General features: G+C 44.4%; 1 protein-coding gene across 1 annotated transcript; it reads left to right on the forward strand.

Moving 5' to 3' along the window:
• The first annotated feature begins 61,749 nt into the window (after nt 1-61,749).
• Nucleotides 61,750-217,899, forward strand: LOC137344332 (synaptotagmin-6-like). The gene is made up of 10 exons (XM_068007195.1): nt 61,750-61,822; nt 90,884-91,016; nt 92,530-92,786; nt 104,582-104,635; nt 107,068-107,419; nt 134,551-135,109; nt 198,175-198,295; nt 209,232-209,403; nt 210,983-211,112; nt 217,752-217,899. Exons 1-10 carry the CDS (start codon nt 61,750-61,752, stop codon nt 217,821-217,823), a joined length of 1,923 nt encoding a protein of 640 aa, XP_067863296.1. The 3' UTR covers nt 217,824-217,899.
• Nucleotides 217,900-288,358: the final 70,459 nt, after the last annotated feature.

Here is a 288,358-nt window from a genome sequence, read left to right on the forward strand (position 1 = left end):
CCCCGCCCCCCACAGCTCGGAGTAAAAATCCAGGCCCACGTTTGCTTTTGCGTGTAAATAGTAAAGCTTGAGTAATTGAGCAGCTATATCTTCTCTATTTAATGAAGCGTGAAAAGAGTTGCTATAGTTAGGCTGTTAAGTGAAACCGTGTTAATGAGAATCATTGCCCTGGTACCAATTTATAACATACAATGTTTCTGAGAACATTTTATTCACTACGGTCTGCTCCCATTGATTGTCTTCAATTTTACAACATCCCCGATGTGGGATTGATCAATTATTTTTTTTGAGGTTATGTTGCTATTTAATTTTTCTGCACCAATGGTCTCTGCGGGGCGTTACCTCCTACGACGGAGGAAACAGGCAGGCGACCTGCTCGCAGGCTGCGAGATGTTGTGCAAGAGCACTATGTGGATAGCTCTCTCTTTAGGCAGCCAGCTGGCCTCCCCTTGACATCTTCCTGTTGTGGCACATCTGAGATTCAGAGCTCAGTAGTATGGAGGAATCTGCCCCCCCCACCCCACTACTATTCTTGATGCGTTTCATCCGCGCTCTGCACTGGTGCACAATCCGAAGATCGAACCCAGTTGGAAATCAGCAACAGCAGTAAAGTATAAGCTGATCCGATATCTGCATTTTAATCTTTTTCCTTGCTTTGCCCGTTTATTAATAGTAATTTAATATTGATAAAAGCGATTGTTTACAGTCCAAACTATTCTCACAAAAATGTTGTCACAGTTGCTGCTGCACAGCTTTGTGTACTGTCCATACTTTGAGCATTGTATGGTCTGATTTTGCTTTCTCACAGGGAAGTTTGAGCACTGTCTGTAATAACCAGATGCAACTGCAAATATAATTGTCCATAACATGGACCCCAGTGTTTGCTGGAAGCACATTAGCACCTAGAGAGTTTGAATTTTAGTGCCATAAAGCAAGCCCAGAGCCACTCTTATGGCCTGATGCTGTTTCACTGATATGAGTCCATTAGATTAATTCTGTATTTTTCAGCGTTCCAGAATATCCACACTGTCTCCAAGAATAATGCAGACAGGGAAAAACAATTTGCAAAGCTTCACTACTGGAATTTCCTGCAGATATTTTAGATGGATACAAAACATTGAGGTGCAGCTGATGTCATTCTTGAGTTCCAAAGTGGAGTTCTGGCTTAAACACCAGTGACTATCACAGTGACAATTCAGGAGACCGTCTTCTGATATATCCTATGGTAATCTAATCTCATCCAGTTTACTGATCTTAATTGACTTTTTACTCTGATTCCAGTACCAGGAGTTGTTGCCAAACACCATTGCATCAGGCACAGTCCTTGTACAACACTGAAGTTAATAAACTGCAGTAAATAGGATTTAACCATTTGTAACTGAGGACAGCGTTATATATAACAAAAAGACCTGCATTTACATGGCACTTTTCACGACCTCAGGATGTCCCAAAGCACTTTACAGCCAATGAATTAATTTTGAAGTGTAGTCACTGTTGTAATGTAGGAAACATGGCAGCCAATTTTCAGACAGGAAGGTCCCACAAACAGCAATGAGATAATGACCAGATAATCTGTTTTTAGGTGTTGGTTGAGGGATAAATATTGGTCAGGACACTGGGTAGAACTCCCCTCCTCTTCTTCAAAATAGTGCCACGGAATCTTTTATGTCCACCTGAGAGGGCAGATGGGGCTTCAGTTTAATGTCTCACCTGAAAGACAGCACCTCTAACTGTGCTGTATACCCTTATAACATCGAGAAGGTGAGCAACATATTGGCCACAAAATTGTTTTTATCTTCACAGTGCTGAAAGTAATGGACAATTTCTCTTCCCGTTTTGGTCTATACTTGCTTGTAGTATAGTATGGCATAGTCAGGGACTGTCTTTCAGATGTGGAGTTGACTGCTCTGCAGAAGGAAATGTCATCGGGTAAAAGAACATCAATTTTCATTCCATCCTCTGGTTCACTGATGAAAATGAACAACAAAAATGGAACAAAACACGTTTCCTGAATGGATGTTGCAAAGGATTTTTTTTTTAAAGTACTAATCTGGGCCCAATATTTGTATCCTCCAGAGAAATTATCTGTTCAATCCAACAGCTCATCAAACATACCACAAAAAGCCAGCTTCACAATTTTGCAATATTTGGACATGGTATTGATTGCTATTGTGACTATGATAAATATTGAGGAGTGAGTGTCTGCATTTCTGGACACTGAGATTAATTCTCCTGGTTTACACAGACCTGTAATTAGTGGGATTGGACAAAGTTTAAATGCCACTCTAGGCATCTACAAGTCCCTTTCCCCAACCCCCCTCCCCACCTCCCAATCCTTCCCAACAAGGCGGAAGACTTCACAAAAATCCAGATTAGTCCGTTCACATTAAAATCATTGAGTAAATATACAGTAAGTTAAATTAAAACCCAGGTCAGATTGAAGGAAGCCATCAAATCTGACTGCTTACTAGTCATAGAATGCTTCTAGAGATTGTGGGCAATGTGTGCCTGTGTTACAGGTCTGTGTAAGCCAGGAGAATTAATCTCAGTGTCCAGAAATGCAGACACTCACTCCTCAATATTGACGTGTATCAATGTTTGAAATAAGGGGAAGTAGTCAGGATACTGAGGGGGTCATTTTGTTCTCTGGCGATAGTGTAAAACATACGACATTGGCTCGGCCGTCCTTTGAACATCTCTCCCGATTTTTGTTTCCATTAAAGTCAATCAAATCGAAAATGGGAAGAGGTGTTTAATGGACGTCCAAGCCGATATCATGTGTTCTACATTATCACCAAAGGTCAACATTCCTCCCTGAGTGTCCTGTTTTGTGTAGATCAGAAATTAGTAGTATCGGCCAAAACTAGTCCCATCCATTAATAAATGCTTGACCTCCTCTCCCCCACCTCCCAAAAGAAGGATCCCACTAATTTCAAAAATAAGTGGCCCATCCAACCTAATTAGTCATTTCAATTCATAATCGTCAAACTTGGGGCAACAATACAACTAATCCTGTGCGGTGCCCACTGGCCATGGAAATCTTCTAGCGAACCAGGGAACACTGGTCATATACTGCAGTTGCCAAAGTGCCCGATAAAGCTCTAGACATGAGTAAGTAGGTGGAAAGAACCTGCCAGATAACCTGGAATTTAGCCAAGACTAGGATCAGAGCTAATCCTGTTTGCCTGTTGCACCAGGTGACCATAGAGTTTGATAATGTTAAAATTGACTGGCTTGCTCTGAAACCAGATCAGTAAGCAGAAAGCAAATTGTTCCCATTGAAGTGGTGCAACTGCTCCTCATTAACTTTGATTTCCATGTCTTTTAACATGGCTGGCAGTAGGGACAATAGCATGTGGTTTTCACTGCCTTTCTTTAAACCCTTCTTGGGGGCAGGTAAAGAAAGAAAGAACATCTCAAAGCACTTTACAACCAATGAAGTACTTTTGAAATGTAGTCACTGTTGTAATGTAGGAGCACGGCAGCCAATTTGCGCACAGCAAAATCCCACAAACAGCAATGAGATAACGACCAGATAATCTGTTTTAGTGATGTTAGTTGAGGGATAAATGTTAGCCAGAACAATGGGGGAAAACTCCTCTGCTGTACTTCAAAATAGTGCCATGGGATCTTTTATGTCCACCTCTCCCCATTCAAATGGTGAATAAGTAGCTAAGGGTGAACTATGACAACTGAAATAAGTAAGCAAGGGAAACAGTTAATTCCTCGGATAGAGAATTTAGAATATAGCATCGAAGACATAGAAATTACACAATGCTGTTTTAAACGTACAGATAGGACTATATGATAGGAGTTTGTCAACTCTGATGGCTGAAACTGGTGGTACTACAGACTTTCATCACAGTTCTCTGGTGCTTGATTAGGTTCACATCTATCTCCTAAGCAATTGTAACATTGCTTTTTCTGGGCTCTGGGAGTTCTCGGTGACACGTGGTGGTTGATATAATTGTTTAATTTATTGAAAAGCTCTGCAACTTTTCCATTCAGCCTGAGCTTAATGGGCATGTGGTTGCTTACAGCACATTTACAGTTCAAATAAATAAATGGTTATATATTCTCCATTGGCTTTCCATCAACTTTCTGCAGAGAGGTGCCAATGTGGCTGGTTCTTGTGGTGATGGTTCACTTACAACGATCAGATATTACCCACACAGTCCAAATCCATTACCAAATCCTTTCTTGTCTATCAAATGATCTTTCCATCATGCAATGACCCAGTGTAAAATGAACCAACAGTTGAGTAGTGAAGGGAAGTATCCCATCATCAGTTGCTTTGTAGCATTAGTGATAATTAACAAACTGATTTAAATTGGACAGAATCATCACGAAGATTCTGCCAAAACCGAACAGTTGGAATCGTCCTGATGGTACACAAAGCTGTATCCAAATTCAATCTAGGCTGACCCTTTAGTGCAGTACTGAGGGAGTTGGGGGTGTCATCCTTTGGATTAAATGTCAAACCAAGGCTCCTTATGCACGTTCCAATGATTTAAGTGGATATTTAAAGACCCCATGACACTATTCAAAGAAAGGAAGGGAGTTCTCTTGATATCCTGGCCAAGATTTCTCCCTCAACCAATGCCACCAAAAAACAGATTAGCTGGTCATTCACCTCATTGCTGTTTTTGTGATGTTGCTGGTATATTTCACAGCAATTCATTGCTCTTGTGTTTGAGATGCTTGTGAGCTTTGATAAGGTGCTACGTGTCTGTTTGCTTTTTAATTTGATTGTGTCCACTGACTGAAGTGTTTGTTTGAAATTGCCAGTTTTTCCCCAATGGGTGGCTTGATTCTTACCACTTCCTAACAGCTCATCTCTGAGAAGTTATCTGAACTGACTTGCGACTTCATATTCCACATCAGTTCCCATTTAATCCCTCGCACACGGCTGTCTGTCCTCTGAAGAAAGATGATGGAGGAATCCTCTTAAAAATCTGACATATATTCTGCTATAACCTGTGCAGAGATTAGCTCCTCTTATATTGAAAGGACTGTGGTTGCACATCTTTTATGGTCTTGTGCCTCATTAAACCTTATGATCCCACAAATATATTGTAGAAGCAATTTCCAGCTAAATGAATGGGGGTTAGTTCTCCCACTGTGATTCTACAATACAAAGTTACATTTCTGCTTATGAGTTGTTATTTTGTTTGGGGGGGGGGTTTTGGGGTTGTCAAAGACTTTTTTTCCTTCCGATATTTTTGATCTATCTTGATTCTTTACATGACATATACTAGTCCCAGCTTAGAGAGCAGGTGAATGATCTCCTCCAGGCTTCCATCATTAACATAGTAAACAATTTTACAACACCAAGTTATCATCCAACAATTTTTATTTGAAATCTACAAGCTTTCGGAGGCTTCCTCCTTCGTCAGGTAAATGTTCAGGAGCTCCTCGAAGCCTACGCATTTATACATATAGAACAATACATGGTGTTTACAGACTGCCCCTGCAACTGCCCGTTGCCAAGGCAATCACCGTGTTCAGACAGAGAGGTGTCACCTACAAAACCCCCGAATACACATTCAACAAAAAAACAAACAGGAAAAAAAAGAGAGAGGCAGAAACATCCGGGAGGCAGAGAAAGCCAGCAAATGACCCATTATATTAAAAACAGATAGCTTTTGTTCGCTGGTGGGGTAACGTGTAGCGTGACATGAACCCAAGATCCCGGTTGAGGCCATCCTCATGGGTGCGGAACTTGGCTATCAATTTCTGCTCGACGATTTTGCGTTGTCGTGTGTCTCGAAGGTCGCCTTGGAGAACGCTTACCCGAAGATCGGTGACTGAATGTCCCTGACTGCTGAAGTGTTCCCCGACTGGGAGGGAACCCTCCTGTCTGGCGATTGTTGCGCGGTGTCCGTTCATCCGTTGTCGCAGTGTCTGCATGGTCTCGCCAATGTACCATGCTCCGGGGCATCCTTTCCTGCAATGTATGAGGTAGACGACGTTGGCCGAGTCACAGGAGTATGAACCATGCACCTGGTGGGTGGTGTCCTCTCGTGTGATGGTGGTATCTGTGTCGATGATCTGGCATGTCTTGCAGCGGTTACCGTGGCAGGGTTGTGTGGTGTCGTGGACGCTGTTCTCCTGAAAGCTAGGTAATTTGCTGCGAACGATAGTCTGTTTGAGGTTGGGTGGCTGTTTAAAGGCGAGTAGTGGAGGTGTGGGGAAGGCCATAGCGAGGTGTTCGTCGTCATTGATGACATGTTGAAGGCTGCGGAGAACATGGCGTAGTTTCTCCGCTCCGGGGAAGTACTGGACGACGAAGGGTACTCTGTTGGTTGCGTCCCGTGTTAGTCTTCTGAGGAGGTCTATGCGATTTTTCGTTGTGGCCCGTCGGAACTGTCGATCGATGAGTCGAGCGTCATATCCCGTTCTTACCAGGGCGTCTTTCAGCGTCTGTATGTGTCCATCGCGTTCCTCCTCGTCTGAGCAGACCCTGTGTATTCGCAGGGCCTGTCCATAGGGGATGGCCTCTTTGACGTGGTTAGGGTGGAAGCTGGAAAAGTGGAGCATTGTGAGATTGTCCGTGGGCTTGCGGTAGAGTGAGGTGCTGAGGTGCCCGTCTTTGATGGAGATTCGTGTGTCCAAGAAAGAAACTGATTCTGAGGAGTAGTCCATGGTGAGCTTGATGGTGGGATGGAACTTGTTGATGTTATCGTGTAGTCTCTTCAGTGATTCTTCGCCGTGGGTCCATAGAAAGAAAATGTCGTCGATGTATCTGGTGTATAGTGTTGGTTGGAGGTCCTGTGCAGTGAAGAAGTCCTGCTCGAACTTGTGCATGAAAATGTTGGCGTATTGGGGTGCAAATTTGGTCCCCATGGCTGTTCCGTGTGTTTGGGTAAAGAACTGGTTATCGAAGGTGAAGACATTGTGATCCAGCATGAAGCGGATGAGTTGTAGGATGGCGTCTGGAGATTGGCTGTTGTTGGTGTTGAGTATTGATGCTGTCGCAGTGATGCCGTCATCGTGGGGGATACTGGTGTAGAGTGCCGAGACGTCCATCGTGGTGAGAAGTGTTCCTGGTTCAACTGGTCCGTGGGTACTGAGTTTTTGTAGGAAGTCTGTAGTGTCGCGACAGAAGCTGGGGATCTTGGGTTCATGTCACGCTACACGTTACCCCACCAGCGAACAAAAGCTATCTGTTTTTAATATAATGGGTCATTTGCTGGCTTTCTCTGCCTCCCGGATGTTTCTGCCTCTCTCTTTTTTTTCCTGTTTGTTTTTTTGTTGAATGTGTATTCGGGGGTTCTGTAGGTGACACCTCTCTGTCTGAACACGGTGATTGCCTTGGCAACGGGCAGTTGCAGGGGCAGTCTGTAAGCACCATGTATTGTTCTATATGTATAAATGCGTAGGCTTCGAGGAGCTCCTGAACATTTACCTGACGAAGGAGGAAGCCTCCGAAAGCTTGTAGATTTCAAATAAAAATTGTTGGACTATAACTTGGTGTTGTAAAATTGTTTACAATTGTCAACCCCAGTCCATCACCGGCATCTCCACATCATCATTACCATAGTTGTTGCAGTACTGATAACCTTTCTCTTCCCTCCTGTCTCCCTCGCAACGCCTTTCCACAATGTTGAAGCTGAGGTAAGTAACTAAGCGTGTGGAGAATGGTGGATATGGAGCAGTATCCGACCACACTTTGACCCAGAGCACTGGGCATCAACATATATAGCCCGAAATTCCACTTGGGACCTGGGCGGCTTTCCCAATCAGGGATCAGAAAAGGGGGCAGAACCAGGTTTTGCCTGGTGTGTTTTTGGTCCTGGCTTTTTCAAGTGGGGAGGGCCAAGGGTAGATCTTCAACCTGGAATAGAATAGAATTGAATAGAATGTAAGGAAAAATGGGAGAAATGATTCAAAAAATCCTGCTAATTTTAGTTCTGTTATTTTACCATGTTGGAGGATTCTGATGCTGGCCTTTCTGTGAGATCATTGAGAATTTTGATCCACACTGGCTGCAACAGGAGACCGTGCTTATTTGCATATATTTGCATATATCATCAAGGCCAAAAATGTTGGGCAAATAGGGAGTTTCAATATAAATGGAACAATTATGCAAATCAAAGTTAAAGAGAACATTGGATGTTAATACAATTAGTGGGTTGTGTGATTAAGCACCTGCAATTAAGTGCCAGGGACTATAATACAATTCTTCTGTATTGAGATAACTACAGTTTCTTCTTTATAGTCAGAATATTTAGAACCATTTAAAGAGCTTAGAAAGTACAGATACATCTACCCCAGATTATAGATCATGAATAATGCTAATGAACTGAGTAGTCATCTTTCCATCCAACCAATCATCGAATTACACAGAATTTGCAGCACAGAAACAGGCCATTCAGCCCAACAGGTCTATGCTGGTGTTTATGCGCCACATGAGCCATCTCCCACCCTACTTCATCTAACCCTATCAACATATCTTTCTATTCTTTTCTCCCTCATGTACTTGTCTAGCTTCCCCTTAAATCTATGCTAATCACCTCAACTACTGTGTGGTAGCAAGTTCCAAATTCTAACCACTCTCTGGGTAAAGTAGTTTCTCATGAATTCCTCATTGGATTTATTAGTGATTATCTTATATTATAATATTGTATATCTTAATCACTTCAACACCAGAGCAAAACAATCTGGCATCCGAACTAATGGAGCCACATACATTATGATGGGAGTGTCTCCAGGCTTCAAATCTGCAGCGTTAGGATTTAATTTTTTGTGTGGATGTAGGGACCCTGAACCAACATGGACCAAGTTGAACCACTTAAGAATAAAATTGTGGTACGTCTGTCTCTTGAGCACATGTATTAACTTCTCTCTCCTGTCTGCAACCTTACTGTGTTGAAATTGAAACTGATCATACTGTTTCCTGCTTTTCCGGATCTTCTAAACTATGGAACTCTGTCCCTCCCTTCTTGCTATGATCTATAGACTTTTAAAACCTATGCTTGGCATCAACTAACCATTACATCTTGATTTACATCATCATCTGTCCTCATCCTTTTCAATCATGGTCCTTCACTTAGGCTTTTTATTGTTCTTGGGGCTTATCTAAATTAGTGCTGGGGAATGGAATATTGTCCATTTCAGGCACCCTGGCCCCGATATTAATGGGAAGACGGAGAGGGTGCTGAAAAGGTTGAGGACGTGGAGACCCTGCCGATCTTAACGGCAGGCCTTCATTTAAATAAAATGCTGCAGTGTCCTGCCCGTCAGTCGGTCAGTGACAGCCTGACCGGCTGGCGAAAGCACAAACAAGCAGCAGAAGGCCGCAGCCCATGGGGATGGTACCGGCAGTTGGTGGAGGAGGGGAATGCTCGAGGCCTCGATCGGGAGGGCGGGGGAGGGTGAGAGGTCGGGGCCACGATTGGGAAGGGAAGGGGGTTGCTGTGAATGGAGCCCCGATTGGGGGCAGAGGTGGGGGGTCTTTCCGCGATTGGTGCCTGGGGGGTTGTGTCCGCGATCAGGGCCCGGGGAGAGGGGGGTTTCACTGTCATCAGGGGAAGGGGGTGTAGCCCGGTTCAAGGGATGTCCAAAGCTTCCTTTTGAGGTCAGGAGCAGCACACCTGGCCCAGAAAAAAACCTGGAAAATAATTTTTTTACTTGCTGGGCGTCTTCTGGCCCAGGATCCGGCTCCCGGCAGGTTTTGTCCGATGGACGAGCCCACACTCACCCCCCACTCAGGCCTTTGGTTGATGTTGCGGATCAGGTCCTGATGACATCATCAGACCTGATCTGCATATTTAAAGCAGCACCCCATTTCCTCCTGCTGGTAACCTGCTCGCCTGCTCAAAAGAGCAGGTTAATATGGGGACACGCCAGGAAGGAAGCAGGATCGGTGGGGGGAACTGACACCTGTTATTTTAACTGCCCCCTCCCCACCTGGCTTAGTTAAAACCGGAGCCCCAGAGTCAGCATCGATATAGTATAGCTGGATACATGGTAAAGCTTCCCGTGTTCTGCACTAATAATGTGCCTCAAAGTAAGAAAGAACTTGCATTTATGTAGCACCTTTCACATCCTCAACGCGTCCCAAATTGCTCCATAGCCAATGAAGTACTTTTGAAGTGCAGTCACCGTTGTAATGTAGGCAAACACGGCAGCCCATTTGCACACAGCAAGTCCCAACAAACACCAATGAGATGAGTGATCAGATAATCTGATGTTGGACAGGACACCAGGTAAACTCCCCTGCTCTTTTTCAAATAGTGCCATGGGACCTTTCACATTCACTGGAGATGGCAGACTCGGTTTACCCTCGGTACTGTGCTGAAGTGTCAGCCTAGATTACATGCTGTAGTCTTTGGAATGGGCTTGAACCCACTCAGAGGCGAATGTGCTACCAGTGACAACACTAAGTTAGGTGGCAAAGTAAGTAGTGGAGATGGGAGCAGAAAGTTGCAAAGGGACATTGATAGATTGAGTGAGTGGGCAAAACTGTGGCAGATGGAGTTCAATGTGGGGAAGTGTGAAGTCATCCACTTTGGACCTGAGAAAGATAGATCAGATGATTTTTTAAGTGGTGAGAAGCTAGGAACTGTGGAGGAGCAGAGAGATTTAGGGGGTCCATGTACAGAAATCACTGTTGACTAGTGGACAGGTACAAAAAATAATTTAAAGGGCTAATGGATGTTAGCCTTTATCTCTAGGAGGCTGGAATACAACAGGGTGGAAATTATGCTACAGTTGTATAAAGCTTTGGTTAGACTGCATTTGAAGTAGTGCATTCAGTTCTGGGCGCCACACCTCAAGAAGAATATATTGGCTTTGGAGGGGGTGCAGGGCAGATTCACCAGAATGATACCAGAATAAAAGCTAGATTTATGAGGACAGGTTGCATAAACTAGGCCTGTATTCCCTTGAATATAGATTAAGGGATGATCTAATTGAGGTGTTTAAGATGATTAAAGGATTTGAAAGGGTAGATAGAGAGAAGCTATTTCCTCTGGTGGGGGAGTCCAGAACAATGGGGCATAACCGTAAAATTAGAGCTAGGCCGTTCAGGGGTAACGTCAAGAAGCACTTTTTCACATAAAGGACAGTGGAAATCTGGAATTTTCTCCCCCATAAAGCTGTTGAAACTTGATCAAATGAACATTTCAAAACTGAGATTGATAGATTTTTGTTGGGTGAAGGTGCCAAGGCGGGTAAATGGAGTTAAGATACAGATTAGCCATGATCTAATTGAATGGCGGTACAGGCTCGAGGCACTGAATGGCCTACTCCTGCTCTTATGTTCCTAATGAGCTAAGTCTGACACTTGACCTCTCTGCACCATCCAGTTCTCCAGGCTTCTCAATAATTAAATAAAACTTCACTGGTATATACATATCTGTTTAAAAGCATTCAAGCTATGATTTTAGTCAGAAGAAATGTTCTCTGAGTTCAGATCTCCTGCAACACCACAACAATCCCAGATCTGAACCATGTAACTACCCATTATATATTTGGATTGGGCTGCAGGCTCTCCCATTTCACAATACTTGATATGAGCAATAGATTTTTTTCACTGCAGGTTTGCAGTATTATGAGATAAAACTAGATAGATATGTTGAGGGCAGTATGTTCCTGGCTGCAAGTTACAGGACAATAATTCATTTGAATAATTTGGTCGGTTCCTAAGTCACAAGGGTAAAGCTGAAATGGTTTATGCAGATTCTTGGTATTGAATTAATGACCTTAGCAGCATTGTGTATATTCTGTCATGTATTTTTTGTTATAAAACTAAATTCAAACTGTAATTGGGTGATTGTTATTTAATATGTGCACATAAAGCCAGAAAGCCAAGGCTTTTCCGACAGCACTTCCCAAACCCATGACCTCCACCACCTAGAAGGACCAGGGCAGTAGATGTATGGGAACACCATCACTTCCAAGTTCCCCTCCAAGTCACACACCATCCTGACTTGGACATATATCGCCCGTTCCGTCATGGCTGCTGGGTCAAAATCCTGGAACTCCCTACCTAACAGCAGAGTGGGAGAACCTTCTCCACACGGACTGCAGCGGTTAGTAGGGATACATACATTTGTTTTGGAAAACCCAAAGTAGCGATCATTTTGTTAATGCAGGAATCTTTTAGTATGCTGGCAGTTAGTTAACTGAGCCATCCAGCTGTACATAGTCACAGTCATTATGGGAGGTGAGGGGATATGGCCGCAATTATTTTTAGCATGGACTATGTCCTCTGCTCAGTCTTGCTCCAAATCACAAAATTGCCCCCAACATGAAGCCCTGTATATGTTTTTTTTTGCACCTTTGCAAATTGTTCCACTTATCCCAGTTCACAGGACAGAGGAAAACACATTGACATTTTAATTTGTGCACTGCTGTTAGCCTACAAATTCAATGTCCATGTTAAACTCTTCTCTATGCTGGTCCAACGCTGTTTATACCCCACTTATCGACATACAAGAATTCAGGGAAAATGCGTTAACCAGTGCACAAAGAGTAGCACACAGTAGAAGATTAAACTCCATTGATTTTAAATGCAATGCTTAAATATCAGATCAAATCAAAAAACTCAAATTGACCAAAAATGTAAATTTTACAGGAATTGAAAATTCTACTATTTTAGAACTGATTCAGATTTGAATGCATTTGTGATGTAATGTATTCTCCATTCTACATGTACATGTTCATCGAGAAAGAAAAGAAAGACTTGCATTTATATAGCGCCTTTCATGATTTCGGGACATCCCAAAGTGCTTTACAGCCAATTAAGTACTTTTGAAGTGTACTCACTGTTGTAATGTACGAAATGTGGCAGCCAATTTGTGCACAGCAAGGTCCCAGATTTAACGACCAGATAATCTTTTAGTGATGTTGGTTGAGAGATAAATATTTTTCCAGGACACTAACATGGTATGTATTGCCTACTCAGTCACTCTTCTGTGATGAATTATTCCCCAGTTTCCTCCATAGGGGCAAACACCAGTTCACTGTTACTACCATCGAGGCCACTCTTCAAGTGTGAGCCTAGACCGTGAGTGTCGGCAGGCGAAACATCATCTGTGAGTACTGCAGCCAAGCCAATCCTGTTTGTACACACTGGGGATTGTTGAATAGTGAAATGCAGCAGGAATTTTGGCAGATTTTTTTTTCCCTCCACCCCTTGCTAAACAATGGACACAGAGCCAGTTATGCAACAGTTGTCTGCGCTGAAACTCAGCACTGACCGGGGATCAAACTGAGGATATTCTAATATATGCTGAAGGACAAAGCAGCCTGCTTGATTGGCACCCCATCTACCACCCTAAACATTTAGTCCCTTCAACACCGGCGCACTGTGGCTGCAGTGTATACCATCCACAGGATGCACTGCAGCAACTCGCCAAGGCTTCTTCGACAGCACCTCCCAAGCCTGCGACCTCTACCACCTAGAAGGACAAGGGCAGCAGGCACATGGGAACTACACCACCTGCACTTTCCCCTCCAAGTCACACACCATCCCGACTTGGAAATATATCGCCGTTCCTTCATCGTCACTGGGTCAAAATCCTGGAACTCCCTTCCTAACAGCACTGTGGGAGAACCTTCACCACACGGACTGCAGCGGTTCATGAAGGCGGCTCACCACCACCTTCTCAAGGGCAATTAGGGATGGGCAATAAATGCCGGCCTCGCCAGCGACGCCCACATCCCATGAACGAATAAAAAAAAAATATGATCCTGGGAAGTGCCTTTACCTGCTAGGCTATCCACTGTTGATTACCCAGAAGTGTCCAAAGACAGTTACTGGAACAGTGTAGTGAGCTGTGTGTGCAGTCGCCAGCTTTCTCCCCACATCCTCCAATATAGTACTGTTACAGCCACCTCCCTATGGGGAGGGCCAATGAAGGCGGTCACCAACTCTGCTATCACCTACACCTCCCAGCAGTAGTAATGGAACACCATTGGTGCAATTGTGGGAATAGACCTCCTGCACACTATCTTGGCTAAGGACAATGTGTAGCATGGAGAGGTGAACAAAACTAATTCACAAAGTCACATATAGCATCTACTGCACCATTAATGTGTCTCAGTGTCCAACACATCAGGATGGAACTATTCTCTGGGCCCAAACAAAGAAAAGCTCATATTTCACATCCTGATTGCACTGATTTTGTTTTTTTTTGGTTGAGGGAAGAGGAACAGAGCTTAATTATTTTGACCTCAACATGATATTTACTCCAACTGCACTCTGTCATTTATACATCAGCTGGAAATCAGAATGATATTAATGAGCCTGATTTAAGCCCACACTGGACTCCTGTCCTTCATAGCAATATAGTGGATGCGGGGTGGGGGAGGGGGTGATAACTTGGTGCTGGTATGACCCTCTGTGAACTTAGGGAGATTAAATTGGACACATGCTAACTAAATCAGGAGTACTGTGAAATGAGAGAGCAGCGAGAAAAAGGTACAAAGCAACAGTAGCTTTATGGATCGAAAGCTCAATAATGTGGATCTTTTCTGGGCCAAAGGAAAAGATGAATGTGCAAACGGCAGACAGTATAATGCAGAACTGGGCAATGTAAGGCCATTTTGTGATCGTTACTGATTTTCTATTAATCTTAACTTTCCATTTTAACAGCATATAGGGGAAAAGAAAATAATTTCTTTGTGTTTTTTTATATTGTACTGCAATTGTAACAATCTCAATTCATCTACTTTTAAAGTGAAGCTGTAGTTGGGATAACTCTAGTAGAATGGCACTAGGCTCCCAACCACAAGTTGCTCCTTTCTGAATCCTTTTTCACACATCAATGTCCTTTTGAAGGCCAAAACTGTAAGTGCAAATGAGCTGTGCAAGGTTAGAAATTCTTGTTTCAACATACAGTCGGGTTTCCTTAAGATGTACTCTAGTAATTGCTACAGATCAAGACACTGTACAGTTAGGTGTTATAAAAGTACATGAATTTTCTTTAATCTGTCTTTCACACAAAGTGCTATATAAGGATCTGAACTTACAAGGCCCAAAAATAATGACATTGTCTGCTCCAGCATTTCCACTTGCAGGACATTGGCAGGCCCTAGCTGCAGTGCAAACTTCTCTTAATAAGCCCTGCTTTTGAAAAGCAGTGTGATCTTTATATGAGCCTCAGTCAGAAAATGGCAATGTGATCTCCTCAAGTAATGTTAATTGAAGAGGTCAGGCTGCTGCTGTGGTGGAGAGTGTTGTCACTTTTGGTTGCTGCTTTTGCTGAGCTGTTGCTGTAACTGTTCACTCCTCCCTCTCCCAAGTTATGCCTCAAATTGGCATAATCTGGATGGATAAGCAGGAAAGCATTGGCTGAAGTCTTAACTTTAAACCTTTTCCTCTATCCTAAAGGTCCTTTAGCCATTGTTGTTCTGCATCTGCTGCACATGGAGCTTTGTTCAACCTGCCACATAAGTAAACAAAATAAAAGAAAAGAAAAAATAAAGAACTTGCATTTATATAGCATCGTTCACAACCTCGGGATGTCCCAAAGTGCTCTACAGCCAATTAAGTGCTTTTGAAGTGTAGTCACCATTGTACTATAGGGAACACTTTCTTTAAAACAAGTATAGATGCTGACAATATTTCTTGTTTTTCTCTGTTTTATTGACACTCCTACAGCCATTACTCCCCCTGAATGTTTCTTTCTTGTTCTTTTTATGCTCTAAATACATTCCTCCAATTCTGGCCTCTTGTGCATCCCTGACTTCCTTTGCCCCACCATTGGCGGCTGTGCGTTCTGCTGCCTAGGCCCTACGCTCTGGAATTTCCTCCTTAAACCTCTCCACCTCCCTCTCCTCCTTTAAGATGGTCCTTAAATCCTACCTCTTTGACCAAGCTTTTGGTCGCCTGTCCTAATGTCTCCTTCTTGGGCTCGGTGTCAATTTTTTTGTCTGATTACGCTCCTGTGAAGCGCCTTGGGACGTTTTACTATGTTAAAGGCGCTATATAAATGCAATTTGTTGTTGTTGTCCTACTCACTCTTCTTCTTCCTCCCCACTTCCTCACAACTGAAATTAAGATTCATCACAATCTCCTACTGCAACTCATTCTTTCCTAGATCCTCAACGCTGTGGACCACTCTACCTAAGTCAGCTTCCTTCTCTCTTATTTAAATAAAAATTTGCCACCTGAGCTCGGCATCATCTGAGCATTGCTACTCACTTCATCTTATCTGTTCAACCTTGTGTTGTCCTGCACTATAGGCCTTGGTCCTTCACCATATTAAAAAAAGTAGCTGGCAGTATGTGTAAAGCTGTAATGCAATCTCTGAGGTCTTCTGATCATAAACTGTTCAGGTTTTTTGCTCATGTGGATTGCGATGTTATCTAAAGCCCTCAATTGACTTGTCCCCTTGTAACTCACAGCCAGCTATCGCTTATTTGATATGTTGCTATTCACTTTTCCCAAAATCAAATCAATTGGAAGTGGTGCTTTTATTCTCCAGCAATCCTGTAGCTCTCCTGCAGTACAGAGAGACGCTGTGTTCTTTTTTTTATTGCCAGCAGCTGGAAGCAGCAAATATATTTGGCCGAGAGGCTAATTTGATGAAATGTGCTTTCTTAAATACTCTTTTTATTTGCTAAGCAAATATTTGAACGGTTCAGCTACAACATTGTGGAGTGCGTTTGAAATAAAGGCAGCACATGTAAGTCAAATGTGAACAGCTGTTAAAATATACATAGTAAATCCGCTGTGAAACAAAACTCAACATGTGATTTTTTTAAAAATGGCAATGGGAAATTAGTTCTTGTTGGGTTTCTATTTCCTTGGATAAGGGGCAACCAAGTTCGATCACTTTTTTTATTCGTTCATGGGATGTGGGCATCGCTGGCAAGGCCGGCATTTATTGCCCATCCCTAATTGCCCTTGAGAAGGTGGTGGTGAGCCGCCTTCTTGAACCGCTGCAGCCCGGGTGGTGAAGGTTCTCCCACAGTGCTGTTAGGAAGGGAGTTCCAGGATTTTGACCCAGCGACAATGAAGGAACGGCGATATATTTCCAAGTCGGGATGGTGTGTGACTTGGAGGCGAACGTGCAGGTGGTGTTGTTCCCATGTGCCTGCTGCTCTTGTCCTTCTAGGTGGTAGAGGTCGTGGGCTTGGGAGGTACTGTTGAAGAAGCCTTGGCGAGTTGCTGCAGTGCATCCTGTGGATGGTACACACTGCAGCCACTGTGCGCCGGTGGTGAAGGGACTGAATGTTTAGGGTGGTGGATGGGGTGCCAATCAAGCGGGCTGCTTTATCTTGGATGGTGTCGAGCTTTTTGAGTGTTGTTGGAGCTGCACTCATCCAAGCAAGTGGAGAGTATTCCATCACACTCCTGACTTGTGCGTTGTAGATGGTGGAAAGGCTTTGGGGAGTCAGGAGGTGAGTCACTCGCCACAGAATACCCAGCCTCTGACCTGCTCTCGTAGCCACAGTATTTATATGGCTGGTCCAGTTAAGTTTCTGGTCAATGGTGACCCCCAGGATGTTGATGGTGGGGGATTCGGCGATGGTAATGCTGTTGAATGTCAAGGGGAGGTGGTTAGACTCTCTCTTGTTGGAGATGGTCATTGCCTGGCACTTATCTGGCGTGACCAAAAGAGACCAAAATCCATCTATGCCACTTTCTACCATCCTGGTCGACGCAGGATACAATGATAATGGAGTTGTTGACTAACCATAGCAATCAATCTCTATCAATTAGTGCACAACAGACCCAGAAATGACATAAGGAAAACCCCAGTGGTGGAGCACATTGGGAACCAAAGATGCAAAGTCACCTCCCAATCATGTTACACATATCAGATGCCATGTCTCAAATTACTCATGTACTATATTCCGAAATGTTATTTTCTGAAAGAAATCGATCTAATTTCCATTTGCATAACTGCTTCCACGTCTCCCTGTGGAGCCTGTTCCATCGAATGATCACTCACTCACTGAAATATTGTTTCCGCAGATCAGTTTTGAATTTGCCCCCCTTCAAGCACAGGCTGTGTCGTCTAGTTCTAATGTTCTGGACAAGGTGAAATAGCTTGTCCTGGTCGACATTATCCAATCTCTTTTAGAATCCTTTACTAAGGACAAAGCAATGCTTTGCAAGGCCAAATTTTCCACCTATTTACAAGAATATCGCATTTTATTTCAGCAAAGTTTTCAGGAAAAGGGAATGGTTCATCAGCTGCCCATTGGGAACTGATGTGGCTTGTTTGAGTAAGTGTAGAATCTGCTGCACTTTTGGACTGGTGACCCTAGCTCTTGAGCATTGGGAAAAGAATAAAGCTGATAGCACACAGTGTTTGGTATCTGTAAAATCAGGCTGAGATATTCATTAATACTTCTGGTGCCAATTAATATTTTGGATACGTGAGTCAGACATTTTGGATTTGAGCTCAAAACTTTGCTCATTTCGAGCTTTCTACCATTTTCCTCCCTGTGTGAAATTCAGGAAGCACTTTCCCTACAAAATAGCAAATACTTTGCATCGGTGAGCCTCAAAATTCAACAAAGTCCACTTTGGTCCTACATTTAAATTACACGGTGGGACTGCTAATTGAAGTCAATGTTTAATCATAAATAGTAAGAATGTGAATCTACAGTTTCTGTTTTAGGGCTCAAAATCTAGGTATCTACAAAGACGAATTGAGACCCAATATTTACCCTTAAAATCCAGTCAGGTACGATTATTGTTCTACTACACTTATCCTATATTTTATAATTTCCATATTGAATTATAATTGATTGCCATGACCTCAAACATTGCTTGGCATTTTGCAGAAATAACAAATCGTACGGTAATCTTGGACTGAAACCAAACACAATGGAGGGAATTTTAACTCCCCGTCCTTCACCCCCACCACCTGGTGGAAACTGGACAGGGGGCAGTTAAAATGGAGCAGGGGAACTTACCTACTCGTTTCCCGCCCTTATCTGGCTGACTGAAATGTTAAATTGCAGGTGACAAGGCCATCCTCTCAAAGCCGACAGGGTCCATCTTTCAATACACAGATCGGGCTCCAATATTGCCATTGGGGCCCAAGTGCAATATTGGCCTGAGGCCTGGCAGGGGAGTAGTGGTGGCTTCCCTTCCAGGCCAAATCTGCCAGGAGCTGGGTCGAGGGCCAGAAGAGGCCCAGGTAAATTTAATTTTTTTTAAGGTTTCCTTGTGGGCCAGGATGAGCAGGTGTACCCCACAAGAAAAACCTTGGATCTCCCCTGCCCCATATTTCCCACCGCCCCCTTGATTGCAATTGACTCCGGACCCCCCCGCCCCCCAACTTATAGCCTACCTTAGTGCCAGGTCCCTGGCGGCGGCCTCCTGCCACCTGAAATCCCGCTCCTGCCCACCAGGCGGGTACTGATTCCTGCCGGATTCAAGCAGGAGTCTGACCTTCCATATTAAAATGAGGCCCGGGAGCTAAAATCTCTGCAGGACTCCCATGGTGCTGGCATGCGAGCTTGACACTCACCACGACTCGCTCAAGCACCATCTCCCATTAAATCCAACCTTAGGTCGAAATTGGTCACTCTATTGAGGATGGACAGAAGTGCAGACAATGTTTAACCTAACATTTTTTAACACTGGGATTCCTTAGTTACCACCCATGTAATATAACCCAATTCCCATTAAATAACCTTCATTTTGAACGGAAGAAGCTGATGCCCACGTCTAATTTTAAGTTGCCAAAAGTTGTTTCAGGCAGTGATTTGAGTCTCTCTCTCTCTCTCTCGTGAGGGAGACCATTGTGTTCTGCAATATGTTGGTGTGAGTAGGTACCTCAGTTATAGTGAAAATTCATTTGTATGAGAGAAAATTTCCCTGCTCCAACTTATTCACCATGGAAAGACATTACCGTTAGTATCAAATTACTATTGTCAAATCTTGGCTCTATTCTTCAATAGTTTAGCTTTTTTTATAAGTTTACTTTCCTCTGTTAGTTCACTTGTTAATAAAATGTTTTTGTTGTTATTTCAAATGGATCAATAACTGCATTATAGTAGTGTCCAAAGGAATTCTACATAGACAGTAACCAGTGCACCACCAGGGGACATTAAATTTCTGCACCTCACTGATCACTGTTCTATATCTCCAGTCACAAAGCACATCATGTTCGTGCACTGACTGGAGCTACTCTGGAAATGCTTTCTTAAAAAGCATTCATTCCAGTTCAGATGCAGGAAATCATGCGAGGAATGCAACTTATTAGAAGCCTGAAAAGTCCTTTCCAGGTTTGTAGGCTCCAATTTGATTCTAATCTCCATCTGCACTCATGGAACTGATAAAATGATCTTTACGCTCAGTAATTTAAATGGAAGTGCAGAGGCTTCCAATAGAAAAAAGTTAAAAGTTTGGGTTATTTTAACACGTACACAATTGTATCATTAAACACGTGTGGCTTTATAAAAACGTGTGCCTTGGCTGGAGTGGTGATAGACTTTATCACCTTGGGCTAGGGAAGAAGGGGGGGAAAAGCAGGCAGGGTTCCTGTAACCTGCACTCTAGCCAGTGATGTGTGGGGGATCAGGGTGAGGATAGTAACCCCCTTCTCCACAGATGGATGGCCTGTACACGAACGTTTGCTCGGGTGAGGCAGTGGAGAGCGGCTGGCACCTTCACCAGAACATACACCAGCGTGAATCTTGAGTCTTCAAGAGAGAGGGGGGAAAGTAGTTTGAAGGGATATATATGTTTAGAAAGAAAAGTTTTAAGGGGACTTGAATAGCTTGTAATTAATAAATGAACATGCTAAACAATCCAAAAGGCCTCGATTCCTGGTCCCTTCCCGCCACTTACCTGGGTGCCTGCAGATAGCCTTCAGGCCCTGCCCAAAGCTAGCCATTTGTCTCATTATGCCCATTTTGGGGCGGGCAGCTGGCTGGGGTAATGCAAATGAGGCTTGGTTCAAGCTGATGCCAATGAGTGGGTTTGATACCCTGCCCGCCTGAAACCTGTTTCCAGTTAAAATCCCGCCCCCCCTCCACGCCAGAGTGAATGAGAGTACCCAACTGAGATGAAAAGCTCACTTTGCATCATACAAATTCTCCTTTTCCCCTTTACACAATCCAAACACACAATATCGCTGTGTTGTTAATTGTACAGTTTTCACATTTCATATTCTGACAGAAGTGTGATTCGTCAAGTTAAATTTATCTGCAACAGATGCGCGAGTGGGCACTTTCTCTAAAACTCACGTGGATGCCCTAATCAGGCCAGACTATAAAATGGAGATTAATTTCAAAATTGTTCAGGATGTGACTTTATGAAAAATTAAACCAGAATCTGCAGAAGTCTCGGCGCAGCTTCTGCATGTGAAGTAGGTCAGAAGGAACGTGCATGCATTGAAGACTAAAGCAGCCTCGTCTGGAGCTGGGCGTGATCTAATTTCACTTCCACTCAGTCTGAATACTATCCACTGGCCTAGTTTTCAGTAGTTATGATTGAGAGAGTGGAGCTAGAGGATGGAAAACATGTACATTTTGGGAATTACGTCTTTAGGACAGAAAACAGCTATTTACTTTCTACAAATGCGTCTGCCATTCCGTTTTGAGTGAGCATTAAACGTGTTTGGTTACAAATCAGTGTCTACAAAGGCAAGAGGAACGATTAGGCCCATTGGAGTTTGAATGCGTTAACGAATGCCTGCCTAATATGGAGGAAAATCCATATATTGAAGGTCACACTTTATTCCACAGGAGTGTGTCTCTTTTCTCCTAATCTTTTGGGTGGTCTGCTCCATCCTTCTTTCTGTAAACATGTGGATGTGGCATGTGAGATCTTTGTGGATGGAGACTGGGCAGGAAGCTTTCCAAAGAAAGCAGCATTCACATGGCACCTTTCACATCCTCAGGACATCCCAATGCGGTTCACAGCCAATGAATTACTTTTGAAGTGTCGTCACTATTATCTGGTAGGCAAGCACGGCGGCCAATTTACACACCGTAAGGACCCACAAACAGCAACAAGAAGACTGACCAGTTGATGGGCCGGAAATCGCGCAATGCTCACCACCGCTCCTGCAAATTTAATTAACGAAAATATTTACTGGGGGCTACTTGGCGCCCAATTGCTTGAATTTGAACTTTAAACAAAATGTGCGCTATCGGCCCAGCCTCCGAGCAGCGTGAGTAGCCGCACGGCTGGACACGTCTGTGGGGAGAAGAGACACCCACTAAATCTGTCAGGAAGAGAAGTCACAGATTCAGGCTGCATTGCTCAAGCAGGCAAGCAGACTTCATTCATTGAAAGTTAGTACTGTGGATATCATTGTAAATAAAAATGTTAATTTTTTTTATAAAAAGCCAAAGAAATAATTGAATAAAAATAAAGAGACAGAAGGGAAAAATTTTTTAATGTCCAAAAACTATTAAAATAAGGAGTAACATGAGACTCCACATTTTTAAAAGTTAATTTTTAGTTGTTTGGCAGTCATTAAGGCCAACTGAGCTTTTAAAATTTAGTTTAGACCTGGTATTTTTAAGCGTACCTGTTTGGTGGCGTAATTAGTTACTTTCCAGCAGGGCAGCTAATCAAGTTGGCAATTTTTCAATGATTTCCCTGATTGCAGCGTGCGATGTCCCTTTAATTCGGAGCTGTCATATCGCCGGCGAACCACTAGGAGCGAGTTCACGATTCCCGTCTTTCACTGTGCATGTGTGAACGTGGGAACTTGCTCTCTCAATTCACCACTAAAAACTGAGAGTGCTGTTGAGCTCCTCCGTTATTTCGGGAGCGATTTCTGGCCCAATCTGTTTTTGGTCATGTTGGTTGAGGGATAAATATTGAGGGATGAATATTGAGGGATGAATATTGAGGGATGAATATTGAGGGATGAATATTGAGGGATGAATATTGAGGGATGAATATTGAGGGATGAATATTGAGGGATGAATATTGACCAAGACACCAAGAGAACTCCCTGCTATTGTTTGAAAAAACGCCGTGTGATCTTTTACACCCACCTGAACAGGCGGACAGGCCCTCAATTTAACGTCTCACTCGGAAGACGGCACATCCAATAATGCAGCACATACATTTCTATTGTTCCCTCATTTAGAATACTATGTAATGAACGGTATTTTATGCATGCAAGTTGCTGGTTCCTCTGTATAATTGCTTGGCTCACCTCCTTTGTTATATAAATAACTGTACTCCCATAAGGTGATTTTTGCCATGGATGCTCCCACTAATGACGAGCCTGGTTACTAGATTTATGAAGTTGACTTTCTTCATATGAAGTGAATATTTTTTCATTCAATGACTGCACAGATCCTGTTGCAAAGACCTTATTTTTTCACAAAAAGGGGGCCTAACCAAGTTACCTAACTAAGAACAGTTCATCTAATGCTTAGGCATCAAAACATTTTTAGCTCACCAGTTAAGATTTGACTTCCTTTCAGGGTCCAAAACTTAGCAATTCATGAAGCCAAACTGAGATTCCAATCTTCTCAACTCTACTCCTCCAGGAATCAAACGTACAAAGAATTAGAAAAAATGTACATCACAGAAACAGGCCATTCAGCCCAACACGTCCATGCCGGTGCTTATGCTCCACATGAGCCTCCTCCCACCCTTCTTCATCTATCAACATATCATTCTAATCCCTTCTCCCTTATGTGCTTATCTAGCTTCCCCATAAATGCATTGATGTTATTCACATCAACCACTCCTTGCAGTAGCGAGTTCGACATTCTAACTATTCTCTGGGTGGAGAAGTTTCTCCTGAATTCCTTATTGGATTTGTTAGTAACTGTCTTATATTTACGGCCCCTAGTTCTGGTTCTCCCCCACAAGTGGAAACATCTTCTCTACATCTACCTTATCAAATCATCCCTATCAATGATGTGGAGATGCCGGTGATGGACTGGGGTGGACAAATGTAAGGAGTCTTATAACACCAGGTTATAGTCCAACAGCTTTATTTGAAATCACAAGCTTTCGGAGCTTTCCTCCTTCGTCAGGTGAGTGAAGGTCACCTGACAGTGAAGGGTTTGAACCCCACTCCAAACAAGCCCGGTGAGTGGAGACTAGAGTACTAGCTCAATTGCTAAATTTTAATCTGAGATAGATAGCTTTTTGGCAACCAAAGGTATTAAGGGATATGGGCCAAAGGCAGGTATATGGAGTTAGATCACAGATCAGCCATGATCTTATCAAATGGCGGAGCAGGCACGAGGGGCTGAATGGCCTACTCCTGTTCCTATGTTCCTGTGAAATACTGGGTTGACTTCCAGTGGGGGACTCGTGTCTGGACAGAGTGACCACTGGCTCAGGGAGTATTCCCACCTCTTGAGTTAGAAAGGTTGGGGTTAGGGCCCCACTCCAGACAGCCCCGGTGAGCAGAGAGCGGAGCACTGGCTCTGAATACTGGGTTGACGTCCAGCAGGGGTACTTGTGTCCGATGGGTGTTTGGGGACCTCCCCATCGTAAAGGTTAGGTTGGTCTCTTTAGCCTTTGTTGCAGCCCACCTAGGAGAAGATACTCCGAAGATAAAAAATCGTGAGGTAGGCAACAGGAAATCTCCTCAGCTACTCTTCCTTAGTAAGTGACTCAAGAATTTCATGTGCGAATCTAGAACTGGAACCTTCCCAAGGATCAGAATACAACGGACCTTTCTATATCTATCAGTTTGAATGTTTTGTGTCTAACGTGCCCATTACACTTCATGACATAGAAACATAGAAAATAGGAGCAAGAGTAGGCCATTCGGCCCTTCGGGCCTCCTCCGCCATTCAAAATGATCATGGCTGATCATCTAACTCAGTACCCTGTTCCTGCTTTTTCACCATATCCCTTGATCCCTTTAGCATTAAGAAATATATCTATCTCCTTCTTGTGGTAGAGAATTCCACAGGTTCACCGCCCTCTGAGTGAAGAAATTTCTCCTCATCTCTGTTCTAAATGGTATACCCCATATCCTGAGACTGTGACCCCTGGATCTGGACTCCCCAGCCATTGGGAACATCCTCCCTGTATCTAGTCTGTCTAGTCCTGTTAGAATTTTATATGTTTCGATGCGATCACCTCTCATTCATTGACAGCCACAAAACAATCTTAAGAGCCAATCATTAACCTAGGGTCTGAAATACACTGACCTACATTGGCTCCCTGTCCAGCAACGGCTCAAATTTAAAATTCTCATCCTTGTGTTAAAATCCCTCCATTGGCCACGCCCCTCCCTATCTCTGGAACCTCCTCCAGCAATACAACCCTCTGAGAACACTGTGTTCCTCCAATTCTGGCTTCTTGCACATCCCTGATTTCCTTCGTTCCACCATTGGCGCCTGTGCCTTCAGCTGCCTGGGCCCCAATCTCTGGAATTCCTTCCTTAAATCTCTCTGCCTTTCTGTCCTTTAAGATGCTCCTTAAAACCTATCTCTTTGAACTAGCTTTTGGTCACCTGTCCTAATATCTCCTTATGTGGCTTGGTGCCAAATTTTGTCTGATAATCCTCCTGGGAAGCGCCTTGGGATGTTTTACTATGTTAAAAGTGCTATATGAATGCAAGATTTTGCTGTTGAAACGTACAGGCAATTTACTGACTCGACAGCTTACAAGCAGACATAATGACCTCGATTTGCTGCAACTTGCACCACTTTTCCACAGGAAGCACTTGAGCAGTGGCCTTAAAAGGAACAGGGCAGGCGAGGAGCTCAAAATCCCAGCTGAGCTCAAGACTCGGTCTGATCATGAGCAACGCCACGGGAAGCTAGCTAGCGTTAAAGGGGCAAAACCCCCCACAAAAACGACCACTTATTCCTCCCATCCAAATGATGTTCCCTAAGATTATTTGGCTCAGTCGTGCTGTTGAATATCCTGCCAGATGGATAGTCTTTGCAGCAGTAACATGAGGGATCAAATCTAAAGCCCACTGCACCTTAAGTAAATTATTCAGTGTATGTTGTTTGTGTTTGGAAACAATTACACAGCAGTATTATGATGCACCATTCCCTTAACTGGAGGTGAACTCCTAAAACTAGACACAAGTGATTCATTTTCATGTTGTCGCACAACATAGGCAAATGGATTTCTGCTGAACACCCTTCTCATGGTATCAGTATGGGTTTCATTTATTTACAAGAGACTACAGATGCAACGATTTAAATGGACCCTTCCTCCAACTTATTTTTGAAGCCATGTTGGTTAATTATCCTACCGCAGTTTCCAATGCAAATATCAGTTACACTTTACAAGAAAAACACTTAATGATTTTGCAAAATCCTCTCTGAATTATGGGTGATGAGGCTCAGCATAATGATCAAACCTATTAATGTGATGTAGCGCACTTAGTCATTATAGATTTTCATTATATTGCTATTTCCTTCTTCCCAGAATAACACTAGGAGCTTCCAGTTACGACTCGGGGGACAATTTTAAGCTCCTGCAAAAGCAGTGCGGGCGGGGGGTTAAGATGGTGGATTGTGCTGCATCCCCATCCACCACCCTGTTCCCTCCCCCACCTCCCCATTTTTACTTGCCTGAAGAGAGAGTCTAACCACCTCCCCATGATATTCAACGGCATTACCATCACCGAATCCCCCACCATCAACATCCTGGGGGTCACCATTGACCAGAAACTCAACTGGACCAGCCATATAAATACTGTGGCTACAAGAGCAGGTCAGAGGCTGGGTATTCTGCAGCGAGTGATTCACCTCCTGACTCCCCAAAGCCTTTCCACTATCTACAAGGCACAAGTCAGGAGTGTGATGGAATACTCTCCACTTGCTTGGATGAGTGCAGCTCCAACAACACTCAAGAAGCTCGACACCATCCAGGACAAAGCAGCCCGCTTGATTGGCACCCCATCTACCACCCTAAACATTCACTCCCTTCACCACCGGCGCACAGTGGCTGCAGTGTGTACCATCTATAGGATGCACTGCAGCAACTCACCAAGGCTTCTTCGACAGCACCTCCCAAACCCGCGACCTCTGCCACCTAGAAGGACAAGGGCAGCAGGTACATGGGAACAACACCACCTGCACGTTCCCCTCCAAGTCACACACCATCCCGACTTGGAAATATATCGCCGTTCCTTCATCGTCGCTGGGTCAAAATCCTGGAACTCCCTTCCTAACAGCACTGTGGGGGAACCTTCACCACATGGACTGCAGCGGTTCAAGAAGGCGGCTCACCACCACCTTCTCAAGGGTAATTAGGGATGGGCAATAAACACCGGTCTCACCAGCGATGCCCACATCCCATGAATGAATAAAAAAATATTCAGGCACGGGAAGGTCGCTCGTCCCAGAGGAACGGGGACCTAATGTAAATGGCAAAGTCACGTCCCGATGAGGTCATCGGGATCACACGCCATTTTAACTGCAGGCCCGACTGTGGCCTGTACAGTCCCCTACCCGCCAGCAATGGCAAGGATTCTGGCCACTGGAGGCACAGGTAAGTGCTTTTTAAAAATTTCTCATGTCATCCTTGTGGGCCGAGAGCTGCAGGAATGCTCCACCTGGCCCCACAAGGGTACCTAGGGCCTCCCCTGCTATCCCCCACCCCCCAACCCCAGATCGCGGGCATTCTGACACCACCACCCCCCCTTCAAATCCTTACTTAACTTGAGTAGGTCCCTGGTGGCGGCCACACCCTACACCAATTTTGGCTCCTGCCCGCCTGAGTTGACGTCATTGTCACCGGCTTTAGGAGGGAGTCAGAGTTGGGACGTGCAAATGAGAGCCTGGAGTTAAAATCTCCCGGGCCTCACGCTCTGAGGGGCCGAATGTTCCCCGCCCGTTTCTGCTCCTCCCCGCCCTTGCATTGCCGATTCCCCCCCGAGTTAAAATAGGCCCCTTTGGTGTGTGTTTCCCTCCTTCCCTTCCCTCCTACCCCACAGTATATTCTATGATAAGGTCTGGTATTGGGGCTAAGGATGGTGAGGAGTCGATAACCTCGGCAGAACTATGGGGTAATTTTAACCTAACCTGCCCGGCGGGAAGCTGACAGGATCGGATCGAGCACTAGGTTTACAACCCGTCTGATTTTACTCTGCGCTGAAGTCAATGGAAAGTAAAATCAGGCGAGATGTAAAACGAGCGCCTGATCTGATATTGTCAGTTTCCTGCGGTTTAAGTACTATGGCGGTAATTTTAACCCCCTCCCCCCCACAGACAGGGAATTCCTGAGCTAGCTACAAGATAAAAGATAGGCAGCAGGCTCTTCCCTTTGTTAGGGTTATGAAAAACACAGTGAGGCAGAGTTTTGTGTCAGAACTACAGACTCTTTGGCCCCAACATTTGCGGGGCGCGGAGGGGGACTTGTCGTGGCCGGGGAATGAGGAGGTCCGGCCGAATTTAACGTCAGGACCTCATTTGAACTTTTTTTCCTCTGTTTCCTGGCCGGCAGCCGACCAGATTGAAAGGCCGACTGTTGGGCGGGAAGACCTGTGCTAGAAGGCCGCAGCTGGGGAGCGGAGTGGAGAGGAGAGAGGGCGAGATCACAGTGGGGAGGGGAAGGGGGGTGCAGGTTAGCTTGGGGAGGACGGGGGTTGGTGGGGGGAAGCACTCCTCCTCCTGGCCCACAAGCAGTGCTATAAAAAGCACTTACCTGCCTAACCGGCCGTTCTCGCCCCCCCCCTTTAGTTGCTGGGGGTTTCCCGAGCCCTGGGAAACCCAGTCTGCAGCCGTTAAATCTAAATGGCAGCCTCATTAACATATTTAAATTACTGACCTGCCTCTCAAGAGCAGGTTGCTCACCCACCCTGTAGGGAATTCCTCACTTTGTGTTATTCTTGGACACTGGACGATTAGTCAAGCAAGAAAGCCACCCTCACTCACAGTAGTTTTGTTAATCAAAAGTAATTATTTAAAGATGTTATCATTCATATGAGCATTCATGAAGCAAAATTAAACCATACATATGACTTTCCTCTATAAAAACCCGTTATACACATAATAATTCGCAACGTTATTATGTAATGACTTAACAATTCATACACCAGACAAATCATTAATACATATACAACCTTTAAACCAAGGATTATGCTCATCGGGCCTGAATGTTGATCAGCTCTTCAGTCCTTGAGGTCCTCTTTGTCTTGCGTGATGTTCGGCTGCAGTGTGCGTTCCTTGTGACTGCCGGGTGGTGAAGAGAAGAGGCTGTTCTTCTCTCAAAGTCTTTTTATTTTTTTTTACCAATAGGATGTAGGATTGGGGAGGGTCAATCTTTTTGACCAATCGTTCCCTGTTGCTGTTGCTGCCAATCATTAACATACTTCAGTGATTGACAGTTTAGGCTTTGATCTTGTGACTGGAGACCCTTTGATGTCGAAAAGACCATGTGCTCGAACGATGGGTTGTAAAAGGCCCCTTTACTGTCTCTGTTTATGGCCTTTCATGTAGAGATAGCCCCTTACATTTCTACACCCAGATATTCTTAATGGTCCTTACGTCTCCAATTCTGATTGCTTCAGTGTCTTCAAATCCATTCCCTATACCATTTGACCGTATGCTGGGTGTAATACTATTTGATGTTTTACAAATCCCAGTTCTTTTGAACAGATTACCACATAGGAATGAGAGGCCCATGTTTTTTTCACACCAATCATTGCTTTCCTGATCTGAAGCCTTTAATGTATTATCTTTGTTGCCTTTTCTTACATTAGCCCCTGCTGTGTTGAAAAGCTTGTGTTTCCAAAAGCCTGTGTGTCTTGAAAGCCTGACAACGCTTTAAGCTCAATATTATCCATCTAGTCTATTTATTTAATAATCTAGATATCTATCCGCAGTACAATGTCTTCGATCCTGAAACTCACACTTCTCCAATACCATCAGCGTCAGTGAGGGAGAAACAGGATTTGCGAGGACACAGTTTACCACATTACTGTGTTTACAGGTTTTCAAATGCCTTTGTTTAAAAGGGGTACAGTTAACCCTTTCCTTCAAATGTCTTTTGTTAAAGGGGTTTTGAACCCTACAGTCCCCCCAACCCGCCCCGGTTAAACCGGAAGTAGGTGTGTTCGTGGCGGGTTACGGTTGGGTTTAAAATTTATAGAATTTAACCCCCTCTCCCCTTCCCACCCCTCTCCCTTCATGTACATGTTTCAGGATCCATTTTTATTTGTTTGCGGACACACATGACACAATGATGTAAAAGGTGTTCAGAGGTATTGGCAGATCATTTACATGTGATGTCACTAATGGAAAAAGGGCAAAATAAATGGTGTCAAAATAAAAAAATGTTTGCCAAACATTACAACAGTGAGTCCACTTCAAAAGTACATCATTGGCTGTAAAGTGCTTTGGGATGTCTTGAGGTCATGAAAGGGGCTATATAAATGCAAGTTTTTCTTCCTTCATATATGGCTTCTTTATCTGACAAGCTGAGCAGATCTAAAGGAACAATCTAGAAGAAACATCCTGCCAGCGTATTCAAGGAAAAAAGTTGATTTTTCTACGAGAGGTACTGACCTGGAATGGAAAGATCGCAGGAGAGGAAACAGTAAATTGATAACTCGCTGGATTGGAGCCAAGTTTGTGATAGGGATGAGCTCCAAGGTTATTTCCAATTCAAAACAGATCCAACTTTTTATATAATCAGATGTTTGCAAACATGCCCCATTCAAACCATTCGGATGCAAATGAGGACCATTCAACTTAATCTCCCTGAAGGTTCACTACAGAAAGTTGGCAAAGGAATCCAAACTTTGGACTTGAGCCTTCAAAGCACGAGGGTAAAAATTCTGATCGGGAATCTTCACGTACTAACACTCAGTCATACTATATTCCTGTATGTGCTTTTACACAGGAGTTAACCAGTTCAAAATAAACAGTGCAGCCGCGTTCCCGATCATGCCTCTAGTGTGGGCTTGGTTCCTGGTCCAGCCCCTTGTGTGGGCCTGGTCCTAAGAACATAAGAAATAGGGCCAGGAGTAGGCCATATGTCCCCTCCAGCCTGCTCTGCCATTCAATAAGATTATGGCTGATCATCTACCTCAACTCCACTTTCCCGCCCTATCCCCATATCCCTTGATTCCCTTAGTGTCCAAATATCCATCGATCTCTAGTGTGCTCCTGCCCCTACTGTGAGCCTGGTTCCTGGTCCTGCCCCTAGTGCGGGCCTGGTTCCTGCTCCTGCCCCTAGTGTGGGCCTGGTTCCGGGTCCTGCCTCTAGAGTGGGCCTGGTTCCTGCTCCTGCTTCTAGTGCAGGCCTGGTTCCTGGTCCTGCCTTTAGTGTGGGCCTGGTTCCTGCTCCTGCCCCTAGTGCAGGCCTGGTTCCTGCTCCTGCCCCTAGTGCGGGCCTGGTTCCTGGTCCTGCCCCTAGTGCAGGCCTGGTTCCTGGTCCTGCCTTTAGTGTGGGCCTGGTTCCTGCTCCTGCCTCTAGTGTGGGCCTGGTTCCTGCTCCTGCTTCTAGTGTGGGCCTGGTTCCTGGTCCTGCCCCTAGTGAAGGCCTGGTTCCTGGTCCTGCCCCTAGTGCGGGCCTGGTTCCTGCTCCTGCCTCCAGTGCGGGCCTGGTTCCTGGTCCTGCCCCTAGTGCGGGCCTGGTTCCTGCTCCTGCCTCCAGTGCGGGCCTGGTTCCTGCTCCTGCCTCCAGTGTGGGCCTGGTTCCTGCTCCTGCCTCCAGTGTGGGCCTGGTTCCTGCTCCTGCCTCCAGTGTGGGCCTGGTTCCTGCTCCTGCCCCTAGTGCGGGCCTGGTTCCTGTTCCTGCCCCTAGTGCGGGCCTGGTTCCTGGTCCTGCCTCCAGTGTGGGCCTGGTTCCTGCTCCTGCTTCTAGTGTGGGCCTGGTTCCTGGTCCTGCCCCTAGTGTGGGCCTGGTTCCTGGTCCTGCCCCTAGTGCGGGGCTGGTTCCTGCTCCTGCCTCCAGTGAGGGCCTGGTTCCTGCTCCTGCCCCTAGTGCGGGGCTGGTTCCTGCTCCTGCCCCTAGTGCGGGCCTGGTTCCTGGTCCTGCCTTTAGTGTGGGCCTGGTTCCTGCTCCTGCCTCTAGTGTGGGCCTGGTTCCTGCTCCTGTTTCTAGTGCAGGCCTGGTTCCTGGTCCTGCCCCTAGTGCAGGCCTGGTTCCTTGTCCTGCCCCTAGTGCAGGCCTGGTTCCTGGTCCTGCCCCTAGTGCAGGCCTGGTTCCTGGTCCTGCCCCTAGTGCAGGCCTGGTTCCTGGTCCTGCCCCTAGTGCGGGCCTGGTTCGTAATCCTGCCCCTAGTGCGGGCCTGGTTCCTGCTCCTGCCTCTAGTGTGGGCCTGGTTCCTGCTCCTGCTTCTAGTGTGGACCTGGTTCCTGGTCCTGACCCTAGTGTGGGCCTGGTTCCTGGTCCTGCCCCTAGTGCGGGCCTGGTTCCTGGTCCTGACCCTAGTGTGGGCCTGGTTCCTGGTCCTGACCCTAGTGTGGGCCTGGTTCCTGGTCCTGCCCCTAGTGTGGGCCTGGTTCCTGGTCCTGACCCTAGTGTGGGCCTGGTTCCTGGTCCTGCCCCTAGTGCAGGCCTGGTTCCTGGTCCTGCCCCTAGTGCGGGCCTGGTTCCTGGTCCTGCCCCTAGTGCGGGCCTGGTTCCTGGTCCTGCCCCTAGTGCGGGCCTGGTTCCTGCTCCTGCCTCCAGTGTGGGCCTGGTTCCTGCTCCTGCCTCCAGTGTGGGCCTGGTTCCTGCTCCTGCCTCCAGTGTGGGCCTGGTTCCTGCTCCTGCCCCTAGTGCGGGCCTGGTTCCTGTTCCTGCCCCTAGTGCGGGCCTGGTTCCTGGTCCTGCCTCCAGTGTGGGCCTGGTTCCTGCTCCTGCCTCCAGTGTGGGCCTGGTTCCTGCTCCTGCCTCCAGTGTGGGCCTGGTTCCTGCTCCTGCCTCCAGTGTGGGCCTGGTTCCTGCTCCTGCCTCCAGTGTGGGCCTGGTTCCTGCTCCTGCCTCCAGTGTGGGCCTGGTTCCTGCTCCTGCCCCTAGTGCGGGCCTGGTTCCTGTTCCTGCCCCTAGTGCGGGCCTGGTTCCTGCACCTGCCCCTACTGCGGGCCTGGTTCCTGCTCCTGCCTCCAGTGTGGGCCTGGTTCCTGCTCCTGCCTCCAGTGTGGGCCTGGTTCCTGCTCCTGCCTCCAGTGTGGGCCTGGTTCCTGCTCCTGCCTCCAGTGTGGACCTGGTTCCTGTTCCTGCCCCTAGTGCGGGCCTGGTTCCTGGTCCTGCCCCTAGTGCGGGCCTGGTTCCTGCACCTGCCCATAGTGTGGACCTGGTTCCTGCTCCTGCCCCTACTGCGGGCCTGGTTCCTGCTCCTGCTCATAGTGTGGACCTGGTTTCTTATCCTTACTTACTGACACACCCAGTACATATTTAATTGAACAGCTGTGAAACTGTAAATCAGTATATTTCTTCATTTACAAACCAATCCAACAGGATGCTCCATGTTAATATTAAATTATTGACCGTGTTTTGGAAGCATTTCATAAGTAACTGAATGTAAAATTATTTAAGATTTTCCTAAAGTCTATTAAAAATGCATTTAAGAGCTGGAACTTGCTCAGAGAGGTGTGGCAATGTTTGCAGCAGTTCCTGCAAATTTAATGTACAAATTTACTTGTGGATCCATGGCAAAGCCTCGGAAGTTTTCAAAAAGTTTGCGGCATCAACCCAACCTCTGAACAGGGGAAATGTTGGTGAGAATGGAAGACAGGCCCACAAGCAGGCAAGTAGAATTCATTCATTTAAAACATTGTAAATAAAAATTTTTTAATAAAAAGCCAAAGATGTAACTTCATTAAAGAGACAGAAGCGTAAAGTTTAAAACATTTTTTTTTTACTTTTTAATTTTCAAACATTTTTTTAATGGCCAAAAAATATCACAATAATATGAGACTCCACATTTTTAAAGTTTAATTTTTAGTTGTTTGGCAGTCATTAAGACTAACCGTGCTTTTAAAAAGTAGTGTAGACTTGCTCTTTTCTCAGCGTACCTTTTGGTGGCGTAAGCAGTTACGTTCCAGCCGGGCAAATGGGCAAGTTTACGATTTTTCAATGATTTCCATGATTTACGGCGTGCGATTCCCCTTTAAATCGCAGCTGTCAAATCACCGGCGAACCAATAGGAGCAAGTTCACGATTTCCGGGTTTTAGTGCCCATGTGCAAATGCGGGAACTTGCTCCTTCGATTTGCCGGCGGGGACAGAGGACGCCATTGAGGAACGCTGGACTCAGGTGAGTAATTTCTGCCTCTATATTTCACTCCCACCTCTTCGTACCTACCATTTCTAGACTGATGAGATTACTTGAGGCACCTGTCAACTGGTTGTCAGGAGTCAGTCAAGTTGTCTCTCAGAGCCATTTACCCTCCCTTCTTGTGTAAGGAACATCACATTTGTTTGCCAACTCAGCAAAGTTCTGCAAATTTACTGGCTGGGAATCGGTGGATAATAATTCATATCCTATATCTCCTCTCCTTACACACTAATGCTGCTACCTACTGTCTTCCCCCCACTTCTCCCACACCCCCAATACTCTTCATTTATGATTAAGAAAGAACTTGCATTTTTACAGCAGATTCTAGAAATCTGAAACCAAAACAGAAAAGGCTGGAAACACTCAGCAGGTCAGGTAGCATCAGTGGAGAGAACAGACAATGGGCATGATTTTATTGGGGAGCCGGGAAGGGACGGGGGGGTGGAATTCCTGGCGGGCAACTCGGAAGCACAGGTTTCTTGGACATCCTTACGATTTTGACGTAAGGACGTCATTTATTTTTTTTTTGACGGTTTCAATCAGGTTGGCCTGTCGGGCGGGAAAAGAGGAAGGAAGAGGACGTGAGCAGGTAAATGTTAGATATGGGGGGGGGGGGTCATCGGGGGGGGCGGTGGTCGGGGGTCACTGGAGGGAGGGTCAGTCATTGGGGGACTCCGTCATCAGGGTGGGGGTGGGGTTAGTCATCAGGGGGCTCTGACATTGGGGGGGATCAGTCATCAGGGGGATTCAGTCATCGAGGGGGGGGTCAGTCATCGGGAGGCTCAGTCTTGGGGGTGTCGGGGTCAGGGGTCGAGGGGTGGTCGGAGATCATGAGGGAGGGTCGGAGATCGTGAAGAGGGAGTTGGAGATCGTGAGGGGGGGGTCGGAGATTGTGAGGGAGGGGGTCAGAGACCGTGAGGGGGGTCGCAATAGGTAGAAAGAATCTGTTAAAATGGAGGCCCGCAACCTCCTTGAAAGCTTTTAGTGACTGATCTGCCTCCTGACAGCGGGTTGGTTGCCCGCCCCTCGCCCTGCCTCCATTAAAACCAGAAATGGGAGGGTTGGAGGCGTGGTTGGGGGCAGGTTTTAGATTTTAAACGTTTTTACTGTCCCCTTGTCCCCAACCCACCTGTTTTTCTGAGTTAAAATCATGCCCAATGAGTTTCGGGTATGAACCCGTCCTCAGAACCTTTCCAGTTTTGTAGGCGGACGCAGCAGTCAATTCACACACTACAAAATCCCACAGTAAATGACCAATTAATCTGATTTTTGGCGGTGCTGGTTAAGGGAGTGATATTGATTGGAACATTGGAGAACTCTCTGCTTCTCTTCAAATAATGTCGTGAGGTCTTTTACATCCACATGAATAGATAGACGGGGCCTTGGTTTAACATCTCACCTGATGGACAATGCAGTGCTCTCTCAGCACTGACTGAAGGATTGGCCTAGATTATGTACTCAGGCCCTGTAGCTGAGCTAAACTAACAATATTCAAGTAATTGGACAAGAAGTGAAATTTCGAAAAATAAATGAGGATAATTGTCTTTTTTTTGTTCCCCGCAATCACCCCGGCCCCAAATTTTCACCAGTGCTGCTTTGAACTAGGCACAAGAAGGGTGAAAAAGGCCTTACAGTCCATTTGATCTCATCCTTCCAGAATCTAACCCTGCTCTACTCCCATGACAACATCCAGTTGTTTCCTAAATGAATCCAGTGACTGGTCCTCCTGGCCCCACTAAGAAACGCTTTTGACTTCCCCGTCAGGTGGACATCCTGCTCAGGAGGCCTTTAAAATGCCATTGGGGTTCCTAATAACATTGTAGGACCCCTATTTGCATATGTTAATGAGGCTCCCATCTGAGTCAGGTGGGCACCTCGGCCGCCTAAAATTGTGGCCGATGATGGCAGGTGGAAATCGAGCAAGAACAAGGCAGTAAGTCTCTGCACAGCTAATTTAACTGCGGCCTGCTCTGTTCTTGCCGGGTTGGATGAGTTAAAATTCCACCCTATGTCTCGTGATGTAAGGATGGATAATATGTGAAATCCTGGCAACACCACATTAGTTTCACACAATTTTTTTTTCATATTTCAAAATAAACTTTACTCATGAAATTTGTAAAGGTACATACAATGCAATTCAAGCCATGCTTCAAACAATACAATACAGGTCATACAGTACAATTCAACGGTCCCAGTACAATCAGTACAGTTACTCACCATGGGCTCTATTTTAGCACCCGCGATCGGGTGCGTTCCTGGCGGGGGGGCTCCGAAAATCGGAGAATCCCGGAGCGGGTCGGGAGCCCGCCCACTTCCGGGGTCCCCACAGACGCACCGACGTGCGCGCGCAGCCCCCGCATGTGGGACTCCCACCGGCAATTAAAGCCAGCGGGTTGCCACTTGACAATATTTACTTAGGTATTTCAGGTCATTAACAGACCTGATTAAGGGAATATGTCAGGAGGGGTGGGATTTTAGAGACAACTGGGACTGTTTCCCATACTGGGGGAAACACTCCCAGTTCAAATAGACGTGTTGCAGCTGTCAGCCTGTGGCAGCTGCAGAGGTCCATTTGACAGGTGGTGGCGGGAGACCCTCACTCATTGCAGGAGGCCACTCTGTCACTTGGGACAAAGTTTGGCCTCCACCACCCTCCTCCTGACAAGAAAATTCACCAACTTGCACACTTACCCCGGGGTCCAGAGACATGTACCTACCTTGTGGACCCCCTCAGATGTACATCTTCCGGATGGGGGCCGCCGTAGTTGCAGTCATGACCTCCGCGGAGGGCGAACAGCATCACCAACCTCGTCGGCCACGCCGTCCACCTCTGACACGTGGAGCTCCACAACAGAGTGCTGTGACACATCCACCTGCACAGCAGGAGGGAGGGCTACCGCAGAGAGAGATGCGTCGCAGAGGGCACTACCCTCGCCACAGGGTCCACAGACCGAGGCTCAGCTTTCTGGACCTCTCTGAGCAGCAGTGCACACGGAGTCACTCGACATGTAGTCGTGGACATCTGCAGCCTCGTTCATGCCGAGCTGCTCCCGGCTGGCCTGAGCACCATCATCTTACCTGTCGCTGTCAAAGTCACCACTGCCCTCAACAACTTCTCCTCCGCATCCTTCCAGGGTGCCACTGGGGGCATCGCCGACGTCTCTCAGTCATCTGCACAAAAGAGCCCTGCAAATACACCTACACTCACTCTGCAGTGACACAATGGGTGGCATCAGGTGTGGGTCTTCATTGTGATCCTCAGGAAAGGGCATTATTGCACAAACCAGACAAGATTCACAAAGACGTGGCAGTAGTGGTGCCAATATAATATGTAATGTGAGTTGGTCAGAAATTCAATATAAGTGAAAACCATGACAAACCCTCAAACACCCTTGTGCATCCCCTTCATGCTCACGACACGTTTGCCTTACGCTGCCTACTGCACATATGTGATGCATGCCCTGTGGCTGCAGTACAGGTAGTGGCAGGTTGAGTGAGGCTGGCCGTGAAAGAGATGCATGAGAGGGTGAGTATGAGATAGAGCCATGAGATTGTATGAGGATTGGGTTGAGTGGTAGTGGTGGGATGAGTACTGGCGAGGTGAGTAAGTGCAGGTAAGATGAGGATGAGGTTTGAGTGGGTGTGAGGGGTGATGTGACAGAGTAGTGTTGGCAGTGCAGAAGGAGATGTGGGGTGGGGGCGGTGATGTGGCAGACGGAGTGTAGGGGAATGAGTAAGTGTACTCACTTTGGCTGACCTACTTAGGTCATTGCAGCGCCTCCTGCACTGTATGCAGGTGGGCGATATGTTGGTGGTGCAGGTGACCTCCTCTGCCATCTCAAGCCAGGCCTTCCTGGTGGCAGAGGCAGGCCGCTTCCTCCCGCCCGCCGGGGGGAAGATCTCTGCCCTCCCCCTCCTCCTCACCCCATGTATTGATACCTGGAGTGAGGCATCACTAAACTGGGAGCAGCCTTCCCCCTGGGCTGCTCCATGCTGTGATTTTTTCTATTTGTTGCAGCATCTGTCAGTGGAGGACTGCCCCTTTAAATAGAGCTCCTCCAGCTGACAGACCTTACTGCGCATGCGCAGCCCGCCCGACGCGCAGATCAGCATCGGGGAACCCGGAAGACAAGGTAAGTGAATCCAATTAGGCTGCGATCGCGTGGGGGGCAGACTGATTTCGCCGGGCGCGTTACCCACGCACCCAATAGCCCCCCCGCCGCGAACCCGCAGCCCCATATGTCGTACATACAATTCATGGCACTCTGGGGTGCTTCATTGCATTACAGTCGTTACAGGATACAGAAACAGTACATTGTGTTACATTCATTTTTCATTTTACATTCTGCCCGAGGGGGTTTTTCCTTGATTCCAGCCCCTCGGTATACAACGGTGGGAGGGCTCTATACGGTGGCCTTTCCCCCTAGATCCTTTGCGTAGGTCGCACCTCACCTCAGTGCGCCCCGCAGCACGTACTCCTGGACCTTGGAGTGTGCCAGTCAGCAACACTCGGTCGTGAACAGCTCCTTCAGCTGGAAGACCAGCAGGTTTTGGGCGGACCAAAGGGCCTCCTTCACCGAGTTGATGGTCTTCCAGCCGCAGGTGATATCTGTCTCGTTGTGTGGAACAGCCCGTAGAGTACAGCGTTCTGTGTTACCGAACTGTTGGGGATGAACCGGGGCAGATACCAACGCATCTCTCTCCACACCCTCTGTGCGAAGGGGCAGCCCATCATGAGGTGGAAGATGGTCTCGTCCCCGCCACAGCCTTGAGGGCAGCTCAGGGAGGCGCTGAGGTTCAGTGCCTGTTGGAAGGACCACACTAGGAAGGCTTTTCTCACCATCATCCAGGCTACATCCTGGTGCCTGTTGGTTAGTTCCGGTGATGAGACGTTCTGCCAAATGGCATCGACCATCTGGTCGGGGAAGAACCCGATCGGATCAACCCTCTCCGTTCCTTGCAGGACTCTGAGAACGTTTCGTGTCGACCACTGTCTGACGGCCTTGTGGTCGAAGGGGTTCTTCCTCAAGAACTTCTCCAACCTGGGACAGGTTGGGGGGGGAGGGGGACGGTCCAGCTGGACAGGACGTCCTGCGCCTGCTCGGCCAGTGTGGCCAGACCCGGCCTTCTCAGTGTGGTGGACAGGTAGAAACCCAGCATGTAATGACACTTGGTGTTTGCGTACTGGGGCTCTACACACATCCTGAGGCAGCCACACACAAAGGTGGCCATCAGGATCAGAGTGGTGTTGGGGACGCTCTTTCCCCCCTTTGTCTGGGGGCTTGTACATGGTGGCACTGTGGATGCGTTCTACCTTAGATCTCCAGACAAAGTGGAGGATAGCTCGGGTGACTGTGACGGTGGAGTTGTGGGGAATGGGCCAGACCCTGGCCACGTAGAGCAACACCGCGAATACCTCACATCTTATCACCAGATTCCTGCCGGTTATGGAGAGGGATAGCCCCAGCCACATACCAAGCTTCTGTTTGGCCATGGCGGTCCGCTCCTCCCAGTTCTTTGTGCAGGCCTGGGGCCCCCCCCAAACCAGATCCCCAGCACCTTCAGGTAGTCGGACCTGACGGTGAAGGGGACAAAGGATCGGGTCTCCCACCTGCCAAAGAACATGGCCTCACTCTTATTTCGGGTTCACTCTGGCCCCCGAGGCCAGCTTGAAATGGTCGCAGATGTCCATCAGTGTGTGGACCGACTTCTGGTCGGAGCAGAAAACGGCGACATCGTCTATGTACAGGGAGGCTTTAACCTGAGCGCCTCCGCTGCCTGGGATTGTCACCCCCTGATACTTGCATCCTTCCTGATGGACGCGGCAAATGGCTCGATACAACTTACGAACAAGACTGCGGAGAGAGGACAGCCCTGCCTGACTCCAGATCTGATTGGAAAGCTCTCCGACTCCCACCCATTGATTAGGACTGCGCTATGGATGTCCGCGTAGAGCAGTCGGATCCAATCGCGGGTTCCCTCCCCAAAACCTATTTTGGAGAGCACGTCCATCATGAACGTGTGGGATATTCTGTCAAAGGCCTTCTCCTGGTCCAGGCTGATGAGGCAGGTGTTCACGCCTAAAGTTAAAATCAGCCCTAAGGTATTAATACCAGTACCAATTTTGAGATAATTAGCAGAAGAACCAGAGGGGAGATGAGGAGAAATGTATTTATGCAGTGAGTTGTTATAATTTGGAATGCACTGCCTGAAAGGGTGGTGGAAGCAGATTCAATAGTAACTTTCCCAAGGGAATTGGATAAATACTGGAAAAGGAAAAATTTGCACGGCTATGGGGAAAGGGCAGGGGAGTGGGACAAATTTGATAGCTCTGTCAAAGAGCTGGCATAGGCACAATGGGCTGAATGGCCTCCTTTTATGCTGTAAGATTCTATGATTCTAATACAGTCTTATTCTTTTCTCTCTAACATGAATTATCTGCAACCCCTTCTGGTTGTTTCTGGAGGTACTTTCATCTTATTGCTATTAATTTGGTTTGAGGAGAGCAGCAGTGAATTGGTCTCCATGCAGTTCTCTCCCCTACTTATTTTAACTCAGCATGTGCCACTCTCCATAGATCCAATGGGGCCATGAAGACTCATTTTTCCATGCCTTTGCACAGAATAATGACCATAATTAAGAGTGTTCTAACTGGGCAGCTTCTGGTCCAGTTGACTTCACTTAGTTGTTAGTTTTAATCCATATAAGCGCGATGAACTGAGGCTTGCAGTTCTCTGATTTCTTTTTAGTTTGCATTGAACCAACTCGACGTTATTTTGTGCCAGTGAACCTGACAATAGCTCACAAAACCCACAGGAAAGTGGGTCTCCACTCTCATCAAGTGGGTCTCCACTCTCATCTTTTCCACATCGTTCACCTGAGGAAGGAGGTAGCCTCCGAAAGCTTGTGAATTTAAAATAAAATTGCTGGACTATAACTTGGTGTTGTAAAATTGTTTACACTCATCAAGAACAGCAAAGGCTGGACACTTCCATTTACAGGTGCAGGTAATGTGGAAATGTACGTTTATCATAGAGTGCATTCTAATGTCAAAGTGCCTTAGTTGAGTTCGAGACCTGTGTATGGCCTTGCATTTGGATCTTCTGGGCTGCTGTTGGACATGCCCGAGGTCTCCATTGCCCCTGATCCACCACTGTATATCTCTTAAGAGAAAGAGAAAGCAACAGGTAAAGGAAAAGTACTGCGAAGACCTTGAGAAGTGATTTCTTCAATCTTCCTTTGTTTTTTCCACAACACCGGAGGAGAACTTAATGCAGAAAGGATCCTCTTTGAGCTTTATTATTTCCTACAATGTGGAGGTAACATGATACCTAAGGTTTCACGCAGAAACTGCCTAAAATGCTCCCTGTTCTATGTGCTCACTGACTATCAGGAGAGAATCAAAGTTTGAATATAAACCATACAATTATGTGACTTCACCTTTTTACTCTAGGACATGGCATATAGTCTAGGTCAGAGGTAGGTTTGTGTGTGTGTGTGTGTATTTGTGTGTGTGTGTGTATTTTTGTGTGTGTGTGTGTATTTGTATGTGTGTGTGTTTGTTTTTTTACTCTGGCCTATTTCCCAATGCAAGTCAGACACCAGATGGCATCAAATTACCAGCCTGATGCCTGTACAACAGTTTTTTTTTCTTATGATGTAAAATGACTAAGAACTTGAATTAGACAGTTTTCTACCAGCCCAGTCTGAATCTCATTGACTCCCAGCAGACTTCAGTCACACTTTGACAAGGACCTCTGCCTAGAGCATATGGCGCCAAAATGACAATATTCCGCTCCTGGGATGGAGCCTCATTGAGTGCAAGAGTGGGTCAGGGACAAAACTAACACACTAGCCCCACTGCTCCATCTCCCCCGACCTGTACTCGCCACGAGTGAGGCTTCACGTCAGCAGCAGCGCCTCCCAATTTTAGCTCTGCCTCTTTAGCTCGAGGCAAGCCTTGGGCTCCTTTTAGTTTGCAAATGCAGATGGAGCCCTGGACGCAGTTGGATAAAAGAAAAGCAATTAATTTAGGCACAAGAAAAGCTGGTTATCTTCTGATACCGCCGCAGGCCAGTCCCATACATGATGCTGGAAGCAACCTAGACAATACGCATTATTATACTTGCTTCAGTAGGCCTCACTCACTCTGCAAACACCTGAACAAGGCTAACTGGTTCAAGTAAATACTTCTGTCTTCGACACAATACACTCTAAGTGCTATTGCTATAGCAGCTAATACTGAGCCTGGTAATGATACTTCTGGCTGCAAAACAAGCCTTTTGCCTCAAACTATCACATTCTCTTATCATCTGATAGCATCTGTAGAACCTGAAAATGATCACCTTGTAATAACTCTAAATTCAAAGGCAGCAAGGACTACCTGGTAACAGGTGTAGATTCAAAGGGAGAAAAACTATTGTCCAATAATAGCTATGGAATTAGTGATGAAAGGAATGCTCACTCAATTTGGAAGAAAGAAAGGGACTTTTCCTGCCATCAGTTTAGAGAGGTATTGCTGTCAGCCTAAGAGTCAGTCTACTCTCTGGGAGTAAGTGTGTTGTCCGCCTTAGATGTAGTTGGTGTGTGGACCTTGGGACAGAGGAGAAAAGGGGGAGTAAATTTTGGTCATTGTGGAGTAGGATTATGTACCCTCGCACAAAAGATAGAGGGGACCAAAAGATCCTCACGTTTGGATATTCAGATTGCCCTGAGTTGACTCCAACTCACTGAGCTAAGAGCACATCCAGACCATTGTGAAGTGAAGTATTCCCAAACTCTGCACTGAGTTCCTGCAAACTCTGGCCCACACTGTTTCCTGGTTTTCTTTTTAAAAAAAAAATATTCTAGCAGCGCAACTGCACTTTGATCATCGTTGGCATGCCTTACTGCGACAAATTTAAACACACACTGAGAATTGAGCTCCTGCAACATTCCTCATTCAAGCCAGCCTTGAGATATATCAAATGGGATGTACGATTGTTCGTCGGTGCACGCATTGGAGGGTACAAGGGGGAACACGTTCTCCTGCCTCCCAGTTTTTTTTAAATATAGGTTACGCCCCCATCTTCCCATCTGCTCCAAGTCTTGAAATTGTCTCCATTTTATTTCCTTCCCTTCCTCCTCCTCCCCCCCACCCCAACTTTTTATATGTCATTACACTCTCTTTATGCCTGCGACACCTTGACAACTTTGGTCCTTTACTATAAAGATCTTATGCCTTTTAAAGTGAATGTGTAAATGGCTCTATTACCTGCTCTTATGGCTGTGGCAAACTGAAGCAATTGGAGCCCTGTGTGCCCTGGACTAATGTCCATCCCAGAGAGAACGGGTAATGGTTCACCTCTCTGTCAGTTACTAAGAAAGTCAAGTGAAAGACTCGTGGATAGCTTCAGCCCTATTCTCAGTGGAGATGAGCTCACAGCACAAAATGAGCTCATCTATCATAAATAGAGCTAACTGCCAGTCTCATTTAGAAATGATCTGGACCGCCGCACGGGGCGTGGAGACCTGCACTGAGATGAAACTCGCTTGAGGATGTGGTTAAAGTGTATTACTGGGACAATTATATAGGTTGATCCGAGTGATGCCTGGCCTGGAGGTGCTCAATGCTGTCACTGGACGTAAAGGTAAAATATGGACGAGCTAAGGAGATTTAATAGAGTTGTTCAAAATCATGAGGGGTCTAGACAGAGTAGATAGAGAGAAACTCTTCCCGTTGGCGGAAGGGAGGAGAAAGCAAAGCAATACTAACTTCTGGTAAGTTTAGTTAGTGGGGAAGCTTTTAGAAATGATAATCCGGGACAAAATTAACAGTCACTTGGACAAGTGAGGATTAATTAAGGAAAGCCAGCATGGATTTGTGAAAGGCAAATCCTGTTTAACTAACTTGATTGAGTTTTTTGATGCGGTAACAGAAAGGGTAGATGAGGGCAATGCGGTTGATGTGGTGTATATGGACTTCCAAAAGGCGTTTGATAAAGTGCCACATAATAGGCTTGTCAGCAAAATTGAAGCCTATGGAATAAAAAGGGCAGTGGCAGCATGGATATGAAATTGGCTAAAAGACAGGAAACAGAGAGTAATGGTGAACAGCTGTTTTTTGGACTGGGGGAAGGTATACTAGGGAAAGGTATACCAGGGACAGGTAGTGTTCCCCAGGGGTTGGTACCAGGACCACTGCTTTTCTTGATATATATTAATGACTTGGACTTGGGTGTACAGAGCTCAATTTCAAAATTTGCAGATGACACAAAACTTGGAGGTGTAGTGAACAGTGAGGAGGATAGTGATAGACTTTGAGAGGACATAGGCAGGCTGGTGGAATGGGCGGACACATAGCAGATGAAATTTAACACAGAGAAGTGCAAATTAATACATTTTTGGTAGGAAGAATGAGGAGAGACAATATAAACTATAGGATACAACTCTAAAGGAGGTGCAGGAACAGAGAGACCTTGGGGCATATATGCACAGGTCGTTGAAGGTGGCAGAGCAGGTTGAGAAAGAGGTTAAAAAAGTATAAAAGCAAGGAGGTTATGATGAACCTTTATAAAATACTGGTTCGGCCACAACTGGAGTATTGTGTCCAATTCTGGGCACCGCATTTTAGGAAGGATCTGAAGGCCTTGGAGGGGGTGCAGAAAAGATTTACTAGAATGGTTTCAGGGATGAGGGACTTCAGTTACATGGATAGACTGGAGAAGCTGGGGTTGTTTCTCCTTAGAGCAGGGAAGGTTGAGAGGAAATTTGATAGAGGTATTCAAAATCATGAGGGGTCTAGACAGTGTAGATAGAGAGAAACTGTTCCCATTGGCAGAAGGGTCGAGAACCAGAGGACTCAGATTTAAGGTGATTGACAAAAGAACCAAAGGCAACATGAGGAAAAACCTTTTTACGCAGCGAGTGGTTAGGATCTGGAATGCACTGCCCGAGGGGGTGGTGGAGGCAGATTCAATCGTGGCCTTCAAAAGGGAACTGGATAAGTTCTTGAAGGGAAAAAATTTGCAGGGCTACAGGGAAAGGGCGGGGGAATGGGACTAACTGGATTGCTGTTGCAGGGAGTCGGCATGGGCTCGACGGGCCGAATGGCCTCCTTCTGTGCTGTAACCATTCTATGATTCCATACAAGGTAAAGATAATGGTTTGAATTGGCAAAATAGCAAAATGTTCTGTTCTAAAGTTTAGGTGAGTGGAGGTGTTCACTTAATAGGGTGAAATTGGCACATTTATATTTTACATTTCTTAGTTTATGGTGAATGGGAATATGGTGTTTCTCATTCTTTTGGGTCAAGGTAGAAGCCTGATTATGCATAGGGGAGGGGTTTCGACTGTGAACTTATCTGGCATCCCCATTCCAGCATGGGATGGGGGAAATTCAATAAGCCTCTGCCTCAAAGGTAATCAAAAATAGATAAATGATAAAGTAAAGTTGATGTAAGGTTTGATAGACATTCTGGAGTTTGCTTGATAATCTTTGGGGATCATGGAATATTGATGGAGAACTTCCCATTAGAAGATAAAATGGGTGGGGCAAAGTCCACAAGAGAGTAAGATTTCACACGGTCTATGGAAGGAGTGGGTATGATGGGCTAGATAGCCTTTTCTCATTGCATGCTTTCTTATGTTTTTAGATATAAACAAACTGTGAGACTAGTCTCTCCAAAGATCTTTTCTTTCTCCAGAACTACTTTGCAAAGTTTCCATTTGCATTACCATGACAATGGGGGCAGTTGATTATGGGTAAAACTTCACAGCTGTCAGACAATTGGTGCTGAGAAATAGCATTCCTTCCCTACTTTGTCATTAAATTGCCTGCATAACAAGTTGCCTCCACCACAGTCGGTTGAGATACAAGTGTAACATTAATGTGCTATTCTTAACTCAGGTTAGAAATGTTCACAAGTTTCTCTTCCTACAGAAGCACTAACTTTAGAAAATCTAATGTCTATGAGATATTCAACCTCTAGATGCTTTCCATGAATTGTCACTGATGTCCATGCCCTATTCCATTTTACACCCATGAATTGCGCATGAGTTTTGCATTTCCGCCGTTAATGTACATCTTCCCACATTAAATTCCATTTGCTTCAGTTCATCTACTTGATTTCTCCAGATTCTTTTCTTTACTCACCAGTCTCACATCCCCCGCCTTTCAATCTTGAAGGTGTTGACTTTTCTCTCTCAGTTACAGTTCCACCTGTACTCTTGTGTCACCCAAGCTGCCATTATTTATGTGGAAGCCTGGACTGTGGATGTGAGCAGGCTATTCAATGGGTCAGGGGGTGGGGGGCGCATTACAGCCAAGCTGCATCCTGTAGTTATGTGACATCCACACTTCTGTACTTCTAGCAAGGGCTGGGTAGTGATCAGGCGCAGGAACCCTGGCTGATCTTCTGCCCTTTCCTCATCCAAGGGTACTGAGGCCAATTTCAGTGCCCGAACACTGCCTCGGTGGAGATAAGCTATCTCGGCATCGGCCAAGGACTCCACTGGGATCTCTTTTTGTAGTCAGTGGATAAACTCGCTATGTCACCAGGGGAGCACTTGTCTAGATTTCCCTCATGCTACTAATCTTCCCCACACGGACAGCCAGCCTAGTAACTAGCAGTTGTATGTATTCATAAAATGTGCTGTCTGGCTATTTAAAGAAACATTCCACATTATGCTTTGAGTTTATCTGTTAAGCTACAGTCACAAGGAATGGTCAGGCAAAAAATAAAGCACAGCTAAGACCTTAATGCAAATATAAAATTACTTCTGCTTTTGAGCTTTTAGATTTTTCCATTATATTCCAAGCTGAAACTTGGCAAAATCCATTCTTTAGATATCCTATAATTTCTCAGTTTGCTTTTGGCTGCGTCTGTTATCACAAAACAAAAGATTCTGCCCTTTAGCAGTGTAATCAAGAGACTTAACCTTTCAGCTGATAAGACTTTGCTCCAAAACCAAGTCATTTATCATTAAGCAGCACGCAGCAGAGAAGTATATTAACAAATGGAAATGCCTTAACGTGTGCACTTTGCCAGAATGGGTGTTAGAGTCAAAAGGAAATGTGTGTGAGATGAGACCACAAAATGTGCAGTTAACCTAAGGAGGTCATAACTGTGTGCCCCAATGCAGCGGTTGAACAGGAGTGCTTTACATAAGGGTTTATTTAATAGTGACAACTAATAAGTTTCACCCTATCTGGCCAAGGAATCATGATCACAAGATACAGGAGGAGATAAGCCATCAGAAACAGTTATTTTTTTACAGGGGCGGAAGACGTAACTGAAAGATCAGAATTTATTTCAAAGAGTTAGCCGGCCAACACTGGAAAGCTTTGACTGAAAAATAACATTTGCCAAATTTGACACAGATCCATGCCGAAATTTATATTCTGTTAAGGATCTGCTCTGAATAGCATATCTATCAGACAAGGACAACCAGAGTAGTAAGGACTGATGGTGCTAAGCTGTTGAAACATTTATAATGTGGAGATGCCGGTGATGGACTGGGGTTGACAATTGTAAACAATTTTACAACACCAAGTTATAGTCCAGCAATTTTATTTTAAATTCACAAGCTTTCGGAGGCTTCCTCCTTCGTCAGGTGAACGATGTGAAAATCACATCGTTCACCTGACGAAGGAGGAAGCCTCCGAAAGCTTGTGAATTTAAAATAAAATTGCTGGACTATAACTTGGTGTTGTAAAATTGTAAACATTTATAAGTCTTGGGTCCCCATGTGAAGTTCTCCCTTACCCTGAAGCAGCAGCAGCTTCCATTTTTCACATGAAATACAGCAATGAATAAACCAATGCTACCTCAAGTGTAGTTTTGGCAGTTTCTATTATAATGGATGGAACATGATGGATTATTAAAATAAGTATTATGATTAACTTGAAAGCCAGCCATTAATGTTGATAAAACCCTGTGTTCTTGGAACATGTTTAACAGATTAAAAGCCGTACCCACTAATTCTTAAATGATTGGCTCATGCAGTTGGGGAAGAAGGTCACAGGGTTGGGTGGAGGAGGAGGTACTTTTTTTTTAAATCATGAAGAGAATCAATAGGATGGATGGATGAAAGTACTTTGTGTGTGGGTCCTGGAGAGATGATTATAAGGTATGGAAACAACAGTCTAAATGCAATTTGAGGAAAAACTTCTTCACGTGGATTTTAACTTATGAATAGACTGCCACTGAGTGCTCTGAACGCTGACTCTTTCGCGCATGGCCTCATTGTTCTTAACTCTTCAGCTGCTAGTAAGTCCATGGAACTGAGATGATCCATGGAGTAGCCACTGTTTCACACACCAAGGTGGTGATTTTAAACCCCAGGAACGGGTGGGTTGGGGGCGGGTGAGAGTTGAAAATAGTTGGTTTTTTGGGTTGCAACCGCAAACTTTTCGGACTTTGCATTCCCAGTGGGAAGCCTGTACTTTTACACGTCGACGTTAAACCTGGAAATAAAGCCGGGTTGTGGTTGCGACCCAAAAAACGACTATTTTCAACTCCCACCCGCCCCCAACCCACCCGTTCTTGGGATTTAAAATCACACACCAAGACACCAATACGACAGTAATATATTTACCCCTGCACAACTAAAATGACATTTTAAGTAGAAAAAAAGAAATCTTGATTTATCTAGCCCCTTATGACATCTCTTAGTAATGTCCCCAAGTGCTTCACATGAATTACTTTGAAGTGCAGTCGCTGTCGTTACTTCGGCAAACGCAGCAGCCATTTTGTGCATAGCATAATCCTTAAAACACTGCAGTGAAATGCGTGACTATCCAGTTTTGTTTTTTTATTGGGTGATGCTGACTGAAGGAGCGACAATGCCTTCATTAAGAGAAGGGCCTGCTCTTCTTCAAAATAGAGACATGGGCCACGATATTTACAGGGAGGGAGCTGGGGCACGTGTCCGTGGGGGGGAAACCGGGAAATGTCAGGAATGCAGAGGTCCTGCCAAATTTAACATTTTTTTTTTGCTCTGTTTCTGGCCCGGCAGCTGGCCAGATTGAGAGGCCGGCCGGCCGCCGGGCGGGAAAGCAAGCAGCCGAAGGCCGCAACCAGGGACCGCTGGGGACGGTCCCCGGAAATCGGAGAAGATCGGGGCATGGTGGAGGGGGCTGGGAGTGCGGCAGTGAGGAGGGAGGGAGGCTGATCATGGCGAGGTCTGAAAATCGCGGGGGGGGGGGGTGGGGAGGCAGATTGTAGTGGGGGGGATCGGAAGATCGTGGCAGAAGTTTTGCTTGAGGGGATGGGGGAAACACTAATGCTCCTCCTGGCCCACAAGCAGTGCTGGATCCGGCAGCTACCGCCTGCGTTTAGCTGCCTTGTTTCCTGAGCACTTGGAAATCCCGGCCCGCAGCCGTTAAATTTTAAATGTCTCCCAAAATCTGTGGAACGGAGCATCGTTTAAATATTATATTCACTGACCCACCTCTCCAGAGCAGGTTACTTGGATGCCCCCAAACCTGCCACGGTTAAACCGCAAGTAGATGTGTTTGTGGCGGGTAAGGGTCGGGTTTTGCATATTTACCGATTTAACCCTCCCTCACCAGCCCATCGCGGGGGGATTAAAATTTCCCCCATTAAATCTTTTCCATCCACCTGAGCAGGCAGACAGGGCCTTGAATTAATACCTCATCTGTGGCACTTCCAACAAAGTAGCACTTCTGCAATGCTGCTTGAAATTTAAGCCCAGAATATATATTTCGAGTCCTGGAGTGAGGCTTAAAATGACAACCATCTGACTGACTGAGTTAAACTGAGTCAAAGAGAGCATTTTAAACACTTCAGCATGACTGTCTCATCTCTTCCGCCATTCTCCCCCATCATTTGCCTTTGATCTGCTCTCCCCCTTCCTCCTGTTCTCCATTCTCTTTTATTTATTTTAAATTTAATTTTACTTTTTAAAGATGAAATTTTAAAATTAAAAATAACTTTACACTCCTTTTCATTATCATCTTCCCCTTGGTTCCCACCATTCATTTTGGAGGTAAGAGGAATATCTGAAAGCTTAGGCTTTTGTTGGCTGGAACGATTTAGTGTTTGGCTGCGTCTTCTCTTATAATCGCAGGTCTTTGTGAACGTATAGGCCCCATTGAATGCCTATTCTAATTACAGTGAATTTTAATGCTTTTGACAGGATATCAGTCACTTTTAGGAATCAAACGATCAATGAGTTAAATATGAAAACTGTAGATTTGTCAGAGTGTAAGATGTAACACAAAGGATTAAACCTAATCTACAAGAAATTGCCTTCTTTGTTTCATTGATGAAGATTTTATTTGAGAGTTTATTCAATATCTTGACAACATTAGATTCAAATAGTGTCTCAATTTGCCACAGTAAAGTGTATCATTAAATTTGGTGTCCATGTCAGCTGATTCTGTGGTTGTATCATATTTAAAAGTGCAAGTTGGCTAATGCAATGATTGGTCGCAGAATAACACGACAGAGGCCTGCAGCAGCTCACTTACCTACTGTCATAAATAGGATTAAAGTTGCATTGAGATCTAGAGAAGGAAATAATGCAAAGAGAAAAAAAATCATGGGTTTCTATTGTATATATGAAATGTGGTGAAATGTGTAATCTAAAAATGAGTGACAAAAATGGCTAAACAAGAAATTACTTAACTTGTGAGTGTGCGGATGTGTGAATATGTGGCAACACTGCTGGAAGTGATGAATGGCCCCTTATTTAGAACACATCAGAGGCTAGCTGCATATACTCTTATTATTGAGAAACTCAAATGAAGAACTAAGCCCATAAGTGCAGTACACCTACAGCATTGACATCAGCAGAAGAAAAGATGAGTTAAGTCAGGAAGTAATGTTTAGATGACACCAAGCTTAGGTTTCAACAGATTGTAGAAGAAAGGGAAGATCGAGGGAAGTAAGAATTTACAGTTTTGAGGTCCCGGAGTAGTCAATGGTGCGAAGTCTGGATTTCAACACCATGCAGGTGAGGAAAGAGAGTGTCGTACAATGTACTTGGAGGAATAAAAATAAAAAGTTCAGAGGACTAATGACCATCCTGGTATATCAATAAAATAAAGACAAGAATAAAGAGAGAGCAAGACATCAGGAGCTTGAGTGGAACATACACCGATGATATTCTCTCTGCTTCTTTTAGAATCCTGAACTGCCAGTTGTTGAGTGCCTTTTCCTCCAGTTACTGGGACATGCCATTTCATGGAAGCTGGAATAAATTAGATAAACGAGATTCTGTTTTGTTTCCTTATTGATTAGAAAAATGACATTCTGAATTGTTTATAGCTCACATCTGTCTGTGCTGCTGTTGCTGACTGATTTCCTTTGTCTCCTTTGAAACCAGCCGATAAAGTCTTTAATCTTGCCATATTTAGATGTACAATGTGCATCTCTCTGAATAGAGTGCAGTGCTGTGTGGCTCTGCCAGACAGCCTTAGTTCCCTAGACTTTGGACTCTACTTAATTATTCCATTTGCTAAAATAAGGCAAGGCAGCTCAATAAGTTCTTAAATGAAGCAAAGATAAATTTTAATTACAGCATATTTCTTGCAATAAACATGTCATCTCAAATGTACCCACAATGCCTTATTCTATTACCATAATGTGACATTCTGTAATCTGAAGACTCAGTGCAGTTTGTTCTATTTGCTCTCTAATGGAAATATTAAATTCCTGTTACACAACGGGGATCAACATTTCCATAGAAAGAGGTTTGTTTTGTGGATTTTACTGTTGTGGCACTCTTATTCTGCAGGTACCAGCTTCAAGCTGGTGTCTACTTGGAGCAATGTGCAATTGGCAAAGTGAAGTTATACTGCTGGCTGTCCATTGCTTTCTGGGCAGGTAAGTAGAGTTCCGCAAACACATATACATAGAAAAAAAATCGCATAGACCTCCTCAGGAGACTAACACGGGATGCAACCAACAGAGTACCCTTTGTCGTCCAGTACTTCCCCGGAGCGGAGAAACTACGCCATGTTCTCCGCAGCCTTCAACATGTCATCAATGACGACGAACACCTCGCTATGGCCTTCCCCACACCTCCACTACTCGCCTTTAAACAGCCACCCAACCTCAAACAGACCATCGTTCGCAGCAAATTACCTAGCTTTCAAGAGAACAGCGTCCACGACACCACACAACCCTGCCGCGGTAACCTCTGCAAGACATGCCAGATCATCGACACAGATACCACCATCACACGAGAGGACACCACCCACCAGGTGCATGGTTCATACTCCTGTGACTCGGCCAACGTTGTCTACCTCATACGTTGCAGGAAAGGATGCCCCAGAGCATGGTACATTGGCGAGACCATGCAGACACTGCGACAAAGGATGAACGGACACCGCGCAACAATCGCCAAACAGGAGGGTTCCCTCCCAGTCGGGGAACACTTCAGCAGTCAAGGACATTCAGCCACCGACCTTCGGGTAAGCATACTCCAAGGCGGCCTTCGAGACACACGACAACGCAAAATCGTCGAGCAGAAATTGATTGCCAAGTTCCGCACCCATGAGGACGGCCTCAACCGGGATCTTGGGTTCATATCACGCTACACGTTACCCCACCAGCGAACAAATGTTATCTGTTTTTAATATAACGGGTCAGTTGCTGTCTTTTCTATGTTTCTACCTCTCTATCTCTGTTTTTTTTTGTTTGTTGTTTTTTTTGGTGATTTGTATATTCTGTGAGACCTGGCAGGTAACACCTGTCTGTCTGCACACTGATTGCCTTGGCAACGGGCAGTTGAAAAAACTGTCTGTACTCACCAAGCATTGTTCTGTGAATTATAAATGCGACTTCATTTCGAGGATTTCATTTCCACATCGTTCACCTGAGGAAGGAGGTAGCCTCCGAAAGCTTGTGAATTTAAAATAAAATTGCTGGACTATAACTTGGTGTTGTAAAATTGTTTACAACATATACATAGGTGTTGAAATACTGGTTACATTTTTAATGTCATTGAAGCTGTAATGGACTGAGCTACAAATTTATCAAACTCATTTGTACTGGGTGTAGTTATGCTGCCAGCAGTGTGAAGCCTGGTGCAAGAATGCCTCCTGGAGGTAGCCTCTCACCACTTCTTAAGATGTGCTGTGCAATCAGATCAGTGATTAATTCCCCGTTGTACTGTAGTTCTTGTGTTGATGCATAGTGCAGTGCAAAAATTACAGTATGACTTCAGATTCAATAGTAACTTTCAAAAGGGAATTGAATATATGCTTGAAAAGAACAAATTTGCAGGGCTTTGTGGAAAGAGCGGGAGAGTTGTTTTAGACCCTGGATATCTGTGTGGTGTAAGTACCCATTCTAAATTGTATTGGCTTTGTGGGGTTCAGGTTGGTTTGGCTGCCGGTTTTGGTGTTGGCCATTACTGCTCAATGCCTTGTGACCATTCCAAACCTGCCTGATGTTCTATAGTCATTTCTATCCTTCCTCTCACTAACGTCCCCTCACCTAAAAAGGTGAAATAGTTTCATATTATCCCCAAACTGGAGGCCCAACAGATTATCACAGTGCAGGATTAATCCAGGTTTGAGAGGAATTAGCTATTTTTACATTTTTGGTTTAATTTGGATTCCAGGAGGCTGGCATCCATGAGTACTGTACTAGCTCAAAAAGCTGTGTCTACAATTGAGTCAGTGGAATAAGGGAGCCAGATTTGTCAATATAATCATGAGCTGGCCAGTCTCCTGGAATCTCATCTAAACAAGCACCAACATAAAAGAAAGAGAAAGAACCTGAATTATGCCATATCATGTCCCAAAGTGCTTTCTAACTAATTAATTACTTTTTGAAGTGAAGCCTTTTGGCAAAGTGCACAGCAAAGTCCCACAAACAATGAAAGAATGACCAGGTAATTGGTTCCTGGTGATGTTGGTTGGAAGAGGTTGGCCAGGACACCAGATGAACTCTCTATTCTTCATTGAATAATGCCATGGCATTTTGTAAAGCATCTTTAGTTTCATATGGGGTTAAATGTCTTCCATTATAGGTCACTTTTGTATCATCTTTATCAGTGAGTAGGTAACATCGAAACTACAGCACAGAAACAGGCCATTCGGTCCAACTGGTCTGTACTGGCGTTTATGCTCCACACGAGCCTCCTCTCTCCCTACTTCATCTAATCCTATCAGGATACCCTTCGATTCCTTTCTCCCTCATGTGCTTATCTAGCTTCCCCTCAAATGCATCTGTGTTATTGTCTTGCGGTAGCGTATTCCACATTCTTACCACTCTTTGGGTAAAGAAGTGTCTCCTGAATTCCTTATTGGATTTATTAGCGACTATTTTATATTTACAACCTTTAGTTTTGGACTCCCCCACAAGTGGAAACATTTTCTCTGTGTCTACCCTATCAAACCCTTTCATTACCTTAAAGACCTCTATCAGGTCACCCCTCAGCTCTCTCTCTTCTAGAGAAAAGAACCCCAGCCTATTCAGCCTTTCCTGATAAGGATATCCTCTCAGTTCTGGTATCATCCTTGTGAATCTTCTTTGCACCCACTCCAATGTCTCTATATCCTTTCTATAATATGGAGACTAGAATTGTGCACAGTACTCCATGTGGACTAACAAAGGTTGTATACAAGTTTAACATAACCTCTTTGCTCTTCAATTCTATCCCTCTGGAAATGAACCCTAGTGCTTCATTTGCCTTTTTTGTGGCCTTATTAACCTGTGTTGATACTTTTAGTGATTTGTGTATCTGTACCCCTAGATCCCTTTGCTCCTCTATCCCTTTTAGACTCTTATTATCCAAGCAGTATGTGGCTTCCTTATTCTTCCTACCAAAATGCACCACCTCACACTTGCCTATATTGAAATTCATTTGCCAATTATACGCCCATTCTGCAAGTTTATCAACTCCTCTTGCATTTTGACGCATTCTTCCTTTATATTAACTACACCCCAAAATTTGATGCCGTCCGCAAATTTTGAAATTGTACTTCTGATTCCCAGATCCAAATCATTAATGTAAATTGTGAACAACAGTGGTCCTAGCACCGATCGCTGTGGCACACCACTTCCCACCTTTTGCCAGTCTGAGTAGCTACCCTTAACTCCAAGTCTGTTTTCTGTTTTGTAGCCAGCTTGCTGTCCATTCTGTAACCTGTCCCCTGACTCCACATGCACTGACCTTAGCCATGAGTCTACCTTATCGAAGGCCTTTTGAAAACCCAAATATATTACATCTACTACATTACCCTTGTCTACACTTTCTGTTACTTCTTCAAAGAATTCAATAAGGTTGGTCAAACATGACTTTTCCTTCTGAAATCTGTGCTGAGTATTCTTTATTATATTTTTGTTCTCTAGATGTTTTTCTATTACATCTTTGAGTAAGGATTCCATTATCTTTCCTACCACTGACGTTAAGCTAACTGGTCTATAGTTCCCTGGACTTGTTCTATCTCCCTTTTTAAATATAGGAATAATATTAGCTATTGGCCAGTCCTCTGGCACTATTCCCCTTTCTAGTGAATTTTTATATATAAGTAATAATGCCCATGCTATCTCCTCCCTAACTTCTTTTAATATTCGCGGATGCAATCCATCTGAACTGGGGTCTTATCCTCCCTAAGTTTGATTATTTTATCAGTTATTTCCCCCCTTTCTATCTTAAATGTTTTAATATCTTTTACATCCTCTTCTTTTAATGTCCTGCCCACAGTCTTAGTCTCCCTGATAAATATGGAGGCAAAGTAACTATTCAATATTTCTGCCATTTCACTGTCGTTACCTATGAGTTTATCTTGTGCATCCTCTAGTGGGCCTATTCCTATTCTGATTTTTCTTTTGTTATTTCTGAGTCTGTAGAATACTTCACTATTTCTTTTTATATTCCTTGATAATTTAATCTCGTAGTTCTTTGCTTTCCTAATTGCTTTTTTTGACTTTTTTCCTAATCTCTTCGTAGTCCCTTTTGTCATCCTCCTTTATTGTCTGTGTACTTAGAGTATGCTTTTTTTTAGTTTCAATTTTACCCATATCTGTTTATTCACCCATGGTATTTCATTATTGGCTAGTTTGTTCTTACTTTTTAGAGGAATATATTTCTCCTGAATTCTGTTGGTCACCATTTTGAATATTATCCGCTGCTGTTCTATTTCTTTGTCTGTCAAAATTTTTTTCTCAGTTCACCTGCCCGAGTTCCATTCTCATCCCCATAAAATTAGCTTTTTTCCAATCCATTACTTTGGTCTATGTCTTACTTATGCCTTTCTCAATCATTATTTCAAGCCTTATTATGTTGTGATCGATATTGCCTAGATGTTCCCCTACGCTTACTTCTCTATCTATTCTGGTTCATTTCCCATTATTTGATCCAGCAGTGATTGCTCTCTTGGGCTTCTCACATACTGGGTAAGAAAGGAGTCATGTACACAGTGTAAAAACTCCATTCTCATTTCACTTCTTCTTGCCAGTTTATTTGGGGGTAGTTGAAATCTCCCATGATTATTATTCGATGTTTTTTATTCATTTCATAGATTTGTCTATATATTTCATCCTCCACTTCCCTTCACTAGTAGAATATACCTATTAACGTGATTGATCCCTTCTTATCCATTGTCTCAATCCATCTGTATGGATTCTGTTTCTATCTTAATGTTACTTATGACCATTTTTTCTATTGCCATTATGTTGCCTCTGATTTGTACAGCCAACCCACCCCCTTTCTTCCCTATCCTTTTGAAATACATTACATTCTGCAATATGTAACTGCCAGTCCTATTTATAATGAAGCCATGTTTCAGTTATCCCTACCACATCTGGCTCCTTGGATAAGTTGTATTCCCAAGACACAGTTATTCAGCATTTTATCTCTTTTTGTTGTGTTAATTCTCCCACCCCAACCGCTGTCTTGTTCCCACATGGGAGGAAGGGAATATTTGGCCCACAGGCTGCTTGCTCCACTTGCAGTTAAGAGTGTGGTATTCTGTGAGAAATGTTTGGTCTTGTCTCCTCGAACTGCCCTAGCAGCTCAGCTCAGAGCTGGTGAAATGTGCCTGATCCAGGTGCCTGTTGTGTATGGTATTTAACTCATGGGAGGTGAACACTCTCACACCACAGCTAATGGCTTAATCCTGTCTCCCAACTTCTGAGTGCAGATTGACCACAAGAAAAGCTCCTTGTTGCTTCCAACGCAGCCCCTTTCCATTCCCCAAGATTTCCAACCCATTCTCCTGGGCAAGAATTCTTAAACTCCTCATGCATCCAGAAACTGGACCCAACAATAAGCCCAGCAATGTGAGGATTGAACTGTTTAACATGCCCCTCCCCAGTTTTCTCTCATTTGAAGACGGTCACTCATGCTGATTTACATTCCATGGGTGTTGGTCTCCCTCTGGTACCTTGCTGAAATGGCTATTCTTCATGTGTAAGTCTGGACAATGAGCGTTAGCAGGCTATTCCAGCGTGAAAGGTATGGAAAACTGATCCTGTTCTCGCCCAACATTCCTGGTTTCTGTTCAAGGATGGGCAGTGAATTTACCAACTGAGCTATTGTGAGAGGATTCTCAACCTTTCTGTGATTGACAGATATGTTGGACTTGGGGCAGGGATTTAGCTGGGTTTTGATTCCGGAGGAAAGTTGTCAACAATGTAAAGTAATTAGAAGACAAGATAATCTTTGAAGTCTTGTCAGTCGGCAATTAGAGGGGGAGTGGGGAAACATTGAAGACAAACAAATAAGTAAATCATGGATGTGACTAAATTCATGCATTTAGCAGAGCTGAAAACATTGAGAAACAAGCAACCAAACCACGCAAAAGTGCTTGTATCAAAATATCTTCCCCAGTATTAATTGTTTTTATAATCACACAGTGTAATCTCCAGAGTACAGCTGCACATTTAGAGACAAAATTTACGTAATGTTAAGCCATTGCCTGAAGTCTGTAAGGAGTATGAATGATTTTTATAATATGGATCTCAGCTTCCCTTTCGGTAATTGTGTGTTCGTGTACGTCTCCCTCCATCTCTCTATCTCTTCACGTCTACATCTATATATCTATATGTCCATACACACATGCATGCGCATATATATATATATATATATATACATATCTATATATATACCTTCCCCCCTTTGCCCCTTTGTGCCACTGGTTCGTCAAGAGCCGATGTCACACAGACAATGAAAACCATGGTAAGGCTTACATCCAGGAAGATTTTTTTTTCAACCAGTGAATTTTAAAGCTTTAGACTGTACTTGTTGATGGTTAAGGCACTGGGCTATAGTGACCCAGAGGTTGTGAGTTCAAATCCTACCAGGTAAGTTGTGAAATTGAATTCAATAAATCTGATAATTTGCGAACTGGCACCTTGAGAAATGAAAGCTGTCGGATTGTTGTAAAAACACAATTGGTTCACTAACTGTCCTTCAGGGAGGGGAACTTGCCACCCCTACCCATCTGACCTACATGTGACTCCAGTCCCACACTATGGCCCCGATATTAGAGTGGAGGTGGGATGGCAGTGAGGAGGGCGGATGGGGGTGGGGGTGAATGGGTGCACTGGTAACCCGACCAATAAAAAATGTCTGTTTCCCACGCGATCGCAAATCAGTTGGTGCCACTTAACGTGGCTTCCGTGTTTGCCATCCGAAAGCTGCGCAGCGGGTGGACTGCGCACCCGCATCACAGGCTGTCAGCTGGAGTAGCTCTATTTACAGGGCCGTTGCTCTAATGGCTGCTCCTGGAGCAAACACTCACACACCACATGGAGTAGCACAGGGGAAAGGCTGCTCCAAGGTTCAGTGATGCCTCACTCCAGGTGCTACTGGATGGGGTGAGGAAGAGGAGGGATGTGTTTTATCCGGCGGACGGGACGAAGTACCTGCCTCTGCCATCAAGAAGGCCTGACTCAAGCTGGCAGGGGAGGTCACCAGCAGGAGCATCATCTCCCACACCTGGATCCAGTGCAGGAAGCGCATCAATGACCTAACTAGGTCAGCAAAAGTGAGTACACTTACTCATTCTCCTACATTCCGTCTTCCACATCACCGCCCCCACTCCCATCTCATTCTGCACTGCCAACACTACTCCATCACATCACTCCTCACACCACTTAAGGCTCATCCTCAACTTACCTGCACTTCCTCAGCACTTCCTCACCTCCCCATTAATCACCCCACCACTACCACTCAATCCAGTCCACATCCAATGTGATGGCTCTGTCTCATACTCACCCTCTGAATCATCTCTTCCATGGTCAGCCTCACCCAAACCAATGCATTCATCGGTTGGCCACCTTACCATCACTCACTCACACGTCTGTTCTTTCTCCCCTTCTAGGAGAAGAGATCGCAAAATGCACGGGAGAGGGCGTGGGCTGGAGGGAGGCAGCAACAAATTGTCGTCCTCACAGAGGCAGAGCAGGAGGCGCTGGAGTTCAGCCGAACCCTCGAGTGCCTGTCCGTCGGGGACACCGAGACTGGCACCCAACAAATGTCTGGTGACATAACTTTAACATTCATCACACACACCATGAATTGATGTTAACATGCCTTGCCATCTTCAACACCTCACTATGCTCATCGCATCATGACACATCTGTGATGATGCTTAATATTGCCTTCTGTTCTCTTACAGGGCCTTCAGCGAATGTTGTGACGGCAGAGGGCGATTCCTCAGAGGACCTGCTGGCATCTGAGGGTGCACCGTCACATCTGAGCGAGCCATCCGCCAGCGCAGATGCTCACATCTCAGTGGGTCCTAGTCCTCAGTTAGTTGGGTTGGCACCTGGTGAGTTACCACACACATGTGAGCACGAGCAGACATTGGTGACAGGAGAAGCTGCAGAGAGTCCGCGTCAGTGGGAGCATTCCTCTCCAGGCTCTGCTCAGCTGGACACAGATGCTGAACCCCGGGGGCCATCCTTTAAAAGGAGATTGATCGAGGGACAGCAGCACATTTGCGAGGTACTGGAACAGGTGCCACGTATACTCTCCACAATAGTGCAGAGGATGGAGGAGTCCAACTCCTGCATGAGTGGAATGGTGGCAGAGGTACAGGAGGGAATCTCTGAGATACTTTCACATGGACGTGAGCAACTGTCTGAGATAGTGTCACAGGTAAGTGAGGGAATGTCCGCGATGGAGAGAAGGCTAGCCTCCATTGAGCTTCATGCACAGCTCACAGATGAGTCCATTCAGGCCCTGACAACGGCCATTCGGACTCAGGGTGAACAACATTTTGCCCCCTTAAACAGGCAGACAGATACTCTAGCACTGGCCTTACAAGGCATCACACATGTCCTCCAAACTGTTGTCCAGCAGAGTGGTAGGAGTGATGTGGCCCTGGCCCAGGAGAGGGATGATGGCGAAAGGGGACATGGAAGTGGGGACACCACTCAAAGCGCTCCCACGTCTCGCCCGTTGCCCCCCTCTCAACCAGTACCCGCAACGCTGCCTTCTCTCCAGGTGGCTGAGTCTGCCCCTGCACAGGTGCAGATGGAGCAGTCTTTGGAGGGGCCCTCACGGGCTCCAAAATCCAGAGGGCGTAGGCCCAAAGCATCTAAGCAGTCGGGGCATGAACATGAGCAACCTGCCACAGGTGATGCACCACAGTAGGAGTAGCCGCAAGAGAAAGGCGAAGGTTTCATAAGCACGAAGGGGATGCACAAGGGTGTTTGACAGATGCTCATGTTTTTCATTTATATTTGCTTTTTGGTAAAATCACATTAAATATTATGATTTTCATCACTACTGCCACGTCTTGCCCATTCTTGACTGTTTTTTTGTGATAGGGCCCTTTCATGAGGTTCACTGTGAACGGTGACACTTGATGCCACCCATTGGGTCACTCTACAGTGGGTGTATGTGTAGTTGCAGGACTGTTTTGTGCAGGGAGGGGGCGGGTGGCCTGGTGTGGGCGCTGCTCTTTCCAGGTGGTCTGAGGACTGGACTCTTCACACTTTCAATTGTTAGGAGAACCGTTCATATATCAGTGACTCCCTGGCCTCACGAGCAGCCAGGTGAGCCGCTGCTCTGCCCATGGGTTCCTCCTGCTCCTTCTCGTCCTCCTCCTCTGCCTCCTCCTCAATGTGGTTGACAGATGTGGATGGGGCCTCCTGAAGCGGCACCCCCATGCTGTGACTATAAATCGCCCCACTCTGTCTGGTGCGTATTGAAGCCAGAATGACCAAGGCACTAAATTGCATCTTGAGCAGCCCTATAGCATGCTCAATTGTAGACCTGGTAGCGATGTGGCTGTCGTTATTTCGACGCTGTTGCTCGGGTTCCTCAGAGGTGTCATGAACCACATATGCAGGGGTATCCCTTGTCCCCGAGGAGCCAGCCCTTAAGGGTGTTTGGTGCATGAAAGAGGGGTGGGATGTTGGATTCCCTCAGGATGAAGTAATCGTGGCAGCTGACAGGGAATCTGGCGCACATGTGAAGGAATCTTTTGCGGTGGTCACAAACGAGCTGAGTGTTGATGGACTGATACCACTTCCTGTTGATGAACAGTCCTGGCTCGTGTAGAGGTGCAATCGATTACACCCTGCACCTGTGGGAAGCCAACCACAGAGTGGAATCCCACTGCCTTCTCTGTCTGGCTGAGGTTGCCCATGGGCAAGTTGACGTACTGCGAGGCCCTGCGAAACAAGCCATCGGTGACCTGCCTTATGCATTTCTGTGCAGACGACTGAGAGACTCCGGCGATGTCCCCGGTGGCACCCTGGAATGATCCGGAGGTGAAGAAGTTGAGGGCAGTGGTGACTTGGAAAGAGACGAGTAATGAGATGCTGCTCGGCCTAGCCGGGAGCAACTTGGCATGAAGGAGGCTGCAGATATCTGCGACTACCTGGCGACTCACTCTGAGCCTCCATTTGCACTGCTCATCAGAGAGGTCCAGGAAGCTGAGCCTTGGTCTGTAGACCCTGTGGCGAGGGTAGTGCCTCCTGCGACGTCACTCTCTCTGTTGTTGCCGTCTGTGCTCTTGTGCAGGTGCCTGTGGCGCAGCACTGTGTTGTGGAACTCCAAGTGGCGGAGGTGGACGCTGTGCCCGGTGAGGCTGGTGATGTTGCTCGTCCTCGGATGTAGTGGTGAATGCAGCCATGGCAGTCCCCATCCTGATGGTGTGAGTTTGAGGGGGTCTGAAAAGTTGTTAAATATGTGTGAACAGAAGAATCCTGAGTGGAAAGTAAGAATTTTCAGTGAAAACACAAAGGTCTCACACCCAAAAGTTTGTGTGAAAGAACTGAATGCTCTGCAGCAAGAACTCACCTTTTCTCCCCATCTGTCAAACACGTATTTGAACGTTCAACTGGCTGCTGGCTGAAACACGTCTGTCAGAACATGGAGTGTTTCCCACAGCACGGGAAACACGCTGAGGATGTTTCAAAATCGGACCCCTGCCTCAATGTGGAGAAAATTAAGTACTTCAAGTACTTAAACTATCCCTAAGCAACTGTAAAGTATCATCTCGTCGGCTTTAATTGCCGGTGGGATTTCCGCATTCGGGAGGCGCTCGCACACCCAGACGTGTCAATGGGGAATCCGGAAGTCTGTGGGTTGGAGCCGGGTTCCGAACCCGATCGGGATATCCCCGATTTTCGTAGCCGCCCCCGCCCCCCCATCGTCAACGCACCCGCTACTTCCCTACAAAATTGAGCCCTGTGTTACTACTAATATAAGGGCAGCTTCCCTCTGCTCTGTGTGTTTGTGTTTGTGTGTATGTGTATGTGTGTGTGTGTAACTGTGTCCCTCTCTCCCAATCCCCCTCCCCTTCAGCTTTCTCTCCTATATCTCGCATTCTCTTTTTCCACTCCCCCGCCCACATCTGCATCTGACGCAACTTTGCTTTCATGAATTAAATTGCAATTGCTTCACAAGCTAAAAGGTGGGAAATCCCTTTGATAACATGTTTTAGTGAAATGAAAACCAATGTCATACGTCTACTGGTAAGTATGACAATATTAGGATATCTTTGAAGCTGCTTTCACAATTGCTTTGTATTTAGAAAAATCCTTATAGAATAAATCTTTGGCTGACAACATATAGCTTACAGGAAAGATGTGTCACTTTGTTAGCTATTTTCAATGGTTATAGTAGATTATAACTTGGATCAGTTTCCTATTAGCAAAAGATCCTTTTTTTTACATATTCCCCATAGTACAAACATAGTATGAGGGACTATTTCCATTTGATGAAACTGCGCACATCAGCAAATGAATGGCTAATGGCATTTAAAGAAAATTACATAGAATTACATAGAATGTACAGCACAGAAACAGGCCATTTGGCCCAATTGGTCCATGTTGGTGTTTATGCTTCACACGAGTCTTCTCCCACCCCTCTTCATCTAACCCTATCAGCATAACCTTCTATTCCTTTCTCCCTCATGTACTTACGTAGCTTCCCCTTAAATGCATCTATGTTATTCACATCAACCACTCCTTGTGGTAGCGAGTTCCACATTCTAACCATTCTCTGGGTAAAGAAGTTTCTCCTGAATTCCCTATTGGATTTATTAGTAACTATCTTATATTTATGGCCCCTAGTTTTGGACTCCCCCACAAGTATAAATATTTTCTCTACATGTGCACAGTCCTGGTCACCAAATTATAAAAAGGATATAGAGGCACTGGAGAAGGTGCAAAAAAGATTTACAAGGATGATAGCAAAACTGAGAGGATATACCTATCAGGAAAGATTGAACAGGCTGGGGCTCTTTTCTCTAGAAAAGAGAAGGCTGAGGGGTGACCTGAAAGAGGTCTTTAAGGTTATGAAAGGGTTTGATTGGATAGACGTGGAGAAGATATTTCCATTTGTGGGGGGGACTAAAATTAGGGGCCATAAATATAAGATAGTCACTAATAAATAATGGCACTAATAATCACTAGAGTGGCTAGATGCATTTAAGGGGAAGCTAGATAAGTACTGAGGAAGAAAGGAATAGAAGGATATACTGATAGGGTTAGATGAAGAGGGGTGGGAGGAGGCTTGTGTGGAGCATAAACACCAGCATAGACCAGTTGGGGCAAGTGGCCTCTCTCTGAGCTGTGCATTCTTTGTAATTCTACGTCTGATGTGATAACAGGGGGGGAAATGACCCCTGTGCCGTAACAAAATTGGAAGCTCATTTATAAAGAACACAGCACACAGAGCAAGTCTTCTCTGCTAAGCTAAACTCCCTCATATCCCATGTTCGCTTCCTGATCTGTGCTGACTTCATTGATCTCATCCAATAGGAGCGATACTGTGAGGGTCAAGGCCCCTGGGGAAGGGAAAATCTTCTGTAGTTCCTGCTCCTGATTGCTACTCATCGCCTGATGCTGGGAGTGCGGATGTTGGTTAAGGCCACGATCCTGCTCCAGCTGCGATTTAACCCCCTCCCTTCCCCACCCTAACTGGGCCTGACGCACTGTCGACATTCGCTGTCTGCAATCATGCATGAATAATGGCCTCTTGGGTGAACGACTGGCACGCACGTGAAACCAAACCCTGGCCAGACTCCGCGCCTTCAGAAGGGAACGGAATTGGTGAGAACAAATAGGGATCTAGACGAATGAGGTGGGTGAGCTGAAGCAGATAGAATTTAATGTGAGGAAACATACATTGGTAGAGCAAGCATGAAATTTGTGCTCAGCTGATGGAGGTCAAATGGGGTGGCAGTCAGGGCGCTACAATTGGCCATACTATCCTGGGCTATGGATGGGAAAAATCCTAAATTCTTGCTCCTCATTACCATCCTGTGATTCCTCTTGGAATGCGCATGTGCATGGATGATGGTGACGACAGGATGTGATGCCCCTCATGGTTAATTAGCCTCCCAACACTCTCTGCCCTGGCTAGCACGTACATGGCTACTTGGATGAAGTACTTGAGAGCTACCAATGCTCAAGGAACTGTACCCACGCAGAAAGGACGGAGAAAGAAAATTAGATGGTGGGAGGAAGATCCCAAACCCTGATCCAACTGCCTGCTATTCCTCCTGAGTTTTCAATGCACTTTTATCCCTTAAAAGCTCAAATTTCTCCATGTGATTCAAATTAATTAAAAAATACAATGCAAGATCTTCAAGGCTTAAGTAACGACACTGATTTTGAGCTAGATGTTGTATGAAAATTCTTTGAAATTTAATCAGCACAGACAATGTACACACAACAGGCTCTGCAAATGAAAGTGAAAATACCTCTGCTCACAATCAGGATAAGCAGCCCGAGGTAGGCTGTATCAAGCAAACCTCTATAATACATGAGTAATGAGAAGCAGATGTTCGCTGATTGGAAACAGGCAACAAAAACAACTGAGGTGATGGTCTGGCACAGCACATTTCATATTATGGCTCACTCGAGGGATTCAGTGCAGCAATTGAAAGCAAATGAGGGGAAAAAGGAAGAGGCTAAAACTAGCATTAGTGATGCTGGTATGGGCATAGGAACAGGAGCAGGCCATTTAGCCCTTCTTGCCTGTTCCGCCATTCTATTAGAACATGGCTGATCCGAAGCTGAACTCCATTTGACCACCTTAGCTCCATATCCCGATATCCTTGCCTAATAAAAACCTGTCGATCTTGGAAATTTCAATTGACCCCCAGCATCAGCAGCCTTTTGGAGAAAAGACTTCCAGATTTCCACAACCTTTTGTGTGAAAAAGTGCTTCCTGATTTCACTCCTGGATGGCTTAGTTCTGATTTGAAGATTATGAATCATTGTTCTGGATTCCCCCACCAGAGGAAATAGTTTCTCTGTATCTACCCTATCAAATGCCTTATCATTTTAAATTCTTGATTAGATCACCCCTCAAACTTCTAATCTCAAGGGAATACAAGCCAAGTTTATGCAACCTGTCCTCATAATTTAACCATTTTAACCATTCTGTATCATTCTAGCTACACCTCTTCCAATATTTCCTTCCAAGGCCAATATTTCCTTCCTTAGGTGTGGTGGCAAAACTGAACAGAGTACTTCAGATGGGGTCTGATCAAGGCTCTGTACAACTGACACATAAATTCCTAGCCTTTGTATTCACTTCATCTGTCTAAGTCTCTTTGTAACTTTTTCTCCCATCTACACAATTTACTGTGTCTCCTAACGTCGTGACATCTGCAAACTTGGATATACAACTCCCTATCCCTTCATCCAAGACATTGATCTATTTGGTGCAAGCTGAGGCCCCAGCACAGATCCCTGGGGAATATCTCTTGTCACAGCCCACTAATCAGAGAACGTTACCTTTATCTACATAGTGGGGGCTAAATTGGGCCGAGTAGCTCCTGTTGTATAGGTGCTACGCGGACCCTTAAGGACCCAAAATGGCGTCTGGGATGGGGGCGTGCACTTCCGACGTGACGTGCGCAGGACGCCATATTGGTAAAGGTGTTTGCGCACGCGCAATTAACGAATGCCAGCAGCATGTAAAGTAGGGAGATTATGTGGTAAATCAGTGTACAACGCTGATTTAAAGGAACAGATGTGATTTTGGAACTCCACGCTCCAGCCAATGCACTGTCTTAACCTTGCACAGCTGAACAGACCTTAAACGGCATGGAGGACCCCCTCCCCCAACCAGCTCTATTTAAAGGGATCATGCAGGAGTTACAGGCTAGTTGGTGGATTATTGCTTCTGGCTGCTGATGCATTTGTACCTGATTTTGGAGGTCTCCTATTCTTGAATACTAGGATGAGGGGACATGGCCTAAAAATTAGAGCCAGGACTTTCAGGAGTGAAGTTAAGAAACATTTCTACACACAAAGGATGGTAGAAGTTTGGAACGCTCTTCTGCAAATGGCAGTTGATGCTAGCTCAATTGTTAATTTTAAATCTGAGATTGATAGATTTTTGTTAACCAAAGGTATTAAGGGATATGGGCCTAAGGCGGTATATGGAGTTAGGTCACAGCTCAACCATTATCTCATTGAATGGCGGAACAGGCTCGAGGGGCTAAATGGCCTAATCCTGTTCTTATCTTCTGATAATAAAGTTTCAATAATCCACAGGGAGTGGGCTGGCTAGCTGACAGGCAACAGCAAGGGCACTGGCGGTCTGGCAGGGGTGGGTCAGGTATGCTGTCATCCTGAGAGAGAGCAGCGGGTTCATGTTCCATGGAGCCACTGCCGCTTGCTGCCTCCTGTTATGCACCACCTTCTCCTGCAGGAAAGTGGGAAATGTGGTGGTGAGTGTCCTGCAAGATGTTTGGGTGATGTGCCTGCCATGGTTGAATAGCTGCCAGTGTGTGTGGCCTGTGAGTTGTGGACGTTTGGCTTGCAACCGTGCTAATTTGTGAGGGTGAGATAAAGCATCTGATTGGAAGAGTTGAGTACTGATAGAAAGAGTTTGTTGGTAGGTGGGTGATGGGGGGGTGTAGTGCATGGAGCAGTGGATGTGGCTAATGGTGCAGTTGGTAGGAGACGCCCTTGACAGTTGACCTCACTCACCTTGACCACTCGTGTCAAAGCATTGAACTTCTTCCTGCACTGCATCCATGTTCGTGGTACTGTGCGCCTGGCATTGACTTTGTCCCCTACTGCCTCCCATTGCCTCGGGAGCTTATGTCTGGAGGGCCTCTTGCCCCCTCCCCCCCCCGTGGATATAGGATGTCCCTCCTTCTGTCCACCTCTTGCACCAAGGCTTCTTGTGCATCATCAGAGAACCTTGGTGCATGCACCCTCGCAGGCCCGGTACAAACTCAGATCGGCAGATTGGCAGGTCAGGAGTGCAGATTGGAGGATGTGGGATGTAGTTGTGAGCAACCTTTATTCAATGTTTCGAAGGAACTCAACAGTTTGTAAACATAAGGCTGGGACCTGTATCTGTGTTTTACGGGTGTGATTTCTGATCTCCGTTCAGACTCTGTTCAGCCCGTATCTTATCTTTTGAAAATATAAGATGCCCGCAAACTTTGAGCAGCCAAGTTTTTGGTCATTAAAAATTCCATCGTTCCCATCATCTCCATGCTTCACTATATTGCAGCACAGATTCACTTCACCATTGACTTTCACCACTTCCTGCAGCCACAGTGCACCTTCCCTTTAAGAGGTGCAGGCTGCCTTTAAGTGGTGCTAGCCATTCGCGATATCTGGACCCCTCCTGGTGAGCAGCCACTCAACAGAACAGGTAAGGCTGGCTGCACATAGCAATCATGTAAAACAGCAGGCAGCACGAAAGATACACGGTGCCTGCATCTCAGCGACCAGACATGGGTTAATCGCGCACTGTGATCCCCGCGCCCGTTTTTGGGAGTTAACCAGTTTAACTCCCTCTGTCTCCTACCTCCCAGTCAAATACCAACCCATGTCACAAGGTTCCCTCCACTTTTGCTAATAATCTAGGAAGAGGTGCCCCCTCCCTGAAGTCAACCCATTAAATTGATAGCACAAATGGGAAAAATTTAAGGGAGAGCTCTGTTTAAATATTGTTTTTATTTGTAACAAAAATGAGGCGTAAATCAGGTTTAGTTTTATTCATCATTGGGTTCAATCTAAAATTTTTCACGTCTAGATTGTTATGACTTATTTTAAATTTTATGTTTAATTCCAGTGTGTTCAAAAATAGCAGTGAAATAAGTATTTCTTTTTTTTGGCTAATGTCCTGCACCAAGGTTACTCCTGGGGTCGTTATTTTTCTCCTGGGCCTCTCTTTATGTGGAAGTGCTGGTGCTTGGGCTCTGTGTGGTACTTGCCCCCCCCCCCAAGCTTCATGACCTAGTTTCGGAACTCTCAGTACTAGGAGTAGTGGTGTTGGAATGGTTACCTTGGTAACCTTTTTGCTTTGATTGAGGCTCAACAACTTCAAGAAGAGCCAGCAATGAAAGGTGATTTGCTGCTGTAACTCCATTCCCTGTCTTGGGGCAAAAGAGTCACCACCACACTGGAAAATCTGCCTGTTTATAGATCAATAGAATCTTACAGCGCAGAAGGAGGCCATTTGGCCCTTTGTGCCTGTGCCAGCTCTCTGAAAGAGCTATCCCATTAGTTCCACTCCCCTGCTCTTCTTTTCTTTTTTCTTTTCATATATATATATATCCAATTCTCTTTTGAAAGTTACTATTGAATGTGCTTCACCCTTTCAGGCAGTGCATTCCAGATCATAACAAATCTCTGCGTAAAAAAAATTCTCCTCCTCTCCCCCCCGGTTCTTCTGCCAATTAGCTTAAATCTGTCTCCTCTGATGTGTTTTACTGATGTGTTTGTGTATATAAGACTGTAAACCATTGGAGAAGAAAACACAATGAAGCCCTTTAAGTTCATGTCCATGCACAGACTGCATTATCATGGACTCTTGCTTTGACTCTTCACTTTCCACTTTAATATCTTGAAGGAAAGTTCTGTATTAATACATTCTAATCCCATTGTGCTCCATGAAATACTTGATAGACTGCAGCGGTTCAAGAAGAAGGCTCACCACCACCTTCTCAAAGGTAGCTAGGGATGGGCAATAAATGCTGGCCTTGCTAGTGACACACATGTCCCAACAATGAATAAAAAAATCATCCCAATCTATGCCTATCCTATGGCCTCTAATCCTGTTCCAAACCAATTGCTTATCCAGTTCCTTTTTGAAAGAGCTGATCTTCACCACCCTGACCCTTTTCTCAGGTACTTGGCATCACTTTTTCACTAATCTATGTGGCGGGTGGTTTTTCCTAATCTCTAGTTTTATTTCATCCTAGTTTAACTGTAAACCATTCTCCTATTGTTCTGAGTTTATGGTCTAAATCAAATAATCTTACAGATACATTCAAAGACCCGGATTAAGGGTCTCCCTCAAATTTATTTTTCCCAGTGAAACAATTTCAATCCCACAAGTTTGAACTATGGCTTCAGGCTCTCCTTGCCGTGAACCAATACATCACTGTCCTTTTGAAGTCAAGTCCTTCAAGCTATTCCATGATCTTTTGGTCTCCTGCAATTTCAGTTCAATTATAAGAGTGTTCATTCAAAAATCTGTTTAAAAGTTTGTGTGTGTGTGCACGTCTTTAAAAAAATCTGAGTGTGACTCGTCCATCTTGATTCTTAACTCATTATGCAGAGCAGGTGATTAGTTTTAGTTTATAGCATCATTTGGAAGCTTTTTTGTGCTGCCAGCTATAAAGTTTACAGCTGCATTTAATGACTTGGCTAGCAGATAATTACCTGCAAAATTCTTTATTTGGAAAATAATGTCGAGGATGGTGTAAAGAGTTAAAAGAAAAGTCTGTTGAGCTGGAAAGGGACCTAGATTTAACAGCACATGAGTCTCTGAAGGTGCACGACCAGTGCCAAGAGGCTCTTGTGAAGGCAAATAGAGTGCCAACGTATATAGTGAGGGCAATTCAGTATAAATCTAAGGCTTTAGCTAGGCCTCATCGAGAATGCAGTGTTTTGTTTTGGTCCCCTCACATGGTAGGTGATACAGAAGCCCTGGGAAAGGTTCAAAGGAGGGCTACTAGTTTAAAAGCCCTTAGTTATCACAATCGGCTTAGAGAACTGGGACTTTTTACTTTAGAAAAGCATAAGCTTCAAGGAGATTTAAATGAACTGTTTAAAATTATATAAGGCCTGGACTATGTCTCTGTGTAAGGTCTAGTTGAACTAGAGTGGTTAAGAAAAATAAAGGGACTTTTAAAAAAATCCATTCTGGGTATATGGGCACTCTGGCAAGGCCATTATTTATTGTCCATCCCTAGATGCCCTTGAGAAGGTGGTGGTGAGCCGTCTTCTTGAACCGCTGCAGTCCATGTGGAAAGGTTCTCCCACAGTGCTGGTCGGTAGAGAGTTCCAGGATTTTGACCCAGTGACGATGAGGGAACGGTAAAATATTCCCAAGTCGGGATGGTGTGTAACTTGGAGGTGATGGTGTGCGCATAAACTACGCAAGCATAGGGCTAGGTTAGATGTCAGTGCTTTAGGTAGAGCATTGTCGACACTTAGAAAAAGTTACCAGCTCATGTAACAAGTGAGGATTTGCTGCAACAATTCATAAAGGAGCTGGACGAGTTCCTTTCTGTGATTAATATCATTGCACACAAAAGGTTGGTGGGATGTTGGGTATGTACCTCATGGTCACTGTGTGATCATCTGGAACTCGTTTTGGTCACCTTCAGAAATGCAGACAGATTTCCCAGATTTTTTTTCCCCAAAATTGGCCTGGGTTTTTTTTTCTGACTCTCCCAGATCATTAAGTAGATTTCCTCACCAGCAGTGTCCGGGCGATCGGCTGGCCAGTGGAGTGTGTCCACCAGCCGCCTAATTGTCCCAACCGGAGGCTCGTTCCGTTTTGAGGGCCGAGCCTCATTAGCATACAGCTGGCGGGCTGCGGGTGGAAAACGAGCGCCCAGAGCAGCTCGTCCGCTCAGCGGGTATGCCCCCCTGCTCCATTTTGACTGCCTGCGCCCAGTTTCAGCTGGTTGGGGGGCATGGGGGGAGTTAAAACCCCCCTCTGCATGCTTGTAAATAGATCTGACCCAACAGTTGTACCATGTACACGCTGACCTGGAAATGTGTTATTTTCCATCTTCAAAGGTCGATGGGAGAGGTGGCCATCCCACGGATTCTCAATAAGTGGTTTACCATTAGAAGTTCACTGTTAAACCTGGGCACACTAATGCAGATGTGACAGCAAATAAAGACAAAGGTTTCAGTGCGTAAGGGGCTCAGTCTAGTTATGGAAGCTGTCGTCCAGCCACAAATGTAAGAGCAAGTGTTGGAACAAAAAAGGCCAAACAGTAACGTTGCGGTTCTTTGGATGAAATATTAAACTGAAGCTCCATCTTCCTGCTCAGGTGCATGTTGAAGATCCTATGGTATTATTGGAAGAAGACCAGGGGAGTTCTCCTGGTGTCTTGGCCAATATTTCTCTCTTAATCAACACCACCAAAAGCAGATTAATCAGCCATTCATCTCAGTGCTGTTATCCGGCTGTGTAAAAATTGGCGAACTGCACTTCAAAATAATTCATTGTGTGCAAATCGTTAAATATGAGGTGGGATGCCTGAGAGGAGAGGAGAGGACAATGAGTTAGGAGAGGAAATTAGCAGGGTTACTTAACAAGTACTTCACTTTAGTTTGTACAGAAGAGAAGAACATTGGAGAGGAAGTAAATCCTGATTTGGTTAAAAGTGAGATAAGATATATTTATATATCTAAGGAAATATACGCTAAAGGGATCAAGGGATATGGGGAAAAAGCAGAAACAGGGTACTGAGTTAGATGATCAGCCATGATCATTTTGAATGGCGGAGCAGGCCCGAAGGGCCGAATGGCCTACTCTTGCTCCTATTTTCTATGTTTCTATATTTCGAAGATAAATTCTATTAAATTAAAATATTAGGGAAGTTAATTGAACTAAAGAAGATCAAAGTGCTGGGACCTGACAGGGTACATCCAAGGATCAGAGGGAAATTGGGAAGAAATAGTGGAGGCCCTAGAAATTATATTCCCAGGTCCTGTTGAGAGTGGATATTTGCCCGCCACTTAAAACGTCCATGTTTAAAATGAGCAGTTGCATATATTGGCCAAAAAAGCGATAAACGTTAACCATTTGCATTAACGTCAATCGCAAAGTTGCCCGTTATAACATCTTAGGTGCTCTGTTTATTTCAGGCAGAAACAGCTCAGTAGTTCTCACCTCATTAAGGTGCACTGAATGCTCAAAACAAACATAAGTATGAAAATAACACCTCATTAATGTTCAGCTACCTTTTGAGTAGTTAAGGCCTTCTTATCCCTTTTCAGTGGTGTGGGGTTACAGTTTGTATTAAGCACTGAGTGCAGTTTAAATAAAGCTGCACGTCAGAGTGGAGCAGGAAATAACTGGCCAAAAGGTCACTACACAGAAGGAATATTCTTGTAGAAAACGATAATAGGGCTACCCCGGTATACTGGGCATCACGTATAATGGGCATATCGCACAAACATGCCCGCTATAAGTGATGGAGACTGTACCCATTTTCACAAAAGAAGACAGAGCTAATTGTGTAATTACAGAGCAGTAAGTTTAAAATTGGTGCTTGGGGGAAATTTAATCTTTAAAGATGAAATTACTTAATATCTAGATGAAGAGAAAATAGCTAGAAGCAGCCAACATGGATTTCAGAAAGGAAGATCGTGTCGAGGAAAGAAAGAACTTGAATTTACAGAGTGCCTTTTCATGACCTCAGGATATCTCAAATCATAGAATCACAGAAAGGTTACAGCACAGAACGAGGCCATTCGGCCCATTGAGTCTGCGCCGGCTCTATGCAAGAGCAATCCAGATAGTCCCACTCCCCCGCCCTATCCCCGTAGCCCTGCAAATTTTTTACTTTCAAGTACTTATCCAGTTCCCTTTTGAAGGCCATGATTGAATCTGCCTCCATCATGCCCTCGGGCAGTGCAGTGCATTCCAGATCCTAACCACTCGCTGTGTAAAAAAGTTTCTCCTCATGTCACCTTTGGTTCTTTTGCCAATCACCTTAAATCTATGCTCTCTGGTTCTTGACCCTTCCGGCAATGGGAACAGTTTCTCTCTATCTACTGTCTAGACCCTTCGTGATTTTGAATACCTCTATCAAATCTCCTCGCAACCTTCTCTGTTCCAAGGAGAACAACCCCAGCTTCTCCAGTCTATCCACGTAACTGAAGTCCATCATCCATGGAATCATTCCAGTAAATCTCTTCCGCACCCTCTCTAAGGCCTTCACATCTTTCCTAAAGTGCGGTGCCCAGAACTGGACACAATAGTCCAGTTGTGGCCAATGTTTTATAAAGGTTCATCATGACTTCCATACTTTTGTACTCTATGCCTCTATTTATAAAGCCCAGGATCCCTTATGCTTTTTTAACCACTTTCTCAACCTGCCCTGCCACCTTCAACAATTTGTGCACATATATCCCCAGATCTCTCTGTCCCTGTACCCCTTTTAGAGTTGTGCTCTCTAGTTTATATTGCCTCTCCTCATTCTTCCTACCGAAATGTATCACTTTGCATTTTTCTGCGTTAAATTTCATCTGCCACGTGTCCACCCATGTCACCAGCTTGTCTATATCCTCTTGAAGTCTATCACTATCCTCCTCACTGTTCACTACCCTTCCAAGTTTTGTGTCATCTGCAAATTTCGAAATTGTGCCCTGTACACCCAAGTCCAAGTCATTAATATATATCTAGAAAAGCAGTGGTCCCAGCACTGACCCCTGGGGAACACCACTGTACACCTCCCTCCAGTCCAAAAGGCAACCATTCACCTCTACTCTATGTTTCCTGTTACTTAGCCAATTCTGTATCCATGTTGCTACTGCCCCATTTATTCCATAGGCCGCAATCATGATGACAAGCCTACCATGTGACACTTTATTAAACGCCTTTTGAAAGTCCATATACACCACATCAACTGCATTGCCCTCATCTACCCTCTCTGTTACCTCATCAAAAAACTCTATCAAGTTAATTAAACACGATTTGCCTTTAACAAATCCGTGCTGGCTTTCCCTAATCAATGCACAATCGCCCAAATGACTGTTAATTCTGTCCCGGATTATCGTTTCTTAAAGTTTCCCACCATCGAGGTTAAACTGACTGGCCTATAGTTGCAGGGTTTATCCTTACGCCGTTTTTTGAAAAGGGTGTAACATTTGCAATTCTCCAGTCCTCTGGCACCACCCCTGTATCTAAGGATGTTTTGAAGATTATGGTCAGTACCTCCACAATTTCCACCCTTACTTCCCTCAGCAACCTAGGATGCATCCCATCTGGACCGGGTGACTTATTTATTTTAAGTACAGCTAGCCTTTCTAGTAGCTCTGCTTTATCAATTTTTAGCCCATCCAGTATCTCAACTGTATCTTCCTTTACTGAGACTCTCTTCACAGTCAATGATTTAGAAAGGTGAGAGATATGATAGATGAGGGAAATGCAGTGAATGTGATGTCCGTGGACTTCCAAAAAGTCCCTGACAGGGAACCTTATAAGAGAAGATTAATGGGTATGGAATTAGGGGGAGGGTAGCAAACTGGATTAAAAACTGGTTAGAGGGGAGGGAACTGTAGTAATTAAGAGCTGTTTCTCAGAGTAGTTGGTAGAGGTGTACCACAGAGTTCTGTTCTGGAACTACTTCTGCTCACTGTGTATATCAATGATTTGGATATCGGGCTAGAAGGAGCAGAGTCCAAATTTTCAAACAATACTAAAATAGGAAGCTTAGTAAATAATTCTGAGGACCAAAGGAAGCTGCAAAGGGAATATTGATAAAAGTAGCTGATGGAATTCGACATAAATAAATATGAGATAGTACATTTTGGTAAAAAGAAGTGATAATTATAGTTAGAATGAGGGAAAGCTGGATGATGTGAAAGAGCAGAGGGATTTGGGGGGTTGGGTTCAAAAGACATTAAAAGCAGCACTTCAAATGGATCAGGCTGTAAAGAAAGCTAATGGAATACTGGGTTTTATGGAAAGGGGTATAGAATGTAAAAGGTAATAGTGAATCTATATAAAACCTTATTAAGACCACAGTTGGACCATTTTGGGCTTCACACTATAGGAAGAATATTGAGGCAATAAACATTCTCCAGTTTGCATGTGTAGATGTAATGACTTGTTTGTGTAATTAAAACGAAACCAAACCCTGGGCTAAAGTTATTCGTTTCAGTGTACCCTCCTCTTTATCCATTTTAATTGCTGTGAATACTTTTCAGTTTACTTCTGTGATCAAAGCATTTTTTTGTTTAACTTATACAGACCAACTGTGTTACCATGACTGCCCTCAACTCAGAATAATGCACACAGCTGGTCCTTTGTAAATTTAGGATTATTATGGGGTATTCCATGATGGATCTCATGTATAATTAAATTTTATGAGTTTTTTTGTAGTAGGCATTTTATACACTGACGCTAATAAGCTTGTTTAATTGTTGGGTTCTAAATCAAAATGATTCCATTCTATGTGTGATGGCACATGGATATGTTGATTACACAGAATGGGTACTATCAGTACAAATCAAACTATACTGTGGGTTGGTGCCATCGAGGAGATGGTCTACTTAAGTTCTAAGCGAAACATAGGAGCAGGAGTAGGCCATTCAGCTCCTCGAACCTGTTCTGCCATTCAATTAGATCATTGCTCTGATCTGTATCTTAACTCCATCTACCTGCCTTGGTTCCGTAACCCTTAATACCTTTGCCTAACAAAAATCTATCAATCTCAGTTTTGAAATTTTCAAATGACCCCCAGCCTCAACAGCTTTTTGGGGGAGAGAGTTCCATATTTCCACTACCCTTTGTGTGAAGAAGTGCTTCCTGACATCACTCCTGAAAGGCCTAGCTTTAATTTTAAGGTTATGCCCCCTTGTTCTGGACTTGCCCAACCAGAGGAAATAGTTTCTCTCTATCTACCCTATCAAATCAGTTAATCATCTTAAACATCTCAATTAGATCACCCCTTAATCTTCTATACTCAAGGGAATACAAGCCTCGTCTATGCAATCTGTCTTCATAATTTAACCCTTTTAGCCCCAGTCTCATTCTGGTGAATCTGCGCTGCACCCCCTCTAAGGCCAATATATCCTTTCTCGGGTGCCAGAACTGATCGCAATACGCAGAAACCAGAATAACCAAGCTATTGTGTTAAACCTGTACAGAAGAGGTTCCATAATGCCTGCACTGGAATTAAAACCCATGTGGTCCCAAGTTTAGTCCCCAGAATTAGCTGAGGTCTGACAGGGTGCACTGAGAGTGCTAACTTTGGCCTCAGCAACCCTGATCTTAGAAAAGAAAAATCAGGCACACTTCATTCAAATGCAAATTAGTTAGATTTCTTTCAGAAAATAACATTTTGGGATACAGTATATGAGTCATTTGAAACATGATGTGTGGTAAGTTCAATGTGCTTACGAGGAAAAAGGGGACTTTGGACCTTCGGTTCCCAAAACTCTCCACCACTGGAGTTTTTCCTTCTGTCATGTCTGGGTATGTTGTAGACTAATTGATAGAGATTGATTGCTATGATTAGTCGACAACTCCATTATTGTTATACCATGCGGCTACCTTTGGCGAACTTTGGCCTTTTTACGTTTAGAAAATCCTATGCTCCTGATTGGTATACACTGACCCCTGCTGGAAAGTGTACGGGTGTGGATGCAGATGAGGACATGATGAGCCTTGACAGTCTACTTTTAACCAGGAAAGGCTGTAATGCTAAGACTTCCTTTTTACCCTCACAATGTATTGAATGGGCAATTCTGTGGGCTACGGGAGAAAACCTGCCGTCCTTACCCGGTCTGGCCTATATGTGACTCCAGTCTCACACCAACCTGTGAAAGTTAACAAGTCACCCGGTCCTGATGGGATGCATCCTAGGTTGCTAAGGGAAACAAGGATGGAGATAGCAGAAGCTCTGACCACAATCTTTCAATCATCCTTAGATATGGGAGTGGGGCCAGGGGACTGGAGGATTGCAAATGTTACATTCTTATTCAAAAAAGGGGAGAGGTATAAACCTGGTAACTACAGGCCAATCAGTCGAACATCAGTGGTGGAAATACTACTAGAGACCATTGTCAAGGACAAAATTAATTCTCATTTGGAGAAGCATGGGTTAATAAGGGATAGCCAGCAGGGATTTGTTAAAGGCAAATCAAGTCTGTCTAACCTGATAGAGTTCCTCGATGAAGTAACAGAGAGGGTTGATGAAGGTAGTGCAATAGATGTATATATGGACTTTCAAAAGGCATTTAATAAAGTACCACATAACAGACTTATTCAGAAAATAGAAGTACATGGGATTAAAGGGATGATGGTAACTTGGGTACATAATTGGTTAAGGGATAGGAGTCAGAGAGTAATGGTGAACAGATGGTTTTCTGACTGGAGAGAAGTATGCAGTGGTGTCCCCAAGGGATCGGTATTAGGACCATTGCTTTTCTTATATATAAATGACCTGGACTTGGGTATAGGGAGTACAATTTTGAAGTTTGCGGATGATACAAAACTTGGCAACACAGTAAATAGTGAGGAGGATAGTAGCAGACTTCAGGAGGAAATAGACAGACTGGTGAAATGGGCAGACACATGTAATTTAATGTGGATATGTGTGAAGTGATGCAATTTGGGAGGAACAACATGGAGAGGCAGTATAATCTAAATGATACTATGTTGAGGGATATGTAAGAGTAGAGAACCTGGAGGTGCATACTCACAAATCTTTGAAGGTGACAGGGCAAGTTGATGAGGCGGTTAAGAAAGCGTACAGGATACATGGCTTTGTAATACAAAAACAAGGAAGTCATGCTGAACTTTTACAAATCACCGGTTGGACCTCAGCTGGAGCATTGTGTACAATTCTGGGCACCACACTTTAGGAAGGATGTCAGGGCTTTAGAGAGGGTACAGAGAAGGTTTACCAGGATGATACCAAGGATGAGGGACTTCAGTTATGTGGAGAGATTGGAGAAGCTAAGATTGTTCTCCTTAGAGCAGAGAAGGTTAAGGGGAGACCTAATCGAGGTATTCAAAGTTATGAGGGATTCTGATAGAGCAAGTAGGGAGAAACTGTTTCCTCTGGCAAGTGGGTCAGTAACCAGAGGTCATAAATTTAAAATTATTGGCAAAAGAACTGGAGCGGAAATGAGGAGAAATGTTTTCACACAGAGAATTGTTAAGATCTGGAACGCACTACCTGAAAGGGCAGTGGAATCAGATTCCATAGGAACTTTCAAAAAGCAACTGGACATGTACTTGAAGAGGTCTAACTTGCAGGGTTATGGGGAAAAAGCTGGGGAGTGGGACTAAATTGGACAGCTCTTTCAAAGAGCTGGTAGAGGCGCAACGGGACGAATGGCCTCATTCTGTGCTGTAAGATTCTATGATCCTATAATGCTATGATTCCTAACTGCCCTATGAAGTGGTCACTCAATTGTACCAAAGTGCTACAAAGAATAACAAGAAACACGTGGACTGCAGCGTTTCAAGAAGAAGGCCGACCACTCAGGGCAATGAGGGATGGGTAATAAACTCTGGCCTTGCCAGCAACGCCCAAATCCTGAGAATTATTATTTTTTAAATCTATGGAACCAAAACCCAGTCACTTCCATCAGGAGAGGAGGAGAGAATATCACAAACAAAAATAACAAATAAAAGCCTGGACAAGAAATATTGCCTAGATCAGTAAACTATATTTAGAAGCATTGGCAGCCGGTGTGCTGCATACAGGATAGCTAAGGCTTGGGGGGGGGGGAAAGCCATTCCAGAGTACATGAATCCACAGGCCGCACAGTACCAGATATGAGTGAACGATCAGATTTTATTCACCTGGTGTGCACTGTAAATGTATGGGAGTTGATAGATGCACACAAGCCAGCCAGTACCAGACACAAGTGAGCTGTCAGCTGTAACCCTAATTTAGTAGTGAAGGAACCTGGCTAGCGTTCATGAAATATAAACCAGTCACTGAAGGCCAGGAAGTGACTGTCAGAGTCAAGTAGTAAATACAAATGCATTGTGTTCCTTTTAAGTAGTGATTTCAGGGTACCTGCACGGACTGAGCACAGTTTACTTAACTCTTGATCATGGGGCAGGCTGTATTTCGAAACCAGCTTCTGATAAAGGATTGGAGGGAGAAAAAACAGAATGAATTGTTTTAACAGGAGCTCACATATCTGATTAAGGGCAGTGCACCTGCCTCTTTTTCCATATCTGTCATCTTGTCACATGGATTGTGCGAAGTATTTCCACGTCAGAATGTTCTGTGTAATCAAAAACCACGAAAGGAGGCAAAGCAGGAAACAGTGCCGAGGCTTTTGTCTGCAGAACAGTATTAGGCACACAACAGTTAAATGCTGACTATTCACTACCACCTAGTATTATACGGCTTCTGTATATCTCACTGTTAACTGCACATGGAAAAGTCAGTCATTTACATGCCCACCCCAAAAGAGGAGCAAGACCTACCAAAAGAGACTGTCCTAATTCTGTTATACTGCTGGACATGACACTAGAATGAATTTTAACAGGCAATTCTTCTCTCATCTCTGGTCTCTCAACCTTGTTCTCCATCACATCCTTTCTTGATTTGTCTCTATTTTATCAGTACTACCATGTTATTGCTCTTCCAAACTATCCTCTCTTGTTCTTCGTAAGCACTATCCTAAATGTTCTTCCTGCTCCCTACATTCTGAAATCAAAATTTATCACACTGCCTTCGACTCTAATATATATACTCTCGCAGGAAAGCTTTAGAATTGCTTACCTCCCTCAATCTTCTCTTCCTCCTCCAGTATATAGGCTTTTAAAATCTAAGCTTCGTGGCACCTAACCATTACTAGTTGATTTACTTCATCTTGTCAGCTAATCCTTTCAATCTTAGTAAGACCTTGTTCTATGGGTGTTCGGCTAGGTTACTTCATTTAAAAATCAATTCTCAAACTCATTCTCATTGGAGAACAGATAATTGAGGATGTGAGATGATGGAGGTTTTTAAAATGCTGAAAGATACAGAAAATGTAAACATAAGCAGGCTAGTTAACTTGGGCTGAGAGTAGATGATAACATTCTCATCCTACAGTGATGATGTAAGGATTTTGACAAGCTAGTGAATACATCATGGAAGAAGTCCTAAACTGCCTAGCACATTGTACAGTTGCCAATGTCATGGACTGTTCGCCCATTCTCAGTGAAATTTGAAAAGCTACCATTTAGTTGAAGAACACTAAAGTTCCATGTCCTGATGGAATCTCAAGAGGAAACTACCAATGTGGCTGTACTACATTGCTCAGCTGACTTTCTTCACTCTTTCAGACCATCTGGAGAGAGGAGGTTGTGTCACAGGATCTCATGGGTACCATCTAAAAGGTGAGAAATGTAACTGCAGTTCCTGAGCTGCTGTGAGTCTCATAATCTCACCCACGTGCTGCTAAACTGTTCAATAGTCAATGTTGCAGACTATATCCTCCCTGAGAAGCTTTGCAGCTTCCAATGCATTGTGACAGATGCAATCTTTATCACAAAACACATACAGGAGAAGTACTGACAATAGAGCTTGGACCTGTACTCAATATTTATTTACCCCACCAAGATTATTTTACAAATGCCTTTCTCCCATGGATACTTGCTCCAGTTCAGTGGTGTCAGTAACACTCATAAGGTTTTCGGAGCGCTTACTTTTATGGGATTTGTCTCATTTTGCTCTATAATCTTGTAGTATGGTTGTGGGAATGTGACAATTAAACCCCTTTCTGATCTGTACTAGATCTCTGTATACCTCTTCAATATGGTGAACCAAATTAACACTAGATAAGGTGAGGTTTGGTTCGATTTATAAATTGCTTTATTCCACAGTGTCAGTTATGATCGGAGTCACAATTTATGTTTGCGTAATGATACAAAATAAAGAAAATGCAATACTGCCCTACTTCAGTGGGCCATCTTACTTAAACAGAATCATCTCTCTGCATTCTGCCCTATGGTCCCAGGGCAGAATCATTCCCTATTTGCAGCCGTTTCTACCTGACTGCCTGTGCTGCCCAGTTTTCAAAAACCAGATTATCTTACTTGGTATCTGTGTGCTGCTTTATTCCTGACTATTTACAGTTAGAAAGAGATCAAAACCCTCCAAACACAATAGGTGCAAAGTATTTATTTCTTACCGAGACAAGCCACCAAATTGCTTATTGTTTGGACTCTGGGGAAAACAACTTCTGAATAGCATATTAACCACCTTTCGTCTGACTTTGGATCCACAACTAAGCATGGGAGTTTCCTGAGATGTTGATTCCTTTAAAGAATGCTTTAACTCAAAACACATTTTAAAAATAATTCATATCTACATCCTTTCCATGGAAAAATAGCCAAATAATCATAAAAAGTAACAGTCTTCAATGCTGCTGGCTGGCTTGGTCTGTGGCAGCTTCTGGCAAGGTTTGGATGCCCAGGTGCATTCATCGATATCATTTGACAGCTGCATAACAATATGTTTGCAGAGTGTTGACAGATGGGATCTTGTCTGAAGCTTTTGTAATTCAAGCAATGTAATTGGCCTAGAACTTCAGTGATGCTGCGCTTTTTTTCAGGCGTTAAACAGGTGCCTAAGTATCCAATATGGTGTGCTCATTCCGTGCCGGAAGTGTGCTACCCGCCATATTGGATTGGGCTGCTCTGTAGGCATCCAGGGCGCATGCCACTACTATTGATATCACTGATTAAAATATTCAAATTACAGTCTTATGCTTGTTGAAGGACCCTTGTGTGATATTGGGGTGCCCCAGCTTGTGACTTGCTACATGATAAACTCGCCTAGCAACTCGTGACGCTAATAGGCAGGATGGACCCTTCAGCTATGCTATTTAAAGGGCTCATTCACTACATACAGATTAGTTGCTGGTTTGTCATTTGAGGCTGCTGGTCAACTTCTGCGTGTTTTTTGACTTGTCTGCTGACACTGAAAACTTAATTCTGACTTCAGAGAAGAAGCTGTTGCTGGTTGTTATGGTCTGGAATGCACTACCTGAAAGGATGGCGGGAGCAGATTCAATAGTAACTTTCAGAAGGAAATTAGTTAAATACTTAAAGGTGAAAAAATTGCAGGACTGTAGGGAAAAAGAGCAGGGGAGTGGGACTAATTGGATAGTTCTTTCAAAGGCATGATGGGCCAAATGGCCTCCTTCTGTGCTGTATGATTCTATGGTGCTGGACTGTCTTTGGCTGCCTTCAACACCGTTTTACTGCAGTCAGGGGTGGTCTAGTAAGACTGCCTTTGGGGCTGCAGGATGAGGGGGAGCAGTAAGGAAGACAGAAGGAAAGCAGGAGCAGCTCGAAGAAGAGGGTGGAGGAGGAGGGCACTGCGCTGGAGGCAATACCCACAGAAGGTCTTCGGGGAGCACTCCTCCCACCTGAACGTCACTGAAGAGCAATGTCTCAGGTGCTTCGCTTCACAAAGGAGGCTGTCATGAGCGATGTCACCTGCTTCAGCCACAACTCGAGCCTCGCACCAGGGCACGGACAACACTGGCTGTGGCTTTCCAGGTCACCAAGGCCCTCAACTTTTATGCCACAGTCTCTTTCCAGGCTGCATCAGGTGACATCAGCGACATATCCCAGTTTGCAGTACACCAACGTATTAGAGAGGTCACCAGGACTCTCTACAGCAGGAGGAACACTTACATCTCTTTCCCCAGACAGAGCAAGCAGGACGAGAGAGCATTAGGCTTTGCATGCATTTTAGGCTTCCTCAGGGTCCAAGGTGCCAGAGATTGTACCCACATTGCCTAGTGTGCTCCCCATCACCAGCCTGGCATCTTTCTCAATAGAAAGGGATTCTGCTCACTCAACATCCAGCTGGTTTGCGACCACAGGCGGCATATCATGCAGGTCTGTGCCCGGTTTCCTTTGCTCATAATTCATTTATCCTGCACCAGTCCTCTGTGCTGCCATCATTGAGCAGACAGTCAGCATGCTCAAGCAACATTTCCGCTGCCTGGATTATTCACGTTATAAGGGGTGCCTTTGTAATTGACTCCCATGGTAATGGAAAAATGGATAGTGCCATTTGCCCAATATAGATGGCTGCCCATGATAAATGTAGACAGTGTTAGTAGTGGGGACTGTATCAATCGCCCTGGTCGCATGTGTCAGCTGTGACTCAGTTGGTAGCACTCTCACCTCTGAGTCGGAAGGTTGTGGGTTCAAGTCCCACTCCAAAGTCTTAAGCACAAAATCCAGGTTGGCACTCCAGTGCTGTCTTTTGGATGGCCCTGTCTGCCCTCTCAGGTGGATGTAAAAGACCCCATGGCACTATTTCGACAAAGAGCAGGGGAGTTCTCCTCAGTGTCCTGGCCAATATTTATCACTCAAAAAAAACAGATTATCTTGTCATTGTCACATTGCTAGTGTGGGACCTTGCTGTACAAAGATTGGCTGCCATGTTCTTCATTGGCTGTGAAGCTGGGATGCCCTGAGGTCGTGAAAGGCTCTATATAAATGCAAATCTTTCTTTTTAAACACCTCTGTTGACTTTGCATCTATGGCCTTAAGGAACGGTGTGTTCCTCATTCTCACAATACTCTGTGCAAATATGTTTTTCCTGAATGTCAACCCTGTCAATTCCCTTCATTATTTTAGCCACCTCAGGCACCACATTCTTTAACCTCTTTATTTCCAGAGAACATGACCAGTTTCTTCCCATAAATCCATCCTTTCATCCTCACTGTCATCCTGGTGAATCAAAGCGAGTATATCCTTCCTAAGGTAAGGTATCCAAAAGCACTTCCTTGCTTTTACACTATATTTATCTTGTGGTGAACCCAACATTCGATTAGCCTTTCTGATCACTTTTTGCATTTGTGAGCCAGTTTTTAATGATTTACATACCTCGACCCTTAAAATCCTTTGTTCAGCTAATCTGCTTAGTGCCTTTCCAATTAGATTGTACTTCCATCATGCCCTTCTTATGCCCAAAGTGCACTACTTCACACTTTGCTATATTAAATGGCATCTGCCATCATTCTGCCAACTCATTTATCAATCTACATACTTTTGTAATTTACTGCTCGTCTCCATACCTCTTAGCTTATTATGATTTGCAAACTTAGATACACTCCCTGGTCGTATATGGTGAAAAAGTGGTGTCCTAGCAACAATCCCTGGGGAACATCACTTGCCCCTCCAATCTGAGAATGTCCCATTTATCCCAACTCTCTACTGCCTACCTCCCGACCAGTTTTCTATCTATCTCCAATTTCATGCACCTCAACTTTAGCTAGCTAGAACCTCATCAAATGCCTTCTGAAAATCCATGAACGTGAACTCCATTGATTCTCCCTTATTTACCACCTCAGTGACTCTGTCAAAGATCTGTGAAAGATTAATAATAGACAAGGCCAACCTTTGACAAAACTGTGCTGTCTCTTCCTAATCAACTTATACCTTTCCAAGTGTTCACTTACTCGATTCCCTGGTCAAGGATTCTAGCACTTTTCCCATGACCGCTATTTATTTCACTGTAGTTACTCTCTTTCTCCTCTGAAACTTTCCTGAAACTAGGGAGCTTTGGAGGATTGTAATTAAGGCATCCTCAGTTTCATTGCGTACTTTTAATACCCACAGTTGGAAACTGTCTTGTTACATAGAATAGAAGTACTTAGAATTTTACAGCGCAGAAACAGGCCATTCGGCCCAACAGGTCTATGCTGGTCTACCTCTGAAAGCATTTTTCATTTCCCACATTTACCTCATTTTTTTGTTCTCTTTTTTCAGTTGCTTTCTGTAATCCTGCCAATCTTCATTCCTGCTACTGTTCTTTGACCTTGTATAAGCTCCTTTTGTTAAATATGGTCCAACCATTCTTTTTGAACATGGTTGCATCACCCAGAAGTTTCCCTTTTGCCTTTCAGAGGTACGTACTTGTTTTGTAAACCACAAATTACCTTCCTGAATAGATTCTACTGTTGGCCTGTAGATGTACCAATTAATAATTTCTCCCATCCTTTTCTAGCCAATTCCTTATTCATCCCTTCAAAGTTAGGCATGTTTATTCCAAAACTTTGTTTTGTAGCCCTCCTTTTTCTGCTATGCTCCTGGGTGAATTCAATCATATATGGTAGGTATTCCCAAGATAGTCTCCTACGACCAGATCTCTAACTATTTCTGGTTCATTATTCAAAACTAACTCAAGTATCGCCTATTGCCTTGTTGGGTAGAAGAGATGCTGATTTAGGAAACTATCTTGAATGCATTCAGTAAATCTCTTCTCTTTCTTGCATGTCCTTCTATTGCTATCCCAATTTATACAGGTTGAAATCTCCCATTTATGCCACATTTTTCTCTTTGCAGTCCCTCCTGATCTGCATATATATATATATTCTTCTGTTGGGTTATAACAGTTAGCATTTTTCATCATTTTCTTGGTTCTACCCATAGTGATTCCACCTGCTGATTACATTCATTGAGATTCCTTCTTGCTACCACCATGACTATGTTATTTTATTTATACTTCCATTCGCCCATTTCCAGTCTTCCTATCCGTTCTAAAAATCCTATGTTGTGATTTATTTAGCTCCCAATCTTGCCTGAGGTCCTACCAGGTCTCTGTAATTGCTTTCCCATCAAACCATCTACTATCTCTGTGTTTACATGTGAGGAGCACCTTAGAAATGCAAGTGGTTTTCGTGATAGCTGTTAAAAGCTCTACATCCAAAGAGAATGGTGTTCAGAGACAAGTTCTTGGTTTTGACTGATTGACTGTTGTTCAAATATTTAAAAAAAGGTATTGACACAACTGGGGAATAGTCAAACAATGAAGTATTTGAATAGGAATTCAGGATGCTCATCATCTGTAAATCAATATTGTTATTACATCAAAAGAAATGAGATGTCATCACAGAGCCCCAAGAAAATCTTGACATCCACAATTATCCAAAAATCACTTCAACACTGCTTGTGCAGCTGTTGTGAAGGTATTTGAAGATGTTCTTGCTCTCAGTGATACTTAGTTACCATCTCTAGTTAACTCCTTCAAAGTTCAATTATTTATACTTTAGTCAAGAAAAACATGTATCTGCTCAACAGTTTGGACTCAAATGTTGCTGGACCAGAGGTTTACCTTTACAGGAGGGGGCAGTGAGAAAGTTTGCAAAGGCCTTCCTTATGTGATTAATCAGTTTGGGTGGAGTCGATTAGAATCATACAGCACAGAAAGAGGCCATACGGCCCATAGTGTCTGTGCCGGCTCTTTGAAAGAGCTATCCAATTAATCCCAATCACCTGGTCTTTCCCCATAGCCCTGCGAATTTTCCTTTTCAAGTATATATCCAATTCCCTAATATTGAGGGAATTGTACGGCCTGTGGGAAGAATAGGCTTGTTGGACCAAATGTTTTTTTTTCTCTATGCTTTATGTTTACATTATAATTTAAAACCACTACAGACAGTATGTATCACTGACATTTACTACATTAACAACTGTTTCATTGTGCCCTCTTCTCCCATAAACCTGTAGAAGTCGTCCTTCAATATTATTACACTGCTCCTTCTAAAATGCTCCTGATTTAGATAGGTTGGAGAAAGAGTCAATCTGCGAATGATTAATCCTACAACAGCAAGAGGAGCTAACACCGAAAAGGACAACTCCTCTGTTTACTTGGCAGGTTTCTTGGGCCTTTACTTTCTTTTGTGTATGCTCATTAACAAGTACTTTTGGTGCATTCTCCTTTGTGTTTTAGATTTTTTTTAAAAATTCATTCTCAGGTTGTATGTGTGGCTGGAAAGGCCTACATTTATTGTCCATCCCAAGTTGCCCTTTAGAAGGTGGTGATGAGCCACCTTCTTGAACCACTGCAGTCCGTGTGGTGAAGGTTCTCCCACCGTGCTGTTAGGTAGAGTTTTCCAGGATTTTGACCCAGCGATGATGAAGGAATGGTGATATATGTCCAAGTTGGGATGCTGTGTGACTTGGAGGGGAACTTTAGAATATTTACTATGTAGCTGTCCTGTAATGAGAAATAGGTTGTAGGTATTTGTGTATAAATAGATGCATCTGTTTACATTTAAAAAAATTAACAGGGCAATAATAGCATTTGAAGTTGTTTCAGGCTCATCCTTTCAACAGCAGTAATTAACCTCCTACTTCTAATGATAGGCAGCATATTTAAACTACTGAGCTTCAGAACAAAAGAAAGGTAATAAATAAAACCATGTCTGTCCTCTGTTTGAGACCAATTAATCCAATTAGCAGTTACTCTATGGTGTTGCTGATAACTCCCTGTTTATCAGATTGGGCAGTAACTACACATTAATTGGAAAACTGCTCTCCTCATATGAGAATAACAGCTAGAAATGAACAGGGCTGCAGCACCCTCGAGGTTAGATTCTAAATCACGAGAGCACCATTTGAGTAATTTTTGAACACCGTCCAACCAAGTACAGCAGCACTGAGCACGACCCCAGCTATTTTAATTCTTCGTAAAGTAGATATTTTTTTGTGTGAGCTTTCCTATTTGTCATGGGAATTCCTATCTTCCTACTATAGTGCCAATTTTTCAATTACATTGCAAGGTGTCTATGCTGTGCATCACCATACGACAGGAAGATCAACTCTAGACCAAGGAGCTTTAATGCATGAGTGCTCTTGTACTTTGTCAGAAGGAAAGTGAAATAATGATTTATGTAACTGGGTTATAATACTGCTATACAGAATGTAATGTGTGAAACCTGATGCACACTGAATTCTCAAGCACCTTTATCTACCTGTTAGGTTGTCTGACCACATTAGGGAGCATCAGTAGGGGATGAAATTGATAGCAGCCAGGTCAGTCTGTTAGTCAAACTGTTAGTCAGAAAACAGGATCTTAGAAGTTAGGAACCTTAAACCATGCTGAATACTTTTTTTTGCTGAGATTATCAATGTCCCTTAATATCCAAGAGATAAACTCCAGTTAAACTATAGACTGGAGCCTTTGTCATCTACTGTGACAGAAGGGACATTATTCATGGGTAAGGGAAATGGGCAGATAATGGAGGGACCATCAGTATTTGGTTTTACATGTATGATGCAGCAATACCCTCAATTTATCAATTGGTTTCTTTACTGTGGGACACACACACACACACACACACACACAGTTAACTTTGGTTTCTGTTGGCTGTTTCCACAAGGTACACAAATCAATTGGACAGACCAAAAGTCAATTAATGTGTGTCCTGGGTTCTGATTCATGCTGGAGAATAGCACGGTTAATATGTTAATCATTTAAATGCCCAAAACATTTTCATTTCATGGCTTCTGAACCACAAGGGTTCCATGCTTGAAAGCATTGGCTGTGTTGGAATACTGTGAAATGGCAACCAATCTCTGTAATTTAAAAGTAAGTTTGTTGATGTCTTTTGTTCTCACGTGTCTTCATGGGATTTTGAAACTGGTTGATGAAATCTTCTAATACAGATCAAAGCATCAAGAATCCTGGTGGTTTTGATTGACAGCCATGTCTGAGCTTTGTGAGAAGGGGTAGGGTCACTAATTGGCTATATTACTTTGATGACCAGCTATGGAAAGAAGGCTCAGATTAAGGGATTATCTGTGGTTGCCTGAGCCCAGCTAGTCGTTCTACAGCTCACAGCTAGTAGACCGTCTGGGGTAATTTGACTTGATAATAACATTTCAGCATGTAGAAAGCCAGCAAATGTTTCTGGGATCTAATTATGTTGAACGATAGCACAGGGGAAGCATCTTTGTGCTTTGATAGATCAAGAAGGACAGTAACATTTGTAACTTACCTTGATTATGCTGTTGCGGACTGAGTACTGTTCATTTTCCTGTCCTATGTTAAATAAATTATTGGTCCATAGTCGAAGTCTTATTCTGATAGAATACACATTGCATCGGCCTACCAAAGACTAGGAGAATCACATGGCAGCATGTGGTACATTCCAGTAAGCCGGTGTACAGTGGTAAGAATCCTCTGTTTGATCCCTGGGTCTCACTATCATTTACTTAGTTATATAGAATTACATAGAAATTTACAGAACAGAAACAGGCCATTTGATCCAACTGGTCTATGCCGGTGTTTATGCTCCACACAAGCCTCCTCCCACCTTATTTCACCTCAGCCCCTTCAACTTATCCTTCTATTCCTTTCTCTCTCATGTAGTTATCTAGCATCCCCTTAAATGCATTTGTGCTAATCGCCTCAACCACATTCTCATCACTCCTCTGAGTAAAGAAGCTTCTCCTGAATTTCTTATTGGATTTATTAGCAAGCATCTTATATTTGAGGCCTCTAGTTTTGAACTCCCCCACAATTGGAAACATCGGGCACAATTTTAATAAGACGGTGGGATGGCAAACCCAAAAAATAAATCCTTACCATTCCCCACGCGATCACTACTTAATTGACGACCCTTAACGTGGCTTCCGGGTTTGGCGTCTGAAAGCTGCGCAGTGGGCGGACTGCGCACCCGCATGTCCTGCTGTCAGCTGGAGTGTCTGTATTTTAAGGGCCAGTGCATCAATGGCTTTTGTAGGACAAAGGAGCAAGCAGGCAGAATGGAGCAGCAGAGGGGCAAGCCCAGCTCCATGATTTAGTGACACCTAACTTGAGGTGCTGCTGGCCGGGGTGAGGAGGAGGAGAGAAATATTCTACCCAGTGGACAGGAGGAAGCGCCCTGCCTCTGCCACCAAGAAGGCCTGGCTCGAGGTGGCAGAGGAGGTCACCAGCAGAAGCAACATCTCCCATACTTGGATCCAGTGCAGGAAGTGTTTCAATGATCTAACTAAGTTGGCAAAAGTGAGTACACTTACTGATTCTCCTGCATTCCATGTTGCACATTAACCCCTCCCCCCCCCCACCTCATTCTGCTCTGTCAGGACTACTCCATCACATCACTCCTCACACCCACTTAACACTCATCCTCAACTTACCTTCACTTCCTCACCCCCCTATTTGTGAACCCAATACTAACACTCACCCCAATCCTCATCCAATGTGATGTCTCTCTCTGACACTCACCCTCTGATGTATCTCTTTCACAGGCAGCATCACCCAAAGCAATGCGTTCATCGGCTGACCACTTCACCCTCAATCACTCACTCACAGGTCTGTGCTTTCTCCCCTTCTGGGAGAAGAGAGTGCAAAATGCATGGGAGAGGGCGAGGACTGGAGGGAGGCCACAACAAATAGTGGTCCTCAAAGAGGCAGAGGAGGAGGCCCTGCAGATCAGCCGGACACTGGAATGCCTGTCCGTCGGGGATGCAGAGACTGGCACCCCACAAATGTCTGGTGACACAACTTCAACATTCATCACACACAACATGAATTGATGTTAACAATGATTGGCGTGTTGAACACCTCAGTATGCTCATCACAACATTACACATCTGTGATGATTGTTAATATTGCCTTCTGTTCTCTTCCAGCCCCTTCAGCGACCGAAGTGATGGGAGAGGGCGATTCCTCAGAGGAGCACCTGGCCTCTGAGGGCGCACCGTCACATCTTAGTGATCCATCCACCAGTGCAGATACTCACGCCTCGGTGGGTCCTAGTGGTCAGTTAGTTTGGTTGGCACCTGGTGAGTCACCACACACAAGTGAGCACGAGCAGACACTGGTGGCAGGGGCAACTGTGGAGAGTCTGCTTTGGTGGGAGCACTCATCTCCAGGCTCTGCTCAGTTGGACACAGGTGCTGAACTCCGAGGGCCATCCTTTAAAAGGAGAATGATCGAGGGTCAGCAGCACATTTGCGAGGTACTGGAACAGGTGCTAGGCACACACTCCACAATAGCGCAGAGGATGGAGGAGTCCAACTCCTGCATGAGTGGAATGGTGGCACAGGTAAGTGCAGGAATGTCTGCGATGGAGAGAAGGCTAGCCTCCATTGAGCTTCAAGCACAGCTCACAAATGAGCCTATTCAGGCCCTGACAGTGGCTGTGTGGACTCAAGGTGAACAACATTCTGCCGCCTTAAACAGGCAGACAGAAACTTCACAAATGGGCTTACAAGGCATCACACATGTCCTCCAAACTGTTGTCCAGCAGGGTGGTAGGAGCGATGTGGCCCTGGGCCAGGAGAGGGATGATGGCGAAAGGGGACGCCACTCAAAGCGCTCCCATGTCTCACCCGTTGCCCCCTCCCCTCTCATCCAGTACCCACAATGCTGCCTCCCCTCCAAGCGTCCGAGTCTGCCCCTGCACAGGTGCAGGTGGAGCAGTCTTTGGCGGGGCCCTCACGGGCTCCAAAATCCAGAGGGTGTAGGCTGAAAACATCTCAACAGTCAGGGCATCAACATGAGCAACCTGCCCCTATCTCTGCTGCAGCCACAGGAGATGCACCACATAGAAGTAGTCGGTAGCGAAAGGGTAAGGATTAGTGATCACAAAGGATGTGCACAAGGGTGTCTGACAGACTGTCATGTTGTTCATTTATATTTGTTTTTTGTTAAAGTCACACTAATGTTATCATTCTCACCACTACTGCCACGTCTTGCCCATTCTTGACTGCCTTTTGAGATAGCGCCCTTTCATGTGCTTCAACATGAATGGCGAGACTTGATGCCACCCAGTGGGTGCGGTTATAGTGGGTGTATGTGTAGTTATAGGACTGTTTTGTGCGGGATTGGGGGGGGGTTGGTGGTATTTGTTATGGTGATGCTCTTTCCAGGTGGTCTGAGGACTGAATTATCCTCACTATGTAGATGTCCTTATGAGAATCGTTCAAATATTAGTGACTCCCTGGCCTCACAAGCAGCCAGGTGAGCCGCTACTCTGCCGATGGGTTGCCCATCCTCTTCCTTCTCCTCCTCCTCCTCAATGTTGATGGCAGATGTGGATGCTGGATGAGGACATGAGGTCTCATTAACCGGTAACCCTCTCTGTTGCACAATGTTGTGCAGGATGCAGCAGATGACTATAATTCTACCCACTCTCTGGTACGTATTGAAGCGCTCCCCCACACCGATCCAGGCATCGAAATCGCATCTTCAGCAGTCCTATCGCATGTTCAGTTACAGACCTGGTGGCGATGTGACTGTCGTTGTATCAACTCGCTGATGGGGTTTCTCACAGGTGTCATGAGCCACGTCTGTTGGGGATATCACTTGTCCCCGAGGAGCCAGCCCTTAAGGCTGTTTGCTGCATGGAAGAGGGCCGGGATGTTGGATTCCCGCAGAATGAACGAATCATGGCAGCTGCCAGGGAATCTGTCACACACGTGAAGAAATCTTTACCAGTGGCCGCAAAGGAGCTTCGTGTGGATGAAGTGATGTCCCTTTCTGTTGATGAACAGTCCTGGCTCGTGTGGAGGTGCTCGGATTTCTACATGTGTACAATCAATTGTACCCGTGGGAAGCCAGGCACAGAGTGGAATCCCACTGCTCTCTCCATCTGGCTGAGGTTGCCTGTGGGGAAGTTGACGTATTGCGAGGCCCTGCAAAACAAACTATCAGTGACCTGTCGTATGCACTTGTGGGCAGACAACTGAGAGACCCCGGCGATGTCACCGGTGGTGTCCAGGAATGATCCGGAGGTGAAGAAGTTGAGGGCAGTGGTCACTTTATCTGCTACGGGCAATGCGATGTCACCAGGCCCAGCCAGGAGCAGCTCTGCATGAAGGAGCGTGCAGATGTCTGCAACCACCTGGCGACTCACTCTCAGCCTCCGTAGGCTCTGCTCCTCAGAGAGGTCCAGGAAGCTCAGCCTCGGTCTGTAGACCCTCTGGCGGGGGTAGTGCCTCCTGTGACGTCGGTCCCTCGGTTGTTCCCCTCTCTGCTCCTGTGCAGGTCCCTGTGGCGCACCTCTGTGTTGTGGGGCTGCAAGTGGCGGAACTGCACACCGTGCCTGGCGAGGATGGTGATGTGCCTCCTCCTCGGATGTACTGGTGAATGCAGCCATTGCACCCCCTCATCCTGATGTGGTCAGTTCGAGGGGTTCTAAAAAGTAGGTAAATATGTGTAAACAGAACAATTCTGAGTGTAAACCAAGAACTTTCAGTCTAAACACAAAGAACTCCCAGCTAAAAATTTGTCTGAGAGAACTGAGTGCCCTGCTACAATAATTCACCTTTTATCCCCATCTGTCAAACAGGGATTTAAATGTCCAAATGGCCAATGGCCGCAACCCTCCTAGTTTCCTATGGCGGGCTTCACCCAGCACGGGAAACACATTGAGGCAGCGTTGAAATCGTTTCCCAACATCAATAACAAGATTAATCACAATTCCAATTAGTTTAAGTACTTTAATTCCTGCTTTAAATTTTGTCCCGCCGACTTTAATTACCAGCAGGACTTCCAGGTTCCTGAACTGTGTGCACCCAGATGGGTCTGGGCCAAACGCGTTTTTTGGCAGGTTAGAGCCGGGATTCCTTCCCGCTCTGGAAATCCCTGGTTTTGTTAGATCCGACCCCCCACCCCCCCGGCCCCCGGCTCCCGGCCCCCAACGCACCCAGACTTTGAAGTTAAAATCATGCCTATCTTCTCTACGTCTCCCCTATCAAACCCCTTCATAATTTTATAAACCTCTATTAGGACACCACTCAGTCTTCTGACGAAAGGCCTTGGACCTGAAACATTAACTCCGCCTGTTTCTTTCTCCACAGATGCTGCCTCACTTACTGAGCTTCTCCAGCATTTTCTGTTTTTATTTCAGATTTCCAGCATCTGCAGTATTTTGCTTTTGACCTCTCAGTCTTCTCTTTTTTTAGAGAAAAGAGCCTCAGCCTGTTCAGTCTTTCCTGATAGTTATCACCTCTCAGTTCTGGTATCATCCTTGTAAATCTTTTTTGCATTTTCTCCAGTGCTTCCAAATCCAGGGTACTGGGCAATTCAAAGCACATTCCAGACCATAAGGGAAGTGAAGTAAGGAATGGCCAGTGACACTGAACTCTACTAGCACAAAAAAACAGTTCCTCAGACTATTAACAGATTTTGAAATGCTGAAACAATGTGTAATGGTTTGCACAGACCACTAAAGTGTAATCCCACCTGGACCTTCTACAAATATCACCCCCCCCACCCCCACCTTAGGACTACACTAGAAATTTAGGAACAGATGCTTTATCTGAGCTCAGATCTGAGGAAACCCTACAATTAGCACAATAATAACATTAATATAAAACAGCTACAATCACAATGTTGAGGACTGGGAAGGATGCCTGAGGTGCTAATGTAGCAATAAACATCAAAACAGGGTTTGTGGTGGACTATGAGCTGATTGATATGCTTTCATTCCCATTCCCATTAGGAACAAGAAAGAGTAGACCAGATGTAATGGGTCTTCACCCCATATTCCTCTTCCCCTCACCTGGGGGCTGCTGATTTCCAAGAATAACTAATTATCCAGGGCTTATGTGTATCTGTTGTGTCACACGAGCCAAAACTGGACACAGTATCCGAGGTGCAATACTGTGACCGGACATGCTGACCGCTAGGACAGGAATTTCCTTGGAGCTCCTCCCTCTCAGCCGATATAACTTCACACACTTCTGCGAAGTTACAGTGGCCGAGCGGCAGCAGCTCAGAGGGAATTTCCAGCCGTAGTTTCTTTCAATTTCCCCCATAGCTTTTGTAACAGCATTCATGGAGTATGGGTGCCATTCCCTCTTGCCAATGCTAATCATTGGATTTTGATAAGTGAGTGATTGGCATGAAGTTGGTTTGGATCAAAGGTGGATGGTGATTACTCTTGAGGACTGGTATGTAGCCTGCTATTACCAAAGGCCATATTTGTGACTTGTCCCGTTCATCCAATTTGGATCAAAAAAGGATAGAACAGGGTACTTTCTAAATGGTAAAAGTTAAAAACAGTGGATGTCCAAAGGGACCTAGGGGTTCAGGTACATAGATCATTGAAGTGTCATGAACAGGTGCAGAAAATAATCAATAAGGCTAATGGAATGCTTGCCTTTATATCTAGAGGACTAGAGTACAAGGGGGCAGAAGTTATGCTGCAGCTATACAAAACCCTGGTTAGACCGCACCTGGAGTACTGTGAGCAGTTCTGGGCACCGCACCTTCGGAAGGACATATTGGCCTTGGAGGGAGTGCAGCGTAGGTTTACTAGAATGATACCCGGACTTCAAGGGTTAAGTTACGAGGAGAGATTACACAAATTGGGGTTGTGTTCTCTGGAGTTTCGAAGATTAAGGGGTGACCTGATCGAAGTTTATAAGATATTAAGGAGAACAGATAGGGTGGATAGAGAGAAACTATTTCCGCTGGTTGGGGATTCTAGGAGTAGGGGGCACAGTCTAAAAATTAGAGCCAGACCTTTCAGGAGCGAGATTAGAAAACATTTCTACACACAAAGGGTGGTAGAAGTTTGTAACTCTCTTCCGCAAACGGCAATTGATACCAGCTCAATTGCTAAATTTAAATCTGAGATAGATAGCTTTTTGGCAACCAAAGGTATTAAGGGATATGGGCCAAAGGCGGGTATATGGAGTTAGATCACAGATCATCCATGATCTTATCAAATGGCGGTGCAGGCACGAGGCCTGCTCCTGTTCCTATGTTCCTCTAAATCTGCTGAGAGTTGAGTGAAAGCAGTCTTCTGGGTTTGATGGTTTTCTTAACCATAGTAGCCTTCCAAAACTCCATTCATCTCCCCCAGGCAAGCGAGCCAATCACTCTATTTGCCATTATGGATGCATAGCCATGCCGTACCACTGTAGAGAACATAATGGTGTTGCCATTCTCTCCATCAACATCACTCTTAGGAGAGGAAGAGAGAAAAGTGGAAATAAAAAAAAGTTACCAAACAAGAATGAGTTGAGGTGCAGATCAGCCATGATCTAATTGAATGGTGGAGCAGGCTCGAGGGGCTGAATGGCCTCCTCTTGTTCCTAATGTTCCTATGTAAAATTTACCCTTCAATCACCCAGTTTATCTTCCATTTGTCCAAAGGATCCACATGCAACTCCATAATAATCTTTGCCCAGAAAGATTTCAATTGGCTTCATTGTGTTTTTAGAATAAATTAAAAATCTGATGGTGTTTTTCTCAGCTGTCAGTTCTAGGTAGGCAGCACACTTTGTCATTTTCCTTTTGTAAATTTAAATAGCTTGCTATAAGAGGGTCATGAGACAGCAGTGTACAAAACACTTCAAAGCTGTATGTGCGAGCAGTGGCAAATGTTGGCTGTGTTTTCCGTGGGCTCGAATGCATTATGTGCTCCCCTTTACAAATCTGTATGCGTGTGGTCTGGTGTCGACATTATCTCATTGTCCTTCAAACTGTTCAGATGAATCAGCCCTTTCTGGCTTTTCTGAACATGTTTAATTAATATTTTTGCAGCGCTTAAAAAAAAATGAATGTTTCATAAGCAACGCAACTGTGTGAACAAAAAAGTTGGTTCATATCAGTAATCTACTTAGATGACTTGAAAGATCATCGAAGGGTGCTTTGATACTACAGCTGTAATGTTGGTGCAAAGCAGTTTTACTTCTCACCGATGCTGCGATTATCGTGCACACCCTGGGTCGAAACTGTTATGCTTTGCACATGTTTTTCTGTATTGTCGTTAGTCCCATTGCTTATTCGTGGGGCCCATTTTCTAGGCATGGACCGACGCCTAAAACAGACGTTGGGCTCCTTGAATATATAAATTAGGGGCTTTATGCCTGTTAGAGGACCACTTTGAGAAATTGGGCACCTCATGTTGCTTTTGTACCACCCCCCCCCAAAAAAACATATGTGGCAGGCGTGGGGCCTAACCCCGTAGCACGCTCCAACATCCCTCCCAGAACTTTCCCGAGGACAGCTGCCGGTGAGACCGATTGCCCGGAATTGGCTTCTCCAGTGGGGCAAGCAGCCTGTGGAGGCGTGACCAACGGGGGATGTTCACCCTGAGTATGCAGATGAGGCCCGAGGACCAATTTCTGTCGATCCTTGGGTCTCTTGCTTCGTGCGTGCTCTACCTCCGCAGCGCTGTTTGGGCCCAGATTAATCTCTACCCAGTTTAGGCCCAAACTGACCCGAGAACGAAGTGCAGTGCAATTCCTTGGCGGAGGGAGTCTCCCCCGTGTTTTGCCTCAGAGTAAGTTCGGTTTTCACACCTGATGTACACTCAAACTTTAGTGCTGATGTAAAGCGGTTTTGGTTTTACATCAGTGCCAAACGTGTGGAGTCTGAATGCGCTGTAACAAAATATGTTTTTTTGGGGGGAATGGTACAAAAGCAACTTGATAAAGGCTGGCCATTGACACATTCTTGCAGTACTTCGATCTGAAGATTGGAGTGAGATTACATTGTTTTGGAGAATGTTATTGAAAAAGAGAATTTAAAGGAATTAGTACTAATTAATAGAAACATAGAAACATAGAAAATCGGAGGAAGAGTAGGCCATTTGGCCCTTCGGGCCTGTTCCGCCATTCAAAATGATATTGGCTGATCGTCTAACTCAGTACCCTGTTCCCGCTTTTTCCCCGTATCCCTTGATCCCCTTAGCATTAAGAAATATAACTATCTCCTTCTTGAATACATCTAATGACTTGGCCTCCGCTGCCTTCTGTGGTAGAGAATTCCACAGGTTCACCGCCCTCTGAGTGAAGAAATTTCTCCTCATCTCGGTTCTAAATGGCATACTCCGTATCCTGAGACTGTGACCCCTGGTTCTGGACTCCCCAGCCATCGGGAACATCCTCCCTGCATCTAGTCTGTCTAGTCCTGTTAGAATTTTATATGTTTCGATGAGATCACCTCTCATTTTTCTAAACTCTAGTGAATATAGGCCTAGTCGACCCAATCTCTCCTCATACGTCAGTCCTGCCATCCCAGGAATCAGTCTGGTAAACCTTCGTTGCACTCCCTCTGTGGAAAGGACATCCTTCCTCAGCTAAGGAGACCAAAACTGCACACAATACTCCAGATGTGGTCTCACCATGGCCCTGTACAGCTGCAGTAATAAGGATTTGTTTTCTCTAACTGCTAAAATGAGCACTTACCGTAATCTTGTTGCAACAAGAAAGCTTTAAGCACAGGGCTTGGTGAGAGTTGGATGAATCTGCTAAACAGAGAGTCGACGGGAATTTGGTGAGAGTGGGAATTTGGTGCAGAGGGGGAAGGAGGTGCTGAGTAATTTAAACCAAGGGGCAACAGTAAATATATAATTAGATCTAAGGGAATAAAATTAAAACTAACAAAGCAGAGGATAGCAACATTAAAGGGATCCACATTGCATTAAATAAAAATCTGGTATACATAAATAAGAAATAGGAGTAAGGGGATACCAATCTAAAAACAGGAAGGATGTGATCGCTTTGGAGAGGGTGCAGAGGAGATTCACCAGGATGTTACCAGGGCTGGAGCGCTTCAGCTATGAAGAGAGACTGGGAAGATTGGGTTTGTTTTCCTTGGAGCAGAGGAGGCTGAGGGGGGACATGATTGAGGTGTACAAAATTATCAGGGGCACAGATAGGATGGATACTAAGGAGCTTTTTCCCTTCGTTGAGGGTTCTATAACAAGGGGACATAGATTCAAGGTAAAAGGCAGGAGGTTTAGAGGGGATTTGAGAAAGAACTTTTTCACCCAGAGGGTGGTTGGAGTCTGGAACTCACTGCCTGAAAGGGTTGTGGAGGCAGGAACCCTCACAACATTCAAGAAGCATTTGGATGAGCACTTGAAATGCCACAGCATACAAGGCTACGGATCAAATGCTGGAATATGGGATTAGAGTAGACAGGGCTGATGGCCGGCGCGGACACGATGGGCCGAAGGGCCTCTATCCGTGCTGTATGACTCTATGACTCTATGACTCTATATATATAACATAAGAGACATATATATAAATACATAAATAAATGTAAGTAGATAGAATTTTTAGCAAAATGATGGGACAGCTGAGACCCGTTGGCTGCAATTCCTGTGCCATGTGGGAACTCCAGGACACTTCATGTGTCCTGGATAACCACGTGTACAGGAAGTGCCTCCAGTTCTCAAGGGCAATTAGGGATGGGCAATAAATGCTGGCCTAGCCAGTGGACGCCCACATCCCATGAACAAATTTTTTAAAAAGTTGCTCGAACTCAGGGTTTCTGAGCATGAGGAGCGGCTGGAGTCACTGCAGTGCATACGGGAGGCTGAGAGTTTCCTGGAGCGCACGTTCCAGGAGGTGGTCACCCCGCAGCTACAGAGAGTTCATAAGGATAGGGTGGGTGGCCATCTGGCAAGGTAGAAAGAGACAGGCAGTGCAGGGATCCTCCGGGAGTGTGACACTCTCAAACTGGTTTTCAGTGCTGAATACCGGTGAGGGTGACGACACCTCGGGGGAGTGCAGTCCAGAGCACATCCTTGGTGCAAATGACTGCACGGGGTGCACAGCAAAGTGTAGAAATGCAGTGGTCATAGGAGATTCGATAGTCGGGGGGGTAGAAAGGCATTTCTGCAACTGCCGGTGTGAGTCCGCATGATGTGCTGCCTCCCTGGTGCTAGGGTAAAGGTCATCACAAAGATGCAGAACACTTTCTTGTTACTAATGTTGGAATGAATGACATAGGTAGGAAAAGGGTTGAGGTCCTACAGACAGAATTTCAGAAGCTAGGGAGGAAGTTAATGAGCAGGACCTCAAAGGTAGTAATCTCTGGATTGCTTCCAGTGCCACACGCTAGTGAATATAGGAGCAATAAGATAAGACAGGTTAATGAGTGGCTGGAGAAATGGTGCAGGAGGAAGGGCTTAAGACTCCTGGGGCATTGGGACCAGTTCTGGGGCAGGAGGGACCTGTACAAGATGGATAGGTTGCATCACAACAGGGCTGGGACCAATGTCCTCGCAGGGAGGTTAACTAGTGCTGTGGGGAAGGGTTAAAATAATTTAGCAGGGGGAGGGACACATTAGAGAGGAGAAACAAGGTGCACAGAAAACTGGGAGAGACAAACAGCGTTAGAATAAAGAGTTGTTCAGAAATAGGAGGGATTAGACAGGAGGGAAATGCGAGGTAGACTAAGATGGTTTTAGAGTGCATGTGCGTAAATGCACAGAACATTGCAAATAAGTTTGGTGAGCTGCAGGCATAAGTAGCCACATGGGATTATGATATAGTGGCAGTAATGCTGACCTGGCTAAAACAAGGGGAGGAATGGGCACTTAATATTCTTGGCTACAGTGTATTCAGGAAAGTTAGGGAAGGTAAAAAGAAGGGGGTGGGGGGTACTTGAGGGTTTAAAGATCGAATCTATTTGGTTAGAATTAAGGAATAATAGAGGTGCTAATATGCTGCTGGGTGTATACTATAGGCCACCAAAAAGCGAGAAAGAGATAGAGGAGCAAATTTGCAGGCAAATTGCAGAAAGATGCAAAAACTATAGAGTAGTGATAATGGGGGACTTCAATTATCCTAATATAGACTGGGACAGTAACAGTGTAAAGGGCAAAGTGGGGCGGGGGGGGGGGAATTCCTGAAATGTATACAAGAGAAATTTCTTGATCAGTACGTTTCCAGCCCGAGGAAGGAAGCAGTGCTGGATCTAATCCTGGGGAATGAAATGGGGCAAGTGGAGCACATTTCAGCGGGAGAGCATTTGGGAAACAGTGATCACAATATCATTAGGTTTAGACTAGGAAAAGGACATGGAAAAATCAAATGTGAAAATACTCAACTGGAGGAGGGCTAATTTCAGTGAGTTGAAAAGGGATTTGGCCCAGGTGGATTGGAATCAAAGATTGGCAGGTAAAACAGTAAATGAGCAATAGGAGGCCTTCAAAGAAGAGACAGTTGGGGTAGATACTGGACATATTCCCACGAGGGGGAAAGGAAGGACATCCAAACTTAGAGCTCCCTCGATTACTAAAGATATAGGGCCAGAAATTGGGCCATGTAGTGCCCGTTGTTCCGTGTGCCGGATGCTATCTTGATGTAGGTAGTAGCGCAGGCGCAAATAACCAACGCCGGCAGTATGTAAAGTAAGGAGAAAATGTATACAATCAGTGTGAAATGCTGATTTGAAGTGATAGACGCCATTTTGAAACTTAATGCTTAACTCAGCGCACAGTCTTAACCACGACCATCTGAACATGACTTAGAGTGCCTGGAGAACCCACCACCAGCGCTATTTAAAGGGACCATGGAGGATTTACAGGTTAGTTGCTTTTGACTGCTGATGCATTTGTAACTGTTTTTGGAGGTCTCCTATACTTGCATACTAGGACTAGGGACATAGCCTAACATTTAGAGCCAGGACGTACAGGAGTGAAGTTGGGAAACGCTTCTACACACAAAGGGTGGGAGAAGTTTGGAACGCTCTTCTGCAAATGGCAGTTGATGCTATCTCAGTTGTGAATTCTAAATCTGAGATTGATAGATTTCTGTGAACCAAGGGTATTAAGGGATATGGGGCTAAGGTGGGTATATGGAGTTAGGTCACAGGTCCACCATGATCTCAGTGAATGGCGGAACAGGCTCAAGGGCTAAATGCCACTGCCACTTGCTGCCTCCTGTTATGTGCCACCTTCTCCTGCAAGAAAGCGGGACGTGTGTCTGGATGATGTACCTGTCATGGTTGAATTGCTGCCAGTGTGTGTGGCCTGTGAGTTATGGTGGGCGGTTTGCAACAGTGATAATGTGTAAGGGTGAGAGGAAGCATCTGATTGGCAGAGTTGAGTTCTGATGGAAAGAGTTTGTTGGTATGTGGGTGATGGGGGGGTGTAGTGCGTGGAGCAGTGGATGAGGCTAGTGGTGCAGTTGGTAGGAGACGCCAATTGACAGTTGACCTCACTCACCTTGACCATTCATGTCAAAGCATTGAACTTCTTCCTGCACTGCATCCATGTTCATGGTGCTGTGCGCCTGGCATTGACTTTGCCCTCCCACTGCCTCCCACTGCCTTTTGGGCATATGTCTGGAGGTCCTCTTGCCCCCTCCCCTCCCCCTCCCTGTGGATATAGGATGTCCCTCCTTCTGTTCACCTCTTGCACCAAGACCTCTAGTGCATCAGCAGAGAACCTTGGTGCATGCACTCTTTCAGGCGTGGTGCAAACTGAGATCGGCAGATTGGTGAGGCCTGGCATGCAGATTGGAGGATGTGGGATTTAGTAGCGTGCAACCTTTATTCATTGTTTTAACATAACTCATCAGTTTGTAAACGTAGGGACGGAACCTGCATCTGTGTTTTACGCGTGCGATGTCTGATCTCCGTTCAGACTCCGTGCAGACAGCAGACTTATTTTTAGCAAGTAACAGGTGCTGGCTACCTTTAAGAGATTTTGAGAGACATCCTTCCTTTAAGAGATTGGGGCTCGCCCTTCTGGTGGAAAATGCACAATACCTTGAATCCTCATGTCAGGCCTGATTTTTAATGCTGCTGTCAGATAAGTCCTCAGGCCGGACGATTGTCTTGTCCTGTCTGCGCAGGAAGCACCAGGCGCGGGTTAATCATGGATCGCAATTTAACCCCCCCTAGAGATTGAAAGGAAACAGAAAAAGGAAGCTTCTGATAAATGTTGGGCTCGTAAGAGAGTGTATTCTCATACAAGGCTACGGACCAAATGCTGGAATATGGGATTAGAGTAGACAGGGCTGATGGCCGGCGCGGACACGATGGGCCGAAGGGCCTCTATCCGTGCTGTATAACTCTATGACTCTATGACTCTATGTATGAGAATAGATTAGCGGCTAACATAAAAGGGAACCCAAAGTCTTTGACTACCCTTTTACATGTTCATAAAAGGAAAGGTGGGGCCGATTAGGGCCCAAAAAGAAGATCTTCTTGTGGAGGCAGAGGGCATGGCTGAGGTACTAAATGAGTACTTTGCGTCTGTCTTCACTAGAGAAGAGGATGCTGCCAATGTCACAGTAAAGGAGGAGGTAGTTGGGAAATTGGATTGGATAAAAATAGATAGAGGAGGTGCTAAGAAGGTTGGCAGTGCTCAAAGTAGGAACATCACCCGGTCCGGATGGGATGCATCCTCGGTTGCTGAGGGAAGTAAGGATGGAAATTGCGGAGGCTCTGGCCACAATCTTCCAATCATCCTTAGATATGGGAGTGGTGCCGGAGGACTGGAGGCTTGCAAATGTTACAACCTTGTTCAAAAAAGGGGAGGGATAAACCCGACAACTACAGGTCAGTCAGCCTCGCGTCGGTGGTGGGGAGATGTTAATCCAGGTCAAATTAATTGGCACTTGGAAAAAATGGGTTAAGAAATGAAAGCCAGCATGGATTTGTTAAAGGTAAATCATGTTTGACTAACTTGATTGATGTTCTTTGATGAAGTAACGGAGAGGGTTGATGAGGGTAGTGTAGTTGATGTGTATATGGACTTTCAAACGACGTTTGATAAAGTACCACATAATAGACTTGTTAGCAAAATTGAAACCTATGGGATTAAAGGGGCAGTTGCTGCGTGGGTACGATATTGGCTAAGAGACAGAAAGCAGAAAGGAGTGGTGAATGGTTGTTTTTCAGACTGGAGGGAAGTGTACAATGGTGTCACCCAGGGGTCGCTGTTGGGACCACTGCTCTTTTTAATATATATTAATGACATGGACTTGGATATACAGGACATAATTTTCAAAGTCTGCAGATGACACGAAACACGGAAATGTAATAAATAGTGAGGAGGATAGTAACAGACTTCAGGAGGACATAGACAGACTGGTGAAATGGGCAGCCACATGGCAGATGACACTTAACATGGAGAAGTGTGAAGTGATTCATTTTGGTAAGAAGAATGAGGAGAGGCAATATAAACAAAATGGTACAATTTTAAAGGGGGTGCAGAAACCGAGAGACCTGGGGTGTACGTATACAAGTCTTTGATGGTGGCAGGACAAGTTGAGAAGGCTGTTAAAAAGGCATACGGGATTCTTGGCTTTAGAAATAGAGGCATTGAGTACAAAAACAAATAAGTTAACTACACACTGTCAAACCACTTGGAGTCTTATGCCAACCCTCCCTTTGCCAATTTTGTCATTCCAGTTGAATCCATGTGCAATATTAGTACAGGAGGATTAAAATGTAGACTCAATCTATCATCTCTGTCTCATAGATTTTTTCAAACAATTGTGTTCATTTTCTGACGCACCATATGAACACTAAATCTGAGCTCCGATTGGTCACAGGTACCATTTTATGGTTTGCTGTTAAGGATGTGGTTGATAGGTACCACCAATCAATCAAATCAGATTAAGTATGTGTTGGTCATGTCTTTTGCTCTTCTATATTCCCAGATTCAGTGCTCCCAGGCCCAGTCTGACTCCACACAAGCCCCAGGTCAACTGATCCCTCTCAGGCTCAACCCCAGTTCTCCACGCTCCAGCTTCCTCTTAACCCCAGGTCTCAATTTCCCCCCTCTTGTGTTGTAAAATGTTTGGCATTTGGAAATCTCCTGGAGTTAGTCAACAAAACAACTATCAGAACTAGGGAGGAACCTGAATGGACATGGATCTACCTGCCAATTTGATGGGAACAGGAGATGCCATTTGGGATGGTTTGTAGTTTGAGGTGTTTCTGCGCTGGTGAAACTCTTGCTAAGTTGAATTTCAGGATTATCCTGCTGCCTGAGAGGAGAGCAACGCTTTTGTGCCCAAGGAAAGATGAGATAATTTCTACAGCTCTGAGGGTTTGCAGCCTTAAGTTTGCCCCTAGATCTCAGCGGGAGGTGAGCGGAAAACGTGCAGAAAGCAAGGGAAGTGAACTATATAAGAGGCAATTCTGGGCGCGCCTTGGGCCTCCCAGTTGCGGCGTGTGCTGCGTGCCATCCGTTAGGGGCCAAAAATGGACCATATCCAAATTTTACTCTTGAATGTGTTCATACACAGGTCAGTTAATTGGGTAAAGATATTATGGCTCTGGCATTTTGTGCTGCATTTCAAATGTCTGCCTTAGTTAATTTGTACGTTTTCAAGTGATGCAAAATTTACATCAGAGAGTGTGTAATGTTTGAAATGTAACAGACATCCGAAGTAAAATGGACAGGAGTGCACATGTATGTAAAGTTTTAACATGGACTGGCTCACAATGAATATGGCATTGCTGACAGTGAATCAGAGGTTGTGCTGTCGTATAGCATTGGGGGTGTTATCAACAAAGTGTGATAATTAATGTGTTATAGGAAATACATGCCATTAATAATTATAGATAATTAAATATGTTGTTTTTTGACCAAAACGTAGGTTGGAAATGTCTCTCTGTGCCATACCTTCAAACTAATATATATTTAGATGCCAAATGCATCTAGCATTCACGCATAACATTTGATTTGTTGTTTAATCAATGTGGTGTGTGTCGAATGATACTTGGTGCACTGGTGCTGAAGATAGTAATCATGCAGCTTACACACTTTATGTGATAGTGTAAAACGGGCGATAGTGAATCGACAGCCCATTTTACATCTCCCCTGATTTTCATTTCCATTGACTTCAACTTTCGCCCAAAGTCAAAATTACCCCCAGTGTGCTCAAAAAAAGGATAAAAATAAACTAGAATTCCCTGAGCAATGGCCTAGCAGCAGTGTGGCTACGACCTGTCTCTGCCCATGGATTGAGTCCAGGGTGAGGGTAACTCCAGTTCCAATCTACAGTCAGAGTGTTCGCAAGTCCATTGTCATTTGTGAAGCCTGCTTCTTGATTATAGAATCATAGAAATGTACAGCACAGAAGGAGGCCATTCGATGAGACAGAATTAGTCTACAACTTGCTGTTGGAAAGGAACCACGTTCAGCAATCCTGGATAAATCTCCTACGTGTAAATAAAGAGAATGATAAACAAAATGTAAAGAAAACAAGACAAGATTGTGATGAGTTCCAAGCCAAGCCTCGTACACAGGACACTGGGTAAAAGCTGACCATTTACGCCTCTCTGATACTGAATGGTTTGTACATGTTTTGTCAACTGTACGTACAGTCCATGCTGAGTGAACACTATCTGAAAGATGGCTATTCATACTGTACCTGGTATGAATGGCACATGTATACTAGACGCTGTGTGAAGCAATGTATCCAACAAAACAGGTAAAACTTAAAAGATGGACAGGGTGATGGAGAAGCCAGTGTTAATTTGCGTAAATGTAAGGAGTCGTACAACACCAGGTTATAGTCCAACAGCTTTATTTGAAATCACAAGCTTTCAGAGCTTTCCTCCTTCGTCAGGTGAGTGTGAAAGCTTGTGATTTCAAATAAAGCTGTTGGACTATAACCTGGTGTTGTACGACTCCTTACATTTGTCCACCCCAGTCCATCACTGGCATCTCCACATCTTAATTTGCATAGTATCACAGATGGATACAAAGGTGTAACAATCACGTGATGTAGGTACAAGGGTCAGTTTTTAACAGGGCGTGCACTGTAGTTTATTTAAATGTCGGCAAGAAGAAATAAGATAAAACTGAGATTTTTTTCTAACTTTGTACTCAAAACTTGATATGCTTATTTTTATTGGTTCAACGGAAAATTGGATCTGAGACAAGTGTTCATTTAGTCACAGAGTTGGAACATTGGCAGCTAGTTGGCCTGGATTAGGCTTGGGTTCATGGGACCATCCATTCATTGTTAGTTGTAGAGTATAAGCTATTTCCTGCGGATTATTGAAAAATAAACTTCAGGCCTTTCTCACAGCTTTTTCTTCTTTCTCTCCCTTTGTCCACATGTCGCTCGCACCTCCTCCATTCTGTTTGCAGATATCTCGGTCAGCTTGCTTGCAGTGATACTTATTTTCTGTGGATTGGCCCTGGTGGCGGTCTTTCTCTTTGTATTCTGGAAGCTGTGCTGGATACCCTGGAAGAATAAGGTTCTCTCTAACACCTCCGTTCCTGGGGACACGGTCAACGTCACCGGCACCGGCACGGACTGCGGCAAGGAGATGACGGACAAGCCCAAGGAATCCACGTCCATGAGCTTCCTAGAAGCAGCCATGAAGATCAGCCACACGTCTCCAGATATCCCAGCAGATGTCCAGATGTCCATGAGAGACCACATCCTGCGTCACACGCGGATACAGAGACAGACGACGGAGCCAGCCTCTTCCTCCAGGTCAGTGTCTCACCTTTGGTTTCTAGAGGTGTATCATGCATGCCTGTGCTTCCTTGCCTGGATTTAAAAGCTAATTCTTGTTGAACGACAATTCCAGTTAACTTCAAACTGTTGGTTATGTGTTTAAAAGGGAAGTAAAGTCTAGGGGAAATGCTTTCTTGCGGGGCGGGTATGGGAAGGCAAGCAACTCAAGATTAGTCGAGTGTAGCTGAAGTCAATCAATGAAGGTGGTCTGTATATCTCACCATTGGTGATACTACAGAGCAGTCTAGCTGTGAGGGGGAGACTGATGGAGTTTCTATGCTAGGTAATGACTTAATTCCTTATTTAAATTGCCATAGACTGTGTTAGTTTGGATTTTTTTTTGTATACAGAATGGGCTAAATACTTTGAACTCCTCCTTTAAATATGACTATCTTGCATTTAATTTGGAGGAGGGGAGTGGTAGAATAAATTCCGAGGATATGAAGAACTCAGTAGGAGATTTTAAAAATACACCTGTTGTGTAGGAAATTAAAATGAATCTGTATATGTGCGCAATGTGATAGTCCTATCACAAGCTTGTTGAAAATGGGGGAAGCAGTTGATTCTGCCAGATCTACTCCCACACAGTTTATCTTTGTTCCGATTTAAGTGTGATGTACTTTCTAGGAAAAGCTTTTGCTCACTGGCCTGCTGGAACAGATGTTGCACTGTTTGCTTTTGTTTTCTTTAAAGACACATAATGAAGGAAAAGAACAAAACACAGGCGAGTTAAAATATTTCATACATGCGTGGTTGGTAGATTATTATTTCTGCCAGGACTGATCTCTTGTTGCATTGCACTTTTTAATGTCCAAATCTTTAACTTTTCTTCTTCACAGATGCCTTGAAAGTAAGATATTGGGTGGCCATTTTTTTTACCTTCTTTTTAAAATTTGTTCATGGGATGTGGGCATCGCTGGCGAGGCCGGCATTTATTGCCCATCCCTAATTGCCCTTGAGAAGGTGGTGGTGAGCCGCCTTCTTGAACCGCTGCAGTCCGTGTGGTGAAGGTTCTCCCACAGTGCTGTTAGGTAGGGAGTTCCAGGATTTTGACCCAGCGACAATGAAGGAACAGCGACATATTTCCAAGTCGGGATGGTGTGTGACTTGGAGGGGAACGTGCAGGTGGTATTGTTCCCATGCGCCTGCTGCTCTTGTCATTCTAGGTGGTAGATGTCGCGAGTTTGGGAGGTGCTGTTGAAGAAGCCTTGGCGAGTTGCAGCAGTGCATCCTGTGGATGGTACACACTGCAGCCATGGTGCGCCAGTGGTGAAGGGAGTGAATGTTTAGGGTGATGGATGGGGTGCCAATCAAGCGGGCTGCTTTGTCCTGGATGGTGTCGAGCTTCTGGAGCTGCACTCATCCAGGCAAGTGGAGAGTATTCCATCACACTACTGACCTGTGCCTTGTAGATGGTAGAAAGGCTTTGGGGAGTCAGGAGGTGAGTCACTCACCACAGAATACCCAGCCTCAGACCTGCTCTTGTAGCCACTGTATTTATGTGGCTGGTCCAGTTAAGTTTCTGGTCAATGGTGACCCCCAGGATGTTAATGGTGGGGGATTCAGCAATGGTAATGCCATTGCATGTCAAGGGGAGGTGGTTAGATTCTCTCTTGTTGGAGATGGTCATTACCTGCCACTTGTCTGGCACGAATGTTACTTGCCCTTATCAGCCCAGTCCTGGATGTTGTCAAGATCTTGCTGCATGCGGGCACGGACTGCTTCATTATCTGAGGGGTTGTGAATGGAACTGAACACTGTGCAATCATCAGCGAACTTCCCCATTTCTGACCTTACGATGGAGGGAAGGTCATTGATGAAGCAGCTGAAGATGGTTGGGCCTAGGACATTGCCCTGAGGAACTCCTGCAGCAATGTCCTGGGGCTGAGATGATTGGCCTCCAACAACCACTACCATCTTCCTTTGTGCTAGGTATGACTCCAGCCACCGGAGAGAGTTCCCCCCGATACCCATTGACTTCAATTTTACTAGGGCTCCTTGGGCCACACTCGGTCAAATGCTGCCTTGATGTCAAGGGCAGTCACTCTCACTTCACCTTTGGAATTCAGCTCTTTTGTCCATGTTTGGACCAAGGCTGTAATGAGGTCTGGAGCCGAGTGGTCCTGGCGGAACCCAAACTGAGAGTTGGTGAGCAGGTTATTGGTGAGTAAGTGCCGCTTGATAGCTCTGTCGACAACACCTTCCATCACTTTGCTGATGATTGAGAGTAGACTGATGGAGCGGTAATTGGCCGGATTGGATTTGTCCTGTTTTTTGTGGACAGGACATACCTGGGCAATTTTCCACATTGTCGGGTAGATGCCAGTGTTGTAGCTGTACTAGAGGTTAGAGGTGCGGCTAGTTCTGGAGCACAAGTCTTCAGCACTACAGCCGGGATGTTGTCGGGGCCCATAGCCTTTGCTGTATCCAGTGCACTCAGCCGTTTCTTGATATCACGTGCAGTGAAACGAATTGGCTGAAGACTGGCTTCTGTGATGGTGGGGATATCGGGAGGAGGCCGAGATGGATCATCCACTCGGCACTTCTGGCTGAAGATGGTTGCAAACGCTTCAGCCTTGTCTTTTGCACTCACGTGCTGGACTCCGCCATCATTGAGGATGGGGATGTTTGCAGAGCCTCCTCCTCCCGTTAGTTGTTTAACTGTCCACCACCATTCACGACTGGATGTGGCAGGACTGCAGAGCTTTGATCTGATCCGATGGTTGTGAAGTCACTTGGCTCTGTCTATAGCATGATGCTTCCACTGTTTAGCATGTAGTCCTGAGTTGTAGCTTCACCAGGTTGGCACCTCATTTTTAGGTATGCCTGGTGCTGCTCCTGGCATGCTCTTCTACACTCCTCATTGAACCAGGGTTGATCCCCTGGCTTGTTGGTAATGATAGAGTGAGGAATATTCCGGGCCATGCGTTACAGATTGTGCTGGAATACAATTCTGCTGCTGATGGCCCACAGTGCCTCATGGATGCCCATGAGCTGCTAGAACTGTTCCATTTAGCAAGGTGATAATGACACACAACACGTTCGATGGTGTCCTCAGTGCGAAGCCGGGACTTCGTCTCCACGAGGACAGTGCGGTGGTCACTCCTACCAATACTGTCATGAACAGATGCATTTGCGACAGGTAGATTGGTGAGGACGAGGTCAAGTAGGTTTTTCCCACGTGTTAGTTCGCTCACCACCTGCCGCAGGCCCAGTCTGGCAGCTATGTCCTTCAGGACTCGGCCAGCTCGGTCAGTAGTGGTGCTACCGAGCCACTCTTGGTGATGGACATTGAAGTCCCCCACCCAGAGTACATTTTGTGCCCTTGCTACCCTCAGTGCTTCCTTCAAGTGGTGTTCAACATAAAGGAGGACTGATTCATCAGCTGAGGGAGGACGGTAGGTGGTAATCAGCAGGAGGTTTCCTTGCCCATGTTTGACCTGATGCCATGAGGACTCCCAGCACCACTCCCTCCTGACTGTATATCACTGTACCGCCACCTCTGGTGGGTATGTCCTGCCTGTGGGACAGGACATACCCAGGGATGGTGATGGAAGAGTCTGGAACGTTGGTTGAAAGTTATGATTCTGTGAGTATGGCTTTGTTAGGCTGTTGCTTGACTAGTCTGTGGGACAACTCTCCCAATTTTGGCACAAGTCCCCAGATGTTAGTAAGGAGGACCTTGCAGGGTCGACTGGGCTTGGTGTTTTGCCGTTGTCGTGTCCGGTGCCTAGTGGTCCGATGCCGGGTGTTCCGTCCGGTTTTATTCTTATTGTGACTTTCTGTCGTAAGATTGTACAACTGAGTGGCTTGCTAGGCCATTTCAGAGGGCGATTAAGATTCAACCACATTGCTGTGGGTCTGGAGTCACATATAGGCCAGACCGGGTAAGGACGGCAGGTCTCCTTCCCTAAAGGACATTAGTGAACCAAAGGGGTTTTTAAGACAATCCGGCAGTTTCATGGCCACCATTACTGATACTAGTCTTTTTTAATTCCAGATTTTATTTAATTAATTGAATTTAAATTCCCCAGCTGCAGTGGCAGGATTTGAACTCATGACGCCGGATTATTAGTCCAGGTGTCTGGATTACTAGTCTAGTAACATAACCACTATGCTACTGTAACAGTACTCCAGTGTCTTCATGCCCTTTTTTTTAATGAAGGTATTAATTCGGGACAATTCTCACTTAATAACTGGCCAGAATCTGTCTGCTTCAACAGTGCCATCTATGGGCAGTGTATGGAACAGGAACTAGTTTGGATGTTTTGGAGGTTGAACTAACTGTCTGTCTCCAGTTCGAACCATCTTAATCTGAAATCAGGTCAGTTGTGTGGCTGCCAGTTAACTTGGATAAATTCTTCTTCCATATCTCTCTCCCTCTGAGCCACCAAAGAGAATGTAAACATTTGGGTGGGTGTCCATTCCCTATCCCTTTCAACTAATTGACCGGGAGACATTCATACATTTGCTTCCTTACTAGAATCTATGCCTGACACCCCAGAAATTGGACTAAATGGAAGCACCAGAAGAGCTCACAAATAGATTTAATTGCAAGAAGCTCCACGATGACTTAGTAAGTTTATCCTCTAAGTAGCTAAGTCATCCAGACCAGGAAGGTCCTAGAGTAGCTCCCTGGTCTGTGCTGAGTTACTTGATCTCAGATGGCGTGATAGTAGGGACCTTAGTGTCCCTGGGTTCAGCAGGAGAAAATCAGCCAGGGTTCCCACTCCTGATTGTTACCTCGTGAACAGTGCTGGGAGTGGAATGAGGACAGGGGTTGTACTTGGCTGTGATACCTTCCCAATGATCAAATAACCTGTTGACACTCATAGGAACAGGTGTAGGCCATTCGGCCCCTTGAGCTTGTTCTGCCATTCTATTAGATCAAGGCTGATCTGTATCTTAACTCCATTTATCCACTTTTGTTCCATATCCCTAATACGCTTACCTAACAAAAATGTAACAATCTGAGTTTTGAAATTTTCAATTGACCCCCAGCCTGAACAGCTTTTTAAGGGAGAGAGTTCCAGATTTCCACCACCCTTTGTGTGAAGAAGTGCATTCTGACATCACCCCTGAACGGCCTAGCTCTAATTTTAAGGTTATGCCCCCTTGTTCTGGACTCCCCCTCCAGAGGAAATAGTTTCTCTCTATCTACCCTATCAAATCGTTTAATCATTTTAAACACCTCAATTAGATCAACCCTTAATCTTCTGTATTCAAGGGAATACAAGCCTAGTCTATGCAACCTGTCCTCATAATTTAATCCTTTTAGCCCCGGTGTCATTCTAGTGAATCTGTGCTGCATCCCCCCCTCGGCCCATATATCCTTCCTGAGGTGCAGTGCCCAGAACTGAGCACTATACTCTAAATGGGGTCTAACCAGAGTTCTGTGCAGCTGTACCATAACTTCCACCCCTTTGTATTTCAGCCCCCTTAAGATAAAGACCAACATTCAATTAGCCTTTTTAATTATTTTTTGTTTCTATCCACTAGCTTTTAGTGATTTCTGTTCTTGGACCTTTAAATCTCTCTGCTCATCCACAGATCCTAGCTTCTTGGCATTTAGAAAATACTTTGATCTGTCTTTCTTAGGTCCAAAGTGGATGACCTCACTCTTTTCCACATTGAACTCCATCTGCCACAGTTTTATGGGGGATACCACTGGACACATCCCGCCAATTGGAGTACATACCCATTATCCCTACTCTCTGTCTCAAACCTTTTGATCAATTCCCTGTTCAAGCCAATAGGTTGCCTCCAATTCCATGTGCTCTCATTTTTGTTAACAGTCTCTTGTGTGGAATCTTGTCGAATGCCTTCTGGAAGTCCATATAAATAACATCCATAGGCACTCCCTTATCTATCACGTTAGTGACCTCCTCAAAAAATTCAACTGGGTTCGTTAGACATGTACCTTTTACAAATCCATGCTGGCTGTCTCTGATCAGCTCATATTGTCTAAATGCTCAGTCACTCTGTCCCTAATAACGGATTCTAGTAACTTCCCCCCAACTGAAGTTAGACTAATAGACCTATAATTTCTTAGTTTATTCCCTTCTTAAATAATGGAGTGACATTGGCAGTTTTCTAATCCAAGAGGACAATTACTGAATCAAGAGATTTTTGGAAGATCATGACTAATGCACGAACAATTTCCTCAACAACTTATTTTAATACCCTGGGGTGGAAACACCTGGAGATTTGTCTATCTTTAATCTCATTAGTTTCGCCATCATCATTTTTTTTTACTTGTATTGAATCTAGTTAGTTCCTCCCTTTGATTTATCTTTAATTTTCCTTGTATCTCCAGTACTTTATCCTTATCCTTTACTTGTGAAGACTGATACAAAGGGGGGTGATTTTAAACCCCAAGAACGGGTGGGTTGGGGGCGGGTGGGAGTTGAAAATGGAATTGGAGGCAACCTATTGGCTTGAACATAGAATTGGTCAGGAGGTAGGAGACAGAGAGTCGGGATAATGGGTATGTACTCCAATTGGCGGGATGTGACTAGTGGTGTCCCCCACAAAACTGTGGCACATGGAGTTCAATGTGGAAAAGAGTGAGGCCATCCACTTTGTTTCTTGGGTCGCGACCGTAACCCGGCTTTATTTCCGGGTTTAACGTCGGTGCGGAAAAGTACAGGCTTCTCACTGGGAACGCAAAGTCCGAAAATTTTGCGGTTCTGATCCAAAAAAGCAAACTATTTTCAACTCCCACCCACCCCCAACCCACCCGTTCTTGGGGTTTAAAATCACCCCCAAAGTAGCTATTTAGTAAGTCTGCCTTTTCCTGATTTCCAATTACAATATCTCCTGGATCTGTCATTAAGGGACCCACATTAATTTTAGTCACCCTTTATCTTTTAATATTTGCAAAAACCTTTAGTGTTGTCCTTGATGTCCCTCAAGTTTTTTCTCGTACTCCCTTTTTGCAATTCTAGCTATTTTCTTTGTACACCTTTGCTCTCTACTGTTCTTTGTCTTCGTATAAGCCCTTTCTTTTATTTTTATACTATCTCTCACTTCCCTTGTTGACCAAGATTGTTTAATTACACAAGTGGAGCTCTTGCCCTTTAGGGGTATGTACAGGTCTTGTATTCTACCAAATACTTTTTTGAACACCTCCCCCTATATTTTTATCTGTTAATAGTTCTGCCCAGTCTATTGTGGTCAATTCCTGCCTCATCGCTCCAAAGTCAACCTTACCTAAATTTAAAACCTTGGTTCGTGACTCACCCTTCTCCCTCTCAAACCTAATATCGAATTCTATCATTATGGTCACTGTTAGGCAGGTGTTCCCTCACCATTAGATTATTGACTAATTCAGACCCATTACCCATCACTAAATCTAATATGGCCTGTTCTCTTCTTGGTACATGAACATATTGTTCCAGAAAACTGTCCCGAATGCACACAAGAAATTCACTGCCTTTGGGACTTGAGCTGTTCTGCTTTCCCCAGTCTGTGTGAAAATTAAAGTCTCATTATAACTACTCTGTTTTTGCGACAAGCTTCTCTGAACTCTGCGTTAGTGTGTCCCACTGCTTTATCACTGCAGGTAAGAGAGAAAAAGGTAGGTTTTAGCACTCGGGCAGCCAGCCAGCAGAGTGTGTGCGTCGGCCGGCCAAACCTGCCGCCAGGAGGCTTGGTTCACTTAGTGGGCCAGGCCTCATTGCTATGACACTGGCGAGCTGCACACCCTGAACATTCGTCCCGATGCAGCTCACCAGCTCTGAGCCTTAGCAATATTGAGAGGCCCAGAGCCCTAAGTAGGAGAGGTGGGACTGATTGCAGAGGCAGGGGGGCCTCGGACAGCACCCTTGCTCCTCATGGCCCCATAAAAATAATTTTTCACTTACTTTTTGGAGCCTCTTCCTCTTTACCACCCAGTTCAAATGGATAGATTGTGCAGGGCACACACTCTGCCCAGTTCTCCCTTGAAATTGCATCAGGAACCTATGTACCTCACTTGCATGCAGTAATGAGGCTGCTGCCTAATTCAGGCGAGCCCTTGGGCCGCCCAGTGGAAGGCTCCAGTAAATATGGCGGCAAAGCGGGAACGGGCTTGTAAGTTCACCACAGCGATTTTAACTCCGCTACCAGCGCGTTTCTGCCGGGCAGGCCGAGTTAAAACCCACTCTAAAATTAGTGAGGGCAGAGAAATGGTTTCAATGCAAACATTTTTTTTTTGAAGGCAACTACACTTGAATTCAGCCTCACTCCAACATAAAGGCAATCTTGTACACCATGGTATCAGGTGCACAATTGGGACCGAACCTGTAAAAACATCCTTGGCTCCTGAATCTAGTCTAAGTATGCACCTTGGGACATTTTACTACAGTAAAGGCGCTATATAAATGCAAATTGTTGTTGTAGTCTGAACAGTGGCCCACATCTAGCTTTTTGTGACTCATTCCTCATTTCTAAAAGGAAAGGAGACAGTCAGATTAATACATCAAGCCCTTCCCACAGTAGCTGGGAACTGATGTGAAAAATAGATCCTCACCGCACATCCATACTCTGCCGTGAAGAAAAACAGACCAAAAAGCTTTGCATTACGATCTCTTCAGATTGGGCTGTCAGCACAATGATTCAGTTTGATACGAGCACTAATCAGATTTTCTGCCGGAAGATCTCGTAGCTTACTGATCGTTAAGTTGTTCCTCTAAAATATTTATCATTTGGATCACCTTTTTTTGTTCCTGCTACTAAAATCATTTTTATAAAACTCCCAAGATTTGTGCAGATGGAAGCAAAATGCATGCAATTTATAAAACTTATTTTAATTTTAAAAAAATCACCTATTATAATTCCCTCCTTGCCTACTGCTGCTTCCCTGCAGCACACACCCTCCCTCATTGGACAGGGATGGTTTGTGTTGACCTCAGTGCCGTATCTCCAATAAGAAGGATGCCTCAGCAGGGCAGAAATGACCCACTCTTAGCTTGTTCATTCCCACTAGAATTCCAAGATAAAGGAAGCTGGGATACAACCTTGGAGACTCTGGGATGTTCCAAGAGTGCCAATGGAGTGAATCAGCACCTGTGCAGAACAAATTCCTTTTCATCCAAGGATCTGAAGTACGGGTTGGATTGGTGATGTTACATATTGGTGGCCCAATTTCCTGGTAGGACATCTGGTTCCTCACACATCGAGCTGTGCAATCAAAGGAAAACTTAAAGCCAAGTCTAGGTGCAACCCCAGTGGGAGAGCGAGAGGGAGGAAATTTGCAGGCTCAGCTCAAACTAGTGAATGGATCAAGAACTGTATTCTCAGGCAATTGGGAACATTTCTTCTATTTTTATTAGGTAAGGTTATCAAGGGATATGGATCAAAGGCGATTAAATGGAGTTGAGGTACAGATCAGCCATGAATGGCGGAACAGGCTCGAGGGGCTTAATGGCCTACTCCTGTTCCTATGTTCTGCTTACTCTTTCGTGTGAGGATTGTTTCATGTGCTATTCAAAAGCTAAAGAGGGGAGGGGAATAAAGTCTCTCTCTAAACGGTAAGTAAATTCTAAGTGTAACATAATATAATGTCCACTTGAAAAACATAGGCTAGTCTGCTTAGCATCTCACAATGACGTGTACAGATGAGGGATGCCCTCTGAATGATTCCAGAGCTTTCTTCTCCCCCACCAGAAGACCATTCCAGGTATTGCTCACTCCTTGCATGAAGCGACGGTTCCTGAACCAGTTAATGCCTGTGTCCCCTTATCCTACAGTTGTGGTTTAACCTAAAATAATGCACCAGATTAACTCTTTCTATTCCACTTGGAATTTTGTGTTCCTCTGTAACCCCATCTCGCATTCATCTCCTTTCTCAGTTTTTCTAGCCCATCCTAATAGCTCAGGCCTCTGAACCTAGGGGCTTAATTTTCAAAGTGAAAAACGGGTGGGTTTCGGGGTGCGGTGGGGGCATTGAAAATTGCCGCCATTTCAAACCTGCCCTCAACCCGCCTCCAACCCGCCCATTTCTGGTTTTCACCGGGATGGGAAGAGGGGCGGGTGACCAAGGAGCGGGTCGGGCCTTAAAACCTTTGAAGGAGGCTTGGGGCCCCTATTTTTTTGGACTTCCTGATTTCAACCCCGGGGGGCCGGGATTCCCGGGCCTTCTGTTTTACGCCTTGTGAAAGGAGGCAGGAATGCCCGAGGCTAACAGGTAGATGCCTAGAAAGGCACAGCTTGTGGGCCCGAAGGAGCAGGAGTGCTTCCCTCAGGCCTACCTGCACCGACCCCCCCCCTCAAGAATCGCGGACCCCTCCCCCCCACTCTGATCCTCTGATCCCTGACCCCAATCCTCCCCCCCGACCGCGATCCTCCCACCTCGACCTCCCTTCCTCCCCCCCCCTCTGATCCCCCGACCCCCAATCCTTCCCCTCAACGATCGTGGACCCCCACAATGACCTCTGATCCTGATACCTCCGCCCCGTGACTGACCCCCGATCCCATCCCACGTGACTCATGACCCCGTGCCAACCCATGCCCCTCCGTGCCCCCCCTCCCCCATTCATACAAACAAAGACTTACCTGCAGACTTACCTGAACATGTCCTCTCCCTGCCTGGTCTCCCATCCAACTGAGACCAACCTGTCACTCAGACCAGTCAGACGGACGGGAAACTGATAAAAAGAAAAGATGTCCTTACGTCAAAATCGTAAGGACGCCCGGGAAACCTGTATTAATGTTTCACTTGTGTCTGAGTGAACTCGACTGTTCACACTGTGAATCCAGACACTGAGGTAGATCTTGACTTTGTGTGAAAGTGTAAAACGAGTGATAGCGAGTCGCAGCCCGTTTAACTTCAAAGGGAAAAAAAAACAGCCTGCGACTCGCTATCACCTGTTTTACTCTATCGTATAAAGTCAAGATTGACCCCAGTGAGTCCACGTTAGACTAGCTACAATTATAATCGATTACCATAGAAAAAAATGCGATGGATACAAATTCAATGGAAGAAAAACACAAATTAAAGTCAATATAAAATATTCACCATAATGAAATATACATGAATCATTAAAATAACCTTTTCATTGTGGTGTCAGTCGCAGTGCTACCAGCAGAGTGAATGCTTAGCATTTTATTGTGATTATTGCTTTAGATATTTCGGAGGAGACCTTTCTAAATTTTTAAACCAGATCAGTACAACTTTCTCCCCTTCTGGATCTGGTCAGTGCTGGTAAAGGCTGAAAGTGGTCTACAATCAAATTATGACTGTGACGTGACTCATTTTAATTTTACGGAAAGTGAAAAATTAGTTCATTTTTTTTTGGCGTTCCGGGAGAAAGAGACTGAAAGTAAGTGGGGTTTTAATTGTTAAAAGGAGATAAATATGACTTTTCGGATTCAAATACCTTATTGTCATGGACAGCCTCTGGTAGCCTGTTCTCTCCCTATCGCTGGCTTCTTTGCATTCTCTGGGATTTCATTCTGCCCTCTCTCTGTGTTACTGATTGATATTCAGCACATCCACTATCCTGTTTCCTTGTGATGTTGAAGTGCCTTTGTTTTTTATCTTGCAACATACTACAAGATTCCAGTAATGCCTCATGGAATGGTAATGCCACCTCACATTGTGCAGCCAATGATTCAGGCTGGGAAGGAAAGCCTTCCTTTGAATGGATTCATGGCTGGGGGGGGGAATGTTCACCAGCTCTGCCTGGGCTGGTAATCTGGTGGAATTGATCGTGTACCCGGTGTAGAAGCGGCCCAATTTTCATCCTATTGAAATCAAAATGATCCGTTACTCTCTCCCCACGTCTTTGGTATCTCCCCTTTCTCTCTTTCTTTTTCTCTTACTCTCTACCTGCGTCCCTGATCCTGCTCCATTCTCTCCTTCCGGCTGAAATTCCTGTTTCCAAGAATTCTAGCTGTGAATACGAAATTATGTTTCCTTGAGAATGACAGGAAATTTCAGTCCCTCTCCTCCCTCCGGCTCACTGTCACTCTCTGTCTATCTCTCTTTTTCTCGCTCTGCTTTTTCTGTGCTCATTACTTTCCCTCTCTGTATTTTTCTCACATGTCACTCAATACTTGCCTCTGGTGCTTGGTTTGTTACTCCTGTGATCTCCAGTCTTTTTCCTCCAGCAACCAGCTGTGAATAACATGCCCCTCTGCTTCCTGGGCTTCTGAATAACCGATTTGTGCTCTATATAAGATGGTCCTCGACTCCCAGTTCCTGAACAGCTGATCAGTGTACTCCGTCAGATGCCCCTCTGCTCTGTATCCCTGAACAGCTGGTTAATGCTCATTTAACAGCTTGGGAAGATTAAAAAAGATAACTGAAAGCTCCATAAAACTTATGTGAGGACCCTTGTGATAGGTGCCAGAAGTTGGGTCTGTTCACCATCTGTGCTAATCAAATGCAGTATAATCGCTTTGAGCTTGTGCGGTCTGCACTCATATCAGCACAAAGGCACTTGCATTGATTCAGGGGAACCTCATTGGAATCGCAACCTGAATTCCACCTTAACGCCGGCAACTTCTACGTCCCCATGAGAGCAGATATTTTCATCCACCCGCCATTCAGTGTGTTTTTCGAGATCTCGGGGTAGTAGTTGGCCCTTGTTGCGCCCGATTTAAAGGTGTAAAATGGCGCAAAGAGGACCGATTTCGGGGTGCAATGTCCTGCACCCCAATGACGCCTGAAAAACTTTCGACCCGAAATTGGGTCAGGCCACTTGTCAGGCGTCCAGGGGCAGACGCATAAAACAGGCGTTAGGTCCCTTGTATATGCTAATAAGGGGCTTAATGCCTGTTTAAGGATTCTTACAAGAAACTGGGCTGCACTGAGCGGAGCAGGCCCAAGGCCTGAATGTGACCTAGCCAGTGGCCGCTGCCGGAGAGATAAGTAAATATTTTTTTTCTAATTTCTGTGGAGCCAGGAGGAACAGTTGTGGCCCCCTTCTGCTGTCGCTCCCCCTCCCCCAGGACTTAACTGAGAGGCAGACGGCCCAAAATTGGACGCTTCGGAGCTGCCTGTGGAGGCTGACAGATGCCAGCACTCACCCTGAATATATAGATGAGGCCCGAGGAACAATTTCTGTTTAGAAGGTGTCCTCCCTGCCATTCATTATTAACAAAAGTTTTTGTTTGAGAATCCGGCTCGAGCCCATCTAATTTAGCCGTCAGGTTGCTCTTTCAAATTGGAACTGATCAGGAAGCCGAGCAAGTTTGATTTAAATTTTGAAGTATGCAACCAGCAGCTGTAGATATTCACTGACTACCCTGTGTATTAGTTCAGTCAGTATAAGACTAATATAGGAGCTTCCCCCCCCCTAGCCCCGGTCCTTAGGAGGATGTTTAATGTGAATGAGTAAAGCTACTTAAGGGAGAATTACCAGTCCAAATTCAGAACTCAAACCACACTCAATAAGAACATTGCATCAATCAGTTCAGACTGGCTATAAATAATTAAATTCACAATTCATTTGACGTGAGACAGATACAGATTAGGATGGAGTTGCATGGACAATCTCCGTGCCATCAGATCTGCATACAAATAGAGCAATAAATTCTTGCATTTAGTTCCAGGGAGAAAAGAAAAATCTCTTCACCCTTAGTCTCCCAGTAACTCTGGGGAATTTCAGCCGTCTTGACCCAGCCATTTGTTTTTTTAAGTTTTCACCTCATGTTACAGTGGTAAGGTTACTTAGAGGTTGCCTTTGTTACTGTAAAACTAACATTGTATGGCTAAAATATACTTTATTTATATCTTTACATTTGCTCATACCTTATTCATTTTTTTCATTTTTGGTAGAATATTGATGGGCTGAATGGCCTATTCCTGTTCCTATGTTTCTTTATTCTCCCCTTCCACATTTTCTTTCTCTCCTATTTTTAATATTTAACTTTGTTCTTTTTTATTTCTGCTATTCGTTCACCTCAGAACAGAATAACCTTGCCTTTAAATTTGAAAATAATTACACCTTCCTGCTTCAGTGTTTGGGCACGTAACCTGGGATAACACTTTGGTGCAGCATTAAGGGAGCGATGCGGTGTTGGAGGTACTATCCTTTTGGATAAGACGTTGGGTTAGATTTTTCTCACTGCCTGAAATTGGGAGGTCCAGTGGCAAGAGGGTTGAGGCAAATCAGGCAGAGAGGCCTACCGCCATATCCCCGCCCTTACCGGTGCTGCCGTGGATTTTCAGTCTCTTGCCACAGCAGGGAAGGCAGCCGGCCACCCCTTGGCTGCCCTGCGGCCTGTAAATGGCAGTGGGGAGGCAGGGCCCAGAAACGAGCCCAATTTTCCGACCTCCCACTACTACTGCCTCCAGTGCCAGGAGAAGGGAGGCAGTAGACCCTGGGGCAGCAGCGCAGGGCCCGATGAGTGCAATAGTGGGCACTTCTTACTCTCCTCGGGCCCCCAAAATTGGACCTTATTTTAGACCTCAGCTCAGTCCAAGTCCTAAAATATACTTTTCTGGCAGATCTCTGGGGCTCTTCTGTCTCTTTCACTCTGGCTCCTCCTCAAGTAGTGCTCTTCTACTCGGTGATAGTGATCGCGTTGGGAGCTCCCCCCTCCCCCTGCATACTAATGACCCCTGCCCTAGGAAAATGAGCTGGCCTCAAGAGGAAAATGTGGGCCATTAAGTTACAGTCCTGATGTGGTGGTTCAGGTGGGTGTTAAAGACTCCATAGCACTATTTGAAGAAAAGCAGAGAGTTCTCCTGGGTCCTGGTCAACAGTCCTCCTCAACTAATAGCACCAAAAAAAACATTAACTGGTCAATCATCAAAGTTATTGTTTATGGGATTTCTTGTGTGTAAAATGGCTGTTTTGTTTACCTACATAAGTCACCGCACTTCAAATTTCATTGTATATGAAGGCACTTTGAGACATTTTCAAGATGTGATAAGGTGCTGCTCTCGTTCTAGGTTGCACACCTAATTTGTAAACTTTTTAGACACTCGGCTCTACAATATAACGATATGAAAATGACAGGCAGGAATAAAGCAGCTGGTCCATCAATCCTTCCCCCCACTCATGACCAGACACTTCCTCCCTCCGTCCCCCCTCCCCCACCCCTCAGCCATGAAAACTCCTAGGACAGACAACAAACCAGAGAAGAAACCCAGGGCCAATAAAGGAGAAAAAACTCTGGAATTACACAAATTGGGGTTGTATTCTCTGGAGTTTCGAAGGTTAGGGGGGTGATCTGATCGAAGTTTATAAGATATTAAGGGGAACAGATAGGGTGGATAGAGAGAAACTATTTCCGCTGGTTGGGGATTCTAGGAGTAGGGGGCACAGTCTAAAAATTAGAGCCAGACCTTTCAGGAGCGAAATTAGAAAACATTTCTACACACAAAGGGTGGTAGAAGTTTGGAACTCTCTTCCGCAAACGGCAATTGATACTAGCTCAATTGCTAAATTTAAATCTGAGATAGATAGCTTTTTGGCAACCAAAGGTATTAAGGGATATTGGCCAAAGGCAGGTATATGGAGTTAGATCACAGATCAGCCATGATCTTATCGAATGGCAGAGCAGGCACGAGGGGCTGAATGGCCTACTCCTGTTCCTCTGTTCCTATGATCCCCCGCAGATGATCAAAACCATTCCAGAAGATCACACACACCAAGGGGGTGATTTTAACCCCCAAGGTCGGGTGGAAAGGTAAAAATTATAAAAATGTAAAGCCCGACCCCATCTCACCTTCAACCCAACCCCCCACCCCGATGTGTCCGACCTCCCGCCACAATGTCCGGCTTACCTGCTGGCATCCCCTCCCCGGCTGCTTTCCTGTCTGACAGCCAGCCAATCTGGCCAGTGGTCGTGCGGGAAGGCTGCAGAAAAAATTTAGAAGACGTCTTTATGTCAAAATTGTAAGGGCGTCCGGGAAACCCATAATTCCGGGTTCCCCATCCGGAAATGCACCCCTCCCTACCCCCTCACTCTCCACGGCTCAGAGTGAAAATCGAGGCCCATGCGTTTGTTATCTGACTATCCACTTATCTTCCATGTGATACAATTTTTCCCGCTGTACTGAAGGCCTGCAGCACTCACCACACCAGCCGGCAACTCATTCCAGAGGCTCACTACTCTCTGGGAATAGAAGAACCACCTAACATCTAGTCTACTTTTACGTAGCTTAAACTAATAAATCTCTGCATTTTATGCACACCTGTAAAGACAGGATCGAGATGAAGCTTGCAGATTTCACAAAAAAAAGGCCATTATTAAGTTAGAGATATTGGGGGTGAAATTGGGCCAAGTATCACCCGATTTTTAGGCACTACACAGACACCTAAGTCCTGAAAATGGGGTACGAGGTGCACGACTCGGACAGGAAGTGCGCAGGACGCCATCTTTGTAAAGGGGTTTGCGTGCGCGCACCTAACGATTGCCGGCAGCATGCAGAGGAGGGAGATTATGACGCGGATCAGTGTACAGTGATGATTTGCAGGCAATGCTGCTATTTTGGAACTGTACACACCAGCCAATGCCCTGTCTTAACCTTGCACAGCTGAACAGGACTCCCCACCAGCGCTAGTTGCAGGTTAGTTGCTGGATTATTTCTTCTGGCTGCTGGTGCAATTGTACGTGCTATTGGAGGTTTCCTCTACTTGGATAAAGTTTCAATTCTCTGCAGAAAGAGTGGTCTGGCTGGTTTTGCTGTACTCTTTGTGTCATAGAAAGTTACGGCACAGAAGGAGGCCATTCAGCCCATCGTGTCTGCCGGCCAATAAAGAGCTTTCCAGCCTAATCCCACTTTCCAGCTCTTGGTCCGTAGCCTTGTAGGTTATGACACTTCAAGTGCATATCCAAGTACTTTTTAAATGCATTGAGGGTTTCTGCCTCTACCACCCTTTCAGGCAGAGAGTTTCAGACCCCCACCACCCTCTGGTTGAAAGAATTTTGTCTCAGCTCCCCTCTAATCCTTCTACCAATTATTTTAAATCTATGCCCTGGATATTGACCCATCAGCTAAGGGCAATAGATCCTTCCTATCCACTTTATCTAGGCCCCTCATAATTTTATGCACCTCAATTAAATCTCCCCTCAACCTCCTCTGTTCCAAAGAAAACAACTTCAGCCTATCCAATCTTTCCTCATAGCTAAAATTCACCAGTCCTGACAACATCTTCGTAAATCTCCTCTGTACCCTCTCTAGCGCAATCACATCTTTCCTGTAATATGGTGACCAGAACTGTAAGCAGTACTCAAGCTGTGGCCTAACTAGTGTTTTTTACAGTTCTTGCATTACCTCCTTGCTCTTATATTCTATGCCTCGGCTAAGAAAGGAAAGTATCCCGTATCCCGTTTTAACCACCTTATCGACTTGTCCTGCTACCTTCAAGGATCTGTGGACATGCACTCCAAGGTCCCTCACCTTCCTCTCTCATTTATTGTGTATTCCCTTGCCTTGTTTGCCTTCCCCACATGTATTACCTCGCACTTCTCCGGATTGAATTCCATTTGCCACTTTTTTGCCCACCTGACCAGTCCCTTCATTTTTTTTTTATTCGTTCACGGGATGTGGGCGTCGCTGGCGAGGCCAGCATTTATTGCCCATCCCTAATTGCCCTTGAGAAGGTGGTGGTGAGCCGCCTTCTTGAACCGCTGCAGTCCGTGTGGTGACGGTTCTCCCACAGTGCTGTTAGGAAGGGAGTTCCAGGATTTTGACCCAGCGACAATGAAGGAACGGCGATATATTTCCAAGTCGGGATGGTGTGTGACTTGGAGGGGAACGTGCAGGTGGTGTTGTTCCCATGTGCCTGCTGCTCTTGTCCTTCTAGGTGGTAGAGGTCGCGGGTTTGGGAGGTGCTGTCGAAGAAGCCTTGGCGAGTTGCTGCAGTGCATCCTGTGGATGGTGCACACTGCAGCCACGGTGCGCCGGTGGTGAAGGGAGTGAATGTTCAGGGTGGTGGATGGGGTGCCAATCAAGCGGGCTGCTTTATCTTGGATGGTGTCGAGCTTCTTGAGTGTTGTTGGAGCTGCACTCATCCAGGCAAGTGGAGAGTATTCCATCACACTCCTGACTTGTGCCTTGGAGATGGTGGAAAGGCTTTGGGGAGTCAGGAGGTGAGTCACTCGCCACAGAATACCCAGCCTCTGACCTGCTCTAGTAGCCACAGTATTTATATGCCTGGTCCAGTTAAGTTTCTGGTCAATGGTGACCCCCAGGATGTTGATGGTGGGGGATTCGGCGATGGTAATGCCGTTGAATGTCAGGGGGAGGTGGTTAGACTCTCTCTTGTTGGAGATGGTCATTGCCTGGCACTTATCTGGCGCGAATGTTACTTGCCACTTGTGAGCCCAAGCCTGGATGTTGTCCAGGTCTTGCTGCATGCGGGCTCGGACTGCTTCATTATTTGAGGGGTTGCGAATGGAACTGAACACTGTGCAGTCATCAGCGAACATCCCCATTTCTGACCTTATGCTGGAGGGAAGGTCATTGATGAAGCAGCTGAAGATGGTTGGGCCTAGGACACTAGGCCCAACCATCTTCCTGCAGTCTACAGTTTTCCTCCTCACTATCAACCACACGGCCAATTTTTGTATTATCTACAAACTTCTTAATCATGCCCCCTACATTTAGGCCTAAATCATTAATATATTCCACAAAAAGCAAGGGACCTAGTACTGAGCCCTGCGGAACCCCATTGGAAACAGCCTTCCAGTCGCAAAAACACCCATTGACCATTACTTCCTGCCATTGAGCCAATTTTGGATCCAACTATCCACTTTCCCTTAGATCCTATGGGCTTTTACTTTTCTGACCAGTCTGCCATGTGGGAACTTGTCAAAAGCCTTACAAAAATCCACGTAGACTACATCAAACGCGCTACCCTCATCGACCCTCCTTGTTAACTCCTCAAAATATTCAATCAAGTTTGTCAGACACGACCTTCCCTTAACAAATCAATGCTGACTGCCCTTGATTAATCCGTGCCTTTCTAAATGACGATTAATCCTGTCCCTCAGAATCGTTTTCAATATTTTGCCGACCACCGAGGTTAGGCTGACTGGTCTGTAATTACTCGTTCTATCCTTTTCTCCCTTTGTAAACAACTGTAGAATATTAGCAGCCCTCCAATCCTTCGGTACCATGCCTGAAGCCAGAGAGGATTGGAAAATGATGGTCAGAGCCTTCGCTATTTCCTCCTTTGCTTTTCTTAACAGCCTGGGAATCATTTCATCCGAACCTGCAATTTATCTACCTTCAAAGATGCTAAACCCCTTAATATTTCCTCTCTCACTATGTTTATCCCATCCAATATTTCACACTTCTCCTCCTTAACTACAATCTCTGCATTGCCCTCCTCTTTTGAGAAAACAAATGCAAAGTATTCATTAAGAACCATACCAACATCTTCCGCCTCCACACAGAGGTTACCCCTTTGGTCTCTAATAGGCCCTACTCTTTCCTTAGTTACCCTCTTGCTCTTAATGTATTTATAAAACATCTTTGGGTTTTCCTTAATTTTACTTTCTCATGCCCTCTCTTTGCTTTCCTAATCTCCTTTTTAATTTCACCCCTGCACTTTCTACACTCCTCTAGGCTTTCTGCAGTATTGAGCTCTCGGTGTCTGATGTAAGCTTCCATTTTTGCCTTATCTTACCCTGTCATTTAAAATATTGTGCTGGAAAAAGTTGCTTCCAGGCATGGGTGGCCTGGTAGGGCTTCCTCTGGGAATTGAACATGACTGGGAGAATGAAGAGAGGCCATGCAGAGCAGAACAAACTGTTAGAAGAGGGGGTGGAGGAGGAGGAGCAGGGCACTCAGCAGGAGGCCATATCCAAGGAGGGTCTTCAGGGACCAATTCTCTTCCCTCAACTTCAACAACAGTGCATCAGAAAGACGTCGTGACTGAAATTTATCAACTGCTGCAGCCACAAACTGCAGCCTCAAAGCAGAGCAAGGACAGCATTGTCTGTGGCTGTCAAAGTGTCCGTTGCTCTTAATTTTTACAGCTCTGGCTGCTGCTGGAGACATAAGCAACATCTTGCAGTTTGCAGTGCACTGCAGTACAAGGGAGGACACTGAGAAACCCATTCCTCTCATTCCTTCTTGATGTGGAGATGCCGGTGATGGACTGGGGTGGACAAATGTAAGGAATCTTACAACACCAGGTTATAGTCCAACAGTTTTATCACTCACCTGACGAAGGAGAAAGCCTCCGAAAGCTTATGATTTTCAAATAAAACTGTTGGACTATAACCTGGTGTTGTAAGATTCCTTACATTCATTCCTTCTTGCCAGAGACAAACAGGAATAGCGAGCATGAGATTCTGCTCACATTGCAGGCGTCCCCATGGTGTAGGGTGCCATTGACTGCACACATATTGCCTTGCATGCTCCTCATTTGAACTCGGGCATATTCATGAACAGAAAGGGATTCCAATGTGCAGCTGGTGTGCGACCACGTGTAGCGCATCATGCAGGTCAATGCCAGCTACCCTGGCAGCAGTGATGATTCCTTCATTCTGCAGCAGTCCTTTGTTCCACCTGTATTTCAACCAGAATGGCAAGTCAAAGACTGGCTACTGGGCGACAAGGGTGATCCCCTCATGACATGGCTCATGACTTCAGTCAGGAACCCATGCACATGTGCACAGCAGGCCTACAACGAGAGCTATTCTGCCACAAGGAATATCATTGAGCACACCATAGGCCTCCTCAAGAAACGTTTCCACTGCCTGGACCGCTCTGGAGGAGCCCTGCAGTACTCAGCTGAGCGGGTATCAAGATTTGTGGTAGTATGCTGCATGTTGCACAAACTGGCTATTATGAGGGAGCAGCTCTTGCCACCACCTATTTGGCAAGAACCTGAGGAGCAGGACCTTGAGGAGGAGGAGGAGTAAGAGGAGGTGCAACAGGAAGTGGAGGAAGAGGAAGGGAGGCTACAACATAGACAGGCCCTTTCTGCCAGGGCTGTAGATGATCAGATTATTAATGAGAGATACCAGTAACCTTAACTACACCTCCCCATTCATGAACGGTCACACACTCCTTACCTTTCCTCTCCCGCATGACCATCAAATCATCCTCCTTATGATTACACATTGGTTCCTCCCTCAGCTCATCGCAGAAATAAAAACCACCACCAAATGCAAATCCACATTTATAAATTAACACATGAAATTATGCAAACAAAATGAGACTATTCACCCTTGTGCATTCCCTGCCTTTCATGTGCCTTTACCTATCCTAGTGTTCCTGCAAGGTGCTTGCCCAGTGGCTGGAGCATGGGTGGTGGAAGGCTGCTGACCTTCAATGGAGGAGAGTGCAGATGGCTGAGGAGGACGACCTTGAGCAGCTCTGGGCCGAGAGGGCCCGGCTTCAGACTGCACCATCTCAGCCTGGGCTGCATCTGTCTGGCCTGGCTGGCTGACAGGCAACAGCAAGGGCACTGGCGGAGTGGCAGGGGTGGGCGCAGGAATGTTGTCATCCTGAGAAAGGACAGCAGGTGTTCCTGGAGTCACTGCCACTCTCCAGGGGTGGCACCTCAACAATCCTGGTGACTGTTGGAGAACAGATTGGTGGACTTATGCGATGCCCTGGAAGCCCCTTTCAACAGTGATATCCAGAGCCACGATGGCAGCAGTCAGAACTTTTGATGTTACATTGGTTATCAGATGCTGCATCATGATAGATTCCATGTGCTGATGGAGGTGACCACCCATTCCATGTGGGAAAGAGTGGGCTCCAAGCTCTGCGCAAAGCCCTGTGCCAAGTTGGAGCTGGATTCCTCCATGCCCCTTCTCATTGTGCGCAGGCTTTCTGGCAGGCTTTCCAGTGCACCAAGCATTTGGTCGTGTTCGCCCATCAACCTTTTTTTTTGTTTTTTTTATATTAATTCATGGGATGTGGGAGTCGCTGGCAAGGCCAGCATTTATTGCCCATCCCTAATTGTCCTTGAGAAGGTGGTGGTGAGCCGCCTTCTTGAACCACTGCAGTCCGTGTGGTGAAGGTTCTCCCACAGTGCTGTTGGTAGGGAGTTCCAGGATTTTGACCCAGCGACAATGAAGGAACGGCGATATATTTCCAAGTCAGGATGGTGCGTGACTTGGAGGGGAACGTGCAGGTGGTGATGTTCCCATGTGCCTGCTGCCCCTGTCCTTCTAGGTGGTAGAGGCCGCGGGTTTGGGAGGTGCTGTCGAAGAAGCCTTGGCAAGTTGCTGCAGTGCATCTTGTAGATGGTACACACTGCAGCCACAGTATGCCGGTGGTAGAGGGAGTGAATGTTTAAGGTGGTGGATGGGGTGCCAATCAAGCGGGCTGCTTTGGTCTGGATGGTTTCGAGCTTCTTGAGTGTTGTTGGAGCTGCACACATCCAGGCTAGTGGAGAGTATTCCATCACACTCCTGACGTGCCTTGTAGATGGTGGAAAGTCTTTGGGGAGTCAGGAGGTGAGTCACTCGCCGCAGGATACCCAGCCTCTGACCTGCTCTTGTAGCCATAGTATTTATGTGGCTGGTTCTTCTGTAGCCTGGCCCATCGAAGTCCTCATCTGAATTCTCTGCAGCAAAACTGGTGTGTGTGGCCTGTGAGTTGTGGGTGTGCGGATTGCAACAGTGGTAATGCGTAAGGGTGAGAAGAAGCATCTGTTTGGCAGAGTTGAGTTCTGATGGAAAGAGTTTGTTGGGTGATGGGGGTGTAGTGCATGGTGCAGTGGATGCAGCTAGTGGTGCAGTTGGTAGGAGACGCCACTTGACAACTCGTGTCAAAGTACGAGCTTCTTCCTGCACTGCATCCATGCTGATGATGCTGTGCGCCTGGCATTGACTTCGTCCCCCTCTGCCTCCCACTGCCTTTTGGGTATATGTCCGGAGGGCCCCTTGCCTCCCGCACCCCCACCACGATATAGGATGTCCCTCCTTCTGTCCAGGCCTCTAGTGCATCAGCAGAGAACCTTGGTGCATGCACTCTCGCAGGCTTGGTACAAACTTAGATCGGCAGATTGGTGAGGTCTGGCATGCAGATTGGAGGATGTGGGATTTAGTAGTGCGCAACCTTTATTCAATGTTTGAACATAACTCATCAGTGTGTAAATATAGGGACGGGAGCTGCATCTGTGTTTTACATGTGCGATGTCTGATCTCTGTTCAGACTCCGTGCAAACAGTAGACTGTTATTTTCAGTAAATAACAGATACCAGCCTTCCTTGAAGAGATTTCTAACAGACAGCCTGCCTTTAAGAGATTGGAACTCCCCTGCTGGTGGAAAGTGCAAACTGCATGGAATCCTCATTCAATGCTGATTTCCAACGCAGATTGCAGGTAAGTCCTTCGGCCTGACGAAAGTCTCGTCCTGCCTGCGCAGGGGCCATTGGGCATGGGGTAATAGCGGATCACACTACCCCCGCCCAAAAACAGGCCCTATCCAATTTTTTCCCCTATGTATCTAATACAGAAAGTGTTATGTATCTAATACAGAGAGTGTTGGGCTTTTGTAGGATATTATCATATCTCCCTATTGCCCTTATGTGGAGGTATTATGGGATATTGCCATACAACCTTTATCTCTTATACAAGTTCGAGGACTAAGAAACACTGAAACATCTGGTTAATACTCTTTATGAAATCAAGTCAATGAGATAATAAAACACAAACCCTTACATGCAGATCATCTAAGATAGATACCGATTATAACTCACACACCACGGACTCCTCAGGAGCTCACAAACGGGTCATCTTGACTGCTTATGCTAACCTCAGCAACACTAGGTCAAATTCCCCAAGGAGCTAATTGCATTTTATAGGTTTATTTACATCGGACAAATGTGGGTACGATATGTCATTACGTTCTGTGTATATGCTGTTAATACGTAAACTCATTTAGTGGTAAGGTTAGCTGCTATCATTTGTTGTGCATGCCCATTAAAGACTTGGGTTGTTTATTACACTACACATGAGTTCTCTGCAGCCTTCAAAGTCTTATCTTTTCCCGAACATCCATAGCACAACCCCTATTCATACCAGTTTATTACACCCTCCTTGACCGATTTACTATATACCTACAACAACAAAAAACAGCTTGCAATTATATAGCGCCTTTAATATTAAGTTGTTACAGTTTGCCCAGCTTATCTGGAGCGTTTTAAAGGAGGAGAGAGTCGCAAACTGATTTCTGCCAGGACAAAAATCTAACCCATTTTGAGGAGAGTGAGGTAGAGCCGCACAGAGGTTTAAGGAGGGAATTCCAGAGCTTAGGACCTAGGCAGCTGAAGGCACGGCCGCCAATGGTGGAGCGATTAAATATTTCTTATCTCTTCTCATGGGCAGTTAATGAGGTGATGTCGCCTATATGCCAGGCCTGACCCAGTATAGCCATTGCAGAATGAGTCTTCAAAGTGTGGCTTTATATATTATATTAAGAAAAGCTTACTATAGCTAATCTACCTGGCACACCTTTACATGCAAAGGGTGTTATGTATCTGTGGGATTTGATTTTAAATGTTTCTTCAGAGTACCACATTGTTGGAACAAATGACTAGTTCAGAATACTACTCTCAACTTTGTTCCACCAAGAATTTGGCAAAACATTTTCCATGCTTCTGCTGTGTCAATTTTTTCCACTGAAATCATTCTTTGAGAAAGACGAAGAAAGTGAAATGCGTTTATAAAATCCATTTTGATTTAAGTTATTACAGTTTTGCCAGCCTATCTGGAGAGACACAAATTGATTTCTCCCAGCCAGGAGAAAAATCTAACCCATTTTTAACACTGCTGGCATGAAAATGTTGCGTGATTAGAGGGTGTCTTCTCATAACTGAGAATTGAAAGTCTATTCTTGCTGTCAAAAATGATAAATCTGTGCTACAAGGCAATGTCTTCATGCCAGCAGTGTTTCAAAAGCAAGTCCCTGTTGTGGAAGCTCCATTGTCCTCTATAATTGGAGCCCCTCCTCCTCCTCCTCCTCCTCCCCCCCCCCCCACTCCTTCCCGGTGGATAATGGAGAGTGGCGGAGATTCGAGAATTTACAGATTGTGTTCTTACTTTCATAGAGCATCATTAGGCAGAAGAATGAAGTCTACTAGAGAATGCACAACAAAAAAAAATGATGTAGTTTTATTCGCCAAGTAAAAGAGATAAAGTACAAATAACAAAAAAATGTTCCACCAATTCATTATTCTACGAAGGTTCTGGCAGCTAATGAGCACAGCAGGTAATCAGTATGCACATAATGGATGTTCTACTGGGTTCCTGAGCTTAGGGATAAGTCTGAGCTTTGGAATTCACATTCATTTAAACAAATACTTTATTTAAAAGCAAAGCACAGTGTTATATTTTTTAAGCAGGGTTTTGTGATTAAATTCTGTGATGATTGTTAAAGAGGATGGTGAACAGCAATAAATACTGAAAACTTGTCTCCCAGTTCCAACCTGTGCAAACAGCAGCCCATAAACACTGCCAGAAGGGTCTACTCCAAAAACGTATCTGGATCTCTGGTGCCAGGTATTAGCAGGTGGCCGCTAATGTCTTCCTACTGAACCAGTATTCATAGAAGACCCAAGAGTTCTCCTTATGTCCTAGCTGGCATTTCTGCCTCAACCAATGCCACCAAAAACAGATTAACTCTTTGTGCATCTTATGGCTGTTAGTGGGATATTGCTGTCTGCAAAATGGCTGCCACATTTGTCTTTCTAACATTTCCTGCACTTCAGAAGTAATTAATTGTGTGTGATGTTTTGATGTGGTAAGGTGCCATATAAATCTAAGAGTCGTTATCATTGACCAAGCCCATTTTCTTCCGTAGCATGCTTAGAATGAATGATTCAGGAACGTAGAGAGAGAGAAGCTGGCATGGCTTACGGGACATCTGATCTCTCTTTATGGAGGTTACATAGTTCAGCCACTTAACAACTTCTCTGTGATTACATTTCCTGAAATATTATTATTCAACATTCCTCTATTTGCCTTCATGAGACTGAAGGAAGAACATTCGATGCAACACTTCTGTAAGTCAGTTCAACAACAACAACTTGCATTTATATAGCGCCTTTAACATAGTAAAACGTTCCAAGGTGCTTCACAGGAGCGATATCAAACAAAATTTAACACCAAGCCATATAAAGAGATATTAGGACAGATAACCAGAAGCTTGGTCAAAGGGGAAGGTTTTAAGGAGCGTCTTAAAGAAGGAGAGAGAGGTACTGAGGTTTAGGGAGGGAATTCCAAATCTTAGGGCCTAGGCAGCTGAAGGCATGGCCACCAATGATGGAGCGATTAACATGGGGGATGTGCAAGAAACCAGAATTGGAGGAGCGCAGACATCTCGGACAGTTTTAGGGCTGGAGGAGGTTAAAGAGATAAGGAAGGGCGCGGCCATGAAGGGATTTGAAAACAAAGACGAGAATTTTTAAATTGAGACGTTGCCGGACCGCGAGCCAATGTAGGTCAGTGATCATAGGGAGTTCAGAAATTAGTGGGACTCTCAGCTCTCAATAGACTGCGTGACAGTAACATTGAGCAGTTGTGGGGATGTTCCAGTGGGTAACGACTATTACATTCCAAACATCTGCTTCTCAGACATAAAGCTGCCATTTCAAAACAAAATATCTAAAAGTGTGCAACAAAGTAGTTACTGCCATTCACTTTAGGGTGTCAGCCTTGGCTCAGTGATAGTGCTCTTGCCTCTGAGTCAGATGGTTGTGGGCTCAAGTCCCACTCTAGAGACTTGAGTATGTAATCCAGGCCGATGCTCCAGTGCATTACTGAGAGAGTACTGCACCTGTCGGAGGTGCTGTCTTTCAGATGAAACGTTGAACCAAGACCCCATCTACCCTCTCAGGTGGACATAAAAGATCCAATGGCACTATTTTGAAGAAGAGCAGGGAAGTTTTCCCCAGTGTCCCGGCCAATATTTAACCCTCAACCAACATCGATAATACAGATTATCTGGTCATTATTTCATTGCTGTTTGTGGGATGTTGCTGTGGGCAAATTGGCTTCCGTGTTTCCTACATTACAACAGTAACTGCACTTCAAAAATACTTCATTGGCTGTAAAACACTTTAGGTCATGAAATGCGCTATATAAATGCAAGTTCCTTCTTTCCTTCCTTTCGTTCTTTCGTTCTCCCATTTCAGAAACTACAGAGTGCACAACTCAATTTAGGCAACTGATTTTCTTTTAATTATTTGCTCTAGGCACAGCTCTTTTAAGAGACACTTACCAAGGCAGATGCACGTATCGAGCGATGACTTCAGCACAGACTGCTTACCACACAAAGAGCAAGCCACGAGCATCGGGCGGATCAAACCAGAGCTCTACAAACAGAAATCCGTGGATTCGGAAGACACAAAGAAGGAAGCCGGGAAAACTTGTGGGAAGATCAACTTCATGCTAAAATATGACTATGAGAATGAAATGTTGATTGTTACAATTCTCAAGGCTTTTGACCTGCCTGCGAAAGACTTTTGTGGGAGCTCGGACCCCTATGTAAAAATCTACCTTCTCCCCGATCGGAAAAGAAAGTTCCAGACCCGAGTGCACAGAAAGACACTCAATCCGACGTTCGATGAAAGCTTCCAATTTCCTGTATCATATGAAGAACTCACTAACAGGAAGCTACACTTCAGTGTGTTTGACTTTGACAGGTTTTCTAGACATGACATGATTGGGGAGGTGATTTTAGAGAACCTGTTTGAGGCCTCAGATCTCTCCAGGGATACCTCCATCTGGAAGGATATTCAATATGCCACAACTGTGAGTATATGTGTCTTTGTCTATGCTAGTTTTAGTGTGCACAAATAGTATGCCTTACCTTGGCTCAGTTGGTAGTACACTTGCCTCTGGCTCAGGAAGTTATGAGTTGCAGCCTCACTCCAGAATATGAGCACATGACACTTAAAGTTGACCCTTTACTTTTAGAAACACTAAGTTCCTTCTCATAGCTCCTTGCCCCCAACCCCATAAAAGAATTAAGCAGTGCCAATAATATGTCTATAACCCTCCATCTGCCTCTCAATAGATATCAGTAAGCCACTGAAAGTAGTGAAAATCCATCCACTATTTGCAAGTTAGCAACCAACCTTTTAAATTATTTAACTGCCAGCTACTCCTTGCCTTAAGCCCAGGGAACAAAAGGTGTTCAACATACAAAAATATAATTTAGCAGTATTGTCGAACTGCATTAATATGTTTCTATCTTATTTAATCTCCTAAAACGATTCATTGTTAGGCTGCAATTCCAAACCTGACCAGCTACAATGCAGTTCAAGACCATCAGATACCTTTTACCTCCAAGCTTGTGTCTGGAGAATAATCCTGAGACTCTTGTGAGATGGCATCAGTGATGAAGGCTATTGATGAAATGATATGGAACTGATGGCATTGAAGCTAATCCATAAAAATTATGAATGAATATGAAAATAGTCAGCGAAGTGCAGAATGGGCCGGTTATCACTGGCATAGAGGTGAAACTTACTCTCATTTGTGCGTGGCTCAATCAATCAAATAAAATCAATTGTAAATGCTCTTTAACTCCTCATCCCTTCAATGGTGCACAAATTCAACTTAATTTAACTAAGACAAATAATTTGCAGTTTCAGGAACCAGTTAGAAAGGGATTGCATTGATCTCCAAAGTTCATCTCTCTGAAGTCTGTGGTACAAGAAATGACCAAATGGCATGATTTGTCTCACCAAAACAAACTAGAATTTAGATAACGTGGGAGATTTTGCAATTTATGAGACAACGCTTTCCATTTTGGCACAAGTGATTTATGAAGGACTGCCTCAAAAACAAAGTTAAATTTACAATCCCCCACATGGATAAGTTCCTGATTTCAGCTGTGCTTCCTCACAAGGAGGTTGAGACGATCCGATAGAGTGTCATCCTGGATTTCCTCTCACACCCCTCCCAGCAATTGGTTCAAAATGGCACTGGCAGAGGCCTCAGACCAGGGCACCCTTCCACCCTCTTGGTTGGTCTGACATTGGATATAATGCACGAAGGGTAAATTCGAATGAGAGACATAAGGCACTGCTACTGCTAGGATCGGTGAGGAGTTTTTGAGCCTGAAGACTATGGAGAATTTGAGGAGTGATACCTACAGCTGGGAACAACATTTTGGAGTGATTTTTTTTTTGTTGGTATTTGCCTACACAGCCTTTGCCTGCGGACTGCTTCTGGGAGTGTGAGTATTGGCAGAATTTGATCCCCTCCCTACCTCCAGTGAAGGCTTTACGAGCAGGAATGGCATTCCCTATGGGCAATGGCCATACTATTGAATGCCATTGTCGTGGAGCAGGAGGAAGAGTGGGAGAGAATGGAAGAAAAAAGATCTGAGTGTTAGGAACCCATTGTCAACATCTATAAGTAGCAAAGTAGAATAACCGCATCCAATGTCCTCCACCCTCCAAAAGATTTCTTTACATTTGGACAAGTCATGGTATCACGATTTTAGAATTTGCTCTTTGCTTCATAAATAGAACTTCTTAGAAACCCAAAACTAACTTTACACATGAAAATTGTCACTTCAAATAGAATGAAAGGCAAAAATGAATGAAATAAAATATTAGAAAAGGAGCTAGCCAATGGGAAGGGAAAAGTAAGCAATAATCTACTTCCAGTATGTGTGGATGAAATTAACTTTATATCCACTCGCTCAGCAACCTCTCTGACCTGTGACCCGGCTTCTCCCTGTTGAGCATGAATGTAAAGAGACTTTGTGGTCAAATTGGAGTTGTTCCCCCCTCCCCCTCCCCCACTCTCTGCTCTGTACGTTCCACCATTTTTGTTTGAAAGGTAATCCTGGTTTGAAACATTGGATTCTGTAGTGTTGGAAAATACCCTTGAAATTACTATGTCGATATATGTTTTAATACTATGTTTTAATACGACATTCCTTTGTGTGCTATTTTAGCAGATATGTTAATTCTCTAAAATAACACAGTATATTCATCTCCTGATAGTGACCACACTAATTTCTGGGATCATATTGTCTAATTACATTTGTATCCAGCAGAGGGAGCATGTTATGGGAACAATGCTGTCATTCATTGGGTAAGCTCTTGGCTGAGATCTGGATCAACAGCAATTTAGAACATGTGCTGTTGAAGGATAGAGAGTAGGATTCCTCTTGTAGGTTCTGAGTCATGCTCCTGTACAGTTACGCAGATACTGGGAACTCTCTGGTACCTCACCCACTCTTCATAGGAACACAGGAGCAGGAGTAGGCCATTCAACCCCTCTAGCCTGTTCCGCCATTCAGTTAGATCATGGCTGATCTGTACCTCAACTCCATTTACCCTCTTTTGTTCCATAACCTTTCATACCCTTACCTAACAAAAATCTCGCGATCTCAGTCTTGAAAATTTCAATTGACCTAGCCTCAATGGCTTTTTGGGGGAGAAAGTTCCAGATTTCCACTACCCTTTGTTTGAAAAAGTGCTTCCTAATTTCACTCCTAAATGGCCTAGCTCCAATTTTAAGATTATGCCCTGGGTTCTGGATTCCCCCACCAGAAGAAATAGTTTCTCTGAATCTACCCTGGTGAATCCCTGAATCATTTTAAACATGAGATTAGATCACCCCTCAACCTTCTAAACTCAAGGGACCAGAAGCCAAGTTTATGCAATCTGTCCTCATAATTTAACCCTTTAAGCCCTGGTATCGTTCTGGTGAATCTCTGCTGTAGATCAATATATCTTTCCTGAGGTTTGGTGCCCAAAACTGAAAGCAGTACTCCAGATGGGATCTGACCAAGACTTTGTACAACTGAAGCATCACTTCCTCACTTTTGACTTCTAAGCCCCTTGAGATAAAGGCAACATTCTATTAGACTTTTTGATTGCATTCATATACTTTCTAGGATAGGACTGTTCCTTTTCTTTCCCCTCCCTCTATCTGGGGTGCCTGATAGTAACGGACATGTGCCTGGATTTTCTGGTGTTCTGTTAATGCCGACAGTAATCCATTTATAATAATTGGGTTATAGCCAGTGTTAAAATAATATCAATTATAAAATCTAGGCTGTGATGTTTACTGCTCCTGTCACTTTTTTCTACTTCATAACCATGAACAAAAGAAAGTATGAGTCTGGAATCAAGTCTTGATCTGACTCTGGTATGCAGCAGTATGACACTCCCCCCTGCCCCCACCCCCACCTTTGGGAGGCAACCACACACACTTGGCCTTGATACAGCTGTGTTGAGCAGAGTTCAAAAAGTATGAAGGGTTCGTTGGACCTCCTGGGCTCTTTGAAACTTAATCAGAGTCTTTTTTTTAATGTTTGAAGAGTCTGGGTGATAAACTTCAGCTCTCTGGAGACATTGCAAAATGTACAGCCCGGGAAATGGAGCTCTGCACGTGTGTGTGAGCGTGCAAGCACCAAGTGGTCTCGTAGTGGTGGAAATGAGATTCACAGCAACTACTTACTGACTACAGACCCCTCTCTGAGGAACCAGCAGCTCAGGCCGGCATCACAGACTAATGTGTAATGCTAAATTGTATCTCTGCAGTTGCTGTTACTTCTCCATGATTGGGAGAGACCCATAACTCCTAATTGCTCCAACAGGCAATCATTCTGATCCATAAAGGAACCACTTTTTTGGAACTCCTTGTTCTCAGTGAGATACCTGGTTGGTTCGATGAATGCCAGCCCTAGAGACTCAGGCAGCTTGCAAATTCTGGAATACTTGACTATTAATTCCCATATATATCAATATTCATATCTTCCTTGATGTGAATAATCGATTCATGCAGCAACGACATGTTTGTTTACACCAGTGGAATAAATAGCACGTTAAACAGCAGTGCAAACACGTAGAGTGTTGGAAACCAACACAGCCGCAATAACACTGCAAACAGATTACAGTGATAGAAACCCACCCAGTCACAGAGGAAGCAAAGTTAACAAATTAGCCTTTTAGCAGATGTTGAATGCTGATCATGGTTGGACAACAGAATGCACTTTGGCTTTAGAGACTGCTTCATATTCCTTTGGAGGGTGATGGGGAGGGAGCTTGTGGAATTATTACATCTTTTATAAGATAATTCCATATATTTGAGCTTTCCCATTGTATTTATCAGCTGTCCTATGTATATTCCAAGACATAAAGAACTATTTGCTGAATAGTTGTTGAGAAAGGACTAGGCAGTTCCACAGACTGTTGAATAACGGGTCCTAATTATTTCAGCAGAATGCTTGTAACGGCCCTTTTAAAGACACCTCCGTATTTTTGGCCGACAGGAAGTAGTTGAGGATTTCATAAAGTCAAGGAACGGTTGTAAACAAACTTGGAGATTTAGGTTGTACATTGACCACGGTCGAGGATTGGATAGTCATAGGGACAATTAGGTTCTGGAGTAAAGAAAGAACTTGCATTTCTGTAGCACCTTTCATGACCATGGAACGTACCAAAGCGTTTTACAGCCAATGAAGTACTTTTCAAGTGTAGTCACTGTTGTAATGTAGGAGTACCATGGGGCAGAATGATAGTTGAACCTTTTATTGGCTATAGTGTGCAATAGTTTCCCAAATGGCATGAAGGTTTTGCATTTGAGGGCTCCTAGTTGTGATTTGTAGAGGAGTAACATTGACTTGGAGGTCAATGAGTTTATTTGAGTCTGGCTTAAATTGATCCGATCAATTAAACTCAGGTCTTTGCATCAGGCTACTAGGTTTACAAAGTGCTCCAGCGTACATTGGACCTCCTCCACCTTTAAACTTATTTCAAAGCACTGATAGTACAGATACACCCAATCTTACTCTTAATACATCTACATCCTAACAGCCATGAGCAACACAGAACACAGAGCTCTCTCCTGGGTCTGAAAGTTTTCAATTGCAGTGAGGCAGCTGGCCAAATGATACTGTAGCTGCCAATCTGAGCTACAGCATAACTGCACCCTTAGCTCGCAGTGGCTGATAGTGCATCATTTTGAAACTCACAGCAATTTTATAACTCTTAATCTGTTTGGACCTGAGTAAGTAAAATGGGGACATGTGGTGTGGATATCAAAATAAGACTTTGGAGGACAGCTCAATTTTTTTTCAAAAAACTGCAAGGCTTTAATTTATGCAAAGGTCACAGTAGTTTTCCTGCAAACATCATCTTTCAGTTATTTTACAAGATGTGCAGTCTCATTACTGACGGGAGAAAACAAGGCTATCACAGTAATGATGCATTATACTTTAGTTTGTAAACAGCCGAGTGATCATTTAGCGGCTGCTAATATCCAGGATGCTTTTAGATTTTGCAAATGCTGCTAATTTCTTTGAGTGGAACTGATTGTGCTGGAATAAAGAAAAGGGCTTATAATGGCTCTCATAAATATGCATTGGCACTCTAGTCCAGCACCAAGATGTTGTTCTTTTCTTTTTAATGAGGTTTGAAAGGCTTTTACCCTGTAATGTGAGAAATCAAATGGAAAAATGAAGATTGGCTCAATGCACAATACAGCAGCCAGGGCAAAGCCAGTTTTTAGCTATATACCAACGTGACATAATCCTGAAGGATAATTTGCAGAAGGAGTTAATTTTAAAGCGACTGTGTCCTTTTTGTGTAAAGTTTACAAGGGAGTCCTTTTTACATACGAACATACGAAAATGACAGGCACGAAAAGGCCAGCTAGCCCATCAAGCCAGCCCCAAGCTCATGGTGCCCTGAGCATCAGGACCAGGCACGTCCAGTCATGGGATCTCCGGGGAGAGTCAACAAAAACAGAAAAAAAACTAGTGCCAATAAGGGAAAAAATTCTGGAAAATCCCTCTCCAACCACCCCCCCTCCCCCACCGCCTCCTCCCTCAGACAATCAAAACCAGTCCAGGAGATCACATTGACCATGTATACGTTAACCGTTAATTCACTTGCCTTCTATCTGATGTGATCTCTGCCCCAGTCAAGTACGGTCCAGCTCCCTCATGAAGGCTTGCAGAGAGTTAGCATCCACTTCTTGAAAAATTTGCCTTAATTAGCCTTAATATCTTGATAATAATGGAGGGCAGCCATTTCGAGTTGCTAGATTCGATGATTGCTTCCCTTCTGTGTGTTTATTATAGGTGTCAGCCTTGGTTCAGTGGGTAGCACTTTCACATCTGAGTCATGAAGGTCATAGGTTCAAGACCCACTCCAGAGACTTGAGAACATATTCCAGGCTGACACTCCAGCACAGTACAGAGGGAGTGCTATACTATCAGAGGTACTGTCCTTCAGATGAGATATTAAACTGAGGCCCTGTCTGCCCTCTCAGTTAAAAGCTCACAGGGCACTATTTGAAGACAAGCAGGGGAGTTCTCCTTGGTCTCCTGGCTAACATTTATCCCTCAACCAACACTGCTAAATCAGAATATCTCACCATTTATCTCATTGCTTATGCAAGGTGAAATCCTGATTTAAATGTGCAAGACCCTCAAAAATGCTCAAAAAATGTGTGTATTTTGTATTTTTTTGAATTTATTATTGAGAATTTTTTTTAAAATCTAATAGGAATTGAAACTTAACTCCCCTTACCCCCAAAGCTTTCAGTCCTGCTCTGCAGGCGACTGAACTATCTGAAAACTGTGAAACAATTTGCCCTTTCTCAATGTTGATGCAGCTTCCAATCCAGATGATTAGTCTTGCAGTGCAGTGTATGTACTTCACCTTGTAAAATTACATCTTTTTCAAAAGATCTGTGCCTTTCACTATATCACATGTGGAACTTTGTGCGTGATATTTACATTTCATTGTGCAATGCAGGTTATTTCACTTCCTGACCTATGTATCAGTAGATTTATAAATTTTAAGAGTCCCTAAATATCCTTCATACTGGGCTCTCAAATGGCAGCCTGTTTACTTTTCAATAAATATTTTAGGAATCAAATCTTCATGAACCTTTTTGCATGCTAGTTTGTAGATGGAAAGGAAATGTGAAAATAGAGGAGATATGACTAATAACCAGTTTTATTTTTAAACGGAGGAAGCTAAGTGAAGGAGCAAGTCCCATGTTCAGGACACCAATGAAAGAAAGAGTACAATGGAAAATGAACAAAATCAAATTGAGTAGAATGGGCCTATGCTCTCTGGAGTTTAGAAGAATGAGAGGCGATCTCATTGAAACATATAAGATTATGAGTGGGCTTGACAGGGTAGATGCTGAGAGGTTGTTTCCCATGGCTGGAGAGTCTATAACTAGGGGACATAGTCGCAGGATAAAGGGTCGGCCATTTAAGACTGAGATGAGGAGGAATTTCTTCACTCAGAGGGTTGTGAATCTTTGGAATTCTCTACCCCAGAGGGCTGTGGATGCTGAGTCATTGAACATATTCAAGGCTGAGATAGACAGATTTTTGGACTCTAGGGGAATCAAGGGATATGGAGATTGGACAGGAAAGTGGAGTTGAGGTTGAAGATCAGCCATGATCTGATTGAATGGCAGAGCAGGCTCGAGGGGCCATAAGGCCTACTCCTGCTCCTATTTCTTATGTTCTTATGTTCTTAAGTAGTGGTGGTTAGAGATGCTAAGCTTGGGCTTTAAAAGTCTTTAGATTGTAGGATGAAGAGAAGACGGGGTGAAGTCAAATATCGCACAGTTTTGAAATCCTGGTGGTGTTGGTGACTTTGCAGAACCTCAGCACAGACTGAGACAACAAAATAGAGTTCCAAATCTGGGTGAAATCAGACCAGGGTAGCTCACTGATGGACCCTGGTAAAGGCATCAACCAGCTTGATAAAAACCAGAGGGTTGCAGGTTTGATCCCTGGTTTGTGCTGAGCTACCTGATCTCGGTCACGGCATTGCAATTGACCTCAGTGCCAGTGGGCACTATAGTGGAGGCTTGCAAGCAGGAATAGGAAAAGAAATTGTGAACCCCTCTTGTGATAAGTGTTTATCATTTAAAGTACATATAAAGAAAAGAACGAAAGAAAGACTTGCATTTATATAGCGCCTGACACGACTTCAGGACGTCCCAAAGTGTTTTAAAACTAATGAAGTACTTTTGAAGTGTAGTCACTGTTGTAATGTAGGAAACGCAGGAGCCAATTTGCACACAGCAAGGTCCCACAAACAGCAATCTGATAATGACCAGATAATCTGTTTTAGTGATGTTGGTTGAGGGATAAGTATTGGCCAGGGCACCAGGGAGAACTCCCCTTGCTCTCCTTCAAGATCATACCATGGGATCTTATACATCCACCTGGGAGGACAAATGGGGCCCTAGTTTAACATTTCATCTGAAAGGTGGCATCTGCTGACAGTGCAGTACTCCCCCTGTACTGCACTGGAATATCAGTCCAAATTTTGTACTCATGTTTCTGGAGTGAGATTTAAAACTATAACCTTCATGAACCCAGAGGCTAGAGTGCTACCAACTGAGTCACAACTAACATATAACCAGTTAGAATTACCTAGAATTACCTCCAGCTTCAATTTTTAATATTCCATTTGCCCCTTTTATCTCCCTCCCCCCACCCCCCGAAGACGCTAACTCTTGCTGCGATACAGCAGCCTTAATGCCTTAATGCCTGAGCTTTGTCAGGCTATTCGTAATGGAGGGGAGTCACAGCTCAGCAAATCCTCTGGTCCGACATCCACCCACAGATTCTTTTTGTCTGGGGTCCCTGGATAGGGTTCAGAAGCAAGAACTCTAGCTAACTTTTTTTGCACCTCATTATCCCGGTGGCATTGACGCCAATTGTACCAGAGTGATGGAAATCCGCTAACTGAGCACAAACGGGGAGTCAAACCTGGTCCGTATGGTTTTATGCTGCATTTATTGTTTAAATGTGAAGGTCTGGCAGATACCTTCTATCTACTAGACCTTCACATTTAAACAATAAAAGCCCTATTTTTGCACTACCTCCTTCCAACCCAAGCTGTGTAAGTAAAGATTTTTATTTTTTTAAAAAGCCTTGAAGTGACAATTATTTTGGAAATGATGCAATGAAAGGGCAAACATAATCCATGATAGGTATATTTCAACAAATGTGGAGGTAATGGGTCAATCTTATATGAACACATCTGTACACATTCAGTCAATAAACATCTTTCTACAATGTACCTGAGGTGATGTGAAAAATGACCATGGGTCTGGGTTTGTCATCAGCCCTCATTCATTTTCTACAAGACCGATAGAGTGCGAAGTCATTATAATTCAAGACAAAAGAGAATGCACACTGGAATGGTTTCTTTACTAAAGAATTCATGGAAAAACGAGTTAGTATTCAGATGGTGTTGAGATAGTTCTGGCCACAACAGAGGACATGTGTTGCTCTTGTCTACAAACCTTCTCTACTTGATCATTACTGTCCCAGTTCTCATCAGTTTACACAATTGCCTGGCCCATGTGCAAGAGAGGTGAGCATTCAAGGTCGATACGGCTTTTGGCTCTGGTACCTATAAAGCTTGTGAAGCAGAAGCTGAGTGAACTTCCCTGGCTCAAGAAATCGCAAGGCCGCTGGCTTCCTGTTTTTCACCGGAAAAATGGATGGAATTTCAGAATGCGATTGGCAGGCCTGAATGTTGAATTTGGTGCCAGCATCGGAAGCCTCGTGGCAGCAGGAATGGGTGTGACATCTGTATTTGCTGAGAAGCCCACTGTAAAAGCCGAGTATACAACGGTCTCTGCTGCCCCTTCTCCTGTTACGCTTCTGTTCTCACTGCCAGTTAAAGGAGATGGATCTTCCACTTGTCCATTAGGATTAGGCTCCATCGCCCCACTAAAAGGACCCCCAATCATTAAATGTCCTCAACATTTAAAAATAGTGAACGTATATAGATATATATATATATATTAATTAGATCATGGTTAATCTGTATCAACTCCATTTACCTGCCTTTGACCCGTGAAGAAGTGCTTCCTGACTTCACCCCTGAATGGCCTAGCTCTAATTTTAAGGTTATGCTCCCTTGTTCTGGACTCTCCCACCAGAGGAACTAGTTTCTCTCTATCTATCCTATCAACTTCTTTAATCACCTCAAACACCTCAATTAGATCACCCCTTAATCTTCTGTACTCAAGGGAATACAAACCTAGCCTGTGCAACCTATTCTCATAACTTAATCCTTTTATATATGCAGATAGAATATATATATATATATATATATATATCTATACTCACGTCAAAAGAGGGACTTCTGTTCACAAATTGGAAGACCTATCCTTTAAAAATGAATTATCTCAAATTGGATCAAATTAGGTTCTTCCCAAATATCTTATCATTGATCTGATGCAGTGCTCCCCCCTAATCAGGGGTTATGGGGTCTGTTGGGTTCTTCACTAGATCAGTCAAGGCATCAGAATCTTTTTTCAGCATGGCTACTTTTTATACGATGGCATCAAGCGGGGCAGGGTACATTACTATTGTATTTTGTCTGGAAGAATGACTGAGGATTTCAGATCATGGGGTCGAATTTCCGAGGGGGAATCTCCCGATCGTCTGCCGTAACTTAGTTACCTGGGGTTTCCGTGGATCTTCCACCAAAATTCCAGTGAACAATCAGAAGAACCCCCACGGATATTAATGTTACATCAGTCTTCTTATTCAGGATCAAATTAATAATACTTAATGACCAAGTAACCCTGAGTTTATTGATTTAAAAAAAGTGACTCACATGATATTTTCAGGGTCTAGAAAACATTCCTTCCTCAACCATCGCCACCAAAAATAAATTGGTCATTCATCTCACGTGGAAGCAGATTCAACAGTGATTTCCAAAAGGAAACTGGATATATACTTGAAAAGGAAAAATTTGCAGGGCTTTGGGGAAAGAGCAGGGGAGTGAGACTAATTGGATAGTTCTTTCAAAGAGCAGCCACAGGCCAAATGCGTCATTCTGTGCTGTAAGATTCTATGATTTTATGTCTCTTTGTAGGATTTTACTGTGTGTAAAGTTGTTGCCATGTTTCCTATAAAACAATCGCTGCAAAGTAATTCATTGCAAGAAGAGGTTCGAGACATTTCTAAGAGACTTGATGATCTGTTGTATAATTGCCCAATGGCCAATTACAGTGTAAGCATGGCATGACATTAGCAAGGATGGCAATTGATTATGAGGTTGTCCCGATCATCCACCGTAACATCGGCCGAAGATCTGCGGACACCCCGGAGAAACAGCACACACTGCGTTCATACCAAACTGTAATCCTTATGCAGCACATATAAAGTTAAAGGTTCATAGCAACTTGGTCTGCTTAGGGAAACCGCCCTTGAACACCAGTTACAACCCCATGGAACTTCAATCCCTGTGTTTGCAGTGAGTTTCCTGCTAGTGTAAGTAACCTGTGCAATTAGATATTCTGTTTCCTAATGTAGAATATGATTTATTTTAGGCAAGTTGCATGAATAATCATCCAGTTAAAGTTGATACTTGTGTGACAAGCAGTGGTTGTGGCTTTATTAATTTTTAGTCGTTTTTCGGGATGTGGGCATAGCTGGCAAGTCTGGCATTTATTGCCCATCTCTTGTTGCCCTTGAGAAGGTGGTGAGCTGCCTTCTTGAACCATTATAGTCTGTGTGGTGAAGGTGCTCCCACAGTGCTGTTAAGTAAGGAATTCCAGGATTGAGACCTAGCGACGATGAAGGAACAGTGATATATGTCCAAGTTAGGATGGTGTACAACTTGGAGGGGATCTTGGAGGTGATGGTGTTGCCATGCACCTGCTGCCTTTGTCCTTCTAAGTGGTGGAGGTCATGGTTTGGGAGGTGAACTGGAAATAGCTGGAGTTAAAATGGAAGCTGGACTTTCTCATTAGGCTTTGAAGTAGAGGACAGGAGATGTTTGTCTATGGCAATCAGGTCAGGTTCATCTAGAAATTAATCAGACTATGAATGATAAGTGGCTCCTTCATGTTCCATGTCATAGTCACTTCCTATTAGGGCTGATTTTTCAAGTACGCACCAGCAGCAGGAAATCTCACCCACTGGCAATACATATCCACAATCTTTCGATACGCACTGCCAGCGGACAAGGCCCTCTGCCATTCTAGCAGTGTCCCTCCAGATTGTCAGGGCCCTGAACTCTGTGAGTGAACTGGAAATTTGCATCATTTATGTACAACATTGCATGTGTAGGTCTCAGTACGTCTGCACACTGGTCGTGTTTCTTATTTGACTCTTCAAGAAACACATTCTAAAATTGGACTGATTCTAATTTTATTGTTTTTAATTACTGTGCAAGGCTTAGTAACTTGCTGTATCGTTTGGCTTCAGTGTATCACTTAACTTGTAAATAAATCTCAATGAGTAGTGTTAGCCTGTATGCATTGGTCTGATGGCCTGTTGTTCTCCAGTTTCCTCCAAATGGTAGAAAATATGATGGATATCCCAAGTGATGCTGAGTGACCAATGTTATGCATCATGTGTTAAGGCAAGGGTTTTGGTTCATAGAACTTGGTCTGCTTGCAGAATCCATCAATGAACACAAGACAAAAATGTTAGGAGAAAGCCAGGACTATAAGAGCCCACTCAGGATGTTCATAAAGTGAACAATACTCTAATCTCCTGTTTGGTTTCCTAATGTTGCTCAGGAGTCCTAACGCACTTTTACATTGCCTGGATGGGTCCCGGTAGATTGGAAAAAACTGAGACCAGCAACTTCTGTTCGCCACTCTCCCCTGCTTACTTTTAACTGAATCCCACCACTCCAGTTAAATCTCAGAGGAAGCTGGGGTCCAGCAATTCCCATTGGTGAAAGGGAGCAAATTGGGTTCTGAGCTTTATACTAGTGCAACCCCAGTGGCAGCTTGCAAGAGCCACAAATATTCTTGTGCCATCAGATCTCATTGGCATCCCAACTACCACCTTAAACAGTCATACCCTCCACCACCGGCACACCGTGGCTGCAGTGTGTACCATCTACAAGATGCACTGCAGGTTTCCTTGACAGCACCTCCCAAATCCGCGACCTTTACTGCCTAGAAGGACAAGGACAGCAGGCGCATGGGAACTACACCACCTGCACGTTCCCCTCCAAGTCACACACCACCCTAACTTAGAGGCATATTGCTGTTCCTTCTTCGTCGTTGGGTCAAAATCCTGGAACTCCCTTCCTAACAGCACTGTGGGAGAATCTTCACCACATGGACTGCAGCGGTTCAAGAAGGCGGCTCACCACCACCTTCTCAAAGGCAATTGGGGATGGGCAATAAATGCTGGCCTTGCCAGCAACACCCACATCCCATGAATGAATTTTTAAAAAAGTATCCCTGCCTTATTGTTATATAGTCCTTACCATCCCTCTTGAGTCAATGGCACTCACCCCATTATACAAGTTCTAAGAGTACCTATAGCCAAAGAGATCATAATCAGCTCTTAGTGATTAATGCAGCATCAACCTGAACACTGCAGGTGAGTGATGATGTTGAAGGCTGTAAAGAGCTAATCACATAAAAGACAAGTGAAGCTGTCACTTTAAGTGCTAGCGACTGTCTCAACAGTTCTGTAAATCCCGTCCTGGGGCTAGGATAAATTGTTGTTGAAGACACTTGTAACTGAGCCTGGTCAAGAAGAATTATATTTACCTTGCAGACCTGACCTGAGAGATATTGCCTCCTATATCAACAAAAATATTAAGGAATCTTACAACACCAGGTTATAGTCCAACCGTTTTATTTGAAAATCACAAGCTTTCGGAGGCCACACTCACCTGACGAAGGAGAAAGCCTCTGAAAGCTTGTGATTTTCAAATAAAACTGTTGGACTATAACCTGGTGTTGTAAGATTCCTTACATTTGTCAACCCCAAAGCAATAATATTGCTGCCACCGATTGTAAGTTTTTGCACCTGATTAGTAATCCTAATAGTCAGGCTCCCTCTCCATTCCTGATGAAGAATGTGGACAGCATCATCATTACATAGGCCTCCGAAATTACTTGCGATTTGTGGTGAGTTTGGGCTTTGAAAGGAGCATACCTGCAATGTTAGAGATGGATTCTGGGACAGCACCCGTTTCTGCCCCATAATGACAGTACTGTAGTTTCCATCACAACCTGGAGCCTTGTGCCACTGGGACTGATTAAAATAAATGCTAACAAGGACGAATAGCATTGGGAGTGCAGAGGACCCTTGACTTCTGCTCCTATTGCACCAAGGGTAATTAATGATGAGTTAAAAGAGGCGTACCTGTTGTCAGCATGAGCTGAGACTGGCGGAAATGCCTTACTTTGGAACCCGCAGCCTGAAGGAACATTGAGGACATTGATTGCTGGAGTTAAGGAAAAGCTTTTAAAACCTTGAACCTGGATAGAGCTGGCCCTGCCATGGTCAGCTCTAGGGCTTGTGTGACCACTGATATGTTTTTGCCCCCACCCACAGTAAGATATTCCAAGTATGGGATTCCCAATAGGAATTCTCTTGTTTGCAATTTTAATGGAGGAGAAAGAGAGAACGAGGCAGCATATGAAGAAGAAGCACCAATGAGATATAATCCCTCCCACCTACAAGAATATACAGGACTCCCAAATCGCATGAAGATCTCAGCGAGGACCTCGACATAAAAAAGTGCGCTTCACCAAAGAGGCAATAGGGGAGTTGTGCCAACTATTGCATGAAGACCTGCAGCCAAGATCACCTGGCCAGGCAGTTCCACCCATGGCTGTGAAAGTGACCACACTCAGTATTGCAAGAGTTGTTTGGTTGCTCCCGTGTTACAAAAGGCTCACAGGACTGAGTGACTCTCTTCTCTTGGGCACCCAGCAGCCTTTCTCTCCTTTGTTGCATTTTATCCAGTGATGTCTGTAGGTCGGCCTCATTTAAAATCTTCCAATGCGCTGCTTCCTTCTTTAAGCCTCACTGTCTATTCCTCCATGCGAAGACATCCATTAAAAATGCCACAAAATCTCACATGAGCCATCTATTACAGCTACCTGACAGTCTACTCAATTGTTCAAACTGTTTAACACTTACCTGCTGCTTCCACAGCCTGCTGCTGCATATCTTCAGCCAGTCTAGGCTTTTTAAAGGCTGCAATTGACAATTACCAAACCTACCAGTGCAATACTCCTGTGTTACACCAATGTGCATAACCAATGCCAACAGGTATATAAATGAGTTAACCCCACATCTCGTATATGACCGGTATGGTGCTCTGAGAAGGAAAACTGGATCCCCGGCATTTGGTGCTGCCCAGAGAGACAGCAGCATCAGGGAAGTCAACTGCAATCATTGCCGTTCCATTGGGCTCCAAATTTGTGTCCCGACTGATCAGCTATGGACAGGTCAGTGCTGGAGAGAATCGGAGAGCAGAGATCCCAAATGAGCAGCACAACACTGGGGCAAAGGATCCTGTGGGATATCAGTCCCCAGGACTCTACTGGTTCTGCTCTGTGACCAGTTTCTGGTATGAGGGTTGGAGTGGGAGTAATTGATACCCTCTCGTTTTGTTTTCATTCCACTCCCACCCATCCTAACCCCAGCAAGCAGAATGGCTCAACTGAGTAAATGGACACCCCTTGTAGAAAAATGTAGACCATGTCTTCAATGGCACAGCGGGTTAATGCACCAACGTCATTCCATTGGGCTCCCTTAAATATAAGGCACTAATACATTTACCTGCTAAATTCTAAATTCATTTCAAATCCCAGATGGAGCTAAAATAATTTCCAGATGGAACTAAATTAATGCTTTGATGTAGCTACAAAAAATGTCTAAACGAAAGCTTTGTTCTAACAATGGAGTATGAAGCACAATACAGTGCAGAATAGAATGCAAAAATAATTTATGCTGAGGAGGCATCGCGAGTCTCTTTAGACCAATATCTCCAAAGTAAGATCAGATTAAGTGCATCCTGTGGATGGTGCACACTGCAGCCACAGTGCGCCGGTGGTGAAGGGCGTGAATGTTTAGGGTGGTGGATGGGGTGCCAATCAAGCGGGCTGCTTTATCTTGGATGGTGTCGAGCTTCTTGAGTGTTGTTGGAGCTGCACTCATCCAAGCAAGTGGAGAGTATTCCATCACACTCCTGACTTGTGCCTTGTAGATGGTGGAAAGGCTTTGGGGAGTCAGGAGGTGAGTCACTCGCCGCAGAATATCCAGCCTCTGACCTGCTCTCATAGCCACAGTATTTATATGGCTGATCCAGTTAAGTTTCTGGTCAATGGTGACCCCCAGGATGTTGATGGTGGGGGATTCGGTGATGGTAATGCCGTTGAATGTCAAGGGGTGATGGTTAGACTCTCTCTTGTTGGAGATGGTCATTGCCTGGCACTTATCTGGCGTGAATGTTACTTGCCACTTATCAGCCCAAGCCTGGATGTTGACCAGGTCTTGCTGCATGTTGGCTCAGACTGCTTCATTATTTGAGGGGTTGCGAATGGAACTGAACACTGTGCAGTCATCAGCGAACATCCCCATTTCTGACCTTATGATGGAGGGAAGGTCATTGATGAAGCAGCTGAAGATGGTTGGGCCTAGGACACTGCCCTGAGGAACTCCTGCAGCAATGTCCTGGGGCTGAGATGATTGGCCTCCAACAACCACTACCATCTTCCTTTGTGCTAGGTATGACTCCAGCCACTGGAGAGTTTTCCCCCTGATTCCCATTGACTTCAATTTTACTAGGGCTCCTTGGTGCCACACTCGGTCAAATGCTGCCTTGATGTCAAGGGCAGTCACTTTCACCTCACCTCTGGAATTCAGCTCTTTTGTCCATGTTTGGACCAAGGCTGTAATGAGGTCTGGAGCCGAGTGGTCCTGGCGGAACCCAAACTGAGCATCGGTGAGCAGGTTATTGGTGAGTAAGTGCCGCTTGATAGCACTGTCGACGACACCTTCCATCACTTTGCTGATGATTGAGAGTGGACTGATGGGGCGGTAATTGGCCGGATTGGATTTGTCCTGCTTTTTGTGGACAGGACATACCTGGGCAATTTTCCACATTGTCAGGTAGATGCCAGTGTTGTAGCTGTACTGAAACAGCTTGGCTAGAGGCGCAGCTAGTTCTGGAGCACAAGTCTTCAGCACTACAGCTGGGATGTTGTCGGGACCCATAGCCTTTGCTGTATCCAGTGCACTCAGCCGTTTCTTGATATCACGTGGAGTGAATCGAATTGGCTGAAGACTGGCTTCCGTGATGGTGGGGATATTGGGAGGAGACCGAGATGGATCATCCACTCGACACTTCTGGCTGAAGATGGTTGCAAACGCTTCAGCCTTGTCTTTTGCACTCACGTGCTGTATTCCGCCATCATTGAGGATGGGGATGTTTGCAGAGCCTCCTCCTCCCGTTAGTTGTTTATTGTCCACCACCATTCATGACTGGATGTGGCAGGACTGCAGAGCTTTAATCTGATCCGTTGGTTGTGGAATCGCTTAGCTCTGTCTATAGCATGTTGCTTCCGCTGTTTAGCATGCATGTAGTCCTGAGTTGTAGCTTCACCAGGTTGGCACCTCATTTTTAGGTACGCCCGGTGCTGCTCCTGGCATGCTCTTCTACACTCCTCATTGAACCAGGGTTGATCCCCTGGCTTGTTGGTAATGGTAGAGTGAGGAATATGCCGGGCCATGAGGTTACAGATTGTGCTGGAATACAATTCTGCTGCTGCTGATGGCCCACAGCGACTCATGGATGCCCAGTTTTGAGCTGCTAGATCTGTTCTGACTCTATCCCATTTAGCACGGTGGTAGTGCCACACAACACGTTGGATGGTGTCCTCAGTGTGAAGACGGGACTTCATCTCCACGAGGACTGTGCGGTGGTCACTCCGACCAATACTGTCATGGACAGATGCATTTGCGACAGGTAGATTGGTGAGGACGAGGTCAGGTAAGCTTTTCCCTCTGTCTCATCCCATTGAAGTCGGCCTTACCCAAGTCTAGAACCTTAGCAGCTGACTCACTTTTTTCCCTTTCAAACACTACATTGAACTCGATCATTTTATGATCGCTATTGGATAGATGTTCACGCACAGTTAAGCTGTTAACTAAATCTGGTTCATTACTCATTACTAAATCTAGTATGGCTTGCCCCTTGTTGCCTCTAGGACATACTGCTGTAGAAAACTATCCCTGACACACTCAAGAAATTCACTACCTTTCTGACAGTTGCTAGTCTGCTTTCCCCAATCTATGTGAAGGTTAAAGTCCCCCATTAAGACCACTATGCCTTTCTTACACACTTGTCTAATCTCTGCATTTATACAATCTAGCACTTCAGAGCTGCTGCCAGGAGTCCTATACACAACTCCCACTATAGTCTTAGATCCTTTCCTATTTCTCAATTCAACCCATAAGGTCTCTGTTGGCTGCTTACCTCTCGTTATATCCTCCTTTATCATTGAATTGATTTCATCTCTAATCACTAAGGCTACTCCTCCCCCTCTTCCATTTTCCCTATCTCTCCTGTAGACCTTATAACCCAGTATATTTTGTTCCCAATCCTGACCATCCTGCAGCCATGTCTCAGTCAAAGTCAATTTTCTCCAGAAAAATAAACAGTGGAGATGATATTATGACTGCAAGCTCCAATCAAAATTTAAACTGTACTCAAATGCAGATTATTAAAAATGTATCTATAAAGGCAGCAGAGATTAAAATATACTGCTATCGATGAATATTCATTATGATTAACAAAATGAATTGCCTTCATCTACACTGGGTCTTCAAGAAAACTGGGTAACGAAAGGGTCACTTGAAGTAATATTAGCCGGAACAAATAGTCTTGTGCTCCTCATGATTATAGTGCTGGGAGGTCTTCATCTGTACTGTTCACTGGAATGGGGAGACTGGGCCTTAGCTTTAATGGGCCTGGGCTTTAATGGCTTATCCTGAAATAATACTAACTGCTGTCAATTCTAACACACAAGCTGATAGATTCGGTGGCTTTTGGCCCCAGCAATGAACTGTCACGAACCATTGGCTTCTCATCAGAGTCCCTGTCCTGAGAAACCAAGCACAAACTGAATGGAACTATTGCAGAGACACTGGAGAATAAAATGGAACCTGCACAAATCATTCATAGCCCACAGATATTTTTAGTCCTGCAATTTTTCTCTTAAATCTTTCTTTGCCAAGAAAGTGCAATGATCATTGATGGTTGTTGTACAGTTGAGTCTATGAAAGCCTTAATATAAATTCATCTAAATTCTTATCAATAGGGAAATTCTAACAACTTTGGGTCTAAAAAGAAAGGATACTTGCATGTATTCAAACATGATAGTGGGTTAAGGCAAATGAGGCACTATAAAGTTACTTAAAGGAAGTACAATTAAAATATATTGAAGGTCTTGCATTTGGAGCATATTTCCTGTAAGTGTCACACTTATTTCCTGTAACACTTTCCTTGTCACACTTTGTTGGGTACAGGGTACTTTCTAAATGGTAAAAAGTTAAAAACAGTGGATGTCCAAAGGGACTTAGGGGTTCAGGTACATAGATCATTGAAGTGTCATGAACAGGTGCAGAAAATAATCAAGAAGGCTAGTGGAATGCTGGCCTTTATATCTAGAGGACTAGAGTACAAGGGGGCAGAAGTTATGCTGCAGCTATACAAAACCCTGGTTAGACCGCACCTGGAGTACTGTGAGCAGTTCTGGGCACCGCACCTTCGGAAGGACATATTGGCCTTGGAGGGAGCGCAGCATAGGTTTACTAGAATGATACCCGGACTTCAAGGGTTAAGTTACGAGGAGAGATTACACAAATTGGGGTTGTATTCTCTAGAGTTTAGAAGGTTGAGGGGTGATCTGATCGAAGTTTATAAGTTATTAAGGGGAATGGATAGGGTGGATAGAGAGAAACTATTTCCGTTGGTTGGGGATTCTTGGAGTAAGGGGCACAGTCTAAAAATTATAGCCAGACCTTTCAGGAGCGAGATTAGAAAACATTTCTACACACAAAGAGTGGTAGAAGTTTGGAACTCTCTTCCGCAAACGGCAATTGATACTAGCTCAATTGCTAAATTTAAATGTGAGATTGATAGCTTTTTGGCAACCAAAGGTATTAAGGGATATGGGCCAAAGGCAGGTATATGGAGCTAGATCACAGATCAGCCATGATCTTATCAAATGGCGGAGCAGGCACGAGGGGCTGAATGGCCTACTCCTGTTCCTATGTTCCTATTATGGAAACTGATGGATTGCAGCCACTGAATGCAAAGAAATGGAATAAGAATGCTTAATCCAGCCTTATTCTATGATAAAAATGGTATATCTAGCTAACATTTTGTCTGCAACACTTTAGGAGTCACACTATATGCATTTGTCTTGCTGTAGCACACTTGCACTTCATTGTCTGTGGGTGCATGTTCATGAAACAGCGACAAATCAGAACTGAACAGGTATGGGACGTACCAATCAATACGTAGCAAATGAGAAACTACCCATTATTAGTTTCAAAACACTTCCAATCAAAAACCAGCAATCGGCAAAAGCCACCATTAGCCAGAAGCCTAACCAATTAAATTGCTCCAAATATATATCTTTTTTGAAAACCCTTTTGACTCCCATCTTAGATTCTCCAGTAAGCTAAGCACCTCTGAAAGTAAGGCTTGTAACATAAGACATTAAAATTACAAAATTTACCAAAAAATGACTAAATATGCCTACAGAGTTGCATTTTCTATGTTTGACATGACTGTAACAATTATTGGAGGCCCGAGAAGCCTAGGGCTTGAGTTCATGGTCTCCCCAGAATCAACACTGAGCGAAAGAGACGAGGATAACTCCCCGCATGCACCTGTGGCTACAGCTCCCGGAGTCACTCAGTGCATGCGCTCTGCTCACAATAACTCTCAAGATATATTGAAGGCTGCTACTTCCTCCTCATCAAACTGCTCAGCAGCGCAGACCTAACAAATAGAAAATTATGCCATTTTCTGCGCACGGCTAGTTTAGTTGTTAATCATTTTTTAAAACAATCTGCTCCAAATAACTCAAACTTTTTTCAATGTGTACCACACATTTTGGAAGGAGAATAAAATAGCAAGATTTTTTTATGGCTGGTGGCAAGACTGGCCATTCATGAAGTATGTCAGGCACCATGTTTGTAAGCTCACTTCCTCCCAATATCCAGGTGAGTTCAGACTCCCAAAGCGGCAAACAACAAAAACTGAGTAAATCAGTGAAGTAATAATGGGGGTAATTTGACATTTCCTCACCTGGACAGTCACTTGTTATAGAAACAGCCCAATTTTTATTCTATTGAAATGTCGAAAAGTGTGTGGGTGACATACAGAGAGAGAGGAAAAAAAACAGATAAAGAGCATGGAAGACCAACAGAAAGGCTGAGAGAGGGAGAATAAAAGAGTTAGAGAGTGTAAGTAACGTAGGAATAGGAGTACGTCATTTAGCACCTCGAACCTGTTCCGCCATTCAATTAGATCATGGCTGAAACAAGCAGAGACACCGCTGCAGGAATGCTGGTGCAACTTATTACTTTTGCCCATGAGCAACCACACAAAAGATCAACCGGTATTTTAAAAAGAACCAGAAATCTGCTTTGTTCAACTGAGAGAGTGCTGCACTGTCGGAGGTGCCGTCTTTCGGATGAGATATTAAACCGGGTGGACGGAAAAGACCCCATGGCACTCTATCAAAGAAGGGCAGGGGAGTTCGCCCCGGTGTTCTGGCCAACATTTATCCCTCAACCAACACCTAAACCAGATGACCTGATCATTTATCTCTGCTGTTTGTGGGACCTTACTGAGCGCAAATTGACAGCATTTCCTACATTGCAACAGTGACGACACTTTAAGAAGTACTTCAATGGTTGTAAAGCGCTTTGGGAAATCATGAGGTTGTGAATTTTGTTGAATTTTGTTGAATTCTGTGTGCATATTTTGGGAACCATTTAATTACTTTAAAAGAATTACAGCGCCCGACCTGAAGACCCCGATATTTGCGGGGAGAGAGCGGGGGTGACTGTCAGTGGCCGGGAAACCCAGAAATACGGGAAAGGAGGAGGCCGTTAAATCCAAATGGTTGACAAAATCTGAGGCATGCAGCCTCATTAACATATTATAATTACCAACGCGCCTCTCGAGAGCAGGTTATTTGCCTGCCCCCTCCCAACCCACCCCGGTTAAACCGGAAGTGGGTGTGTTCGTGGCGGGTTGGGGTCGACTTTCCCATTTTTAAATATTTAACCTCCTGCCCCTCCACTCCGGCACTGTCCCGCCTGTTCTGAAGTGAGGGCGGGGGAGGATTAAAACTCCCCCCAAAGAATCTGAATTGAGTCCAATTTGAGTATTTGGCAAATGAATCCAGAAAAACAACAGGGAAGGCATCGCAATAAACAGGATTTTTCTCTTTAAATATTTGGCTTACCAGAGTAATGAATAACAGCTGCAGTCTATACACAAGAATTGACCTTGATGATTCAAAATAAGGACAAGGAAGTCAGATTTTCAGTGACTTAATTATAGTCCATACATTATGCGGACTGGGTCATTAGTACCGACCTTTTGTATTTTGTTTGAATGCCACACTTTTGATTTTAAAAAAAGTCTTTAATATCCAGAGGCTTTACATATGAAGACTGTATGACTTGAGTGACACTGTCACACATTGTTACACATCAAACCTCTCCTACTGCTTCCATCGGGCTAAGAGCAAAAGATTTTAATATAAAAGAAACATAGTACATTTGAGATGTCAAAAGCATAGTGCGTTTCAACTAAAAACTAAATAGCCTCTTTCGAATGAGAATGTCACCATCCAAGCAACCTTCTCGACCAGGGGTGTTGACCTTCTCTGAAATACATTTTTAATATTATTGATGCTGGGGTTTTAAACCAATTTCACTGAATGTAAGTATACACGATGGCTGCTGGTAGATAAGAAACAAATGAATCGCAAATCGGATGTATGTTTCTCGTGGAATAATTTGTTGGCACGTGAAATGTGGCTTTCGAAAGGGAATTGGATAAGTAACTGAAGGAAAAAAAATTGCAGGTCTACGGGGATAGGGCGGGGGAGTGGGACGCGTTGGATTGCTCTTACAGAGAGCTTGCAGGGACTTGATGGGCTACTTTCATGCTATAACCATTCTATGATTCATTCTATGATTCTATATGGTTAGAAAGGCAAATCCTTTCAAAATTCAAGCCGTAATAAAGCCTGATCAGTTCTTGTTCACTCAGTCTATTGCCAGACATGCAGCAGATCATGTACTACTAGAGTGGGAGGACAAGAGATTATGAGCCTGTTACCCTCCATGGCAAGCTTTTGATTTTATCTGTGCCTCGGAAGAAGTCTTAAACAGGGGAAAAGGAGAAGAAATCTTTCTTGCACACTCTTCAGTTATCTTTTAAATAACTCCATTGGCAGAGGTTTGGGCCATGCTGAGTGAGTTGATCACGTTGGGTATCTAAAGGATGCTACAGTTTGATTTTGATGCCAATGGGCTACGCAGGAGACAAAAAAGTCAGTCAGGGTTCCTGCTTCTCATCGCCAACCAGCCCCTGATCACATACTGGAAACTTTGTGTGTGGACATCGAGAGAGAGTGGGACGCTTCCCACGATCAAATAGCTATGTGACACTCCGGGGATTGATTTTAACCCTGGGCGGACATCGGGCTGGCGGTCCAGTTGCACCTCTCCCCCACCTCTTGTCCTCGGCGTGAGACTTGACCCATTTTGAGGCCCAGGCCTTCCTTACATATTCCAGTCAAGCTGCCATTCCAGAACTCACTGGCAACTCACCGGTCGGGAGCAGGGCAGGAATTCCAGCAGCCCCACTGCAAGGCTGAGTTGGAAATGTTATTTTCAGTTGCGGGGGCTGTGGGGGGGTGGTGGGCGACATGGGCCAGAAAACTTTTGTGGATCCAGGAGGATCATTCATGCCCTTCCTGGCCTCACAAATTAACACAAATATATCAAACCTACCTTTTCAGAAGCGGCCTGCAGCTGTCCCTTTAAGCACTGCTGGTTAGTTCGCCTCAACACCAGGTACCTTGCGTAGCACAGCCTCGATTCATTGGTGCTTCAAAGTTGTGTCGAGGTCCTACGTACATTATAGGACCCCAATTAGCATATTATGAGTGGACTCCCGCTTAAAACAGCCAAGTCCTGGACACAGGACTAGTCTATCAGAACTCTGACGCAGCTCTACCCCCACCCCCTCCAAAGCCTATCTTTCTCTCTCGGATGCTGGCTGACTTGTGCATCTTTAGCACTTTACTGCATTTAATTAAATGTTCCATTCAGCGGATTAAAATACACATCTGAAACTTAGCATTTACGTCTGGAATAATTACGTTAGAACACCGCTAATGGTGCTGAGTCTCGCTGTTTGAAGTTCCATCCAATTTACATACCAATAATTACATTAATCTGAGGAGGTGCCTGATCTTGATGTTCAGTGATAGCTTATTCCGCAGATTAGCTCTGAAAGAAGTCTTTAATTTTGTTGACACTTTCCCAAATTGAATCCTCTCCCTTTTGTCCTAAGATGTGAGTTAAGTTGGATAATTGACCAGCTTGTTTTCAAAAGGGTGCAACAGATTGTACGCATTACTAGCAACATTGGAGTAAATCTTGACTTTGTGCGATAGTGTAAAATGAGTGATAGCGAGTCGGCAGCTCATTTTATATTTCTCCCCATTTTGATTTCGATTGAAGTCAACAGAAGCAAAAATGGGGAGAGATGTAAAACGGGCTGCCGATTCGCGATCACCCATTTTACACTATCGCACAAAGTCAAGATCTACCCCACTCTATTTTCGAGCACATTAAATATAAAGATTATTCGACCTTTTACGCTAACTATGGTCTTTTTCAATGAGAATTCACTGCGTAATCCTACAGACCAGAAGTCTCCAGGTTTGATCCCTCGTCTGGGCAGAATTGACTAATTTCAGTCAAGGTGGCAGTGGCAACAGATATAGTTTGGCTCAAGTTCCCTGGGCTAGGGAGGGGAAGGTCAACCAGAGTTCTCCTTCCTAATCCATATCTGGTAACCTGTGCTGCGAAGTGCATGTGTGGAGGTTGCCTGTGATGCCGCCGCACAATTAAATAGCCTGATGTCTCTCACTCATGAAGAGTGAGGTAAAGGAGTTATGGAGGTAGCCATAAAAGTGTACCAGGAGGAGTCACTGCCTTCAGGAGAGGAGAAAAAAAATGACAAAGGCCAATAATGCTAACTTCCTCTCTATATTTTGAGATGTGACAGCATTAAAATCCAACGCTGAAACTGTAATGAAGTGTAAACTAATAACAGGCACAAAAAATAATTAAAAAGGCTAATGGATGTTGGCCTTTATCTGAAAAGGGCTGGAAGTTATGTTACAGCTGTACAGAGCTCTGATTAGAGCACATCTGGAGCACTGCAGTCAGTTCTGGGCACTGCATCTCAGGAAGGATGTATTGGCCTTGGAGGGGGTGCAATGACGATTCACCAGAATTATACTGGGGCTAAAAGGGTTAAATTATGAGGACAGGTTGCATAGACTAGGCTTGTATTCGTTTGAATATAGAAGATTAAGGGGTGATCTAATTGAGATGTTTAAGATGATCAAAGAAGATGATGAGGTAGATAGAGAGAAACTATTTACTCTGGTGGGAGAGTGCAGAACAAGGGGCCATAACTTTAAAATTAGAGCGAGGCTGTTCAGGGGTGATGTCAGAAAGCACTTCTTAACACAAAGGGTAGTGGAAATCCCCCAAAATGGAGGCTAGGTCATTGAATCATTACAGCACAGAAGGAGGCCATTCGGCCAATGGAACCTGTGCCGGCTCTTTGTAAGAGCAATCCAGTTAGTCCCATTCCCCTGTAGTCCTGCAAACTTTTTCCCTTCAAATATTTATCCAATTCCTTTTTGAAGGCCATGATTGAATCTGCTTCCACCAGCCCCTCGGGTAGTGCATTCCACATCATAACTACTCGCTGCGTAAATAAGTTTTTCCTCACTCCACCTTTGGTTCTTTTGCCAATCATCTTAAATCTATGTCCTCTGGTTCTTGACCCTTCTGCCAATGGGAACAGTTTCTCTTTATTTACTTTATCTAAACCCTTCATGATTTTGAACACTTCTATTGAATCTCCTCTCAACCTTCTCTGCTCGAAGGAGAACAACCCCAGCTTCTCCAGTGTTGTTTGAGGTATATATTACCGTGAGCTGGTGTTGTTTCAGGTATATATTACCGTGAGCTGGTGTTGTTTCAGGTATATACTACAGTGAGGTGGTGTTGTTTCAGGTATATATTACCGTGAGCTGGTGTTGTTTCAGGTATATATTACCGTGAGCTGGTGTTGTTTCAGGTATATATTACCGTGAGCTGGTGTTGTTTCAGGTATATATTACCGTGAGCTGGTGTTGTTTCAGGTATACATTACCGTGAGCTGGTGTTGTTTCAGGAATATATTACAGTGAGCTGGTGTTGTTTCAGGTATACATTACCGTGAGCTGGTGTTGTTTCAGGTATATATTACAGTGAGGTGGTGTTGTTTCAGGTATATATTACAGTGAGGTGGTGTTGTTTCAGGTATATATTACAGTGAGCTGGTGTTGTTTCAGGTATACACTACAGTGAGGTGGTGTTGTTTCAGGTATATATTACAGTGAGCTGGTGTTGTTTCAGGTATACATTACCGTGAGCTGGTGTTGTTTCAGGTATATATTACAGTGAGCTAGTGTTGTTTCAGGTATACATTACCGTGAGCTGGTGTTGTTTCAGGTATATATTACAGTGAGCTGGTGTTGTTTCAGGTATATATTACAGTGAGCTGGTGTTGTTTCAGGTATACATTACAGTGAGCTGGTGTTGTTTAAGGTATATATTATAGTGAGGTGGTGTTGTTTCAGGTATATATTACCGTGAGCTGGTGTTGTTTCAGGTATATATTACAGTGAGCTGGTGTTGTTTCAGGTATATATTACCGTGAGCTGGTGTTGTTTCAGGTATATATTACAGTGAGCTGGTGTTGTTTCAGGTATACATTACCGTGAGCTGGTGTTGTTTCAGGTATATATTACAGTGAGCTGGTGTTGTTTCAGGTATATATTACCGTGAGCTGGTGTTGTTTCAGGTATATATTACAGTGAGCTGGTGTTGTTTCAGGTATACATTACAGTGAGCTGGTGTTGTTTCAGGTATATATTATAGTGAGGTGGTGTTGTTTCAGGTATATATTACCGTGAGCTGGTGTTGTTTCAGGTATATATTACAGTGAGGTGGTGTTGTTTCAGATATTTATTACAGTGAGCTGGTGTTGTTTCAGGTATATATTACAGTGAGCTGGTGTTGTTTCAGGTATATATTACAGTGAGCTGGTGTTGTTTCAGGTATATATTACAGTGAGCTGGTGTTGTTTCAGATATTTATTACAGTGAGCTGGTGTTGTTTCAGGTATATAATACAGTGAGCTGGGGTTGTTTCAGGTATATATTACAGTGAGGTGGTGTTGTTTCAGGTATATATTACAGTGAGGTGGTGTTGTTTCAGATATTTATTACAGTGAGCTGGTGTTGTTTCAGGTATATATTACAGTGAGGTCGTGTTGTTTCAGGCATATATTACAGTGAGGTGGTGTTGTTTCAGGTATATATTACAGTGAGGTGGTGTTGTTTCAGGTATATATTACAGTGAGGTGGTGTTGTTTCAGGTATATATTACAGTGAGGTGGTGTTGTTTCAGGTATATATTACAGTGAGGTGGTGTTGTTTCAGGTATATATTACAGTGAGCTGGTGTTTCAGGTATTTATTACAGTGAGCTGGTGTTTCAGGTATTTATTACAGTGAGCTGGTGTTGTTTCAGGTATATATTACAGTGAGCTGGTGTTGTTTCAGATATTTATTACAGTGAGCTGGTGTTGTTTCAGGTATATATTACAGTGAGGTGGTGTTGTTTCAGGTATATATTACAGTGAGCTGGTGTTTCAGGTATTTATTACAGTGAGCTGGTGTTGTTTCAGGTATATATTACAGTGAGCTGGTGTTGTTTCAGATATTTATTACAGTGAGCTGGTGTTGTTTCAGGTATATATTACAGTGAGCTGGTGTTGTTTCAGGTATATATTACAGTGAGCTGGTGTTGTTTCAGGTATATATTACAGTGAGCTAGTGTTGTTTCAGGTATATATTACAGTGAGCTGGTGTTGTTTCAGGTATATATTACAGTGAGGTGGTGTTGTTTCAGGTATATATTACAGTGAGCTGGTGTTGTTTCAGGTATATATTACAGTGAGGTGGTGTTGTTTCAGGTATATATTACAGTGAGCTGGTGTTTCAGGTATTTATTACAGTGAGCTGGTGTTGTTTCAGGTATATATTACAGTGAGCTGGTGTTGTTTCAGGTATATATTACAGTGAGGTGGTGTTGTTTCAGGTATATATTACAGTGAGCTGGTGTTGTTTCAGGTATATATTACAGTGAGGTGGTGTTGTTTCAGGTATATATTACAGTGAGCTGGTGTTTCAGGTATTTATTACAGTGAGCTGGTGTTGTTTCAGGTATATATTACAGTGAGCTGGTGTTGTTTCAGGTGTTTATTACAGTGAGCTGGTGTTGTTTCAGGTATATATTACAGTGAGCTGGTGTTTCAGGTATTTATTACAGTGAGCTGGTGTTGTTTCAGGTATACATTACCGTGAGCTGGTGTTGTTTCAGGTATATATTACAGTGAGCTGGTGTTGTTTCAGGTATATATTACAGTGAGCTGGTGTTGTTTCAGGGATATAAAACAGTGAGCTGGTGTTGTTTCAGGTATATATTGCAGTGAGCTGGTGGTGTTTCAGGTATGTATTACAGTGAGCTGGTGTTGTTTCAGGTATATATTGCAGTGAGCTGGTGGTGTTTCAGGTATATATTACAGTGAGCTGGTGTTGTTTCAGGTATATATTACAGTGAGCTGGTGTTGTTTCAGGTATATATTACAGTGAGCTGGTGGTGTTTCAGGTATATATTGCAGTGAGCTGGTGTTGTTTCAGGTATATATTACAGTGAGCTGGTGTTGTTTCAGGTATATATTACAGTGAGCTGGTGTTGTTTCAGGTATATATTACAGTGAGCTGGTGTTGTTTCAGGTATATATTACAGTGAGCTGGTGGTGTTTCAGGTATATATTACAGTGAGGTGGTGTTGTTTCAGGTATATATTACAGTGAGGTGGTGTTGTTTCAGGTGTTTATTACAGTGAGGTGGTGTTGTTTCAGGTGTTTATTACAGTGAGCTGGTGTTGTTTCAGGTATATATTACAGTGAGCTGGTGTTGTTTCAGGTGTATATTACAGTGAGCTGGTGTTGTTTCATGTATATATTACAGTGAGCTGGTGTTGTTTCAGGTATATATTACAGTGAGCTGGTGTTGTTTCAGGTGTATATTACAGTGAGCTGGTGTTGTTTCATGTATATATTACAGTGAGCTGGTGTTGTTTCAGGTGTATATTACAGTGAGCTGGTGTTGTTTCATGTATATATTACAGTGAGCTGGTGTTGTTTCAGGTATATATTGCAGTGAGCTGGCGTTGTTTCATGTATATATTACAGTGAGCTGGTATTGTTTCAGGTTTATATTCCAGAGTTTTCGGTATATATTTCAGTGCAGTGCTGCTTTTTTAGGTACATATTTTGGCTCTCATCCCCCTTTTAAATCCTATACCCCTCCATTCTGAGAGAAGACTTTAGGCTATTAATTCAACATGGTGTGTGGCGCAAAGCGAGCGATCGCAAATCAGCCGCCCCTTTTATACACCACTCGATTTTCCTTCCTATTGAAGTCAATGGAAAAGAAAATCAGACGACGTTTCAAAACAACTCAAATTAGGAGCACAGACGTGGAAGAATTGCCCATTGGTGAGTTTGTAGTCTTTAATGAAGATGAATTTTCAAAAACTGACCAAAATTATTTCATAAATTTCTCAGAAGTTCATTGTTTCCACAGCTTCCAGATTTTTGGATTAAAAATTCTTTTTGCCTCCATAATGGTGGACGAATTTTTTTTAACTGCATTTTATACATCATTGTGGACACGTGACTAAAAAGAAACCCACTCTCGATAACCACCTTTGTTTTCTTTTCTCACTGTCGACAAAGGAACCGAGATCACAGGTACTGCTGAGATCTGTCTGCAACGAGTTCAGAACAGAAAAGCCGCTACATTTGTGAACAATGTCATTATTTGCCTAAAATAAAAACTTTGAGAATTCAGTCTGCAGCTTGTTTGAAAGTCTTACGGGAAAAACAAAGAAATCTCAAGTCCTCATGGGATTAGGGGACTCATGCTAATGCACAGATTTAATGCTCGAAAATTCTATAAACTGCGCTTATTCTGGATGTGGTTAAAAGCTCTCCAACTGTTCTGAGGTTAAAATCTCTAGTTGAAGCCCAGACTTTGAGACAGGCTGAGGCCTTGAAGTAGAAACTTTAAGGGAGGCAGTAAAAGACACAAAAGACAATTCGGTGGGTAAATTTAATCCTGATATTATGAAATATATTTTTATTGGTTTTAACCTTTTGGGAATTTTAAACATTAGAAAATTCAGTTACTGAGATAAAAAAGTGGAGGCATGTTTTTCTCCCAAAAACCATTTGAGTGACATGACTTGTTTGTCAAGAAACCTTGATGACGAATTGTTGATGTACAATTTTTGCATCATGAAACATGTTGGCAGTTTCAGTAAAAATTTGACTAGCTGAAGTAAAGTTTCTGGATAGGACGCATGTGCCCGAGGAAAGATTTTTAATAATATCCCAGCAGTGTGAATTGGAAAGAAACTGTCACTCTGTGTACAAGAAAGGAAGAGAAAGAACTTGCATTTATATAGCACCTTTCACAATCTCTGGATGCCCCAAAGCACTTTACAACCAATGAAGTACCCTTTGAAGTGGACTCACCGTTGTAATGTAGGAAACACGGCAGCCAATTTGCACACAGCAAGGTCCCACAAACAGCAATGAAATAAATGACCAGATAATCTGCTTTAGTGATGTTGGTTGAGGGATAAATATTGGCCAGGACACCACTACTCTTTTTTGAATAGTGCCGTAGGATCTTTTACGCCCACCTAAGAAGATAGATGGGGCCTTGGTTTAATGTCTCATCCAAAAGACGGCACCTCCGACAGTGCAGCTCTCCCTCAGTACTGGACTGAGGAAGCTTGACTTGTGATGGGATTCACCAGTTATTCAATCGGAGGTGTAAGGCAACATCGATTCCTCCAGGCACGGGTCAGACAATGGCCATGGTTCACATGTTTCTTTCCTCCTCTCTCCCTTTTTCTGATTGAACCAGACTGCTGCTGTAATGACAGGACGAGACTGGTGAGCTTACTAGAACCTTTCATTCATTGCCCCACTGACATTGGAGATCTTTTCTGAGCCATTCTCGGAAAGCAATTAATTGATGTTCAAGGAAATGGCAAACTTGTCAGAACCAAATGTTATAAAGCATAGTGCCTACCATTTCCAAGGCAGGTCAAATAGACTGAAGCAGTTGGGTGACTTATTAATGCATTATGCAGGAGGATAGAACAGATGAATGCGTGGTTGGAGAGATAAATAGTGGTAAATGGGGTTGGAGAGCTGCAGGCACAATTAGCCACTTGGGAATATGATGTTGTGGCGATAACAGAGACCTGGCTTAAAAAAGGGCAGGATTGGGTACTAAATATCCCTGGATACAAGGGTCGCTAAATTGGGCTGTGTAGCGCCTATTGTTTTGGCACTACACGTCCCCTCCAACATTCAAGATGGTGGCTTAGCTGCGCACGTTTCCAGCATAACGTGCGCCAGACACCATCTTGGTATAGGAGTTAGCGCATGCTCAAATACGGAACGCTGGAAGCATGTAAAGTAGGGAGAAAATGCATGCAATCAGTGTGCAACGCTGATTTAGAGTGATAGACACCATTTTGGACCTTAACGCTCAACTCAACGCACAGTCTTAACCGCGACCATCTGAAAGTGTCTTAAGAGTGCCTGGTGGACCCCCCAGCAGCGCTATTTAAAGGGGCCATGCAAATGTTGCAGGTTAGTTGCTGCATTATTGCTTCTGGCTGCTGGTGGAATAGGAAGTGTTTTTTGAAGCTCCCTATTCTTACTGAGAGTTCCCAGAGTACATTCAAGAGTGGTTTGGCAGGTACTGCCTCACAGTTTGGAAAGTTACAGCCGTGGTTGAACAACATTCCTGGTAACCATGGTTGGTCTGCTCGAGCTCCCGCTGGGCATTGAGCACGACTGGGAGCATGCAGAGAGGCCACGCATAGCAGGTCAAGCTGTGAAGAGAGGGAGGAGGAGAAGGCGCAGGTCACTGAGCAGGAGGCTCTATCCATTGAGGGCCTTCCGGGACCAATTCTCTGACCTCAACATGACCGAGGAGGATTGCATTCGAGCCTTGGTTTCACCAAGGAAGCCGTGACCGAGATCCGTCAACTGGTGTGGCCACAACTGCAGCCTCAGAGTAGGGCGAGGACAGCATTTCCTGTAGCTGTGAAGGTCACCGTGGCACTGAATTTCTATGGCTCAGGATCATTTCAGTATGCAGTGCACTGCTGTATAAGGGAGGTCACAGACGCACTGTACCAGATGAGGAACAGGTTCATCACCTTCCCTCTTGACAGAGACAAGCAGAACGAGCGAGCACGGGGGTTCGCCCGCATTGCTGGCTTCCCCACGGTGCAGGGTGCCATTAACTGCATGCACATTGCCCTGCACGCCCCACACATCAATTTGGCCGTCTTCGTCAACCGAAAGGGCTTCCACTCCCTGAACATGCAGCTGGTGTGCAACCACATGCATCGAATCACGGAAGTCGATGCCCGCTACCCTGGGAGCAGTCACGACGCCTTCGTCATGTGGCAGTCCAGCGTGCCAGCTATCTTTCACCTGGCTCAGCAGGTCAAAGGCTGACTACTGGGCAACAAGGGCTATCCCCTCACGACATGGCTCATGACTCCAGTCAGGAACCCATGCACACGTGCCTGGCAGGTCTATAGTGAGACGCATGCTGCCACACGCAACATCGTGGAGCACACCTTAGGCCTCCTCAAACAATGCTTCTGCTCCCTGGACCGGTCTGGAGGAGCCCTGCAGTACTCCCCTGAGCGGGTCGGCAGATTCGTGGTGGTATGATGCATGCTGCACAACCTCGCCATCATGAGGGACCAGCCTTTGCCACCAATGATCGGAGAAGACCCTAAGCCAGAGGTGGAGGAGGAGGAGGCTGAGGAGGAAGAGGCTGAGGAGGAGGAGGAGGAGGTAGAGGAGCTGGAAGAGGAAGTGGAGGAAGATGCAAGGGTGCAACAGGGACCACACGCCTTGTCTGCAAGGGCTCTGCGTGCTCGTCTGATCTGTGCCCACTATCAATAATGTCAACTACATCCCCCAACTCACCAACAGTCCTACACTCCCCACCTTTCCGCTCCCAAAAGACAATCAAATCACCCTCCATCTGATTGCACATTGGTTTCCCCCTCAGCTCATCGCACAAATAAAAACCACCACCAAATGGAAATTCAAAGTCATATTTATCAATGAATAAATGAAATTATGCAAACATAACAGAACTATTCACCTTTATGCATTTCCTTGGTGCCTTTTGTTCAAATGTCTTTACCTATCCTAGTCTTCCTACGACTTCCCCAGTGGCTGGAGCATGGGTGGTGGGAGGCTGCTGGCCTTCAATGGAGGAGCATGCAGATGGCCTTGGAGGACAAACTCGAGCAGCTCTGGGCCGGGAGGGCCCGGCTTCAGGCTGCACCATCTCAGCATGGGCTGTAGCAGTCTGGCCCGGCTGGCTGATAGGCAACAACAAGGGCACTGGCGGAGTGGCAGGGGTGGGAGCAGGAATGCTGTCGTCCTGAGAGAGGACAGCAGGTCTGACTGCCATGGCGCCACTGCCACTCTCCCGGGTCGGCGCCTCAGCAATCCTGGTGATCAGCTGGAGAACAGATTGCTGGAGTCCTGTGATGCCCTGGATGCCCCGTTCCACAGTGGTCCCCAGAGCCATGATAGCAGCAGTCTGAACTTCCAAGGCAGCAGTCAGACCTTTGATGGCAGATGTTTGTGCTGCAATGGAAGCTGTGACATCAGTCATCATAGTGGGTTCCACAGGTTTTCTGATGGAGGTGACCACCCGCTCCATGTTGGAAAAGATGGGCGCCAAGCTCTGCGCAAAACCCTGTGCCAAGTTAGAGCTGGACTCCTCCATGCCCCTTCCCATTGTGCACAGGCTTTCTGGCAGGTTTTCCCGACTTTTTGTTGGTGTACGCCCATCAGCCGTCTTCTGTAGCCTGGCCCATCGAAGTCCTCATCTGACTCCTCTGCAGCAGAACTAGTGAGTGACCTCACCCTCTGGCGAGCTGGCACCTGTGGTATCCGTTCCCCCCCCTCCCCAGCTCCTGCACACTTGTGCTCGGTGTCTCCCCATGTGCAGATCCCTCCTCTAAACTAGCCTCTAAACAACGTCCAGTGTCAGTCTCTGAGCTGGTGGATGCGAGTGTCAGATTGAGTGACGGTGTGGCATCAGTGGCCCCCTCCCCCTCCTCCTCCTCCTCCTCGGACAGTGCTGCCACGTGTTCATGGGTATCTGCAGTGACAAAGGGAAACAGGTTGAGTTGTGGAGCAAGTAAGACGTGCATGCTGGCAGCATGTGCAGCACATGATTCAGAAAAGATTATGGGAGGAGGGAGATGTGGGAAACAAGAAGGAGCATTAGATATGCAGAGACCCCCCTTCATCAGGAACTCCAGCGCGACATGTTGTCATGGCTGCAGTGACGGCCCGCCCAATGATCCGAAGCACTGTCTCCTCTAGGAGGGTGAGGACGTGTAGACATGCCCGTCCACCCTCAGGTCTCTCCTGCTGCAGGCTGCTTTGTGCCACTTTCTCCTGCAAGACAGAGGGCAATGTGTCAGTGAGTATCCTTCAAGGTGTGTGGGTGATGTGCCTGTCATGGTCGAATAGCTGCCAGTGTGTGTGACCTGTGAGTATGTGCAGGTGAGATGCAGCATGCCAAGTGCAGCATTGCGTATGGATGGGCAGTGTTTGTTGGTGGGTGGGTGACAGGCAGTGTGAAGTGTGGAGCAGTGGTGCAGGTGGTTGGATGTGTCACTTGACACTTGCATTCACTCACCTTGACCACTCGTGTCAAATCATTGAACTTCTTTCGGCACTGCACCCATGTGCATGGTGCAATGCTCCTGGCGTTCACTTCCTGCACCATAGCCTGCCAATGCCTGCGGAGCTGCAGTCTGGAGGGTCACTTGCCACCCTGTGGTACATGTTGGCCGTCCTTTCGTCCACGCCTTCCACCAGTGCCTCCAGTGCATCGTCGGAGAAGCGTGGAGCACTCTCGTGCGCCGGTCTTGCTATCCTCACAGCAATCTTTCCCTCCTCCTAGTGAACTGTGTACCTGCTATTTGAAATGTGCACTTCCACCTTGAAAATGTGCAGGCTGCTGATGACGAGTGCTGAGCACGCCCCATTTCTAACTTCCTCATTCTCTGTGCAGCCTCTCAGCAGCGTGGGTAGCGCTGGCTGCACAGAGATATCATGCTAATTAGCAGGAGCACGAAGATCACATGCTGCATGCGTAGGGGACATCTGGCAAGGGGTATTAGCGCATCATGCTACTGCTGCCCAAAAATGGCCCTTATCCAATTTTTCCCCCAAGGTGTTCAGGAAAGATAGGGAAGAGAAGAAAGAAGGTGAGGGGGCAGTATTGATTAAGGAGAATATTGCAGTGCTGGAGAGAGAGGATGCCCTGGAGGGGTCAAAGACAGAATCCGTTTGGTTAGAGTTAACGAACAATAGAGGTGCCTTTACACTACTGGGTGTATTCTCTAGGCCATCAGCTAGTGGGAAGGAGATAGAGGAGCAAATTTGCAGGGAAATTAAAGAGAGGTGCAAAAGCTTTAGAGCTGTGATTACAGGAGACTTCAACGATTCTAATATAGACTGGGATAGTAATAAGAAAAGTGACAAAGAGGGGGAGGAATTTTTGAATTGTCTTCAGGAGAACTTTCTTAACCAGTACATTTCCAGCCCAATGAGGAAGGAGGCATTGCTGGATTTGGTTCTGGGGAATGAGGCGGGCCAAGTGGAGCAATTGTCAATGGTGGAACATTTAGGGAACAGCAATCATAGTATCATAAGATTTAGAATAGCTATAGAAAAGGACAATAGCAACATGGATACAGATTTGGCGAAGTGACAGGGTACAGAAAGTAATGGTGAAAAGTTATTTTTCGGACTGGAGGGAGGTGTACAATGGTGTTCCCCAGGGGTCGATGCTGGGACCACTGCTTTTCTTGATGTGTATTAATGACTTGGACTTGGGTGTACAGGGCACAATTTCAAAATCTGCAGATGACACGAAACTTGGAAGTGCAGTAAACAGTGAGGAGGATAATGATAGACTTCAAGAGGATATAGACAAATGGGCAGACACATGGCAGATGAAATTTAACGCAGAAAAATGCGAAGTGATACATTTCGGTAGGAAGAATGAGGAGAGGCAATATAAACCAGAGGGCACAATTCTAAAAGGGGTAGAGGAACGGAGAGATCTGGAGGTATATGTGCACAAATCGTTGAAGGTGGCAGGGCAGGTTGAGAAAGCGGTTAAAAAAGCATACGGGATCCTAGGCTTTATAAATAGTAGCATAGAGTACAAAAGCAAGGAAGTCATGATGAACCTTTATAAAACACTGGTTCGACCACAACTGGAGTATTGTGTCCAGTTCTGGGCACCGCACTTTAGGAAAGATGCGAAGGCCTTCGAGAGGGTGCAGAAGAGATTTACTAGAATGATTCCAGGGATGAGGGACTTTGGTCACGTGGGTAGACTGGAGAAGCTGGGGTTGTTCTCCTTGGAACAGAGAAGATTGAAAGGAGATTTGACCGAGGTATTTAAAATCATGAAGGGTCTAGACAGAATAGAGAGAGAGAAACTGTTCCCATTGGCAGAAGGGTCAAGAACCACAGGACATAGATTTGAGGGAATTGTCAAAAGAACCAAAGGTGACACGAGGAAAAACTTTTTTTTACACAGTGAGTGGTTAGGATCTGGAATGCTCTGCCGGGATGGGTGGTGGAGATTCAATTATGGCTTTCAAAAGGGAATTGGATAAATACTTGAAAGTAAAAAATTTGCAGGGCTACGGGGATAGGGTGGAGGAATGGGACTAGCTGGATTGTCCTTGCATAGAGCTAGCGCAGACTCGATGGGCTGAATGGCCTCCTTCCGTGCTGTACCCTTTCTATGATTCTATGATTGTATCTATCTAGTCCATCTAACCTATCTTATCTATTCATTTTTTCTATCTATCTATTTATCCATCTATCCTTTTATCTACTGATCTATCCATCTATCTTTTTATCTATCTATCCATTGTTTTATCCTTTTATCATTTATGTAATGCTATATACCTGCATGTTACAGCTAAATCTGTTGAATTGCAGCCCCTTGGTAAAGTGTACAGAAATCTCTATGCTGCCTTTCTTAAGGTTTGCCAGTTGAAATTTCAATTTGGCTCAGGTTAGTGTGTTCCTGAATTACTAATAATTGTACACAGGTGGGGATGGTTATATTGTTCACTGTTGCCAAGATGGTGCTTTCTTTCTAAGTAATTTTTCTTGCGCTGTTTGTGTCTTCACCTGTTTTCCTTTCCGTGCTGGCTGAAAAGGTAAGGGCATTACGCGCATCACACCCCCAAATATCTGGAGAAGTTCACTGAAACAAATCAGCCTTTGTCTTCAGATTTAATGATAGAGCAAAGGCGCAAAAGGTGGGAATCCAAACTCAAAGGCAAATGCACCAAAGGTGGGGTTTGAAATTGTTCAGTGTGGGATAAAATGACACTTGTGCTGTTATACCCAAGGTATAGTGCAGCCCAGCTTTTTTGTTTTATCAATACCACCGACGAACTGACATTAAAGCTGCATTTCTATTCTATTTGGAGAAGCTTGAGATTTCTCTTTGTTTTCAATTGTGTACTTGAAACCTGGATGAGTGCCAACATTTCACTTTAGCACTGAGCACAGTGGGGGAGGGGGTGGGGGAAGGATGAGTTTCATCCGTCGCAGATTACATGAGAGACGGCTCCTTCAATCCTAGCCAATTTAGTCCCCTTTATTGGCTGAGGGCGTTCTGCTCTTGACATTCAAAGTGTAGCTGTGGTTAAGCTTGTTGGCTCTCACAGATAAAGGGCGTTGAGAGGCTACAATATCCCGCAGCGGGGTAAACAAATGTGTAGCAAGAGACCTCCCTGCTCTCAGAATTGAGAAGAGGCCTTCTTGTCAGGAAATTCTGGCATGTTAGTTGGAAATAATTTAAGTCGACAAAGCAATCCAAACAAATGTAACTGACATGTCCAGATATCGTGTGTGTCATTACTTCTTCAATAATGTGGCTTTTGATGAATTTAAACACTAAAACCTCTAGGATCTTCAACATGTTGACAACATTCCAAAGAGTTGAAGGGTCACCGTCTATACAAAGCTGTATCAGCAAATATTTCTTTTTAGTTTGCTGAGGGAAAAGTCATGGTAAGTGACTGATGGTGCATTTTGAAGTAAGTAATGTTATCGAATTACTGTAGAATTAGAGATCCACACTACAAAGATTTTGCACAGGTGAACAATTTCTCGATACCCTCCTCCTTCTGTATAATCACATTAAACGTCTTTCCACGGGCCAGATCTCCCTGTGAAAAAGTCCAATTTTAATTTATTGCAAAAAGCTATGTTTATAATCTAGACAGAGTAAATTTGCTGATTATTTTTTATATGAATATAGCAGTCCCGAAAATCCGAGGGGCTGCGCACCTCTGAGTCAGTGCCAAGGTCTGCCAACACTGGACCCCCGCTGCTGGCCCCTGCAAAGTTCGCTGGGTCAGTTGGAGGTGGTTTATGTGGCTTGGTGTAATACTTTGTTTGATGACGCTCCTTTGATGCGTCTTGGGATGTTTTACGACATCATAGGTGCTATATAAATGCAAGTTGTTGTTGTTGAGATGCCTCCCAGCCCAGCATATCTGTGTTTCCCCGCCATTCCAGCAGACTCCCATCAAAGTTATGGCAGGAATCTGCCTGAATGGCTGCAGATTTTCAGGGCCAGTGTGATTTTAATATCATTGAAAAGTTCTCCGCAAGGGCTGCAGACACTACAACATTGAACATTAACACCGGGAACACTAAACTTGTTACCGTAGTTACGCACCACCTCATCTTCCCAGGGAAATAGTGCTGAAAGAATGGAATCTTTCATCTCTGTTTCAATTTATTTTAATATAATTATACAATGAAAGCCCAAGCAGGGTCACTGAAATAAGAACATTTCTCCATTGTCTGCTGGTAGGCTTGCTCTGAGGAGAAAGTGAGAATCGCAGAAAATGCAGTAGATGCAGTTTGAAGTTGCTGCCGTAGTCTTTTCTTTTATTTATGTTTAATTCACTCTTACTTATTTAAAGTAGCTTGGGGGGTACCTAAAGCAGTCACATAGAATTTACTCTACCTTTGTCTGTAAAAATGTTGGCTTTGAAACTGTGTGATACAAACACTTATCATTCTCCCTCTGCTATTTCAGTGGCCGTCTTTATCTGTTTATGGTAAATGGGTTAATGCCTCTGCTAATATAGTGACTACAAGAGTTTTACAGGTTATGTGTTGAATGTACAGATGATATGATATTGTGCAGTGCAATTTTAAGCCCTTTGTTTTTTCCAAGGCCAACCCTCCAGTCCTGGGTCAAATGGAGTAGAGAGCGCCAATGAATTAATGTGACCTTCCTACTTTTGCCGCCGCTGTCCTCTCACCCAAAGCTGCTAACTGATTTTCACTCGTTTCACCAGTAGTTTATAAGCACTCATAATGCTTTGAAAAATGACATATTTGCCAACTGTAAAGATAAGTTAAAAATCTATTTGAGCTAAAACTGGAGGCTCTTACTTTTGCTGAGCCACCTAAAGAATTCATGATGTGGAGATGCCGGTGATGGACTGGGGTTGACAATTGTAAACAATTTTACAACACCAAGTTATAGTCCAGCAATTTTATTTTAAATTCACAAGCTTTCGGAGGCTACCTCCTTCCTCAGGTGAACGATGTGGAAGGTAGCCTCCGAAAGCTTGTGAATTTAAAATAAAATTGCTGGACTATAACTTGGTGTTGTAAAATTGTTTACAATAAAGAATTCATGACTAGTTTATTTACTTATAAAGGATTTGTGTAGTTGAACAATTCAGTGGTGGCACAAACATTATGAAGAGCAGTTTTTGGGAGGAGAGCTACCAAGGAGGAGAAGGACAAGTAAGTAAAGGTGGGGCTTGGGCCATAGGTCATGATATGGGGAGGGCTGCAAGTCCTGAAGTAGTAGGCATGAGGCCAGCATTATATTAACGAGGGTATGAAATGGGGCAGGAAACATCCAAAATGGCAACCCACCAAGCAGACATGGGTTGGGTGGGTCGGCCTGAGTATAAGGTTCGAGGCCAGCCACTATAACACCAAGGAGCCCTGAAATCAGACACCCATAAATGGGGTCAGGTGGGTAGTGGAGGCCTGTCAATGAGCAGAAGGGTACTGAATGCCGATTATTGGGTGTAAGACCCCAAAATGTTGATGTGGCTTTTTGCCATTATAAATTGTTAACATAAATACAACCATCACACTTGGTACAAAACACCAACAACTCACAACTGTATATATAATCAGTTGATTCTAAATGTTTTCTTCAACCGTGGGATATCCTGGAGTGACTGTTGAGATAATGAGAGGATCCAAACAGCTGCCGATTAACGCAAACTTCCAACAATGGTACTGGCAACAGAGGATCGTATGTGACCAGAAGAGTTCATTACCGTCCATCTGGCTGGTCTCAGTGTCTACACAGTGACCACACTTCAGAGTTACTTCATTGGCTGTGAAGCACTTTGGGATGTCCAAAGCTTTTACGTGCAGTCCATTTATTTTTGATAACATGGCCATTTTTCCGATAATTGGGGGCAGTGGGATTGTGGTGTGAGTTTTGAAGATTTAGGGGTGAAGGGGGCACTGAGAGTGTCATGAGTGTCATGTAGTGTTATGCACCTTGAGGTTGCAGTTGAATGAAGTATTATTTGACTAAGGCATACCTGACAGATAGTACAACAGAAGTTGTCTAATTGGGACACCTTGTTTTGTCTTGTCCCAACTAACCAAAGCAATAGCAGATTGCATTTATACAGCGTCATTAATGTAGAAAATGTCCCACGAGTCTTTACAGGGAGTGAGGGACCAGCCTTCGAACAATGAACACAGACATTAGGAGCGGTGACCAAAAGCTTGCTCGAAAGGAAAGGTTTTTAAATGTACAGCGAGAAGTAGAAAGGTGGAGACGTATAGTGAGAGAGTTGCAAAGAGTGTGGCTAAGACAACTGAAGCCTGTGCCACCAATGATGGGATGAAAGGAGGGACAAATGCACAAGAGGCTGTGGTTAGAGGACTAGATAGTTGGGAGAGGGTTGTAGCACTAGAGGAGGGTACAGAAGTAGGATGGGGAGAGGCTATGGAGAAATTTTAAAACAAGGATAACAATTTTAAATTTGAGAGCATTAGGGAGCCAGAAGCCATTGTAGTTTCAGCGAGAACAGAGGTGATGGGTGAGCAGGACTTGATGCAGGATAGGATATGGGCAGCAGTTTTAGATAAGCTGATATTTATGGAGGGTGGCGGATGGGAGATGGGGCAGTAACTTGCAAGGATGAAGGGGTCAAGGGTGAGTTTCTTCAGGAAGGAGATGATGATGGTAGTTTTGAATGAGAGAGGGATCATTTACAATGTCAACAAGCATAATACCAGGAAGGAAATTTGGGTAGTCAGAAGTTTAGTGAGAATGGAGTTGAGGGAGTAGAAGGTAGGTCTCATGGACGAGATGAGCTCGGAGAAGGGATGGGAAGAGATCGGAGAGAATCTAGAGAAATGGGAGTTCAGGGCTTGGGTAGGAAGTGGCTTTGGGGGAGGTTTGGCTTGGTGGGCATGGGGAAGAGATGGAAGCAGTAGAGGCAGCTGAACAGATGGTCTCTATCTTGACGCCAAAGAAATCCATAGCAAGGAGATGTTTTGTTGTGCAGATGCTGAGAGAACAAAGATGGGATCCATACCTGGAGGAACAACTGGAATAGGACACAGTGAAGGTTTTTCTGTGGACAAAGGCATCAAAGGTGGAGTGAGGGTGTTATTGAGCAAATTAACAGCTGCAGAGTTATCGTGGTTAACGGAGAGCCAAAGGCTAAGAGGTTGGGAGTTGAAAGTGCAGTTGTAAATGAGTTGGGGAAGGAGGTTTTTTTCCCCAGGGCCAGATGCTGAAGCAAGTGAGCTTAGGAGGTGGTAGGAGGATGTGGGTGGTGAGGGATACAAGGAAATAGTCAGAGATGGCCTTGTCAGGGATAGAGACCACAGGAGTAAAGTGAACACAGGAAATGGCTAGGTCGAAGTGATGGCCATGAGCATGGGTAGGAGAATTTATTTGGAGGGAGAGGTTTAGAGAGGACAGGATGGTGGTGAATTCAGAGAGAGGGCAAGGGGAGCTGAGGTGGAGAGAATACATCAGCTGTGGCATCTTAGGTTTTTAACGTGCAGTGCAGTTAACGAGCTGGTACTGCTGGCACGAATTGGACCTTTGTATGGGAGCGATTGAAGTCTATTATTAACTTGAGGTTTTCATACCTGTGCTGGATGGATTGACTAGGAGTTTTCTAACATATTTGTAAGATTACAACCTGGTGACGCAGTGTGTGCTCCCTTTAGTTAGGTCCCCTCAAGACTTACCCTAAGTCCTGCTATGCCAGTTAATACTATTCTTTTTAGCAATATATTCTGTTAATATTTTGAGTTTAATAGGATGGGTTTTCTTTTCTGGAGTCTCTCTAAAAATTATTGGATAATTCCATTTTTAGCACAAAATGACAGAATTATCAGGATTGGTAGAATTTATATCAAATTGGTAGTTATGCAGGCTGCAAAGTTTGCCTACGTAAGTCACTGAGCTTGAAAAATTAATTTGTATGAATTGTTTTGAGGTGATTCAGATGTGATAAGGAATTAAAAATGCAAGTCTTTGAAAATCAAGGTAAAAACTACAAATGCTGGAAATCCAAATTAGAATGGACATTTTCCCCCAGCGTGTTGGAATGAGGATTCTACATAGGTTTTGTTTCAACAATGGGTCCTTATTCAGACCAATGGGATTTTTATGCTCACTTATTGATGTGGCAGGTGGCAGTCCAGGGGTTGAGGCTAGTCTCGATGGTATTAAAATAATTAAAATAATAAATGCTACTAGATGCTTCACACTGGTGGACTAGCAAGACCAATTATTTGAGAGGGGCAGCCACCTTGAATCTGAATCGCCTTGCGTATTAGCACAGTTACAAGGTATACTCCAGCCCTTCAAAGGATACAACTCTGCATTAATCAGGCAGTTGCACACTCTGAGGTGAGATCAGGAAGTTGTCTTTCATAGCTTCATATACCCAACACCACCCTGCCAATCTCCTTTCTTGGACAATCTGTGCCAGTGAGCACATTTACTGAGTAACTGCAAGAACATTCTCTAAAGGCTGGAGAAACATCCATTTTTCTGTAACTATAATAATTTTGAAACCATGCAGAAAGCGATTACCCGATTTCTGATGTGACTTTCTACAATCGAAGCGAACTATTTTTTGAAATTGGCAGTGATCGGATAGAATCCACAATGCCTCCCAGAATTCTCTTCTAATAGCAATAACTCTGAAACCTTTCTGTCAGTCACCATCAATTTTATTTGTGGCTTTGTATCAATAACATTCTCAATTGTCTTCACAAAATGGGGCACAATCAAATAACATTCAGATCGGTGCCAGCAGCATGTTGGTTTTCATCTGATTGCAAGTAACTGTGATACTGCAGTCCTTTAGGCTTTTCTTACGAAAGCTTTGTGACAGTTGAAAATGGATGGACTTGTCAACAAGGAACAAGGCGACAAAAAGAATTCTCAAAACAAGTTATTGGATTGTTCTCTACTTGGGAGGGAGGAATCCTGCTTCTGCTTACTCTCAGGCACCCCCTGCTGGAAAATACTCATGTGGCCATCAAGTTTGGACAGCCATGGCCGTGTCCACAAATAGTCCACCAAGACTCACTGTCTGAACTCACAAATGGGGAATGGATACTTTGATGAAGGCTTGGGCATGAAGAAAAATGATATCTGGTAGATCTTGCTGAATTCCCAGTACCTTCTAGCAATACCCTACGTGCAGTTCATAGAATCAGAGAAAGTTACAGCACAGAAAGAGGCCATTCGGCCCATTGTGTCCCTGCTGGCCGAAAAGGAGCTATCCAGCCTAATCCCACTTTCCAGCACTTGGTCCGTAGCCCTGTAGCTAACGGCACTTCAAGTGCATATCCAAGTACTTTTTAATTGAGTTGAGGGTTTCTGTCTCTACCACCCTTTCAGGCAGTGAGTTCCAGACCTCCACCACCCTCTGAGTGAACATTTTTTTCCTCAGCTCCCCTCTAATCCTTCTACCAATTACTTTAAATCTATGCCCCCCCTGGTCACTGACCCCTCTGATTCTATGAATTGCACGTAGGGTATTGCTAGAAGGTACTGGGAATTCAGCAAGATCTACCAGATATCATGCTAAGGGAAATAGCTCCTCCCTATCCACTCTATCTAGGCCCCTCATAATTTTATACACCTCAATTAAATCTCCCCTCAGCCTCCTCTGTTCCAAAGAAAACAATCCCAGCCCATCAAATCTTTCCTCATAGCTAGAATTCTCCAGTCCTGGCAACATCCTCGTAAATCTCCTCTCTAACCTCTCTAGCGCAATCACATCTTTCTTGTAATGTGGTGACCAGAACTATACGCAGTACTCAAGCTGTGGCCTAACTTGTGTTTTATACAGTTATAGCTAACCCTCCCTGCTCTTATATTCTATTCCTCGGCTAATAAAGGAAAGTATTCCATATGCCTTCTTAACTACCTTATCTACCTGTCCTGCTACTTTCAGGGATCTGTGGACATCCCTCTGTTCCTCTACTCCTTCCAGTATCCTCCCATTTATTGTGTATTCCCTTGCCTTGTTTGCCCTCCCCAAATGCATTACCTCACACTTCTCAGGATTGAATTCCATTTGCCACTTGTCTGCCCATCTGACCATACCATTGATATCTTCCTACAGTCTACAGCTTTCCTCCTCACTCTCAACAACACGGCCAATTTTTGTGTCATCTGCAAACTTTTTAATCATGCCCCCTATATTAAATTCCAAATCATTAATACATACCACTAAAAGCAAGGACCTAGTACTGAGCACTGTGGAACCCCACTGGAAACAGCCTTCCTGTCACAAAAACACCCATCGACCATTACCCTTTGCTTCCTGCCACTGAGCCAATTTTGGATCCAAACTGCCTCTCTCCCTTGGATCCCATGGGCTTTTACTTTTTTGACCAGTCTGCTATCTGGGACCTTGTCAAAAGCCTTGCTTAAAATCCATGTAGACTACATCAAATGTGTTATTCTCATCCACCCTCCTTGTTACTGCCTCAAAAAATTCAATCCAGTTAGTCAGACACGAAGTTCCCTTAACAAAATCCATGCTGACTGTCCTTGATTAATCTGTGCCTTTCTAAATGACGATTTATACTGACCCTCAGAATTGATTCCAATAATTTTCCCACCATCGAGGTTAGACTGATCAGCCTGTAATTACTCGGTCTATCCCTTTCTCCTTTTTTAAACAACAGTACAATGTTGGCAGTCCTCCAATCCTCCGGCACCATGCCAGTAGCCAGGGAGGATTGCAAAATGATGGTCAGAGCCTCCGCTATTTCCTCCCTTGCTTCTCTTAACAGCCTGGGATACATTTCATCCGGGCCTGGCGATTTATCTACTTTCAAAGATGATAAACTCCTTAATACTTCCTCACTCACTATGATTAACCCATCCAATATTTCACACTCCTCTTCCTTAATTATAATCTCTGCATCGTTCCTCTCTTTTGTGAAGACAGACGCAAGGTATTCATTAAGAACTGTACCCACATCTTCCGCCTCCACACATAGGTTACCTTTTTGGTTTCTAATAGGCCCTACTCTTTCCTTAATTATTTTCTTGCTCTTTATGTATTTATAAAACATCTTTGGGTTTTCCTTAATTTTATGTGCCACTATTTTTTCATGCCCTCTCTTTGCTTTCCTAATTTCCTTTTTAATTTCACCCCTGCACTTTCTATACTCCTCTAGGCTTTCTGCAGTATTGAGCTCTTGGTGTCTGATATAAGCTTTCCTTTTTTGCCTTTTCTTACCCTGTATGCTCCTTGTCATCCAGGGGGCTCTAGATTTGGGAGTCCCACCCTTTTTCTTTATGGGAACATGTTTGTTCTGAACCCTCCCTATTTCTCCCTTGAATGCCTCCCACTGCTCTGAATTTACCTTCCAGTCCACTTTTGCTCAGTCACTTCTCAGCTTAGTAAAATTTGCCTTTCCCCAATTGAGAACTTTTACTCCTGGTCTATTTTTGTCCTTTTCCATAACTATGCTAAGTCTAATTGAATTATGATCACTACCAGCAAAATGCTCTCCCACTAATACTCCTTCCACCTGCCCAGCTTCACTCGTTAAAACTAAATCCAGATCTGCCCCCTCCCTCTTGTTGGGCTTGCTACGTACTGGCTAAAAAAAGTTCTCCTGAATGCAATTGAAGAATTCTGCACCCTCTATACCTTTTGCACTGATTGTATCCCAGTTAATATTAGGGTAGTTGAAATCCCCTACTATTACTGCCCTATTGTTTTTGCACTTCTCAGAAATTTGCCTCGATATTTGCTATTCTATCTCCCTCTGACTGTTTGGGGGTCTATAGTACACTCCCACCAGTGTGATTGCCCCTTTTTTTGTTTTTTAGCTCAACCCATATGGCCTCATTTGATGATCCTTCTAACATATCATCCCTCCTCACAGCTATAATTGTTTCTTTAACCAATATTCCCACCCCCATCCTTCTTTATCCCCCTCTCTATCCCGTCTGAAAACTCCGCAACCAGGAATGTTGAGCTGCCATTCCTGCCCCTGTTTAGGCCATGTTTCAGTAATAGCTAAGATATCGTACTTCCACGTGAATATCTGTGTGCCCTCAGCTCATCTGCCTTATTCACTATACTCCTTGCATTGAGATATGTACCATTAAGCACTGCCAAACTCTTTTGTTGTCTATTTTCTAACCTTTGTTTCCTCTGCCTTCCAAACTCACGTACTAATTTGTTATCTTCCATTTCCAACTCTGTTTCTCTCCCTTCCGAATCTACGCTCAGGTTCCTATCCCCCTGCCAAGCTAGTTTAAACCCTTCCCAATAGCACTAGCAAACTTTGCTGCGAGGATATTGGTCCCGGCCCTGTTGAGGTGCAACCCGTTCGGCTTGTACAGGTCCCACCTCCCCCAGAACTGGTCCCAATGCCTCAGGAATCTAAAACCCTCCCTCCTGCACCATTTCTCCAGCCATGCATTCATCTGCTCTATCCTCCTATTTCTATACTCACTAGCACGTGGCACCGGGAGTAATCTGGAGATTACTACCTTTGAGGTCCTGCTTATTAATTTCTTTCCTAGCTCCTTAAAATCTGCCTGCAGGACCTCATTCCTCTTTCTACCTGTGTCATTGGTACTGATATGGACCATGACCTCTAGCTGTTTACCCTCCCCCTTTCAGAATGTTCTGCAGCCGCTCAGTGACATCCTTGACCCTGGCACCAGGGAGGCAACATACCATCCTGGAATCACGTCTGCGCCACAGAAACACCTGTCTGCTCCCCTAGTTATTGAATCCCCCATTACTATTGCTTTCCAGACCATCCAGCTCCCCCCCACCTGTACAGTTGAGCGACCCACGGTGCTGTGGACTTGGGTCTGGCTGCAATTCCCAAAGGAACCCTCTCCCTCACCAGTATTCAGAACTGAATACTGGTTGGAGAGCGAGATGCACTCGGGGGACTCCTGCACTACCTGCCTGGTCCTCCTTGCCTGTCTGGTACACCCAGTCCCGCTCTGCCTGCACTCTCTTGAGCTGCGGGGCGACCACCTCCTGAAATGTGCTAGCCACGTAGTTCTCAGTCTTGAGGATGCAGTGCAGTGATGCCAGCTGTTGCTCAAACTCCAAAACCCAGAGCTCGAGCTCCTTCAGCTGACGACACTTCCTGCACCTGTGGCCGTCCAAGAGATTAGATGTGTCCTGGAGTTCCCACATAGCACAGGATGTGCATTCGATGAGGCCGAGGTGTGCCGCCATGCCTCTATTTATTAGACTACTAACTCAACTTAACAGAGATACACTTAAGACTTAGAATTAAATGAATCCTAGAGGTCAGAGTATCTTTGAGGCACTTACAATCCGACAATCCTACCCAACAATGAAGTGGGACTACGATAAAAACGTAAGGGTATAGAAATAGGAAAAGATTGTCAGTCTATCAAACCTGCCCTGTTCCTCAGGCCCTGTTTCAGGAGCCAGTGTAACTATTTTCATCTCCATCCTGTCTCTGCATCAAGACTAGCTGTCTCATTCCTTTTGAATACTTCAGCTAAGTCGACATTTACTCTGCCTAGTAATAGTCATGTTCAATTTCTCATACGCACCCACTTTGCTATATTGGTTCTACATAAAATATCTAGTATGATCCATTTGTTGAGTGACTGATTCATGAAAAAGACTTTCATCACATCATCTTCCCTTGCCTCCACCTCTTCTTCTTCCAATAAGAATATAAATAGATCCCACAGAGTCTACATCATTCTACAATATACAGCTGGGAGCTCATTTTATTCCACTTTACTGAACTCTTTCCACTGATTTTATTGTTTTCTGTCCTATTTTGGAATAGCTGAATTCCAAATGTCACTTAATTGACATTTTTTTCCCCAGTTTTTGATACTCACTTTGTCTGTGGGCTTCAGGATATCTCTTAGGAGGGAACAGAAAGCAATAAATGTTTTACTAGTTTAGTTTGAGGCAGACAGCTCAAGTAGAAACCTTTCTGAAAGTCCCAACCCAGATTTATTTTTGGAAAAGGACAAATTTCGAATGTCCGTCTCCAAAGGTTAATCCAATCTTTGGCCAGCAGGAGCCACTTATAAGGTTTGACTAAAATCTAATTCACTTTCCAGTTGTTGAAAGCGTTGTTGATCAGTCCGTAAAGTTGTGAATATCAGCGGGCGATGGGTCCCAACAGGCCATCTGTGAAAGGGTGTCAGCCACTGGCATTTGTAAGTCAGGAGCCCTGATCAATATTTCCTTTTTTTATATTAGAGCAAAACACTGCAATTGCTGGAAGTCTGAAATAAAAACAGAAAATGCTAGAAACACTCAGCAGGTCATGTAGCATATGTGGGGAGAGAAACAGAGTTAATGTTTCTGATGGCCTTTTTTTTTAATCTTTATTTATTCTCAAGATGTGGGTTTCACTGGCAAGGCTGGCATTCATTGCCCATCTCTAGTTGCCCTGAGAAGGTAATAATTGGTTGCCTTCTTGAACCGTTGCACTCCATTCTTATTAGCAGTTCGATATAACTGAGTTGCTTGCTAGGCCACTTCAGAGTCAACCACATTGGTGTGGGACTGGAGTCCCATATAGGCCAGGTCGGGTAAGGATGGCAGGTTTCCTTCCCTAAAGGACATTAGTGAACCAGTTGGAATTTTACAACAATCCGACAGCTTTGTGGTCACTTTTACTGGTACCAGCTTTTTATTTCCAGACTTTTTAAGCTGAATTCAAATTCTCAAACTCCCATGATGGGATTTAAAACTCACAGTCCCTGGATTACTAGATCAGTAACATAACCATTACTCCACCGTACCATGCAACGAATAGCTGGTTAGTGCCACAACCTGAATTCCCCATTACTTGTGTACAGGCATTTAGATATATGTTTTCAGAAAGATATGTTGAAGTATATTTTATAGTATAAAAGAAATAACTGATATATATACAGCATCTTATCATGTATTCGGGATGTCCCAAAACACATCACAACCAATGAACTACTATTGAAATGCAGTCATTGGTGATATGTATTAGCACAATGTATTCTTGTGTTCCTAATGCAGAGCAATGGTTAACTGGTCTGCCCCTTTAAAGCCACAAGGTCTAATTGCAGTAAATAGGTAAACCTGAAGTCAGGTGATAAATCTGTCTTTCTTTCTCGTTCAGTTATGATTGATTGGTATTTAACACAAAATGTAATTCTACAGTGGCACAGGATCAAAATTTTTATCTGTACGCAGGGTTAGGCAAAACGTGTCTGCGGTATATCTAGAGGTAGTTAGTTTTTATTTTTAAACGTCTAAGATTTTATTTCTAGAAAATAATTAGTAATTTGTCATAAACAATTTTATGTTTGGAAACTCACTTCCAGGTTATGTGAATTATGTGACAGTCGACACATGGGAATTGACGGAAACAATAAAGGAACCAGCTGATGCCACAGGGCACAGCACAAAGATTGCTGATATTTGAGTTTCTGCAGGATGGATTGCTCCACTTTTTGCCTTTACTCTGACTAAAATGTTATAAAATGTCTCTGGCTTTTCTTTGCAAATTGGCTGCAGGCTGAAAGAGAACCTTTGCCAAAGATGATAGTCTGGGCTAAACTGTGGCTGTTACACCTTCTCTTCAGTGGCAGGTTACTGAGCTGTTAAGACTCTCTGCATCTCTCCGGGCCATCTGACTCATACTTAGATATGCAATCAATGGTTTGTTGGAGGGCAGCAAAACTACCTTAACGTTATTCTCGGCATCTTTAACTTCTGCTTCAGGTGACTCTAGCTCATATTATTCAGTAGCGAGCAGCGAGTAAGAAGCAAAAATGCTGCTGGCACTGGCAATCTGCAACAAAAAACAGAATTTGCAGAAATTCGAGCTTCTGTGGTAAGAACAGTCTACATTTCTGGCATATACCCTTCTTCAGAACTCAAAAATAATGGACAGACAAGCTTATTAATATAATCAGAAAAGGGAGGGAGGGGATAATATGTATCACAAACAGGTAAAAAACATATAGAAAACATCATTGGAATGATGTAACAGATCATCTCAGTCAAGTACAGACAGAGGCACTGAAAAAATAAAACATATTAGAGAAACAAAGGGTGTACAAATAGCTAAAGGAAGAGAGAAGTCTGAGGAAAATGTGCAAAGTGGAAATCCTGGGAAACCTCAAGGGTCATCGATGAAGTTAAGATAGGTTTGAAAATGTCGACATAGTTAAAGTTTGAAGTTATTGAAATCAATGTTCAAATCAGAGGGTTGCAGGATGCCTAGGAACAAGATAAGATAATGTCCATGAAGCTTGCATTGAGCTTTGTTGGAACAGTGTACAAGGTCAATGATAGAGGTCAGAGGGAATGGGAAAGAGAGTTAAAATACGGTCTCCTCTGCAATGGGGGATACCAAACACAGATTAGGTGGCCGCTTTGCCAAACACCTTTCTGTCTGCAAGTACAACCCTGGGCTACGTGTGGCTCGTTACTTAAACCCCCCTTCCTATTCTCACGCTGACCTCTCTTTCTTTGCTGTGTACACATTCTTGGTTTCTCTGTCACTACTTCTATCTGTGACTTTACTGAGATGGTCTGGTACATTATTCCACTGATGCTTCCTCTCTGTGTTTGTTTGCCTGTCTGTGTTTTCTATATATTTCTCCTCCCTCTCATGACTGTTCATCTCTTAATTTGCAGTTCTGAAGAAAGGTTCTCATCCAGAAAGTTGTTGTCTCCCCTATAAAGTAGTGGCATTATAGTCTAACTCTGGGAAAATCTTGTAGCTAATGATCAGCTGACATTAGCTGATGGTTAACAATTGTAAACAATTTTACAACACCAAGTTATAGTCCAGCAATTTTATTTTAAATTCACAAGCTTTCGGAGGCTACCTCCTTCCTCAGGTGAACGATGTTCACCTGAGGAAGGAGGTAGCCTCCGAAAGCTTGTGAATTTAAAATAAAATTGCTGGACTATAACTTGGTGTTGTAAAATTGTTTACAATTGTTAACCCCAGTCCATCACCGGCATCTCCACATCATAGCTGATGGTTAACTTTGGATGTGTGTTCCATCAACATTAAAGGATAGTTAGGGGATTGTGCCAGATTGTGATGTCAATTAATCTGGATCCATCAAGAAATAATCTGCATTTGCTACTACAAAATTCTATGTCTAGTAGCTATAAAACAGTAATCTATCAAAGAAGTTTTTTTTTATTCATTCATGGGATGTGGGCGTTGCTGGCGAGGCTGGCATTTATTGCCCATCCCTAATTGCCCTTGGGAAGGTGGTGGTGAGCCGCCTTCTTGAACCGCTGCAGTCCGTGTGGTGAAGGTTCTCCCACAGTGCTGTTAGGAAGGGAGTTCCAGGGTTTTGACCCAGCGACGATGAAGGAACGGCGATATATTTCCAAGTCGGGATGGTGTGTGACTTGGAGGGGAGCGTGCAGGTGGTGTTGTTCCCGTGTGCCTGCTGCTCTTGTCCTTCTAGGTGGTAGAGGTCGTGGGTTTTGGAGGTGCTGTCGAAGAAGCCTTGGCGAGTTGCTGCAATGCATTCTTCGACAGCACCTCCCAAACCCGCGACCTCTACCACCTAGAAGGACAAGAGCAGCAGGCGCATGGGAACAACACCACCTGCACGTTCCCCTACAAGTCACACATCATCCCGACTTGGAAATATATCGCCGGTCCTTCATCGTCGCTGGGTCAAAATCCTGGAACTCCCTTCCTAACAGCACTGTGGGAGAACCGTCACCACACGGACTGCAGCGGTTCAAGAAGGCGGCTCACCACCACCTTCTCGAGGGCAATTAGGGATGGGCAATAAATGCTGGCCTCGTCAGCGACGCCCACATCCCATGAACGAATAAAAAAAAAAGGATGGTACACATTGCAGCCACACTGCACCGGTGGTGAAGGGAGCGAATGTTTAGGGTGGTGGATGGGGTGCCAATCAAGCAGGCTGCTTTGTCCTGGATGGAAAAGTCAAACTGTATCAAAAAACTGGACGCTGGAACACCCAATCCTGTAACTTGTGGTACCATTCGTATCCTATAAGTGAAGCTAGTCACAGAATTCTCAAGTGATGATGCAATTCATCAATCTTCATTTTCCTTTTCATTTTGTGGGGAGAGAGTTAAATCTGCTTTCTATTTTCTATTACCATCTCATTGAAGGTGGAATAAGGTAACTGACTTCACATTACTTATAAGTCTGTATCACTCAGTTGACTCCAACTAAACAATTCTTGATCTAGTAATCCAATCTGTCAATCTTTGCTTTCCTCAGTCAAATCAAATCCCGAACCTTAAAACCATAGAACCATAGAAAAGATACAGCACAGAGGGGGGCCATCCGGCCCATCGTGTCCACACCGGCTCGAAGAACAACCAGGTGCCCATTCTAATCCCACCTTCCAGCACCCGATCCGTAGCGCTGCAGCTTACAGCACTTTAGGTGCAGGTCCAGGTACTTTTTAAAAGAGTTGAGGGTCCCTGCCTCTACCACCAATTTGGGCAGCGAATTCCATACACCCACCACCCTCTGGGTAAAAAGGTTTTTCCTCATGTCCCCTCTAATCCTTCTGCCAATCAGCTTAAATCTATGTCCTCTAGTTCTTGAACTCTCCGCTAAGGAAAACAGGTACTTCCTGTCTACTCTATCTGAACCCCTCATAATTTTGTGCACCTCAATCAAGTCACCCCTCAGCCTCCTCTGCTCCAAGGAAAACAACCCCAGCCTATCCAATCTCTCCTCGTAGCTGCAATTTTCAAGCCCTGGCAACATTCTTGTAAATCTTCTCTGCACTCTCTCCAGAACAATTACGTCCACCCTGTAATGTGGTGACCAGAACTGCGCACAATACTCCAGCTGTGGCCTTACCAGCGTTTTGTACAGTTCCATCATTACATCCCTGCTTTTGTATTCTATACCTCGGCTAATAACGGAGAGCATTCCGTATGCCTTCTTCACAACCTTATCTACCTGTACTGCCACCTTCAGGAGCCTGTGCACATGCACTCCAAGGTCTCTCACTTCCTCTACCCCTCTCAATATATTCCCGTTTACTGCGTATTCCCTTTTACTGTTTGCCCTCCCTAATGCATTACCTCACACTTCTCCGGGTTGAACTCCATTTGCCACTTTTCCGCTCACTCCACCAACCCATTGATATCTTCTTGGAGTCTACAGCTATCCTCTTCACTATCAACTACACGGCCAATTTTTGTGTCGTTTGCAAATTTGACAATCATGCCCCCTACATTCAAGTCCAAATCATTAATATATACCACAAACAGCAAGGGACCCAACACTGAGCCCCGTGGCACACCACTGGAAATGGATTTCCATTCGCAAAGGCATTTGTTCCCAATTAATTCCTTTTAATGCTAAACGCACTGAGGTAAATTTTTATCTTTGCCGTCTGAGTAGTAACCTGGCTGATCCTATCCCTCGCCCAATTTTCATTCCATTCAGTTGCAAAAACACAATGCCAAACTTCACCGAAAGAGAGAAGTGGATTTTAAAAGTCGATTGAGATCCGTGTGAATTATTAGTTTCTTTTTGATTGAAGATTTAGATTGAATTGCTGATCAGTGGAGCATTGTATAAAGACTTGTAAAATTATTACTTTTATTCAATTCATTGAACTTTTAATTCCAAGTGTAACATTTACTTGATGGACAATATGGTCACACTCAATAACAGCAGGTTCCACTCCGCAGATTATAGTCACACTCAGTAACTGCAGACTGTCAGATTTCACGCTGGCTGACTTTAACAGAAGTGCATTTGATGGAATCAGTGAAGTTTACAATTACTTTGAACCAAATAGTGTAGAGAAACTCTTTAGTAACTGAATGTTGTTAAGTGTGATAGATCAGTATTTGCATCTAACAAGATTGGCATAGCTCTTAGTGTTGTGTACAGGATTCGGGGGCAAGAGCACTTTGATATGAAATTATAACAAAAATGTTTGCCACTATACACTTTGTGAAGGACTGTTCTGCTTTTCTTTAGGTCCTTGTAGCACAACAAATGACAAAGGTTAAAATATGGCTAGTTGTAGCAGGAAAAACAATGAATTAATATCCTTATCCCGAGGATACAAAAAGGGAATTATCGGGCTGTTTGAAATACAGGCCTGCCCTTGCCCAGTTCGAACAGCACATTAGGTCCTAGTGACTGCATAATGTTTTCACTTGTTGATGGATTAATTCGAGAAAGCGATTAGCAGTTATCCTCATTGTAACATGGTCCTTGGACACAAATCAAGTTATGAAGAGTCACGTGATATAGTGAATGCTACTTCACTAAGAAATATGTAACTGGATAAAGACATAGCTTTGTAACAGCCACAATCCAATTCCACTTCCCCTATTAGCACAGGTGGCTCGCTCTTCTATTGAGAATCCAAAGTGAAGAATGAGAAAAGGAGAGAAGACATCATGAAGTCATGTTTGGGTGATGATTGTATGAGTAGATGGGGAAAAGAGAATGAGTCAAAAAGGGCCTGGCAACCAGCTCAGGTCCCTGGTAACCAAGCCTCAGGACTTGGGTTATAGATTCCACTTCTTTATTCTCATAACTAACAAGAAATCAGTGTAATTCGAGTATAATTGCATCCTTTGTCTGCCATGACACATGGGCAAAATCTGACTTGAGACAATTCTTCACTTGAAGACCCTTGTGATTTATTGTTCCTTACAACAGGGAAAGGGCTCTTAAGAGAAGAGTCTAATATGTGCCAATTGCCGCTGCCCCCACTCTACCATTGGTCATGATGTGGAGATGCCGGTGATGGACTGGGGTTGACAATTGTAAACAATTTTACAACACCAAGTTATAGTCCAGCAATTTTATTTTAAATTCACAAGCTTTCGGAGATTTTCTCCTTCCTCAGGCAAATGTTTCAAGATCTCGGTGCCACCATTGGTGGCACAGAATTCAGCTATCTTGCCACTACACTCTGGAACTCCCTCCCTAAACCCTTGAATCTTGTTACATCTCTTCCCACCTTCCAAACCCTCCTTCAAAACCTACCTCTTTGGCAGCCCCCTTTGGCCACCTCCCTTTTTAGCCCTGCTCAGATCTGACATCCAACAATGCAACATCTTGGGAAGTTTTGCTGTGTTAAAGATGCTACATGAATAGAAGTTGCTGTAGTTGCCCTTGAACCTGTCAATGTGACTTCAAAATAATTTTAAGAAACAGGGGCTCCGTTGATTATTCAGTGAATGCATTGTCCCAGTGTGCGACTGAGCCATACCCACGAGAAGGCTCCAGATTCTTATTGAATGAGTTGCTCTCAGCCGGAGAGGGCGATGGATTGTGACAATTGGCCTCAGTGTCCCTTCTGGCAGAGGGGACAAATCAGCTGGGGTTCCTGCTCCTGATCACTATCAGGTGTCCTCTGCCAAAAAAAATCCATTTGTGGATGTCCAAGGTGGACAAGAATGGTCTTGGCTATGATGCTACCCACAGCTAAATAGCTAATGATGTTGACTGCCCAGACTCGCACATGAAGATTGACCTCTTGGCCCATAACAGTACTCCAGCATGATTATCTTCAGGAGAAGAGGAGATAATTTTTTTAAAATGCAAAGAAATTCATTCGCACTGAACGCAATTTATATTTAACACAGTGATTAAGGTCCAACTGACCCTGCAGAATGTATTATTTTTCCTTCCCTGTAATCTCTCAGATATTCAGAATGGGAAGCTAAAGTACGGAAATAATGAAGTTTTGATCGATCACTAAATAGTAAAGAAATACAATATTCACACTAGGTTGGTGCTGAATTGCTCCATTAAACCCACAAGCAAAACATTGTCTAATGCAGCACAAATTGATACCAAATTGGTATACTCATTCATGGAGGTCATACTATTAAGTGGCATATAGAGCAGAAATTAAACACTGATGCATCGCAGGGTGCTGTCCTGAGATCAGAATGAAGATTACTCTCTATCTGCCCATGTTACATCTAATCTGAGAATTTTGGATGCTGATATTGGGTGGTGTAAATGTGAAAAGTTTCTGTTCCCTAATACTGTCAGTCTTTATGTTGATCAGTGCAAAGTTCAATTAAAATATTACGGGTAAAATCATGGATAAGGGTTTTAGCTGTGGCTCAACCAACATGGAAAACAGATTATCTGGTCATTGTCTCCTTGCTGTTTGTGGGATCTTGCTGTGCGCAAATTGGCTGCCGTGTTATCTAATGTCCCAGTTTCAAATCAATATCGACTGTTAATGGGCTTAAGGGAACGCAAGCCATCTGTCCCCTGTGACCCTGTCGGGAATGCATTGATGCCTTAGAAGCAGTTCAGAATGACCAGGGTGATTCCAGGACTCAGGGCTCTACATCTGAATGTTTATTCATTAGTGGAGAGTAGAGTGAGAGGGGACATGAACTAGGCTATTTAAAATGCTAGGAGGCATGGCTAATGGATTAGCGTGGAGATTATTTAACTTGGACTTTGAATGCAGAGCTGGAGGACACAATCATGAAATGAAAAAGCCAGTGTTGCCTCAGTGCCCCAGGTGTTTACCAGTGTTGCCCCATGCTCCTGGTCTCTGCCAGTGTTGCCCCCATGCTCCTGGTCTCTGCCAGTGTTGCCCCCATGCTCCTGGTCTCTGCCAGTGTTGCCCCCATGCTCCTGGTCTCTGCCAGTGTTGCCCCCATGCTCCTGGTCTCTGCCAGTGTTGCCCCCATGCTCCTGGTCTCTGCCAGTGTTGCCCCCATGCTCCTGGTCTCCGCCAGTGTTGCCCCCATGCTCCTGGTCTCTGCCAGTGTTGCCCCCATGCTCCTGGTCTCTGCCAGTGTTGCCCCCATGCTCCTGGTCTCCGCCAGTGTTGCCCCCATGCTCCTGGTCTCTGCCAGTGTTGCCCCCATGCTCCTAGTCTCTGCCAGTGTTGCCCCATTCTCCTGGTCTCTGCCAGTGTTGCCCCCATGCTCCTGGTCTCTGCCAGTGTTGCCCCCATGCTCCTGGTCTCTGCCAGTGTTGCCCCCATTCTCCTAGTCGCTGCCAGTGTTGCCCCCATTCTCCTGGTCTCTGCAAGTGTTGCCCCCATTCTCTTGGTCTCTGCCAGTGTTGCCCCCATTCTCCTGGTCTCTGCCAGTGTTGCCCCCATTCTCCTAGTCTCTGCCAGTGTTGCCCCATTCTCCTGGTCTCTGCCAGTGTTGCCCCCATTCTCCTGGTCTCTGCCAGTGTTGCCCCCATTCTCCTGGTCTCTGCCAGTGTTGCCCCATTCTCTTGGTCTCTGCCAGTGTTGCCCCCTGTGCTCCAGCTTCTCAGGCCGTTTGAATGAAGCTGACGTGAATTTTTTTTTAAAATATTGGCCATGACTGATATCAGAGAATAAATAATTGTAGCCATAATATGTTATATTTCAGTAATGAGAGAGGTTGAGAGAGATTTAGTACACAAATTTATCTTGAGTTGGATTTAAGCTCATATGAGGTAGTCTTTATTTTGTTCCTCTTTGATTTTTCTTATTTCACCCATACCATGAACAGAGCATTCTAGAAGTCTCCTAATGTAATTCTTGATGTGGAGATGCCGGTGATGGACTGGGGTGGACAAATGTAAGGAGTCGCACAACACCAGGTTATAGTCCAACAGCTTTATTTGACATCACAAGCTTTCGGAGCTTTGCTCCTTCGTCTGGTGAAGTGACAAAGGAGCAAAGCTCCGAAAGCTTGTGATTTCAAATAAAGCTGTTGGACTATAACCTGGTGTTGTGCGACTCCGTACAAATGTAATTCTTGACTCAGATGTTAGTAAGTGTATGTTAGGCATGAGGTTACTCACGCACTTTAATGGCAGTTTGTATCCTTTATAGCGACCTATAAATAAAAGAACTTCAATGAGGCTGAAAATTACGCAAATTGGGTCTTTTAATCTCAGCTTCTCTGCACTTTTTGTACAACTGGTTTGTACCTATTTCCTCGGTGAGGTGTTTGAGCAAAGCATTACCTCTCTCGCGTGATGCAACGATCCCAGAATATTCTTAAAGCAACATGACATGCACCAACTTGTTTTCCTTCCTACCCTGTGCAGAAGGCCTCGCACCATGGTGGCTCCTGTGATGGTACAGCACCAAACACTGGCAGTGAATTGTATTCCCATTCCATAGCTCCAATGCGTTGGAGCATCAATTTCATGTTAAGCAGACTACACAAAATTTGGATTATTTTTGTTCCAGTGCAGTTTACTTTTCTTTCTTAAAACCTATGCAAACCTGGTGGCTCGATGCTGCAGGAGCTCCAGTGACCTGGGGCGCACAGTCAAAGGATGTTTTTCGGCACATGTTCCCCGGTGTCAGCTGTCCCAAGATGACGAGTTGTTGATCAGAGGCCAAGGCCTCCCCATTGGGTGGGAGAGGAGAATTGGAGGCAGCATCATCCCATGTTGCTCTCCTGCGTCCAGTAGGCAGTCACTTGCAAAGCAGACCACTCGCTTTGCCACCTTAGCCAGGGATAGTGTGTGTTGTGGTGGCACGCAGTTTGGGGGCCAGAAGATTGGGGGCCAAAAGATTGGGGGCCAGAAGATTGGGGGCCAGCGGATTAAGGGCCAGCAGATTGAGGGCCAGAAGATTGAGGGCCTGAAGATTGGGGGCCAGCAGATTGGGGGCCAGAAGATTGGGGGCCATAAGATTGGGGGCCAGCAGATTGAGGGCCTGAAGATTGGGGGCCAGCAGATTGGGGACCAGCGGATTGAGGGCCAGAAGATTGGAGGCCAGCAGATTGGGGCCACAATGGCCAGTTATTTCTAATTTGTTTGGTTTCCTTGTGGGCCTGGAGGAGCAGGAACGCTCCCATGGGCCCACAAAGTCTTAGCCCTCCCCTGTCCAGGGCTTCCCTCCGCCCCCCCCCCCCCCCGCCCACGACCTTGATGCCCTTCCGACCCTCCTTCTAAGCACTTGACTGCCGGGGACTGTTCCTTTGGGTCCCTGGCGACAGCTTCCCAAAACCCCGCTCCCGTTTGCCAGCCTGCTAACGCTTCCCACCAGACTGATCCTACCCTTTACTTGGCAGGAGATATTTGCACTCGGAATATTGTTCTCCCGGGAGTTAAAATCACCCGGACCTCGTGTCCTGGAAAGCCCAAACGTTTCCCGTCCGCCTCGGGCCCCACCCCTACCACGGCTTAAGATCTTTCCCAGAAGCTATTGTTTGAAACCAACTAAAAGATGTGTTTGGATAAATAGGACATTACAGGAAAAAAAACAGCAGTACACCAGTGGGTGTGGAAAGAAGCTAAATTGCCTGTCAGTTTTGTGTGGACGAATCATTTAATTCAGTCAGCAAATTACTGCCGGTTGATGTGATCTGTCAGCTTTTATTGAGCACCAATTGCCTCATTATGAGCCAGTGATCCTCCGACTGAGTTTTGTCACTACTGCACCATGTCTGCAGGTCTGATGGGTCTATCCTTAATGATATAGCCTTCTAATCAAAGACTCTTGATTTTTGTTAAGTGCACTGGAATGGCTGGCAGATTTTGGGCAGACGGTTACAGTTTTCTACATCAGCACCATCCCACCCAGGGACATGGGGATGAGATTGTGCGAAAGCTTTTTAGAATGATTACCAAGTGTTTTTACAGCTTGTTACCATACCAGTTATCGTTCATCAGCACTTAACCCCCTTGGGGCTGAAGAATGAGGCCCACTTTGAGACAACAGTCACGTCATTACCCGCGGACAATCAGCAGAACTGGCTTCCTGTCAATGTGTACAATTGGAGTTTAGGGAGCAGAATTGCAGAAAAAAGAACAAAGAATGCAGAAGGAAGTTGTATGGGGAAGAACGTTCAGTATAAAGGACTTTTGGTGAGGAGATTAAAAAGCACCAAACTGATCCTACCCTTTACTTGGTAGGAGATATTTGCACTCGGAATGTTGTTCTCCCTCCTTTGGAGAGCACTATTTGCTGGGAGCTAAGGCTGGGAGGCCGGTGGGGCGGGGCATATTTATCTCATTACCGCCCATTTATGCCTAAAGATGGGGCAGTAGTGGAACAAAACTGTGTAAAAAAACGGACCCGCCAACTTGTTGCTGGCTGTCCACCTATTCCAATTTTTGGGTGGATGTCAACATAGGCGGCCAGAGTTCGAGCCAGTAACAGGCTGGGGCCTCATTAACATGCACAAATCGGCACCGAATGATGCTGTCAGGACCCCAACACCATTTTTGTCTCTACCTGCATTGTCACCAGTAGCTCCTCAACCCTCCCACCAACCATGGGTGGCAAAGATTCCATCCTCCCCAACTCCGTTTTGATCTTGGTATGTTTACACTGATTTCAGTGGAACAAATATCGGGCAGGTTCTACATTGGGTGGAGTCTACAATGGACGGGTTCTATATCGGGTGGGTTCTATATTGGGCAGGTTCTACATCGGGCAGGTTCTACATTGGGTGGAGTCTACAATGGACGGGTTCTATATCGGGCAGGTTCTACATCGGGTGTGTTCTACATCGGGCGGGTTCTACAATGGGCGGGTTCTATAATGGGCGGGTTCTACAATGGGCGGGTTCTATAATGGGCGGGTTCTACAATGGGCGGGTTCTACATCGGGCGGGTTCTACAATGGGCGGGTTCTACATCGGGCGGGTTCTATAATGGGTGGGTTCTATATCGGGCGGGTTCTATATTGGGCAGGTTCTATATCAGGTGGGTTCTACAATGGGCAGGTTCTACATCGGACAGGTTCTACATCGGCCGGGTTCTACAATGGGCGGGTTCTACATCTGGTGGGTTCCACATTGGATGGGTTCTACATTGGGTGGGTTCTACATCTGGTGGGTTCTACATCGGCCGGGTTCTACATCGGCCGGGTTCTACATTGGGCGGGTTCTACATTGGGTGGGTGATCCATTCTGCCCTGTGGCGACGTTGGAAACGACCCCAAAGTGTGGTGAGATTTGCTAAAAATGTTTCTGTGTTTGTTCACTTAACAATTGTAAAATAATCCAGTTTGGTAATTTACAATCGGCCTCATCTCAATCAGCCTTTGGAAGATTGGGAACATGCAAGGTTGCAGTATACGGTGTATTTAACATGGGGCTTTATTGTCACAGTTCTGGGTCACACTATTGTATCACTAGATATTGGGCAGTGAAGGTAAACTCCTGAGCATAAGGGACATGGGTTCTGCCTACAGAAGAGATCAGTGATGTTGAATATCTAAAGTCGACATTAAATTTGTATCAATCATTATATAACTCAATTAATCACAGGTTAATGCCTTGAATTCTTGCCCATGTATCTGTTATTTTTTATACAGCAGAGTTCTGCCTTCTTCCTTCCTCTCGCGTAGGGGTATAATGGTAGCAATGATAGTTACCTCAATCCAACGGCCATTATTTGCATCTCAACCCTGGACAGTGAATATTGACAAGTATTTGACCATGGAGTCCCAGTATATCTGAGCCCATTTCTGTCCTTGCTCAGTATTCATACAGGTCCACATTCCAGCAGGAGTCACTTGATAGCGATGGAAACTCTTGGCTGGTTCTTTTCATTTTTTTCCATCTCCAGCCCAGGCTGCTGAGGCAAATTATTGACCAGCTAACTCAGTAGAGACCAGGAAATGAACCTGGGACCTTCTCCGTCTGTACCTTACTGAGTGGTGCATCTCATTACTGAGACATGGAGGGATAATCCACAGTTGATTGCCAGGAAATACCAGTCAGTGTAAAAAATAAACCTTGTAGCGTTTTAGACTGTCCAACAGTTCACATTCTGAACCTGCAGCTAGTGACAGGGCCTCAATCAAGGCTAAACAGTCTCAATTCTAATGCCTGGTCTTGGTAATTTTAGGCACTTTTTGCAGTCTGGTTACTATGATCTAAGTCCTTTAAACCCATGACCTGACGTTATTTTTCTTCACTATTTAAAGGAAAGTGTGGACCTCGGGGAAATCATGTTCTCTCTCTGTTATCTGCCTACCGCTGGCCGACTGACACTGACAGTCATCAAATGCAGGAATCTCAAAGCCATGGACATCACTGGCTACTCTGGTGAGTGTGTATCATTTTCTAAAAATAAATTTATGCATTTCTCGATCAAAGTGATTTAGAAAAAAAAAATCACCGGTAGTAAAACTTATCAAACCAGGCCTGGAGATGCTCGTTCAGACTATTCTAAATGAGCTGGAATAAAAATTGAAAATGCTGGAAATACACAGCAGGTCAGTCAGCAGATCTGTAAAGAGAAAAGACAAGTTGCGATGTTTCAGGTGTGTAATCCTGAACGGAAGCCGGAAAGGTAAATAGGCATTTTAGTATCTCTGGGTCTTGAAGCCTGATGAAGGTTACACCGCTAAAAATGTCATAACCTCTCTTTTCTCTTTACAGATACTGAATGATCTGCTGTGCATTTCCAGCACTTTTTTTTGTTTTTAATCCAGATTTCCAGGATTTGCAGTTACTCCCTTTTATTTTACTAAATGAGGTGGACTAACTGACTCGCAGTTTTTTTAAAAAGCCACTGTCGCCATTTTAATTATTGAAAGTTAACTTTTTAAATTATTAATGCCAACAATCTTTCTTTGATAAGAGGAGATTGTTCAACTTCCTGACACTAAGCCAGAGGTATAATGGGGCCAGCTGCCAGGAAGAGAGCTAATCATTTATATAATGCCCACATAGACTACTACTGGTAGAGAAGGCTTTCTATGGTTATCAAAGTATAGTAAGATCGTAAACACATTCTTTATAAACATATTTTACAATTTTCCTGCACCAACTGGATGCGGGAATTCTTCCCTCCCAAACATTCCCCATAAAATCTAATGGTGTCATTTTGGTTTGTTTGTTTTTGATTTTTAAACACATGCCTCAAACTTTTGTTTCTAAGACTACCTGGGTTTGAATTAATGAACCTCAGGCCTCAACACCAAATGACTAAGGTCAAGCTTTCCCTGTGTGTGGATGAGTCATGTATATCAAGTGCACACTTAGAAACACCCTCGTCATATTTATTGAACTGACGTACAGTGTGTCATCTGTTGAGTCATTTCTCTCTTGTGAAAGGGATGAAGCCTACAGTTCCTGTCCCAGCTCCTGCTGAGAACGGAAGCTTCCTGAGCCTTTAATCACTGCAGTGGGGCAGTGAGAGTCACAACGCACCCATGTTGGCATCTGTGTCAGGAGTGGAAAGCTTCCCAGCTGTGAGTGCTGCCTCTATCGGGTCAGTCACTGATTGAAGTCAATCTCGGAGTATCCTGCCTGCCAACAGGAGGAATTGTTTAGCTGTCGACACTCCTCTCAATACTGCAACGCATCCCTGTGAGTCTCGCTGTCCTAAACCGGGGTGTGGTGCACCATGCTGACATTTTTTGGGTTAAATCTCTGCAGTGCACCCAGAGGAAAGTGTTCCAGATTGTTCGAGCTGTGAACCAAACATCCTTAAAGAGAGAATGAGCTGCACAACGATGATGGTTTAAATATTCATTAAAACGGATAGGGTCGGGGGAAGGAAACTGAAATAACACAAACTATGAAACGAGCAGTGGATGACAGGACTTTCCCTCCTCAAACATCTCCTCACTCACCAGCTCACTGCCCTGCCGTCTCATTTGTGACCCCTTACCCAACAACCTTGTCCTTTTCAGTTGACTGTTTTACAGTTTTGAGGATTTCTTTTAGCCAGTCCTTTAGCAAAATGCAATTCTTTAGAATTAAATCTCTCTTTAATATGGGTACAAACTGCAGTCTATAATATAATCTTCCGTGCAGAAACAAAGGGGTCGATTTTAACTCCTTGGGTGTGGCCCACTCCAGTGGCCCCTGCTGGGAAGTGCCCCCACCCCCACATGTAAAAGGCCTGCCTGCACTCGCTGTCTTTATTCACACACAAGGAATGGTCTTTTGGGTGGATTTCAGGGTGGTGTGTGAGGTGGGATCGAGGGGGGGGACATGAAAGATTCCAGTGTCTAGTATATACAGTGAGGTTTCATTGTTCCCAGCTCCCAAGTCACATCATCGTATGACTAGATACTGGATGACAAAAGGTAAACTCCTGATCGTGGAGGACATAGAGTCCACTTACAGGAGAGGCCAGTGATGCTGAACCTGAGAGAATATCCAGTGCAAATATAACTGGAATTTGTGTGCAGAATTCTGTTTCCCCTGCCTGGGGAGCAATGTGGAGCTTGCATTATAACGGAATTGCTCTGAGCAGGTATCAGTTTCAAAGCTGTAGTATAATGGCATAGGTGTCAGCTGTGGCTCAGTGGTAGCACTCTCGTCTCTGAATCAGAAGGATGTGGGTTCACATTCCCACTCCAAAGACTTGAACACAAAATCTAGGATGACGCTCCAATGCAGTACTGAGGGAGTGCTGCGATGTCAGATGTGCCACCTTTCGGATGAGATTTTAAACTGAGGAACTGTCTTGCTAATATTTATCCCTCAACCAACATCACTAAAAAACAGATTATCTTGTCATTATCTCATCGATGTTTGTGGGACCTTGTTCTGTGCAAATTGGCTGCCACACGTCCCTTAATTGCAACAGTGGCTACACTTCAAAAGTATTTCATTGGCTGTAAAGTGCTTAGGGACATTTTGAGGTTGTGAAAGGCTCCATATAAATGCAAGTTCTTTCTTATATAAAAGGATATTTTGGTGGTAGTAGAATAGAAAATATTCTATTCTAAAAGGGGCAGAAAATATTGTTAGCATTCTACAAATTAAACCTGAGTGACAGCTATAAGGAAATGTGCTTTGCTGCATTGCAAATTCAGTGCAACCCAAAAAAGATGTTAAAATTGGACAGTGAAGTCAATAAACTGCATTGGATTCTGGTAAAAGGTGAATGGTAGTCCCCTATTGCTCAGATTGGCACTGGCAGAAGATAACTGCAATCAATGCTGCAGGAATTTTTGAGCATCATTCTTCAGCTCTTTGAGGTTATTGAAGAGCCAAGCATTCTGTTAGCTGATGCCAGGCATTAAACAGGTAACTGGTCGTCCGACTCTGGTGAGTGCAGATCTGCGCACGTGTGTAAGCAGAGAGTGCCGTAGGCCTGGCAACAGAAACCCCTACTGCCGGTTATTGTGAAGCTGGTGTCAAATCCACACCAAGATCTGCAGGACAGCCATAAGGCGTATTCCTACGTAATCACCCCATTGATGACAGAATAAAAAGGCCAGTGGGATAGATTACAGCCCGATGTGGGGTTTTGTCCAGATTCAGTGGTCCAAGGATGAAGAGAACTATCCGTTCACCTTCAGGTCCAAAATACAAAATAAAGCAGGAACTCCTTTTCGAAGAGTTTAGTCCCCATGCCAGTAGACGGTGGCAGATTGACATTTCCATTTCTGCATAAGGCAATCAGTACAGGTGGGAATCTTGGCTATTTTCTTCTCACCTCATTCTCTTCTCAGCAAGCAAGTCCACCATATCATAGCCCACCGATTCCATTTAGAACACATATAAACAGCTGTAGTCAATGTTTCAATATAACTTTGTGTAGTTCAGCCTATTTCTTTGTTTTCTTTCATTATATGGCAGAACAAGAAGATCAATGACACAGAGAAGGGAAGGGAATTGAGGTGAAGGAGTCATTGCTGGGCTCTTGTACAGACGTCTAAGTGGGTTGTTTGGAGGCCTCAGCAACAGGCCTTAACTATTAATGATGCGAGGCACAGGGAGTGCCAATAAAGGGAAGGGAGAGTACATAACTTGAAAAACAGGGCTCGTCACCCTCCTCCTGTGCTTCCTCCCAAGAAATCATTAAATGCAAGTGGGATATGAATTTGTTCTCAACAAAGTTCCTAGTGACGCCCAGAGCACTACAGTGCCCTTACATTAATAATCTCACTCAGATCGTTCAAGAGATACCTAGTACAGGAAGTTCAAAAATTCACATTAATAATGTAGGGTGTGCTGTACTGAGGTTGGAGCTGGAGGATATTGGAGGTGAAATTGCTCTCAGCAAAATTTGTTACAAGTTCCTGTCAAATTCCTTTGTGCACTATGTTAATGTATTTGTAAACCTGTTGGGGATAATTTCAATTTTGGGCGATGGCACAAAACAGGCATTACTGCATTAACCGTGCATTATACACACCGCCTGGTTTTCCATTGTATTGACTTCACTGGAAAGGAAAATCGGGCATGGTATATAAGGGCCAGCGAATTCGATATCGCCCATTTTACACCGTAGAATCATAGAATGGTTACAGCACAGGAGGCCATTTGGCCTATTGAGCCCATGCCAGCTCTTTGTAAGAGCAATCCAGTTAGTCCCATTCCCCCGCTCTTTCCTCTTGGTCCTGCAAATTTTTTCCCTACAAGTATTTATCCAAATCCTTTTTGAAAGCCACAATTAAATCTGCTTCCACCACCTTTTCAGGCAGCGCATTCCAGATCTTAACATCTCGCTGCATAAAAAAGTTTTTCCTCATGTCTCCTTTGGTTCTTTTGCCAATGTCCTCTGGTTCTGACCCTTCTGCCAATGGGAACAGTTTCTCTTTATTTACTTTATCTAAACCCGTCATGATTTTGAACAATTCTATCAAATCTCCTCTCAACTTTCTTTGCTCTAAGAAGAACAACCCCAGCTTCTCCAATCTATCCACGTAGCTGAAGTCCCTCATCCCTGGAACCACTCTAGTAAATCTTTTCTGCACCCTCTCTAAGGTCTTCACATCCTTCCTGAAGTGTGTTGCCCAGAATTGGACACAATACTCCAGTCCAATACACCATCGCCCAAAGTTACAATTAGCCCTATTTACCTTGAGTTAATGACTGGGCTAAAATACACCACAAATTCCTACAAATGTGATCACAAATTCATTGCAGATATGGCTGAGGTCATTTCATCCCTATTGTTGGGCAGATATTTTTAAAAACTTGACTCGGCTGATGGATGCCTGACCCGAGAGTGCCCGGTACTGGCACTGGGTGGCAGAAGTGGGTAAAATGTTGCACTCCCTAGCTGCACCTCAATGAGTTCAACGTTCACTCAAACAAATCGAAAACAGTGTTGACATTTCTTTTAAATCAAAAATCTTCAACAATTCCACATGCACTGATAATTTTGCCTAGACTAATTTCAATCATTGTTACAAACCATTAAATTATCTTTCAGTTTTGTCTGGGGAAATTAACCTGATAGAATGAAAAGGGCACACGTGAATAATGACTGTTCAGTGGGTGGGTTGAAGCTAATGAACCAAGAATTATTTGCACTGTCATTAAACAGTGTTTGTTAAAAGAGCTATTAGCCCCAAAATGTGTTGCTACATGATGAGAATCGGAATTACCTTTCTCTGTTCAGATAAACAGTAAAAAAAGCTTACTTATATTTCTCGAATATCACGTTCTCCAGAAATAAAACCTACAAACATTAAAATCATTATTCAATAACTAATAAGTCTTCATGCACAAAATTTATTAATATATTGGTAGGTCGCAACATTCCAATGATTTGCACCTGTATGTGAGGCTAATGTTATGTGACCCCATGTTATTGTGACAGTCCCACTCTAATTATCCTGAACTCTCCCACTCATTGAATTTGGAAGCAGTTGTTAGTCCTTCTCTCCAAACTGATTATCCCTTTTCCACTTGTATTTTCCCATGCTTCGATTCTCCACTGCTGACCTGAATTCTCTTCCACTGCAGCCCCTCCCCTTTGACTGCCTTTCCCATGCCTTCGACCCTTCCTCCACTAACTGAATTACCCTGACCTCATCCCCTCCCCCCTCAGACGCTACATTTTGCAGTCATAGGACCCTCCACCTGGATTTCCCAGGCAGAAGTGCAGTCCACTAAACTCCTTTCCCCCTCTTTCCCCTCTCCCATTCTCACCCCCTCCTCTCTCCTATTCTCTCCCATACCACTCCTGTCCCCTTCTTTCCACACACTCTCCCTGCCCCCTTCCTGCTCTGCCACTCCCTATTCCCCATTCCTGTACTTCCCATCCCTCTTCCCAGTTCCTCCCCTCCCATCTAGCCTCCCCCTCTTTTCTGCCTTGGTCCAATAGATCCCCCCTCCCTCTAAACCTGCTGCACACGAATACTGTCATTTGTCAAGATCGCCTGGGAGTTATTTTAACTTTTATCAAATCAGCTGCCCATTTTACATCTCGCCCGATTTTCTTTTCTACAGTGGGTATGAAGGGAAGAGGAGGAATGCCAGTCATTTCCTCCCTTTTTTGTGACTTTGGTACCCTGCTCCCTCAGGAGCAGGAGCTGGGAATTTACAAGCAACAATTGCTCGATAATTGACCTGAGAAAGTACCTATTTGGATTACTTCCCACAGGGAGTACCTGAGCCATGCAGGGACAGGCCAGATTTCACTGTAGTAGCACAACCTTGCTTCAGGTCCCAGAACGCTTATGAACAATGATGTGTGAGATCAACTTGATTGTGTGTACACACACATGTAATACAATGGCATTAACCCATAATGGTCAGGACCAAAGCTCAGGTTATTGATTTACTGTCCTTAACTGATAATGGGGAGGGGAAGAGAGGAATTTTCGACTTCCACCCACAATGGGTGTGAAGTTAGCGGAGTAGTCATGCCGATGTCGGCAGGCCCGAGCCGTTTTCTGGTTCGAGCCTGATTTGAATGTAGCCGGTGAGATGCGGGTGCCAAACAGAGTGAGTGGAAAATTGGCCGGCTCCTACACTGAGCCAAACAGGTTGGGTTTGGGGGGTGTGGGGGGGAGATAAGCTGATCCTGGTGATAGGCACTTCTGCTCCTCCTGGTCCTATAAGTTTGCGGCCCTTTTGTGGAGAGGCCATCAGCGGTCCCTTTAAGGTCTGCTGGTTAGGCTGCTCACTGCCTGTTACAAATTTGTACTCCAAAAATTGCAATTGGGGGTCCTGCAACGTCATAGGACATCGATTTGCATGTTTAAACAGCCTCCCGCCCAAAATAAGTGGGCTTGCTATTCGCCCATTTGGAGGCCCGCCTGAAAATTGCATCAGGCGGGCCTTGGGCATACCTAATTTTCAACTGCTGAGCCGCCATTTTTCATAGGAACGTAGGAATTGCTAGACGATAGAAGTCCAAGATCCATCTAATTCTCCTTCTACCATCCTGTTAGTCGCAGGATACAGCGATAATGGAGTTATTGACTAATCATAGCAATCAATCTCTATCAAGTAGTGTACAACAGACCCAGACATGGTGAGAAATGGGCAGGCGGCAGTTGAAAATCGCCCCCAATAACATTGGACCCACCCCCTCCGCAGTGGGAGAATTTCCCAGGCAGAGATGCAGCCCACTAAACAGGACCCTCTCCATTCCCCCTCTCTCCTCTCTCCCATTCCCACCCCTCCTCTCTCCAGCTTGATAGTCATTTTGCAACTACAGCATTACACTCAAAATGTACTGTGCCTGAGTTTATTTCAATAAGAAAACTCTTGTTCCAATATCCCTCCAATACCAATAGGATATGTTCTTTTGAAAGCAACACCCTTGTTCAGGCTGCTGATTTTTATTGACCAGAAGTGTTCAGATTAGTGCTGATTTACTGTGTACATTTAGACTGATCAGTGAACTCGTTGCAATCCTGCGTTCACAGGGAGCACCAGTCAGAGAATCAGGACTACAATATTGAATTCCTACCTCCAGCCTGCGTTTCCTGTGAGTCTGGATTCCCGATGGGATGGCAGATTAGCCCCTTATATTTCTAAATAACATTTCCCACTTTATAATGTACACGGTCTGACTGGTGTAACATCGCTCTCTCACTCCAATTCATTATTTATGGGAATCCTCACTCGGAAAGGCACTAATACTGATTACATAAAGCAGTTCTTACCTGCAATCCCTAGAAAGTATAAAATTGTCATTAGCATTCTGTGTTTGTTCTTCTCATGATGCTGTCTGACACTTTTTATCCATCCCTGGGGGAAAAAGTGCAGTAAGCGATCAGTATTTGCTGAGTGGGATTTTATTTTTCTTCTGTAAGCAGAGACTGGATTGAATGATGCATACGTTGATAAAGCAGTGAAAGAAAGAGCTTACATTTATATAATACCTTTCATGACCTGAAGACGTCCCAAAGTGGTTCACAGCCAATGAAGTACTTTTTGGAGTGTAGTCACTGTTGCAATGTAGAGAAATGCAGCAGCCAATTTGCGCACAGCAAGGTCCCAACAAAGAGTAATGAGATGACCAGGTAATCTGCTTCTTAATGACATAAAAATGCTGGAAACACTCAGCATCTGCGGAGAGAGAAACAGAGTTAACATTTCAGGTCGATGGCCTGTGATGTAGGGTATCTATGCTTCCAAAAAGACTTCAGTAAAGTTTTGCCACCATTACGCATTGGGTGTCCTGGGTAAAACATGGAGATGATGAGGAATTGGCTGAGAGGAATCATAGAATCGTAGAAATTTATGGCACAGAAGGAGGCCATTCGGCCCATTGTGTCTGTGCCGGCCGAGAAAGGGCCATCCAGCCTAATCCCACTTTCCAGCTCTTGGTCCATAGCCTTGTAGATTACGGCACCTCAAGTACACATCCAAGTACCCTTTAAATGTGATGAGGGTTTCTGCCTCTACCACCCTTTCAGGCAGTGAGTTCCAGACCCTCACCACCCTCTGGGTGAAAAACATTCTCCTCAACTCCCCTCTAATCCTTCTAGGAAGCAGTGAGTACTAGTTGGAGGATCGTAATGAGTGGTGTACCCTAAAGATCGGTGCTGTGGTCTCTACTGTTTTGCTCCAGAAGTGCAATGAAAGTTAGTCAGATTCATTGATGATGCTAAACCGAGCATGGTGCTGGGGAGTTGGCAGTTGAGTCTGATGAAACAGCCAAGGAAGAACAGAAGGACCTAGACAAAGTTTGCAAGTGGGCAGAACTGTGGCAGATGAAAATCAATACAGATAAGTGCATGATTTAAGTATTAGAAGAGAAGGTGTGGGGCATATTAATAATGGGGTTAAGCTTTCTAGCGGAGATGCTTAAAGAGATCTGGGAGTGATAATAGCATCTGTGAGCCATTGCAAAGCCACAGTTAACAAAGCAAACACATCAGGATGTATGGGACTATACTAGTGGTGGGATCAGTGAAATTTATAAGAATGGGGTCAGTTAAAGGGAATTGTCAGAACAGGAGGAGAAAAATTCATGAAATTTAGAAATGCTCAAAAGATATCTCACTCATGAGCAGCCTTTTCCAAAGCTGAAAGGACTGACAAAATGAAGAGAAAGCAAGCCCCATCTGCAGGCATAAGACTGCAGGTAAATGACAGGGCAGCCCAGCAGCCGAGCCTCTGTCTGATGGCTGCGGTCTGAGCAGTTCTCCCTTTCATGTTCTCTCCTTGCCCAAAGTACGTACTCACAAGGCCTGTGAATAGATGTGCAGAAATAAGGAGGCTTAAGAGAGGAAACTGAGGAGAAGATGAACCTTAACTGATTTTTGGTTTCCTCATCTATTACTCTGTAAAACTGCATCCCATCAAATTAAGTTAATTAGTCCTATTAACACAGCATAATGTGCAGCAAAATTAAGTTTTTAGTTCAAGCATGTAAATAAACAGATGGCTTATACAAATCAATATCTTGGAACCAGCAGCCTGTCTGTTTAATACCAGCACTCAGAGGATGCTGAGTTGATTGATGTTCGATATTTTCAAAATGGCCTGGGTCAGCTTAACTTTTTATGAGGACAGAGAGAGTGATGAGGAGTAAACACCTGTTCTTGTATCAAATTATAAGTCAAGCAAGGGGTTCTGCTGATGTTATAAATTATGATTTCAAGCGGATTATGAAAATCAGTAGAATCCCAAGACCCCCCTCGGATAAGAAGACTCAATTATGAGGAGAGACTGGCGAAATTCGGGCTCCTCAACCTGAAAGATGATCGAAAGGGGACCTCATGGAAATATATAAGATATCAACTTTACCTGCCTTTGATCCTAACTCAGCTACTCCGCCACTGAAACTCGTCTTATTCAACTTACGTCACCCCCAGACTCAACTACTCCAATACTCTCCTTGAAATTCATGGGGTTTATTGTAGAATGTCATTTGTACCAAATCATTTTCCTTACGTATGTTGTGAGGTGAGGCTCCCGGTATGGATCTTCACTCACCAGGAGCACGGATTGATCAATCGGATGTGGAGGTCAGTACATACGATTCACTGAGGTCTTGATTTTCTGGTAATTCATTTCAATGACCAGAAAATTAGGAGCACCATAAATTGGGTGCACTGATCTCTGCACTCTTTATGCAGGTAACACAATTTGCTGCCCAATTACCACAACTTTGGATAAAAAGTCCCAGTTCCTGAAAGGATTAGAATGCTAACAAATGATTTCCCTTAATAATGGAGTATACTTTCCTCCGTTCACTGATGGTAGTCAACAGGCCAGCGAATATAAAGCAGGAAGATGCAAACTGCTGTGAACTATTTACGAACACTAGTGCAGGGAGTAATCACTCTACTCAATTCTTCTCAAATCACAACATTGTCTTTTATCTTCTCAATCCCACTTTTCAGCAGTGCTGCTTCTGGCAGCCCTGACTTTGGTAGTCACACTTTGAGGTAAATAAGGCCCCCCTGCCTCCCACCCCCACTGCAGGTACTGAGGATTACTCAAAGAAGTGGTGTTTGACAGCCTTATTGGGAGCAAAGCCTAGCAGAATTTACCCTAGTATGTCAAAAGATACCATATCATAAAAGGTTTAACAGATTTTACTTTGAGGTTTCTGCTGCCGAAAAGTAGCAAATGACCTAAAATTCAACTGTAGCCACTTTGGTAAACCAACCCACGCAACAGATCGCTTTTGGTGATACTTGGGTTCTTTTCAATAGTGAAATGGAGATGAATGAATCCGAGTCATCCTAGCACTTCACTGGGCTGTGGGAAGGAAGAGCAACATTGCTGCCTCTCACTGGGGCAAGTCTGGCTTGGATTCTTTAGAAGCCATAGATACCACTGGCATGGTGTATAAAGCCTCCGCTTTCTTTTCTAGATCCATATGTTAAGGTGTCTTTGCTGTGTGAAGGACGAAGGTTAAAAAAGAAGAAAACAACAATAAAGAAAAACACACTAAATCCTACGTACAATGAGGCAATTATCTTCGACATTCCTCCAGAGAACATGGACCAGGTCAGCCTGCTGATCTCAGTCATGGACTATGATCGGTGAGTACCAGAGCCCATGTAGTACTGACTGGCTCCACAAGACATGAGATCCCACTTCAAATCCCTCATTTAAGTTTTTATTCTACATTGTGGGACACTGGGGATCAGATGAAGAAATAATTCTTTGAGCAATTTATTATTTTGGCCATTCATTGCATTGAAAGTAAAATTCACCACAAACTATCGGCCAATACTGTGCATTGCGCTCGCAATCATATCCTATATACTGACTGGTTGAGGCATAGACCATTGCATCTCCCGGCTCCACTGCAGTGTCGGAGACTGTTGCTGGCCCGCACTTGGCCCCCTGCCGATCGTCCCTCTCCCTCCCGATGGCCTTTTCTCTCTCCCGATTGCACCCTCCCTCCCTATCGCCTTCCCTGTCTCCTGATTGCCCCCTCTCTCTCGATTGCCCCCTCCCTCCCCGATCGCTTCCCCTCTCTACCCTGATTGCTCCCTTATGCCTTCTGAATTGACAGGAAATGTAAGGGACATCCTATGTGTTCTCCAGTAAGCAGTTAACCTTGATTGAGGTTAATGTTCATAGAATCACAGTTCAGAAGGAGACCATTCAGCCTATCATGCCTATGCTGGCTCTGTAAAAGAGCTATCCAATTAGTCCCATCCCCTGCTCTTTCCCCATAGCCCTGATTTTTTTTTTCCTTTTCAAGTATATATCCAATTCCTTTTTGAATGTAAAGGGAATGTTAGACTTGGGGTATACTAAATCGATATGGCAGCAAGTAAAAGACGCAGGTATTAGTTCACAGGAGATGTAACCTGGTTATAGAAACAGTTAGCAAGCCATTTGCAGCAGTAAAAGTCATTGAAGAAAGCCTGAACTTTAACAATCACATTCCTGAATATCAGCTCTTCCCCTGTTCACTCATAGTCAGGAACTAATAGTGTAGCATGAATGTGCTGAACAATTGTATACAAAATGTCCGCTTGGAATCTTTATCACCAAAGCTTATTAATGTCCTAAGTGGCACAGACCATGAAGTTAGTTTATTGTAAAAAAAATGTATCATGAAAAGCAGTTCATTTGGGTTTTTTTTCCCTTCAAATTTCCCTCCTCCGCTCTTGAGGGCACTGACTCATGTTGGGTGCAGTTACACATGTGTTGGCTCCTCTCTAGTACATCAGGCAAATGCCATTCTTCAGTTGTGATGCCAGATTGTGCATATAAGCAGTTGAGACCGCTCCTCTCCTCAACAAACATCCACAGACTTTCCAGCTCAGTCTACTGGGTAGCGACCAGGAGTAAGAGTATTCCGAGAGGAGTAGGCTAATTCTACACCTTCTTAGTCCAGGGGTACTGACGCTAATGTCTACTCTACTGCTGCTCTGCTTGAGGTCCGCTAACTCACCACAGACCGGTGCTCAAACTATGAGCCTTCCCAGTTTCTAAGAGCCACTTCCACATTGGGCAGCCAATTATACACTGAGCCTTCGGAGGAGGTCTGTCTTTCATTCTTGGCATGGGTAAGGTTTGGTCCATATCTGCTACTGTGGATAGTGGAATGTGCATAAAGGAATACATTTTTAATAAGTGTTTCTTTCCCTTCATGATGGTCAGTGTTGGGCATAATGAGATCATTGGAGTGTGTCGTGTGGGCATCAACGCTGAAGGCCTGGGGAGGGACCACTGGAATGAAATGCTGGCATACCCGCGCAAGCCAATTGCACATTGGCACCCGTTGGTGGAGGTAAGAGGACTTCAGGCTGCTTTGTAGTAAATGTACAAAACATGCATGCCAATGACAGTATACGTTTCAGTGATATTAAATCATTATCCTTTATACATAGTCTTACAGTTGAATACCAACAAGTAATAAATATTGATTCCTGAAATACTATCGTAGAAATGATAAATCTACATGTTATGGTCAAATCTAATGAGTTCTAATGAGTGTTGTGTCCAAAAGGGCTGTTTTTGTGTATGTTCCAAAGAGGTAGTAGAGAATATTCTATGTAAATACGTCAGGGGTCATTTTTACCATCACCACCTGGGCAGGAATCTGCCGGTTGAAAATTTGATAGATTATACAATGGGTGGTTGATCTGCTCAATCAGATTACCACCCAAGTGTTGAAGGTGAAAATTACCCCCCTTGTTTTCCCCAGAAATTCTAACTCTCTATAAAGTCTGAATCCTTCCAAGACTTCAATTCTGCTCTCCTACCTGGGAGGCTCGCCGAATGTCTGTCTCTCACCTCCGGAAAGAGTACAAGAGAAGTTGGTTGGCCGAAGAGCGATCCTTCTCTCACCTAGCCTTCAAACTCTCACTCCATCACAATTTTTCTCTTCTCTCACTTTTAATGATACTACTGTAGACAGCACTGCTCTGAGCTTTCCTCTCCCTTGTATTTCCGAGGCACTGAATACCCTGTCCTACACACTGATCCTCACAATCTTGAAATTGTGACAGTGCATCATCTCTGACTCTCACCCTTTTGTTCTTGAGACCTCAAAACTGTGGAGCTCCTTATCTCCTTCCATCTTCCCAATCCCCTGCTCTCTCCAGCTTTTAAAACCCAAGCGTGGCATCATCCAACCACTACTTGATTTATCTCATGTTCTCTCCTACTTTTTGTTCAACTTTGGTGGTGTCATACTTTACAGGCCTTGGGCCTTTATCTAAGTTCCTCAATAAAAGTTGTTACTGATGTGAATTGTGAAAGATTAAATTTCTTGTTCTGCTCTAAGACATCAACTCATTTGCTATGAAGATGGGGGCTGGGTATGAATAGATATTAAATTCGAACCCCAGCTTGATCCACGTTTGATATTGGTTAGTGACAGCACAGCCCCACTTCCTTGTGGATCTTGTTAACTCCCATTGGATTCACTGGTCTCTGCTTCTGACTGGCGTACAACGCCAGGTGGAAAAGTAAATGAGAGGACGATGCCAGGAATCAGTCTTCCAAAACTGGTGCAGCAACTTAAAAGCACCTAATACTGGTTCAGTATATAGATTGGCTCTGAGTAAATGTGAAGTAACAGGAGAGTTACAAACACCCCAAGTAACACATCAGAATACATGGGGGTAATTTTAACTTAACTGGCTGAACGGGAAATCCACAGGATTAGGTGGAATGCTGGTTTTATACCCCACCTAACATTACTTTCCATTGACTTCAATGGACAATAAAATCAGAAGGGGTATAAAACCAGCTTCCCGATGGGCAGGTTAGGTTAAAATTGCCCCCAATGACTCTAATTAGGTGTCTGCCTCATTCGTTTCCAGTGGATTCACAGAGTCCCGTAACTGACCCAGTTACTGAAGGGTCTAGAACGAGGGAACATAGATGCAAGATTAAACGTAAAAGATTTAGCGTTAGGAGATCAGGAGAAACATTTATAGAATATATGAGCAGGGAGGTTATGCGAGAACTGTATAAAACATTGGTTAGGCCACAGCTTGAGTAGTGCGTACAGTTCTGGTCATCACATTACAGGAAAGATGTCATTGCACTAGAGAGGATAAAGAGGAGATGTATGAGGATGTTGCCAGGGGTGGAGAATTTTAGCTGTGAGAAAAGATGGGATAGGCTGGGGTTGTTTTCTTTGGAACACAGGAGGGTGAGGGGAGATTTAATTGAGGTGGACGAAATTATGACAGGACTAGATAGAGTGGATAGGGAGGACCTATTTCCCTTAGCAGAGGTCTCAGTGATCAGGGGGCATAGATTTAAAGTAATTGGTAAAAGGATTAAACGGGAGCGGAGGAGAAATTTTTTCACCCATAGGATTGTGGGGATCTGGAACTCACTGCCTGAAAGGGTGGTAGAGGCAGAAACCCTCAACTCATTCAAAAAGTACTTGGATGTGCACTTGAAGTGCTGTAACCTACAGGGCTATGGACCAAGTGCTGGAAAGTGGGATTTTTTTTATTCGTTCATGGGATGTGGGCGTCGCTGGTAAGGCCAGCATTTATTGCCCATCCCTAATTGCCCTTGAGAAGGTGGTGGTGGTGAGCCACCTTCTTAAACTGCTGCAGTCCGTGTGATGAAGGTTCTCCCACAGTGCTGTTAGGAAGAGAGTTCCAGGATTTTGACCCAGCGACGAGGAAGGAACGGCGATATATTTCCAAGTCGGGATGGTGTGTGACTTGGAGGGGTGTTGTTCCCATGTGCCTGCTGCCCTTGTCCTTCTAGGTGGTAGAGGTCACAGATTTGGGAGGTGCTGTCGAAGAAGCCTTTGATTAAGCTGGATAGCTCTTTTTCGGCCGGCAAGGATACGATAGGCCAAATGGCCTCCTTCTGTGCCATAACTTTCTATGATTCTATGATTTTGCACAGAGGGTTGTGAGGCTATGGAATGCACTGCCCGAGTTAGTGATTGAAGCAGAGATCATGACAACATTTAAGTGTAGGTTAGATGCGTGGTTGAAGGAAAGGGAAATAAAGGGACATGGGATTAGGATTTCTGCTCGTGTGGAGGATAAACTCCAACACAGACCGGTTGGGTGTGTTGTAATTTCTATGTAATTCGATGTAACCCCAGGGCTTCATTTCCAAAAAGTTTATTGCATTGTTTTACATTTGCGTTTGATTTTCTTCATAATGGGTTTCATTTCCAAACTATATATGGCATGGTTTTATTAATAATGGGCTTTTTCTTGGTAACAGGTAGCCCAAAAATATGAATAATGAATCTACCTTAATTCTGCTAATCTGGGAATAATCAAAAAATACACTTGGTGGGACTAGATTAGAAAAACATACATATATGGATTTCCAACTGAGTAGCTTAATAAAGTAAACAAATCCTTCTAATTAAATACTAAACACACCAGATTTTGAGTTCATTTCTGAGTACAGTGACTATCTACTAGGTTCAGTGATGCTCATTAAGCTTGCCCAACAAAGCCTAAATTACTTCAGAGGAATGTGTGGCTGGTGGATCCGACATGTATAACTCTCTCTTTGATTTGATTCAGTCTCAGTCAAATCCAACCAACCCACTTCTAGGGCTCGATTTTAACTCACCCCTATTGGCGGAAACCAGGCAGGGGTGCAGTTAAAATGGAGTGGGGTGGTCTAACTCACTCATTTCCTGTCCTGACCTGGCCGACTGCAATTTTAAATTTCAGGCGGCGAGGATACCCGCCCCAAACCGACGTGGTCCTATTTAAATATGTAGATCAGGCTCCAATTATGTCATCGGGGCCTAGTCTGCCATTTTAAGTTGAGGGATGAGCGGAGCAGCAGTAGTGTTTCCTCAGGTCAACTGTAACTTTCTTCTGTATTAAAATAAAATAGCAATCCAGCCTCTGAAGGCCCAAACTTCCCCCTCCTCTTCCATGTAACTTTGTTTAATAAAAGATGTTACTTCAATGGGGTTGGATTTACCTCTTCTATACCTTTTACTTTCTTATATACCTTTATATGGCCCCTTCACAGTGCGAGTGGTTCTGTTCTGGTGCTTGGGAGGGAACAGGATGATTGGTGGGGCATGTGTAAACTCTTGACAGTAGGACCCAAATAGGGGGCCAAGATGCTCTTGCTGCTCCTCTTCTGCTTGTTGCTGTGGCACACCGAGGAGGACACAAAAAGAAGAGAGGTAAGTGGAACAATGGCCACTTGCCATTCAAGGTACGACAGGAGGGGTTCAAAATGTTCAGTTGTTGTTTTCATATCTTCACACTCTATCCCCAGTGTGAAGTGGTGGAAGGATTCTCAGGCTGATTAACAGTCTGACAGGCCGTGAAATGAACACTCGTTCCATGGCTGTAACCATCTTTTTACTAGCTGATAGGGTGGTCAGTCCGATATGGCGGGAGGGTTTGACAGGCTCCCACAACCTATACGAAGAGGGGAGGCCACCCACACCCCCAGACGCGAGTATTCTGCTGGATGTCAACCTGGAATTCAGAGCTGGAGCTTCGGTCTCCACTCATCAGAACTGCCTGGAGCGGGGTTCGAACCCTGCACCTTCTGACTCAGGGACATGATTGCTGCCATTAATCCAAAGGCTCGCTCCCAAATTTTTTAGTGCTAACAGATTATACGTGTCCTGCAGTAACTGAAGAGACATGAGATGATGAACTGTACAACCAACCTGCATCTGCCACCGCCCCTCCTATCTCCCTGACTCCCACTCCTTGCCTGCTCAAGAGTTCCAGGGCTTTCCCCTCATGTGGAGTGAGAGATCGGAGGTTGGGGGGCACCATTTTCACTGTTCTTTGACATTGGTTCTGGGCCATTTTCTCCTTAAAGAATAAAATAAATAGTGTGAAGGCCCTCTGTTTGCCATCGTATGTAATGCAAGTCAGGTGTCAGTAAGCATTCCTCAATGAGGGGTGATTATAGGTGTAGGAAATGAGCTGTTACATATCGTGAGGCTTTTACTGCTTCCCTTTGTCTTAGGCAGTGAGTGAAGGCACACTTACAGGGGAAGGAAGAGATTGTGAAGGGTATAGTGGTACCTCCTGCAAATTACTGGTAAGTTTAGGTGGTGTTTAACACTGTGAGGGCGAGCTGGCTAGAAATGAGAAACATGTTTATGACAGTGCCTCCTCGTACCTTAGCTGCCCTGGTGAGGTCATTGAGCTTCTTCTGGCACTGAGTTACCATACGAGGGTTTGTAGAAATGGCGCTGACTGCCAGGACTACCCCCTTCCACTGTGCCTGGACCCTTTCTTTCATTGGCCTACTTCCCTCTGCCCCAAATGTTAGCTCGGAGAGCTTGGGGTCTCTGTACCATGCTGCTCCGCTTAGGGAGGCTATCTTCTTTTTGTTTCACTGTTTGAAGTACTTGGTCCCAGATTTTAAATTGGAGGCCTGCCCTTTAAGCTGCTGCAGCCATTTAAATAGTGCAGCAGTGCCAGATTTCCTGGCCCACCAGAGATGAGCTCCCAATATGTAGTGCCAACAGTGTTGGGAACCCGCTCTAATTACAATGAGCCTGACCCCACAAAGTTCAGCAGGGGCGGAGTACGGTCATGACTATGACTGGAAGTCCTGCCCCAAACACTTCTGGCAGGAACCCTACTGAATTGGAAACTCCCACTTTAATTTGGTGACGGTGCCCTTTTATAAAGGAACACTCCAGAATATGTCCCTGCAATGGCTTTACGCAAATAAACCCTTTATTTTTTAAATGCTAACTTGTAACTTTTTTTTTGTTTTAAAAGAAAGATATCAAGCGGTGGCTGTGAGTGGCAGCCATCTTTGATCTGAGGCGGAAATATAACATTTGGTACTCACCCGGTGGAATATCACATTTCTTTGCTCAGCCTCAGTAACATTGAGAAGCAGGTACCCTGGATTACAGCCAGGCACTGAGTGAGAATTACAAGAGGCCACAGTTTTTCAGTGACTACTTGATTGTGGTGCCTGATGCCAGAGGGTTTCTTGAAATGTAAATATATGATAAATATGCCAAAAAGGAAGCCATAAATTTATTGTTCATTATTGTCATGAAAACTTGATATTTTGACTTTGAACTCTTGACACCACTTTTTGTGTTATCAGACTCCAGCCTTGGATGAGCTGTAAACTTCCTTCAGTTAAACATTGGGAAGACTGAAGAAACTGTCTTCAGCTTCCTCCACAATCACTGATCCCTCACCATTGACCCCATCCACCTCCCTGGTCACTGTCTCAGGCTCATCGAGACTGATTGCAACCTCAGCATCCTGTTCAACCTTGAGCTGAGTTCCTGATCCCATAGCTTCTCCATCACAAAGACCACCTACTTCCACTTCCTTAACATTGCCTGTCTCAGCCCATCTACTTCTGAACCCTCATACATACCTTTGTCACCTCCAGAATCAATTTCTATAATGCGCCCCGTCCCGTACTCCACCCCCCTAGGCTCAAGTTTGTCCTGGACTCTGCTGCCCCTGGCTTATCTTGTACCAAGCCCTGCTTCCCCGTCACCTCATCTTCACTGAGCTACAAGGTCCTTAGTCCTCCAATTTAAAATTCTTGTCCTTGTCCTTAACTCTCCTTTAACCTCACGCTCCCCATCTCATGAACCTCTTCCAGCCCTGCAACCCACCTACCCTGCCCCCCCTCCCCAAAGCCTCTGTTAATCTAATTATGGCCTCTTGTGCATCTCGCTCTCTTTGCCCCACTATTGGTGGTCATGCCTTCACCTGCACTAGGTCTCACTCTCTGGCATTACATCCCTAAATCTTTCCACCTTACTTTCCTCCATTAAAACCCTAGAGAAAGCTTCAGGTCATTCCTCCTAATCTCTCCTTTGGCTCAGCAATCATTTTCCATACACCGTCTGTGAGGTGCCTTGGGATATTTTTCTATGTTAAAGCCATCATATAAAAGCAAGTTGTTGTTCAATAAGAGAGTAACATAAGTTTTTTCCACCTTTTCTTTTCAGTGGCAAGGCCGCACTGCCAGCTTTGACAGCCAGGGATCCTGTCCATCTCCTAAACCTCCATCAACACCGTGAATTCCACTGCAGAGAGACTCTGTGGATCCTTCAGTGTTCTGAACATAATGTAACGTCAGTAGTTCAGTCTCTTTCCTCACAGGAAAAGTACATTATACTCAGCAAAATGGACACAGGTATCATGGAGATAGCTTGTCCTTGCTTGGATAGAAAGCAAATCCAAAAATTGGGTGACTTTCAGAAGTTGTGTGAGAAGGAGACAGGATTATCATTGTGGAGCCAGATTATAGGTGTAAATAAGGGGGAGGCACAAGGGGACACTGTCTTCTGAACTAGGGACAGAAAATGGAACCAAATGTTGTCGGTAGCGTGTGAAGTTTAATTCATCTGTATCATCAGCTTAGACCAATACACAGGTTTGAGTAAGGTGCCTCTAGAATGATGCTGGCCTGTGTTTAAACTTGCATTGCCATTTTCCTTGTTGTACAGTCAATTCAGTTTCTCAGTTCCATAAAAGACCAAATTGTAGACTTATCATGGATCAAAACTCGCAATACTTCAGCAACCTCAGGCAACCAAGATATTAATCAGGCAACTAAATTTTCAGTGTTTTTATTGTGTGAAAAAGGTCCTTGCTGTACGAAATAATCACTCTAATTTTCATTTGGCAAAAACACGCTTAAAAGATGATGCTTTACCATGTACTAAACAAAGAAAGCAAAAAGACATGGTTTTGGACTACCAAATGCTTTAGTGGGCTACTGAAATTGATGAACAGTTGGATGCTCATGAATAAACAAATCTAGCTACATGCCTGATATAATTGTTGAATCAGCTAATTGGAAGTATACTTCAGGGTGTTGTATGGTCCACTCCCCCCCCCTCCCACTCTGCTCAACTAAGATGGAATGTTCTACTGCACTCGGTTCTAAGTGGTGAGACTTGGCCAATTAAGATTGGGGTGTGCTTGTATTGGCCACGGTCAGGACTTGAACCCGTAGGACTTTAGTTGAGTCCAACGACCTGCCATTGGAGAAAAAGGCTAACGTCCTAAAGATTAAAAGCTGCACTATCCCAGGGGAATGGTAGGTATAGTGCACAAGCATTGAATTCAAATCTATAGATCTATGGATTGAATCTAGCCCAAGAAAGCTGGATTGAAAATGTTCTCTCTGTTTTGGTTTCGTGCATTTTTAAAACCAGCATTTAAAAAAAATTAATCTTTTGAAGCGAAGCGTCACTGGGAGAGATTTCATGTATTAATCCTTACATTTCAGGGGTGTAAATTGGATCTTTATCTTTTTTTCTCTGAAGTTTGACAAAATATGAATAAAAGATATAACTGAAAGATGCCAAATGGTTAGGTTCCTACCAATGGTGCTTCATATGTAATGTACCTCTTTAAAAAAGATATTTATTGGTCATTACCTCATTAATATTGATTCTCCTATTTAAAAATACAGTAGAGAATCCACAATCTGTTATCCAGTCCCACCTCAGCTCTACCGCTATCTCACCAAAACTATTTCTTGTCTGAAGAACTTAATTAAGTTCCATAAGTCAGCCTCGCCCAGCCCTTCATTCAACTCCAATCCCTGGCTTACGTTGAGTGTCATTTTATAATCCACATTCGAAATGGCCTGGCTTCTCATCCCTCACTACAGAAAGCAGGTTCTACTTGCAGTACAGACTTGTGATGTTCTGCAGTGAGTTTTTGTGTTTTCTTTTCTTAATTTCCTTGAGTGGAATCAAAAACCAAATCTCACATTTCAGGATACACTGCAGGTTTATAATCGAGCATGAACAAATAAAAAAAAGCGGGCAAGGTCACTTTTGCATGTAGTGAGCTAAGAAACCAAATTATTAAATTGGACTGGAACCCTCTTCTAAAATGTGCAGTTTATACAAATTGTTTCCACCCGCGTATCATGTGCATTGGAGGTTAATATGGACCTCATTTTTTTTTACGTTTATGTTTTACCTTTGGATCTGGTGCTCTTGGCATGGAGCTGCACCAATTGGGAAAGCCTACTGAGAAACTGGAAGATTACAGGATGCAGTTTCTCAGTGTGCACACCTGACAGGTGCAGCTGTGCCCAGGGTCCGCAAAGCGGGGAAAACTCCCTTTAAATCTTCTCATTCAGAGGACAATGGGACATAGTAAGTGGGAATGTCAGTGTTACAGTAGGGATTCTATTGAGGTGAAGTAGAGGCAGCTTTGGTCTATATTAACCATGTAATGTCACTAACTTGGAGTGCTTAATGGTGACATGGAGTACAAGAAGTGAAAGCAGTCTATCCTCTATCACAAGCATTCCCTTTGATGAGAGCAATATTCATTCTTGAAATATGTTTAAAATAAATAATTAAATAGATTGATATCTTTACTTTGTGAAGCCCAAGCAGATCTATCTGCTACACCAACAGAACTCATTAATACCAATTTCAAACTTCCACACATCACTTAATTTGTTACCAGCAGCTGTCTACAGTTTGATAATGCATTACACAAATTCAGTCATGTTATGATAGTTAACATACAGTGCACAATATCGTTATTTTATCAAATAGCACAACTCAATGGTTTTAAAAGTTAAGGGGATAGTAACGGTACTTCTTGGTCAGTCTGGTAACGACATCCGTTAGGGTCTCAATTAGACCTGCTCTTGAGTGATAGCTGAACTTTCATTTCCCTTAGGGAGCAGCGTTGATCATGCTCATGAAGGTAGAGGTAAAGCATTCCATTTACCCTTCTAAAAGGAATAGTATGGTGATGAATAAGGAAATATTTTTTGCAACATTAATTTGCTAATTTCTTCAGATGTGAAAATTCTAAACATACACTTTATCAACAGTAGCAGAAGGGTTGCCTTGTCTATTGCTTTATTTGAAAGTGAGCTAACTTAAAGTCTGCATGTGATGCCAAACAGATACTGCTATGGTAACAGACCTCTCAGTAACCAATACAAGATGTCTCCAAGATCAAGAGGGTGTAGATGGAATTGGTAGAAATTTGAACCTAGAATTTCAGGATAATGATGCCAGTGGGGAAGAATGTCAGGGAGGGTGATTTAATGGTATGTAAACTGCTGTGTTGAATTTACCAATCAAACCTTTCCTTTCAGAATCTAAAGTTATAACAAGTTGACACAAATTGCTATTTGAACAACCGAAAAATTGAGAGATCAAGTGAGCTCAGAAGAGAGTTGGGCATTTGGGATTTGGCTAAGCCTTGACCATTTGGTATTCAGTTTTGGCTCTGAGTCACCCAAATTTCATTGAAGTCTTTCCTGTTTGATTTGGGTCTCCAGACCAAACCATGACTCTTCAGAACCCTTAAGACATCTCATTGAAAGCCATCCAAAGAAAATCTTGATGACCCGAGCACTCGTGTCTACTGGCTAAACTAGATTCACTATGAGTTCATGTCTTTTGTACCTAAAATTAACAAGGAACGGGAGGTAGAGGCTCTGTTGTTGATTAGAGGTGTCTGACTATCATTCTGATGCATTGCAATGACCCGTTTTGTGTTCTGTAGTGCAATGCCACAAAACCAGCTGAGTGCTTAGTTTGCACAGTTCTAAAGACACAGTCATACGTCACTAATCCAACCATCCACAGATTTTTGTTGTAAGCAAAAGATCATAATGAGATTTACTTCAGTGACTAACTCAACTGGTTGAATTAACATGGAGTGACTGTAAGGTTTCCAGGTGCCCGTTAACACAACCCCGTTTGTTCTTAATGAGATGTTTGTCTTTGGATAATTCTCAATGTTTCCCCCGAATGTGTAGAAAATTATGATGTATTGTTGCAACATAAGTACTGACTGTAACACGATGCAAAAGTCCTGTCGGCATTCAGTTTATTAAGCAAATTGTGTCTGCTTAGAAAGACCAAACACAAAATGGTAGGGACTGAATCTTGAGGAAACTTTTTTTAATCACCATCCTTGGGATGAACTCCAAGTATTTTCTATTGGTAATCTCTATTACAGGTTGTTTTATGAATTTTGGGGGGTTGGTATCATGTGTCACCACACGCAGGTGGTCTCCCTGTAACACTGGTTTCATTACAATTCAAGAGTGTGGTTAAAACTGTGCAGAAGGCTGCTCTCAATCAGATATATGGAAAGAATTTTTAACTGATTCACAGTTCTCAGTTAGTCCACCTACAACCCCATTCACCCCACCTAAAATGACTGGGGTAGTATTGTCGTAATGTGAAGATTAGAATTGATAACTAATTCCCTAATATCAGAATGCTTGGCCCATTGAGATACTGGGGACAGGCCTTTGTTAAAGCCATGTATTTTAGTGCACTGATGAACCAAGAATGCACAGAAAAACATCCACCCAATGATTGCAGTGTTCATATTATGGATGAGCTATATGGCAATAATCCAGCTTCCCTGCTAGTTTTGCATCACCATTGTAAATGGTTTAATTGAAATCAAAGGGTATGACCAGGAGATTACCTCAGGATGTCAAGCATTTAAATGTAATGTGAATGGGGTTTTAAATTTCCTTTATTTCATTTTATGTTATTTTTCCCTTTTCACTTCTACCTTCACCTTCCACTGATCATGGATGAAAACAACTCTGAGACAATGGGCTAGATTTCCAACCCATTGGCTGTGGATGGGCAGAAAACCATCATACTTGTCTCACAACAGTGTTGTTATTTTGTACAGAAATATTTATAATTATTTGGTCCCAATTTTGAGGGTTTGTTATTGTTATTCACCAGCAGAATCTTTTTTTCTTCCTGCTGTTAATTTGATTGAAACCTTATTGATGCTGGCTGGCCAGGTAACTCAAGCTATTGTTTTAATTGGCTGTCAAGTAGAAAGTCATGGATTGGGAGGTCACCAAGGCTGGGTGCTTATTTCACCTTGCTGTCCTTGGCTTATAGAATGTGTCATCCGGTAGTGTGGCAATGCCTTAATTGCAGATCATAGAATCATAGAATCTTATAGCACAGAAGGAGGCCATTTGGCCCATCTTGCCTGTGCTGGCTCTTTGAAAGAGCAATCCAATTAGTCCCACTCCCCTGCTCTTTCCCCATTTCCATGCAATTTTTTTTCCTTTTCGAGTATATATCCAATTCTCCTTTGAAAATTACTATTGATCTGCTTCCGTGACCCTTTCAGGCAGTACATTCCAGATCGTAACAACTTGCTGCGTAAAAAACATTCTCCTCATCTCCCTCCTGGTTCTTTTGCCAATTATCTTAAATGGGTCGTCTGGTTATTGACTGTCCGGCTAGTGTAAACAGTTTCTCCCTATCTACTCTATCAAAACCCTTCATAATTTTGAACATCTCTATTAAATCTCCCCTTAACCTTTTCTGCTCTGAGGAGAACAATCGCAGACCAAGTCTCTCCACATAACTGAAGCCCCTCATCCCTGGTACCATTCTGGTAAATCTCCTCTGTACCCGCTCCGAGGCCTTGACATCCTTCCTAAAATGTGGTGCCCAGAATTGGACACAATTCCGCAGCTGAGGCCCAACCAGTGATTGATAAAAGTTTAGCATAACTTCCTTGCTTTTGTATTCTATGTCTCTATTTATAAAGATGATGTGACAAGTTTGTTCTGTGTGCAGCCTTTACAAATATGAGCAGGTAGAGTGATTTGGGCTCAAAATGAGTGAAATTGATAGAGAGAGAATGCTGCGGGGTGAGAAGAAAGATTCAGCGTGACTGAGTAACTGTAACACTGTAGGAGGAAATGAAAGAGAAGGTTAATTGTGACAACGGTACAGAGTTGGACTTTTAGCCAACTAAACACTTAGAAGAAACAACATTCCGAGGTGTGCTTGAGAATGATTTTGTTTTAGTGATTCGCACACTGAAGGGTCAGTGCGCATTTTGTTAAATCAAATTTGCTTTTAAACAGAAAGAGAGTCCACTGCGTACCCTATGATTATCAAAATAGATTTTGGCCTCTGATTTGCCGATTAGCTGGCAACCTAGTTATAATAATAATGGAAGAAATTTAAGCACCATTAGCTTGTCCCACTCTGGTAGCTCCATCAACTGGCAGATCATGAATTTGATGTGGTTTCTATGTCTCACATTCCAACACATCCTGGTTTGGTGGTATGTGATAGAAAGCGGCCTACAAAGGGAAGAAAGTGGGAAGGGATTAGATTTATTTGGTCATTTGTAAGCCAACATTTGTTGATAACCCAGCTATCTAATTCAATATTATGTCATTTCATTAGTATCTTACTGAAAGCTTTTAGAAATTAGAGCTATGATTTCACCAACACTGATTAACATATCAGTTTTGGCACTGGTCGGGTACAGTGACTTGTGTGATGCTACTTCCTGTCAGTGAACTAAATAATTCTGACCCCTTAAAATGTATGACACTGGAAAAGTACTTTGTCAAACTTTCCTGTTCACTTCCTCATTTAATTATAGCCGGCAACAGGTTAATCTGGCAGCAAATCTGCCATCCCATTTGCATACTGTCTCCCCTTCCCCCACCTAGATTTAGGCCCAGCCATTAATAGATTAAGTTCACACCACTAATTTGCACATTTTGTAATAATACAAATTTAAAGCAACCAATCAAGCTGCTATGCTAATTAGCTGGAAGGTACATTTTGTAAACATACTAGTGGACCCCCCATTAATTTTTGAGAGAGGTCCTTCTAGTACAAACCTTCATAAAGATATTAAAAGACAATTCAAGGAATAAATTAAATCATGTTATTGTGAAATGTGTAATTTTGATATTTTAAATTAATGTCAAAATTACACATGTAATGTGCAATGAGACAGGATTAATTAATGACCTCATTGTAAAGGAACCTCTAGGTAGCAGTGATCACAATATGATTGAATTTTGCATTCAGTTTGAGGGAGAGAAGAGTAAGTCTAAGACAAGTGTTTTAAACTTAAATAAGGGTAATTATGAGGGCATGAAGACAGAGCTGGCTAAAGTGAACTGGGAAATTAGGTTAAGGGATAGGTCAGTAGAGATGCAGTGGCAGACATTTAGTGAGATATTTCATAACACTCAGAAAAGATATATTCCAATGAGAAAGAAAAACTCTAGGGGAAGGATGTACCATCCGTGGCTAACTAAGGAAGTTATAGATAGTATCAAATTGAAAGAAAAAAACATACAATTCCGCGAAGATTAGTGGCAGGTCAGAAGATTGGACAGAATATAAAAAACAGCAAAGAATGACTAAAGGAATAATAAGGAGGGAGAAATTAGAGTATGAGAGAAGCTAGCTAGAAATATAAAAACAGATAGTAAGAGTTTCTACAGTTATTTAAAAAGGAAAAGAGTAAGTAAAGTGAGCATTGGTCCTCTAGAGAGTGAGTCTGGGGAATTAATAATGGAGAATAAGGAAATGGCAGATGAATTGAACAGATATTTTGCATCTGCTTTCACTGTAGAGGATACAAATAACATGCCAGAAATAATTGTGAATCAAGAGGTGAAAGGGAGGAAGGAACTTAAAAAATTTACAATCACCAGGGAAAGGGTTCTGAAAAAGATATTGGAACTAAAAGCTGACAAGTCTCCAGGTCCCGACGGACTTTATCCTAGCGTCTTAAAAGAAGTGATTACAGAGATAGTAGATGCATTGGTAATAATTTTCCAAATTTCCCTAGAATCTGGAAGGGTCCCTTCAGATTGTAAAATAGCGAATGTAACTCCTCTATTCAAGAAAGGAGGGAGACAGAAAGCAGGAAACTACAGGCCAGTTAGCTTAACATCTGTCATAGGGAAAATGCTAGAATCTACTATTTAGGAGGTTATAGCAGGGCACTTAGAAAATCTCAATGCAATCAGGCAGAGTCAACACGGCTTTGTGAAAGGGAAATCATGTTTGACTAATTTATTAGAGTTCTTTGAGGAAGTAACAAGCAACGTGGATAAAGGGGATCCTGTGGATGTGGTGTACTTGGATTTCCAGAAGGCTTTTGACAAGGTGCCACATCAAAGGCTACTACACAAAATAAGAGCTCATGGTGTAGGGGGTAACATATTAGCATGGATAAAGGATTGGTTAGCTAACAGAAAGCAGAGAATAGGCATAAATGGGTCATTTTCAGGTTAGCAAGATGTAACGAGTAGAGTGCCACAGGCATCAGTGCTTGGGCCTCAACTGTTTACAATCTGTATCAATGACTTGGATGAAGGGACCGAATGTATGGTTGCTAAATTTGCTGATGACACAAAGGTAGGTAGGAAAGTAAGTTGTGAAGAGGACATAAGGAGTCTGCAAAGGGATATAGATAGGTTAAGTGAGTGGGTAAAAATTTGGCAGATGGAGTATAATGTGGGAAAATGTGAACTTGTCCACTTCGGCAGGAGGAATAGAAAAGCAGTATATTATTTAAATGGAGAAAGATTGCAGAACTCTGAGGTACAGAGGGATCTGGGTGTCCTGGTACATGAATCACAAAAAGTTAGTATGCAGGTACAGCAAGTGATTAGGAAGGCAAATGGAATGTTGTCATTTATTGCAAGGGGAATGGAATATAAAAGTAGAGCTGTTTTGCTTCAGTTGTACAGGGCATTGGTGAGACCACATCTAGAATACTGTGTGCAGTTTTGGTCTCCTTATTTAAGAAAGGATATAATTGCTTTAGAGGCGGTTCAGAGAAGGTTCACTCGACTGATTCCTGGGATGAGGGGGTTATCTTATGAAGAAACATTGGACAAGTTGGGCCTGTATACACTGGAGTTTAGAAGAATGAGAGGTGATTTTATTGAAACATATAAGATCCTGAGGGGACTAGAAGGGGTAGATGCTGAGAGGATGTTTCCCCTTTTGGGAGAAACTGGAACTAGGGGACACAATTTAAAAATAAGAGGTCTCCCATTTAAGATGGAGATGAGAATTTTTTTAATCTCAGAGGGTCGTGAGTCTGTGGAACTCCCTTCCCCAGGGTGTGGAGGAGGCAGGGTCATTGAATATTTTTAAGGCTGAGTTAGATAGATTCCTGATTAACAAGGGAGTCAAAGGTTATAGTAGATAGATGGGAAAGTAGGGTTGAGGTCACAATCAGATCCGCCATGGCAGAGCAGTCTCGAGGAGCCAAATGGCCTACTCCTGCTCTTAATTCATATGTTCATAAACTTTTATTTTGGACATTAGAAATTTCAGAGTCTGAAGAAAAAAATAGTGTAAGAAAAAAATTTCAGAAAGCATTTTGAGTGATTTATGGGAACCCAATGGCTAGGCTGTGCAATCACAGCTTGATATACTATCACTGTAAAGTTGCAAGAATTACGGAGTCAATTTTAACCCAGAGCAGGTTTTGGGTGGGCGGAGCAAGTGCAAAAATATACTCTTTGGCTTATGTTTCAGGACTGGGCTATTTTAACTCCTGGGCCTCATTTAAATGCTACCAGTCCTCTTCCCGCCTGAAATGGGCATGAAGAGAGCCCAGAGCAGCTGCCAGTAGGTGAAGGTCGGGCAGCGCTTGGTTGCCCACCGGCTTCCAGGTATGTGGCGGGGAGTGGGTTTTGGGAGGGTCATGTGGGAGGGAAGGGTGGGAGTCCAGGGCAGCAGAGCTAGCGACTTTCCTCGTGGGGCACGGAGGAGCATTCCTGATCTTCTTAGTCCCACAAAGGAAAGTTTTAGACTTACCAACTGCAGATCTGCTTGTGCCTGGGGGGGCGGGGGACAGCCCCTCAAGCCCCAGTTAATATTGCATCGGGGTCTTATCTACGTAATAGGATCCTGATTCAAAACATTTATGAGGCTCCGGCCTGCTTTAGGCGGGCGCCTCATCCTCCAGCAAAACCCTTCAGGTTAACATCGCCAGCTGGGTGGGATTAAAATCAACCATTATATGTCACATAACATTGAAAAGGCCTATCGCAGCACCAAATACAGGAGTAACACGTATGGCAGGTACTTAGAAAGAACTTTTACATTCCAAATTTGATGTAATAAATTATAAATATTCTTGTGCAAGACTATCTGGTATGAGAAATTCCAATACATCAGCCTTTAATTGATCCTAGGTTTTCTAGTATGAAGCTGGGGTTCTCAGTCTATACCTATCACCAGAACCACCAATCCTATTTCCAACCATATCTTTGAAAAGGAGTTAGATAAATCATTCTCAGTTTATATCTCAGATTCTCAGTCACCCAGAAGCCTTCTTTATCTTTCCCTGTAGTCCATTTAGACTTCATATTTGCTGGGAAGCCCCAATGCACCATGGGATTCTGCTTCCAGTACTATTTCAGCTATTGATCTTGGGAAAGGTTTCAATAATGCATTGCTCCAACCAAGTATGTCCTGTTAAGTAACGAAGGTCATTCTATTGGTATCACAGTTTTTACTGGTCCACAGAAATGTCTCTCTGGTGTAGGCGCAGAGCGAACGAGACTGTCATTCCCAATAAGGAATTTTGGGAGATTATGTACAAGAGTGAGAAGTATTTGCCAAACTGTAAATTATCCATTGTTTTTACTCCTGCTTTAACCTGTAATCATTTTTGCCATTTTAACTAGCGTTTCTGTCGTAGTTGATTTAGTTCTCGTAACTTTATTGGCATTTTCATGTGAGAATTAATTGGCTTGTGTGATTTTTGTGCGCTGACACTTTTAGAAGCCAACCCATGTATTATCATTTATGACAGAGATTCAGAATTTTGTACTAAAGCAATGATTGTATTTGTAATATGAATGTTTTGGGGTCGGTCTGTATTTTAAATAAAACAAATAAAAGTGTTAGTTCTTCAGCTCCATCTTCCCTAAACTGAGTTGGCTGTTTTATTCATGGGTTTAATTTCAATGCTCTGTAGCATTAGGAATTTCACATAAATGTTAAAGCAATATCCTCCCCATGATGGCCTAGTACAGAGGTGTCTAACAATTATCGTTTCAATTCATGTTTTATGGTGAATGGCCTCTCTTGCTCACTCTCCCTCTTCAAATAATTTTAGGACAGCCTCAGTCCAGGCCCTAGTGGTTAATTGGTTAAAATTCAGCACTAATTAGCAATAGGGTGCTTGATATGAGAGCTGGAAAAGCTTCATTTTTTTTATATTCGTTCACGGGATGTGGGCGTCGCTGGCGAGGCCAGCATTTATTGCCCATCCCTAATTGCCCTCGAGAAGGTGGTGGTGAGCCGCCTTCTTGAACCGCTGCAGTCCGTGTGGTGACGGTTCTCCCACAGTGCTGTTAGGAAGGGAGTTCCAGGATTTTGACCCAGCGACAATGAAGGAACGGCGATATATTTCCAAGTCGGGATGGTGTGTGACTTGGAGGGGAGCGTGCAGGTGGTGTTGTTCCCATGTGCCTGCTGCTCTTGTCCTTCTAGGTGGTAGAGGTCGCGGGTTTGGGAGGTGCTGTCGAAGAAGCCTTGGCGAGTTGCTGCAGTGCATCCTGTGGATGGTACACACTGCAGCCACAGTGCGCCGGTGGTGAAGGGAGTGAATGTTTAGGGTGGTGGATGGGGTGTCAATCAAGCGGGCTGCTTTATCTTGGATGGTGTCGAGCTTCTTGAGTGTTGTTGGAGCTGCACTCATCCAGGCAAGTGGAGAGTATTCCATCACACTCCTGACTTGTGCCTTGTAGATGGTGGAAAGGCTTTGGGGAGTCAGGAGGTGAATCACTCGCCGCAGAATACCCAGCCTCTGACCTGCTCTCGTAGCCACAGTATTTATATGGCTGGTCCAGTTAAGTTTCTGGTCAATGGTGACCCCCAGGATGTTGATAGTGGGGGATTCGGCGATGGTAATGCCGTTGAATGTCAAGGGGAGGTGGTTAGACTCTCTCTTGTTGGAGATGGTCATTGCCTGGCACTTGTCTGGCGCGAATGTTACTTGCCACTTATGAGCCCAAGCCTGGATGTTGTCCAGGTCTTGCTGCATGCGGTATGACTCCAGCCACTGGAGAGTTTTCCCCCTGATTCCCATTGACTTCAATTTTACGCGGGCTCCTTGGTGCCACACTCAGTCAAATGCTGCCTTGATGTCAAGGGCAGTCACTCTCACCTCACCTCTGGAATTCAGCTCTTTTGTCCATGTTTGGACCAAGGCTGTAATGAGGTCTGGAGCCGAGTGGTCCTGGCGGAACCCAAACTGAGCATCGGTGAGCAGGTTATTGGTGAGTAAGTGCCGCTTGATAGCACTGTCGACGACACCTTCCATCACTTTGCTGATGATTGAGAGTAGACTGATGGGGCGGTAATTGGTCGGATTGGATTTGTCCTGCTTTTTGTGGACAGGACATACCTGGGCAATTTTCCACATTGTCGGGTGGATGCCAGTGTTGTAGCTGTACTGGAACAGCTTGGCTAGAGGCGCAGCTAGTTCTGGAGCATAAGTCTTCAGCACTACAGCTGGGATGTTGTCGGGGCCCATAGCCTTTGCTGTATCCAGTGCACTCAGCCGCTTCTTGATATCACGTGGAGTGAATCGAATTGGCCGAAGACTGGCTTCCGTGATGGTGGGGATATCGGGAGGAGGCTGAGATGGATCATCCACTCGGCACTTCTGGCTGAAGATGGTTGCAAACGCTTCAGCCTTGTCTTTTGCACTCACGTGCTGGACTCCGCCATCATTGAGGATGGGGATGTTTGCAGAGCCTCCTCCTCCCGTTTGTTGTTCACCACCATTCACGACTGGATGTGGCAGGACTGCAGAGCTTTGATCTGATCCGTTGGTTGTGGAATCGCTTAGCTCTGTCTATAGCATGTTGCTTCCGCTGTTTAGCATGCATGTAGTCCTGAGTTGTAGCTTCACCAGGTTGGCACCTCATTTTTAGGTACGCCTGGTGCTGCTCCTGGCATGCTCTTCTACACTCCTCATTGAACCAGGGTTGATCCCCTGGCTTGTTGGTAATGGTAGAGTGAGGAATATGCCGGGCCATGAGGTTTCAGATTGTGCTGGAATACAATTCTGCTGCTGCTGATGGCCCACAGCGCCTCTTGGATGCCCAGTTTTGAGCTGCTAGATCTGTTCTGAATCTATCCCATTTAGCACGGTGGTAGTGCCACACAACACGTTGGATGGTGTCCTCAGTGTGAAGACGGGACTTCATCTCCACGAGGACTGTGCGGTGGTCACTCCTACCAATACTGTCATGGACAGATGCATTTGCGACAGGTAGATTGGTGAGGACGAGGTCAAGTAAGTTTTTCCCTCGTGTTGGTTCGCTCACCACCTGCCGCAGGCCCAGTCTAGCAGCTATGTCCTTCAGGACTCGGCCAGCTCGGTCAGTAGTGGTGCTACCGAGCCACTCTTGGTGATGGACATTGAAGTCCCCCACCCAGAGTACATTCTGTGCCCTTGCTACCCTCAGTGCTTCTCAACATGGAGCAGGACTGATTCATCAGCTGAGGGAGGGCGGTAGGTGGTAATCAGCAGGAGGTTTCCTTGCCCATGTTTGACCTGATGCCATGAGATTTCATGGGGTCCAGAGTCAATGTTGAGGACTCCCAGGGCCACTCCCTCCTGACTGTATATCACTGTACCGCCACCTCTGGTGGGTCTGTCCTGCCGGTGGGACAGGACATACCCAGGGATGGTGATGGAAGAGTCTGGGATGTTGGCTGAAAGGTATGATTCTGTGAGTATGGCTTTGTCAGGCTGTTGCTTGACTAGCCTGTGGGACAGCTCTCCCAATTTTGGCACAAGTCCCCAGATGTTAGTAAGGAGGACCTTGCAGGGTCGACTGGGCTTGGTGTTTTGCCGTTGTCGTGTCCGGTGCCTAGTGGTCCGATGCCGGGTGGTCCGTCCGGTTTTATTCTTATTATGACTTTTCGTAGCGAGATTTTACAACTGAGTGGCTTGCTAGGCCATTTCAGAGGGCAATTAAGAATCAACCACATTGCTGTGGGTCTGGAGTCACATATAGGCCAGACCGGGTAAGGACGGCAGGTTTCCTTCCCTAAAGGACATTAGTGAACCAGATGGGTTTTTACGACAATCTGGTAGTTTCATGGCCATCATTACTGATACTCGTATTTTAATTCCAGATTTTTTATTTAATTAATTAATTGAATTTAATTAATTAATTGAATTTTTAAAAATTCGCCAACTGCCATGGCGGGATTTGAACTCATGACTCTGGATTACTAGTCCAGTAACATAACCACTATGCTACCGTACCCTTCATACTAACGCTTTAGAGGGTGGGATGGGTGTGTTGGTATTTCCGGGCATGGGGGGGTGAGGGAACGAGTTGGTACTTGAGCTGGGGACCCACTGTTGGAATATTACCAGTGGGGTGGTCTGCAGCCTTGGTGTCAGCCTGCTTTTCTTTCTTTCACCAGACTCTCGGGCCACTGGATCCTGCTCTGCCTTGTTGGTTTTTCATGCATCCTTTCTACTTAGAATCATAGAATGATACAGCACAGAAGGAGGCCATTTGGCCCATTGTGCCTGTGCCAGCTCTTTGAAGGAGCTATCCAATTAGTCCCACTCCTCTGCCCTTTCCCCAAAGCCCTGCAAGTTTTTCCCCTTCAAGTAATTATTCAATTCTCTTTTGAAAGTTACTAATGAATCTGTTTCCACTACCCTTTCAGGCAGAGCATTCCAGATCATTATAACTCGCTGCGTAAAAAAAATGCTCCTTACGTTGCCTCTGATTCTCTTGCTAATTGCAGTAAATCTGCGTCCTCTGGTTACCAACCCTTCTGCCACTGGAAACAGTTTCTCCTTGTTTACTCTATCAGAACCCTTCATGATTTAGAACATCTCTAATAAATCTCCCCTTAACCTTCTCTGCTCTAAGGAGAACAATTCCAGCTTCTCAAGTCCCTTTAGCTATTCGCATACTCTCTGGGGGTGATTTTAATCCCTCCCTCCTCCCTCCCCACTCCCCTTGCCAGCCTGCAATGGGTAAACATCACACGGGTGTACTTATTACCCGGGAGTCCACATCTCTGTCCCGCTCAGTGGTGCTGGGAGAGGACATCGCCTTCCAGTGACTCATGTCCCTGCCATCATTAATGCAGAGGTGGCAATTGCTCTGAATGCTGGGGGAGGGAGAAAAGGGACTGTAACCAGGTGCAATGCAAGAGGTGAGGAGTGGAGGAGCTGTTCTCACACTTGCTTATCTTGTGAGGTCATTGAATCTCTTCCTGTACTGTATCCAGGTCCTTGCGTAACTCACTTGATCTGCCACCTCTCTCCAGGCTTTCTGAGTGAGACTGTTGGGCATCTTCTTCCCACTCTGTGGGAGAAGTACTTCCCTCCTGGCCCTGGCCTCTGCCAACAACACCTCCAGGGAGGTGTCTGAGAAGCAGGGAGTGACCTTTCCTCTCACTGCAGCGTTCTCCAACCTCCGACAGAACCAAACTCCGAGCTCAATAAAATGCAACCTCCCTTTAAGAGGTGCATTCACCCTTTAAATACGCTGCCTCGGGAGTCCTGTCGGAAGCTGTGCAAAAAGGAGGGCTGGGGCCTGCTCCCATCATGATCAACCAGTGCCGCCCAGGGCACTTGGAGAACTCCCCTGCTCTTCTTCAAATAGTGCCACCTGAGAGGGCAGATGGGGCCTCGGTTTAACAGCTCACCTGAAAGACAACACCTCCAACAGTGCAGCACTCCCTCAGTACTGCATTGGAGTGTCGGCCTAGATTATGTTCTCAAGCCTCTGGGGTGAGACTTGCATCCACTGCCTTCTGTCAGAGAGGTGAGACTGCTATCACCTGAGCCTAGGCTTGACACCTACATTTTATTGTCTCCTGCCATCCCAGTAAGACAGTTAGCACCTCCTCACGAATCTGTGATGTGCAGATTTACATGTGCAAGTCCCATCGATCCTGGGCACAGTACACGAGTCCTAGCGACCATGCCACCTTGGCAATAATTCTTGATAATCTCCCACCAGGTCCTTTTTAATTCACTGCTCATTAGAGAGTGACTCTGACGAATATAAACCAGTTATCATTTAATGCTTGGCTGCCTCGCACATCATTCCTGAATTCATTTGAAGAGTCTGCTACCCACAGAGAAAGGGATAGCTTAGCAGTGCCAGTGAGCCCCATCTTCTCAAAGGATGGATAGCATTTCTCAGGAGTGATGGATTTGTCGCACTTGTGAGCGCACACTAAGAACACAAGAACATAAGAAATAGGAAAAATCTATCGATTTCAGTCTTACTCAACGACTCAGCATCCACAGCCCTCTGGGGTAGAGATTTCCAAAGATTCACGACCCTCTGAGTGAAGAAATTTCTCCTCAGCTCCTCTCTAATCCTTCTACCAATCACTTTGAATCTTATTCCCCTGGTCACTGACCCCTCTGCTAAGGGAAATAGGTCCTTCCTATCCACTCTAGTCCCATCATAATTTTATAAACCTCAATTAAATCTCCCCTCAGCATCCTTTGTTCTAAAGAAAACAACCCCAGCCTATCCAATCTTTTCTCATAGCTAAAATTGTCCAGCCCTGGCAACTTCCTCGTAAATCTCCTCTGTACCCTCTCTAGTACAATCACATCTTTCCTGTAATGTGGTGACCAGAACTGTACGCATGCTCTTTGTATCCTCCTCACAGCTTACTTTCCCACCTAGCTTTGTATCATCAGCAAACTCGGATACATTACACTTGATCCCTTCATCTAAGTCAGATAGCTGAGGCCCAAGCACTGATCCTTGCAGCACCCCATTAGTTATAGCCTGCCAAACTGAAAATGACCCGTTTATCCCTACTCTCTATTTTCTGTCCGTTAACCAATCCTCTATCCATGCTGATATATTACCCCCAATCAAATGAGCCCTTGCGTAGCAACCTTTTGTGCGATATCTTATCGAATGCCTTTTGAAAATCCAAATATACGACATTCACTGGTTCCCCTTTATCTACCCTGCCGTTTACATCATCAAAAAACTCGAATAAATATGTCAAACATGATTTCCCTTTCGTAAAACCATGTTGACTCTGCCTAATCATATTATGATTTCCTAAGTGGCCCGTTACCACATCCTTAATAATAAATTCCAGCATTTTCCCAACTATTGATGTCATGCTAACTGGCCTGTAGTTCCTTGTTTTCTCTCTCTTCTTGAATAGCAGTGTTACATTTGCTACCTTCCAATCCACTGGGGCCGTTCTAGAAACTAGGGAATTTTGGAAGATCACAACCAATGCATCCATTGTCTCTGCAGCCATCTTGTTTAGAACCCTCTGATGTAGGCCATCAAGTCCAGGGGATTTGTCGGCTTTTAGTACCATTAATTTTTCCAGTACTTTTTCTTTACTAATATTAATTACTTTAAGTTCCTCACTCTCATTAGACCCTTGGGTTCCCCATTATTTCCTGTATGTTTTTTGTGTCTTCTACTGTGAAGACAGATACAAAATATTTGTTTAATGTCTCTGTCATTTCCTTATTCCCCATTATAATTTCTCCTGTCTCAGCCTCTAAGGGACCCATGTTTACTTTCGCTGTTCTCTTGCTTTTTATATACTTGTAGAAGCTGTTACAATCTGTTTTTATATTTCTTGCTAGTTTACTCTCATATTCTATTTTCTCCCTCTTGATCAATTTTTTGGTCATCCTTTGCTGATTTCTAAAACTCCCCCAATCCTCAGGCTTACTATTCTTCTTGGCAACTTTATAAGCCTCTTCTTTTAATCTAATACTATCCTTAACTTCTTTAGTTAGCCACGGGTGGATCACTTTTCCCATGGAGTTTTTATTCCTCAATGGAATGTATGTTCATTGAGAATTATGAAATATTTATTTAAATATTCACCATTGCTTATCTACCATCATATCTTTTAATCTAATTTCCCAATATACCTTAGCCAACTCGCCCCTCGCACCTATGTAATTGGTTTTGTTTAAGTTTAAGACTCTAGTTTCGGACTTAAGTACGTCACTCTCAAACTCAATGTGAAATTCTATCATATTATGATCACTCTTCCCCAGAGGATCCCTTACTGTAAGATTACTAATTAACCCACAAGACAAGATCTAAAATAGCCTGTTCCCTGGTTGGTTCCATGATGTATTGTTCTAGGAAACCATCTCAAATGTATTCCATAATCTTGTCCTGCAAACTACTTTTTTAAAAATTCGTTCATGGGATGCGGGCGTCGCTGGCGAGGCCGGCATTTATTGCCCATCCCTAATTGCCCTTGAGAAGGTGGTGGTGAGCCGCCTTCTTGAACCGCTGCAGTCTGTGTAGTGACGGTTCTCCCACAGTGCTGTTAGGAGGGAGTTCCAGGATTTTGACCCAACGACGATGAAGGAACGGCGATATATTTCCAAGTCGGGATGGTGTGTGACTTGGAGGGGAACGTGCAGGTGGTGGTGTTCCCATGTGCCTGCTGCTCTTGTCCTTCTCGGGGGGGAGGGGCAAGAGGCCCTCAGATATGTACTCAAAAGGCAGTGGGAGGCAGCGGGGGATGAAGTCACTGCCAGGCACACAGCATCATGAATAAGGATGCAGTGCAGGAAGAAGTTCAATGCTTTGACATGACTGGGCAAGGTGAGTGAGGTCAACTCTCAAGTGGCATCTCCTGCCAACTGCACCACGCATTACACCCCCCCATCCCCCACATACCAACAAACTCTTTCCATCAGTACACAACTCTTCCAATCAGATGCTTCCTCTCACCCTTACACATTACCACTGTTTCAAGCCGCCCACCCACAACTCACAGGCCACACACACTGGCAGCTATTCGACCATGACAGGCACATCACCCAGACACATGTCCCGCCTTCTTGCAGGAGAAGGTGGCGCATATCAAGAGGCAGCAAGAGGCAGCGGCATTTAGCCCCTCGAGCCTGTTCCACCATTCAATGAGATCCTGATGGTCCTGTGACCTAACTCCAAACACCCGTCTTAGCCCCATATCCCTTAATACCCTTGGTTCTCAGAAATCTATCAATCTCAGATTTGACATTCACAAGTGAGCTAGCATCAACTGTCGTCTGTAGAAAAGCATTCCAAACGTCTCTCACCCTTTGCGTGTAGAAGCATTTCCGAACTTCACTCCTGCACGTCCTGGCTCTAAATGTTAGGCTATGTCCCCGCGTCCTAGTATTGAAGTCTAGGAGACCTCCAAAAACAATTACAAATGTCTCGGCAGCCAGAAGCAATAATCCAGCCACTAACCTGTAAATCCCGCATGGCCCCTTTAAATAGCGCCAGTGGGGGGTCCTCCAGGCACTTTAAGACATGTTCAGATGGTCGGGGGTTAAGACTGAGCGTTGAGTTGAGCGTTAAGTCCCAAAATGGTGGCTATCACTTTAAATCAGCGTTACACACTGATTGAAGCCATTTTCTCCCTACTTTACATGATTTCAGCGTTCGTTATCTGCGCCTGCGCTAACTCCTATACCAAGACGGCGTCTGGCGCACATCACGCAGGAAACCTGCGTACGCATCTAAGACGCCATCTTGGATATCGGAGAGGCCGTGTAGCGCCGAAACAACGGGCGCTACACGGCCCAATTTAGTGCCCTCTCTGCTTTTCCTTACCCAAATCACTACACTGCTCTATGGCCTTGACTTTTCTCTTTAGATTTATAAATTTACCTTTACCTGAATCCTCCTCCTGTATTTGAATCTCCAGGACACTGGTCCCAGCCCGGTTTAAGTGGAGTCCGTCCCAATGGAACAGCTCCCTCTTGTTCCAGTACTGGTGCCAGTGCCCCATGAATCGAAACCCCTGTCTCCCACATTACTCTTTGAGCCATGCATTTAACCCTCTGATCTGTTTGACCCTATGCCAATTGGTGCGTGGCTCAGGTAGTAATCCATAGATTATTACCTTTGGGGTTCTGCTTATTAATTTGGACCTAGCTCCTTAAACTGTCTCAGCAAAACCTCAATCTTAGCACTACCTATGTGGACCACGACAACCGGTTCCTCCCCCTCCTGCTCCAAGTTCTTCTTCAGCCGCAAGAGACAGGCCAAGTGGAGCAAGTGTCAGTGGGGGAACATTTAGAGAGCAGCAATCATAGTATCATAAGGTTTAGAATAGCTATGGAAAAGGACTCTGACCACTCTAAAGTAAAAATACTCAATTGGAGGAGGGCCAATTTCAGTGGGATGAGAACAGATCTGGCCCGGGTAAATTGGAATCATAGATTGGCACGCAAAACTGTAATTGAACAGTGGGTGGCCTTTAAAGAGGAGATGGTTCGAGTACAGACAACATACATTCCAACAAGGGAGAAAGGTAGGGCAACTAAAGCCAGAGCTCCCTGGATGACAAAGGAGATAGAGATTAAGATGAAATGGAAAAAAGCAGCATATGACAGGTGTCAGGTTGATAACACAATTGAGAACCAGGCAGAATATAGAAAGTTCAGAGGGGAAGTGAAAAAGGAAATAAGAGGGGCAAAGAAAGAGTATGAGAAAAGACTAGCGACCAACATAAAAGGGAATCCAAAAGTCTTCTACAGACATGTTAACAGTAAATGGGTAGTAAGAGGAGGGTGGGGCCAATTAGGGACCATAAAGGAGACCTGCTCATGGAAGCAGAGGTCATGGCTGAGGTATTAAATGAATACTTTGCATCGGTCTTTACCAAGGAAGAAGATGCTGCCAGAGTCTCAGTAAAGGAAGATATAGTTAAGAAACTGGATGGGCTAAAAATTGAGAAAGAAGAGGTACTAGAAAGGCTAGCTGTACTTAAAATAGATAAGTCACCTGGTCCGGATAGGATGCACCGTAGGATGCTGAGGGAAGTAAGGGGGGAAATTGCAGAGATACTGGCCATAATGTTCCAATCATCCTTAGATATGGGGGTGGTGCCAGAGGATTGGAGAATTGCAAATGTTACACCCTTGTTCAAAAAAGGGTGTAAAGATAAACCCAGCAACTATAGGCCAGTCAGTTTAACCTTGGTGGTGGGGAAACTTTTGGAAACGATAATCTGGGACAGAATTAACAGTCACTTGGATGAGTGTGGATTGATTAAGGAAAGCCAGCATGGATTTGTTAAAGGCAAATCGTGTTTAACCAACTTTATAGGGTTTTTTGATGAGGTAACAGAGAGGGTAGATGAGGGCAATGCAGTTGATGTGGTGTATATGGATTTTCAAAAAGCGTTTGATAAAGTGCCACATGGTAGGCTTGCTATTAAGATTCCGGCCCATGGAATAAAGGGGACAATAGCAACATGGATACAGAATTAGCTAAATAACAGGAAACAGAGAGTAGTGGTGAGCAGTTGTTTTTCGGACTGGAGGGAGGTGTTCCCCAGGGGTCGGTGCTGGGACCACTGCTTTTTTGATAGAAATTAATGACCTGGACTTGGGAGCACAGGGCACAATTTCAAAATTTGCGGATGACACAAAATTTGGAAGGGTAATGAACAGTGAGGAGGATAGCGATAGGCTCCAAGAGGATATAGGCACTCTGGTGGCATGGGCCGACACGTGGCAGATGAAGTTTAACTTGGAAAAATGCGAGGTGATGTATTTCAGTAGGAAAAATGAGGAGAGGCAATATAAACTAGAGGACACAATTCTAAAAGGGGTGGAGGAACAGAGGGATCTGGGGTATATGTGCATAAATCATTGAAGGTGGTAGGGCAGGTTGAGAAAGCAGTTAAAAAAAGCATATGGGATCCTGGGCTTTATAAATAGAGGCATAGGGTACAAAAGCAAGGAAGACATGATGAACCTTTATAAAACACTGGTTCGGCCACAACTGGAGTATTGTGTCTAGTTCTGGGCACCGCACTTTAGGAAGGATGTGAAGGCCTTAGGGAGGGTGCAGTGGAGGTTTACTAGAATGATTCGACGGATGAGGGACTTAAATTACGTGGATAGACTGGAGAAGCTGGGGTTGTTCTCCTTGGAACAGAAAAGGTTGAGAGGAGATTTGATAGAGGTGTTCAAAATCATGAAGGGTCTAGACAGAGTAGATAGAGAGAAACTGTTCCCATTGGCGGAAGGGTCAAGAACCAGAGGACATAGATTTAAGGTGATTGGCAAAAGAACCAAATGTGATATGAGGAAAAACCTTTTTACGCCGCGATTGGTTAGGATCTGGAATGCACCGCCCGAGGGGGTGGTGGAGGCAGATTCAATCATGACCTTCAAAAGGGAATTGGATAAGTACTTGAAACGAAAAAATGTGCAGGGATAGGGCGGGGCAGTGGGACTAGCTGGATTGCTCATGCATAGAGCCAGCGCGGACTCGATGGGCCGAATGGCCTCCTTCTGCGCTGTAACCTTCTATGATTCTATGACTCTAAGGAGATATTCTTAACCTTGGCACCAGGCAGGCAACACAGCCTTCGGGACTCCCGGTCGCAGCTGCAGAGAACAGCATCTATCCCCTTGACTATATTATCCCCAACCACTACCACATTCCTTTTTACTCCCCCCAATTGAATGGCCTTCTGTGCCATGGTCAATTTGCCCATCCTCCCTGCAGTCTTTGTTCTCATCCACACAGATAGCAAGTACCTCATTGCTGTTGGATAAGGTCAAAGGTTGAGGCCCCTCCATTACTGCATCCTGAGTCCCCATACCTGCCTGACTTGCAGTCAGATCTTCCTGTCCCTGACTACTACCTCACTGTTGCCAGCAAAATGTCCTCTGACCTCTTTCAGGTTTTGCATTTTTTTAATGATTGCATTCTGAACTGTACTTAAGTAGAATAGCTGAAGGATCCCACTTTCAGCTTTTCCACACATGCACTCTGTCCTGCTCAAGAGGAGTTCATAAATTGTACAGGGGGAGGTGGGCAGTACAATGTGTTAGACTCGGGCCTGTCGCTTCTAGGACCTGGCATTGAAACCAGCCCATCGTAATGTTTGATTGGTCTCTTCTGTCCAATCAAACACATCTCAATTAAGGCGGTCTCAATCCAACTCCTTGTGGGCAAGAGCTTACCGATCAAACCTGCTCCTAATTTGGCACTAAGTTGCCAGTCTCAATCAGAAAGCCAACAGGATGGCAGTTGTGAGAAATGTCACATTGGTGCAGTAAAGAGTGCAATTCTGAGGTTGGAGCAGAGAATTTTACCTGCATTTAAATCGATACCTGTGTCTGACCTGGGAGTGCTTGGTACTAATGCTGGGTGTCGAAAATGTATTAAAGATGCTGGGCCATGCTATGCTACAGTTCTAAAGCTTCTGGCCATCCTCTAAAGCCTTTTCTAAGTAGCACTTCCCGATCTGCAGTTTGCACAGATGGTCAGTGTTGCCGGGCTATTGCACTGTGAGGGGCATCATGGATGAGCCCATGCACTCTGCACGGTAATCAGGAGTGGGAACCCTGGCTAAGTGTTTCTCCTCCCTACCCCAGGGTGTGATTGACGATTTGCTAACTATTAGTTCGACAATAGTAAAGAGCAAATGTGTCCAAACACTGGCCCGGCTGAGATTAGATAACTAAGCACAGTACGGGTACTGAACCTGGGAACCTCCTTAGTCTACATGGCTCGTCTCCACACTAGACAGTCATCTGGAGTTTTTTTTTCTAGTTTTAACTTGATGTTACATTAATTTTTAGCACCAGATGCAATTGGCGACATGACAATAAATTCCCCGGTCCAGTGTTCCCAGTGGAGAGCTACGCACGAAAGGAGCATGTGTTGGAGAATCAATAGTTATGTGATCTTGGGATGATTTTAAACCCCAAGAAAGGGTGGGTTTGGGGGGGTAGGAGTTGAAAATAGTTGTTTTTTGGGTCGCGACCGTAACCAGGCTTTATTTCCGGGTTTAACGTCAGCGCGCAAAAGTACAGGCTTCCCACTAGGAATGCAAAGTTCGAAAATTTTGTGGTTGCGACCCAAAAAAATAACTATTTTCAAATCCCAACGCCCGCTCTTGGGGTTTAAAATCACTCCCCTTATCTCCAACGCAGGCTCCCTTTGAGTGTGAGATCATTCTCATTCTCATGTTACTGCACATTCCTGTGTATATGGACCTGGTCCCTGCAAGATGCTTTTGTAGATGAGGGCAACCCTTATATTCCACCCTGTGAAAATTTCCTGTGTTGCATTCACTATTTCGCCATTATATACGCTTTGGTCTTTCTTGCAATTTCCAGAAGCTTGCAGAAACCAATTCTACTTCAGACAAGGACGAATGGAGTTATAATTTTCCAGCAATCAGTGAATTATAGTTACAGTGAGAATTTACTCTCAGTTGAAATTCTTATTGAAGTTTGAGGACAAACTTTTATATCAAAACAACCACTCCCGTCGACTGTTGTACTTTGCACCTATCTTTTGCTGGTGACCTGGGAGCTGAAAGTTGCCATCACTTTGAATATCTATGCATCTTTGGTATGTCAGTACTGTAACTAGAGAGATGAGGAGGAGTGAAAACAGAGAAATTCCATTCCGGGGTGCAAGGCAACTACATGTATCACTGCATCAGATGTTCCCAGTGAGAGGCTGTGGAATCTGTGCACCTGTGTCGAGGGAGTGGGGAGGGAGGAGGGGAGAGGGAGGGGGAGAGGGAGGCAAAAAAAACCCTTAGCGTTCGGTAAGGGTCTGCAAGACCAACTGTTACAGAAGGATAAGGGCTTTCAAGAGCATCCTCCTATAGTTTTGATGCAGTACCTGGTACTACTTTATGAACACCCTGAGCACATTTCCACTTCGATGGTAGCCCTCCTCCAAAACTCTGCTGCACTTATCCTAACTCACACCAAGTCCCACTCAGCCATCACCCCTGCACTCGCTGATCTACTCGCTGCTCCGAGACCTCTGCACTCCTCCACTTCTTGCCTCTTGCGCATCCCCGATTTCCTTCGCTCCACTATTGGCGGCCGTGCCTTCAGCTGCCTAGGCCCTAAGCTCTAGAATTCCCTCCCTAAACCTCTCCGCCTCTCTACCTCTCTCTCCTCCTTTAAGTTGCTCCCTAAAACCTACCTCTTTGACCAAGTTTTTGGTCACCTGTCCTAATATCTCCATATGTGGCTCGGTGTCAAGTCTGATAACGCTCCTGTGAAGCACCTTGGGGTGTTTTACTATGTTTAGGACACTAGATAAATGTAAGCTTTTTTTTGCAAGCAGTGTCGGTGTTGAATACTCCCAGTCAGGAATGGCTTGGGTTAGGATAAAGCATTCCCAAACTTTTCCAACAATGTGCTTTAATGTTTCCAACAATGTGCCTGCACCACTTGAGCTCAATTCACAAAATGGATCCTTACGGCCTGCAGAGAACTGAGACCTTCCTCACCTCAATCTGAGCTTGGTTCAAACCCAGGAGCTAGGTGAGAAAAAAACATGGAGTGGGGGAGGCCGATTTTCAGCATTATACCTTTAACATTTCTAGTTCCTGTTTGGGGAAACTAGAAAAGTTATAGATATAATGCTGAGCATGCAGGATAAATATATTCCCAAAACTAACAAGCTCTGACTAAGCAAACATGAGCCTATATGGATTAACAAACAAATGACAAATGAGATAAGTAATAAAATTGAGCTGTACAAATCCTGCAGGGAGAACTCACTAGGATCAATATAAGAAAATGTAGAAATATGTCAAAAGAGTGGTCAGAGAGGCATAGAGAGCTGGAAAAAACATAGCAACTCAGGCTAAACAGAACGGTATTCATAAATCTTTCAGTATCACCACAGCAAGAGGGCAGTCAGAGAAGAGGTGAAAACCATTAAAGATGCAAATGAACTTGAAATTGAGGATGAACACAAAATAGTCAATATTCTGAATGACTGCTTCCTCCAAATTTCACACGGGAAGACATGAGCATCATGTCCTCAGGAGACAATGATATCCCATATATAATCAATGACATCACCACATCTGAAATGGAAGTCCTAGAAGGGCTGAATAGGCTCAAAACAAATAAATCCCCAGGGATAGCTGGTATTTACCTCAGAGTACTGAGAGAGACTAGGAAGAAGATTTCTGAGGTAGTGGCAATCACTATGAGGGAGTCACTGGACTCTGAGGAGGTACCAGTAGATTGGAAACAGGCCAACATGATGCCCATATTCCAAAAAGGCGACAAAACAGACACAGGCAACTACAGATCCATTAATCTTATTTCCAATCCATATAAAATAATGGAATCAATTTTCAGGAGTAAACTTGAAGATTATCTGTACGACAATAACCTGGTTAATAGCAGCCAGCAAGGATTTAGAAGAGGAAGATTCTGTCTGACCAACCTCCTCAACTTCTTTGAGGAAGTGAGAACCCAAGTGAACCATGGTACCTCGACTTCCAAGGTTTTTGATAAAGTTCCACACAAAAGGCTGCGAGGACTCAAGGTAAATCCTGGGAGTGGATAAGAAATTAACTGAAGGGTAGGAAACAACAAGTACTTGTTAGAGGAGCTATGTCGGAGTGGGATGAAGCACTGACTTAGGGCTCAGTGCTCGGACCACTACTGTTCCTAATTTACATTAATGATCTGGGTTCAGAAACTCAAAGTGGTGAAATTTGCAGATGATACCACACTATGAGGGGCAGTGGAATGGGCGGAGATGGCTCAGAAATTACAGAATGAGTTGGACAAGATATGCAAGTGAGCAGAACAATGGCAGATGAAATATAATGCAGACAAGTGTAAGATGCTACACGTAGCAAGTAAAATTAGATGATCCGCATACTCCATGAATGGTGTTGAAAGAGCTAAGAATGAAGTTGAAAGAGATCTAGGACACTTAGTAGGTTCAACGCTAAATGTGTCCAACCAATGCAGAGCAGCAATCAGCAAAGCTAATAGGATGTTGAACTACATGGAAAAGATGGTAGAATATAAATCAGCTGAGGTAATGATCAAACTGTGTGGTATTCCAGTCAGGCCACATCTTGAATATTGTGTCCAGTTCTGGTCGCCAAGAAACAAGAGAGATATTCAAATGTTGGAGGCAGTTCAGAGACAAGCCACAAGGCTGATCTCCACTGTAAGGAGTCCAGGTTATGAGAAAAGATTGGATGGACTGGGCCTTTTCAGTTTTGAAAGGAAATGTTTGTGGGTGACCTTATCGAGGTAAATGAGATTGTTAAGGGTGTAGAAAAGGTTAACCTGGAATATTACTTTAAATTTAGAACTAAAGGTCACAGGTTACGACTAGTATATAATCATAGAATCATAGAATGATACAGCACAAAAGGAAGCCATTCGACCCATCGTGCCTGTGCTGGCTTTTTGAAAGAGCTATCCAATTAGTCAAAGGTAATTTTAGGGCTGAAATCAGGAAATTTCTCTTCACAGGAAGAATGATCATCATGAGGAATAAACATCCAGAGAGAGTAATGGAGGCAAAAACTCCTGATAACTGATTCCATTAAGAAACAATTGGATACTGCAATAGGACATTAGGGTCTCCCTGGATGGTTGAGTTAAGATGGTTGAGTTAAGATGGGACGAATGGCCTTCTTCATCTGTAATTATCCTGTGAACGTGCCTCCTAATAGTTGCAACTCAATCTATAGAAGAAGTATTAATCAGGAAATAGTCAGGGCATGTAATAAGGGAACAGCTATAATTATGGGGGATTTTAACTATCATGTTAACTGGACAAATCAAATTGGGCAGGGCAGCCTTGAGGAAGAGTTTATTGAGTGTATTAGGGATGGATTTCTTGAGCAGTATGTAACTGATCCTACAAGGGGGCAAGCAACCTTGGACCTGGTCCTGTGTAATGAGCCAGGATTAATTAATAATGTCCTAGTTAAGGATCCCCTTGGAATGAGTGATCATAACATGGTTACATTCCATATCCAATTAGAGGGTGAGAAGGTTGGTTCTCAAACAAGCGTACTGAGCTTGAATAAAGGAGACTATGATGGTATGAGAGCGGAATTGATCAAAGTGGACTGGGAAAATAGATTAAAGGGTAAGACGGTACATGAGCAGTGGTGTTCATTTAAGGAGTTAGTTTACAACTTTCAAAAAATATATATTCCACTGAGGAAAAAAGGGTATAAAAGAAATGACAGCCATCCGTGGCTAAGTAAAGAAATTAAGGATAGTATCCGACTAAAAACAAGGACATATAAGGTAGCCAAACTTAGTGGGAGGATAGAAGATTGGGAAGTCTTCAAAAGACAGCAAAAAGTAACGAAAGGATTGATTAAGAAAGGGAAGATAGATTATGAAAATAAATTAGCAAAAAATATAAAAACAGATAGCAAGAGTTTCTATAGTTATATAAAAAGAAAAGGGGTGGCTAAGGCAAACGTAGGTCCTTTAGAGGATGAGACGGGGAAATTAATGGTGGGAAACATGGAGATGGCAAAAATGCTGAACAAATATTTTTTACGGTAGAGCACACTAAGAATATCCCAACACTGGACAAACAGGGGGCTCTAGGGGGGGAGGAGCTAAATACGATTAAAATCACTAAGGAATTGGTACTCAGTAAATTAATGGGACTCAAGGTGGATAAATCCCCTGGACCTGATGGCTTACATCCTAGGGTCTTGAGGGAAGTGGCAGTAGGGATTGTGGATGCTTTGGTAATAATTTTCCAAAATTCTCTGGACTCGGCAAAGGTCCCGGCAGATTGGAAAACTGCCAATGTAACACCCTTATTTAAAAAGGGTAGTAGGCAGAAGGCTGGAAATTATAGACCAGTTAGCTTAACATCTGTGGTGGGTAAAATTTTGGAGTCTATTATTAAGGAGACAGTAGCGGAACATTTGGATAAACATAATTTAATAGGACAAAGTCAGCATGGCTTTACAAAGGGGAAGTCATGTCTGACAAATTTGCTTGAGTTCTTTGAGGATATAACGTACAGGGTGGATAAAGGGGAACCAGTGGACGTAGTGTATTTGGACTTCCAGAAGGCATTCGACAAGGTGCCACATAAAAGATTATTGCTCAAGATAAAGAATCACTGGATTGGGGGTAATATTCTGGCATGGGTGGAGGATTGGTTATCTAACAGGAAGCAGAGAGTTGGGATAAATGGTACATTCTCGGACTGGCAACCTGTAGCCAGTGGTGTTCCGCAGGGGTCGGTGCTGGGTCCCCAACTCTTTACAATCTATATTAACGATTTGGAGGAGGGGACCGAGTGTAACATATCAAAGTTTTCAGATGATACAAAGATGGGAGGGAAAGTAGAGAGTGAGGAGGACATAAAAAACCTACAAGGGGATATAGACAGGCTGGGTGAGAGGGCGGAGATTTGGCAGATGCAATACAAAATTGGAAAATGTGAGGTTATGCACTTTGGCAGGAAAAATCGGAGAGCAAGTTATTATCTTAATAGCGAGAAACTGGAACGTACTGCAGTACAAAGGGATCTGGGGGTCCTAGTGCAAGAAAATCAAAAAGTTAGTTTGCAGGTACAGCAGGTGATCAAGAATGCCAACGGAATGTTGGCTTTTATTGCTAGGGGGATAGAATATAAAAACAGGGAGGTATTGCTGCAGTTATATAAGGTATTGGTGAGACCGCACCTGGAATACTGCATACAGTTTTGGTGTCCATACTTAAGAAGAGACATACTTGCTCTGGAGGCAGTACAAAGAAGGTTCACTCGGTTAATCCCGGGGATGAGGGGATGGACATATGAGGAGAGGTTGAGTAGATTGGGACTCTACTCATTGGAGTTCAGAAGAATGAGAGGCGATCTTATTGAAACATATAAGATTGTGAAGGGGCTTGATCGGGTGGATGCGGTGAGGATGTTCCCAAGGATAGGTGAAACTAGAACTAAGGGGGCATAATCTTAGAATAAGGGGCTGCTCTTTCAAAACTGAGATGAGGAGAAACTTCTTCACTCAGAGGGTAGTAGGTCTGTGGAATTTGCTGCCCCGGGAAGCTGTGGAAGCTACATCATTAAATAAATTTAAAACAGAAATAGACAGTTTCCTAGAAGTAAAGGGAATTAGGGGTTACAGGGAGCGGGCAGGAAATTGGACATGAATTTAGATTTGAGGTTAGGATCAGATCAGCCATGATCTTATTGAATGGCGGAGCAGGCTCGAGGGGCCGATTGGCCTACTCCTGCTCCTATTTCTTATGTTCTTATGTTCTCACCCCTTTTACACATTCTGCATTGAATCTCCAACATGTGCTGGATTCTGCTGTGTAACACGGAGACCCAATGGAGAAACTTGCGCGACATTTACGCAGTAGGTGACCATGACCTGACAGAAAATTCATGAGCCCACATTTTTGTGAGTCTCTACTGACATTGGATCCCTGCAGGTCCCACTGTTTGTACTCAAGCTGCAGCCAGCAGAAGGAGATCTGCACGTCTGCAGTCTACGGCATTCCTGCAATGTAACAGCACCTTAAGGGAACTTCCTTCTGTTGGTCACATATTGTTACGGCTTTGCTATTTTCGATTAAACTTTGAGCCTTTGATTTTTGTAACTTTTTTTCCTTGCCTTGTCCTTGGTTGCACCGAAAAAGCTGTAAACAAGTCAGATAAGGTATTACATTCGTGACACAATTAGAATAAAGACATGGAACATTAGAACACTCCATCACCACAAAGCATACATCTGTAAAGCATAGAATCATAGAATGGTTACAGCAAAGAAGGAGGCCTTTCAGCCCATCGAGCCCGTGCCAGCTTTTTGTAAGAACAATCCAGTTAGTCCCATTGGCCCGCTCTTTCCCCGTAGCCCTGCAAATTTTTTCTCTTCAAGTATTTATCCAATTTCTTTTTGAAAGCCATGATAAATCTACTTCCACCACCCTTTCAGGCAGAGCATTCCAGATCATAACTACTCGCTGCGTAAAAAAGTTTTTCCTCATGTCGAATTTGGTTCTTTTGCCAATCACCTTAAATCTGTGTCCTTTGATTCAAGACCCTTCCGCCAATGGGAATAGTTTCTCTTTATTTACTTTATCTAAACCCGTCATGATTTTGAACACTTTTATCAAATCTTCTCTTAACCTTCTCTGCTCTAAGAAGAACAACCCTGGCTTCTCCAGTCTACCCACCTAACTGAAGTCCCTCAACCCTGGAACCATTCTAGTAAATCTTTTCTTCCATCTCTCTAAGGCCTTCACACCCTTCCTAAAGTGCGGTGCCCAGAATTGGATGCAATTCTCCAGTTGTGGCTGAACCAGTGATTTATAAAGGTTGAACATAACTTCCATGCTTTTGTGCTCTATGCCTCTATTTATAAAGCCCAGGATCCCGTATGCTTTTTTAACCACTTTCTCAACCTGTCCTGCCACCCTCAAAGGTTTGTGCACATATACCTCCAGGTCTCTCTGTTCCTGCACCCCTTTTAGAATAGTACCATTTAGTTTATATTGCCTCTCCTCATTCTTCCTGCCAAAATGTACTACTTCGCACTTCTCTGCATTAAATCTCATCTGCCATGTGTCCGCCCATTCCACCAGCCTGTCTATGTGCTCTTGAAGTCTATCACTATCCTCCTCACTGTTTACTAAACTTCCAAGTTTTGTGTCATCTGCAAATTTTGAAATTGTGCCCTGTACACCCAAGTCTAAGTCATTAATATATATCAAAAAAGCAGTGGTCCTAGTACAGACCCCTGGGGAACACCATTGTATAGCTTCCTCCAGTCCAAAAAACAACCGTTCACCACTATAGGAAATTACAGACGGGTGCATGATCCATAGAGTAGTGATAATGGGGACTCCAATTATCCTAATATAGATGGGAATAGTATTAGTGTAAAGGGCAGAGAGGGGTAAAAATTTCTGAAGTGTGTTCAGGAGAACTTTCTTGATCAGTATGTTTCCGGCCCAACGAAGAAGGAGACATTGCTGGATCTGGTTCTGGGGAATGAGGTGGGTCAAGTGGAGCAAGTGTCAGTGGGGGAACATTTAGGGAACAGTGATCATAGTATCATAAGGTTTAGAATAGCTATTGAAAAGAACAAGGAGCAATCTAGAGTAAAAATACTTAATTGGAGGAGGGCCAATTTCAGTGGGTTGAGAACAGATCTGGCCCGGGTAAATTGGAATCAAAGATTGGCAGGCAAAGCTGTAATCAAACATTGGGTGGCCTTTAAAGAGGAGGTGGTTCGGGTACAGTCTTGGTACATTCTCACGATGGGGAAATGAAGGGCAACTAAAGCCAGATCTCCCTGGATGACGAAAGAGATAGAGAGTAAGATGAAGCAGAGAAAGGGGGCGTATGACAGATGTCAGGTTGATAACACAAGTGAGAACCAGGCTGAATATAGAAAGTTCAGAGGGGAAGTGAAAAAGGAAATAAGAGGGGCAAAGAGAGAGTATGAGAATAGACTGGCAAATAACATAAAAGGGAATCCAAAAGTCTTCTAAGGTCATATAAATAGTAAATGGATAGTAAGAGGAGGGGTGGGGCTGATTAGGGACCAAAAAGGAGATCTACGCATGGAAGCAGAGGGAATGGCTGAGGTACTAAATGAATACTTTGCATCTGTCTAGAAAATGCTGCCCAACTCACAGTAAAAGAGAAGGTAGTTGAGACACTGGATGGGCTAAAAATTGAGAAAGAGGAGGTACCAGAAAGGCTGGCTTTACTTAAAATAGATAAGTCACCCGGTCCGGATGGGATGCACCCTAGTTTGCTGAGGGATGTAAGGGTGGAAATTGCAGAGGTACTGGCCATAATCTTCCAATCATTCTTAGATACTGAGGTGGTGCCAGAGGACTGGAGAATTGCAAATGTTACACCCTTGTTCAAAAAAGGTTGTAAGGATAAACCCAGCAACTATAGGCCAGTCAGTTTAACCTAGGTGGCGGGGAAGCTTTTAGAAATGATAATCCGGGACAAAATTAACAGTCACTTGGACAAGTGAGGATTAATTAAGGAAAGCCAGCACAGATTTGTTAAAGGCAAATCGTGTTTAACTGACTTGATTGAGTTTTTGAAGAGGTAACAGAGAGGGTTGATGTGGGCAATGCGGATGATGTGGTGTTTATGGACATTCAAAAGGTGTTTGATAAAGTGCCGCATAATAGGCTCGTCAGCAAAGTTGAAGCCCATGGAATAAAAGAGGCAGTGGCAGCATGGATACGAAATTGGCTAAAAAACAGGAAACAGAGAGTAGTGGTGAACAGTTGTTTTTGGGACTGGAGCAAGTTATACAGTAGTGCTCCCCAGGGCAGCACTAGGACCACTGCTTTTCTTGATATATATTAATGACTTGGACTTGGGTATACAGGATCAATTTCAAAATTTGCAGATGACACAAAACTTGGAAGTGTAGTGAACAGTGAGGAGGATAGTGATAGACTTCAAGAGGACATAGACAGGCTGGTGGAATGGGCGGGCAAGTGGCAGATGAAATTTAATGCAGAGAAGTGCGAAGTGATACATTTTGGTAGGAAGAACAAGGAGAGGCAATATAAACTAAATGGTACAACTCTAAAAGGGGTGCAGGAACAGAAAGATCTGGGGGTATATGTGCACAAATCGTTGAAGGTTGCAGGGTAGGTTGAGAAAGCAGTTAAAAAAGCATATGGGATCCTGGGCTTTATAAATAGAGGCATAGAGTACAAAAGCAAGGAAATTATGATGAACCTTTATAAATCACTGGTTCGGCCACAACTGGAGTATTGTGTCCAATTCTGGGCACCACACTTTGGGAAGGATGTGAAGGCCTTAGAGAGGGTGCAGAAAAGATTCACTAGAATGTTTCCAGGGATGAGGGACTTCAGTTACGTGGATAGACTGGAGAAGCTGGGGTTGTTCTCTTTAGAGCAAAGAAGGTTGAGAGGAGATTTGATAGAGGTGTTCAAAATCATGAGGGGTCTAGACAGAGCAGATAGAGAGAAACTGTTCCCATTGGTGGAAGAGTCAAGAACCAGAGGACACAGATTTAGGGTGATTGGCAAAAGAACCAAAGGCGACATGAGGAAAAACTTTTTTACGCAGCGAGTGGTTATGATCTGGAATGCACTGCCCAAGGGGGTGGTGGAGGCAGATTCAATCACGGCTTTCGAAATGGAATTGAAAGGAAAAAATTTGCAGGGCTACGGGGGTAGGGCGGGGGAGTGGGACTAGCTGGATCACTCTTGCAGTGAGCCGGCACGGGCTCGACCGGCTGAATGGCCTCCTTCTGTGCTGTAACCTGTCTATGATTCTATGATGCTCTCTGTTTCCAGTCACTTAGCCAATTTCGTATCCATGCTGGCACTGCTCTTTTTATTCCATCGGCTTCAACTTTGCTGACAAGCCTATTATGTGGCACTTTATCAAACACCTTTTGAAAGTAACATTGAAAAATGAAAGGAACAAAACCCACTGATCATGGTTTCAATTTCCAGCATGTCATTTTGCAGTATGTACCTACATGATTGGTTCTATGTTGATTCAAAGCACATCACTAACTCCCATCAAAATAACTCCAGCTCCTACTCATTTTGAATCCATAATTATAAAGCTGTTGTGATCAAAAGAAGTACTCCTAAAGCCTTTTTGGAGTAACAGCCCAAATATTACTTACTCTGAGGATTAAGGGGTGAGCAGCTTGGTAATGGGAAGCAAGGCAAATTAAACCATCCATCTAAACTAAGGTGCCTTTGAAAGCTCTCTAGACAAGTTAGTAATGCAGTGAAATTTCATTTGACCCAAGGCAAATAAACACTCAATTTGCTTACCTGCAAAGTAATTTTTCTTCTAATGATGGATCATCCTCACATTCTTTCCCACAGCAGTTTCTCTCCAGTCTCCCTAACCTTCTCATTCGAATTTGATCATTTAAAACTATACTATGATAAACAACATTTGTTTAATCTGTTCTAGTTCACAAAATAAAAAGGCCAAGAGCCCTCACTATCATCGTTTACCTCAAATTTATCCTAACAGAAGTGCTGAAGAAGCCAGGGAGAGTTTAGAAAGATATCAGTTGACCTTCTAGCTGACATTGCTCCTTGGAACTTCAAGATTTCAGCTATAGTCAGTACACTTAACATCTTGCCACTTTGTGTCAGCTTGACTCAATTGGTAGGATTCTTTCTTCCAAATCAGATGATTGTGGGTTCAAGGCCCAATCTAGGAACTGAGCACAAAATCTATCACTTCATTGCATTACTGAAGGAGTGCTACATTATCAGAAGTGCCTTCCTTCAGGTGAGACATTAAACCAAGGCTTTATTTACCTCATGGTTCAGGTCAACGTTAAAGGTGCCATGCCACTATTTGAAGAAGAGAGTTCTCCTGGTGACCTAGCCAACAGTCTTTTCTCAACCAACATCACCAAAACTAACGAGACTAACTGGACATTCATCTTGTTGTTGTTTGTAGGATCCTGTTGTGCGCAAAACAGCTGCTACGTTCATCTACATAACAACAGTGATTAAATTTCAAAGCAACAAGTTATTATATTGAAGCGCTTTGAAACATTTCTGAGATACACGATATGCCTCTATTTCAATTCAAGTTTATTTGTTCTTTTTCTCTCATCGTGCAACCCTAGAAAAGCTATAAAATAATGTTCAAGTGAGCCACTTTCATTGTGAATGGAATGGGCATGTATTGTTTGAGCATGTACTCAGTGTTCAACTGAGGGACTTTGGTCTTTTCTCATCTAACAATTCCTATGTTCCTATCTAAAAATTTCCTGGGCATTAATTGAAATTAAATATCATTAAAAGCTTACAGACTTCATTCACCCACTCCAATTAACTTGATGTCAATTGTTTATCAAAAATAAATCTTTAATTTAATCAGCATAAGCAGACTATTAAAGGCAAAGGCAACTCCTGCCTTTGTCGATATGCAGAGTATTGCACGAGTCATTAATTTAGTGGTGACGTACAACAACAATAACAACTTGCATTTATATAGTGCCTTTAATGTAATAAAACTTCCCAAAGCGCTTCACAGGAGTGTAATCAGATAAAAACTAATACCGAGCCAAAGAAGGAGACATTATGACAGGTGACCAAAAGCTTGATCAAAAAGGTAGGTTTTAACGTAGAATGTTAGGATAGATTCAACTTTATCAGATACGTGGTTATTTTCTGCCTACACTTCTCTCTTTCTTTAATTCTGTTTATTTGGAAGCGATTAGGCTTCTCAATAAACAGTATCTGTTGACTTGAAGAGGTCACTGATAGATTGTGAAAAATGTGAATTAACCCAGTAACTATTGCCACCCAAGGTTTTCTGACTCAGTTCTCATGGCAATGACATTCAAGCATTGTTTCCGCCAATAACAGAGGACCCACAAGTGGTCAGTGCTGAAGAAATCAGTTCTGCAGGAGATTGTGTTGGGGTTTGTTGCTTTGTAATGAGAGTGTCAAAGTCAGTCCAGTAGTTATGTGTGGAGGTGATGATAGGGTTTGGACAGTAATTGGTTTTGGAGAAGGGAGTTGGAGAACTTGCCCTTAAGGAATAATAGTGCAGGGGAATGAGGGCCCTTTTTCGATTCCTGGTCATAAAGAATCATTTTATTCAGCCTGTTTCCACCAGCAGATCTCCATTTCAATGTGAGACTTCTTTCTCCACAAACTCCAAGTTCATCTATATATTAATTTTAATGACATTCTTTCCAAATTATTTTTTTAGAAATTATTTATTATAATTAAAATCAATTGAACTTAATTAAAAACATTCTCTTCTGTAAGCCTACACAAAGTATCTGGAAGATATGAGTAATTTAAAGGAGTTATTTTGAACACATTAAATATGCTGAACAGAAATATGACACATTTCATCCTATTAAATAACAATGAATCATTTTTAATGCTTCACAAATGTAAAATGGAACATTGGAACATAGGAATTTCTAGACGAGAAAAGACCAAGGTCCATCTAGTTTGCTTCTACCATCCTGGTGGTCGCATGATACACCAATGATGGAGTTGTTGACTAATGATAGCAATCAATCTCTTATCAATTCGTCTACAATAGACCCATACATGAGACGAGCTTTGGGAACCATTGGTCCAAAGTCACCTGGTCCTCGTAAGCATACCACATGTCAAGTCTCAAATTACTCATATACTGCATTACAAAATATTATTTTCTGAATTTTGAAGTATGTTTTTATGCCTGTTATTAAATAAGGATAGGATAGCAGACAGATACTGCAGCAATTTCTGCATCAAATCTACATTTTTTTAATAAGGAACTCTTGTGCCAACTGAACAGTTACATTTCAGGGCTTTATATAACCATTGTCTCTTTCGATAGTTTCATCTCGGTTTCTTTAAGTTGATGTTGCCTGTTATGCGTTGAAAGCTGTACTTTTTCTATAACCTACCCTTGCCATCTTGCTTGACCTAAGGATTAGCAGTGACCACACTGGCAGCAATTTGCTTCTTGGATTAAGTGTAGTCTCACACGACAATGCCACTCTCACTTTGCAAAGCAGATATTGTAGATTAAATTACAGGCTAAAACAACTAATAGAGTAATGCACCGTTGGATTATGAAGTACAAAGGTTCGGCAAATATTAAAAATTACAATATAAGACATAAATAGACTGAGAAAAGTCAGGATTAAGTCAATGACCTTTTGAAAGAATATCCTAAGATATGAAAAGAAATTCTCTGACACTTATTGGAAAAAGTTCTCTCTCCAAATGGTAAATTTCACTTGTTTTTCTTGTGATTTTCTGCTTTTGGTATTGCCATATTGTATTGAATTGAATTGTCTGAGGAAAATACAGAACATAATCCACACACAGGGAACAGGATGAAGTACATTATCCTTCCAGATACCAGAGCTCAGTAGATAATCCCAAACTGATGGAAATTTTAGTTTTAATCCACGAGGTGCTAAATCCCTCTATTCTGTGCGACCTCAATCCAGGCCCAATTGAGGAATGGCCAATGACTAAAAAAAAACTAAAAAAAAAGGAATGGCCAATGTTCCTGATTAAGACAGGTGATGTTTCCCAACAGACTGACTCCTTCCTTAAATTCAATTAATTACAGTGTGCAGATCACACTACATACAGAAACAAAACACATTTCTGTGTGCATCCACTTAATCTACATATTTCCATGATCATCAGGTTTTTAACACGCAACTCAAAATGGAAAAACAATTAGTCTGTTCAGATGCGGGAAATAGGCGCTATTTACACTGGTGCAGCCATCAGCAATTTAAATCAGCAAATCAAACTGATCCTGGACCAAAAGACCTCATTTGTTTCTTTAATTGAAACTGAAACAAAGCAGCTCAAGGTTCAGGAGATCTTTATAGAGCTGTATTATAAATGTAAAATTCTCAGACAAAATGTAATTATTCACAGTTAACATTTATATACTGACTTTTGGAAAGATTTCTTCTTCTGGTATATCAGTGAAACTGTAAACACATTCTTTAGTGAATGGATTTAGGGCTTCATTACACGTAAGCACTCATTTCCTAATCGAGTGCCCCTAATGAGAAGCGATACTCGCAGGGGACACTGGTTGGGAGATCCAGGGCCTACAGACCTTGATTTCCCCTCCATTGTTATGAATGGCGGGAACATCAGAGGCCGCAGCCTCCAATTTCCCATCCAGCGCTCCCTGTGGGCGCCATTCTTCTCTGGGGGCGCTTGATTCAAGAATCAGCCCTATATAAAAAAAGGTTGTTGAGGCTGAGGCTCAATTGAAAATTCCAAAACTGCGATTGATAGATTTTTGTTAGCTAAGGGATATGGAACCAAGGTGGGTGGATAGAGTTAAGATGCAGATCAGCCATGATCTAATTAAATGGCGAAACAGGCTTGAGGTGCTGAATGGCCTACTCCTGTTCCTATCTTGCTATAGTGCACTGAGGAAATCTCCCCCTTCAGGATTATTTGAACCAACAATTTAAAGTTCAGGGATTAGAAATTCTCCCTTCCTCTCAGCATTTCCAAAGTGCTGGGGTAAGTCTGCTTGACATTCCTATTTTTGTTAGGACACGCACATTGGGACAAAATTTACTGTAGCTGGTCAATGAACAGCACCTGCCGTTAGTTAGACCTGCACTGGCCCGTTTAATCTCCATGAGATTTTGCACTGCAAGTTGCTGGAAGTGTGAGATGAAAATGGTGCAGCGCCTTCTACAGGGCATCTAGGACCTGAGCGAACAGGGCAAGTAACTGTGTATCTCCTTAACCAAACAGATTGAAGGATTGTTAAATGAACAGCGCAGAGTCTGAACCAGGAAATGAAAGTTAGAAGTGAATTCAGTGTCAAATCAGGACAGAATGAGAAATAAAGAGAGGGTAAGAATGACTATGAGAGAGAGAAAAAAGAGACAGAAAGAAAAAGTAAAAAGAAAATTAATCTCCAACAATTAAAACCCGAAGGTTAATTTTCAGTGCCAGAGAGGTTGTTTGGCAGTAATTAAGACTTATCACACCATTAAAAAGGGTACTTAGACTGAAATGGACAAGTCCTAACTTTCTGTAGTGAGTTTAGTTCGTGTCTACCATCCAAGTACAGGAGCTTCACGCCATTCAATGTATTTCAATGATGAGTCAGACGGTGAGATGCCGTTTTCGTGAAGCTAACGGCAGAGCGGCCCATCTCAGACAGCAAGATCCGTATTTTCGTGTTTAACCACACATCTACCCTCGCCTGAAGTTGCTGTGCGATTTGAGCATAAATTACGGTGAGTGCTGTTAGTCTCATTGTTATTTTGACAGTAAATTCTGTGCCATTATTTTGGAAACTGTGCTGCTTTGTTACTTTGAATCAATTGCTGAAGGCTAACAAAAAGCACTCTGCACCTGTGGCCTTTAGTTATCTTGATCTTAACTGGCATTCTGTCCTGTTTTATAGTGTTGACATGTTTGAATGGCATTGTGTTCATCATAAAACAGGAGAGACATGCCTAATCTATTTATTAGGAGTAACAATCAATCATTTTAAATGTTATAATGTGCCTATTTTCATGTAGGTCATTCACATTAAATTATTCACAGTTAAATGAGGCAACAATTTCCTTTGTATGCTGTACGTAGCAAAATTTGACACACTCTTATAAAGAATGCATTTAGGATTTCATTAATGAGAGTGCACTGAGGAAAACTTCCTCCCCAAGTGTTTAAAATGGAGTTACAATCTGAATCACTCTTGTTGATCATATCACTCTTAGTATTTGTCCTATCTTGACAGTTCTACTGGGCTTCAACTGCCTGAACTCATTTTCTTCAGGACCTTTTCAGCCAAGAGATGGAAGGAGGCTATCACCTCACCGGTCTGGGCTGGATTCAATTCCAGATTTCAGAAGTGGTTGGTTAGTCTTGTAATGCACTGCGCTGGCACTAGTCAATGCCCCATTTGCAACACTCGTTCCTAGTGTTCTGGATGATGCTTTAATTTTTTGGCCTGACCAGTTGATCCCTGCTTACTGTGCATGCCTTGGAACATGAGCAGTAGGGGAATGTGAAAAAAGCAGCTTCAGGTCAGCCTGGCTGGAGTTGTCTATTTATTTTTACCTTGTGATTTATTAGAAGTGTTGAGTATTTTGTGTTGGACATTAACGATTTCATGATGTGTTTTAGTGGACACTACTTGATGTGTAAGAGAAACTGTGACGTTGTGATAAAGTTATATTGAGTGGAACGGCTGTAATTGTTGCTAGGCAACATTGAGGTTACATGCAAGTATGTTCTCGGCTGGATGTTGATGTTATTAAAATGGAGCAACAATGTTTACAAAGTCTGGGAAGATGGTTATCCACTCTTGAGTTGATGAGCCATGGGGCCAGTCTTCAGTAAACATTGCCCTCCTTTTGGCAGTCGAGGCAGCAACAGTTTACAATTCCTACGCCATTGGTAGCTTTGAGACTCTAATAGGGAAAATCCGTAGGTGAGCTGTTATCTGCTCCAGAGCATTAAACAGGTGATTGATGTGTTTTTTTTTACCATAAATACCAATATGTCAACTTTTCAAGGGAGAATCGCCTTCAAGCACCTGAGGTAGAAGGTCTTCTATGAACTGGAGCAGCTCGCTAAGGTTCATGGAATACTCAGTTGTATTCATGTTGTTTTCAGTTACAGTCCAGCAATGCAATGGCACACACAAATCAAAGGCTTTTCTTTCTCTCGCAGTGGTATGTGACTTCCCTCCACCAAATTAGAACTCCCGGATGGAGAGTACCAGTGATTCATATATCATGAGATATTCCACCATAACCAGGCTTTGCCACAGGGTTGCGAAGCCTATGGCTGACTGGTGGGAGATATGGACTATGTGTCACAATGGTGGCTTATGACATCTCTGCATAACCCATGTACAAGGGCCATAGAGTGATACACTTAGTTACACCTGGACCAGAGTGCTGATTGAATGAACTTGCTGTGTGCTGAGAAAAGCACTTGAGGTGCCTGAGCCGCTGCGGTGGCTGCCTCAAGTATGATCCTGAAAAGGTGACTGAAACAGTGATGGTGTGCTGCTCGCTGCACAATACTGCCATTGATGGAGATATCAGCGTGCAATTCACTGGCAATGAGCAGGACCAGGGGAAGAGGATGATGAGGTAACAACATCTGGCTGCTGAAGAAGAAGGACTGCTGTCAGCACAAAGGCAGAGGCAGCAGATGACTGAGGGCTTCTCCTGAGGTTCTGCATTAGAATATTTGTCTGGTATTGATTGCGATAGAGTCCAACCTCTCTGCTTGTCCACTATTGCCCTGCATCTTATCAGTAACTGATATCCCTTGGTATTTACAGAACAGGTAACGTGATTTTAATTAGTAGTGACGTTGATGTAATTGTAAGGTGCAGGTCTGTATGTGATTTAAGTACCTAAGTGTCTATGCCTTTAGCCGAATGTCACATACAAAAGTACGATGTTGGCAAAGATTGATGTGTAATACGATGGGCATGGGTGCCACCAAAGGAATGGGTGAAATTAATTTACTACATCTGATTATGCTGCTATGCTCTTGCGGTTCTAGTCCTCCTTCTCCAGCCTGTGAGTCTTAATTTACCACTATACGTCACTAAAAAACACCTACAAAAGCCCCTTCCACCAGCAACCCCAATGTGTACTTTCAGAGTGAGGGGCTCGACCCATGCAACACAATCCGTGAATGGGTGCGAGTGAGTAAATTGCTTTTAGGTCAGGCCGGATCATGATCAGAAACAGAAACCACTCCCAACGACATGTTTACATCAGAACCTCTCCTCATTTATTAGAAAAGCATTTCTTGCACTCTTTTTGTTATGACATTTCATGCAACTGATGAGTTAATGAACTCACTGTGGTCGGTGGAGTGGATAACAGTACTCAGTCCACAACACTTCGGGCGCTAAATTGGGCCATGTAGCGCTCGTTGTTTCCGCGCGACCCAGCGTCTCCAACATCCAAGATGGCGTCTTGGATGCGCACGCACGTTTCCTGCGTGACGTGCGCCAGATGCCATCTTGGTATAGGAGTTAGCGCAGGCACAGATAAGAAACACTGGAATCGTGTAAAGTAGGGAGAAAATGGCTTCAATCAGTGTGCAACGCTGATTTAAAGTGATAGACACCATTTTGGGATTTAACGCTCAACTCAACACACAGTCTTAACCCCGACCATCTGACCGTGTCTTAGAGTGCCTGGAGGACTGCTGTTTGGAACGCTCTTCTACAGACGGCAGTTGATGCGAGCTCACTTGTAAATGTTAAATCTGAGATTGATAGATTTCTGAGAACCAAGGGTATTAAGGGATATGGGGCTAAGGCGGGTATATGGAGTTAGGTCATAGGTCCACCATGATCTCCTGCAAGAAAGCGAGGCATGTGCCTGGATGATGTGCCTGTCAAGGTTGAATAGCTGCCAGTGTGTGTGACCTGTGAGTTGTGGGTGGGCGGCATGAAACTTTAATAATGTGTTATGGAGGGAAGAAGCATCTGATGGGAAGGGTTGAGTACTGATGGAAAGAGTTTATTGGTATGTGGGGGATGGGGGGATGTAGTGTGTGGTGCAGTTGGTAGGAGATGCCACTTGACAGTTGACCTCACTCACCTTGCCCACTCATGTCAAAGCATTGAACTGCTTCCTGGACTGCATCCATGTTCGTGATGCTGTGCGCCTGGCATTGACTTCGTCCCCTGCTGCCTCCCACTGTCTTTTGAGTATATGTCTGGAGGGGCCTCTTGCCCCCTCCCCCCCACTGCGGATATAGGATGTCCCTCCTTCTGTCTACCTCTTGCACCCAATGTCTCTAGTCCATCAGCAGAGAACCTTGGTGCATGCACTCTTGCAGGCCTGATACCAACTCAGATCGGCAGATTGGTGAGGTCTGGTGTGCAGATTGGAGGGTGTGGGATTTAGTAGTGCACAACCTTTATTCAATGTTTTAACATAACTCATCAGTGTGTAAACACAGGCATGGGATCTGCATCTGTGTTTTACGTGTGCGATGTCTGATCTCCGTGCAGACAGTAGACTGTTATTTTCAGCAAATAACAGGTACCAGCTACCTTTAAGAGATTGCTAAGAAACATCTTCCCTTTAAGAGATGGAGCTCCCTCTGGTGGTGAAAAGTGCAAATTCCATTCATTCCACGTGCAAGGCCTGGAAAGGAACGCCGATTACAGGTAAGTGCTGCCTTGGGACAAACTTGCGTCTTGCCTGCCCGGGGTCCGTCGGGCGCGGGGTGTTGGCGCATCGTGCTAACATCGCCCAGAACGGACCCTTAACCAATTTTTCCCCCTTCCTGTTTCGAACGGAAAATCATTACAGAGATCCGTTCTTAACTTTTCCAACTCTCCTGACTCGCCCACAAGTCCCGGGACTTTCATTTTTTTTTAATACTCTTAATCCACACAAGAACTTTAAGGGGTGTAGAAAGGTACATGTTTTAAATTTCCAGTACAACTTCAAATAAAAGTTCCAGAATTACCGAACTCAGAAATGAATCACAAGTTTGACAACATCTTCTGTGCTTTTCCATCTTGACTGTCTTGTATTTTAACATATTCACGCCACTTAATAGGGCCGATTTTAACCCGCCAAAATCAGTGTTAACAGGGCAATAATGGCCTCAAAATGGGGTCAGAAGACGCTAACGCTCAGGTCAATGACATTTTTACAGGTGTTGAAGCAGCTGCCTGTTTCAAACAGTAGGCCTGCAGGGAAAACTGATGGAAGTGGAAAAGCAGCCTGGTGTAGTTGAATAACTCCAGTCCCACTACTGCATTGATAGAGACGCCAGCAAATTAAAATCATAAAGTAATTCAAACTATCGCTTTATCAATTGCAAGCCATGAGAGCAAATGGGGCAGAGCACATTGGAACTAGGGACACTCAGGGACCGATTTTCAATGGTAGCCCGCCCCATTTACAAGATGTCCAGCAATTGGTAATGGTAGGAAATCAGCATCCACACCTTGGGCATAGGTTTGCCAACCGTGGCTGGATGCATTCCTGGGGGTTTCATTGCATGACCTCTGCCCTCCAACTCCCCCACCCCCATATTGGTCATCCAACCTGTCCATTCTCAAACCGCCATGCCAATTGAAAACAAACAGACACTTTGTTACCCGATTGGACGATTCTTGACTGTCTACGCACATTAACACAGATGAAGTAATGGAAAAAACGAGGCTGAGAAATACTTTACAGAGGTATGGCTTCAGATTCAGATAAACATTGTTGGTGTGAGAAGATTAAAAGTTACTGCTTTCAAAAATCAGCATGATATGATAATGCATATGAATGATCAAGAGTGTAATTATGTCTTTCCGCGGCTCAATCAGAAGGTCCTTTACTGTTTGATAGCACTTTATTTCTGCACAACGCACACCATCTAAAATACTGTGACTTAGAATTAGTTCTACCCAGTTAAGTAATTAATAAAGCATACAGCTGACCTTCCTACTTTCTAGATGCTCAACTTCTACAGCTACCTAAGTTTGGTCCGGTAACGCCTCGATCGTAAAATTCTCATCCTTGTTTTCAAATCCCTCCATGGTCTCGCCCCTCCCTATCTCTGTAACCTCCTCCAGCCCTACAACCCTCCAAGATCTCTGCGCTCCTCCAATTCTTGCCTCTTGCGCACCCTTGATTTTAATCGCTCCACCATTGACGGCCGTGCCTTCAGCTGTCTAGGCCCTAAGCTCTGCAATTCCATCTCTAAACCTCTCCACCTCTCAACCTTTCTCTCCTCCTTTACGACGCTCCTTAAAACCTACCTCTTTGACCGAGCTTTTGGTCACCTGTCCTAATATCTCCTTATGTGGCTCGGTGTCAGATTATGTTTGATAATCGCTCCTGTGAAGCACCTTGGGATGTTTTACTACATTCAAGGCGCTATATTAATGCAAGTTGTTGTTGTTGTTGGATAATGATCCCTAGGTGCACAATTGTCTGCTAATTATAGTAATATCATTACAGTGAGAACAAGGAAAGGAGGGATTGTTCCTTGAACAGATGGCGTCGTCTCAGTATTGTCTATGGATGATTTTTGTGAATTATTTTCTGATGAAAAGTTTGCAATTGGTCAAAATTTGTAGGATTATCATTTTTAATCCGAGATTTATTTGCCAGGGAAAAACCCCAGTTTTGGGAAAATGGCTGGGAAAAGGACCCTGTTTAAAACACAGTTCCCAGAACAGAAAGGACAAGCTTTTGAACTAAAACCCACTCCACCCAACAGAAAAATTGCCTTACATCATCACCGGCTCTAAATTGGCTAAGGAGACAATGGGCTCGAATTTAGCAGGCCTGCGGGTTCCCAGCGGGTGGTCCTCCGGGAGCGTGGTCAACACGCTCGGCGAAATTAGTGGGTTGCCCGCGCGATCGTAGCAGGCAACACACTAATAGGAATCAATTACCTGCTCCTCTGGGGTCCGCGGCGCTGGTCTGTGCGTCGGTCGGGCTGCGCATGCGCAGTACGATCTGTCAGCTGGAGGCTCTCTAGTTAAAGGGGCAGTCCTCCACTGACAGATGCTGCAACCAATGGGACAAATTGCAGCATGGAGCAGCCCAGGGGGAAGGCTGCTCCCAGTTTAATGATGCCTCACCCCAGGTATCATCAGATGGGGTGAGGAGGAGGGGGAGGACACAGATCTTCCACCCGGCAGGCGGGAGGAAGCGGCCTGCCTCTGCCACCAAGAAGGCCTGGCTCGAGGTGGCAGAGGGGGTCACCTGCGCCACCAACATATGGCCCACCTGCATACAGTGCAGGAGGCGCTGCAATGACCGCAGTAGGTCAGCCGCAGTGAGAACACGAAGTCTTTCCCCTACACTCCGTCTGCCACAACACTGCCCCCACCCCACATCTCCTTCGGCACCGCCAACACTACTCTGTCACATCACCCTTCATACCCACTCAAACCCCATCCTCATCTTACCTCCACCTACTCACCTCGCCAGTACTCATCCTGCCACTAACACGCAACCCAATCCTCATACAATCTCATTGCTCCATCCCATACTCACCCTCTCGTGCATCTCCCTCACGGCCAGCCTCACTCAACCTGCCACCACCTGTGCTGCAGCCACAGGGCATGCATCACATATGTGCAGTAGGCAGCATAAGGCAAACGTGTCGTGAGCATGAAGGGGGTGCACAAGGGTGTCTGAGGGTTTGTCATGGGTGTTGCCTATATTGAATTTCAGAGCAACAAACAGCACACATTATATTGACACCACCACTGCCATGTCTCTGCGAATCCTGTCCGTTGTGTCCAATAATGCCCGCTCCTGGGTATCACTATGAGGACCCACCACTGATGCCACCCATCGTGTTACTGCAGAGTAGGTGCAGGTGTATTTGCAGGGCTCGTCCGCGCAGACGACTGAGAGACATCGGCGGTGTAGCCGGCTGCACCCTGGAAGGATGCGGAGGAGAAGGTGTGGAGGGCAGTGGTGACTTTGACAGCGACAGGTAAGCAGTTGGTGCTGGGGCCAGCCAGGAGCAGCTCGGCATGAAAGAGGCTGCAGATCTCCACGACTACATGTCGAGCGAATCTGCGCCTCCCTGTGCACTGCTGCTCGGAGAGGTCCGGGGAGCTGCGCCTCGGTCTGTGGACCCTGTGGCGAGGGTAGTGCCCTCTGCGATGCGTCTCTCTCTGCGGTAGCCCTCCCTCCTGCTGTGCAGGTGGGCGTGCAACAACACCGTGTTGGGGGGATCCACGTCTCTGCGGCGGACGGCGTGGACTGCGAGGCTGCTGGGGCTGGTCATGCTCTTCGTCCTCCGAGGGTGTCCACACACCACCCATCTGGCAGGTGTTGGTCTGAGGGGTTGTGCAGGGTAGGTGGGTGGTTCCTCGGACTGGGGCTGCGGTTTCGTGTCGGTCTGTCCTCTGGCTTGGCGGGGCGTGGTGGGGGGCAGGGGTTGCCCTATGTGACGCGGTGGCCTCCTGCGTGATTGAGGGCTGTCCCCCGTGGAGTGCACCTTGGCACCTGCCACAGGCTGCTGGATGCAACACGCCTGGTTGGAGAGAGACTGTTTCCCCCAGTGTGTGAAGCTCACTGCCTTGAACCTAAAATCCCACACTTCCTCTTTTGACAGCTGATTCAGCTCATTAACTGACCTCAACAAGCAAGTTAAGTGCTCTCAAGTGGAACCCCGCTGGCTTTAATTGCCTGCGGGATTCCCACCAGCGGGGCTTGCGCGCGCAGCCCCGCACGTCAGCGCGGTACCCGGAAGTGGCCGGGATTTCATCGCGATCCGGTCACTTGACCGGATATCGGGATTTTCCGGGCCCCCCCGCTGGAAACCCGCCGGAAACCCGACGCCAAAATCGAGCCCAATGAAATCCATCGGTTGATGTAATTAAGTCAGTCGGTCAGGACAACAGAACCCATCTGAAAACATAAGGAGTCGTACAACACCAGGTTATAGTCCAACAGCTTTATTTGAAATCACAAGCTTTCGGAGCTTTGCTCCTTCGTCACCTGACGAAGGAGCAAAGCTCCGAAAGCTTGTGATTTCAAATAAAGCTGTTGGACTATAACCTGGTGTTGTACGACTCCTTACATTTGTCCACCCCAGTCCATCACCGGCATCTCTACATCATCTGAAAACAGTTCACACCTCATATAGTACGCCAGATCAGCAGTTCCCATTGTCCCTCAAAACCAGCTAGATGAGAGGCGGGAAAATAACACACATTCAAACAAAGTTTTCTCTCCAAGGACCAATCGTAGCGTTTCGCACCGTCTGACTCGATCAACCAGGAACCAGTATAACTGTTGCAGCGTCAGGAAGGAGGGGGTCGAACAGTGGATGTCAAACGGACACCAGGCACACAGCTCTACAACATCAGAAGATCAGAGCAGGCCGCTCTCTCCACAACCAGGACCGAAGGAAGTCGCATGCCCCAAGGAACGGGTACGGCCCCAAGGACTTCGATCGTAGAAGACAAAGTCAGCAGGGTGAGCATTTCAACCGCAGCCTGCAGAATACTCAACTCACAGCCGTGTGGAGAGGTACCTCTGCATGTCCAGACCAAACCTTAGCAGTGTAGTGTTGGGAGTTAACAGCTGTGAGTAAGGGAACACGGAGGGGCTTAGTTTAAGAAGTCTAAGGGGAAGTAATCTATTTGTTCGTAGTCATATAGGAACGTTAGCATTGGTTTTGCCATATTGAGATTTGTTGTAGATATTAAACATACTTTTACTATTCAAAATCTGAAACCTGTGTTGATTGCATTATTCATCATCATTCAGTGTGATTCATAAGGGTAAGCCCAGACATTCGACCTTAAATAAGTGAGTTCGGTTGTGACCAGCAAGGCTGAACAACCCTCACACGATCGGATACACCCTACAAATTAAGGAATGTAGGATTCGTAGGTGGAACTTTGTCTCAGACAGGGAGTCAATTGGTCACTTTTAAACTGTATGTCTGTACTCAGGACAGTGATTGATAGCTGTCATGAACATCACTTCCCATTCCCACAATGGTGACCTTCAAGAGGGTAGTTTTGAGGCCAGCATGGAGTCTCACTAGTGGACAGCACAAATCAGAGAATCCTAATCCTAACCCTAACACTAATGCAGTGCTACCTCTGATCCTCACTTGTGTGCAACAAGGCTCCACACTGCTAACAAAGCCTAACAAAGTGATCGTTTTAGCATTGAAATCACCGAGTACAGAATGGAGTGGGTGTACGTTTGGAGACTCTTATGAGTGTGCCATTGTTCTGTGAGTATTTGAACTTATTGACCGAGAAGTGAAAAGTGAATTATGAAGTTTGTAATGGGTTCAATGTAAGAGTCCCGGACAATTTTAAAACCACTGTCAGATTGCAGATGAAGGGCTCGATTTTCAGGTGAAGGACTGGGTGCGTTGGCGGCAGGGGGGCTCCGAAAATCACCGAAATCCCGAGCGGGTTCGGAGCCCGGCTCCAACCCACCGACTTCCAGGTTCCCCAGTGACGCGTCTGGGTGCGTGTGTGCCCCCGAATGCGGAAGTCCCACCAGCAATTAAAGCCGGCGAGATGATACTTTACATAGTTTGACAGATAGTTAAAGTATTTGAACTACTTGATTGACTCGACATTGAGGCAGGGGTGTAATTTTGAAGGATCCTCAGCCTGTTTCCCGTGCTGTGGGAGATACTCCCTGTTGCAACAGACGTGTTTCAGCCAACAGCCAGTGGGAGATGCAAATGCTTATTTGACAGGTGGGGAGAAACCTCATTTATTGCAGCAGGGCACTCTGTCTCTTTGTGTTTTAACTCAAAATTCTTACTTTCCACCTAAAACTCTGCTGTTCAAACATATTTAACTACTTTGCGGACCCCCTCAAACTCACACCGTCAGGATGGGGGGCGCCATGGCTGTATTCATCACTTCATCCGAGGACGAGCAACATCACCAGCCTCGCCAGGCACAGCGTCCACCTCCACCACATGGAGCTCCACAACACAGTGCTGCGCCACAGGCACCTGCACAAGAGCACAGAGGGTAACAACAGAGAGAGCGACGTCGCAGGAGGCACTACCCTCGCCACAGGGTCTACAGACCGAGGCTCAGCTTCCTGGACCTCTCTGAGGAGCAGTGCATACGGAGGCTCAGAGTCAGTCACCAGGTAGTCGCAGACATCTGCAGCCTCCTTCATGCCGAGCTGCTCCTGGCTGCTTACCTGTCGCAGTCCAAGTCACCACTGCCCTCAACTTTTTCACCTCCAGATCATTTCAGGGTGCCAGCGGGGACATCACCGGGGTCTCTCAGTCATCTGCACACAAGTGCATAAGGCAGGTCACCATGACTTGTTTCGCAGAGCCTCGCACTATGTCAACTTCCCCATGGATGACCTCAGCCAGACGGAGAGGGCAGTGGGATTCCACACTGTGGCTGGCTTCCCACGGGTACAGGATGGAATCGATTGCACCCATATAGCTATCCGAGCACCTCCACATGAGCCAGGACTGTTCATCAACAGGAAGGGCTAACGCTCCATCAAAACTCAGCTTGTTTGTGACCACCGCAAAAGAATCCTTCACGTGTGCGCCAGATACCCTGGCAGCTGTCACGATTCCTTCATCCTCCGGGAATCCAACATCCCGACCCTCTTCCACACACTGAACACCGATAAGGGCTGGCTCCTCGGGGACAAGGGATGCCCCCTGCACACATGGCTCATGATACCTCTGAGGAACCTCATCAACGAGCAACAGTGTCGATATAATAACAGACACATCATTACCAGGGCTAAAATTGAGCATGCTGTAGGGCTGCTCAAGACGTGCTTCAGGTATCTTTGATCATTCTGGAGGAGCGTTTCAATTTGCATCAAACAGAGTGGGACGCCCTATAGTCGTGTGTTGTGCCCTGCACAAAAGGACGCAACAGAGAGGCATGCTGATTGAGGAGGCCCCATCCACATCTGCCACTCACATTGAGGAGAAGGAGGCAGAGGAGGAGGAGCAGGAGCAGGAGCAACCCATGGGCAGAACAGCGGCTCACCTGGCTGCTCGTGAGGCCAGGGAGCCACTGATATGTGAACAGTTCTCCTAACATCAGACAGTGTGAAGAGTCCAGTCCTCAGACCACCTGGAAAGAGCAGCGCCCACACCAGCTCCCCCTCCCCCCCGACCGCTGCACAAAACAGTCCTGCAACTACATATATGCCCACTGTAGAGTGACCCAATGGGTGGCATCAAGTGTCGGCATTCATGGTGAACCTCATGAAAGGTGGCAGTAGTGGGGACAAAAATAATATTTAATGTGAGTTTAACAAAAAGCTAATATAAATAAAAAACATGACCAACCGTCAAACACCCTCGTGCATCCCCTTTGTGTTTACAAAACCTTCGCCTTTCTCTTCCGAATACTTCTACGTGGTACATCCCCTGTGGCTGCAGCAGAGGTAGTGGCAGGTTGCTCTTGTTCATGCCCTGAGTGATTAGATGCTTTGGGCCTACACCCTCTGGGTTTTGGTGCCCCTGAGGGCCCCTCCAAAGGCTGCTCCACCTGCACCTGTACAGGGGCAGACTCAGCCACCTGGAGAGGAGGCATCATTGCGGGTACTGGTTGAGAGGGGGGCAACGGGTGAGATGCGGGAGCACTTTGAGTGGCGTCCCCACTTCCATGTCCCCTTTCGCCATCATCTCTCCCCGGGGCCAGGCCCACACCACTCCTTCCACTCTGCTGGACGACAGTTTGGAGGACATGTGTGAAGCCTTGTAAGGCCAGTGCTAGTGTATCTGCCTGCCTGTTTAATGCACAGAATGTTGTTCATCCTGAGTCCGAACTGCATTAAACAGGCAGGCAGATACACTAGCACTGGCCTTACAAGGCTTCACACATGTCCTCCAAACTGTCGTCCAGCAGAGTGGAAGGAGTGGTGTGGGCCTGGCCCCGGGGAGAGATGATGGCGAAAGGGGACATGGAAGTGGGGACGCCACTCAAAGTGCTCCCACATCTCACCCGTTGCCCTGAATGGACTCATTTGTGAGCCATGCTTGAAGCTCCATGGAGGCTAGCCTTCCCTCCATCGCAGACATTCCCGCAATTACCCACGACAGTATGTCAGAGATTCCCTCACGTATTTTTGCCACCATTCCACTCATGCAGGAGTTGGACTCCTCCATCCTCTGCGCGATTGTGGAGAGTGCGCGTGGCACCTGTTCCAGCATCTCGCAAATGTGCTGCTGCCCTTCGATCATTCTCCTTTTAAAGGATAGCCCCCAGGGTTCTGCGTCTGTGTCCAGCTGAGCAGAGCCTGGAAAGGAATGCTCCCACTGACACGGACTCTCCACAGCTGCCCTTGTCACCAGTGTCTGCTCGTGTTCACATGTGTGTGGTAACTCAATATGTGCGATCCCAACTGACTGCGGACTAGGACCCACCGAGGTGTGTGTATCTGCGCTAGTGGATGACTCGCTGACTCGCTCAGGTGTGACGGTGCACCCTCAGAGGCCGGCAGGTCCTCTGAGGAATCGCCCTCTTCCATCACAGCGGTCGCTGAAGGCCCTGTCAGAGAACAAAAGGTAATATCACACAGGTGTGTCATGTTACAATGAGCATACTGAGGTGTTGAAGGTGGCAAGGCATGTTAACATCAATTCATGTTGTGTGTACTCAATGTTAAAGTTGTGTCACCAGATGTTTGTCGGGTGCCAGTCTCGGCGTCCCTGACGGACAGGCGCTCGAATGTGAGGCTCAGCTCCAGCGCCTCCTGCTCCGCATCTGTGAGGACAACTGCCTGTTGCAGACCCCCTCCGGTCCTCACCCTCTCCCGTGCATTCTGGGCTCTCTTCTCCTATAAGGAGAGAAAGTACAGACGCGTGAGTGAGTGATGGTGACGTGGCCAACCGATGGATGCATTGGTTTGGGGGATGCTGACCGTGAAAGAGATACATCAGAGGGTGAGTATGAGACAGAGCCATGTGGGTATGAGGATTGGGTTAAGTAGTAGTGGGTGGGGTGAGTAATGGGGAGGTGAGGAAGTGCTGAGGAAGTGCAGGTAAGTTGAGGATGAGCTTTAAGTGGGTGTGAGGAGTGGTGTGATGGAGTAGTGTTGGCAGTGGAGAATGAGTTGGGGGGTGGGGGCGGTGATGTGGAAGACGGAGTGTAGGAGAATCAGTAAGTGTACTCACTTTGGCTGACCTAGTTAGGTCATTGAAGCGCTTCCTGCACTGGATCCAGGTGCGGGAGATGTTGCTGCTGCTGGTGACCTCCTCTGCCACCTCGAACCAGGCCTTCTTGGTGGCAGAGGTGGGCCACTTCCTCCCATCCTCCGGGTAGAAGACATCCCTCCTCCTCCTCACCCCATCCAGTAGCACCTGGGTGAGGCATCATTAAATCTGGGAGCAGCCTTTGCCCTGTGCTGCTCCATTGTACTGTGTGGGTGTTTTGCTCCAGGAGCAGCCATTGGAGGACTGCCCCTTTAACCCTTTAAATAGAGCTCCTCCTGCTGACAGCCTGTGATGCGGGTGCGCAGTCCACCCGCTGCGCAGCTTTCGGGCGGCAAACCCGGAAGCCACGTTAAGTGGCTCCAATTGACCTGCAGTTGCATGGGAAACGGACAAATTTTATTGGGCGGGTTACCCACGCGCCCAATCGTCCACCCACTGCCATCACGCCTCCCCGCGAATATCGGGGCCGAAGGGCCAAGTGCACAGAAAATCACTTTCATTCCAAACAGTACAGGATTTGGAATTTAGAACAACTTCTTCTGAAAACGTGCAAAAGAAAATAAATATTTGTAAAATTCCTGGGAAAGACAGTGAGAAGACAGGTAGAAAGTAGCTCATTGTAAGAAAGAAAGGTCAGTCGTTATACAGCATCTAATCACAAATCTCAGAAACATCTCAAAGTGCTTCACCTGCAGCGATGTAGTTTGAAGTGCAGTGACTGTTCTGCAGGCAAATGCAGCAGTCATTTTTTACACAGTAATATTGTAGAGTTTTCTTAGTTATTCAGCTCGTAAGGTCATGAATCAACTGAGACCGACATTCTGGAATGGTTTTGAACACTCTAAATAATTTTATTGACATTAGACTCAACAGTTTCGCAGAAAGCAGCGCCAGACAACCTTAACCAGGGAACACAACTCAGAACTAAATGTGATCAGGTCCTAGTTCTGGGAGAGTTGAGGGGGTTAATTCTTCATCGACACTTCTTCTTTGTATGCTGCTTGTGGTCTCCTGAAAAATCATTGTGAGCATGTCTGCTTTATATGTTTTCTTTGTAAAGCCTGTGACTGTGCAGAATACCTTACTGCTTTCCTCTCAGTTCTCATGGTCCAGCAGACAGCTGGCTTATCTTTTTCCCTTGTTTATCTCTCTTTGTCAGCAGAATGAGTAAATGTCCCTGGAAAGTACAGTGCAGTACATTTTCTCTCAAGGCAGCTTTGAGCAGTAACACGATCGAGCATGCTCTCTGATTTTGGCCAAGTTAACAGTTATGGCCCATAGGCCTTTGCTCCATTGGTGTTTCGATACAATGAAGGGTTCCTCGGCAGGCTATCGATCCCAAATTAGTCCACCTATTATTTCATCTCAATTGTATTGACTGCACACGAGTTATTCTTCATTTGCTGTTCATACTTTTAACCAATTATGCTCTTGTATCATATATTCACCCTGCTACTCCAGGGTTTCAAGTCCATTCCTTTATCCATCTCACGGTTCCTAGGCGAGTATAGCCTTGACAATTCCCACTCCGTAGGCCTTACTTAGTCCTCTTTAAGAGTAGGCACCAAAAAGTCCACATCAAAAAGCAAAAAACCCTTCAACATCCTACAAATATGAGATGAACAATGAGTTAATCTGCTTTTTTCATGGTTTTGGTTGAGGAGGCAATGTTGGCTAGGACACCAAGAAAATTCCCTGTTCTTCTTTGAATATTGCTATCCACCTGAGCCACTGGAATAAGCCAACAGGATAATGTCTCGTCCAAAGGATGGCATCTCCGACAATGCAGTACACCAGCCCCTCAGCCCATATTGCAACAGAGTACACAAGTCCTGGCATGGGACTTGAACCCACAACCTTCTGACTGAGAGGCAACACTGCTACCAAATAAGCCAAGACTGCCACTCAAAGTGAAAAATAAGACGTATTAGAAAGAGGAATGGATGTTAGGAAAAAATAATCAGTTAAAGTATTGAAGAGAGACTACTTAATGATTGCAGGGAAAATCTAATATTAATGCACATCATCTAGATCTTTTTTCCACAATAATTTCAGAACTGAAGACCTCGCTAGCATTAATAATCAGTTGCTTTAAAATGTGTAATGCAAGCACGCTCATGGAGAGAAAAGAGCAAAGGTTAGGAATAAAATTGCCATTAATAAACTTGAGCCCTTCACGACTTACAAAGCACCAGGAGCATTTGGCCTGAATCCAGGCAAACTCATAAATTAGACCAGAGTTAAAGAGTGCAAGAGGTAGGGGCCCCAGAAGATTAGAAAATAACTAATGTTATTCTAGTGTTCAAATGAAAGGTCAGAAACACGATCCCAGAAATTGCAAGCTGTAAGATTGATGGCTATAGTGTGGGAAATGTTAGAATCTATTATGAAGAAAGAGAATGAAAGCAGTAATTCAAGCTGACGTGTCTCCATGCCCAACAATTTTGTTTGAAGATATAACAGGGTTTGTAGGCTTCTCGCCAATGTTGCCGCCTCCTGAAGGTACAGATTTTTTGCTAGAATATGGTCCCATGGGCACTGGCCGCTCTCCGATACCTCACACAAATGGCTCTTATTTATGCGTGAGTCTGAACAGCGAGTGTATTTTAATGGGTGGAAAATAAACATGCTGTGCACCCACAGTTTCCCACCATGTGCTCCTTGCAAGTGCCGCTCCCTGGTGGAGGTGCAGGAATCGACAATTCCATCAGAGGACACATCGAGCTAAATCCCATGCTGTTCCCAAGCAATGTCTATACATGGGCGCTTCCAGCACTGGTACCCGGATAGTGATCAGGAGTAGGAACCCTGGCTGATTTATTTTTCCCTCCCTCTTAACCCAAGGGCCTTATGCAGAACTGTAGCACCCCTGGGACTGCTTCGGCTGACTGTTAACCACAGAATATGGATTGAACCTTGGACCTTCCTGATCTTCCAATGTTAAAGGCGCTATATAAATGCAAGTTGTTGTTGTATTGTAAGAGATTCAAACAAGGACAAGGATGATTCTGTGGGTTGAATTTTGTTCTTTGACACAATCTCCAGCAGAAGTGTGGCAGGATAGTTTGCCTAACCCACCTGAGGCCTGGTGCTGACCTCATTGGGTTTTCCAGAATCAGCTTTCTTTAAGTAGGTGGGCTACCCGCAGTATTCCTGCTTCCAGTTGGGAACTTTTCATTGGGGGGAGGGGGAAGTGGCTGCTACTGCAGAATTCCACTTGCTGCAGCATTTTAAAGGTTAAGGCAGCAACCAGAAAGGAAAACTTGTCGCACTAATTGTCCCTTGGTCTATTTAAATGCCTGCTGAGGCCATTTAAATTTTCCATCCTATCCTGCATCACCCAGCAACCCTGTACGATACCACACCATCAGTACTACCCCCTTTGACTCTGCCGGCCATTAGAGACGGGCAACACAATGGATGGGGATCAAATGTTACCAGTGTTCAGCCAATTTTCTGTCCCTGTCCATCCCATTACTCCCCTAAAAAGAGTGCTAAAGAGGAAAATGTCTTACATCATTGGTAAAGAGAAATTAAAGGAGCTCAGTTTTTTCTAATTGAAAATTTGGGGGAATTGGTTTCAAGATTTTGGAGCAGATGTGGAGAATTATTTATGCTAAAGCTAGAACATCATATCAATATATATGGTTATATACTTAAGCAATGACAAGCAGAGCAACCATAAAGAGTAACTTCTGGAACAGAGTGACTCACAGTCCACTTGTGGAATAGAGTGCCACCAGATGCAGTGCATGTTGACTCACTTAAAATATTCAAAAGACAAATTAATCAATTCTTGTTTTTAATCGATAGCAGACATCTGCAGATTTAATGTAGAAGCATCTGGAAGGTGAAACTAGCCTCTGCGAGAGTTTAATACTGACCTGAATGAAGGAATGAAATAAAGTGAGATGGCCTTTTCTTATCCCCACCTTATGCTTAGATGGGTACTATGAACACAGCACTCAATCAGTCATGATCAGACAGGTAAGGACACTTCATATAAACAAGAAAGAATTTGTATTTATGTAAACAATTCTTTAAAAATTCTCCCTCATGATTCTCGAATGGAGGATTATTTATATTATATTCTTGCAATAAAGTAAGCCCAAATCTTCAGGTTCCTTTACAAATACTAATAAATTAGAAATATCTTGTAGTACTTATCTTTTTATATTTTCAGTGTGTATAAATGATGGAGTGTTCTATTAATGCAGGAAAAACCCTAGTGCTGGGTCCCTTTAATACAGGAAGGATACTAGTGCTGGGTCCCTTTAATACAGGAAGAATACTAGTGCTGGGTCCCTTTAATGCAGGAAGGTTACTAGTGCTAGATCCCTTTAATTTGTGGGAAATATACCAGTGCTGGATCCCTTTAATGAGGGAAAGATATTAGTGCCCTGTCCCTTTAATACAGGAAGGATTTGAGCGTTGGGTATTTTAAAGTGAGGACTTCACTATGATATTCAGATAATCATTATTTATTCTGCTTTTTGCTCCAGCAAGTACACACCTCTTCAGCTGACTCCCACAGACCTATTTTTAAGTTTTTTTTCTTCTTTAGTAAAATAAAGACTTGGATTAGACTCTTCCGGCTTATTCAGGGTACCACCAAGTTCTGGAGCTGCCCAGTCTATAACAGATCACAGTGGGGCATCTCAGACGAGAAATAGAGCAGGGGCTGATGCTGTGTAGCCTAGCCAAGGGGATCTGCATCATGCTGCCTATGTGTCTCATCGCATCGTGCATTCAGAATGATGGACAGATGCCAACCCTTCATGCAAACACTGAAGGGTCTGGGTTAGTTAGCTCGGAGCTATGTTGGTTCTACCAGCTATCTGTAAATCCAACCCTGGACCTGATGTGGGTCCTGATGTGAGATTTTGTGCTATTTTTATAATGACGTCAAAACTGTATGATCTTTTGCTGTGGAATAAAGTCTCCAATATAAACAGATCTTGTACATAGCATCCAGTCTGTAATCCTTTGTCTGTCTTATTGTAACATCACAGATATGGGCTTCATTGCACACATAGATATCAATGTGCAGGGATTAACTGAATCCGATGGTTAGTAACGGCTACCACTGGACAAAGTGGTGTCATATTTAATTTTTATTAAGGAAGATTTATGAAAGGTAGCGTTCATTCTTTAGCCTATTTATTAGTGGGGAATCTCCAAATCTGATTAACTACCCACATCCAAACCCTGCACAATCAACAAGGCGAGCAGATGACCTACTCTCGATGCTCCCTCTAAAATTAACGACAAGGAGATGTCCAAGAACGGCTTGGCTTGAGTTGTCCTCTGGTTCTGCCTTTTTCTTTCTTCAGAGGAAGTGCCTCATTCAATTCAGCACGTGCCAAATTCAAGATAGCATCATGACCCATTGTTCTAATGAAATGCACTAATCGACTAACATCCTGCCACAAGACTGACACCAGAAAGATTTTTCAAATGGTTTAACACAATTCACAACAAGATACGTAAACAGCAAGATGTAGATCAAAAGCAAAATACTGCGGATGCTGGAAATCTAAAATAAAAACAGAAAATGTTGGAAATATTCAGCAAGTCAGGCAGCATCTGTGGAGAAAGAAACAGAGTTAACGTTTCAGGTAAATGACCCTTTGTCAGAACTGGAAAAAGTTGAAGATTAAATTGTTTTTGAGCAAGTATAGAGCTAGGGAAAGAGGAGGAGGAAAGGGAGGGGAGGAAAGAACAAAGGGGAAGGTCTCTGATAGGGTAGAGGGCAGGAGTGATTAATTGACAAAAGGGATGATGGTGCAAGGCAAGGAGGGTGGTAATGGGACAAGTTACGAAACAAAAGATGGGTCTAGAGGAACTGGTAAATGGCAACATCAGAACCATTAGCAGCAGCTGCTGTCCAAAATAAATGGGAGCAGTAGTTATGATCTGAAGTTATTGAAATCAATGTTGAGTTCAGAAGGTTGTAAAGCGCCTAATGGAAAGATGAGTTGCTGTTCCTCAAGCTTACGTTGAGCTTCTTTGGAACAGTGTAAGAGGCCAAGGGCAGAGAGGTTAGAGTAGGGGTGGTATGGGGAATTAAAATGGCAAGCGACCGGCAGATCAGGGTCATGCTTGCGGAGGTTTTCAGCAAAGCGATCACCCAATCTGTGTTTGGTCTCCCCAATGTACAGGAGTCCGCTTTGTGTGCAGCGGATACAATATACTAAATTCAAAGAAGTACAAGTAAATCGCTGTTTCACCTGGAAGGAGTGTTTGGGGCCCTGGACGGTGGGAAGAGAGGAGGTGAAAGGGCAGGTGTTGAATCTCCTGCACTCGCACGGGAAGGTGCCGTGGGGAGGAGAGCGGGTGTTGGGGATGATGGAAGAGTGGACTAGGGTGTCACAGAGAGCGCGGTCCCTTCGGAACGCTGAAAGAGGAGGAGAGGGGAAGATGTGTTTGGTGATGGGATTACGCTGGAGGTGGCCGAAATGGCGGAAGATGATACGTTGAATGTGGAGGCTGGTGGGGTGGAAGGTGAGGACAAAGGGGACCCTATCATAGTTCTGGGAGCGAGGGGAAGGGGTGAGGGCAGAAGTACGGGAAATAAAAAGGACACGGTCGAGGGCCCTGTCAACTACAATGGAGGGGAATCCTCGGTTGAGGAAAAAGGAAGACTTATCGGAAGCATTGGTGTGGAAGGTGGCATCGTCAGAACAGATGCAACGGAGATAGAGTAACTGGAAGAAGGGAATAGAGTCCTTACAGGAAGTGGGGTGGTAGGAAGTGTAATCAAGGTGTAAAAAAGGAGGGAGAGAGAAAACAGACCCTAACATCAGTAGTAGGGAAAATGCTAGAGTCTATTATAAAGGATGTGATAACAGGACACTTAGAAAATACCAACGGGATTAGACAAAGTCAATATGGATTTATGAAAGAGAAATCATGTTTGACAAACCTACTGGAGTTTTCTGATGATGTAACTGGTAGAATAGATGAGGGAGAACCAGTGGATGTGGTTTATTTGGATTTTCAGAAGGCCTTTGATAAAGTCCCACATAAGAGGTTAGTGTGCAAAATTAAAGCACATGGGATTGATGGTAATATACTGGCATGGATTGAAAATTGGTTAACAGACAGGAAACAGAGAGTAGGAATAAATGGGTCTTTTTCGGGGTGGCAGGCAGTGACTGGTGGGGTACCGCAGGGATCAGTGCTCAGGCCCCAGCTATTCACAATATATATCAATGATTTGGATGAGGGAACCAAATGTAATATTTCCAAGTTTGCTGACGACATAAAACTAGGTGGGATCGTGAGTTGTGAGGAGGATGCAAAGAAGCTTCAATGCGACTTAGACATGTTGAGTGAGTGGGCAAATACATGGCAGATGCAGTATAACGTGGATAAATGTGAAGCTATTAACTTCGGAAGGAAAAACAGAAAGGCAGAGTATTATTTAAATGGTGATAGATTGGGAAATGTTGATGTACAAAGGGATCTGGGTGTCCTTGTACACCAGTCACTGAAAGCAAACATGCAGGTGCAGCAAGCAGTTAGGAAGGCAAATGGTATGTTGGCCTTTGCAAGAGGATTTGAGTACAGGAGCAAGGATGTCTTACTGTAGTTATACAGGGCCTTGGTGAGACCACACCTGGAGTATTGTGTGCAGTTTTGGTCTCCTTACCTAAGAAAGGATATACTTGCCATTGAGGGAGTGCAGTGAAGGTTCACCAGACTGATTCCTGGGATGGCAGGACTGCCTTATGAGGAGAGATGGGTCGACTCGGCCTGTATTCACTCAAGTTTAGAAGAATGAGAGGGGATCTCATTTAAACATATAAAATTCTGACAGGGCTAGACAGGTTGGATGCAGGGAGAATGTTTTCCCTGGCTGGGGGGTCCAGAACGAGGGGTCAGTCTCAGGATACAGGGTAGAACATTTAGGACTGAGATGAGGAGAAATTTCTTCACTCAGAGGGTGGTGAACCTGTGGAATTCTCTACCACAGAAGGCTGTGGAGGCCAAGTCACTGAATATAGTTAAGAAGGAGCTAGATAGATTTCTGGACACAAAAGACATCAAGGGGTATGGGGAGCGAGCAGGAATATGTATTGAGATACGGGATCAGCCATGATCATATTGAATGGCGGAGCAGGCTCGAAGGGCCGAATGGCCTACTGCTGCTCCTATTTTCTATGTTTCTATGTAGATAGCTGTAGGAGTCAGTGGGCTTATAATAGATATTGGTTGACAGCCTATCCCCAGAAATGGAGATAGAGAAGCCGAGGAAGGGAAGGGAAGAGTCGGAGATGGACCATGTGAAGATGAGGGAAGAATGGAAATTGGAAGCAAAGTTGATGAAATTTTCCAGTTCTGGGCGGGAGCAGGAAATGGCACTGATACAGTCATCAATGTACTGGACAAAGAGGCGAGGGAGGGGATCTGGAACAAGGAATGTTCCACATATCCCACAAAAAGACAGGCATAGCTGGGAACCATATGGGTTCCCATGGCGACACCTTTTATTTGGAGGAAGTGAGTGGAGTCAAAGAATAAGTTGTTCAATGTAAGAACAAGTTTAGCCAGATGGATGGAGACTGGTTGGGCCTCCATTCAAGGAAGAAGCGGAAGGCCCGCAGGCCATCCTGGTGGGGGATCGATGTGCAGAAGGACTGGACGTCCATGGTGAAAAGGAAACGGTCAGGGCCGGTGAACTGGAAACTGTTAAAGTGACGGAGGCTGTCGGAAGAGTCGCAGATGTAGATCAGGAGAGAATGGACAAGGGAAGACAAAATAGAGTCGAGATAGGAAGAAATAAGTTCAGTGGGGCAAGGACAGGCTGAAACAATGGGTTTCCCGGGCAGTCCTGCTTGTGGATCTTGGGAAGGAGGTAGAAGAGGGCTGTGTGGGATTGGGGGACTGTGAGGTTGGAGGCCATGGGGGGGGGGAAGATCTCCAGAGGAGATGAGGACAGTGACAGTCTTGGAAACTATGACTTGATGTTTGGCGGTGGGGTCATGGTCCAGGCGGAGGTAGGAGGGGGTGTCGGAGAGTTGGCGATCAGCCTCCTCAAGGTAGAGATCTGTTCACCAAACAACATCAGCGCCGCCCTTGTCAGCAGGTTTAACGACAATGTCAGAGTTGGACCTGAGAGAACGGAGTGCTGCAAGTTCAGAGTGAGGGGAATAGAGAAATCTTTTGAAGGCCTTCTGGACTCAACATTGATTTCAATAACTTCACTGCTCCCCTTTTTCTCAGACAGTAAGTGCTGCTAATGGTTCTGATGTTTTCATTTGAAGTTCCTCTAGACCCACCTTTTGTTTCTTTATTTGTCCCATTACCACTCTCCTTGCCTTGCACCATCATCCCTTTTTGTTATTTAATCGCTCGTGCCCTCCACCCTATCAGAGACCTTTCCTCTTCTTCTTTCTTCCCCTTCCCTTCCTCCCCACCCCCCTCCCTTTCCCTGGCTCTGTACTTGCTTAAAAACTGTTTAATCTTCAATGTTTTCAAATTCTGACGAAGGGTCATCGACCTGAAACGTTAACTCTCTTTCTTTCTCCGCAGAAGCTGCCTGACCTGCTGAGTATTTCCAGCGTTTTCTGTTTTTATTTCAACAAGATGTAGATCTCAGTTGGGATGCCTAGCATCAGCAACACTTGGTTTATTATCATGAGCGGCGCAGTGTCAGACTGAGAGGAAATGTTGAGTGGAGTCCCAATAGTGTCAGTGCTTGGGCCTCTCTTTTTCTAGTCTACATAAATGGTCTGGGTACTAAAACTGACCAAAGGATGGTCACATTTGCTGATGACACAAAATTAATGAGAACAGCAGAGTCAGGGGATGCAGCGAAAGATCTGCAAAAGGATTTCGATCAGTTAGCCTTAGCTCATTTGCTAGCACACTCAACTCCTAGTCAGAAGGTTGTAGGTTCAGGTCCCATTCCAGGGACTTGAGCACAAAATACTGAGGGGAGTGCTGCACTGTCAGAGGTGCCACCTTTCGGATGAGATGTTAAACTGAGGCCCTGTCTGCCCTCTCAGGTGGACGTAAAAGATCCCATGGCACTATTTCGAAGAAGAGCAGAGGTGTTCTCCCGGTGTCCTGGCCAATATTTATCCCTCAACCAACATCAATAAAATAAATTACCTGGTCATTATCTCATTGCTGTTTGTGGGACCTTGCTGTGCACAAATTGGCTGCCACGTTTCCTACATTACACCAGTGATTACACTTCAAAAAGTACTTCATTGGCTGTAAAGCGCTTTGGGGCATCCTGAGGTCATGAAAGGTGCTATATAAATACAAGATTTTTCTTTCTCTTTCTTTTATGTAATTGGGCAGAAATCTTTTAGCTAACGTTTAACACTGATGAATAGAAAGTATGGCACATAGGTCAAAAAATAATGAGGAACATAAATATATGATGAATGGGATTGAATGTGTAAGAGAAGACTTAGAACCCGGGAGCAATAGTAAACATATAATTTTTATGTTCAGAAAATGTTTAAAAGCAATGAAAAAGGTTAGTGGAATGTTGGGGTATTGAGGCAACACAGTGAAATATATGTATACAAAAGTCGTAATAAAGTTTTACAATGCACTCATTGGACTAGAATTAGAACACTGAGGTAGGAATTCTGTGCTCCCAGTGCACATGGAAGGGCGTACATCACAAAATTGTGCATTGCCAGCCCGTGATCTTCCATTCATGGGCAGACAGACGATCATGAGGTGATAACCGGCTGTGAGCACGCACCAGGAGAAAACTTTGGGGGTAACTCAGAAGGATGTGGAAGAAGTGCAGCAAGATTGATCCCATGTGTGTAAGGGGTTTTGTTTCCGGGGCTTATTGTAGGTCAGCCAGTTATGTTTTCCTGGGCTGCCCTGCCCGCTGTGCGGTTTCGAATCACTTTCCCCTTCCTGATTCTGAGCTCAGGACTTATCGAGCGGTAATAAGGACAGACGAACAGACCAGTGGATTGGCGCAAGGAAAACCAATGTTTATTAATAAGTAAACTAAAACTACAAGGTAAACAGTATTATACAGAAGATAAAAGGAATCGCTATGGATGCAATACAGTCTTACACTTAACGAGGTGGAAGAAACGGACACATCGAGGGAAAATCCTAAAATCACAATTTTAGCAATACCCCTTTAACTCCCACCCTTACACCTAGCTAGGTTGTCTTGTGACGGCCAGAAAAATAAAAATAATGCTCACCGATGAAACAGATGAAAAGGCCTGGCCCCTGTGCCCTGCTGCTGCCGTCGACATGTGGTTGCAATGTTTACTGGACGGCCTTCCTTCTTGGTTGCTAGCAGGCAAGCAGGACGCTGGACCGAGGCAAAGAGAAAGAGGGAGAGAGGTTCTGGGACGCCCCAGTTATACCCTCCCGGTAATAGGTTATTTTTGCGCCTCATTAGTTTGCTCCATTGTCCGATTTGAGTGCGAAAATGTAAGACAAGAGGGCCCCGATCTTGGCCCATTTACATTAATGGCCGGTACCTGTACTGATCTGTTCCATAACTGCTTTCCATTGTTCCGAATGTTCCTTAATGGGTCACCTTAGTCCTGGGATTACTCCTGCTCGAATTTTGATTGTGTCGGCAGGCAACGTTGATGGCTTGCCTCAGGGCGTGTTTGCAACTGCATTGTTCAAAGAGCCCTGTCTGCTCTTGTGGAAAGGTGTTAAACACGGAGCCTGCCAAGCTGTCAGAGAATCCAATTTCAAATGCTGCAGGTCCTTGGCCATGTGTCTGACCGCAGCCATTTTGAGAGACCCTGGATTTTTTTAAAACACAGTCACAACGGGTTTACTTTAATAACTCCAATAAATCTTCGGCGGTGGTGGGGGGGGGGACATGTGAAATTTTGCGAATCCCTTCAGTGTAAATGGGATGATCTATGAGGGAAAGGGTTATAGTCTGGAAAGAAGGTGGTTAAAGCATATAAATTGTTGAACAATAAATTTGGAATAAATTAGGAAAAGCTTCTTTGCTCAAAGAATGATAAATGTTTGGAATAATCTACTAAACAAGGGAATAGAGGCAATTCAAAACAAAATTAGATGCCACAGGAGTTAATGTACAAGAGGGATGAGCTTCAGTGGCCCAAATTTGTCCGTAATCTTTCTTATTTCCTGATGAGATGCTCCATTGTGATGTTGTTTTAAAATTGCACCAAATCAATCTATATGAGTGTGCCCAGGAACACTCCCAATAATAACAGCAGCCAGAATGTGAAGTCGTTATCTCCAACTAGTTTTGCTTCTTCACCGTGTGACAGTAAATACAAACATTTTACTGCTTTAGCTCGTTCAAGCCTTCTAAACAGACATACAAACCTCAGGGCGGGGCAGCGTCCAGCATCAATCACATGGAAAGGTGCCATGAAAGAAATCATGATTGGTTCACTTGTCCAGGTCAGATGAGAAAGCATTTGTTAAACTAACTATTGTTTTCCCAATAACAGGGCTTAAAAGCAAACAGCTAAAATCCGTTGCACAATCATCGAATCATAGAATGCTACAGTACTGAAAGAGGCCATTCAGCCTATCTGCCCGTGCCAGCTCTTTAAAAGAGCTATCCAATTAGTCCCATTCCCCTGCCCTTTCCCCATATCCATGCAAATTTTTCACCTTCAAGTATAGGACTGATTAAGGACCAAAAAGGAGATCTACGCTTGGAGACAGGGGGCATGGCTGAGGTACTAAATGAATACTTTGCATCTGCCTTTACCAAGGAAGAAGATGCTGCCAAAGTCTCAGTAAAAGGAGAGGTAGCTGCGATACTGGATGGGTTGAAACTTGATAAAGAGGAGATACTAGAAAGACTGGCTGTACGTAAAGTAGATAAGTTACCCGGTCCGGATGAGATGCATCCTAGATTGCTGAGGGAAGTAAGGGTGGAAATTGCAGAGGTACTGGCCATAATCTTCCAAACATCTTTAGATACGGAAGTGGTGCCAGAGGACTGGAGAATTGCAAATGTTACACCCTTGTTAAAAAAAAGGGTGTAAGGATAAACCCGGCAACTACAGGCCAGTCAGTTTAACCTCGGTGGTGGAGAAGCTTTTTGAAACGATAATCTAGGGCAAAATTAATAGTCACTTGGACGAGTGTGGATTAATAAAGGAAAGCCAGCACAGATTTATTACAGGCAAATCGTGTTTAACTAACTTGATTGAATTTTTTGATGAGGTAACAGAGAGTGTTGATGAGGGCAATACGGTTGATGTGATGTATATGGACTTTCGAAAGGCGTTTGATAAAGTGCCGCATAATAGGCTTGTCAGCAAAATTGAAGCCCATGGAATAAAAGGGGCAGTGGCAGCATGGATACAAAATTGGCTAAGTGACAGGAAACAGAGAGTAGCGGTGAACGGTTGTTTATCAGACTGGAGGAAGGTATACAGTGGTGTTCCCCAGGGGTTGGTACTGGGACCACTGCTTTTTTTGATATATATTAATGACTTGGACTTGGGTGTGCTGGGCACAATTTCAAAATTTGCAGATGACACAAAACTTGGAAGTGTAGTAAACAGTGAGGAGGATAGTAATAGACTTCAAGAGGACATAGACAAGTTGGTGAAATGTGCGGACAAGTGGCAGATGAAATTTATTGCAGAGAAGTGCGAAGTGATACATTTTGGCAGGAAGAAAGAGGAGAGGCAATATAAACTAAATGGTACAATTCTAAATGGAATGCAGGAACAGAGAGACCTGGGGGTATATGTGCACAAATCTTTGAAGGTGGTAGGGCAGGTTGAGAAAGTGGTTAAAAAAGCTAACGGGATCCTGGGCTTTATAAGTAGAGACATAGAGTACAAAAGCAAGGAAATTATGATGAACCTTTATAAAACACTGGTTTGGCCACAACTGGAGTATTGTATCCAATTCTGGGCACCGCACTTTAGGAAGCATGTTAAGGCCCTAGAGAGGGTGCAGAAAACATTTACTGGAATGGTTCCGGGGATGAGAGACTTCAATTACGTGGATAGACTGGAGAAGCTGGGGTTGTTCTCCTTAGAGCAAAGAAGGTTGAGAAGAGATTTGATGGAGGTGTTTAAAATCATAACAGGTTTAGATAAAGTAAATAAAGAGAAACTGTTACCATTGGGGTGGAAGGGTCGAGAACCAGAGGACACAGATTTAAGGTGATTGGCAAAAGAACCAAAGACGACATGAGGAAAATCTTTTTTACTCAGCGAGTAATGTGCTGCCTGAGGGGATGGTGGAGGCAGATTCAACCGTGGCTTTCAAAAAGGAGTTGGATAAATATTTGAAGAGAAAAAATTTGCAGGGCTACAGGGTAAGAGCAGGGGAATGGGACTCACTGGATTGTTCTTACAAAGAGCCGGCACAGGCTCGATGGACCAAATGGCCTCCTTCTGTGCTGCAACCATTCTATGATTCTATGATTTATTCATTTCCCTTTTGAAAGTTATTATTGAATCTGCTTCCACCATCCTATCAGGTAAGGCATTCTAGATCGTAAAAACTCGCTGCATAGCATTTTACCTCTTCATCTCGCCTCTGGTTACCGACCCTTCTGCCAATGGAAACAGTTTCTCCTAATGTACTCTATCAAAACCTTTCATGATTTTGAACACCTCTATTAAATCTCTCCTTAACCTTATTTGCTCTAAGGAGAATAACCCCAGCTTCTCTAGCCGATCCACATAACTGAAGTCCCGCATCCCTGGTACCATTCTAGTAAATCTCTTCTGCACCCTCTCTAAGGTCTTACCTTAGAAATTGGTGTAAGATATTAGAGTTAAAAAATTTTGCTTACATAGCAACAGTCACTATGCTTCAAAAGCAATTCATTGACTGAGTGCAATATGAATAAAAGTTGTAGTGAGGTGTTGAGTGAAAAGCAGGCATGTTCAAAGGAAGAAGCAAAGTTGTCTGGGCTGTTATTGTTCTTGTCCTAAAACCCATTACTAGCAAAGCCCCAGGAGCAAAGAACCTTCATATTTGATTTCCTATATCAAGATGTGGAAGTGAGAGAAGGTAAAGTAACAGTAACCTCCCACTCCCAAAATTTTGATTAATCTGTCGGCTGCTGCAATGGTGTAACTAAAGCTGTGCACTTTATTTATAAAGTATTATGGTAAGTTTCCATTTTATTGGGATATTTGCCTTGCCTCTTTAAAGAAAGACCAAAAGATTCTTCCATCCAGGATTCAGTTGTTAATGGAGTAGACTTGCCGCCAGGGCATAAAACTGACCACCCATAGAACCACAGAACCATAAAAAAGATACAGCACAGAAGGGGGCCATTCGGCCCATCGTGTCCACGCCGGCTCAAAGAACAACCGGGTGCCCATTCTAATCCCACCTTCCAGCACCCGGTCCGTAGCCCTGCAGCTTACAGCACTTTAGGTGCAGGTCCAGGTACTTTATAAAAGTGTTGAGGGTCCTTGCCTCTACCACCAATTTGGGCAACGAATTCCATACACCCACCACCCTCTGTCCCCTCCTCATGTCCCCTCTAATCCTTCCACCAATCAGCTTAAATCTATGTCCTCTAGTTCTTGAACTCTCCGCTAGGGGAAACAGGTACTTCCTGTCTACTCTATCTAGGCCCCTCATAATTTTGTACACCTCAATCAAGTCTCCCCTCAGCCTCCTCTGCTCCAAGGAAAACAACCCCAGCCTATCCAATCTCTCCTCATAGCTGCAATATTCAAGCCCTGGCAAAATTCTTGTAAATCTTCTCTGCACTCTCTCCAGAGCAATCATGTCCTTCCTGTAATGTGGTGACCAGAATTGCGTACAATATTCCAGCTGTGGCCTTACCAGCGTTTTATACAGTTCCATCATTACATCCCTGCTTTTGTATTCTATACCTCAGCTAATAACAGAGACCATTCTGTATGCCTTCTTCACAACCTTATCTACCTGTACTGCCACCTTCAGGGACCTGTGCACATGCACTCCAAGGTCACTCACTTCCTCTACCCCTCTCAATATATTCCCGTTTACTGCGTATTCCCTTTTACTGTTTGCCCTCCCTAAGTGCATTACCTCACACTTCTCCGGGTTGAATTCCATTTGCCACTTTTCCGCCCACTCCACCAACCCATTGATATCTTCTTGGAGTCTACAGCTATCCTCTTCACTATCAACTACACGGCCAAATTTTGTGTCGTCTGCAAATTTGCCAATCATGCCCCCTACATTCAAGTCCACATCATTAATATATACCACAAACAGCAAGGGAACAATACTGAGCCCTTTGGCACACCACTGGAAACGGATTTCCATTTGCAAAGATATCCATCGACTTTTACCCTTTGTTTCCTGTTACTGAGCCAATTTTGGATCCAATTTGCCACATTTCCCTGTATTCCATGGGTTTTTACCTTTCTGACCAGTCTGCCATGTGGGACCTTGTCAAATGCCTTACTAAAATCCATGTAGACAACATCCACTGCACTACCCTCATCAATCCTCCTTGTCACTTACTCAAAGAATTCAATCAGATTTGTACGGCATGACCTTCCCTGAACAAATCCATGCTGACTATCCCTGATTAAACCATGCCTTTCCAAGTGACAGTTTATCCTATCTCTCAGTATTGATTCTAATAGTTTGCCCACCACTGAGGTAAGACTGACCGGCCTATAATTGTTCGGCCTTTCCCTCATACCCTTTTTAAACAATGGTACTATGTTTGCAGTCTTCCAGTCCTCCGGTACCTCCCCTGTATCTAGTGAGGATTGGAAAATAATCCTCTGAGCATCCATTATTTCCTCCCTGGCTTCCTTCAATAGCCTAGGAAACAATCCATCCGGCCCTGGTGACTTATCAACTTTCAGGGATTCCAGTCCCTCTAGTACTTCCTCTCTCGTTATGTTTACCTTATCCAATATTTCGCACCTCTCCTCTTTAACTACTATGTCCGGATCATCCCTTTCCTTTGTGAATACAGAGACAAAATATTCATTTAAAACCCTACCCACATCCTCTGCTTCTACTCACAAGTTACCCTTATCATCCCTGATAGGTCCCACCTTTTCCTTAGCTATCCTCTTGTTCTTAATGTACTGATAAAATATCTTTGGGTTTTCTTTAACCTTATTAGCTAATATGTTTTCATGCCCTCTCTTTGCTTTCCTTAATTCCTTTTTTCCTTATAGAAACTGCCAGATTCCCGTTGATTGAAGTTGAAAATCTACCCCAATGTATTTTATTTGGAAGAATCAAATAGACCACAATTTTGATCATGTCTATCTTGTGGCATTAAAGGAATCAGACAGCTGGGGGGGTCGACATATCCAGTAAGGGGGGTGGGGGTTAGGAAATTACCACAAGACACGTGTGGATGAAGAAGGCCTTTTGCCCCATTTGATCTCATGCTTTCAAAATACCGACCCTAGCACCTTCCCATTTCATTTTTAATGTCCACCTGAACAGGCAGACAGAGCCTTGGTTTAACATCTCATTTGAAGGATAGCACCTCTGATAATCCAGCACTCCCCAAGTGCTGAACTGGGCTGTCAGGCTAGATTATGTGTTCTGGTGTGGGGCTTGAAACCGCAACCTTGGAGGTGGGAGACCTACCAACTGAGGCAAGCTGACGCTCAACTGGGTAAAGATGACAGTCATCTCTTGGTGCTCCCATATCTTGATCAGATTTTTGATGTCACACTGCAGGCTGTTTTCCTGGTATGTATAGACATCGTGAATATGTTAAATATGTTAACAGTGAAACTACTTCTACACTTTTTCACTTGTTCTGATCTGCAGGCATACAAGAACAATTTTTGTGCAACTTTAAATTTACATTTTTTTTCTTTCTCAACATCAACAT

This window comes from Heptranchias perlo, chromosome 27, assembly GCF_035084215.1.
Source record: "Heptranchias perlo isolate sHepPer1 chromosome 27, sHepPer1.hap1, whole genome shotgun sequence".
NCBI classification, from domain to species: Eukaryota; Metazoa; Chordata; class Chondrichthyes; order Hexanchiformes; family Hexanchidae; genus Heptranchias; species Heptranchias perlo.

What these genes read in the sequence shown, in the direction of transcription:
- LOC137344332 (XM_068007195.1), top strand. Translation starts at nt 61,750, where the DNA reads ATGTCCCCGGTGGCACCCTGGAATGATCCGGAGGTGAAGAAGTTGAGG. An exon ending in TCGGTGGGTCCTAGTGGTCA is followed by an intron (nt 91,017 to 92,529) that starts GTTAGTTTGGTT and finishes GGTTTCTCACAG; the next exon opens with GTGTCATGAGCCACGTCTGT. An exon ending in GAGCCAGCCTCTTCCTCCAG is followed by an intron (nt 107,420 to 134,550) that starts GTCAGTGTCTCA and finishes TATTTGCTCTAG; the next exon opens with GCACAGCTCTTTTAAGAGAC.